The 248,143-nt window shown below is 37.3% G+C and overlaps 1 protein-coding gene across 3 annotated transcripts; it reads left to right on the forward strand.

The window, feature by feature from the left end:
* The first annotated feature begins 19,187 nt into the window (after positions 1–19,187).
* On the forward strand, positions 19,188–219,951 carry RUNX1 (RUNX family transcription factor 1). Of its 3 annotated transcripts, none has more exons than XM_039318504.1 (8): positions 19,188–19,322; positions 19,522–19,640; positions 121,876–122,132; positions 129,788–129,944; positions 154,542–154,646; positions 171,335–171,526; positions 210,585–210,746; positions 213,824–219,951. In XM_039318504.1, the coding sequence occupies exons 2-8, from the start codon at positions 19,583–19,585 to the stop codon at positions 214,315–214,317; spliced, it is 1,425 nt and encodes a 474-aa protein (XP_039174438.1). In that variant the 5' UTR covers positions 19,188–19,322; positions 19,522–19,582; the 3' UTR covers positions 214,318–219,951. The 3 variants fall into 3 exon arrangements, with proteins under 3 accessions (XP_039174438.1, XP_039174430.1, XP_039174447.1); XM_039318496.1 differs by lacking the exon at positions 19,188–19,322 and adding an exon at positions 78,183–78,295 and having other exon boundaries at positions 19,546–19,640; XM_039318513.1 differs by lacking the exons at positions 19,188–19,322; positions 19,522–19,640 and adding an exon at positions 106,840–113,786.
* The last annotated feature ends 28,192 nt before the right edge of the window (positions 219,952–248,143 follow it).

Genomic DNA, 248,143 nt, shown 5'->3' on the forward strand with positions numbered 1-248,143 from the left:
GTCCACGGCCCAGTGCCGGGCTGTGGCCTCTTGGCCACTGGGGTGCAGAAATGGCTGGCAACTGCACGCATATGTGTGTACAACCCAACTCGCACTAGCAGCCACGTTTGTGTATGTGCGTGGGCATTAGTAGCCCATTTGTGAATGCGTACGGGTGTTAGCCCACTTGTGCATGCGCCAGCACCACTGCCAGTGCCTCTGCAGGTACGCACAGCCCACTTGCGCATGTGCACAGGTGCTAGTGCTACTGTCATAAACATGCACATTTGTGCATGCACGCATGCATGCATGCATATCCCTGCTCCTCCTTTTCCCTCCGGGCTGCCAACCTGGAAAGGCTGGGGAGCTCTGGCCTAAAAAAAACAACACAGTGCTAGGCTGCATTAACAGAGGAATAGAATCAAAATCCCGTGAAGTGTTAATACCACTTTATAATGCCTTGGTAAGGCCACACTTGAAATACTGCATCACGTTTTGATCGCCACAATGTAAAAAAGATGTTGGAACTCTAGAAAGAGTACAGAGAAAAGCAACAGAGATATTTAAGAGACTGGAGGCTAAAACATATAAAGAATGGTTGCTATAATTGGGTATGTCCAGTTTAATGAAAAGAAGGACTAGGGATAACATGATAGCAGTGTTCCAATATTTGAGGGGCTACCACAAAGAAGAGGGAGTCAACCTTTTCTCCAAAGCACTTGAAGGTAGGTCAAGAAGCAATGGACAGAAACTAATCAAGGAGAGAAACAACTTAGAACTAAGGAGAAATTTCTTGACTATTAGAACAATGAATCAATGGAACGGCTTGCCTCTAGAAGTTGTGGGTGCTCCAACATTGGAGTTTTTAAAGAAGAGATTGGACAACAATTTGTCTGAAATGTTATAGGGTTTTCTGCCTAAGCGGGGGGGAGGGAGGTGGACTACCTCCAAGGTCGCTTCCAATTCTGTTATTCTGTTATACTGATTCATTCAACTATATCATCTTGTCGAAGGAAGAAAAACAGAAGATCAGCGAGTAGCATTCAGGAACATCAAAACTCTGGATGCATTTATTCATTCATGAACTATTTTAATTCACTTGTTATTTTCATGTTCTAGAATTTTCTCTCATTTGAGAATATTTCTGGATTTCTAAAAGAAATATTCACTCTGTCTAGCTTAATACGCAAGCACTTCTAGATAGATTGAGACAAATTGCTCCATTCAGCCCATTGGTGGAATTTTATTCTCTGAAGTGTTGTCTTTTCTGGAAACATTAATTTTACTACTAATACTGCACATGAATTATGGCATTAATCGCTGCAGTAACATATCCCTAATTTCAACTAAAAATACAAGAAGAACTGTCATTTCTCAGAAATTGTTCTGCAATTGTATATTTATTTATCAAATCAAGTTCCAATTTTGATGACATATGTGCAAAATTATAAAATAATTCAACAGCACTATAACCTGTCTCTTTGCAGAAAGATGGTTTCTTCTTTTTTGTAATGCCTTTATCCGATCTTTACAACAAAGTAGCAACTCTAGTTCTAGCAAGTATTACCTTCTCTAAATATGTAAATATAAATTTGAAAAATAATTTATCTTTAGTTTTAATCATATGAATAGTCATAATAAAAGAATATAACTTTTATTGAATAAATTTAAATTGTTTAGAAAAAATATTATGATTTATTAATGGTACATATGATATATTTTATGGCAAACATATTTTAGCATAAACTTAAACAGTTCTGTCATTAAAACAATTTACAAGATGCACAAAAAAATTGTTATGCAAACTTTTTTCAATTAAATATATTATCAAGAAAAATTATTGGTTATTGATCTGATTATTGAATAATAAACAAAGGTAAATTATTAGTAATTATTGAGTGGCATGGTGGCCTAGAGGTGGAGCTCTTGCCTCACAATCAGGAAACTGTGAGTTCGATCCCAGGTAGCAGCAGATATTTTTCTCTCTAGGTGCAATGAGTAACTGCTATGAACTCCATGTAGGTGCCAGGAAGGCAGGTAGCCAGTAAACACTCAGCTCCCTAAGCCTATGCTGAAGCAAGGGATTGCAGGGTCATTAAAAGAAAAAATAATTATTAATAATTATTGTAGAGCAATGAACAATAAACAAAAATTTTCTATTAATTTATATAAGGTCAAGATCCAGAAGGAGATGGAGAGTCAACATCAAAGAACCAGAACTTTATATCCCTCTCAATGCTCAAAGTGGTAAAAGAGGAAAAGATCTTAGTTAAATAGTTTGTTGATAACTGTTACTCAAGATTTGCATCAGAATGTTGTCCTTACATTTTTGAGGGGATAGATGGGGAACTCATCAAATTTGCAGATGATACCAAGCTGGCAGGAATAGCCAACACTCCAGAAGGATCTTGACAGATTTAAACATTGGGCCCTATCTAAGAAAATGAAATTCAGTAGTGAAAAATGTAAGGTTCTACATTTAGGCAAGAAAAACCAAATGCACAAGTATAGTATAGGTGGTACCTTGCTCAATAGTAGCAATTGTGAGAGGGATCTTGGAGTCCTAGTGGACATCACTTAAATATGAGCCAGCAGTGTGCTGCAGCTGCCAAAAAAGCCAACACAGTACTAGGTAGCATTAACAGGGATTAAATCTAGATCATGTGAAGTGTTAATACTAGTTTATAATGCCTTGGTAAGGCCACACTTGGAATACTGCATCCAGTTTTGGTCACCACAGTGTAAAAAAGATGTTGAGATTCTAGAAAGAGTACAGAGAAGAGCAACAAAGATGATTAAGGGACTGGAGGCTAAAACATTAAAGAATGGTTGCTGGAATAGGGTGTGTCTAGTTTAATGAAGAGAAGGACTGGGAATGACATGATAGCAGTGTTCCAATATCTCAGTGGTTGCCACAAAGAAGAGGGAGTCAACTATTCTCCAAAGCACCTGAAGGCAGCTCAAGAAGCAATGGATGGAAACTAACCAAAGAGAGAAGCAACTTAGAATTAAGGAAAAAATTTCTGAGAGTAAAAAAATTAATCAGTGAAACAACCTGCCTCCAGAGGTTGTGAATGCTTCAACACTGAAAATTTTTAAGACGAGACTGGACAGCCATTTGTCTGAAATGGTATAGACTAGAGTTTCCTGCCTGGGCAGGGGGTTGGACTAGAAGACCTCAAAGGTCTCTTCCAACTCTATTATTGTTATTATTGTTTCCATTACTTACAAACATAGATGCAGGATCAAACATAGATGCGAGTATAGATGATCTTCCACACATTTCCGCATGTCAAATGGTTCACAGAATGATTTTAGCTACTTCTGCTGCTTCCATTGTGAACAAATGAACAAATTCTAAGTAACATTAATGATCCTGACCCCCACAAATCTCAGGCAAGAGAGGACACTAGTGGAGTTGTATCTTCCTATCGTGTTCAAATTTACAGATTTATGTTTACGAATAGAAAAGCATTTCTGCTATAAGCATTGTCAGCACTATTTGTTAATGGAGCAATAGGGTTAATCTGTGCACTTCACACATTCCTTTAACAAAGGTAGGAAAGGGACATTTGGAGATAACCAGGCTGAGCCTGAGAGAAGGGTCAAACATGTTATCATCATGAGTCCCTTTGTGCCCACAAGAGACCTAAATCCAGCCTATCTTGAATTCCTTCTACCCTTATCTTCCACCTATTTCCTTTGGCCATTAGTAATTCAGATTCTTATAAAGCAGTAATCCCCAACCTTTGCGGCTTGGTGGTCCAGCTGAGGGGGAGAGGGGAACTGGGCTATGCTTGTAGTGGGCCAGTGTTCAAGTAGCTTGGTTGCAAACAGACAACGACCCAGAAATGGGACATGGCCTGGGGTTGGGAACCCCTGTTGTAGAGAGCTTAAGCTTCCAATAAATTGTTTTACCCATTTGAACTGCCTGGATCTCCTGATTTTCCTGATGCTTGACAGGAGATTTATTTTCAAGGAAAAAAAATCCCTTCCTTGTGCTACAATATTTTTCAATCAAATGAATGAAAATGAAACTATATTTTTCTAAAAGAAAGCATCAGGTTAAAGTATCAGGCTAGAAACCAGGAGACCATGAGTCCAGCACAAAACTAGCTGAGTGCCCTTGGGCCAGTAACTTTCTTTCTCAGCCCTAGAAATGAGGTAATGGCAAACCACTTCTGAAAAACTTATCAAGAAAACTACAGAGACTTCTCCAGACGGTGTATGAGAATTGAATACAATTGAACAAAAGAAAAAAAATCTTTAGCATTATAAGATAAATATAGAGTTGGAAGCTTATTTTAAAAATTTAACTTTTAAAAATCAAACGAACAATTTCTCAAGCCAAAATTGATTAGTTTTATTACACGAATTCTTCTGAATATGTTTAATGACCTATCCTTTCTTGTTGAAATCATAACATAATTAAATTAATTTAATCATTACATTTCTGTAAGAAGAAGTGAGGATGTCAAATAGTGCATGATTAAAAGCTACCCACACCTTCTCTAAACTATAATTATTTCAGAGAAACCCTGGAATTGGTAAAAAAAAGTTCCATAGCTTATCTGTAAAATCCTGATGTGGACAGAATAATCTTAACCATTTGCCCTTACCTGCTTAGCCCCATTTTTTTTCTTCTTAAAATTGGAGAGTGAAAAAATCCCTAGAGGTTTGGGCACTAGCCCTGTTATTTTTTCTTAGTCCATCTTTATGTGGAATAAACCCATCCAAGTCTTTTTGCAAGGGAATGGTAGTAACAAAGGAAATTAGCAGGTTCAGTGAGAGAAAAAAGTATGCTCTAGTTGAGCTCTTTTAATGAAGCACCATCTAAATCCCTTATTTGATAAGAAATATGTCTCTCTCAGTAATATCCCTCAGAGGAATCCGTCTTTTAACAAAGTTTGCATATATGGGTCTGGGATAACAAAAAAAAATACCTATATTCTCCACATTAATAACATGCTGCCTCTGACTACTTCATTTGTTCTGACAGATTAAACTCTTTGGCAGCAGGCTGGCATTCTGGTTTAATGAGGGACTTCATTAATAAGATTCAGTCATGTAATTGAGAAGGATAGTGAACAATTTTGAAATTTCTCCAAGCTGCCTTAATGTAGGCTTATTGTTTCTTCTGTGTTATTAGAAATTGAGAACAACTAGATTCCAAAGCCTATAATTTTTTGCATCCTGAAGTTTAGTATCCTTCTATTCATCATGATTTGGTTCTTGGAGAATTTTAAGGAAAAAAGTGAAAAGAGAAACATATAATATTTTATAAATCAGTGTGGGAAGCATAAATGGTTTGTCTCTCTAGTAAACAGGATTTAGATGTAATGATCAATTACAATTTAATTCCCAATTATGTAAATAGATGACTCAATCTGGAAACAAAACACTTCAAGACTAATAGAATTTAAAGTTTTAAAATGTTTTGCTCCTGCTGATCCTGGAATGCTGAGAAAATCTAAGCACAGTGGGCAAATCTCCGCTGTCTCTCTGGGTTGATCTTAGATACCTGCAAGAAATTCCTCCAATCAGAGTTCTCAAACTCCTGCAATCCTGGACAAACATAATATCCCTCACAATGGCATCAGGGAAGGTGTGTTGGTGTAAAAAAGTGACAATGGCAATTGCAGTGCTATAGTCAGACTCTTACCCCTTCTGTATGTACTTTGCATGTATCTTGATTTACCATGTTATTATTTTTAATTTATTTTTATTTTCTTGTCCATTATGTTGATATGTTTATAGTGGGATGTTGCAACTGCTATTGTACTGCATATCTTGGAAGTCATCAAAACTCATTTGATTCATATAGGTTCAATAAGTAAATAAATGGCTGGGTCTTAGATTGCACTGCCATGACCACCATGTGGACTTTTCACATGGACATTAGTGTTCCTTCATTCCCTCTCCACATAGGAAACAACTGCTGCTGCCTTTCCCGCCCACCATCCATTCCCTCTCTATTTTTAGCACTATTTTTAATATATATTTATTAATGCAAAACAGAGAAAACAGAAAATTATAGCAATATTTTCTGTTCACTTTATTTATATTTGTCAGTCGTTTGGGATTTAAAAAATGACTATTTATATCTGTGTGAAGCTGCCAATCTATCAAACCATCATTCCACTTGAAAGCTAAGGAAGTGGAATAATTACATGCCAATAGGAGACCTTTGCAATATTTTAAACCAGTGTTACCTGATACTGGGGGTGGGGGTGGGAGGGTAAAGAGCTTGGAACAAAATGTAAACAAGTTGCAGAACCTAAAAATTATTGTAAGGATATTTCCACAACACCATGTTTGTTCATTACACCAAATTCAGCTCCCCAAAAAGCAGCCTGTTGCTTTGCAATCCAGTAGAAGAGACAGAAGGAAGAGAACTCTTGTCTATTTCACAACTGTTTTTTTAAAAAATAAACAGTTGTCATATTAAGTTGAACAACATAAGAAACATAATTAAAACTACTGGAATATCTTAAAATAGCATTTTATTTGAATTTATTTTAGTAACTATGCCCTTAATTGTTTTTAGACTCTATTATTATTTTTCTCTTATACACATATAGTGTACATATAGACCAGACACGTCAAACACAAGGCCCGGGGGCTGGATGCAGCCCGTGAAGTGGTTTCATGTGGCTCGCGAAGCCATCCTGGAAACAGTGAGGGAATGGCCCCACTGCCTTGGCCCTAGCCCAGGCCTGCCAGGAGCCAATCTACAATTTTGTGGTGGCCATCTATGCTGAAACGCATTCAGCTCCACAAGACTGTCTGGAAACATCAAGGAACCAGCCCCTGCCATGTTGGCCCTGCTCCCTGGGTGCATGCTGGGGAGGTGTCACCCTTTGTGAGGGTGAAGAAATGCACCATTGCCTGGAAGTGGCCAGCAAATGGCCCTCACCTACTTCACATATCCGGCTTGATGGGCTCTGGTGGAGGGGTTTCAGCAGGCTGTGAGGCTCCTCCAGTGGACCATGCCTTTGCACCTGCCCCAATTCCACCTCCTTCTGCCAGAGACCCTCAGATCTGTCCCACTCCTGCCCAGGCCCCCACAGGCACCCTTGATGCAAACAATGTAGAGCTGGCCATGCCCACCCAATAGGCTACACCCACTGTGTCCACACCCAGCTAGGCCACACCCACCCTGGCCACACCCATCCAGCTCCTCAAGGGCAACCACAGTGCTGATTCGGCCCTCAGTGAAATTGAGTTTGACACCCCTGATATAGACAGATGTAGTGCTGCTTTTATTCAATATCTTGTTTGTATCTGGCCTTACGGCTATAATAAAGAAATCTGAATTTGAAATTTTGAATTAATTAAAATGAGTTCTTTTTAGCACTCCATATAAAAGCTATAATTGATTTTTAAATTCCTTAGTGTTTCCAAATAATACTATTTTCCAGACTGCTCATATGTCCTAATATATGAAACAGGACAGTGTTCTACTTATTCAGTTTTCTCATTTCAGTTCAGAAATCAATGATCACTTTTAAAATGAATTGTTATAGCCATTTTATTTAAAAGCCAAAAGCCCATAGTAAGTAAGAGTTTAATTTGATATTGTTTCTTTTTTGGGGGGGGTCAAGCCTCTAAAAATGTATACAAAGAAGTAGCTGTACTGCAGAAAATAGACAGAAAAAAATAATTACATGGAAATGCACTTAATAATGATAGTGGTAAATTTACAGCACTGAACTGATGTAAATAGAAAGAAAGAGAATGGATTTTCTATCTCAAACTTTACTGTTTAAAGTCAAAGTCAAATGAAAGAGAAAATGAACCACTCCATTGATGCCCTGGGATCTAAATGGACAGATTAAAGAAGCGGCTTGTTGCCTTTCATGAGTCAATGTTTATGAAGTTTAATATATGTTACAGTTTTAAAAGAATTACAGGATCCCTATTATTCCCAGAGGCAAGTCCCTATTTCACATGTGGCTGAGGAAATGGAGGAAGCCAAAGCATAAATCACTTAACAGTCAAGAGCTCTAAGGAAAGGACACATTTTGCATTTCCAGCAGAGTTATCAGTCTGTATCCATGTATACAGTAAAGAAAAACGAATAGCTAGAAGATATTTTCCCTTGTAGCAGCAGTGGAAGACATGACTACATATTACCAAATGGAGTAATTTAAGCCACCAGCTGTTGCTGTTAATAAGTGCCATCAGATTGGTATTGACACCTAGTAATCACTAAGATACATTTTGTTACAGGAGAAATTATCCACAACCTAGACCTTCAGATCTTCTTATCAAATACCTATTGCCACTGTAATTAAGTCTACCTACCTCACTGTGGCTCATCCTTCTTTTTTCTTCCAGCTTAATAGACTTCAGCAGAGAGCTACTTCCTCACATAATGTGTCCTATGTGTAATAATTTGACTGTGCCTCAAGTAAGAACTTCAATAGAACATCACAGGATAAACTATTGTCCACATGATTCTGACTTTGTAGGTACAGACATATTTTCACATCTGAATATTTTTACTAAGGTTTTCATTGCTACTCAACTCAGTGCTACTTTGTGGTAAACTTTTTGATTGCTAGTTTCTTTACTGATATGATCAAATAAGTAAAGCAATGTTCTGTTCTGTTCCATTCCAGCTCAGTTCTAAGGCTCCCTCTCCAATGAATGTAAGTACAAACATTAATTATTCCTGTGTTAATTTTCCCAGTGCTGCTCAGATTCCAAAGGGGGAAAATGCTATAAGATTTTCCTTTTTATCTTGCTTCCTTTTGAGTCAACTTATGGAAACTGTTTAGGCTCACCTGGCTGTTTGGGGGTCATATCATCCTGACACTGTAAAGCAAAGGCAAGCTGAAATGGAATCATAAGCACAGGTACAGTCATGTGATTTTTTTCAATTTTTCACTTAACAACTGATTTCCTGGTTCCAGTTTTGGTTCCCAAAGGAGGATTATCTCTATGAAGTAATCAACACAATAGATTTTAACACATTTCAGTTGTTATTTGGAAAGCTATTTTAATCTGTCTCACTCTAGCCTCCATCTGCATAAGAACTTTGTTCTTTCCTTCTTTTCTCTAACTTCACCACTCTATTCCTTATCCCAGTTTAAATCCTATCTAAGTTTAGCCATTCTGTTTTATCTCACAGTGTGAGTTGTAGCTTATGAATGTTTATGCCTTTTAATAAAACTTATTAGCCTGGAAACATACTACCAAGCAGACCTTCTGATTTTTGACTACCATAGACTAACACAACTCTCACAAATGAAGAGAATATCCCAGAATACTGTTGCATGATCCAATCTGGGTTGATCACCAGACTAGAGGTTTAGTCGTCCAAGCTTTTGGATTCATGCTAGAGCTCATCTTCAGAGAACTTTTCTCTAGCAGATTGTGTGCTTTGGGCTATTCTGTATGTGGTGTTTATATGATGCCTGTTGTGTGTAGCTTTCTAGGTATTGACTGGGGTGTTTATGGCTGGCTATTAAGTCAACTTAAAACAACTTAATAGTCAGCCATCAACAGCCCAATCAACATCTAAAAAGCCAAACACAACAGGCACCATGTAAATAGCAGAATAGCCCCAAGCACCCACACTGCTAGAGAGAAGTTCCCTGAAGATGGGCTCCAGCACAAATCCAAAAGCTCAGAATACAAAGCCTCTGGTCCCAGTGACCAACCCAGATTGGATCATGTAACACAACTCTCCTCTTGCAGTATTTGCTAAAAGAAGGGAAATCTTTTAAAATATGGGTTATTTATTATTGGAATATTATAAATTAGTTTAGTGAAGTAATTGAATGTTCCTCCAGGTTTCTCTGAATTACAATTTTCTATTTCTCACTATATGCCATACTGCCCTGGAATTATGTGGGAAATGTACTAGACAGAGGCAATTCTGTCTCATCACCAACATCCAAACATGTTTCAGTTGAGTGTAGTCACTTTTTGAATGGCAGAAAAGCACAATTCTTTCCTTTACCTCTAGGCAGTAAACCATTGCAGGCTGCCCAGTTACATTGTGAGAAATAACTATTCAAATTATAATAAAATTACTTATTTTCATTCTTATAGAAAAACCTACCTTCCCTAACATTCAAAGTTTGTTCTGTTTGTTTATACAAATCAGTAATTTCTTGTAATGGAAATATTTCCACATAGATGTAGCAAAACAAAACAAACAAACAAAAAAAGACCAACCACATCACCAATTAGTTCTAAGACAAACTGTCTATAATGGGGAAGGTTGACCCAGAATGCCCAGGCAAGACATAAAAGCATTATATTTTCATTGGCAAATGTTCTTTGTGGCTGAATTCCCATTTAGCCTAAACAAAGTCATGCACAAGATGCTATAGAACATTCAGACTAAAGACAATTTCTTTAAAAAAATTATAGTGATCTTCATCTTCAATGGAAAAAAGCCATTAGCAAGCCTGGGAATAATTACTAGTAGAGTCAGACATTCGTTTTCAAAGGCTGCCCTTCTGCTATTGGATAGTTCAGTGACAGAGATAGAGAAATTAGGGTACACCTACCACCAGTTGGTTGTCTGTGTTTTTATTTTCACTGATTCAAACCCTGTTTATTTTTATTGTTAGTGAGACAAATAGTTCATTCAATTCACACTGTCCCAGGTCAGACAGGATTGAATACGAAGACTATGCTGACACATTCCCCCTTTCCTTTATCTTAATGCAGTGGTTCCCTTTTTTTGAAACCTGTAAGCAGTGGTTTAAACTCTGAATGCAATCCTGGTTTATGCATCAGGATCAAATGATAATTTATCATTTAAGTGTATGAGAATGAGAAGATGCAGAAGAAATAAATTTTAGACCACAAATAAATCCTTAAATTTCTGGGACCTCAGAAAAGTTAGACATGAATTCCTATACTTGGAGTTGCATGTAGCCACGTCCAAATTACACAACTGGATTTGATAATAAAGTCTGTCCTTTGATTCTTCTATGCTATCACCACTTCTTGCGGATGAGTACAAAATAACCTTAGGTATTTCAGGAGTGAGACAGAGATAACTCCTAATAACAGTGTCAAGGGAAAATGAAGGGTGGGAGTGATAAAATTTTATGATTATTAAATATTTAATATAGGAAGTAATAACTCTGAGGATTTTTTCAAAATAAAAAATAGATGAAAAATAATCATGCATTGATACGAAGTTCTAATACAAGGTATTAGAACTTTTATTTTGTAAAAGATTATGGGTGATGAGTATTTATTGAAAAGGGTTTTTTTTTGAAAAATGCAAATACAAAATGGACGTTTTAAATTATCATGCTGTTTTTTAATCATTGCAATTATTACATTAAATAGTATTACAAATTGTTCTGTGACATTAGAATATTTCAGATTCAGATAACCTTTATTGTCATTTTTTTTCCTGTGGGCACAAGGGCACACATTAAAAATGAAATTTAGCTGCTTGCTCTCAAGTGTACACATACATAATACACATTTAAAACATACTGTATGTAGCATATGTATAGACCTACACCCTTACATATAAGTAACATATATTTAAAACATAAGCCACTTTTTCCTGGTATAAAAGAAGATAAGGACCAGGAAAATATGAATGGCATGGAAATGAATTATGATAGGCAACTAGTAATTTAGGGGCTCTCATTATTTACCTATCAAATTTAAGATCTGCTGATGTGATAGCATTTGCATTAGAGTAAGATATACAAATATTAGCAAACTGAATATTCTTTATCTTCCGTACCTAGAAATAATTAACATGGAATTTATTTATTTAAATCTTTAAAAACCTTCTGCAACCTGATGCTATTCTATTTAGATGGCAATCACAAAACATATAGCTCAATAGGTACAGTGGATACCTAGCTGGAAAAAAGCATTTCAAGATGATCTAAACCACGGGTGTCAAACTCACCGCAACAGGTGACATGTCACAATGTATTGCAACTTTTTTCGCATTGCCAGAGCTGGGGTTGGCGCGGCCTCCGCATGATGCAATTTGACATCCCTGATCTAAACCAATAAACCTGTCATTGAAAGGAGGGACTATACTAGTTTTTGTATTCTGTACAATTTTTTGTATTTTGTATTCAGTACCAGAATACCTGAGAACCTTCCTTTCCTTTCCTTTCCTTTCCTTCTTTCCTTTCTTTTCCTTCTCCTTCCCTTCCCTTCCCTACCCTTTCCCTATTCTGTTTTTTTCTTTTCACTTTTTTCACTTACTTAGGCTAACATAACTTTTGAAAATATACTTCTTAGGATACTAAGAATTATTATATGAAAGTAAACAATTACATTTTTAATCCAAGTAGTCTTACATTTCTTATTATCAAGACATAATTAATGAAGTTCATTTCCAGCTAATGAACCCAATTTAAAAAAAATCATTATTTCTAGAATAATAGTGGAGAAATGCTTCTTCAGCATCAATAGATTTCTGAACAAATACATTAACAACCAGAAGAAAAAAGAAAATATAACCACAATTCGTATTACTCAATTTGGCATCAGGCTTCAATTATATATACTCTTATTTGGAATTAAGTCTACTGAAGTCAGCAGCATATTTCTCTCTCTCTCTCTCTCTCTCTCTCTCTCTCTCTCTCTCTCTCTCTCCCCCATCCCACAACAGTGATTGTGGAGGCCATAAAAGTTATAAACAATTTAAAAATGAATGTACTGCGCTTTATGTTTTTTTTAAAAAAAAACTATTATAATGTTGCTCCTTGAAAATTAACCTTGTGCAAAGCTGTCAGTGATGCTTCATTCTGATAAACATTTTGAGTAAATCATGATCTCTTTTTTTGGTTTGCCTGTTCAGATTGCCTTCTCCAGCAGCTCCAATAGTCAAGTGTGTGTGCCCCTGCTGCATATTTTTAAAGAAGCTTATTCTACAGCTTCCAATAAATGACTAAATATGATCAAGGGATACTTCTGTACCTCTGTAATGCATACTCTTATCTGGTTAACGGAGGTGTGGAAGAGTCTTTGAGGCAATACAGAACAATTCAAATGAGGAAAACCACATCTCATAGCATTGATTAAAGGTATCTTGATGCTGCAAAACACTTTGCTGGGGTAAAGCTCAGATGCCCTGAAGACCTTTACTAAAGATAACAATATAGCAAGAAGGATTTTCATTTTATTGTGGTACATTCTAAATTGTTTTCACAATTATCTTAACATTCTAAGCTATAGCCATGTTAATATGGAATGTGGGGCCAAAGACATTTTGAAACAAAGGAATAGATTTAGTGCCATGTGCAGGAGGACAAAAAGCTAGTTTGAAGGAAAGGGAGGTACATATGTATGCTATTCCCTCTCTTACGACAGGACAAGGACCAACAGATTGCCTCCTTGAAGCAATCTGTTGATCAGCCTAATGGTAAGGTGGTCTAAATGAATTCATATCAGATAAGACTATCAACATGTATTCATTTTGATTACTTTTGATTTTGGAGGTTATATTCTTCTGAAACTTAATTGCTCTGGAACACCGGGGCAGGGGGGTTGCTGCTGTGATTGTGTCCTACTTACAGTTTTCCTATGGGTGGAAATTTAATAATAGACTACCCCAAAATGCTTTCTTTCAAAAGGAAACTGACTTTTTTTGTCTTTCATTGAGGACGTTTTGCTTCTCATCCAAGAAGCTTCTTCAGTTCTGACTGAACTCAGAACTGGAGAACTGAGAACTGCCAGAACTGAAGAAGCTTCTTGGATGAGAAGCAAAAGGTCTTCAAGGAAAGACAAAAAAAGTCCAGTTGCCTTTTGAAAAAAGCACCTTTGGGACAACCATGACCTGGATGACTGAGAATCTCCATAGAAATTAATGCTAGACTAGATAAATCTGGATCTTTTCCAGAAAACTTTTTATACGTATGGTGAAAGTGTTATATTATAATCCTGAGACTTTGTTTTAAAAAGTTCTTTGCTAAGATTTTCTTTCATTATTTATGCACAATAGCAGCCAAGGACTTGACAGTTCATGGGAAAAATTGCATGAGGCATGTCAAAAAAATTCAAGAATGGTTTGCATCATCTCCAGAAGTATGGAGACGATAAAAGCAGCCCAAGTGTTGCTTTGCACGTAGTATGTAGTTACACTTTGGCAGATGACTAAGTTGAGAAGCATTACAGTAGAAATGTCTCCAATTCAACATATATTCAGTTATTTTTATGTAGGTCCAAGGCTGGTAGGATTGGAAGGGCTCCTGCTGCATGTTATTTCATTTATTTGATCATTGATTCTCCTCAGTCTTTTGCTAATTCTAACCTTCATATTACTAATTATATATTTCTTTATAAAGTTGGTAGGCTATTGATGCATTTTAAGATAACCAAAATGGTATAAAATATTTACTGAGCAAATACTCTGGAGGGGAAAAAAAGAGCACAGTCAATCTTTCTAATTGCACAGAGTTGTTTCCATAGATCTCTCCTCCTAAATTCTAAGACCATATTCAGAAAAGTCTTTGGCAATTTGGATAGTTTTGTTTTGAGATTAACAACTATGGAGTGAGAAGAAGGCCATTTTTGTTCAAGCTGGAATCTGAAGGGCTGCAGGATGTTTGTTTGTTTGTTTTAACCTACAGTGATATTTATTTGACAAATGAAGGCTACAGGTGATATTTATTTGACCAATTTATATAGCCAACCTTTTCACAAAACATATGGCTCTGGCTGGCATGCAACAAAATTAAAACAATTAACAAATACCTAAGAATTATCTTCATCATCATTCTTATTTAAAAAATAAAAGCTATAAAAACAAAGCTAAAACAAGAAATAATAGATGAAGGAATGTTACTAATAGTAATGGAGCCACCACACTAGTTTGTCATTCCCTTGTGGTCTTCAGACCTGCTGGCATAATGAAGTCCTGAAGGGCCATCAGGTATAATAGATAGGAAGGGTCCCTCAGATGTAATAGACAGAAAGAAAACATGTGACCCTTTTGGAGTACTTCTTTCTGATAACAGGGTGGACTTCTCTTCATGATGCTGCAATATACATTTAATTATTTGTCCTCCTGAAGATGCCCTTATCTAGGGTGTTCTGGATATTCTCAAACTGATTGAAGTATTTAGGTCTTTTGGTTTTTAAAACAATATACCTAGAATCAATTACAGTGACTCAGTTCTGAAGATGTATGCCCTGCACTGCCACTTTAATGTTCTTTCAAATATGTGGCATCAGTGTGAATATCACATCTCCACATTCATGTCACACTGCACCAAGTAAAATCGGGCTTTTGTTGTTTTAGGTTTAACATTTTAGGTAAATTCATCCATGTCAAGGGTAACGTTACTTATCCCTAATTGTTTTTGCCTGTCCCACCAGATCTGGGCAAGTGGTTTTGCTCCATTTCCTTTCTGTGAGGAAATGTCACCTGATAAGGCCTAGTAAGCAGACATTTTAGGTCATGGTGTATCTACCATAAAGATCTACTTCTTCCCCCAGATATTGATAAGGACTTACTTCTTCCTCATATTTTGAGGAGAGGCTATTAATTTGGGAAATGTTGTAAGTGTTTTATGTTTAAATGACGTCAACCTGGATTTTATAAAAATTTTATAAAAATAAAAATATTTTTATTTTATGTTAATTGCTTCATTGGATAAATGAGCAGCCTTATAAATTTGAAGGATCATCATTGTCATCATCTCTTCTGGATATTTCCAAGCCATGAAGAAGAATGGAGTTGGATTCTGTCATTCAATATTATTATTATTATTATTTTAAAAAAACCAGTCCTTTGGGTGTGCCAAAGCTTGGGTATATGTAAAGCAGCTTTTGGAATTCTGTCTAATGTATGAGAAATGATAGGAACTTTTAGAATGATGAATATTCAGACTTATAGTTTGGGAGTGATAAATCAATCCCTCATTCCATTTGTTATGCTCACCAGGATTCTGAAACAGTATATTGGTAGCAGCTGCTCCTCCTACCACTGTTGACTCATAATGGGGAAAAAACCAATGAACAAACCTGTTTCTTCAAAGCTAAAGTTGTCAAACTTACTAAGTACAATAATTGGGAACTTTTTAATTAAAATAAGTTCTGTGATGGTATAAACACTTTTTAAGACATATGAACACCTGCAAAATTTTGAAATTATTTAGTCTGAGGTTTCAGTTATTTGTACAACCTAAATATTAAATAATTGAAAACAAAGATGGCTCCATCAGTTAGGGACATATGAAAGATTGTCATATTAGCCACTTTTGAACTATGGCTTAGGTATTATAATGGGAGAAAAAAGAAACAAAATGGGATGTTGAACTGGAAATGTACATCTGTGAAAATGCTGGAAAAAGATATATTTCATAGCCTCAAACTAGAAATGTTTCCAATAATATTCTCATTTAGAATTGTCCCTTCCAACATAAACATAGTATAGTATTTACATTAGAACAAGGGCAGGCAATTCAGATTTTGTCAGGAGCTGTAACTCCTTCCTTTATTTTCTCCCTGGACTGTAGAATGTTATTGAGGAAATAGGGCTGGCATTTGCAGTAATGTTTGCTAAAAATAATTCTGGAAAGCTATTTTAAGTATTCGTTTGTGAATAAGTCATAGCACCAAAATTCTATATGCTTCCATGGAAGTTCAGTTTTAGCCCCAGAGGCCACAAAATGTGGAAAGTGGGAAACAATATGCAGAACATGGGACAGGAGGTGACCTCTCCTGCCAACATTAGAAATTAGCAAAATTTCTGTGCCATTAACAGTGAAACAGATTTGCAAATTAATTCTTCCAAATTTTATATATGAAGTCTGATACTGTTAAAATAATAGGCAGAATCCCAGATAGTTTTTTTTTTGTTGTTGTTGTTAAAAGTTGTGCTGAGCTTCATCTATTGTTTCTGCTTCAGCACTACTTATTAAAAAATATACTATCCAAGTCTGCCTCATCATTAATGAGCATTCTGTGATTCTAGCATGACTGAGATAGACATTTAAAAAATTCTATCACTGATATTTACTATTCATGAGCTGGGCATGGTAAATTTAAAGTTGCCAAGCCAGAAAAATTCACTTCTAAAAAAAGAAATGAGCTGCAACTCTGTGAAATAGAATGAATCCTAACTGCAATACTTTGTAGACATAATATCAGGAAAATCTCCAAGAGATTATCAAGCAAATGCTGAGATCTACAGTTTATAGGAGCTATATTCTGAACTAGATCCAAAATACCCATAATTATACTGATATGTTCATGGAGAAATTACACACACACACACACACACACACACACACACACACTTATATACAAATACCACATGCCCATTTTCTTTCCTTAAAGAGAAAAGAAAAATAATAGTTATAATCTGAATCATATGCTGAGCCACCTAAAATAATACAGGTATCTGATTGTCATAGAAGCTATGAAATCCTCTGCCACATCAGGTGAGGAACTTTTAGTACTGATATTGAAATTCCTTGAAACAACAACCAGTTCCATGGTTTGCAAGCAGTGACAGCAGCAGCTCAAGCATTCACTGCTTTTAGAGGCAGGTTGTTCCACTGGTTAATTGTTCTAACTGTCAGGGAGTTTCTCCTTAGTTCTAGGTTGCTTCTCTCCTTGCTCAGTTTCCATCCGTTGCTCTTGTCCTGCCTTCAGGTGTTTTGGAAAATAGCTTGACACCCTCTTAATTGGAACACTACTATCATGTCCCCCCTCGTCCTTCTCTTCATTAAACTAGACATACCCAATTCCAGCAGCCGTTCCTTATATGCTTTAGCCTCCAGTCCCCTAATCATCAAAGAGAATATTAAGCAGAACAAAAGATAGGGTGGAAATATAATTATTTATTGTGAGCCCAGCCCTAGGTAAAGGCATTCATTGTTGGAAGACCAATACATAAAAGTGGAATAGCCTTGAGAAAAATGTCAATGACTGCATCTTCTTGATCAGCAGATGTCTTTTCTGGATGTATAACCAGAATGTCCCATGAGAAAGTTTATAGGGCTACTATACCTGGTTGGGAAAAAATTGGGTGATGGCAGCAAAGAAAGATGGGCTTATTTTTATTTATTTATTTAATCAACTCATACAGATGTCAAACATGCAAAGTGTGACTCCAAGGGGTAACTGGATTTTTGCAGCCCAGATATGGTAGCCCTTGATTAACAATCCCCTTTCTTTTAACCAAGTGTAGAAAATATAAACCAGAAACAGCCTGCTCATCCGGAACTAAATCCCAAATGAGCAATATTGTGACTGTATTTGGCAAATGTTTAATGAGCTAAAATATTCCTATGTGTCAGATTCACAAGAGTAAGAGAAATATTTTAGATTTCATACTGAATTAGTGAAAGGGTATATAGAATAATGACTAAATAAGCTAAAAGATGGCATAACAATCACTTCTTTGTTTTTTAATGGTGCCTTTTCTTCTTTGCTGTTTGTAATTGGTGCTCAAACCACATAGAGTGACATAAACTACCACAAGAAAGATTTGTATTAGAAAACCGAATTCTTTGATTGGTATCTTCTACTGAATAAGATTAAAATAAATTCTGCCAGGTTATAGAAGGTTCACGTCACATTTGATCTGGCCCAATAAAAAGCGCATTGAGGTTAGATTGATTACAATAAATCATGTATTTATTTGGCACTTAAGTGTCTGAAGAAATCATATACGTGTGCATATATGACTACACTAATGCTTACAAATTAACATTTCAGGGCTATGCCAGTCTTGATTTATCAAGATGCATTTGTTTTTAAACTCTTTTATAAGGGTGCACTTGAACAATCTACTTTATCTTCTTTTGGTTTTATACCGCGGGGAAAAAAAACCTGCTCCTCACCTGCTTAGTTTTTTCGAAAAGTGATCCTCAAGTTAGAGGATGCCCTAAACACTGTTTTTCAGCAAAAGACTAATAGCAAGGCTTAAATTACTATTGAATAAGCAGCAATAAAATATCTATGAAAATAACTAGCACTTCCAGAAACCACAGGCAACAACAAGGGAGAGTTGTCCTTAATCAGCAAAGAACATTTGTGGAGCTAGGGCTGTGAGTCAGGCACAGTCTCTTTCTGTCTCCTCTGAATCTAAGGGAGGGCAGGTGGTGTGGGAAGTGTGTGGCTCAGAATATTGTGTGTGTCTGTGTTAGGTTGACATCATTGAAACCATGTGATTTTCAAGGACCAATTGCAGTAAGTTCTGGAAAGGGGAACAGTTAAATTTGTAATATTGGTTGTGTGAAACACTTCTTTGGGCCTCATAAACAACCACAGAACCACAAGTTGGGTACAGAGGCAGTCACACAACAGTGAGTCCGGGATATTGGTCAGCAGGCAGGGCGAATCAAATTGACTGCAAACCACAAGAGTTTCATAGAGTGGTAAGCATCATGAAACCACAAGTGATCTGCTATTTCTTTCTCCCTTTCTTTCTCTGACTCTTTTTTTCCCTTACAAAATAGTTTCAGCGTTTGTGTGAGAGAAACTGAATTTATGTGCTTTGCAGATAAAACAATGCAAAGTGCATTGATAGACAAGAAGTTGATTATAATGGCCATTCTTGATTTTTTACTTCCTAAGGTGAAGGAAATCATATACCAGTCTCTTATAAAAGAGAGAATAAGTTTTTAAAGAGGAAACTATGGCTTCAAACAGCATATTTGAGTCATTTCCTTCTTACCAGCAGTGCTTCGTTCGAGGTAAGTGTCACTCAAACTTTTAAATATACTTTTGACTCATACATCTTTAAGAAAATGCATGTTTGCACTTTTCAGAAGCTCTTAGCACATTTTTCCATGATTATCTTTTTGGATTTTAACACAATCTGAAACGTAAATGGTTTAACATCTTGCTGCTACTATTGAGCAAATTTATTGGAGAATTTGTTTCAGTTGTTCAAGTTACCAGCATAAAATCATCACTGTCCTGTTTTGTAAATGTGGCTTTTATAAATCATAGAAACTACATGGAATAGCAAAAGCACAAAAGCAGGAGACGAGTGTTTAGCAGTTCTGGCAGAGACTGGGTTTGGAACAGCTACTGTTAAAATTGCCAAAATGGACTTATTTTAAGCATTATGATAAACACAAATATAACCATGAGCAAAGAGTAGGACTGAGTGTCAAGCTGGTTGTATATGCTGTTTTTTCCACTTAATGCATCGGTCCAAACTGGAAGAAGCTTACAAATACCCCTTACTGTATGGGTGACTAGAATTAAATTCCCAGACTTACTTTTGAATTAATATAATATATCATCAGACTAATCAGCTGTTCTCTTTTAGAAAGAAGTTTCCAGGAATGCATAGCCCTAAGAAATACTTTATGGTAGTTCAGATACATAAACAGGAGATATAGACAAGTATAGAGGAAGATGCAGGACTTACTGAGATATTTAAAAGATCTTCCCTAGATATGTTGGACTGCAATGCCCAAACTCTCAGACAACACTACTACTACTGTCTCTGATAAAAGAGATTGCCCAACACATCTGGATGATTACAGATTGGAGAAAACTGGCCTAAATTCTGAAGCAGAAATGCTCTGGAAGTAAGTGGCATAAGTAATATGTCACTCTTTTAGGAAACTTATATCTTCCTCAGGAGTTATATGATCAGGATTGAACTTGTCCTCAAAGCCATGCAATGTATAAGGAATGAAACTTTTTTTTTTTATTAATACATGGTTGCTATGTCTATGAGGGGTTGGATGGAGGGAAAAATATTCCACAGTTCTCTATTTGAATGAGTGACTATATGAGTAAATGATATTAATAAGCATTTTAAAGAAGAAGAAAAATCACACTTTTCTCACAATAACCCACCTTATTGCTGTTTCAAGAAAAGATTGAAAACCAGAATGAACATTTAAGAAAAGCATGCCTTTGCTTTGTGCTCAATTATAAAGTTTCAAACAAAGTTTTACTGGCATTTGCAGGCAGTTTAGTTGACTTGAATCACTATGAATCGTATGAGTCACATATTTTGAGGGAGCAGGGAATGACTTTTAGTAAGAACAAGACAAAAATGGAGTGAGAAATCCCTAAATCTTCCCCGACTCATATCCCCTGAATTGCTAACAAGGAAAGGAAGCAATATTAGTAGAATAACAAGCATCTTCCTGTATACAGTTGGCTTTAGTTTTTGGTTTTTTCTTTTGCTCATCTAAATGTTTGTTTTTACTTTTTATCTATAGAAAAGGAATGACTTATTAAGAAAATTTTATCTTTTTAGCATGTAATAAAGATGAAAATTGTACTTTCTTACTTGACATGGCAATACAGAATCTCCAGATTTCTAATAGTGAGGCCCATTAATGAGGAAATAAATGAAAAGGGATTTTGGAAGAATATGGACTAGAACTGTAATTCTATATTGGGATAAATATATTTTTTTCTCAAAAAAGTAGTGTGAGCCTTCTCTGCATTTTTATTGTAATAAACCTAAGTATATCTCTAGTTCCTTAGTGACAGCTTTATTAGTTGCAGTTTTCACTTGCCAAGCAATTTGGGAGGATAAATTGGGGACATATGCACAATGTGAAACATGAAGGACATTAGATTTGGGTTAAAAATTAATTTCATTTTAATTAAAAAGATTAACTCATCCTGCCCTCTAATAAAGAAGCCACTTCAATGAACTGCATATTGGGACTGACTAAATCTTAATTCCAGAACCAGAGCTATAAATTTTATCCTATTTAGCACATGTATTTCAAGGGGAAAGTTTAATTGAAGTGACATTTTTCAGTAGATAATGTTTTGTAAATACAGTTTTTGCCTATTAATATAGACCTTAATTATGTGAGACCTGAAGACCTTTAAAAGGTTTCTCTTTCTGTGAGTCTGCTTCCTTCTTTCACTGAGCTTAGGATGATTCTAAATGAGTTGACCTAACAAATATCTAGGTTACAATGCAAGAAAAATAATCATTCCCTTGGTCAAATTGTTCTGACCCCCATTTCTCAATGGTGTTTATACAGACTAGTCATTAGAAATGTCCAAAATAGTTTGGTTATTTTTCCCGCCAAAATTTATTACACTTTCTTTCATATGTGAAATTATGGCCTAATGGGTGGGAAAAAAACAAGTTGTTTTCTGTTGTAGATTTTACTTTATCAGACCATGCAGTCCTCTTGGACGGAAATCCATTATTCTTTTGTAGTGCGATACCCTCTGAAAATTTGGGAAAAAAAGAAGAGTGGGAAAACAAACATTGGTTCCACCCTCAGTGAGAACTGACAGGATCACAAAGCTTGCCATATTAATTGAATGTGGTACACCACAAAGGATATGACCTGTTTTCTATCACACCACACCAGGTTCTCCCTTATACTACTAGGTAATGAACAGATTCTGTTGAACCTTTTTTGCTCTTTTTTGGAAGCCTAGACTACTCTGAACTTTGTATGTGTACAGTATATGTGTGCATGTACTGTATATAATTACGTATTTAGCAATTCTGTTTCAGATACTAATTCAAAGCTATAAATTTCTAGAAATCTAAGGCATAATCCCTGACTTACTCACATTTAAAGTAAACTTCCACTGAGACCAAAGAAGTTTACATGCAGCCCATTCAGTATAGATTGCAGTCGTAAAGCTTGATTGCTTCTTCCTATTCTGATTAATGCCATTATCAGGAACTTTTTAGTTCTTTTTAGAACTAAATATTTAGAACTTTTTAGAAAAATATATCATCATCAACCAGGGGGTCCTAGTATGTAGTTCTTTCTCATTAATAGAATTTACAACTGCTAAAGTTTACTAAATTGTAATCAGATTATTTATGGTCAGATGGGCCATAAATGTTGATTCTGTCTATGAACTATTCAGTAGATGACCTGGAAATAGATGAAGCAACAGTTGTTAAGGTCAAGATATTGTTTATCTTCACAAATGCAAAAATGTATGAGGAATTCCATATTTGGAACCTTGAGTTCAATGGAAGAGAAATTACAAAACTTTTTACAGCTACAAAATGACAAAGTTAGGTGGAAAAGCAAAAAAAAGAAAACAGACAAAAGTTAACTGCTGTAATTTCCTGCAAAAAAAGAAGAAGCTTTTCTCCCCAGCAGAAAAAGTACTGAAATACTATAAATACAGCACTGAAACTAAAAGTAACAGAACAAATAATACCTTAGCAACATACCATAGTAATAACAATTAATAAACCATCATCCTATCATTAAAGCTTTACTATGTCCATAAAATGGCATGTATCCAGAAATTAGTTAAAGCTGCATTTTTGGACACTTACCTGGAAAACAGGCTTCAGTAATTGCTGCAGGGCTTTTAAAGAAGTATTTATAGATGATGAAGGTGTATAAGTCTATTAGTTACTGTCAAACAGTGGTTTTTTTTTAAAGTATCAGTAACATTTTGAATGTTACATATTATAAATATCGATTGAAGAGCACTTGTAGGTCAGAATACTACTTTCCTCTAATGGAAATATTTTGCCTATGTTATGTCCAATGGTGAGTTTCAGCCAGTTTGCACCACTTTGGCAGAACCAGTAGCTAATTTTTTGTTGCCTAGGCCCAGAATGGACTTCCGGAAGCAGCATCCACACAGAGAACCGGTTGTTCACATATTTGAATCCCACCAGTGGTTATATTATAGGATTCCTGTAATAATTGGAACAGCCACAATATCTGACAATTCTGATTAGATTTATAAAAAAAAATCAAGCAATATTTTTGGGAGAAGGGGGTTGAAGGGGTGGTACAGTTGCACCACATTATATTCTTATGGTCAACTCTATCAAAAAAAGATCAGTTAGTTTTTGATAAACTCAGATGTACTCCTGCCATGTAATATATTCTTTCTAAATATTCACAAATTGACTTCTTAATAATCTATTCCAGAACTTTGCCCAGTATCAATGCCCAGTTGACTGGTCTATAGTTACATGGATGGGAATAACTCTTGCCCTTTTGTTTGTTGGCAGGTGGAGGGAGAAAAATGTATATAGCTACAGATATAAGCTCTTTATCCATTTAAATTCCCCCCCAAAGCATAAAATTGATATACAATAAAGTGCCATTCTCTAGTATCTTTATTTCCAAGAATTCATACAGGATATATACAGCCATCATGGGCACTCTTGGAAAATAAAATTATAGGTAGTTGCAATCTACTGCTATATCTGGAAGACAAAAATAACACTGAATTTAGTGATCACTTTGAAGACTTAAAAAAGATGGCAGGAAATCCTCTCGGCTGTTACTTTCTAGTACATGAGTCTTCCATAAGATACATTCAATGAATATAACAAGTCCTCATCACAGCCATTTAGTGAGAACACCTACAACATACTCTTAACATTTCAAAGATGGCCACTGCTGCTAGATTTAAGAATTCTTGTGGAGAACAAATGACCTTCTACGACGTTAAAGATATTGGTTTTTTCTTATACTTCCATCTTGAAAGTCTGTTCAGAAGGGACAGGATTCATAGAACATACCTCGACAAAGCAATAACATTATCATGTTCTAAAAGTTAAGATAATTTAAAATATAACAGTACTTTTTCTTGTTACACAAACTGAAATCCATCCTAGAAATTCATTCCTATAAATGTGAGTCACACAGTGAATTTTCTAAGTATGCAGTGTCCAGCCCACTCATAGCAACATTTGTCTACAGAATATTTAGTCAGTAGTGGTGTTCAATGTCTTCCAAAATCCCCACAGCACACATTACAAAGACCTTCCCAATTCTGTTGTTAACAGAGGTGACTCATGTGTAATTAACCACATAGAATTTCTCCTAAGTATCTTAATATAACTTTCTCAACTGTCTTGAAAATCCTAGAAATATAGAGCTGAAGATGTATCCATATCCTTTTTCCTTTGAAAAGTCTGTTGTGTTCCCCTTCTACTCTTCCTATAATTAGAATACTTCTTCAGCTGAAAACTTTCTCTAAGTGCTATGACAGAAAGATAGAGTCATAAATAAGAAAAGTACCGTATCTAATCTTTTGCTGAAAATTACAATGTTTACAGATAGATGACCTGCATTATCAAATTAAATATATTGTAGAACTATTATGTTTTTCAGATTGATCAATTTGGTTCAATTTTGTTTTGTGGTAACAAAAAATATAGAATAAATGAAGAGAAAATGCAAATAGGAAGATAACTCCTCAAACTCAATGGTGGGATTCAGCGGTTTGCACCACTTTGGCAGAACCGGTAACTAATTTTTTGTTGCCCAGACCCAGAATGGACTTCCAGAAGAAGCATCCACACAGAGAACCGGTTGTTCACATATTTGAATCCCACCACTGCTCGAACCTATACAAAATCCTGTGAATGTAGTCCAGATGACCCTTAAACTAATGCTTTCTTACATATTCTCTAATTTATTCATTATAATACTTTATTCTGTTTATATACTTTAAGTTTTTTAATATAAACACTTAAGAGAACTTTGAAAAATGAATTATATTTTCCACAATATTTGCCATATTAATCCTTCCTGTATTATATTTGTGAATATTTTGATATGCTACAATTTAGTTTGTCAACATTGGGGCCTATATCATTCCTGATGTTTTGATAATTTGATCAATGCTCTAGATTGTTTCTGAATATTGCTAAATTATTATTGACCTACTTTATAAACAATACTTCTTCAAGGAGTGCTTCTTTACTCTTTACATTAATGTAATCATCAGTAACAGGCATAAGTCAATGGAAGAGGCAGCTAAATTCTCACAAAGCCTGGCTCTAAGGATAAAGAGCTACCTTAAGTCAATAAATTAGATGGGGATTGATGTATTTTTCACCTATATTGGGAAGAGTAAAACAGTGATCAAAGGCCAAATGTCCCTCCCTCCAGCTTGTTCCTCTGCCAAGATTACATCTTGTATCATATATAAACTGTGTTTTTCCCTTAGAAATTCCTAGCTACACTTGCTAACTTCACTCAACAAGCTTGTGGGATGGAAGTAAGCTGGATCTTTCCTGCATCTTCTTTGATGTATTGGAATAGTGATAGATCTCTATTCCAGTTTATCAGACTTTGTAAGGTAGAGACTGTGTTAGTGAACAAGGGTGCCCAGACTGGGACCCACAATTCCATGTTTGTCTTAAGCATTTCTGCTAATATCAAATTGCCTCCAACTGCATTGCTCTTCTTGAGATGTGGAATATTTGAAATACAGATTAAAATTGCTACTTTTGATAACCCTTTAGCCTCCATGATCCTGCAAGACATTTTTTTTTAATCTCATAGCTGCCTGGCATCCACACAGATTTCCAGTAATATTAGCAAACTGCCAGAATGTTGAATCCTAAGAGAACCTTGTTCAAATGGAAGCCAGGACCTTTCACACTGATCTATAAAGAAAAGTAAAACCCCACCAGTATTCAGAGAAAATCTGATTGGAAGGCCATTCTCCTATTTGAAATGGTTGGCAAATATTCCCTGCCCACCCCACAGGTTTACTCTTAACCATTAGAAAACATTTTGCCATTTTCATTGCTGGAAAGTAGATTTAACATTCCTAAGGAATAAAAAAAACAGTATCTTGTCTGCCTTTATGTTACCCTTCTATGCAATGTGGTGAGTTGACTTAGTAACTCTTTTCCTGTTTTCATGCCAGTTACAAGGAAAAATCTATTCTCCTATTCTTAACTGACAGACCTCAAGATAGTTTTAGAAGAGTTACTAGATTTATTGCTATGACTAGCATTGTTGAATACTTTAACTTATAGCAGGAGCTTTATGTATGCAGCTTTGCAAATGTCTTGATATATATAATGTTATTGTTGTCTGAAATGTTTGTTTGATTTGGTCTTTGTAAATTTCTGTTCCTAATTACTATAAAATCTGAAAATTCAGAAATGCTGTTGAACTCACTTTAGAAACACTAGAATGAATCATAAGAACTAAATGCCCATCTCAGACTATTCTGGAAGCTTGTAAGAAAGCAAGCACTTTATCAAAGCTCTCAGACATAAAAGCCATTATTTCTTTGGGGAGAGGGTTAGAAGTACTAGATTGTTGATTATTTTACAGAAAATTTGCTACAAGCCATATTATTCCTCTTTTATGTTTATTTATTTATGAGACTTATATACCGCTTTAAGTGCAAGCACTCTCTAAGCGGTGTACACCAGTAAGCAATGTATATATATATTTACATTGCCCCCAACAATCTGGGTCCTCATTTTACCTACCCGGAAGGATGGAAGGCTGAGTCAACCTTGAGCCGGTGAGATTTGAACCGCTGACCTGCTGAACACAGTCAGCTAAAGTGGCCTGCAGTACTGCACTCTAACTGCTGCGCCACCTCGGCTCAATCAATGTTGTTAAACATCTGAAATGCAATGACAGACCTTCTTAGGAAAACAGTAGATGAATATTACAGAAAGGAAATACACAAGAGAACCTCACGAAAGGCCTAGCATATGGGAAAAAGAGTGGTTGGTTAAAGCAGACAAATCCAGGAGAAGAGTTACTGAAACTGGATGAAAAACCATTTGGTCACTCAAGCACAAAATCTTCTTTCTTAACCCTTAATGCCTCTGAGGGCATCAATGTCGAAATAAAATTGCATAATTTTAGTTGCTAAAAATCACATAATGGTAAAATGAATTTTCTTGAGATTTTGCATAGAAATGTTATGAGATATGAAAATCTCACAAGATGCCGACAGTCTTACCTACAATTTAATAAGATTATCACAAGATCTATACAAGGTTGATTAGATCTGCTGAAATGCTGGTCTTCTTATATTCCAGAAAGGGAAATGAAATCTTCACCTAGGCCAGGGGTAGGCAACCTTGGCTTTTTTATGACTCGTGGACTTCATGCTGGCTCAGGAATTCTGGGAGTTGAAGTCCACGAGTCATAAAAGAGCCAAGGTTGCCTACCCCTGACCTAGGCTAATCCTCAGAGTCCAGAAAATGTTGCTAGTCCCTGATCCACCACTATTAATATTCTAAAAAATAAAATGAAGGGGTTTTTTTTCCCCTTAAGAGATAAAATCACATTCAGGAAAGCCTGCATTTGCTGAGTTGAGATGTAGCTCCCTCATTTTATTGCTTTTAAGTACAGGTAATTTGCTATTACTTAAGATAGATATAAGCAATCTGATGTCCTCTAATTCATTTAGATCTAAACTGTACAATTCTGATTATGGTGCCAGGGGTTCAGGGGTGCTGAATGTTGGCTGCACCTGGCTTTCGATTTTTATATTGCGTATGATAATAGGACCCATTAACAAAACTGCATTGCAAAATTGATTTAGATAAGAATTTATATATAGTAGGCAATTTATATCATTTCCAATCTTAGGTCCAAATCCAGGTACCTTGGACACTCTGACCCTGTGCTTTTCTTCAATTTTACCTGACTTTTGCTTTCCTCAGGACCTGTGATCCTCCAAAACCATTATTTTCCTTTACTGTTTATCTGCATCTATGCTTCTATAGCAAATGTACACAAATTGAATGTTGCATTAGATACCGAACAGCATATTGAAACTGTACTCTGAAGCAGGCTGGATCACTCTTAACTGGGACATTTTTTGTAGTTTTGTATTTTCCTCCATTACAAAAACAATATAAATATTTTGCATTTTGCCCAGTACAGTATAGACTGATATCTTCAGAAAATTGGCTGACTAATTTGTCATCATTACATAGAATCCATACATGGGAAGCAGGACATGTGTTGCAGGCCATGGAACACACCCATCTGGATCATACGAAGACCCTAAGCTGCACTCCTGTGGTTTGATGTCATTAGGTTGTCTTTGAATGACCATTTACTACAAATGTCTACCTTTTTTCATTGTGCTTTGCTGAAATCACTAGCAAGACACTTACTTCTGTCCTGCTCTGTTAAGGGATTTATAGTTGGACTTGAAAATGACATTAAAATATGATGTGCAAATACAAATTTGTCCAATTGAATTCTCCCTCCATCCTATCCCCAGGTAGGTTTTAGAGAAGCAACTAGATCTTTTTATCATGGAAACTGATCAATATTCCACAAAGAAAATTAAATTTAAAACAATGTCTGCATAGTGCAGAATGTCTGCTAAGGCAGAAAAACACCTGCAAGTACTGAATATACTGAGAATTTTTCCTTTGTTCTCTTTATAGTGACCGTTATATGTCATGAAAGGGAATTTATCTAAAACATAACTATTTGTTTCATAGAAACTGGAGAGACAGATTTTTTAAAATCCCACTAGTCTCATAGCAAAGAATAATACTGATTTATCTTTGAATTTTCAAATTCTAACACTTCAAATCTTCAAATTCTAACACTTTTCTTGATAGCTTTAAGTATAGGTATATTGGTCCTAAAATGCTTATATGACAAAGATCAAAAGCTTTAGCTAATAATTTCATAATTGACTTTACTTATAAAACATTTTGATCTTTTGATGGTAGAAGAAAGTAAAAACACATAGCCACATGAACCTTTCAATATTCTTCTTTACATTTTTTTAAAAAGAGAGACTTGCCCACTTGCTGCAGCATATTTTAAAGCTGAAAGTATAAATGTTACAAGGTGCAAAAATACAACTTTTATCCATAATGATAAATACATTGCATGTTCTAAAACATGGTCACCATATGTCTTGATCACACTTTAGATCAATATATAATTTTTATCTATTTATGCAAACAGTGCTGGCATTGTGACATGTTCCATTAACATACAGTACTTTCCTTTCAATAAAATATGGTGATGAATCTAACTGTTCAAAACTTTATTTACAGTGTAAAATGGCTCCCCAGCTACAAACTTGGATAGTGAGTGTTGCTGGGAATGGATTTTTAAGAAACATATGAAGGTTACCACTCTGTCTGAAAGAACCCTTGGGTTTGTAACAATACACAATGCACACTCATAAAAAATAAAAAGCAATGCAGAAGGTGTCAACTTTCTATCCTCAGAGAGGCAAATGAGGGTCACTCACTGGCTACTAATGCTAAATGATGATTAGGAAAAGAAAAGGGTGGTGCGTAAATACTTTGCTTAAGTTCTTTACAACAAAAGTAGGTAGGCTGATGCAGTCCAGGTTTTTTGTACTAAGCTCTAGCCATCCCTTAGCTGGGGATGACAGAATTGGATGTTTGAAAGGAGCTGAGTTGCTTCCTTCCCTGAGATACAGCTTTCTTGTAAAGGACATAAATGACTGTGATGATGGAACTCTATTTATTTAACAAATTCCAAGAGCCCCCCATCTACCCAGGAAATTCTGGATGGGATCCAAAATAAAACACAACCTAACTTTACTTTGTTGGAAACTAAAATTTACTACAATGTGCAATGACAGATATTCTACCTAAGGAATACCTGTTCTCAATTGAAAAAAATTAGGATGATGACTAGAGGGAAGCACAGTAATACTGAAAATTCTGATATTGCATTTCTCCAGTGTTTCCCATTTATTTCATACGTTTATTTTATTCAGGTTATCCAAGTAATGTTGGTAATCAACTAAGAATTATCTCTGCAAAACTCTATTAACTGTATTACTATGCTTTATTAGGTCCAAGCCAAATTTTCTCTGATTTCACATTCCTCCATTTTCCCAATGATTTTGATAATTCATTTGTAGTTTTATATCCTTTCTAGATGTCACATTTAGCACCTGTTGCAATTTGCTATAGCATTTGTGAGAGTCTTATAATATTGCATTGTAATTGATGCATTCATTTGCACAGCACTGAGGCTCATTGGATGTGATGATCTTTCACATTTATTGAGGTACAGCTTATTTTGAACTTATTTAGAAATACCTGTTTTACTGTCATTACACTCTATTCCTTTATATGGCCTGAATAGGTTATCATATCTGTACAATAATAGCCCATTGTGATGCACATTAAGTTCATTCATTCTTAATACTTACAGTATATTTCTGCTTTCACGGTTTCAAGTTTTCTTTTACTCATTCGTTATCACACATCTAAATGTCCTTGTAAAACGGAATATTCTTTCAACGTAATACTGTCAGTGAACAGACTTGCAACTTCATCTCCTCATGTCTTCTTTTTCAGGTTCATTCTTGAACATTCAGTGCTGTTTTTTCAATAGCTACTGTAGAAGAATGTCTATAACCTGGTGATCTCATAAACTAAAACACTTTGATTTGTCATGGTGAAAGGGTTAAGGTGCTGACCTAGAAATTAAGAAATGTGAGTTCTTGTCCCATTTTAGGCATGAAATCCAGCTTGGTGACTTTGGGCCAATCACTCTCTTTCAGCCCAACCCAACTCACAGAGTCATGGCTGTGAGGAAAATAGGAGGAAGAAAGAGTATTAGGTATGTTCGCTGCCTCGAGTTATTTATAAAGTAATAAAGGCAGGATAAAAATCAAATAAATAAATCATAATGGTTCAAACAACACAGAAAACCAAATCAAACAACACAGAAAACCAAACCATAATATGTCTAGGATTAACGTATAGACACAGTGATTGAGAAGTCAAACAGAAATTTGTATGGCGGCAAACCAGAGGAACATTTTGGATAAAGTATGCAGTGGTCCATCCACTGCATGAAATATCATGCCTGTCCAAAACATAAACTTATGCATACCTCTCCATTAATCTTGGGGACAATTACTGTATTAGAGTCAGGTGCCACTCAATGTTCTGCAGTTCAAAGTAGTGCAGTTACACAGTTATTAAATGGTGGGTCATATTTCCAGTTTCTTCTTTCAGTGAAGAAATCATATATATGTTAGAGCATATATTCTACATGCAGAGAAGCTGCATTTCAAGCTCTGGTTGGTTGAGCTATGGAAATGTTTTTGGAAATTCGGAACAGTTTCTGCCAGCCATAGTTGATAAACGCAGAACAATCCAATGTCTTCTGTTGCACTGCAACTTCCACCAGAGGCTGGTAGCAAGGTAGCAAGACCAATGACAATGGCCATGGAAGCTAAAATCCAAAAGCTGGTCAGAGCTTGTGTAGATATGATAGGTGATCATACAAGTCACATAAATAGAATACAAAAATCAATCTAAAAGACAGCATTCCCTACCCCTCACACACATACAGTAAACAGAAACTGGTAGCTTCCTATGTTGTGTGGTCATACCTCGGCTGCAGTTAAAGGCTTGCTTGCTTATTTCTAAATCCTGAAAAGTTGGAGAATTGCCCAACTGTTTTTGTTTTATTGTTTTACTTTAAAAAGAGAAAAACCACCTTAAAGGTTTTGCTAAAAAATTGTCTATCTCTGTCTAATTTGGCATTTTGTGACTACTTATGATTGAGCAACCACTTAACAGGCCACTTTATCTGGTACCCTCTTATGTATATCAATAATTCTATACCTATTTTGTGGTCTCTGAATAGTCCCTAAAGGAGGTCATGATACTGAGCAGGCTAAAAAAAAATGTTGATTTCAAAGGTTTTTCTGTTTGTTCTTGTAAAAGGCACAAAGCTTATATGTTTTACTTCACACACCTGTATGAGGTTGAAAAGAGGAACATAAACACTCTACATTACCTAATTGCCTTTGTTAATAAAATTTACCACCCTTTCCCCCTTAATCTGTGTAGGTTTCCTCCCGCCTCTTTTTGGCACAAGCTATTAAATTCAAATTCCCTTGTATAAACTGCTGATCATGTTCCTAGCAGCCTGCTGGCTTGAAGTCTTTTTATAATACCCTTATTATATTTGTCTTCATTGTTTCTTTCACTGAATCCCTCTGTTTCCTCTTGCCAACAAAACCATAGGGCTTTTCTCATCTGTGTGCAACAGCTTCTGAATCCATACTTCCAGGATCCCCCCTAGTCTGAGATCAGTTTAAAAAGAAAGTACCATATTCTGGGCTTTTCTTGTCTACAGACACTTTCACCTTGCTGTTTCAACTTGAGAGAACAAACAAACAAATCCATCGACCACTTATACTGGTGGAATTAAGAAATGCAACAGATTCATGCTTCAAATGGTTTCTGTGCAAAGTATGAAGTTTTAAAACCAGAGAACAGCTGACACTGGGGTTTTCCTCTTTCTGATATGAAAAAAGGTATTAATCTCATACTCTGGTGCCTATTCTGGCTTTGCATGTGGTTTCTTACTGATATGACAGTGATTATTACAGGCATTATTACCACTTTACAATGCCTTGGTAAGACCACGCTTGGAATATGCATCTAGTTTTGGTCACCACGATGTAAAAAAAGATGTTAAGACTCTAGGAAGAGTGCAGAGAAGAGCAACAAAGATGATCAGGGGACTGGAGGCTAAAACATATAAGGAACAGTTGCTGGAATTGATATGTCTAGTTTAATGAAGAAAAGGACGAGGGGGTGACATGATAGCAGTGTTCCAATATCTAAAGGGTTGCCACAAAAGAAGAGGGAGTCAAGCTATTCTCCAAAGTACCTGAAGCAGGACAAGAAGCAACGAATGGAAACTAATCAAGGAGAGAAGCAACCTAGAACTAAGGAGAAATTTCTTGACAGTTAGAACAATTAATCAGTGGAACAACTTGCCTCCAGAAGTTGTGAATGCTCCAACTCTGAAGGTTTTTAAGAAGAGTTTTGTCTGAAATGGTATAGCGTTGGACTAGAAGAACTCCAAGGTCCCTTCCAACTCTGTTATTCTGATTAGAATTCAAATCATGACATATTCAAATATAGCTTTTCTTTAGGGCTACCTAGTTTAGAAAATCTCTACATTTCCAGATAGCATGTAACACATATAACAAGATGTAAAAATAACAAATAAGATTGATTTGAAATTAAAAAGATTCTTGACTACTGGATAGAATTGGGCTCTGAGGGGATTTTTGTCATATCCTTGTTTGTGATAGTATTTTTTCTGACTCATTATCTCATATTTTTCTTATCAATACTGCACTGTATATTTGATAATATATTAATCTAAAACCACACTTCTTCAAATGAAAGACACCATCGGCTTTTGGAGCGATTCATCTGAAAATGAGTATGTTCATAAACATGCAGCAAAAGCATATCTTCCTCCTATTCCAGTGACAATCTTCTAGATTGTTCGCATACTTGTTTGCTACTCTGACTTAATTTTTTCATTTAAAAATGCGGCAACTTAATTTCTGGCAATTGTGTGCATGGTAAGAGATGTGTATTGTTTTATATATACCAGCTATGGTCACTTTCTACATGTTGAGTTAAAACTGAATCAGCTTGGCTTTAGTCACAACTATTTGAAAGATGTGGCAGTAATTGTATAATTGATTTACTTAGAGTAAGATTACCATAGATTAAGCGCAAAACTGCAGCTTTCATAGGCTTTAGTTTGACTGGATCTTTCATCTATATATTTTTTTAAATTAGTAGCTTGCTTTGCAGTTTATTGGACATGCAAAAGCTAGTCTCTGCTGTTTTGTCAAGAAAATTACCAGAAGCAGATTAATAAGACCAAGAAACAGAATGCTGTTCAAGCTTGATTCTTGATATCAGGGTTCACACTTCTTTTTCTCAGTACTCAGTTGTTTAAAGAGGAGCCCATTTACTTGTACATAAATGTTTATTTGTACATTGGAAAATAGATTGCTGCATTTGAGAGTATCAGTACTCTGAATATCTAAATTGGATCCCATTGTGACAGTGCAAACCCAGATTCTTCCTAATAAAATCCTGCATGGGATCAGTTCAGGATGGCTGCATGGTTGGGGTGTCTGTTTCTGTGCAGAAAATCAGTTATGTTTCTCTAATTTAGGCTAATGGTATTTTTTTGTCCATTCTTTATTAAAAGAGCACTGCAAACATTCTTTTTCTCCTCTACTCTTAATAAATAAATGAATGAGCCATTTCATTGCATTTTAAATTTGTTTGCTGCTTAAGATGAAAAAGTTTTTTGCAATCAAGAGTCAACTGAGACTTGTGTGTGAGGTGGAGCTGCACTGCCTTTTTTGGGGGGTGGTGGTGAAGTTTTAGAGAACCAGACACCTTAGAGTCGAGCATCCTGTTCACTGAAAAACAAGTGTCAGTTAGAGCAAACTTGTAAGACTGAGAAAACCGCAGCCTTCTGAGCTGAGCTGATAACAGGCCTCAGCAGCTTTTGCAGAAGTTCCGTCCCTACAAATACTGATGAAAATGTGCTTCATTGTCACTGGTTCTTTCCTGTTTCATGTTTTTAGCCTGCTATTTCATGCTGCTAAGTTCTGCAACACTTTTTTCAGTTACGCTCTCATCCATCATGTTAATAACCTGCATTTTGACTCATCTATCAGTTGCTCCTCACATGCCATTTCAAAAAGACCAGCATTTTGCAAATCCACTCCTTCAGACCTAGTTTTACTTTCCAGTCTTCTAAAATAAAATGTATATTGATCAAAAATGCTGCAATTTTTTTTTTAGATTCCCATCTTCTTGTTGCCTTCAGAAACCTGCCAGTGTTGTCGTTGTTATAGAAACAGAGAATTGTCCTTCCTTTTTTACAGGCTCTGTTCTCTGTTGCGATTGGGAGGGGATGCCATAAAGAACGATAGCAGTTGATATGATTACATAAGGAAATTAATGTGTACTTTGAATGGCTATTCTGCAAAACATAGAAAAGTTTTGCATCAATTTGGTTTCTTTCATCTCAGTATGAAGAATAATTTGATTCCTCTAGTAAACCTTTCAAATTTAAAAAATATATCTTTAAAAAGTTATATTTATCCAGATTTCCTTTTCATGCACAACTATCTTTCTTTATATGCATAAGCATCTTTCCTTTAGTTTCACTGCATGGAAAGCTCAAATCACATGGACAGGAAAGATCCCAATATTACCTACACCTCTTTGGCCAGGATCAAATCAGCACAACAGAGGGGAAAAGGTACCTCAGTGTTGTAACTCTTCAAGAGAATCTATAATGACTATGGCAGGCACCACCATTCAAAAGATTCTCTCTTTGGAACACCTTTCCAGGTGTTGGGGCCAAACTTATCTTTTCAGCATAGACTTTTTTTTTTTTGCTCAAAGTTTTTAGTATATTTTTACTGCTGTTTTAATAAATGACTTTAAAATCTTGCCTGACTCTGCTTTTGATATTTGATTTTACTGTTCTTTTTAAGTATATTTAGAATATGTTCAGAAATATGGTGATTTTTGTTTTGTATGTCTTAACCTTCTGCTTAAAGAGAACTGGGTTTGAAAATTACTATATAAATCAATGGTAAAAAAGCAAAATAGAACTAATCCATGATTCCATAAAACTGTGTAGGTTTTAACCATGGGTTATTGAATAAATTATAGTTGCTATTTCTGTGCAATACAGGAAGCCATAAACCATGGTTATAAATTCCAATAGCCACAATCTGACACTAACTAACCCAAAACCATAGAAATAACAATATGGTTTTTTCCTATATGTGAGCCCGAAAACTTGTCAAATTTAGTACTCAGTGCATTTTAAGTGATAATGTTGTCCTGGCACTTGTTTGGGACACGACATGCTGCGATAGGAAAAGAGGGATGGTCACAGAGAACGGACAGAAAGTTAGCCATGCTGGGAAGGTCACTGATGTAGAAAAGGGACAGACAGGAAGTCTTTGCTGGCTGAAACAAAGGGTCATGTGGTAAGTCATGTGGTTTGTTTGGCACTCGTTGTTTTTAGTATTCATCGCAATTCCCAGAACCAGTTAACGATGAGTACTGAGCTATCACTGTATTAGAGAAGATATTGAACATATTTTTTTCTCTCCCACAAACAAATTTATTTATAGTTAACTTTGTTTGTTTCCTAAAATCTTTGCTTTGTAACCTTTCATGTAGTGGGATATTTTACGATCATTCTAGTGGTTTTAATGGTTGAGTTCTTTACAGTTTTGTCTTGCAATAGCAAAAGAACCACCTGTGATGGATGCAGGCAAATTAATTACAAAGTGAAGGAACACAAGTCTGTTTGTCTGTTTGTTTGTTTGTTTGCTTGCTTGCTTGCTTGCTTGCTTGCTTCCTTGCTTGAAAAGCAAAAACCATGTGCATGTGCTGCTTTTGATAGGCCTGGTTGGAGGTGAACAGGCTCCTGTGTGTTAGGACACAGATATTTTTGGTTGATAAAGTGGGTTGTCTCCCAGAATGCTTCTCTGTATCCCTCAGAGCATCAACAGAGCTGAAAGGATGTTAAGCAAAACCTCATCTGACTGTGACTTCTGATTTCCTGCTGGCTTTCCCATTGACTTTGCTTGTAAGAAGCTTCACGGGATCATTAAAAAACATGCTTATATGACTGCAACTTATTATAATGTCACGTTTGCAAGCTGAGCACTGAGTACTTGGATCACAATTGAATGATTGCGAAGATATTGCAATGGCCTGAAATATGAGGACCTGTCATAAGTACCATTCTTTCAGTGTCATCATAGCTTTGAATGCTCATTGAATGAAAGGTTGTAACCTTAGGACTGGCTGTAACTTAACCAGGAATATCAGAAATGAAAAGATTTTTAAAAAGCAGTTTGTTTTATGATCTTTTCTTGAAGTGATTTTTGACAATTATTCTACATGGGCCATTGAACTATAGTACAAAGAGGTAACGGAAAGGCTATCAGCTTCTTACCTCACATCCCCTAATTTTGACACATGTATGTACTAGTGTTACTTTTATGTCATATTCTCATGACTGTACCATTGCATTCTTCCCAGCTCAGGGCTGAGGTAGCTTAAAATCAGCGGTTCCAATTTTAAACATTTTGTTTTCCTTCTCCCAACACAACTGTTACTTTGGATGTAATCTATAGTGCTTCATCAATCATGTGCTGTTTCAATGGGACTGGAATATTCCCATCTCCTATTAGATATCTTAGGCTACTAAGAGATTTCCTTTCTCCTCCAGTTACTAGGCACTACTGTCTAATGCTCTCTCTGGAGACATGGCCTTTGCTGGTCCAGCACTTCCAAATAGCTTATTAGGTCTTCTGCAGGTTACTTATATATGCAGGTTTAGTGCTCTGTTGAAAGAGCCCAGACCTGTGTGGTTTAAAAAAAAAAAAAGTACTAGCTTTGTGAGAGATTGCTAGTCCTGTATTGCAAAAAAGAGAGGTTCTCCCAGCAAACAGTTTGAAACTAGCTGAATTAAAATAAAACCCTCAACAAAGAATTTTTTGAGATCTTGGTTTCTTCTAATTCTTCCTTCACCTGTGCTGAAAAGGAAGTGATACCTTCGGGTAGAGAGACAGAAACATAGCTGCTGCATAATTGCTCTAACAATGGCCATTGTATGAATGGATTCATTCGTTTATTTATCATTTCACTTTTTGCTGAGTGATCTGGTGGCAGAGAGTTTCTTCCTATTGGACATTTGATAAGATGCAGAAAACAGAAATATCCAAACTCCAAAGCAGGCAACTGAATGAAACTGAAGAAAAAAAAATGCCTTGAGTAAGGGAATGACTGGGCATCTCCATCTTTCTGTTCTCAGGAGTGTCTCTTCTCTCAGCGTCCTCATAAGTTGTCAACCTTGGAATGAAGGGTTGTATCTTCTTTTGCCTTTTCCCCAAACTGAGAGAGAGATTGCAGTGAAGTGAAGTGAAGGGAAGTGGTGACTAAGGATAAAGGAAAGAGCAATTGGCAAGCAGCCATGGAGAGGGGTTCAAAATTGACTTTTATCCAAGTTGTCCCTGCTGTCGCTAGAAAACATGCTGGTTGCCCCATAGCCGGAGGTCCCTTTCAAGCCAAGCGTTAACTAAGCCTTGTACATTTCTAACCATTGTTTATTTTTCATAATCTTCTAACTATCTTTCTTTTTTCACCTGCTTCATCATCTGAGCTATTCTGATGTTTCTGGCCATCTCCTCCTCAACAATGGAGAAAGCACCAGGGAAAAACTGAGCAAGCAACTGGAGAGATTCCTCTTGCAGAACTCTGCACCCCTCCTTCATTCCTGTGATTAGGAAGCTGGTCTGGTTTTGGACAAAGGCTTCAAAATAGGGTTAGATTAATATTCACAAACATTTAGGATGAGCAAGAGTCCATTTGGTTAAATAGTACCAGTTTTTAGAAATTTGTAGACACTTTTTGGCTATGAAATAAAAGTGCTGCTGATTTATAATATCATAAATAATATCATATTATTTATGATATATAAATAAAACGGGTCATAGTTCTATCAGACTGATCAAAATTATGTTTTTATTTTTATCCTCCAAAAATATTTATTTCATGACTCATTAGTTTATTGGCTGTTATCAGATTTGTGGCTTTTCTATTTGAGTTCTCCATCCAAGAATTCACATTCTTACATTTTATTTTAATAGGAGGGGAAAATTAGACTTTTCCCCCTGCACAGAAATTTACTTGAGCATTACTTAGCTTATTAATTAGGACACTACTCTAAAATGGAATAAATTACTGTCAGTTTTACAATGCTTTTCAGCAGGAAAAAAGACACTGTACATGCCTGGCAACTTCTAAAAATGAGAGGGGATGTTTAACAAAAGTTTCCAACAGTCACTTTCAAACTGAATAAGTTCCTTGATGTTTGACATTGGTTGGTATCACTGTTTTGGGGGGGTTTTTTGGCTGCTGGAAGCAATTTAGATAACACAGATTAAGTAATGTGCTTTTTGTGAGGTGGCATATGCTCTAGAACAGTTTTTCTTGAGTCCTCTGATTATTTTCAAATTGTAGATCCTATCATCCCAGCTAGGGTGACAAATGCCTACCTTTCCAAAATTTCTATCATTTTCACTAAATTTTGTCCTTGAAGAGCAAATGAGGTAAATATCTCAATAATTGAAGGAGACAAAAAGGGAAACATAATAAAATATATTTTCTGATAAACTTTGGATATATGGATGCATACTGGGTACCTAAAAGAGAGCAGGAGTATAAGAAGAATATGGGCACATTTCTTTCCTCATGGTAAATATTGATATGATTAACTGGATCCACAGTTATGACTAATACAATACGTCCTTATCAATAATCTGAACATTAAATGGGGATATTTTTCAAATGTATGTTACTGAGACAGCAGCATTTGTCAGTTCAAATAGAGTCTGAAAGAGAACATTCTCAGCAGTAACCAGAATGTCATTGCTGGAAAATTGTTTCCTGAGCAGTTGTACCCAGATGTACTTGCAGGTAAAGTAAAAGCTTTCTTCTTCAAAAGATAGGAAGTAGGGAGGAATGCATGCACAGGTTTCTTTGAAGTATATCTTGAAAAAGATAAGCAGCAACTACAAAACTAGACTAAAAATGTTTGCATATCTCCCAGCTTGGTTAATTGAACTGCTACATGTGTCATGCTAACACCATGACAAGAATCAGAACATATATCACCATCATAGGTTTTGTCCTGGCTCTCCATCACCTAATTTAGCACAGTTTACTGGAGGGGCTTTGCTTATTTATACTAAGCCATGATGGATTTTATGTGGTTTTGGCATAGCATCTCAAAGATGTGTACTTTGTAAACCCTCATGTGAAAACTAGACTTGGCACTTTTGGTTATTTATATTGGAATTTATCAAACTTTTCGGGCCTGGGCATCATAATTTCATAATGCCATAGCATAGATATCCTTCCAAGGTGAGCTGAAATCTCTCTTACTTCAGTAGTTTTGCAATCCTGTTAAATTTCTGTTGGCAATGTAGTGGCTGCTGTGGTGCTGAATTTTGTAGGTATCTTCCATTTAAGAGAAGAACTGTTGCCTTACAGTAGAAGAAATGTCAAGATGATATGAGGGGCCAGTGAATAAAAACTGACCTAACTAGAATCCTGCATTCAATTTGATTCCATCTTTCAAACTAATGTGCAAACTTAATTAAATCTGATTCAGACACTGAAGCGGATTTGAGAGATAAGCTTATGCATAGACAACATCTTTTCAAACCCCTGAATTAGTTCAGAATTGCCCACTTTGATGATGGTTTACACTGTTTTAAAGACTTAATTTAGAAATTTGAATTGAATCAATACATCTGAATTGCCGCATTTCTTGGGGATAAATTCAGTTATTTAGACTGTGAGAAGATTTAGTTATCTAGTTACCTGTAAGTGTAGAATTTAGTAGTATTCATTTCTGAGTATGAATATATTTGTCTTTGGCACTTCTACTCTGATAACCAGTTTTCTGTCTAAAAGTTACTTCCTGTAAAATTCTAAGAAAAAAATTCCATTCTATGATAATTTTTTAAAATGTTAAAAACCCTGACTATATTTTAAAATGAAAACATTTAGATCCATTCCTGAAATATATTTATAGTATTTGAAGCAATATATATTAATCTGTTTTGTATACTATCTTATGGGTACTCAGGAAGCAAATGTATCTGAATTTTTATACACTGTATGTTGTTCATCTAAAATATTCCTAAGAGGCCACTGGCTTATAGCACAGTTTTGCAAATATGCATAAGTGGGAAATAAACCATTACCTTTAAACGTCGTATTAAGTCATAGGAATTAAGCCTACATATCATTTTCATTCTAGCTGTGCACACAAAAACCTCTAATTCAAATTTTGGGCTTTATCAGTGACCACCTTAATCCATCAGCACCTGCCAGAGGACATCCAATAACCTGCTCTTTAACTGGTAGAAGAACATATAAAAGCAAGGCTGTAATATTTCTCATATTACAAGCCAGCTGCTAGCAAACATCCATTCTGTTTCAGAAATAATTGGTTCTGACCTCTTTTGTGACTAGTTATATGTACTTCAAACTAATGTTACCTTTAAAGGACTTGCTAATTTGTTAAGATATATTTTTATAAATATATATTACTAGTTCCAAATATATATTTTTGTAAAAACAGTAAGTGAAAAACTTAGTTAAATTGTGCATAGGATTTCATCTGTGCTCATTTTTTTTCTTTTTTACTTAATAATAACAGTTATTATGTGAGATGGTATTTTGCAGAAGGTAGCAAGTTTTCACTATTTCTACAGATAGTCCTTGACGTACAACTACAATTGGGACCAAAATTTCCCTTGCTAAGCAAGACAGTTCTTATGTTTTACCTCATTTTACGAGCTTTCTTGCCCTAATTGTTAAGTGAATCAGTACAGTTGTTAAGTTAGTGATATCGTTGTTAAGTGAATTGTTGTCTTTGCTTGTCAGAAGGTCGCAAATGGCGATCACATGACCTTGGGACACTACAGCTGTTATAAATACATGCCAGTTGCCAAGTATCTGAATTTGATTGATCTATTGTGACCACGAGGATTCTGCAATGGTCGTAAGTGTGAAAAACGGTCATAAGTCATTTTTTTCCAATGGTCAGTGAAGGAATGGTTATAAAGTCGAGGACCAGTGCAATCATTCCCCCCTTCAAATAAATTCAAATTCAAATACTAGACTCCTATGTGCACAGAAGGCAAATGTCCCATGCTCAGTAAGACTGGGAATGTTGTTCCCTGTGAGACACAGTCGGATCTCCTGTTAGAGCCAGAGCAGGGAGAATCCAAGATTAAGTTCCACAGAGCTGATGTGGGGGGATAAAAGCAAAGCCTGCCTATGATGTTTTGCATCAGGAGCAAGATGGCATGGCTCCCATTCTGAATACCAAAGTTGATTTTTCTGGCAGTCAAATCTTTCTTCCGCGATTGCAAGGGGATATCATCCTCCACAAAATCTGAAGGCAGCAGTCTGGCTTAAATCATGCAGGAAAGGCCCCGTGACGCTTTTCATGCGTATTTGTTGCATGAAGCAACTATCTTCTTCCACCTAGTTGTAGAGTTAACTCTGGGACAGGAAACCCTTGAAATAGCTGTATATTCTTTTTCTCTGATCATACACATAATAATTGCAGTATTTGCATTTTTTTTAAAATGGGCCAGGGCCATAGAGAATAAGGGTCTAAGTAAATTTTTTTGATTTGTTTAATTGTTGTTATTAATACTTGTGTTAGCCAATATAAATTTGTTTCTTTGCTGGACTAGTGCAGAAACAAATTCCTGAAGAAATCTAGGATAAGTTTTTAATTCAAGAGATAACTTTTTTTAAAATTTAGTTTATTGAAGTCTGGAGGAACCTTTTTAAATTATATCTACAAAACGCACAAAGTGGGCATTGTTGTTGTAATAATCTTAAACACTTCTAAAAGCTCTTCTTCTCTGAAATACTGATTGTTAAATATATCCTTGTTCTAGAAAATTTCAATCTTCCTGAACTTTCTTATTTTAATATATATATATTTCAAATAAGAACCTTCATGAAAGCAAATTAGATTGCATTCATGCAATTTGGTATAATTTAAAAATATTCATATCACATTTCCATCTGATGCTCTTTAAATTCTTTAGGGAGAATATTAAAACCACAGAAAATTGCTTGTTACCAAAATCCACGTGGTTGCTTTCTTAGCGGGAAGCTATACATCTGCTCCTCAATTATAATCTCACTGACCGGTGGTCTTTTTTTATTATTCATGTTCATGTTTGATGTTCTTACATACTGAAATATTATCTTGCTGTCCAAGCCTACTCTGATCAACACCATCAATTATCAAGGAATAATCTCTGTGGTCAAGTCCACATGGGAGTGGGACTTAGCAAAATAAACTTCCTTGCCATGTGTAATGTAACTTAATGATATTATTAGCACTTGAAAACCAAATTAACCAAGGTGCGGTGTTTATTGCTTTCTATTCTTCATGTAGTAACAAGCAGTACTTTGGGTGCAAGTTCTGGAGAAGAAACCAATTTCTTCTTGGAGTTGGTAAATAAGTTATCTGGATCAAGCATGTAAAGACAGTAGTAGGTCATGAGGCTTTAGGAAAGAGGAAATCATCCAATAAGTCACGGGAACATATGAGGGATCTGACTGAATTCTGTTTCATGATGGAACTCCTGGATAGTCAGCTACATTTTTTGCTTCATTTGGTTTAACCTATGAATGGGTGAAAACTTCATGCAGTTCCACTAGGTCTTCTGCTGGAGCTCCCAAGATCCTGAGAAGTTTTGCCAAAGTACTCAACACACATTTAATATACTGTTATTACTACATTAAACTAAATATCTTATTTTAATATACAAAAATTAAAGTATAAAATAATATACTATCAATGATTTATTAAAGTAAGCATCTGATTGTTTTATTTTAGAGCTGATATTATGCTCTGCCAAACCAATTAACATTATACTTTGTGCAATGCATCCCTTGGCTGCCAAAATCTCCTGAAGTACAATTCCCAGGTACTTAAAGATTGCTACCGTGTTTCCCCGAAAATAAGACCTACCCTGAATATAAGCCCTAGCTTGATTTTTGGGGGTGGGCCTAATGTAAGCCCTGCCCCCCAAATAAGCCCTAGGTTTAGGGCAAGGCACATGCCTAAAAATCAAGCTAGGGTAGGGGTGTGGAACTTACCATTGCAACCAGGCTTCCCATGGATCGACACTTGCCTTGCCTCGCCGTCCCACTTCTTCTGTGACTGAAGGAGTAGCTTCATTCTACAACTGACAATGGAGCTCTGGCCTGTATTTCGCAATCAGAGGCCTTTCCAGAAGGCCTGACATGATGGGTCCCCTGCCATCAATACAGATGGCAGCTTTATAATGACCAGGAGAATCCTTATGGAGAGTCACTTAGACAGGCAGCCTGATTGGAGAAACCACTTCTCCTTCCTTACCCTAAAAATGGCAACAGGAATGGAAAATAAGATAGATATTCCTGAATGTCCCTGGAAAGTTTGCATTTTTCAAGAGTCTTGGAATGCTGTTTAGTCATCTGACATTTTCAGGCATTATAATTGACTGGCTTTGAAATTGGAAGTGTTTTGCTGTGGCATACAATAAGTACATTCTGAGGAACTCAAAGAAATGCGAATAAAATGGAAATAAAATATCATCATTCCCATTTTACATATGGGAAAGAAATACAATGGATTTGAACAGCTTGCATAAATTAAGTTTGTATCAGAGCAGAGACTGTAATTTGGAAAAGATTGATGCAACTGGTTTGATGACAAAGCAGTCCCAAAATGTATGTTTTTCTTAGTTTGCAGATAAAGCAAAGGAGGAAAGTCCTGGATGTTTTCTTTGGATGGCTTTTTGCCAGAATTTTTTTCCCCCCAAAATCTGGAAGACTAGTGTTTTCATCTCCTCATATTTTCATAGTCTTGTGGAAATTCAGTATAAAAATTACATGTAGTCATCCAAACTGTTTCTGCCAAGCAGGATAGTTTCCTACTGTGTGTTCTCAATTGTGTTATCCTGTCTAGTTCTAAATGAGTCAGGCACTGGGGCTTCCCACCATCTCCCCATGGAGATTGCTCTATAGCCTAAGTAGACTGCTGGGTTAGCAAATATTCTTAAAATTCAGCTAAATGTTCCTTTGCTTCTGTTTCATCCATATTTCTTGTTCTAAACAGACAACATTTGTGTGCTGGGGAAGAAGCAGCTGGAAAATCTGGTTAAAAACATAGAAACAATGAGGAAGAACTGTAGGGTTTCCGTACAGTTTCTTAATATGATCTATCTGGCAGTTGAAGAAGTCACAGTGAGAAGATCTCCATTTCCTTTTCACTCAAAACTTTGTGGCCTTCAGGGAAAGCATCAGTTCTATTAGTAATAGCTGGAAATGGTACTCACAGCCTTGCTACTTTGATCAAATAATTTAGGAGTTCTAACAGTTAAAAATACTGATTATTCACTTCCAACTCTCTGTAATTCTGTGGAACTAGTGATGTTGCAATGAACTATCTTGGATGCAAAGCACCACTTTGCAATGAAAACATGCACACCCTCTTTGCCCTCCCCCTCTTCCCATGTAGTGTCTAGGCCTGGGAACACTTCAACATTTAGAATGCCCTATCACTGATAGACTAGCAAGAAGGAAGTGAGAACAGAGAGATATTTGTATCTTCTCCATCTCCTTTCTGACTGAGTTGGCTGTTTTTTTTTCTATTGTTGGAAATGAGAAGGAATTTGTGTAAATTCTCAATTTATTCAAGTTGAAAATAAGAAGGCTACATTTAGAGTTGTCAGACTCTCCTAATTCACTCCATGCACACAATGCTTTTCCTTTTCTTTCCAGTGCTAGGGTTCCTTGGCTTTTATAAGATTCAGGCCTAGACATTGGTGGGGAATTTCTGTTGTTATTTCCTCCCCCCCCCACCTAGTCTGAATTCTTCCTTCATCTTCAAAGAGAGAAATCTAATGATATTTGCAGTGCATGAGATTATACCCTAATTGTTACAGCGTTTCTTTGGCCTGATTTTGCAAGGGAAATTATTTTGTGTATGCATCATATTTTCAAGTTACATAGGAGTATACAGGGGAGAAGGTTCACTTAAATAGTTAATAAACAAATTCTATGGGTTTCTTCCTTTTGCACTTGATGAGGTACATGGCAGAATCTTCCATTAGCTGACATTATTTCTCAAAAGATGATCTCAAGAAAACTTCAAATTAATTATCTTATATTTAGGTATTGAAGGACTGCTTATTTTTTAAGAATTGGATCAAGTATGAAAGGCACACTCAGGTTTCAGATACGAGGCAGATCTGCGCTTTCTTTTTGGCCCATCAATAGTGAAGGCCATTCACTATTTCCTGAGTACAGGAATGGATGGTGGATGTTCTCCATTCAGTCGCAGTTCATTGCAAATGCATCATACACCCTTGTTTTCCAATTTAGATTCAAAACTGCTATCTTCTGAGCTAAGCTTTCTGGTCTTGCAATTGGTACAGAAGTCACTGAACTACCCTCAACTATAGAAAGTTGTGTTTTTTTTCAAAGGATCTCCCAGGGGATACCCTTTCAGTGTCTGCCCAGTTTGGGTCAAGTATATTCCCCTTCATTTCTCACTCCCAGAAAGCTTCCTTCCCCTTTCTTTCTTTTTAAAAACATCTTTAAGTGGCAATATAAGAACATTGCTATTTTGTTTCTATGAAGCTGAATTATGTATTCTTGCTTGCTACAAAGTTTCCATTGTCCTACAGAAGAACCAAAGAACAACCCGTTCTCTATCGATTCGGCTATTTATAATCATCCTAGTACAAAATAATAATAATAAGAAGACCTGTTTAGAGTCAATATGGGAAGGAGGGGAGAAGGAAACCATGTATGCAAACATCTGGGCAAGAAAACGAAAGGCACAGAGACTAGTGAGAAGGCAACAACCCTTAAAAGGAAAAAGCAGATATTGATAGACCAGTCCGCACAGTGGCTAGCCTGCAAAGCGTACCTTCCTTGTATGGACAAGAAAGCAAAAGCAGAGAAATGACCAATCGAGTTTTGTAGAGTGGTTAAAGCACCAGCCCAAAATTCCATTGCCAACCCACTGCAATCTGGACTAGAATGTCTGAAGTTGGCTTAAGAAATAGAAGGGAAGAGCACAGGAGACAAACAGCTTAGCCAAGCAATGCAGAATTGCCCACAATCTTTTTCTCCAAACCATCACAGACATTCCATTCCAAAACCAAATGAAGAAAGGATTGGAACTAGCTTCTTTGTTTTTATTTGTTGCTTATTAGTAGGTAGCAGCAGCACTTGGCTGATTATCTGAGCTTCAGAGAAACCAACAGGATTAGGCTCAATTACTACTTGGATAAGAGTTGGGTGAAAGTTCATTAAGGGCTTTAGCTGGACTAAAACGGATAATGGCAAACTATTTCCATGCAGCTTATACTGTTGTCGGGACAGTTGCTCGAACAAGGTTGCTACAAACTGAGTTTGACTTTTTTTTATTTTTTATTTTTTTGTAGTCTTTACTTTTTATTTCATGATTTCAGTCTGTTTTTATTACTGTTCTCATAGACAGAATGATGGAATATAAAAGTTTAAATCTGTTTGAATAAACCTTAGTGGAGTTCATACCGTGAGACAGCAGTAGAGAAGGAACTTCATGTTCCTTCTTTTTTCTCCATTTATACCTTCTGAAGAAGAAGTCTCATGGATTCATTGAGCAACATGAAAGATAAGCAGAAGAGTGGAAGGGAAGGGAAATCTCTAAATATGTTGGCCTTCCTTCTCCTCCATTCAAAGAGAACTTCTCTTTGGTCCAAGGACCAAGCATGAAAGCAAATCTGGCTCCAGCATTGTAACTTAACTATTTGTAAATGCTTTTAAGACATGTTTTCCTACTCATCATAAAAATGAACATTAAAAAATCCCAACCACCTATATTTGGTAGGTTTGATTTTCATTTTTACTTTATGATCAGGTAATTAAAAATTGTAAAAAGTATATATAAATGGAGTATAGGCTTTGCACATGCAAAATTTCTTTCACCTGGTTTTTAAACATTTAATTCCTAAGTCTATTTAAGCACCAAATTTTTTTTTTCAAAGTCTTTGGTCATTTGTGGCTTTACAAGTGTTAGCTACTGTTGAGTCCTTGGCGGGAAGCAGACACGAGAAGCAGTTGAAGTTCTCAGTTTCCTTTATTCAGCGTTCAGCTTACAAGTAGATGGCTTCAGCAGCTCCCAAAACCTCCCAGCTTCTTATATAGACGCTTCCCGGGTAAATGTGTTACTTTTCCCGCGCCAGCACCCGCGCATGCGCACGGCGCTGGCGACAGCCTGTCTGGTCCCGGGCAGCTTTGCACCTGCCCGGGACTGCCTGCAAACGCCCGAGCCGTTTGCAAGGCTCGGGACATAACACCCCTTTCCCCCGGGCTAAAACTACTACCAACATATAAACATTTATTTTATGCAGTGTTCTGCTTCTCAGTGCTCCTATCGTTACCTGGCTTTTGTTTAGCCAGCAATGTTATGTAATCCTCTAAGTATTTAGGAGACTTCTTTGCTCTCTGTGACCTTCTCAGCTCTGGGTTACTAGCATGAGTTCCCTGACTGGAGGGAGATGTGAGCCTGTTCTCCTTATTTTGCCTTGGTGCCTTCCAAGGACTGTGCCCCAATGCCTGGCCTGCTTGCTTGCCCACCGGGCTCGTCAGGCCAGGGCTTCTGTCACTTTGTGACCTGGTTGACCTGCCTAGCTGTAGACCCTTGGGCCCCTTGAAGTGATAGCCACTGCTGGGCGTCTCTGTTGAACCTCCTAGGTCCGTCCAAGACCTGTCAGGAGGCTGACCATTCCCTGAACCCCGTTCTGTGTCCGGGCTTGTGTGGGTTCCTGTACTTTCCCAAAACTCAGTTACTCCCTGATTTGGGCTAGAGGTGTTGTAGTCGGGACTTGGTTCCTCGACCACCTCCCTGTATGTTTGACCCCCTGTAGAATTTGGGGTAAGGTCAGGCCAACCTTGGGGATTGTGTGCCAGCTCTCTTGCGGGGAATGATTTGTTGGGATGCCCCCGGGTATCCTCCGTGACTGGAGTGCTGTGTGATGTGTGTGGAAGGTGAGTATGCCCCCGGGGTGACTCCCTGGCTGGAGTAGGCGTGAGTGCCTGTTGTGTGGGTAAGCTCCATGAATTCCTTTTCGGAGCAATTGCGGAACCCTGGGATGGGCCGTTTGTGGCTCCATCAGTGGAGATGGGCAGCAGCTCGTGCCCTTCCCTTTGCTCCAAAGGGTCCCCCTCCCCCCCTGGAAAAGACCCAGGAGTCTCATCTGAAAAGTCCCGCCTAGGGCGGAGTTGGTCGATGTGCCGACGCAGGACACGACCGTTGTCCAGGGCAACCTCGTAGGAGAGAGGACCTGTGACCCTGGAAATAGAAGCGGGGACCCAGGTATGACCAGGCCCGTAATTGCGAGCCCAAACCGGGGCACCCACAAGTAGTTGTCTAGGTGCCCTAGGATGTGAGGTAGATGAAGGCAGTCTGTCCGGATGCAACCGGTCAAGTTTAGTAGTAAGTTGACGCCCCCAACGAAGTTCAGCTGGGCTTCTCCCTGTAGAAGTGGACGGTGTGGTGCGATAAGAAAGGAGAAAGTCAGCCAACCTGTGATGCCAGTCCCCGTAGGTGAGTCTTTTCAAGGCGTCCTTTGTGATGCGCACCATACGTTCAGCCATACCGTTGGTGGACGGGTGGAAGGGTGCAGACGTGGCATGACGAATCATGTTAGCCTGTAAGAAAGCTTGGAATTCGGAGGAAGTGAATTGAGGGCCGTTGTCAGACACGATGACATCTGGAAGCCCGTGTGCAGCAAAAATCCCCCTCAGTACCTGAATAGTCTTTGCTGTGGTGGTGGAAGAGACAGGTACAACCTCAAGCCATTTTGAATGGCTGTCAACAAGGACCAAGAAGAACTGGCCCTGAAAGGGCCCAGCGTAGTCAATGTGCACCCTAGACCATGGGGACTGTGTTTCCTCCCATTTATGCACGGGTGCTTGGGGCATCTCTGGGCGAGATCGTTGGCACAGGTGGCATGCATGCACCTTAGCCTCAATATCCTTATCTAAAACAGGCCACCACAAGTGGCTGCGTGCAAGAGCTTTCATACGAACAATGCCAGGATGACCCTCGTGGAGGGATTCTAAGACCCTAGTCCTCATTGAGGAGGGAATGACAACTCTGTTTCCCCAAAGCAGACAACCCTGAGAAAGGGACAACTCGTTTCTTTTGGACCAGAAACTCTGAAACTCAGGACTAGGGCAGTGCTCAGGCCAACCTGACAAAACCCAGGAACGGACACGTGAAAGTGTGTGATCTGTACCTGTTTCAGCGGCAACATCCCTGGCACAAAGAGGGAGCTCGGGCAAGGCTTGGATTGATAGAATGTTGACAGCTGGCGCAGGTTCAGCTTCTACTACTGGCAGAGGCAATCTACTGAGGCCATCAGCATGGCCCATTTCTTTCCCAGGCTTGTGGAGTAAAGAAAAATCATATGCAGACAGAAAAATAGACCACCTAAGCATTCTAGGGGAAATTATTTGGGGAGTCTGCTTACATGTGGTAAACAGTCCCAGCAGAGGCTTATGGTCAGTAAATGCCTGCCATAGAGAAAATCGTGGAATTTTTTAATTCCAGCGACAACAGCCAGAGCCTCCCTGTCTATCTGAGCGTAGTTGCGCTCAGCAGAAGACAATGGTCTGGAGTAATATGCAACAGGAACCTGAGTTCCATCAGACCTGAGGTGGCTCAGGACAGCTCCTACCCCGTAAGGGGACGCATCACATGCGATGCACCCAGGAAGAGATTCGTTGAAATGTGCAAGTACACTGTTAGAAGTGAGCAAGGCCTTGACTTTGTTAAAGCAAGCCTCATGTGTATGTGACCACTGCCACACTGCTTGTTTGTCTAGTAGCCTGTGAAGAGGCTCAGCTACACTAGCTTTATGTGGAATAAAAGAATTGTAGAAATTCAGGAGGCCCAGGAAGGCCTGAAGTTCGGCCTTGGACTTTGGCCTAGGTGCTTCTAAAATGGCAGTCAGTTTGGATTCAGCAGGGTGAATCCCAGCAGCATCAATTTTGAACCCCAGAAATTCAGTAGAAGGCACCCCAATCTTGCATTTGTCTCTTTTGAGCTTGAGGCCTGACTTCCTGAATCTTAACAGAACAGCCCTTAGCCTTTCAGCTAGAATGTGTGTGGAGTCTCCTGCAATTAAGACATCATCAAAGTAGGGGCAAACCCCTGGTATACCCCGTAGTGTATTTCATTACGCTTTGGAAAATCCCAGGAGCGACATTCACTCCAAACTGCAGCCTTTTTACCTTAAAGGCTCCCCTGTGGGTCACAATAGTCTGAGCTATAGCAGCATCATCATCAACAGGCAGCTGTTGATACGCTTGAGCTAGGTCAAGCTTTGCAAAAACGCGCCCCCCCTTGAGGGAGGCCCGAATATGACTGACCACAGGAACAGGATAGGCATGTTGCTGCAATGCCTTATTCAGAGTGCATTTGTAGTCAGCACAAATGCGAATGTCCCCATTTGCCTTTAGAGGCGTGACAATGGGGGTCTCCCAAGGACTGGAATCAACAGGTTCTAGGATTCCCTGTTGAATCAGTTTGTCTAACTCAGTGTCAATTTTACTCTTTAAAGCAAAAGGGACCCTTCTTGCTTTAATCTAATGGGAGTGACAGTGGGGTCTAGCTTTAAGGACACAGGGGTCCTTTGAATGTGCCCAGCTGGGGGCTGAAAACATCTGCAAATTCTTTGCAGACTTCCTGTAGGTCGAGTGTTTGTAAACTGTTGAGTCCTGTGACGTGTATCCCCAGGGCCTCAAACCAATCGAGTCCTATGAGACTCGTTCGTTCACCCCCTACTACTAATAAGTCTAGTGGACCTTCAAAACTCTTGTATTGCACGTTAAGGGTGGCCTCCCCCTTAACACACACTCTTGAATTTTGAAAATCTGTTAACACAATGTCAGAAGGCCTTAACTTGGCCTGAGTTCCACTACCGGAACAAATCTTCCTAAATGTATGCAAGGAGATGATTGAAAAGGCAGACCCTGTGTCTAGTTCCATAGATAATGGAACCCCTTGTAGCTTCACCTTGAGTGACAGCTTTTTCTTAATTGGCTTGTGTGTGCCTGTCCTAAGGATGCTTCTTCGCGAAGCGCAAAACCCTACCCTATTCTGGCTGGGGAATCTGGTACCTTTCAGGCGCGGTTCTTCCTGAGGTTGTACCTTTCGTCGGCCCAGACACACAGCTGCAATGTGTCCTTGTTTGCCGCATGCCCGGCAGGTAGCGGAGCGGAACTTGCAGTCGGTTCTCCTGTGGCGACCTCCACAGCCGATGCACTTGAGCGGAGCTGAAGAGCTTCCCTTCTGTTTTTCTTCTGTCGTGGGGTGGAGACGGTCGACTTCCTCGTCCGGATCCTCCTCGGAGTTCCTTTGGGCGTCTTCCTGGTGCACGGATGCAACCTCTGGACTGTTTCTGATCGGCCGCATGTTCTTGATAGCGCCGCCTGCTGCTTCTTCTGCGGTGACTTCCCTTAAGGCATCTTGGTAGGACAGTTCTTCTTTAGCGAAAAGTCTCTGTTGTAGATCTCGATGCCTTAACCCGCACACGAATCGGTCCCTCAGTCGTTCTTCGAGGTCTTTGAACTCGCAGTGCTTGGCGGCCTTCCGTAATGCGGCGATGAATTCTTTGGCCGACTCGCCGGGCCGTTGATCCCTCTGCTCGAAGGTGTGGCGCCATGCGATGACGGACATCTTGGGGTGGAAGTGCTCTTTCAGTAGCTTCTTCAGATCTGCGTAGCTGACAGACTCTACTGGAACAGGTGCTGCAAGGTTTTCTGCGATGTCGAAGGCGTCTTGACTGCAAACACAAAGCAGGGTGGCAGCCTTCAAGCTCTCTTCCCTCACTTGGTTTGCCTTGAAGTAGTTCTCCACCCTGGCTACGTATGACTCCCACCGCTCTGGATGTGAGACGTCGAATTCCGAAAGCCTTCTTATTTTTGCCATCTTTAGATCTTCAGGAGACGGGTCTATCAGCCAGCCTACCCCCGAATGCGCACTGGATTGGCGGGCAGCTGCCGAGTCGACGCCGTTCCTTTCCGCCGCTCAGGACTCCTTGGGTAAGCTTACACTTCTTCCTTTCCAGGTAGTGCAAGGCATCCCACCTTCGTCCCCAGTGTTGAGTCCTTGGCGGGAAGCAGACATGAGAAGCAGTTGAAGTTCTCAGTTTCCTTTATTCAGCGTTCAGCTTACAAGTAGATGGCTTCAGCAGCTCCCAAAACCTCCCAGCTTCTTATATAGACACTTCCTGGGTAAATGTGTTACTTTTCCCGCGCCAGCACCCGCGCATGCGCACGGCGCTGGCGACAGCCTGTCTGGTCCCGGGCAGCTTTGCACCTGCCCGGGACTGCCTGCAAACGCTCGAGCCGTTTGCAAGGCTCGGGACATAACAGCTACCTTAGCATTTGGATAGAAAAGTAGGATATAAATTGAATAAATAAATAAATAGCAAATAGACATTATTTAAATAGGCCTTACGTGTATAAATATGTCATCCCTATATGTAAATATCCTATCTTTAAATTTTTCCATGCTAAGATCCAGCAGATGCATGTAAGCATATTCAGCATGCTCCCCCTATCTTTGCTGTTTGCAATATGGTAGCAATTATGCAAAATATCCTCCCCTGTCAAATAAACCCTCCTGGGAAGTGGTTGTCAGTAACAAAAAAGCATGTTACATTATTCTGGTGTGACATGTGAAAGCAAATACATATTGGGTGTTTAAATGTAGTAGAGATGGCCTAATAATTCCTCTGAGGGACAGAAGCTAGTTTGCTTGGATGTTTCTTTGACTGAGGGATAGAACTAAAAATGTGCTTTGAAGGATAAAATGGTCAGTTGTTTTGAATCATACATTGAGTCACACAGACCCCCTAATGGCATTTCCAGGACTACAGACAAGCTGCTGCTCTTAAAAGACAAACTGTTAAAACCTTTATGAATAAATTTCTGAAAAATTTCCAAAGAGTTGAATAATGTTTGGAGAAAAATGCTGCCAAAGTAAGCATATCATCTCCTGAGGGAGAATTTTTGCAAGCCTTTGTGTTTATCTGCCACATGATGGTGGTAACAGCGAGCTGTCATCACAATGAGAATCCCAAGTTATCAAAGGCAGGAGAAAGAGAAAAGGTATCAGCAAGAGTTCTTCAGAATACACCACAAAAAATATACCAAGTACCAGGAGCTAAGTTCCTATAGTATTTAAGTATCCCCAGGAATGCAAGCAAGAAACCATGAATCACTTAAAATTCTCTGAGGCCTACCTTTCACACATTACAAGGTTTTTTTTAACAAGAACAATAAGGGGAATGCGTGTATAGTATTATATATGTTCATGGATAAAGAATAAATATTCATACACTGCTACATAGATGCTTAAGGGAATTTGCTTCTAGTTATTTGTTCCCAATATTGCAGACTAGTGTTGGAGGATTCACAACTTCTGGAGGCAGGTCATTCCACTGGTTAATTGTTCTGACTGTCAGAATAATAATAAAATAGATGCATATAATCTATTTTTACATGGTGTGTACTAAAGGTCCCTCAATATGGTACCCTCCAGATATGCCACACTTGAAATTCCATATTGATGTGAGGGAAAGTTCACTGCTAAATTTTCTGTTGCTGTGTAATGGGAATGTCATGCATTGAATTATTATAATTATGGTTGGTTGCACAGTCAACCAGATGTTTAGACTAATTTTGGCATTTTTATCCACCTATTTTACCCAAGAACCAGGGAAAGATGGATGTTGTTGTTTGATGGTGTTAGAGATATCATGGCAGGGTGTAAGCCATTCCAAGTAAAGCTGCCTTCTGCAAATGGAATGATGGTGATTTTGTATTTAATTTTCATTTTACTATGTAGTCTCAAATTGAACAGAAACTTTACATATACATTTTTAAAAATATATCAGTGCCGTACAGTATACTCTCCACTCCTCCCCCCCCCCTTCTGGTAAATTGTGTCTGATTTTTGGAGATTGCCTGGACAAGTCCCTAATTTTTTCTTGGGAAACTTTTTCAGAAATAATTTTTCAGTTCCTCTTTCCTAGGGATGAGAGAAAGTAACTAATCCAAGGTCACCCAGATAGTTTTGTTCCTAAGGTGGCACAGAATTCACTGTCTCCCGGTTTCTAGTCTGGTGCCTTAACCGCTACACCAAACTTGCTCTCATATGCTCCTTACTAAACCTGTACAATTCGCCAACATCTTCAAATTCAGTGTTCAAAGATGGCACAATTTAATTGGAATCTGAGATTCAAGAATTAAAGGCAATAAGATTTGAAACAAACTAATTCAAATTTTAGTTCAGTAAAAGATTCAACTACAAGCATCAAGACACTTGGAGCTAGAATGCACAGAGATCATTACCCACCATGGGGGAATGGTGGTGAAATTGACAGATTTTGCTGAGATGGCAATGCTAATTTCTTTGATTAGAAAAAAGAGATTATCTACTGGAAACCTCTTGTTGACTAGTTAGTAAAAAAGAAAAAAATGAATTTGTAATTTATGGGTTTGATGATTACACAAAATAGATTATAGAAAGAAAATATATGTAATTAAAGTCTTATGATGCAATTTTAGAGAGACAGATGACAATATAATTGTACTTATGACACATGAAGAATATCAGAAGCCACTTTTTAAATTTTTCTTTATTTTCTGTTTTTCTATTTTTTTGTTGCACTTTTTACTTTTTTGCTTCCTTCTTTTTCCTTTTACTTGCTTACTTCATACTAGACTATTATTTTTAAAAGTTTCAATAAAAATCACACACAGAGGGAGACATCTTTCCTTCCTTCTTTATAGATGAAAATCACATAAATCATAGATATAAATAGCTTAGTATTGTTTTATACACAATATAATGCACTCTATAGCAAAATATAGCCTATCTGGTATTCAATAATCTAACAGCAAAATAATTAACTAAGGCTCACTCAGAAAATAAACTTAATTTCTTTCACTTGTGTTCCAAAACAAGATATTTATCAAATTCTAAAAGAAGAGTTAGAGACAAATTATTCTCAAAAACTCCTGAGGAAAAATACTTGAAGAGATGATAAAATTCATTGAGCAATACTCAAGTTGGCATCAACAAAATGAGTGCACCTTCCAATAGCACCTCTATATAAATAAGGGAAACTAGCACTTCTGGAAACATCCTTGGGGGAAGGGCCAGAGTGGTCAAGGAGGAGCACATTATGAAACCAGTGTTGCGCCACACATTTACAAAAAGAGGGAACTTATGTCACTATGCCATGGTTATCATTTTAATGAAGGCATTAGACCAGACATGTCAAACTTGCGAGGTCATGTGACGTCGTGCAACGTATTGGGACGGTTTTGCCATTGCCGGCAATGGGGTGGGCGCAGCTTCTGGATAATGTGTTTGACACCCCTGCATTAGACTGTGCAGATGCCTCTGCCCACTAGTCAGTCAGTCAGCCTGCCTGCCTGCCTGCCTGCCTGCCTGCCTGCCTGCCTGCCTGCCTGCCTGCCTACCTACCTACCTAGCTAAGAGAGAATGACTGGCCCAAAGTCTCCATCTGTTTTCATGCCTAGAACTCACAGTCTCCCAGTGTCTGGTCTGATGCCTTAACCACTTGATCAAACTGGCTCTCAGATTTGGTTATTATACAAATACTAAATGGGCTAGCCCCTGAGTAGCTTCCAGACTCAAATAAGGTTAGCCAAGTGTTGCAACTGCTAAGTATATGTGTATAAATCTTTTTTTAAATGTACTTTCATAGGTTTAAAGAATTATAAATTCAAAAATAAATCATGAATTGCTTATTTTTAATTATAATAATTTGTTTTTTGTTACCTACTTTTTTTAAAAAAATCTAAAGTGGAATCTGTTCTTATATTTTGGATGAAAATGCAGCATATAAATTTATTGATACAACTAAAAGTATTGTGTACAGGTTTGTAGCCTAATTATACATTGTGAAGATATTAAAAAAAATCTATGAGTATAAAACTGAAATAATGATTCAAAAGACATGAACCAGAAGTAGAAGAATCAATCCACATGTATCCTTTGCATCATCCTTGTTAGGGAGGGAGTGAGTTAGAGAGCAGTTGTAGACTATTGTAAACATACTAAAACCAGTATTGGATTTCTTCAGGACCCAACACAAGGGACATCTGAGGAAGACAAGAATTCGCTGTATTATTCTTAGCAATAGCTGTCTACTTATTTTGGCACAGGATTGTATCAAAGAAGAATAAACCCCACACATTGAGACAGACTGTTATAAAATTCATTAGGTTCCCTGAGAGATGACATTTTCAGAAGTGATCATATTACAAGTCTGCCTGACAAGCATGAACCCATGTAGAAATAAAAGAAGCACAACTTTTAGGCTGCAAATATGCATAATAACTGCCTAAGAATAATCAAGACTTTGCTTGTTCTTTTCGGAAGGTGTGTTAGAAGCTCAGCAAAGAAATGACCTTAACAGATACAGAGACAATCTCATGGGCTGTTACATGCAGCTTATCCTTGAGAGAGCCTCCTTTTTGTCCCCCAAAATACGGGAGAACTAGACTCCTCTGTCCATTATTTGAGAATCAGACCCACTGACAACAATGAGCTCTGCCAGTGAAGCCACAGATAATTTCACTATATACACTCCAAACTAAATAGGCAAGAAGTTAATCTCTAAACTACTGGGACCTTTCTTAAAACTAAAATGGTAACTCAAGCATGTGAGGTATGGGTGTGTGTGTGTGTGGTGTGTGTGTGTGTGTGTGTGTGTGATACCCCAATACTGCAAATGGCTAAATCCTGCCTCCTGCTGCACAAGAGAAGACAGGCACAGAAGAGACACAGCTCTGCTACCAGGTTATCTTTGCCAGACAAATATGCTTCAGCTCAGGCTGGAAGATTCTCCCAATTTCTGAAAGAATTAAAAAAAAAAAAAACCACTGCTGATCTGTTGAAAAAAGACACCAAATTCACTATTTGTCAAGCAAAAAGACAGAAATGGTGAAGAATCGGAGAATGACAAATGGAAGACAATCTTGACTAGTTCCTTATAAAATTCTGTGCAAGAGATGGAAATGGTGCAATCACTACCTGATCTAGAATCACCATATTAAGATAAGATAACCTTTATTGATTTTTTACTGTGGGCACAACGGCACACATCAAAAATGAAATTTAGTTGCCCGCTCTCAAAGTGAAACACATTGTCATCCGTCTTTCAGTAGGTGAAAATTAGGCCCACCATAAATGTTGCAAAGATCAGGATGTTCACTGTATCAGCAGGAAAGTGAGTTTTAGCAGGAAAGAGAGTTTTCTGTAACATCTTGATAGCTTTATGAAAGAGGCACAGTTTCTTGACCCTTCAGTAATGGCTTTAGATTGGTGCTGAGGAAATCTTTTGAATTAGGCCTGGTCTTTTTGGTACAGCAAAATCATTGCTTCTTAATCAAAGTATTTGTACTTTTTCATAAATCAGTGGCACCATACATTGTCACTGCTTCACAACTTAAAAAGAGAGAGATGAATAATTTGTTCAGAGGATGAGTAGTTCTTCCCCCTTCATATTTTCACATGGTGAAAATGCAAATCACAATTCAGCTATGTGAAAGTATAAAGTCATGTTGGCAGAGCAGTGCAAAAATGAACTAAGATTCTCAGTAATGGTGGTTTCTTATTATCTCACTCTCTGCCTCATTCTGACTCATTATCTCCTGATGATTTCACTAACAACTGTCTGACATTTGCTCTATATCTACATATGCACATTTAAATTTTGGAGATTTGTGTTAATATATATTAATTTAGACCTCAATTAGACAACCCATGGCTACATTAGTCAATATATTTTTATTGTAGACTCTGGGACTCTCTCAGACCTCATCACTTTGCTATGTTAAAGTGCAGTCTGGATCTTTAAAATGGCCTTTAGGCTTAATATTCTAAAAATAAACAAAAAATAAAGGACACCCTCCCCCAAGGACCATCAAAAATCTAGATGAAATCAGAAAACAGTGTCTGCATGACTTTTGTATGGAAGGAAATAGCTCCTACTCATTTTGTATAATTACTCCACACATTGAATCTTTCTTCTCATCCCAATATGCATAAATCTAGATCTTTCTCAGGTACAGAAGTGATCTCTTATTTCAAGTTAAGTAAATTTTAGCATGAAAAACAATAATTTATTTTATGATAGTTTAATATCAAACATCCTCTAAATCTTTAAAGGAAATGAAAAATAATTGTCTTGTCTGCGGTTCCATATTAGCTAGTTTTTGTTATCTTTGCTTTAGAATTCCTATTTGATAAAATGGAAGGTAATTTTCTTGAGGGAATGTATATATGAATATGTTTTTCTAAAAATATGAGCATTTTGCATTTTGCCATATAATTAATGATACTTGATGAAATTCACCATATTAGATGGCTTTAAAAGAAACATAAGCTATTTTTATTTATTATTTTATCCATAAATGGTCATCTTCTTGGCTATATAAGGGATCTAATCAGAGGCAATACATTTTTACACAGCAGACTTTATATTCCAATATATGGTAATGCAATGTTGAAGACAAATTTTCCAACTGAATTTATCAGAAATAGTTGTTTTAAGACTATCAAGGTAAATATTTTGAGAATGAGCCATAAGAATGTCAAAGAACCTTTTTCAAGTTTCATTTCTTTAAAACCTTATCTTTTAAAAGCCTGTTTCCTTAACAATTGGTTTGGATATAATGAAATTTATAATACTGGTAGCCTTTACATGGAGAAATTTATATCAAATTTCCAACATCTAGGGTGAAGACAGTATAAAGAAAGTGATGCAATAAGAAATGATTGTATAATTTTCTAAATATTGTGAATATTTAGATAAATTGAGATGATTGAGATAAAGAGTATAAACTCACTAGCCACTATACTGTATATATTATTCATCACTCAAATACACTAATATGTTTCCAATAGAAGAGAATATTGGACTGTGGTTGGACTGTGGAGTCTTGGCTGCTCTCTAAACTTGATTGCTTGTAGATGTTTCATTACCCAACTACATAATATCATCAGTATGGGATTTGTTCCCTATTTGTATGCAGAAGCTTGCCCTGCCAGTTTTGGTGGAGATGTGGTTTTGTTCTTGGTAGTTCCTTGGTAGGAACCACCAATACCCTTGGTAGGATAGTGTTTTCTGCTTGATTGTTTGCTTGGTGTTCATTCCTGTTTATCTGAGTGTTGGCTGCTGGAGAGGATGTGTTCTGGTCATCTTGTTTCCTTCTTAGCTTTTTTATTGTCTCTTTTGAATGGTGTGTAAATATGGTTTATTTCTATGTGTTTATTGATGGCTGATTGGTCTGAATATCAGGTTTTCAGGAATCTCTTAGCATTTTTGGATTTAGCTTGGTCTACGGTGCTCAGTTTCCTAGTTGAAAGCAGGCTTGAGTCTGTCCAGGTGTTATAAGAGTAAGGAGTTTTCATTGTGTCTTCTGAATGCTAGTTGGTTCATGGATGTGCTCTGCTAGTTTTCTGATGGTCTAACCCACAGGTGTCAAACTAAGTTGTGATGTATCGTGACATTTTTTGTCTTTACGCAGCTGGGGTAGGCGTGGCCTGCACATGATGCATCCGGCCCACAGGCCACCAGCTTGACACCCCTAGTCTAAATTATATAGTGGCTGTTAAGACCTTTAAAAGTAGTAGATAACTCCTGTTTTAGGCTACTGGGTGGGTCTCAAAGTTTACTTAGGAGGGTTTTAATTGGTTTGTGTGTTATGATAATAAGTGTGATTGTAATCGTCTGTTGATTGTTTCTGAGATAATTCTGATGTACAGTAATGTTATCCTTTTCATTGCTTATGTTGGTTGTGCTATAATGGTTAAGTGCTCAAGCACTTTTTGATAAAGTTACGTGGGTATCCATTTTGTTGGAAGATGTTGTATAGATGTTCTGTTTCCTTTTTATGGTGTTCTGGGTTGCTGCAGTGTATTTGTACTTATCTAACACAACTACTCCTGTGGGAGGTTAGGTTGTTACTTCAGTAATAAAGCTCTTGGTTAGTATATAGGTTGTTTTTCTATAGATTTGCATTTCTAATTTGCTGTTGTTTCTCTGTTGATGGGGATATCCAGGAAAGATAGTATGTATGTTTCCTTCTTCCCTTTTGAATTTTATTTCTTCATAGATGTTATTGTTTCATGTGTCTCATCTTGTTGTGCCTTTTTTAAAATTATGGTGAAGTTGTCAATTGCGTACCAGAGCCATACTTTTGGTTGTATTTGTTGGAGTGCAATGTTTCCAGATGAAGCATTATGATCTCTGCTTTAAATCCTAAGAGTGGTGATCCCATGGGTGTTTCTCTGATTTGTTAGTATATTTTTCCATCAAACTGAAAGTAGATAGTGAGGCAGACAATAATGAGGTCTATGATCTTGGGTATTTCAATCTTAATGTATTTGGCTAAGCCAGGTGTGTTTTATAGTACTGCTGCCATGAATTCTTTCATTAGTTTTGGATCTATGGATGTAAAGAGTACTGTGACATAGAAGGAAATCATAAATTCATTCAGTAGTGTCCTTCTATGCCGCATACTGGAATTTCAAAGAAGCATCAGGGCTTATGGCAGCCTATAATCTGGAACAAATTCAGATCCTTTCATCTACCTTGAATAAATAAAAATCGGTTCTGAATTGTCCTGTTTTGTTGCACAATCTGGTTTCAGCCCAAATGATGCACATTTCTAAAATAAATGTACTAAAGAATGAATAATTGATGAAACTCATTTTTAGATAACTTTTGAAGAAACTTAAGTTAACTCTGTATGTATTTATCTGCTCATAAATGGTCATCTTATTGACTACATAGAATGCCCCAATCAGAAGCAGTATGTTTTTTCATAATACAGAATAACAGAGTTGGAAGGGACCTTGGAGGTCTCCTAGTCCAATCCCTTGCAGAAGAACGAGATCCTATACCATTACGGACAAATGGCTGTCCAATCTCTTCTTAAAAACCTGTAGCAATGGGGCACCCACAACTTCTGGAGGTAAGCCATTCCACTGATTAATTGTTCTCATTGTCAGGAAAATTTCTCTTTAACTCTAGGTTGGTTTCACACAGCAGTTGCTGCGTGGTAACAGTGGGTGAAGAACAGTAACTTCAGCTCTTTCCCTTCCTGAAACATTTAAGCAGAGATTGTTGTAAAATTGTACTGAAGTAGATCTTTGGTGTGATGGTGTCACATTCTTCTTATTTTGTTTTGACGTGCTACTTTCTGTTGGAGATGCTAGTTACTGAGTTTATGGAACAGCAACTGGTCATATGTGTGACTAAAATAATGGATGGCACTTGGAACTTTAGTACATTGGCTTCTCACCCATGACGGAATGTGCCAAGCAACGCAGTGACTCTAAAAAGCAATCCCATTATTATCTTTATGGTGAGACAAATGAACTCAGTCTCAGTAGCAAAGTTTTAGTGCCTGAAGCAAAGGACAGGAACAAAAGCTATTCTTTATATGTAATACTGAATAGGCCGACATTTGTTATTTTGCTTCAATGTCCACAATGAGATGGAATCATCTATTGTTCCAGGAATAGTCAGATAACTATAAAGAGCTCAAATCAGACTGAGTGCAACTCTGTCTCCCAGCCAAAGGTTTTAGGAGCAAGAACTAAAAGCACTCCCAGAATCTGCTACCTGAGATACTGTAGTTGTCTCATTCTACCTGATATCAGCCCCGATGGCTAGTTATTGGCATTCCATCTTATCCCTGAAATGTGATTTAGTGGTTAGGGTAGGGGTCCCAAACCCCCAGTCCGTAGACCAGTACAGAGTCTCATACAGAGAATATTTATGAGCTTCAGACTGAACAATCTGAATTGATAGCAATTCTGTATAGACCAGAGGCCCCCAACCTTTTGGGGACCAGAGACCAGTTTTGTGGAGAGAGGTTGTTCCACGGATCAGAGGGGGTGTGGTTTCCTGTACTACCTGCATCCCATGGATGGGCCTTTGCTTGTTTGCACAGACTGGTTTCTGGCATGCCACGGACCAGTGCTGGTCCATGGACCAGAAGTTGGGGACCTCTGGTATAGAATAAGTTCCAGGTGGTAGTGTGTTGGCTACTTCAGCTATATATATCTTCGAACAGGGGTCCCCAAACCCCAGTCCATGGACTAGTACCAGGCCACGGCATGCCAGCAACCGGTCCACACAAAGAAGCAAAGCCCCATCCACATGATGCAAGCAGCACACAAAACCATGCACAATCCAGTCCATGGAAAAACCTCTTTCCACAGAACCAGTCCCTGGTGCCCAAAAGGTTGGGGGCCTCTGGGCAAGGAGCAGGGATACGCAAATTTAAATCCACATTCTGCCATGGAAACTTGCTGAGTGATTCTTTTCTGATCTTTCTTTCATAGAGTTACTACTTGTATTGTGAGGATAAATTTAGAATAGGAATGTTATGAAAGAGCCCATGAGCTCCTGGTAGAAAAATAGAAACGCAACAGTGCCTATTTGCTTATAGTTATTACACACCTTTGATAATGTACCAAATTCATTTGTATTTTGTATGGTTCAAAGAAATCTATAGTACACATCCTCAGTTGCTTCTATTGGGGAATACAGTACCAGTTGTTAAACTGTGATACCCAATTTGGATGCTAAAATTGTGTAGACATGGACTGTATTACTCCTGTTTCTAAGATTAATAGAAAAATATCCTTTTTTCATAGACAGTTGTAAATCTTCCCACACCCAACATTTTAAAACAGCTGTCTTTAAATAGAAGCATCTCTGAAAGTGATATATTAATTTAAGAGCACATTTGAAATTTGGTGTTGATATATTGCATATCTAGACTCCGTTGAGCCAACAGGATATGAAGACTGAATTGTGTGTTTTTATAAGACAATTTTCCATGATCCTTTGCCCTCCTTCCAACTTTCTGCTGAATCAGATGTGGGAAATCCCTTCATTTCAGAACAGCCATTTTTAATTCGGATTAAATTTTCAAGGCCTGTATATACAAGAGAAAGAAAATGAATATATTAAATAACTATTTTATACAATAACCCTAGTAAATGGTACAGTCTGCCAGATACCCTGATCCTATACCAGATACAGCAGGAATGTCAAACTCGCGATGTCATGTGATGTCTCGCGACGTACCGTGACTTTTTCCCCATTGCCAGCAAAGGGGTAGGTGCAGTTTCAGTATGATGCATCCTGCCCTCGGGCTGGCAGTTTGATATGCCTGAGCTACAGTGTAGCATCTTCTATAATGCTACCTTATCTATAAAAGAAAAGCTGGAGACAGAGTGAAAATCATCAGAGGTGACCATATGAAAACAGCTTCTTCAAGAGAGTGCACAATGCATCCTTCAAGGCAGGGAATATCACATCCTTCCTCAAAAAAGCAACCAGCTGCAAATGTTTCTCCCCCCACCCCCATCACACTGGCACCCAAAGCCAGGAGGGGTATGGTTCTGTTCTGCAGGTGGCAGAATTGTATTCACCAGCTTCTTTCACATATTCAAAAGAAGTTCACATTGAAATACAAGATAATACCTCAGTCACGTTTCTGTTCTTTGCCCAATTGGCAGCCAACCAGTTTTATTTTATCCACCAAAAGCTCTGCAAACTCTTCCGATATCTTAGCTGACCTTTATTTCCCTAAACGATTCCAGACCAATGATTCCAGAGAGCTGATGGGCAGAAAATCGCAAACACAATAAGCAAAAAGAATTGATGCTTTGCCACTCTTAGCACTACTGAGTGCAATCCTTCATCACTTTATTGCATGAGTAAATGAAATGTCAGCTGTAAATACCGCTAAAGTTTCATGAATTTGTTCCAAGCATCTATAGAAAAAGAACATACGTAACAAATGTTTGCTTACTTATTAAGGGCACATTCTAGTCCCTCTGGACTTTCATTACCTCTGTTTTCTCTGTTTCTTCCTATGAGAAAATTCTAACATTATAGCCATTACAGGAAATGGGAGGTCTGCTTAGATTTTAAAGATTCTGATCCACTCATGTTTCTCAGTCTGCATAAAGCAAGTTATTCTTGAATGAACAGGGATATGGGGCTTCATACACTTCATAGACCATTCATTATCTGGCTATAAATAGGGGTAGAAAACTCTGCATATTACTAGTTTTCCTAAAGAACAATTCATTATGGTCTGTTTAGCATTTGTTTCTAAATTTAAGGGGAAAAGAACATAGTCCACATGAATACCAATGTGCATTTTAGTGCTCATTTCTTCTAATATCGTCAATTTTGTGTGCACTTACTTAATTTACTTACATAAATTTTTTAAAATTGGATTTTCCAGAATGTAATACATTTTTGTGCGTGCTTCTCTATAAAAATGTATTTTCTCCTTTTTGACTCTGACAAGTTTTCCCATTTCCATTCTGCTTCTCTTATTCCTGAATCAACCATAATTCCCAGTACTTTAATATATTGTATAGTGAAAGTCACAGGTTCTTCATTTTTACCTCAGAGAATATAAACTCTACCCCAAGGGGAGAAAATTTGCTGCATGGCTGGGAAATATTATAACAGGAATAGACTTTTTTTTATTCCAGATTGATACTATATTCACACTTTCCAAATTAGGCATAAATATATTCATATTCACAAATATTTCTACAATGTCAGCTATACGTCTTCTGAATTATTGATATGTTGGGGCAACATGAACAATGAGTGGAATAGATGTCTACAAGATAAATGCCAGACACCAGCAAAGTTCTCCAGTGGTCCTATCATTAAAAGCAGTTTTGATTCTAAAGTGTTTCCTGAGGTCCCATTGGTAAACAAATTTCCGTTTTAGATAAGATAACCTTTATTGTCATTTTTATTTATTCACAGAAGTTAACTCACTGCTTCCATGAAAGTAGTTTTTGGCCCTAAACCAAAGGTTCTGCCAGTGGTGGGATTCAAATATGTGAACAACCAGTTCTCTGTTTGGATGCCGCTTCCGGAAGTCCATTCTGGGTCTGGGCAACAAAAAATTAGCTACCGGTTCTGCCAAAATGGTGTGAACTGGCTGAATCCCACCACTGGGTTCTGCTCTCTGAACTTTCCTCAGCTGATTTACCAAGGACTGGATTTTTCCTCCCTCTTTTCTTCTACATGCCTCTTTGGGGCAGGATGTCAGGAAAACAGCAGCTGTCTTTGGAACTAATAAGCAGAATGCATGCTGACTTCATTAGCTACACACTTCACAGAGGCCAAATCTCTTCATTTCCCCCCTCTCCCCCCCATTGATCAGCACGATATACTTTCCATGTTATTGTCTAGCTCTTCCTTGGTAACTTGTTAAACATTCATGTTCCCACAAGGCACACATTTATACTCTGAAGTAGACTAAACTGAAATCTAATTTTTAAAAAATGGACAGTGATTCACTGAAAAAAGATCTGGCTGAGTCTGACCCGTACTTTTCACAGCCAGACATTGGAGAGACGTTGGAGAGGGAGGACACTGGAGACATTCGAGGAGCAGAGACCTGGTGAAATGTGCTAGTTCCTCACAGCTGTAGTTCAAAGGCAAAACTAGATGCAAAATCCTTGTGGTGTTTTTGGTGTTGTTGCCTTCATGAGAGTGTTTGGCTGTTTTGCCTTTTTTTTTTTCAGATTTGGAGATGACTTTTGTAAGAAAGTAAATGAGTTTATTCATAGCTTAGGCTGTAAAATCAAGGTATTATTTGCTGTATTATTAAACATATACTCCAAAAGACTTAAATCTGCTTTGACAAACCATTAAGTCAAGTTCCTGTTAATATTATCATATTAATGTAATAGAATGAAAATTTTGATTATTTTTAAATTCTCATTAAAATAATTTACTTTGAAAAGTACAGTTGTAAACACTCAAAAATGATTTGGAAAAGTGTTTAAGGAATCCACAAATTAAAATTAATACAACTTTTCCAGCATCTATTTCTAAAAATTATTTTGAGAGCATGTGCTGCCTTCCAGAACAGTGCAGTGTAGCAGCAATTCTTTAACAGATTTATCCTACTCTGATACAGATGCTATGCCCCGTGCCTAAGACAGCAGAGATATTATTGTCTCTTCTGTTTTGAAGAGTACAGTTTGTAAGACACTATTATACAATTAAACAATTGACAAGAGAGGAACATCATCTAATAGCGGCTTTGATATATGTAGATCGTAACTATTTTGGCAACTCAAACATTGGTTTCCTTTACAAAAAATGTAAAGAAATGAATGAGAGAAGGAAATAGAATAGAAAAAGAAGCAGAAAAAGAAAAAGAAAAGAAAAAATAGATAAGATGAAAGAAATTAAAAGAGAGAGGATGTACATTGTGAAATAAGGAGGTCCATTGTGCTTATAATTCCAAATTCCATATTTTTTTCATTTGACTTTCAGTTTAAACTTTTATTAGAAAGTAGAACAAAGAGAGTTCTATTCATTTGTCTGTTCTCTGGCATGAAATAATCTGATCCTATATCTTTACTTGCTTTTTGTTGTTTGTTTGCTAGAAGGAAAATCCTTGCTATGGGGAGCCTAGATTTCTGCCAGTCAAGGGGAAAATATTCCTGTTGGAACACTGACTTAGAGGAGAACATCTGACTGAAACAAAATGCTATTTTGAATAGCATCCTCTTTCTTGATCATCTAATAGTTATGTTTTCCAGAACAGATATACAAATGTTTTTTATATTTTATTGGTGATTCCCACTTAGGAACTTGACAACTGTAACATCCATGACACCCATGCATCTAAGTCAGTAGGGATATCATGTTTATCATCTTATGGCTCAAAAGCATTGGTCAATTTGATAATTGTATTTCAAGATCTATTTTTAAAAGAGTTTTCTTAGCCTGAGGCTATTCACCAAAACAAATGATAACTAGTGAAAAGATTATTGCCTCTACACTTTACTTCAGTAAAAAAAAAATAGCTGCTGAGAAGCTGAAAACCTTCTACCAAAACCAAGTCATTGCAAAAGCTGTTGAGAATGATGCAGACAGACAAATGAACTGTGCTGTGTCATGGACTGAAGACCAACACTGGAGCCTATTCTGAATTCCACCCACGATATGAGTCTTTTTCTTACCTAACTTTAAGGGATAGATTGTTTTTTGTTTTAATCCAGTCTATGGTTATTATAGTAACACCTTTTCCTTGGATTCAGAAGTATAAGTAAAAGAACTGAGGTAGCTGCCCCTGAAATGTAGAACAATGTGTATTGCATTAATACATTTAGGAATATTAAACCAAAGCAGAATGATAATGGGACAACCCCATATAATATGGGATTGTCCCATTATTATTCTGTTTTGGTATAATATTCCTAAATGTATTAATATGATGCCTTCCATCCTTTTACATTTTTGAGATAATGAAGTTTTGGGATAATGAATTTTTTTAATAATTGTCTGAAATGTTCAATAAGCATACAAAAATCCTGATGAATTAATCTTAAAATCATCAGAAACAGGCTTAGTAATGCTTAACCTTTGATTTGTTGATAAAATATATTCCAACTTTTCATTCTAAAGTCACTACCAATTACTAATGCTAGCATTAACAGTACTTTTTAATTATCTATTTCAAACAAAATATTGTAAATTTGGAATTGCCCAGAAAACATTTCAGTATGACAATAATTCAGAAGTTTTGAATGCTGGTGTGTCGGGAGCAAATTTAAAATCAAGTTTTAATATAATGCCATTCCACTGTTTGAGACAATGTAAATTTATTTTGCAAGTTATTGATATCCATATTAACCCATGAATTAAAATATTCCCTTAGAAAAGTATGTGAATTTTTCAAACTGGGATTATTCCAAAGTGAAAATTTATCATGTGAATTTATTTATCATATGTATAAAGATTAAAAATTGTACTTTTGGTCCAAACATCCAAATATGCATTGCATTCTTTACCCCTGGAAATACAATCAAATCTTGACTGAAAAAAAAAAGCTTCTGCTATAGTTTCTAATTATGCCTGTAACAATTTTTGGACTTGTTCACTTGAATTATATAAAAAAAATGGAAGTCAGAATGTATGCCCAACAATAAAGCTAAAAATTAGAAAAGCTAAATCCTAATATTATATAGTAATTATCATGAGGCAAAATCAAATCTAGAAGGTTCTACGACTCTTTAAAAACCTATCAATCTGTTTGTAACACATTAAAAGTTTAAACATGGGAATCCTTTTAAGTACATATATGAATGTACTTTAATATGTGTGCTTGCAGATGTGCTTCCAGAGAGGCTCCAGTCTCTGATAATCTAGAGCAGGGGTAGGCAACCTTGGCTCTTTTATGACTCGTGGACTTCAACTCCCAGAATTCCTGAGCCAGCACAGTTGAAGTTCATGAGTCATAAAAGAGCCAAGGTTGCCTACACCTGATCTAGAGAGAGGGGGCTGAGAGGCAAGCATTTTTTCCCTGTACGCTTCACACTTTTCAGATATGCACCATAATTCTTGGCATGCAGAAAACCTGACCTTTGAAAATTCTGGTTTTCAAGTAGTCATTTAGGAACAGAAATGTGAGCAGCTAGAGGTATTTGGGATGTGTGATTATAAATTGCAGTGTTATATGATGCTACATTTTATGCCTATAAAGTGGTACAATTGAAATTATTACACAGTATATATATTTATGGCTTTGGTTGATTTTGTAGCTATGGTACTTTTGATAAAATGTTTTGTATTTTTATGCTTGTAACCTGCTTAGGAGTTGAAATAATTATGATGCTATCAAAATATTTGCATTTCGTTATTCCATCTTTCTATTGCCATACTTTTACAATTCATACAGTAATAAAAACATTGCATCAGTATAATGCAAAAATAACTAATTATAAAACCAAGGTTCATACTGAAATGAAAATGGTCCTCCATAATTCATCTCAAATTACAATTTATTTGCCAATTTTTTACTAAATATTATGTAGCAGAATCAACAAAATACAAGCTGTACAGTATGATATTGTTAGCTGTCATTCAGTTCTTCATGTTTTTTTATTTATGATTTCTGTTTAACTGAGAACACTGAGAAAAAAGACATAATAGGCCAAACATATTAGATTAATGCTAACCTTTTGAATTGCCTTTATATTTTATCTGGAAAGTTATGACAAATATTTCCTAATTTTTTTTTTCCTTTCAGTTTGTCTTAATTGATAATTGCACCATAAATCCTGGCTCTCTTCCATGAAAATTGCCAGTGATGAGTTTTTCCCTCTCTTTTCCTTCTTCCTTTTCCTCCCCTCCCCCTTCTCTTCAGTTAACAAATTACACCATATGTAATGTAAAACATACTAAGTTAGAAGCATGGCTCCTTATTCTGAATCCTGGCATTCAGGAGAGTCATTGAAAGATATCATATGGTCTCCTGGCAAAAGTACAAAGTGTTTCTTGCTGTTTGATCTTCTGTCTTAAGTTTAAATGCAAAATCTGATAATTGAGTCAGGCAGGAGAAGAAACTGACTAATAAAGCTCTTTTCATTTCCTTTTCCTATATGTCCTTGTTTCATGTTTTTCTTTTTTATCTTTTCCTGCTTGGATGATCTTGATGAGCAGTAGTAAGTTCATAGTTAAAAGTTGAAAGTTTAACTTTGCCTTAAAAGCACTGTCTCTTTCTAAAATTCCTACTTTGCTCCTTTCATATGAATCTTTTGGATGGCTTCTATTACATTATAATCATATTCTATTTTGTTTTTCTGAATGGAAATAGGGGTTGGAAAACCTTGTATTTAAATATTGGTTGGATCCTAATAATTCCCACAGACATAAAACAATCATCCTTGAAACAGTGGAAAAGCAAAGCATTTTCTACACCAAGGAAATAACACTGCAGTTAGTGTGAATTGTGTAAATTGCTATTATTTATTTTAATTTATTTTTTTTATTTAGATGAAAATGGGAATGTGCTATCCCTAACCATAACATTTGACTTCATTCTTGGCTAATATAATTTAGTAGTGAAAGTATTAGACTAAAACCAAGAGCCAGGACTTAAATTTTCAGTTACCCATAAAGCTTAGTAAATATTTTTGGGCCAGAGCAAACTATTACAGAGCAATAATTTGAAGTCATGAACATATAAAAAACCAACTGGGTAAACAAGTTATAATTAAACAAATTATAAATACTTAATTTTTCAATATTATCCAAAAGTTTTTTTAGCAAAATCCTACATTGATCACCATGCTTGTCATATGTTTTTGACCTAATTTCCCCACCATAAAATAAATGTGGCCTACCCTGCGTGTATGTGGATGAAAATGAATGAAGTTATCATATAATACATTTAATTCACATATCATAGTGATAAAGTATGGAGTCTGATGTAACAAGTCAAATTTACAAATGTAATACTGTACGGACACTTTAGCAAAAAATGCTTGTTTAGACTTTCTTTTGATAACTTCAAAATATGCTGAATGAAGTCATAATATAATACATTTAATTCACATGTCATAGTGATAAAGTATGGAGTCTGATGTAACAAAGTCAACTTTATAAATGTAATATGGACACTTTAGCAAGAATGCTTGTTTAGACTTTCTTTTGATAACTTCAAAAATATGCTGTATTTTCATCAATCTCAACTGTAAACCATTAAATAAATACAGAAGATTGAACTTCAAAAGGCATGTGAGATATATGAAAAACTGAATTTCCTTTTCAGACAAGGCATATTCTTAACAGAACACAATTTTATACATATCGACTCAGAAGAATGTACTGTTAAGCTCACTGTGATTGCTCCCATGGAAGCATATACTGTATAGGCAGTCAGACAAAGGTTCACTGATAGTGAGCAATGACTTTTGACAATAATCCAGGTATTTTACCTGTGCCAGACAAAAAAGAAAAAAGAAAAAAATGACTACAGGAGCTTTTTCATCATTAACTTCATGATTAAATGAGGTAATTCATGAATGTCCTAAAATATTGACTGATTTTTTTCCCTTGAGCTGTTATATCCAAATGTTTAAGCGGAATATAATTTTCTAATATTCAGAGAAAGTGTGAGTTAGCTTAGAAAATGGAAATGTGTGCCCTGGCTGATTGACAATACCATACACTCCATCTCTCATTTATTTAGTCTAAAAAGGCTCTTTAAAATCTTGGCTGTCGTACTGATGTATATCATGCTGGGTGGCCACTGAAGGAGACACATCAGTTCTGGTGTGATTGCATTCTAAATAACATAGAAAAGATCATCAAAGCAGCTTATTGTTGGGAAGAAGTAACTGAATGGTAGAAATCTAATTAATCATTAAAGTCCTTGATGTGGTAAACTAACATGCAAGGAAATTTATTGGGATTCCTGATTCCTGACCTGTAAGAACAATCTGTTTTATTCCATTTTAAGTGCTTTATTATTGCTTAGTTAACAGCACTCTTGAATATTTGTTGTACTTTTAGAAACTCTAAAACCAACAACAATTAACTACTAATATTGTAAAAAATATACAATATGAAGTGATTAGGGAAGATGTTCTCTATTTTTTACCTCTGAGGGATATTTTCCAGACAATTTTAAACAATGTATGGTTAACCCCATATAGTAAAGGATGAACTATCAATAAATGTTTAATATCCTTTCATATAAATCAGAGCTGAGGCCAAATTTAGCCTTAGTCAGTCCCACATCAGTTTAATTATAGCTGCAATTGATGTTGGAACTTCTACATATGTAATGTGTTATGCATTAAAATTAGAAAATAGCTAATGGCTTACAGTCTATTGGAATTGGGCAGCCAATAAATATTAAATATATATATAAATAAATAATAAATTACATTCCTCTCAAAGATAAATCATAAGTTTATTATGCATTGAGTTAAGCAAAATTAGTTTAATTTCATGTGAATTCCAAATTACTATATTTCATTTTCAATGAATATAGAAACTGAAATACAATTATTATTTGAAAATGATAGGCTGTCACTTTTGCAGTGCAGATGAGAAATTTATTAAATGTATTCTACCAAAAAACTGTACAGATTATTACATTTATTTTTTCTGCACTAAAATTGATTTCAGTAAAAAATCTTTGCAAAAAACTATGAACATTAGGCATAAAAAAGATGCAAATTTATTTTTTAGAAAAAATTGTTTAATAAAACATTTGGAAAAAAAAGTACAAAAATTGCCAGATTTGCCTTTCCTGTATATATAGTGTACACTGATATAAAAACATATTAAACATTAGGATAGTGCATACTTCAAAAATGTGTTGGAAGAAACCCTATAAAGCTCATACAAATGGAGCCTTTTCCTCTGACTCTTTAAGGACATTTTACTTTTTGAATAAGTCTGAATAAAACATGTTATTACTTTAAGAACTGCATTAGCTTTAATTAGTGAGTTTTTTAAACTCCAAAAATACTTCTTTCTGAGTAGTCAAGTATAGGATCATGCTATCACTTATTATTACCATAGAACTGTAGAGTTTATTCATTTAATTGTGATATTACTTGTCTCCAGCCAGCTCTAATTCTTCTGATATTTAGGTTTTGGACTACCATGTTACCCAGTCTTATAGCCCAATTAAACATACAGAAATGAAATTAAAGAAAGATATTTAACATTCTATACATGCTTTATCAGAAAATGTGGGGGTGGACTAGCATTGCAGCGCCTGGAAGTAAAAAAACAAACAAACCAACAGGACAACACTATGCAACAGCAAAGTGTTAGCATTTTCTTTATTTTAGATACAGTTTTCTTAATGCCAAGATTATATACCCAGATACTGTCATCCTAAAAAAGACTAAAACCTGAAATCCAATGTAGCTGCCATTCATTGTCGAACAGAATTCTACAATCTAGTGACTTTTCAGATGAGTTGGATCACAAATGCTACAACTTCCAGAAAGAACGGCCCCAGTGAGCATACTATCGGGGAATTAAGGTACTTGCAGTTAACATAAGTAAAAGTGCTGGCACAGACAATGCAAAGCTAGATTCCGAATAGACACATTAAAAATGCAGAAGTTATTTGGTCCATTTGAGCAGCAATGTTACCTTATTCTGGTTCAATCTATTCTAAATCCTATAACAAATAACTCAAGTTCTTTGACAACTGTATTTACTTTGGCTGAATATGGCAAAATTCACGCATAGCATCTTGGATTCAACCTGGTGCTCATCAAATGTCCAGGCATAATTCCAGTTGACTGTGGTGATCAGCAGCAGGTTTTTTTCAGTCATCAACCAATTGAGAAAGTGACCAACAAACTGTATTATATGAGCAAAATGCTCTAATCAGGCACTAAAAATTCACCATTTGGATACCAAGGAACTCAAAATAGGAAAGTAACTTCTCTAAAGTTACATTATTTTTAGTTTTCTCCTTATGCAGTGACTTTGAGTCAGTCACTCTCTCTCAGCCCAACCCACCTTAGAGGGTTGTTGTTGTGGAGAAAACAAGATTATATATGTTTGCTGCCAAATTACTTATGTAATAAGTAACATAAGCATACATACATCTAATAAATAGGAGAGGGAAGCAAATTGATGGCAAGGACTGGATAGAACATAACCATCCTGACTACACAAAAAGTGGAAGAATCTGCCTATAACTGTAGTTTTAATCTCAGAGCCCATTATTTTAGTTTGGTTTAGTTAGATACCATTCTGCTGACATTTCAAAAAATGAAAGAAAGAAAATGCCCTGTAACTTTTCACTGAAATGTGTTTTTATGTTGTGTATGTTTTCATTAGCAGCGGGGAAAAGCAGCAGAAGAAAAATATGTTTCTTCAGTGCCAACTATATGTGAACAAAAATGATTCTGACAGTTTGCAAAATTGAAATACTCTTGACTTCTCAGATATTAAAGAAAAACAACCAAATGTTCCCAGTAGTTCCTTAACGCAATTACTTGATTAGAAAAAAGCATTTCATTTCCTAACCGCTACAGCAATAAGCAATATAACTGTCAATAATTCTGCAGCTGAGCTTTGGATCTGGTGGCCAGCATCTGACCACATCTTTACATAGTCATTAATGCACTTCTATCTGCACTTAAAAATGCATCTAGAAAAGCCTTCAGAACCTTAAGGGATTTTGCTGGTATACCACTGACCCTTTCCTTCATTGGTTTCCAGAATGTTTTTCTCTCTTCCTGAATATGCAGTATATCATAACATTTTCCTTCAAGCCTATATCAAAGGCTGCTTTTTCCTCCAGATTTTATTTAATATCCAATGGCTGATAATGCCCCATGAAATAAATTCTCATAATAAGACCCAACCCAAAATTTGGTGATGTTTTGTTTCAAAGGACTAATCGGTGTCTTACTGAAAATCTATTCTCCATAGCCTCAGATGCAGGAGGTGAAACATAGATTCCTGCTGAATGTTAAGATGTATTTCCTAACATTCAGACAATTCAACAGTGGAACCAACTGTTTAGTAAAACCATTAGTTTCACTTCACTAGATGTATTTGTTTAAGCTGAACAAATCTATATTAGGGAAACTTTGATTTGGACTCTAAAATTGAGCATGGATTGGATTCAGTCTCCTAAATGGCTCCCTTCACGAATAACACACAAAGATCTATGATCACTAACTTTTTTTATTTTGGTATTGCTCCATATGCTCTGAGGCCATTTCTAAAATTAGAAAAGTATAGTGCAGTCAAAATTCAGAAAGCCATTTTATGTGAAATTCATTCACACTAACAGTGGATGTGCTAAATTAATAAAAATAGAATTTTCTGCTACAGAATATATTACTGTGATTTTTAATTTATTAAAGTTGATAATATAATGCAGGCTGGGATAGTAATGTACTTTTATTCCCCATAAGTCCAATCTTTGCATAGAAGACCTTATAGAAAGAGGATTGGGATTTTATTTGCCAATTCTATTCAAAATTCTGAATGTACAAAAACCTAAAGACAATCCCATGAATAGCAAAGATACACAATTATTCCTGAGATTCCTTTCTTTATTGAGTGGCATATTTAGGTCCACATATTTAGGACCCTATTGAGGGAGGAAGGAAGGAAGGAAGGAAGGAAGGAAGGAAGGAAGGAAGGAAGGAAGGAAGGAAGGAAGGAAGGAAGGAAGGAAGGAAGGAAGGAAGTCCAGTGCACTAAATTAGGATGTCAGGAGGTTAACCAAGCACTGTGAACCAAAGTTGCATAACCTTGTAAAAATATTACTGGATCGCACCAAAGTTAACCCAGATGTCTCCTCATAGATAGCTAATTTGCAGGCTGCATGCACCCTCCTGAATTCCACATTTGCCAATACCAAATGCCTTAAATATGAGTAAGACCAGGAAGCTTTGGAGAGGTAAATTGATCCTATTTCTACCCTTTACCAGGCTCCAATAACCAACCCAGCTTGAAATCACATGATTCCAGTTTAGCTATTTAGCTACCAAATCTTGTTTATATAATTTTGGCTTCCTTCAAGGCAGATTTTTTACAATGAAAAAAGTTATTTTTGCCTAGATCTCTCCTGCTTCTATTTCCACCCTTAAAAAAAAATAAAAGCAAAATAAATTTGTCACCTTTCTTTCTTTCAAAGGCACCATGTCAGCAGAAGTCCTTCTATGCCCTCTGAAAGGCTACAGATAAATACTATTCACCTTGTGTTCTCTTGATGTGTTGTAACTACAATTCCCATGATTTCCAGCTAACACGATCAATGGATAACCCAACTCAACTGCATGTCGTCAATGGTGGCTTAGCAAATTTCATCTTTCAAACTCATTTCCTTATATTAACAATGTACAGTATATCTGCCTTCCTAATCTGGTGCCCTTCATATGTGTCAGCCATATTGTCTAGAGTTTATGGGAACTGTAATCCAAACCATCAGAAGAGAATTAGGTTACTAAAGGCTGATTTACACAATTCCATTGTACACATCATCCAGTTTTTCATATATTATATTCTGATACAGTACACACAGGCCAAACAATGAGAATATTTTTTTCTAATGATCCATAAAATAATGGATTTGAATGTGTTTTTCTTTTTCCATTTTGTTATTTATTTGACAATTTTGTCAACTACTTATTTGAACAAAGGTGTCAGTCATAAAATTAGATTGTAATCTTTATCTCAGCAGGCAGTGCTCTCCTATTGTGAGCTTCCTGGAAGTCTGGAGCACTAAATAAAAATTCAGATATAAAAATGCAAATTTATTGTAATAAAAGTTTAACATTTACAATTACTCTTAAGAATATATTGATTGATTGATTGATTGAATGAATGAATAAATGATACAAATTTAATAAGCCATTCTGTGACTACTATAATCCACCAGTTGAAAACCATTGAAAACAAATAGGCTTTCAAAGACTTTCAAACTATTACAAAGAAAAAATTCCCTAAAATTCCAGAGGGGATACTTCTGGGAAGGATCTGACTACCAATTAAATTGATTTAATGCATGCCAGTGATTATGGCCTCCACAAGCATTATAAAGCATAGGCAGATGAACATGAGTAAAATTAGGTAAAAATAAATATATCTTAAAACTTAGTAGGACAAACTGATTTTTTAAAAAAATGAGGAACAGAATAAGCAGTATAGTTCTCTATTTCTTTTTTTTTTTCTAGTCACACATCTCTGTTTAGGGAATGAGGAACAAAGGCTTCTTGCCTTGGGAAATGTAGTGTGCTTCACAAAATAATAGAGAAAAACTGAATTTCCCTCGTGAACCATCCCGGCCTTCCCTTTGGCTATCTCATTGCCTCAGCTCAGCCATTACAGTGCAGTTCTCTGTTGCATTCAAGTTTGAGATGGTACATGAATTCAAGTGGCAATGGGTTAGGGTGAATATTCACCCTTGCAATGTACTCAAGCTCAAATATTTTAACGAAACATATTTGCCTGTGTATTTATTCCCTTAAAGAAAGTATACATGGTACATATCTCATTTAGCTTTTAAAGCCCTGCCTTTAAAGTACTGCTTTTAGCTTACTACTTTTTTACTTTGGGGGAAGGGAAAATTACTGCTGTCAGATGCAGCAAGGAGAGGGGCTAACCATGGCATTGTTTCCTCTTAGACATTAACAGCATCTGGCTTTGTGGGGTCTATGGACTTGCTTGAATGATATGCAGAGAGCTTTGAAGTGCCTTACATGTGATGCCACAGCTTCAATTTTGGATGAGAGATACAGTAAGTGTATGCATGAGGCATCTGTCTACCTTTTTATCATGTACCCAGACACAAGCAGAGAGGGAGATATCATCTTAACACATGGCAACAACCTACCACAGATTTAATGAGCCATTCCAGAAAGTGAAATGAAACTTGTTTGTTTACTGCCACAAAGCATCTATTAGAAGGATTAATGAAACCAGTATTGCTTCTGGAAGTCCAGCTGGCAACCTTCAACATAATTCCTGAATGGAAGGGAAGGGTCGATGCTTTTTTTCTTTGCTTCTCAAGTGGGAAGCAAAGCATTTCTTTTGGGGGAAGAGACTGAACCTACAGTATTTGCTCTTCCGCTTCTCCAGATGGCATTGCTAATGATCAGTGCAAGGGAAATGAATGAGGAAATAAACAAGAAGAATGTTATTGATCAAAATTAGTTTTTACTAGATTGGTAATCAAGCATGAACTAATAACTTCAGCAGCCATTGGATCAAAATGATGATCTACTTCATCTATTTTTATAGACAATCACATTTAAGTTATTGTTGTTTTAATAAATCACTAAGACAAATGGAAATCTGAATTATCAAGTCTGTACATTACATTTTCTTACCATATCAATGCATTAATGTCATCCATTAGTGACTATGCACTTCTTATATTAACATGTTACAAGCACATTTCAGAAATAAACCTCCATTTGTTTATCAAAGACAGACACTTGCAGATATACAACTTTTATTATACACATTAGAAAACTACAACATTACTTTTCAACATAATCGCCATTCAAATTGAGGCACTTGTCATAATGTCTTACAAGGTTTGAAATTCCTTAGTAGTAGTCACTCAGTGCCAAATCTGGGCTATGGGGGGGGGTAATCAAAAACATCCCAACAGAACTGCTTCAAAGTTCTTGGGTGTTTCTAGCAATGTGCGGGCAAGCATTATTGTGAACAGGCACCACACCGGAAATCAGCATGCCCCAACGCTTGTTATGAATGGCTTGTCTCCCTTTTCATAATGTTTCACAGTTGACTTCTGAATTGATGGTCAAACCACACTCCATGAACTTCACTAGCAGTGCTCCTTTGGCATCTTCACATTTGGCAGGATTTTCTATGGCATCACTTCTGGTGTAGTTTTGGTTCACGATAATGCTTGCCTGCACACCACTAGACACACCCAAGAACTTTTGAAGCAGTTCCATTGGGATGTTTTTGATTACCCACCCCCAATAGCCCAGATTTGGTGCCAAGCAACTACTATTGAGGAATTTCAAACCTGGTAAGACATTATGACAAATGCCTCAATTTGAATGGTGATTATGTCGAAAAGTAATATAATGTTGTAGTTTTCTAATCTGTATAATAAAAGTTCTGTATCTGTGAGTGTCTGTCACTGATAACCAAACAGGTTTATTTCTGAATTGCCCTCATATTTTTATTTGGAGCTACCTGTAAGGAATGTGTGCAAATATTTTCTGCATTTTTCTCTTCATTTACACTTAATAAAAGTTCTCTCAAAACTACTTAGAGGGGCAATCAATGTACAGTAAATATTAGTAAATGAACCCTTAAGATAATATGGGGAAATCACCTCCATACTAATCTCTATGTACAAGTGAAAGCCCAATGAAAGCTAGGTAGCTTGGAGTTTCAACAGCCTATAATTCTCTTTCTGGCAGAAAGGTAATTGATTTAAATTTTTACTTCAAAAAATATATTGCTGTGAATTATTCTACTTTTTCTTATGTGGAGCAGAGCTACAAAAGAGCAAAACCCATCTGTCTAAAGCAGTGGTTCTCAACGTTTGTGTGACGGCAGCCCCCGTCACACAAACGTGCCGCGCACATGTGCGGCGGCGCCCCCATGCGTGGCGCGGCGCCGCCCCCTGAGGGGGAAAAATGGCAGATCGCCTTGTTTGGCGATCCCCGAGAAATGGTCGATCGACCCCAAATGGGGTCGCGACCCATAGGTTGAGAACCGCTGGTCTAAAGCTAGTCCATCTATGTAATTGGAAGGGTACTTCATAAAGAAGGAAACATATTCCCTTTAATAACCCAGTATTTAATTAGAGTAAATAAAAGGCACAAAGGAAGAAAAAAACCAACTTGGAAATTTTACATAAAAAAATCTAACAGATTATCTGAACAGTCTTTGAAGTTGGTGAAAGTGGATTAAATGTCCACATAAAGAATTGGACTTGGTCGTCTGTACTTTTTCTTCTCACTTTCATTACACAGTGCCAATTGCTTTTCAAACATTCAAAACATCCATATTCTAAACAGAAGATTTTAAAGAAATACTTCAAAGAGGACAATATTTCAGGGAAAAATCTAAAGCTATGAACAAGGTTCAAGTTCCTCGGTATTTTACAATGACAAAATATTAATTTGTGTAATCCTGAATGGCTGCTATATTTTTTCCTCTCTATAAAAGTGTCCATTGACAGCAAGTTTCCTCATACCGCTGTCCTAAAACAGCAGGTCACAAACAGTTCACTTCCTTAGAACATTTTTTAAGTTCATGGAAGAAGTTAACTAATAGACAGTCCTGAAAGGGAATAGAAATTTCATGTAAAATAGTTTGCTTTCATTTAAATTTATCTAACTATTTGTCACATCCTCCATAAGGAACCTCCTTGGAGAAAGGAAACCACAATGATTACTAATTTGTATAGTACTTCTGTTGCTGTTGTTGTTGAGATGAAGTCCAAAAATAAAAGTGTATGTAAGAGCATAAGTCCAATTAGTTGAATAGTTCTAGTAAAAAAGAATGTAACTGTAAAGTCAAGACTGGTATTTAAAGCATCATCTCAACAGTTCAGATAGTATTTGGGGTGAAAAAGGAAAGAATGGCAGCTCAATGGTTAAAAGAAAAAAAGCCTGGCATCCCAAACCCTATGTCCATGGTGCTTTTCAACTCAGAAAGAACTTGAGAATCAGGACTAGAAAGAGAATCCATTTGAGGACCAAAAGAGCAGTAACTGAGGAAGACAGAAGACAATTAGATTTGCCAATGACCCGACCCAACTCATGATAATAATTATACCTATAATAGTGGGAAGATAGTTTTCTAAAAATTATCTGCTTATATATCCTGGTTAGAAAAATGAAATATACTTTGTGTTTTGGAACAATTGCAGTATTTCTAGAGTAACCCCCAACCCTTTTGTTTATTTATTTGTTTTAGACCATGCCTATATTGCCTAATAGGCTGGGGCACATCTATCAAAAGCTAAAAAGATAAAACTGTACTTGGAAAATTGATTTTTGTAATGCAGTGTGTTGTGACATATATAATGGAATGTTGACTGAGCAGACTTTGGGGAAGAGAGCTTACTTGGCTGGGTCTTCCCCAGCCTGCAAATTGTGGTTGTTTGATGGCACGTTGTTACCCATCTGTTGATTTCTTGTTGAGAAAGGTATCAAAAAACAGAGCATGTGTTGCATATGTTGCTGTGAACTCCTGAATGAAATGAGATACAAATCTAACAAATATATTAGGTAAGTAGCCTTCCCATTGGCTTTTCAGGTCACATTTGATTATTTGTTTGTTTGTTTATTGATTGATTTATTAAATTTATATGCCACTCATCTCACCTAAAGGCAATTTAGTCAGTTTACGGCAAAGTGAAAATCAAGATAAAACATTAAAATATTAAGGTAATAAATTTTAACATTAAAATTAACAGAGATGGCAAGGAAGGAAGGAAGGAAGGAAGGAAGGAAGGAAGGAAGGAAGGAAGGAAGGAAGGAAGGAAGGAAGGAAGGAAGGAAGGAAGGAAGGAAGAAAGATACACTTGGGATAGATGTAGAAACTTTTCTCATTTCATTAATCACCATCACTATGACACGCCCCCCTGGGGGCCCAGGCCAATTGGCAGAGTCAGGTTTTAAGGCCCTACAAAAGACCCAGAGGATGGGTACAGCACTCAGTTCAAGGAGCTTGATGTTACAGAGAGCCGGAACCATGGCAGAAAAGCTTTTTCTCCTGGACCCCACTCGGTAGAAATCTTTAACCAATGGGATCCTTCTGCTGGTGTGGGTTATTAGGCTCATTTTTAAGATTAGTTAAATTTTTAAGATTTATGAAGGCAGTGAATTTGATGGTGTTCCTACGTTATCTGAAAGGGTCTAATGAATTTTAACATGTTTGACTGATTCTTAAGCTGTTCACAATCCCCCAAGAAAGAGAATTACATCCCACATTTTGAGAATCCCCATCTTAGAATATTCCTCAAAGCACTTTATAGTATCTTGCTTAAACTAAAATTGACAGATAAATTTAAATCTAAAAACCACTTACATTTAAAACATATCAATAAAATGTATTTGTTACTTCAGTGGATTAAGGCTTTTTCCATGCTTTTTACTATTTCAGTTGTCAAGATGCATTGCAAGATACAGACAATAATTTCAAACAAGAGCATCTATTTACATTTCAGATATAAAGATAAAATTCTAGTCATTGGTAATTGAATCAAAGTAAAAACTTGTGTCAATCTATTAAATTTAAATGAGGCCCGGTGTTTCTGTTTCAAGTATTGCAAAATGATGGTGTGATGTAGGCTGAGTGTGACATCTGTTTGGCTTTTGACTGGGTGCATGTGTTGGATTTCTTTCTCTACAACAGGGGTGTCAAACTGCTGGCCCACGGGCTGGTTTCATCATACTGGAGCCGCACCCACCCCATTGCCGGCAATGGCGAAAAAGCTTTGATACATTGCACGACGTCATGTGATATCGCGAGTTTGACATGTCTGCTCTACAAGAAACTGTAGAACATCATGTGACTGGCAATATGATTCATGAACACCATATAGAACTCTTAGATGGCCTGCTGTTATATCTTAAAGCTTTCCATTTTGTTGGTACTGGAAGAAATAACCTTGTGAAATATGATAAGGCTTTGTGTAGCAAACAGTGTTTAGGTATTAAAACAGCATTATAGTTTACATATCAGTGAGAACATGTGATTTACATCTGATAACAGTACTCACACTGAAACCTAATTTTTAGCCAGAAGTTCAATAAATTAGATGCTTTACATTTAGGTCATAGTGAAAATGTATTGTTTCATCTGAATTGTGGGAGATGATTACAAACCCATTTAAGGGTTTTCTGCATCTTCTTTCCATGAGAGAAAATTGCCACTGCTATTCAGTTAAACATGGAATGTGGTTCACTTGCCTCAACAATGTATTCTATGCCTCTAAATTCAGAATGAAATCACTGTCTCATCATAAATGATGTAAAAAATCTTTAACCTGATATAGGCCACATGTGAAACCCATCATTTTTTGAACATCCTTTGTTCAAAAAAGGCTAGTCTCAGATCACTTTCAAAGTTTCCCATAATAATCAAACACTTAGGAGGATTGCCTATTGGACATTCAGGAAATTCAAAACCCTCTGGGAATCAAGTGCATCCATCAGGCACATGGGACAGGCCAATCATAAAGGTCCTTCCTCCCTGTGGAGGTAGATTCCAACATCAACATGGCTGTGTCCAGCACTGGGGAAGGGAGGAAGTGGTGCAGCAAGGAGGATATATAACACCAACAAACAGAGCTCAACCTCCTTAATAAGGACTCACATCTGGTTTTCTGTGGGAAAGTGTTTCTGGTCATCTACAGATAATGGTCTTCCATACCATAGTTTCAGCTGATGCAACTCCCCAAATCATGATCATCCAGGCATGTCAAACTGCCAGCCCATGGGCCGGATGTGTCACGCCGAAACCGTGCCCACCCCATTGCTGGCAATGGGGAAAAGGTCACAATATGCCTGCATTAGGTCATGGTGAGACAGGTTTAATCTGTCTTCTCATCAGAATCAAATTTTGAATGAGGACAGATTTATTACAGGATGACTGGCATCAACAGTTTCATCTGGAGACTATATTGTAGATGGTTTTATTAGGAAGTATTAATAATGATATTAATGCTTCCTGCAAACATTGGGTGCAGAATCTGGCATTGATTTCATTCAATATTTCTATTGACATGTTATTAAGAGCTGTTGTGAAGAGCTGTTTTTAAATTGGATGATGTAAGAAAATAGTTTCTAGTCTATGGCTGGGAAATGTTATTATCCAAGAGACTGATATATTTGGGTGATCTTACGTCAGTATTATTTTCTAGACTGGCATCAGTCTGTCTTATTTGAGTGCTACTGTGAGGGTTCTTTTCTTCCAAGGACTGAATGCCCACAGCATTGCAAATCTGTATACAATTATTTATAGCAGCACACATTTTCCCAACAACAGACAACTCCACTTTTGTAGGACTTTGCAAGGTGCAAAGCTCATGTCTTTAATATTCAGTCCTTTATACTTGGTCTGTTAACACATAGTTCAGACCAAAGTTTTAAAGTCTATAAAGCAGCATACAACCTTTGTCTTTTTCCAAAAGTTCCTACATTAGCTGGGGTGAGGTGCTGTTTCAATGTGATATGGCTCCTTTTCAGGTTATTACCCAGCTGCCAGCAAAATACCAAACTTCAGGCAGGACTCCCATCAATATATGCTGCTCACCATTAAAAAAAAGCTACTTATGACCTGTTCTCAAAGTTAATACTGCTCATACAGACATACACAATCTTGTAATTGCATTCAGGCATTTGACAATCAGCTCACATTTATGACTGGTTGCAGGGTTCTGCAGTCATGTGACCACAATTTGTGGTCTTTCAAAAAATTTCTATTCATGGGAATAGATTTGCTTAAGGACCATGTGACTCACTTAATCATGAGATTTGTCTAACAGCTATGGTGACTTGCTTTACAACCATCATAAAAAAGGTCTTAAAATCAAGTCTAGTCACATGAGGCCTTGACTTACAACTGAAATCCCAAGTCAACCTGTAATAGCTGCCAGTCTCCAGACACTGCCTATGCTTCCCCATCCATATGTTGTTGCTATCACCTTTCTTCCTATACTAGCCCCACTCTGTCTTACCATTTGTAATCTAAGAGCCCAAGTGGGATGAGACTGTCTTTTGATATCAGCATGTCCTTGAAAACACAAGGGTGTGGCTCAATTGTCACAGACAGCTGCAACACTGGCTTGGATGCAGCTGGCTGCAGCCACTATTCCCAACTTTACTCCCTCACAGGTACTGCCGTCTGAAAATCATTTATTGTAGATCTTTGTTGTACAAGTCAATCTGACACGTCTAAATAGATGCTACCTTAACCCTAATAAGGTTTAGCTATAATAGGCTGTATTGTAGTTCAGTTTCTTTCTTGGTGGTGAATGGAATGGCTGCGCATCCCTTGCTCCATTTATTCTCTTAGCAAATTATCTTGGCAGTACTAGATTACTAGACACTATATTCTGCAAACAAAGTTAGCGTGCACTCAAGATTGTTGTGCCAAACGTAGACGAGGTTAAACGTTTCTTGCAAAATCACCATGGGTCTTTTAAGAAAATACAAGACAATTTCCACTTTCTTATTTCTTTCCTCTCACCTCAAGCCTTATCACATTTTAGTATGACCTGCTCTTTCCTGGGAAGTAAAGGAGGAACTCATGCCACTTCACAAACAGCCCTGACAATCAAATTTTAGTTGCACAAAAAACTATGACATATAAAGGACGTATTTCCCCAGTGTGTTCCTCTGAATCTCATTAATTGTTCATCTGTGCTTCATATTTTGAAGCCCACCTCCCAGTTTAAACATACTCGGCTTGATTGTCTTAACAAGGACAATTAATCCACTCTCCCCATATCCCAACAATCTCCCTTTGCAAATTGATTTGCATTTTGTCACATGGCGTCAAAATGAGGAAAATTGTTTCTAGGGAGCACAAGGTACCCAATGCAGAGGTTTGGGGATATATACAGCTTTTTATACAGAAAGTGCTGGATCTTTTCTACAACAGAATAATCTATAAATAATTATTTTCTGTTTTAAAATGATTTTCCTAAAGTTTGTTGTACTTAGAATTGTTTGAGAAAAGCAAGCAGGGTTTGGGGCCAGGACCTCATTCTGATATTAAATCTGTGTCTATGCACTGCTGCATTAGTCCAGATTCTATTTCCATTTACAATTATGAACATCTGTGCCACAGGAGACAAGTTTGCTACCATGCACTACTGTTAGATTTTGTGCCAGCAATTTCCATTGCTTCATGTGGTTTGTATTTTGTTCTTTAAACAGTTAACCATGTTTTTGGTTTCTCTTCCAGAAAAGTTTAAATTTAGCAAAGATAAGCGTTAATAGAGAACATATTAAGGAAATGACAGAACTCCCTCTTAGAAAGCATTCTAGGTAAATTTCATATATTTATAAATAAACAAGCAGAACTTCTCCCTCTGTGTGTGTCTCTCTCTCTGTGTATGTGTGTGTATACACATACACACATGTACACATTTATTCTGAGTGAAGATGAACCAGGACTGAAAATTATATAAATCAAAGAGGCAAACCCTTTTAAGCATATCCGCATTTCAATAGCACTGCCTGGCTTCCATTAAAGTAATTCAAAATCTTTCCACAGATAGGATATACAGATAAAATAACAAATGTAGAATTAATATAAGCTTTCATAACTTAAGCCATACTGTAACCAGCCAGTCATAATTCTGTTTCCCATTCTAAAGAACAAGAACTTCATATTTTTGGGAACAATCCAATTTCTTTCAAAATTCTAGTAATTCTGCCATTGATTTCAGTTAAAGATGACCTGCATACTTCTTTTCTTCATTGCTCTGAATAGCAACCACTATATTGTTATTATTATGTAATAGTAATGCGGATATGATGGATAAATTGTCATGGTACAGACCAGTGGTGGCGAACTTATGTCACATGTGCCTCTCTGTGGGCATGCATGCCGTTGCTCTAGCCCCACCTCCCCCCGTGGCCCCCTCCTCACCAGCAGCCCCCCCGGAGGAGAGTTGCCCCCGGACATGGCCTGCACAGAGCAGCACAGCTAAGGACATGGCAGCTGGGCAGTAGGGACAGCCGGGCAGCAGATGATGCTGTGGGGCATGGGCGGAGGCCATGGCCACCATGGAGCTGCAGAGTTACCTGGGCAATCTGCTGCAGTGGGCTGTAGAAGTGGTAGGTGGCCCTGTGGGTGGGCAGGGGGCGGAGCAGGGACCCAAGTGGAGAACTGAGCGGGGGTGGACAGGGGTGGAGTGGGGGTGCAGCAGGGGCAAGTGGGGTGGGGGGTAGAGCATGGGCAAGGTGGGGGCTGGGCAGTTTTGGGGCACTCGGTGTCTAAAAGGTTCGCTGTCACTGGTATAGAAGAATGTGTAAAAATTAAACATTTATTTGTCTCAAAATAGCAAGCCAGAATCTTTAGCTTTGTCCTCCAATGCTCAATTATGTTAAGTATTCAACAAAATAAACTGAAAAATATTAGAACATAGAAACACAGAATGTAAGGTTTGGAAGATATTTTGGACACCATCTATTCTAGTCTCTGCCCAGAGCAGGAAGTCACCACTGCCAACATCATGCAATAGACATTAGCTCTAATCCTTTGTTTCAAAAAAAAGGGGGGGGGGCTTCTCTTTGCCTTTTGTTGCTATTAATGCTTGATCTTAAAATACCTAATTCAAAACAAATCATCTTCAGAAACAGCGCTTTTTTTCACCTTTGAATCTTGAATATGATCTTATGAAAACTTGCCTTTACACTAAAATTTGAACCTTATGAGCATTAGATGTTGATAAGGAAGCCAACAGAAATTCCAGAAATATATTCTAATATTAACTTGTAACCCATTAGATCAAAAGTTAAGTGTAATGCCTGCCTCTAATAATCCATTTGCCTATTTTAGACTAAGAAAACGTTTTAGAAGAAATACTACTTTACCTTTAATTGTGCAGATCTCAGTTAAAGTCAGAGAATCAAAGAATTAAATGACAAGAAACTAATTCTGCACTTCAAAATATAGCTTGAGAACAGAGGCCTGAAGCAATATCATAATGAAGAAAAGCTGAATTTAGAGGGAAAGAGGAACATCCAAAACTGGGAAACAACTGTAGTGTAAAAGCAGACTGAAAATAGCAAGTTGAAGGGATGGTATCTAAACAGAGGCTAAAATATTTGGTGTGTCAAAATGTATAAAAAGATACTTTGTGCTTTAACCAAAACCAAGATGGAAGCAGTCCTCTTCATTCTTTGCCCAATGTCCTCCCCAAAACCTATACTATACCTAATAAAACTTCTAACAGTTATTAATAATGTTGGTGAAAAATGGCAAATACAAATCTTAAAATAACACAAAGTACATATTATATATTCTGTTATCTTTGCTCCTGTTGTTGTTTATCCCTTTGAAAATGCAGTAATAACAATTTACAGAACATATTCCAGCAGTGCCTTGATTGCAACAAAATCAGTTTGTATTCCATACAAGGAATGGAAGAACTAAAGAAGAATGTGAGAACTAAACAAGACTTCAATGATAATCATTTCAATTATTGTAGTATAACTCAGAAATGCTGAATTATATTTACCTGACTTTCGTGACACTATCAACACCTATTATAAAAATTTTGAGATTTGCATAGGTGTACGGACTGCATACAGAGAGCATACTGTATGTTTCTTTGCAAATAACAAGGTCCACAGTGTGTATGGAATTGTAATAGCCATTTAATATATTATATGAATCTACAAATACAGGAGTCTTTTGTTTTATTGAAAAGCAGAAGTTGAGAGGTTAGCTGTAACTGATAGTAATTCTTCTAACAAAATTTCATAGAATAGCTTCGTTGGATGTGTTATTTGAAAATCAATTCTCTATGTTTGGAAACATTTGTTCCTGTGTTTATTAGATGCAAATTGAACATAAGAAAGAAAGAACGGGGTAGATACAAATCAGACAAGGGATGCAGCATATCTTATTTCATTCAAATCAGTGTACCCTTTTCACTTCAATAGGAGGTGGGAGCAGATTTTTCCACTTGGCAGAAATAGTAATTATTGAATTATAGTGAATAGGGTCGCAAAAAACATTTTTCTTCCTTTCTTTCTCATACATGCATGCATCAACTGAACATCAGAAACAACTCTGCCACATAGTCTTGTCAATGTGCCATTTCCTAGTAGTACTGAACTTCTTTTGTTTGATAATAAATAATAAAATTTTGATAATAATAAAATTTTGTTTGATAATAATAAAATATTAATAAATAATAAAATTCTCAAACATACTCAAGATTACTAAGAACAACTCAAGATTGGACCAGAGACAGGACCAAGCATGCAGGTCACATGCAGATTCTAAGCATATCTCTGGGACCCCAAAAGATTTGGTTTTTTTTTTTTTTTTTTTTTTTTTTTTATTGAGAATTTTTAACATTTTACAAAATAAATCCCCTCCCCAAACCCGCCCACCTACCCATACCCTCCCCCAACTCCCCAAACCTCCCTAACCCTCCCCTGAACCTCCCAGAGTTGATTACAGGCTTATCCAAAATGTTTCAAAAGAAAAAAAAGAAAAAGAACTTAAAACACATATAAAACTTAAGACACCTATAAATCCTAAACAATCCTAAGAACCTTAAATTAAATGAATTATTTCTAGAAAATAATAATAAACACATTATAATATACTCTAAAAATCTTCTAATCTTACTTATAATATTATCCATCCTTCTACATAAGTTTCTTCCAAGACACAATTTTAAGCACTGCTTTCTTTAAACATCTATAACTACAATATAAAGTCAGCATAAATCATAAGCAAATCTAAATAGATTTAGTTAAACGAGTTATAGTCCCTCCAAAACACAAATTTAAACAATCAAAACTTGAAACATTAGAACAAACAAATTATAATCAATCAAAAACACAAATCTAAACATTACTTAAAACTTTAAACATTAAAAATCCCGCCCAAAACACTAAACACATTGTAATATACTCCAATCCTTCTAATATCAAAAATATTATTATCATTTTCATAAACTCCCCCAAAACACAAATTTATACATTACTTAAACTTAAAAAAGGAAAAAAAAACAAGACACCTTTATACTCATTTAAATCTTATCAGATTCCATCCAAAGTAGACAGTTTATAGCAAATTCCACCCTCAAAAAACACTATAGGAAATTCCATCCACCATAAACACAATAGATATTCAAATCTTCATCAGTAACAAGTTGCAACCACAAAAACCCCAGTCCTTATCAATCTCAATTGTCCATTTTCATTCTCCATTCATTATCATACTGATATTATTATTGTCAGCCTCGATTGTCCATTTTTGTCATAAAGCTTAAAACAAATGCTTTAGGATCTGTCCTCAAAAGCTGCTCCAAATTTTCTGAGTCTCCCAACGACTCAGAAGCCAGTACATGTGGGGATTCCTTAATCTCCTTATTCTGTTGGTCTTTTTCTTTACAATTATACGTTGCACAGATTTTCCTCTGCCCCTTCCTCTCAACTTGTTGACGCCCCTCAGGCTGGAATTTCCCCTTTTTCATCTCAGATGACCCTTCCATCCTTGAAGATTGCTCCAAAGGATTTATGGGTCTTGCTTCTCCCACAGATTCAGCAATCACTAGGTGTGAAATTTCATTACTCTTCTTCAGTTGCTGCTTTTCTTTACAGTTTTGTGCTACACAAGTTGTCTCCTGCTCCTCAATCTGAACATGTTGAGATCTCTTAAACAGGGGTTGCCCAATTTTAGAGTCTTCAAACTGTAATTCTACATCCATTTCTTCCAAAGTCTTGAACTTAATAGATGGAGATGAACATACCCCCAATACTGAAGTATAAAAATCTTTTGCTTGAGAAACAGTATTAAGTCTGTAACATATTCCCAGGTAATTCACCACCATTCCAATCGGAACATCCCATCTAAACGAAATTCGTCTCATTTTAAGTTCATTTGCTAAAAAGGCAAACTCCTTTCTTCTTCTTAAAATTTTAGATGGGATCTCCTTTAAAATTATAACATCTTGTGAAGCAATTTGAAATCTCTTCTTATAAAAAGCTTGTATAATTTCATTGCGTAAAGATTTCTTCCCAAAGTAAATTACCACATCTCTTGGCAAATTCTTTTGTACTGCCACCGCAGAGTTAACTCTAAATAGTTTTTCAATTTCACTAAGTATTCCTTCTTTTTCTTTATTCAAAATTACAGCAAAGTCCTTTGCAACCATCTCTTTCAGATCTTCTTGCAAGGACTCTTCCAAGCCCCTAATTCTTAAGGCGTATTCCATTTGACCATATTGAAGCATAAGAATCTCGTTTTCCATTTCTTTTTCCATACTTTCAATTTTCCCCTCCATTAATTCCACTTTTTCAGCTACTTCTTCCACCTGGGAATTCAACTTTTCAAGAACAGAAGCAACTCCTTTTAGAGCCAAAACTATGTCTTGCCTCAAAATCTTATTATTTTCTTCCAAAATCTTTTTCATTTCTGCCCTAATTTGAATTGTAAAATTTTCCATCATTTGTTGCATATCCTTCACAGTTGTTGGCTGGGCCACAGAAGATTTAGGAACTGTGAAATTCAGTGGACGCTTTGGAGCCATCTTAAAAAAAAAACTTTACTCCTTCTTAAAAATTACAAAAATTCCTTCAAAAGAAAATCATAACTCCCTCAAAGGAAAATCTTTAAAATAATGAGAAAAATAAAAAAATAAAAAAGGGAGTTAGAAAAGAAGAAAAAAAAAAAAATAAAAAAAATTAAAATATACACTCCAATCATTAAAATGAAAAAAAAGAAGGAAAAGAGGAGGGAAAAAACCAGAATGCCTGCCCTTTAAAAATACAAGAGACAAAACCACAAATCAAACCAAAACAAAAAGTTAAAATATACACTCCAATCGTTAAAATGAGAAAAAAAAAGGGAAGAAAAACCAAAATGCCTGCCTTTTAAAAATACAAAAAGCAAAACAAAAAATCAGACCAAAACCAGAATGCCTGCCCTTTAAAAATACAAGAGACAAAGCAACAAATCAAACCAAAACAATAATAATACTTCTAAAATCCATCCAATTCATTAAAAAGAAAAAAAAAAAGGAGAAAGTAAAAAAAACCGATCGCCACTCTAGCTTCCCCAAAAAAAAAAAGAGAAAAACGCTAGAAGGTCTCCCGATCGCCATTTACTTTCTCTTTCAACAAAAAAGCAAATAGTAGAAAAAAAGACTGTAAACAAAACAATAAACCTTTGGATTTAAAATAAAATCGAAAAAGGCGAAAAATAAATCAATAAAAGAAATTAGAATATACACTCCAATCGTTAAAGTGAAAAAAAGAAGGGGGGGGGAAACAAAATGCCTGCCTTTTAAAAATACAAAAAGCAAAACAAAAAATCAAACCAAAACAATAATGTTTAGAAAATTAAACAACAAAAATTAATAATACTCTAAAATCCATCCAGTCCTTAAAAAGAAGAAAGAAAAAAAAGAGAAGGTAAAAAAGCCGATCGCCATTCTAGCTTCCCGAAAAAAAAAAAACACTAGAAAGTCTGCCGATCGCCATTTTACTTTCCCTTTCAGCAAAAAGCAAAAAATAAAAAGAAAGACTATAACAAAAGAATAAACCTTTAAATTTAAAATACATGTAAAGTCAAGGAAAGCAAAAAAATAAATCCTCTAAACAACTCTGTCCGCTTCTTAAAAAAAAACCACTAAATCACTTTAAACGCGGAGGTGGTTGCGAGGGCTTGTTTTGTCCCAAGGACAAAAGCAGCTGGGAAGCGGAGACAGTCTGAACTCCGTGGGAGCACTCTGTCACCCCCAAAAAAGAAAAATTGGGGGTACATAAGAGGCTCTACCACTATTCAGACTACCCTCTGCCCCCCCCCTTTGCCCGGGAGGGGGATTTTGAACCGCTGAACAGCTGATGTCTGCTGTTCATAGCGGTTCATACACTTACCCAGGAGGACGGCTACAAAGTAGCCGCCATCGCCCAACGCAGATCCACCGGAAGTGGTTTGGTTTTTAAAAAGAAACATTAAAATGGGGATGCCTATATCCTGAAAATAATACTTTAAAAAAAAAAACACCAGACTATAGCAGATCTTCCACATATGGAATGGCTATTTGCTCATTACAGAATTTTCTACGTTTCTGTCCCGTTAAGGCCTATCTATAGCAAGCACTCAGGCAAGAAAGTAGAGCTCCCCACCCACTTTAGTTCCCTAGCAAGTATACGAGTAACAAACTGGTTCTGATACATTTTTGAAAGCCTGATGCTATTTTATACCTATGTGTGGGGGCGGAGGGACAGGTAATAAAATAGCATCAGGCTTTCTATGTACATACGTATGTATGTACGTATGTATGTATGTATGTATGTATGTATGTATACACAAATATATTCGTGTATTCGTTCAACATCAGTAACAGCAAATGTATTGAAACATTTTTTAAAAAAAAAATCCATGGTAACAAAATAATAAAACATCATTTTAAAATACTTTTTACAAGGAAATAATTTGGTAATAATTCAGTTTTTTCCTAAGCTAAACATCCTTAATATGGCAAACTTTTCTTATAAAAACATATTATTCCAGTGGCACTTTATAAGACTTGTCCTCCTCCTCTTCTTCATCATCTTCATCAAAGTGAGGGTTTAGTCTAATAAGATGATCTGTTTGTTTGATAACATGGATGTGATTAGTTATGAAAATTAACTGGATGAAATTTGAATTCTGTCAAATGGATTGAAATGATTTAAGGTTGGACTTTATTTTGTTATTTTAAAGAGATTGATTGATGGATGGATTAGATACGTATAGGATAGATTAATATTTTATTTTAAATAAGGGATATTAGTGGAAGAAGAAATAAATAAGATCTATGATAAAATTAAGGAATTAGAATATAATTCAAAGGGATACCCAAACTGATAATGTTTGTACTTAAAGTTATTTTGATTATGGTAGTGTAAATTTATAAAGCTTTAAAAACAGGTTTAGGTTGAATAAATTTAAGCTAGAATTGGATTATTTTAAATAAAATGTTACTTAAGGGAAAAAGAGAGGGAATATTTGATGTATTGATTGAATTATGTACATATGTTTTGTTTGCGGGTGTTTGACTACCCTAACACCATGGTGTGTCTTGAGTACTTTGTTTTAAAAATCAAAAAACCAATAAAACTTGTCTTAAAAAAAAAAGTGAGGATTTAGTAATAATATATAAGAATTAGTATGCTGTTCCAAGTGACATTATGATAGAAAAAGCAGGAGGCCTACTCTTGGAGTGTGGTGTCAGATATATGATCCATTGTTAAATGGGAATTTTCAGTTTAGTTACTAACACAGTTTCTGTTACATTGATTATAACAGAGAATGAAAATTTGATGGAGTAATAATTCTCAGTATATATGTTTTGATCTAGATGAAGAAGAATTGTTCTATTCAGTTCCATTCTGTTCCATATGGTCTTAAATGGAGTCGAATAGTTCTTTAAAAGAGGAAAGAATGTATTTTTTTGACATGACTATTGCGGAGCGTACCTGTAAACACACAAGCAAACACACAGAGAGTAATAAGATGGCTTTTGATCCTGACAGCTGCCTGTCAAATTGGTTTAGCTTTGCTTCTGCAGTGCTTCCAGTTGTAATCAATGTAACAGAAACTGTGTTAGTAACTAAACTGAAAAATCCCATTTAACAATGGATCATATATCTGACACCGCACTCCAAGAGTAGGCCTCCTGCTTCTTTTCAATAGTTGTGTCAGAAAATCAATCAGTGACTTCAGCAAAATCTCGAGATTTTTCTCTCATCTGCAAAGGGCATGAATTATTCATTGCTGCTCTTCTTTTTTCAGGACACTTCCTATTTTTAACCTAAATACTTCACAAAATATATAGTTACTGAAGTTGCCAGGAGTCTCCCGTTACACTTCTGCTAACGCTTAAATATGGGAAGATAACATATCTTGGAATGTAACGCTTTGTAGCAGCCCAAGCTTAAAAGGAGGACAAGTGAATAATCTTGATTTATTATGTATTTTATATTCATCCTGCTTCTTTCTTGCTCTGTTTGTCTCTAATACGGTTCAAGAAAGCTAGAGATAAATTATTACAATTGTTATTAAGACCAGAATTCCTGTTAGGAAAATGTAATCTTAAATATTTCAAAGGACCAGAAAAAAACCCAAATAAGTAGCTATGCCAGAAATGCCTCTGAATTTAATAAGGTTTTATTTCCTGACAAATATGTTAGGCTTGTAGACTTTTGCAATGGTTTATTAGATTGGTTTATCAGCAACTGCATGCAAACTACTAGGTGCTTTCTCTCTCTCACATCCCCCACTTCCCTTTCTCTGGAAAAAGTCTGGTTAGGATCCAGTTGTCATATTTAGAATACATCTGATACTTGAATTCTGGATTAGATTTATGTCTTCAATGGGGTAAATTGTAAAATTTTAAATTATCACCAGGTTTAAGAATGAGAACAGCATTTTAGTGATAGTACATCTCTTAGATAGCTAAGAACATATAATGATAGCTATCAAGCATTGTTATGAATGACATGTCATCATTTCCGATAAGCAAATACAGCCACCTAGACAGAGTCAACTCTGTTCCATGCATGTTAGTTTTATTTATTAATCAATTAAAGATGCTTTTATGCTGCTTTAATCAATAAAGGAAGTTTACAAATGCCAGGATATAAAACAAAATAATAATAGCAATAACAACAATATAATTGACCATGATTATGCTATTTATTTAATAAAATGCAGTCATATATTATACGAAACCCTAACAAGTACTTTAAAAATCTATAATTAATAGATGAACTAGATAACTGAATATCTTAAGTCCAAAACAAACAAAACATAATTTAGTGCAACTAATGAACTCAGTTTATGATTTACTACTCTTATGTTAGCCAATTGTTCTCCAGTATTACCAGGAAAAATTAAAAATTCAACATGAAATTCCCCTTTTTCCAAATTTTATAAGCTATAACCGAAAGCCTATCATCATTGCTTCATTTTGAAGAGAAAGAGCAAGAATCTCCAGACAGAAGTGCGATGGTAAGAGCAAGCATTGTGCTAGCAAATTGGCCAGCCATTCACTACTTAAATAGAAGTTTCCCCAACTGTCAGTGACAATCGAATGAACCAATCAGATGCTACCTTTGATGATATATGGCCAATGAACAAAGCACAATATAATTCAAGGAATAAAATATTCTGCAAATATTGGCCTATCTTCTAAAGATTCTGGAAGGTAGCCTTAGATATGCACCTCCATTCCAGGCAGATGCAATATAATACTTAAATTCCATGATACCTCTGGGGAACCCTTGTAGTCTGCTAGTCTAGGCTTCATGGAATTAGAGACTTTGAACAGGATCTTGGTTCTCAATGTTCTCTCTTTTTTTAAAATTCATAGCTTTCCATACTATCATTAAGTGTTCCACTTCAACAAGGCCCAATGACAGTCCACCAGAGAGAGAAGAGAGAGAGAGAAATTAAATTGCCAATAGTAGCTTGTGTCTTGTGTTTGCTGAAAAAAATTATATTGTCCTGAATATTGGATATGCTAAATTTAAATATTTATGACATGCAATAGCAATGCAGCCTAATAAAAACGGATGCTGTCAATGAGGTTAGACAGTTTTGGGTAACAACATGTGGAGCAGCCTACCTTCACAGGTGAGAGACATGAATTGCAGGTTTGAATAGTGAGGTGCTCCACAGTCAGTGAGAGAAGACTGACTGAGCAGTGAATAAATGTAATTAGAAAATGAAGAGGATTCTTGATTGTTCACTGATGCTGAGTGCTAGACAGAAGTGCCATGGGCGGCAAGGCCTCCTCATTTGGACTATATGAGTAAGGTGGGAGCCACAGGCAGGGACATGGATTGCTATTGACAGGGAAGTGGGGAGGGCTCTGAAGGGATAGAAGCAGGCAGAAAAAACTGTGGTAATGACAAGGTAAAGAAAAATATGATGAGAGATGGGAGAAGGGCTGCTCATGGAGATTGAACCATAGTAATAAAGTTTATTTATTTATTTATTTATGAGACTTATATACCACTTTAAGTGCGAGCACTCTCTAAGCGGTGTACACCAGTAAGCAATGTATATATATATTTACATTGCCCCCAACAATCTGGGTCCTCATTTTACCTACCCCGGAAGGATGGAAGGCTGAGTCAACCTTGAGCTGGTGAGATTTGAACCGCTGACCTGCTGAACACAGTCAGCTAAAGTGGCCTGCAGTACTGCACCCTAACTGCTGCGCCACCTCGGCTCTTATTCAGAGGTGTCAAAGAAAAAGGTTGTTCTGGTTTCTAGGTCAGGCACCAGCCAAAACCCAGGGAAGGAGAGGTGGGGTAGCAGTGATAATCCAAGATATTTAGGAGACATTCAGAGGCCTTGCTCCACAGATTACTGGTTGCAAAATGTTGCTTCTTGTTGGACACCAGGAAGAGGCAGCTCTTCCTGTCTTTATAAAGCTGTGTGGGAGTGGATGTGGGATTGGGTCTGGGTGGTAGTTAACTTTTCCTTAAAAGACAGAGGGGGCCCACCAGCTCTTAAAGAGGTAGTAGTATACCTCCTTCTCAAGGAACCCTCACTCGACCCAACCAAATTGGTCAGCCAACCAAGAGAATAGCTGTAGGTATTTGGATCTTCTAGAGACAAGGTTTTTCATTTGTAGTTCAGATCTGGTGTGTAATGTGGGGGTCCTCCTACATTCACAGCTCACAGCTCCTGCCTGAACACCAGATGGCAGCTGTGGCTAGGAAAGCCTTTACACTCCTCTGAATAGTGTGCCAGTTTGCTCTCATTCCTGGATTGGGAAGTCCATGCCCTTGTAACCTCCCACCTAGATTATTGCAATGTGTTCTACATGAGGCTACCCCTGAAGACTATTTGGAAACTTCAACTGGTGTCAAATGCAGCTGCATAGGTAATAAATTGTGCCAGTTACAAATCACATGTAATAGCACTATTGTATGAGCTGCACTAGCTGCTGGTATGTTTCCAGATGCAATTGAAGGTGCTGGTTGTTACTTTTAAAGCCTTACATAGCTTGGGACCAGGTTACCTGAGGAAACATTATTTTTCAAGAGTTTCTACCTGTCCAATCCTAGCCAACAGATAGAGCATGTTGCAGATCCCATCAGCCAAAAAGTGTTGACTGGTGGGAATTAGAAGATAGGCTTTTTCTGCTGTAGCCCCTGCCTTATAATATTCATTCCTCAGAGAGTAGAATGGTCTTAACCCTGTTGACTTCTTGCAAAGCTTTAAAAACCTATGTATCTGGGCCTGCGGCTCAGAACGTGTTAAGGGCTCTGTTACTTGGCTTTACTATTAGTTGATTAATCATAATGGCTTTTTGTATTTATTTTGTGGATATTTTTGTTATTTTAATGCTTTTATATTGTTTTAATTGTTTTATGATTTTAGAATTGTAAGCTGCCTTGAATCACTTGGTTGAATTGGGCAGCTATAGAAATTGAACACATAAACAAACAAATAAACAAACAAACATCTTTAACTTTTCCTTCTTTTGAGAGGTGAATATTTTTAGAGTTGATAATATTCAACTCCTGAACTGAGTGTGAAACATTCAGTCGGTGGCCAAATCACAACTTCATGTCAGTGCAATACATTTTTAACTGATATGTCAGAAAATCAATTAATTACTTTTAAGTAGCAGTTAAGGGTATCTACACAATACAACCACTTGAATTATTAAAGAAGGTAAGGTTGAGTTTTCTCCCTAACTGAAACCTTGCCCTGGAAGAGAGTGCAAAATATTGGTTCTGCCCTGGAGCCTATTCAACATTACTGGACAGGCTACAGGGGCAGGAAAAGAAGCAAAGAGGTCTGCATCGAACTGAAGGCATGTGGCATGTGAGAGACAAAGACATGACATGCATTCAAATCTCTTACAAGATTTAGAGGGAAAATTATCTCTGCCAAAAATCAAGTACATAAATAGTCAGCAAACCTGTCATTCAGGAGGGCTACTAATTCTTTTCACTCAGAACTTTCTGATTAAATCATGGCATCTTAATCTATAAACAGCTGAATGCATTATATCAAGAATTAAGTATTCTTTTCCCAAGCCTTGGTCTGCAAACTGTCCCAAATAGAATGAGAGAGTAAAACTGTGATGCGAGAAAGAAGAAAATGTTCCATGCAGGGATTCTGCGTTCAGGTCTTTTCAGTCATGCCTCCGTCCTCTGGCATACCTTTCCCCCTATTGCCAGAGGATCCTCAATCCTAATGAAATGATCAGTGAAATTTCTATGCATTTAATCTAACATCCTTAAATGTATGGACCATCTAAATCATCCTAACCTCAGGAGGTGAGAAAAAAGTTAAGAATTTCAATCCAAGTTTAATCCCGTTATTTTAAAATTACGTGAGATTGCTCCTAAAGGTTTGTCAATATTTGGCGTAAAAGATTTTTCTGCCCCAGATTACTCACATTTTGCATGAAAACTATGAATGGCAGGCAGTACTGACACCAGGGACTTTGGGTGCAGAGATTAGTGATTTATAACATTACCAGTGTTAATATACCAGTAATGCAGACAGACTTTATATTGTCAGACCAATGGTAAGTGTAGTTGCTGTCTTAACTCTCTGGTATTTAAACACAAGAGACACAATACAAGTAGTCTTCATTTAGCAACTGCCTCATATAGGAACTGTTTGCAGTTATAACAGAGATGAAAAAGTGACTTTGGCAAAGACAGCAAAATACTATCTTCACTGTAAATAGTCTATAACAGAGTTCCCCAATGTTTCTGGCTTTGCGGACTGGGGGGGGGGAGGGAATGTTCCTGCATGAACGGCCCACAAGCATGCACACAGCTCCATTTGCATGAGTGGCATGCATGCACACTTGCCACCCACACAAATTTACTTATTTAGAAAATGTATATTGCTACCTATTTGCACATGGCAACTCAAAACAGCTTACAGGACATAAAAAAACAATATAAAAGAAATAAAAATAATTTAAAAAAAATAAAAAAGTAACCCCCAACACCCACATGTAAGGGTGTGCGTGTATGCTCACCGGTTGTTTCTGTGGCCTGGTTGAAATACCCTCATGGCCGACTAGTGGACTGTGGCCCACAGGATGGGGATCCCTGGTCTACAAAGCAAAGGAAAACTGAAGTAAGATTATAAGCAGTTTCACTTTGCAAATGTTTTGCTGAATGACTGAGCTGCTATCCCAATTGTGGTCACTAAATAGGGTTTATCTGTAGCTTCACAGTGGCATTTGATTGATGAATCATCCATCCCACATATCTCCAGACAATCACTTTTGTGATCGATCATAGAGTCCCCCAAGACCAATAGACATTTAGTGAAAAAAATGCTGATAATAATTAGAAAAAAGTATTTTCTTTAAAGAAAATGGAGAAGTCCCTAAACTAGTCTTAGCTGTCATTGAGATAGGCCTAAACCCTGGTAATTTGCGCCCATTTAAGCACAATGTATTTATCATGCATCAATTTTGAATAAAGTTTCCACTTTTTGTGCAGTTAGTTGTTTTGTTTCTAAATGTTTTTAAATATTTTACTTCAGGTTTTTTTTTTTGTATTTTCCCTAAAACTGGTAGAAATAAATAAATAAATAAATAAATAATGAATGAATGAGCAATTAAAACCAATTTTGAATAAAACCAAGTCCCAACAATCATGTTTTGAACACAACCATGTAAAGAAAATGCTTTAAAATGTATACATTGCTATTATTTCTGCCATCCCTGTAGTTATTGAAGGCCACCTACATACATAAAAGATACTTCTTTTGAATAAAAGAAAAAAAATTTGCCTTGTTATGAAATTACATATATTGAGAACGATAATTTTGTTTGGGCACAGAAAATTCAATTTTCAACAGAGATGGATTTGATTCAAGATATGAAAAACAAAAGTTGATTATTTAATTTACTTCTACCATTGGTAAGGTCTGTAGAAGGGGTTCATCAACAGAAGATGTACGTAACCAAAGAAATTAAAGTATTGGGGTTTGAAAAATATTAAAGTGTATAAACAAAAAGGTAGCTAGGAATTTTATGAGCTCATGTTATCCCCTTTAAATGTTGTGTTAAGTTTCCAAACAAGCATGTAAGGTGCCCCAATTTTTTATCATTGCAGTTAACTTCATCGGGCACCAACTGTTAATGGAAAGCATGTCCTTCTGTTTTCCAGCAATTCTGATAAAGCAAAGATTGTTCATTCATTTTCTAAATACTAGCTCATTCTCAATCAATATCAGTAGAAATATGCTAAATTTTGTAGCTATGGCTAATGAGAAAACATTGACAATTCTCTGACAAAGATCTTTCCATCAGTGGGATTACTGTATTATTAACCAGCATCTTCCTTTATAAAAAGAAAATTATAGATTGGATAATCGTGGCCAGCGCTGTCTGGTTAAATCACAAATATTCCCCCAACGTTAAAAAGCATGAAGTCTTATAAGAAAACTAAATTCCAAATTCAAGAACATGGTCTGCCAAGACATCAAAAAGATAAGATTGTTCTGAGGAAGACTTTATCTAGCCTTTACCAGATGGGTTATTACAGTACCTTCACTGAAACAGTGTCTGAAAACCCCAGGAAACATCTTGTTGTGTAGTTGCAAAAGCTTTTGCCTAAAGCCTCGATAACTCTTTTTTGTTACAGTTAATAACATTGCAACAGAACATTAGGCAATATTTCTCAAGATAGTGAAGAACGTGTGTGATACAATGCATGTCACCTTCTTCCCCTTTATCTTCTCTGGGAAACTGAATAATATTTCTTTACAATTACTCTAAAATAATAGGAAGAGATTTTTTTAAAAAAAAAAGCAAATATAAACTTCTTTATAAATTATAAACTTCTTTATAAATTAAGTATAAATTTCTTTATCAGATAAACAGACTGATAAACAGACTGATAAACAGACATTAGTTTCCATTTTTCTATAAAATTTAATAGGGTTTTTTTAAAAAAAAATTTCTTGAGGCAAAATGTAATCGCCCTTGCTCTGCCCCCCCCCAAAAGCAAAATAAAATATTCTTAGGTACATTATTACCTTTGAATCATAGCCACTATTAATTTTTTCAGAAAAAAAAACTAAGGTAGTGTAGAAATGTTAATAAAGTACAGCATTTATTACTGCAATAGGTGGTCATATAACTTTTAAAGGGCACAGCTAATGTTAATGTTCAAATGACTGAACAGTTATATTCCTTGAAACATATATATGGTCTATTTTCTGCATGCTATTAGAGTGCAGATGTACTTATAGTTGGACAAGTTATACATATGTGTGTATGTATATGTACATGAATGTAAAACCAGAACTTTCATAATACTCAAAATTGCTTTGTATAAGCTACACTTTATGATGCGGTATTGTACATGGTTCTCAATTAGATTTTATTCACCGAACTAATGAAGGATCAGAATCCACAAGTTTTTTCAAGACAAAACAAAGCCATTATGAAATATTTTCTATTTTAAAATATATTAGTTTTAAATGTTTGCTGTTAATTATCTTCTGTTTGACTGAAATGTACAATTGTGATGTGCATTCAGTCATGATAATCCATATAGTTTATATAATTGCAAATCTATTAACAAAAGAAACACGGTCCTCCTTTCTGTCGGTGTAAGATGTTACTTATTCAAAGAGAGTTCTCAGATAAACGTAGGTAAACCCTCCCACAGTATTTTTCCCTTTTTTTCCACCTGCTAAAGTGAACAGTCTCTCCATCAACTCTTTCACTTTAATTGGGTGGTAAGAAAAAAAAATCATTTGAGTAACTAAATAAAAATTGCTAGTCTAAATGCCTGAGGCAAAAAAAAAAAAGTGAAGTCTCTTGTGAATTTGGTCAATGAAAAGCAACACAGTAAGCATGAGTGCTTGTCATTTTTCAATTTGCTTGCGTTAAATAAGAATCTCTTGGGTAGAACGAAAGTGAAGAGGAAAAGAAGGAGACCTATGCTCTTTTACTTAGTTTTTCCTGGTCGTTTGCTGTTCCTGGATGCTCTCTTGGTTTTTCTCCCACTGAACCTGACCATGAACCAGGGGCAGATGGTCATGTCGTCACCCTTATCCTGGGCCATGTACCTGATGAGGAGAAACAGAGCTATGGCTGGCATATTGGGTAAAGGCTCATTTCTTTTCTTAGTCAAAAGGATGGGTTTGGCCGTGGAACTCTCTGTGCTACTGTATTTAGTGCAGGGAATGGGACTAGTCTGATCTAGCTCACCATTAAGAGAATTACTAAAGAAAATACAGTTCTGTATTTATTAGCAATTGGGATGTTTAGAAAGAATCATGCCTCATTCATTTCTAATTTGCTTTTAAATAAACTTCTAACAGTAATTCTAAAGTTTTTAAGTATATTGATCCCATTCCAATTACTGATTTGACTTGTTTTTCTATGACTGATTCTGGTACTGCCAAGTTAATATGTTTGCTATTTAAAATCATCCATCAATCACATATTTGTATGTATGTATGTATGTATGTATGTATGTGAATATGTATGCTAAAAATCAGATTGGGGGTTTTGAAACCAAAGAATGGTATTAGATGCCACTGAAGTAATGGGATAGATTTTTTTAAGAAAACCGTTTCCCTTATAGAGCAGTTTCTGCACATAATATAATGTTACTGCATGCACATTAGTAATTAGTTAAATATATATTGAATCGTTCAATATATGTGTGTGTGTGTGTGTGTGTCAATAATTTTGAAACTGAGGCTAGTTCATCTTGAATTTTGATATAGCCTTTTTTAATCACATAGATTTCTTGTGAATCAATAGGTAAGAATTCTAGATCTCAAATAGTGCCTTTGACATTTTCCAGACCAAGCTGAAATTGTGATTAATGATTTGCTTAATGAATAAAACCATTGAGGACTCAGGGTAATTTTTCTTGCTTTGTTGATGTTCTCTTTGTGATTCTGACTTTTGTTTTTCAGACTACCTTCTGAAACCCTTTTCATTCACATTTTAAACTATGTAAACAAAATGAATTTCAGTTAGGAAAAAAATCCTAACTCTTAAAATGTCAGTGACTTCATTGTACGCTGACAGACTATTGCAAAGAGTGGGGGAAAAAAATACTACATTTTCAAAACACAAGTATGGTCACTGTTTTGATACCAATATTTATTTACATTCTGTGAACTTCAGAATGTAAAAAACTATGCCAAGTATAATTAATTCACTTGTAGTAATATTCCTATCTATCTTTAACCATAAGGGCTGTTTGAAAGTTTATGGTTATACATAATTTGGTAACTATTATGTGTTGCACGTGTATACAATTCAAGTAAGTTTAAAATGCAGCTAAAATTATAAACAATATTCATGGCATGATACCTTCAATTTAATAAACTAAATGAATTTGGACTGTTTGTAATTTATCTCTCTTAGCTAAACATATAGCTCAGAAAAAAGACAATAGGGTCAAAAACCTATTTATAATGTTTTCATTTGCAGCTCCATTTTGCTAGTAATAAATGGTTTTTACTAATGACAGCAAGTAAAGCCCAATATAGTGAATCATTTGTAGATTTGAACTCTACATATGAATGACATTCAGAACACGTCCCAGATCAAATTCATACAACTATTTTTCTCCCGATGGTGTGGTGGTGTGTGTGTGTGTGTGTGTGTGTTAAAGTCTATGGGATGAATCTAAAATCAGATGCTCTAGTATTTCTTCTACTGCAAGATGGCTCTCATATAGCTATTTTAAGGAAGTATTCTATTTCTTCATAATTGTAGTGCAAATTCTGAAGCGGTTCACTAAACAGCAAAAAGAATGATAGATGGAATTCAGACATTCAGGAAAACTTTATGCTTGAGTTTCCTGAACTTTCCTGAAGTTCTTTTGTGAACTTGCATGGCACTTACTGCTCCAAAGGGTATATATATTTCATATTAAAACAAATGTTTTAATGTGATGTGATTTGAAGATGGTTTATTTAAAGCTAGCAAATACCTGGACCACTCAAGGCAATATTCCCACTTAAGGAGTATTTGTCCCACTTAAGGAGAAATCACTTTATTAAGTCAATTTTCCTATTTTGTAACATTTTAACTGAACCAATTAAACGATGGATATGCCACTTGTTTAAGAACAAAAGAATCACTTAGCTTTTATAATTAAAAACAGATAATATCACTATTCTTAGTAATTTTCCTTTTGTGAATAGGTTATTCAATCTTCAGAAACCACAGTTAAAGGTTGGGTAGGGATGGTCATTAGTCTTCAAATAATAAAGGTAATAATGCTGTGGTGCTTTTTTATTGGTGTTGATTTGCCTGCTGGGATATTTGGTATTGTTCCTTAGGTATGAGTTGTGTAGTGAATAATATTTGTACATGTATATGCAGTGAAGAAGTATTACATGAAATTATGTTAACTCTTAATCTGACAACAGAAAATTTCTATCAATTTTGGGAAGCAAATGTACCAAATGATAAGAAGATACAAAGGCTCATCTAAGCCTCCCTCAAAGTCTTTCACTTCCTTCTAAAAATGGTGCTGTGATATCTCACTCATAGGAGACTCTATCTCTTCCTTCACGCTCATGCAGACAGATGGGGGAAGAAGATTAGATATGAATATTGCAATTCCAGCTCCATCCAAGCCAGGAAAGAGTTGATATGGATTTAAATGAAACCAGGTTGAAAACAGAATTTGCATCATCGCTCACCGGTAGATTTGGATTCAAGCCACGCTAGTTCCATTCATTTCAAGTTAACATGAAAGTAAATCCTTCTGATTTAATTGATTTATAATTCAGATGGCCAGTACTCAATATTAAAAACTCTTGTGGGGAATCTAAGTAATTTAGAGATTCCAAAAAGCTGTTCTGGTAGATATCTGACTATAAAGAATTCAGTATTGTTCATATTTACAGTTTTTAAGGTTCTTATTCCAAAATCAAATATTTGGATAAATGAACACTAAGGTTACGAGACATTGAACTACAAAAGATTTTTCCTATCCTGAGGTTAAAACAACTTTTCAAAAGTTAATTGTATTGTTATACTATTCAAAATCTATTATATAGAGAATTCTTTTAACATATAACATATGGAAATTAAATTTTATACAATGCACATACTATCTGAAGATAGTTTTTCCTCCTCCATCATTAACACATTTGTGTTTGACATTGCTTGACTGACTGATTGAGTGATTATGTGCCATTAAGTTGAAGTTGACTCTTAGTGACCGCATAGATTTTCTCCAGGATGATCTGTCCCTGACTTTGTCTTTTGGGTCTTTCAACAGTGCACCGATCATCATTGTAATTTAGCTCATCCAATTGGATTTAACATACTGTGTATGTTTGCGCACGCATGCGTGCACATGCACACACCCATTTTTGAGTCAGTTTTTGATTTCTGGTGACTGCCTGGACTAGTCCCTGCAGTTTTTTTGGCAAGATTTTTCAGAAGTGGTCTGCCACTGCTTCCTTCCTAGGCTCAGAGAGAGGGGTGGGCCTAAGGTCACCCAGGTAACGTAGTGCCAAAGTCAGAACTAGAACCAACTCTCTTGGTTTCTAGCCTAATGCTTTAACACAAAACTGACTCTCCTAAACATACCTAGTGTACATTAATATTTCATGGATGATTTTAAATATGTAATAAGATTAGTCAAATCATTCCCTAAGGAATCTCATGTTACATAACCGTAATTCAATTTCATTAATTTATTACAATTTATTTATTTATAACTTTATCAAACAAAATCAGTTGTGGTTCAGTTCAGCAAAACAATTGTAGCACCTACTGAAAATTCAGGATGTTAAAACAAAATGAAGCTATTCTTTATCACTATTTTCTAATATCTTCAATCCTCAACATCAGCATCTTGATAATCTGCACCTTCTATTTCTCTCCTGCATCTTGTTATAGAAACTGTTCTGTTGCCAAAGAGGTTAAATTGACCAACAGAGGTGAATGGCTATTAAAACAAATTACATGAATTCCAAAGGGATTGCATTTTTAGCTGCAAGTAGATAGTAATGGAAAATAAAATAATAGTAAGATTCACTTGCAACTCTAACCTTCAACTCTTGCTGTGAACAATGATTATTGGTGTTGATTCATAGTTAATAGGTAACTGTATTGCAGAAATTCTTAACCAGTCTGCAACTTAGCTGATGTAATAGTAAACATCTTGCAGAAGGCTTCTAGGCCTCATGTAAACAAAACATTGCTCAGTCTGAACATTTTTTTAAGATTTTAGCTTTATGTCTCTTCATGGCATTGTTTGAGTTTTAAAAAAAATATAATGAAGCACATTACATATATAGAACTCCGAAATTCAAAAGATGCATTTGTTTCTTTTTAACCAGCTACACGCTAGTGTAAAGCCACACAGAACTGATGCAGTGTGGCGGTGGTTAACATTCCACAACAAAATTATTAATCTGCAGGTGAAGAAAACTCCTCTCTACCAGAAAACCACCTGTGGTTCACTTTCTGAACATGAGATAACACTATGACACTTTGTCAAAATCATATGACATTTTAGGCTATATAAATAGAATTCTGTTTCAACTACAGCAAATCACATCATTCACTACTCGTTCAATACCATTGGTCAGGAGTGTGTCACAAGTAAAGGAAAAATTATGTGCTACGAGTAAATATCTACAACATATCAATTTATTTAAAAGTAAACAAGGATGATTTGAAACAGAGGAATATGATGGAAGGAAGAAAACTATTAACAATTTTGGCTAATTTTTACTAAAACCATTCCTTCCTGTTTTTTTTTTCATTCAGGCATAAGAAAATGGCATCTATCTTTTCCTACCATGTTTTACACTTAATCGTGCACTTTTCTAAAACTGTGTTTGGTTTGCTTAGTTAAATAATGCATGTAATACGTAATCTGCATATATCACATCTAGTTTGTATTTACATGGGAGAATAGCCTCTTTTGAAAACATTGTGTTTTACAGCATGTGAACATACAACCTGTTCATATTCTATGTGAAACTTATCACAAATATAACAGTCTCACCGGATGTGCACTGATCATATTGGGCCAATTTTTTTGTTACCCAAGAAGGAGCTGTGGGCCATAGTACTGCAATGAATCAACTCAATGAATGTCTGAAGTTGAATTTGAAGTATGTTGTTAACTGAAGACATGCCAGCTCTTTCCTCTCTGCCTGCTTTGTTTCTTGCACTATGAGGACTTCCCTGTCATGTTCCAATCATAACATAATACAATAGTTATGTAGTATGTTATACAGTTCCTTGGACAATGTTGCACAATTACAGTGAACCTGCAGGATCAAAGACAAAAAAGACTTTGAATTGGCCATAAAGATGAACAACTGGTAATCTCTTAAGATTGTAGTTTTCAGTCGACACACTGACTTTATCTACCATGGAAGCTCTGTCTTTTGCAGACATCATTCTGAGTCATATTTTAGACTGAATATGACACAGTTGGAATGGGCAATCATGTGAGTTCATAATCAGTAGTTATGGAGGGGAAAAATATCTTCATCCTTATTGAATTTCTCACTGAAATCCTAGCACATTTCTGGGGAGCGATTGTCTTTGGTATTCAGAAAACAATGTCTTCTTCCTCCTTGTGAACATGATTGACAAACAAAGCTATGGATGAATATTATCCATTAGCATTTCCCAGGCTGACATCCACACTGGACTGAAGTTCCCATAATTCCCAGAAAATCCTGTCTATTAGTCCGCAATGGCTGGAAATGCGAGCTGCAATCTGATTTACCTGGATAGACCAGGTTGGGGCAGATAGATGCACAGATGTTAATGTTTCCATAGCCATGAAGAGGGATGTATTGGTTTATTGCTTCTACCAAAATAAGCAAAAAAAATTAGCTATTCGATACTACATGCCTTCTAATGGCATCCAATCACTCAGCTCTAATGTAGCACACACCGTACTGTACTGTACTGGAATGGCATAACAGAGGCTTCCGTTACATCTGTGTTTCAATTTTCCCCCTTTGCAATATGTCCTGCTTTAAAAATCATTTGTTGATTTCTCGGATTTCCAAAGGTTTTGCTTAACGACATTACCTAAAAGCTAGATGCTTTGCATCCCAGTAATCTTCTGTGACAGAAACATGCTGCAATAGCAAAAAAAGAAAGAAAGAAAGGAAGGAAAGAAGGAAAGAAAGAAAGAAAGAAAGAAAGAAAGAAAGAAAGAAAGAAAGATCATCCTAGTACACTTGTTTAAATTTAACTGTAATTTGATCTTGCCTTCAAAAAAAAAAAAAAACCAAAGAAAAAGGGAAAGCGCTAGAGAACTCACAAATGAAAGTGGTAATTCTTCAGAAAAATTTTGGTTGGTTTTGCTTCTAAAAATGTTTGCAAGGCTTTCCCTTATTTTTGCTTTGGAACATGTATCAATTCCATTGTGAGTCTGGAATAAGATTTTTAAAAAATCATTTTCTATGCATGTCTGTGTCCTCACCCCGCACTCTTTTGACCCGGGGGGGGGTCAGGTGGGGCCCGGAGGTGTCCTTCCCATTGCTCCTGCTTGAAATGCTAGCTGGGATTATTAAAAATAAATATCTAAAGTCCTCCATAAAAGGGTCACGGGTTTGTTTCATGCGTCGCTGCAGATGCCACCATCTCTCTGAATATAGAGAAGTGGTAAACGGGGATCACGTCCCCGGCGAATCCCGGACGGTCCAACGCCTTCGTCGCCGCTGAAGTCGCAAGGCGAGTCCGACCACAGGCCTCCTGTTGTAAGCTCCACAGTGCGCTTCTGGCCGCAACTGCAATCATAAAAAAAAAAAAACCCGGAACGTGGCTGATGTTTGATCTGACTGGTTTCAGTGGGGCTTTCCTCCCAATAAAATGTTCACTGGGGAATTCGAAGCCGTTGCCCTTGCCCCCAAAAGACATCTGTCAACATTGTGCAAACGCAAAATAAAGGGCAAAAGTAGAAATCAAGTTTCGCGACACCAGAGTTTTAAACCCCACCACCACCACCACCCCGCGCTTTTTTTTTCTTTTCTTTTTGGGCGCTTGTCCGTCGATCTTCTAATAGTGGGAAGGCGTTGGCCTGTTGAATCAGCCAAGGGTTTATGACGTCACTTTTCTTTCCATAAGGTAATATTGTCTTTTTTTAAGACTAAAAAAGGATTTTCTCCGTCTAGCTGATCAAACCGAATTTCAATTCTCCCAAACCCTATAATTAAGACATTGCCTCGATTGTTCCCATGCGAGACAGCCTGAGAGGCAAAGACAGAGAAGAGACGGGGGCGTTTAGGGCCGAATCGGAAGGGAGCATGTGGGTCATCTAGCTTAACCCCCCCTCTTCACGGCAGAGTTAGTCGGCACAAAAGATTTTGTGGTCCGTTTAATCAGTGGTGGGATTCAAATATGTGAACCACCGGTTCTCTGCCGCTTCCGGAAGTCCATTCTGGGCCTGGACAACAAAAAATTAGCTACCGGTTCTGCCGAAGTGGTGCGAATTGGCTGAATCCCAGTACTGCCTTTAGTGCTTCTGGGACATGGCACTATTTTACTGGATGAGATCACGGCCTGTGGATTTTATGTACAATGTGGCGTGCCTCGTGTGGCCTTTCTGGTGTCCCAAAATGCTTCTTTGCGAAGTGATTTCTGGCCGCGCCGCGCTGCGCTACTTGTCAGCTTTAAAGCGCTGGAGGTTTGTAATAGGCGCGTCCTGACCCCCCTCCGCCGGAGTTGCGCCTACAGCCTCCGGATCGCGCCCCTTCCGTTTCATCTCGGCACTTTCGACAGCGCCGGCCCTAAAGTGTTGGCTTCCCTTTCACGGGCATCCGTCGTAAAAACTCGGCTCGATGATTCGATGGGCCGCTGCCGGCGAGGGTGGGATTTGATTTGATTTTGGAACCCAAGGAAGGAAAAAATTAAAAAAAAAAAAAAAAAAAACAACCCGAGAAAGTTTGACTAGCCGTTGGCGGCCTTAGAATTAGAAGAGAGGAATGATTTGTTTGCCTTTCTTAAGTACCCACGGGTATTGAAGATCATTTTTGACGAATTTCAAGGAGCGAGGGTTGCTTTAAAATATATACGCCGTCGTTTAGGTTTGCAAGCCGGTTAAACGTCGCGGTTTAGGGAGAAGAGGTCCATCCCGAGCGGGGTTTCCTTTTAAGTAAACAGTTGGCCTCGCTTGCTCCCGAGCCTGGGGGAGAAAGCCGAATAACGTCGAGACGCGAAAGGCCGACGCGCCTGAAAACAGAACGAGAAAAACGTAGACGTGCTTTGCTTAAAAAAAAAGAAAAGAAAAAAAAGTGTCGTTCCCGCGCTAAGCACCCGGGGAATGGGGGACAATTCAATTGGAAGCGGGAATACAAGCACCCCTGGAACCTGAGATCGTAAAGGAACAGTTGTTTGAGCTCTGGCACTCCCAAACCTATCAGAATCTTTTCCTTCTCAAGCCGTCAGCCCACGGTTCAAGGTTAAAGTGAAAAGCTCCAAAGCTAGAGATAAGTTGCTCTCCAATTAACTTAGGGGATGGGGAGAAATTTGCCCCCTTCGCTATTCCCTTCCCGTCCCTCCCCCGCATCCCCCGTTTAAGTGGGATGCTTCCAGCCAGGACAGCTTCTCAGGAATGGGGAAAGTGATGCGTGGTAACTTGGATGCGGGATCAGTTGGAACTGAATTACACTGAAATGCATACACTGCAACAATTTACGGCTCACTTCCTAACAGTGAGAAAATAAACGTAATTTTGAAGGCTACCAAGTTCAGGGATTTCAGAATTTGCAGAGCCCTCGCGGGAAAACACCATTGCACTCCGAGGGCTTGGTTGAGCCGTCCGATTTCCTGCTGGATTCATTTGAGTCCCAACTGGCCTCTCTTTGAATTTAGGGAATTTAGGCCCTCAGAAATACCCATCCCTGGGCACTGAGGACCAAGCTGCTTCCACGGGCTCGTCAGCCTCCTGCTCCTTCAAACGTGGCCCGTTGTGTTAGTGACTGTCGGCTCTTCTCTCTATGCCAGAACAGGGAAGAACGATGCAGTTTAAAAGTCCTAACTGGCCAGAGAATATTCTCCAAATATTCATTTCCGAATTTAATATCGAATTTTACGAAGATGAGCCGATCTTAAGCAGGTTTTTTTTTTTCAAACAAAAATGTTACCCATATTCTGTTACCGTCCGATGTTGGCATTCATGAACTTCCTAGGGATCTTTCAGCAAGCCGCCCCCTCCCCCTAAATTTAAGGGGGATAATCTATTTCACTTTCTTACGTCTCAGGGACTATGCAGAAGGACTTGGGTTTAAGTAAAGAGTTGGGGTGAGACTAAAATGCAATTGATGTTTTTCAAGGCCTGTGCATTGAATAAACCAAGGTGCTTTTCAAATGCGTTGGACTACTACACAACCTCTATCAGGTGGGAGAAGGGTGGGAATCGTAGCCAAACGCATCCGGAGTGTAACAGCTGGAGAAAAGTGGATAATGTGAGAAACAGAAAACCACATTGGGGATTGACTGGTTCTGCTTTAACTTGCGGTGTGAACCACTGTGGTTTGTAAATTGTGATTCATGGTTTAGCACGATAGGGGATCTCAGCCACTGTGGTTTGGTAAACATGGTTTGTGGCTTTTGGCACGGTACAAGTTGGAACAATTGTGGTTTTTTCAGCACAGCAGAACTAGCGGGATGTGGTGGGCATCTGGGCTTTGAATCGCCTGATTCTTTGTGATTCCAGCCGATTCTCTTGAGAAGCCAGAACGAAGTGCTCTCCGGATCCGCCCAGTCTTGCCCTCTGGCCTTTACGCGTGCTTGGGGATGTGGGGACGTCTCTCGGCTTTTGAATGCCCCATAGGGCAGGGCGACGTCGGCCTTTGCACAGATCCCCCGCCATTCTCGGACGGAGAGTAACGATTTCTTTGAAGTGCTCAATGGCTTAATCAGTTGGCGGAGCAAGACGGAGCGATTCGGTCATGAGCTAAAAGTCACAGCGACGCGACTTCTATGCTCGCTCCAAGAAAAACCGTTACCCCCCACCGCCTGCATTCGAGCGCCACAGCCACCGCTCGGCTGCCTTGCGCGGTTTCAATCCCACGCTCGTTTTCAGGAAGGCTCCCGGCCTCGGGCGATGCTCTTCTTTTGCTGTTGTGTGCAGGGGGAAAGTCTGGTTCATCCCGCTTGAGACCTGGTCCCGCCCTACGGCTGACGGCCTGATTCCATCCGATGACAGCTTTTACAGGCGTCGCTCCTTTAAAGCTCCTCTTTGCCACGTTTGTCAATACAAAGAAGGAATGAAAAGTTGAGTCGCTCAAGATTAGATCCCACCGTTAATCGCTCGGATTAATTTGCCCTGCCAGGGTGTTCTGCCGGGTGAATCAGCCAGCATTTTTGTGCTCTGCCTGTTTTAACTGCTGCAGAGGTGGAGGTAAAGAGTTTATGCGGAGGCGGGAGAGTTGTTGCCTTTGCTACAGCGCCGTTTCTAGAGAGCGCGCCCTAGAATCCCAGAGTTATCTCTACTGATATTGCCGCCTCTTTGTACCCATTAAATCCACGCAGATGCAAGCAAGGATCTTGAAGGGACCCCAAACAGGTGGGACTGTCTTCTCCTCCCTTGCGTTCCCCCAGACCACCCAACAATTGTCTTTGAGGCCGGTCCCGCTTTGTCTCCGCGAGGGAAGGTCAAAGGCTTCGAGCCCCCTCTGGCGTCCACTCCGGCTGCCTGCAGAGTTAAGAGGCTCTCGAAGGCGTTCAAAGCCGCCTTGGCTTGAGGTTTCCGGACCCATTGCTCAATCCAACTGTGGGCAGCTAGAGAAACCAAGAAATAACAAGCTTTGAAAAAAAAAACAAAACCCGCTTCCTCTTTGAGATTGCACCAGACCATCTCCCTCCTCCCTGCCCCCACACCAGACTTCTGTGGTTTCTTCCATGTTGCAGATTTATGCAACGGATTTTGCTAAACTAACGTTCCTCCTTTATTCTCTTGGGAAACAGTTTCCTGTCTTCCATGCACGCCTTTTCTCCATGGCTCCCCAGGAATCTAAAGAAAGAAACGCTTGCAAGCTTTCCTTTCTCCGGTTATCTGCTGCGCATCTACCCACCCCAGAGGGTGTGTTTAGGTCTTCAGTCCTGCCTTCCCTAAAATGAACAAAAAAAGCCTTATTTCTTGTGGCAGTTTGTTATTATCTTGTGTGATATAGACAGAGTGTGAGATGGCAGTATAACAATCCTCTAAAAGTGTGATGGGGGGTAGTATTCTATGTAAATTGTATAACTTTAGCAATGGGCTGGAATTGCCTTCAACCAGTTTTTATTTAATTTTGAACAGTCACTCTTCCCTGGACCTGGCACATTAGGCACTGTCTTGCCTTGCTTCCGAAAGACAGTCTAATGAGAAAGGAGGGATGACAATGTGGGTGTCCAAATTAGTAGTGGTTTCCAAAAAAGTTAGTTCGTTGCAGCATAAACAACCACGGGATCAGACTAAACTGTACAGTATATTATAGTATAAGCTTTAGTAGGCGTCAGCCAATAGAGTTGGGCAGCCAATAAATTTAAATTAATAATTAATAATACATGTTGCAGTGCTTTGTAGACTGATGTAATATAAAGTGGCAAGAAATCGGTTTCAACAGAACATCCCCACCCCTACCCCACCCACCCCCCAGACTCCATCAAATTTTGCAGGACTGTGTTTCCCTTGTTCCCTTCCCTTGTTAATCGTCTGTAAAAATGATTATTATGCTATTATTCATTGGATGACTTCATTCATTTATGAAATAAAACAGTTTCTGTTTTATGTAAATGCTGCCCCCATTGTGGGTCACATTACTGGCTAGTGATTACTTACCGTGGATACATCATGAGTCATTTGGAGAGTATGCCAAATCTAACAGGATTTGCCATAAAAGAAATAAGATGAACAAAAGTAATTGTGCTGTCTTTACCAACTCAATGCCTTCCACATGTGGGCTACAATTCCCATCATCCACAATAAGTGTGCCCATTTATACAGCAGATTTTAAAGCACAATATTGATTAATGAGGGCTATGGTAGGCTGTAATCCTTGCTTTTTGCAAAAAAAAAAAGTAAGTGCTATGCTATCTACTTTTGTAATTTACCCTTAGTATCACTTGTTTTAATGAAAAAATGTCCTCAACCAAATTTCCAGTATTTACAAAAGAAATTAGTAGACATGTGCATATGTGTACCTTTAGTTGAAACATAGTGGTGGCGCAGTGGTTAGAATGCAGTACTGCAGGCTACTTCTGCTGACTGAAGTTCGGCAGTTCAATTCTCACCTGCTCAAGGTTGACTCAGTCTTCCATCCTTCCGAGGCCGGTAAAATGAGGACCCAGATTGTTGGGGGGGGGGTAATAGGCTGACTCTGTAAACCACTTAGAGAGGGCTGTAAAGCACTGTGAAGCAGTATATAAGTCTAAGTGCTACCGCTATTTGTTTGGAACAACTATATAGGTAGTCAGGGCTTTTTTTCTCATAGAACGCCCAGAACAGAGTTCCAGCACCTTTTTTGGATGGAACCTTGTAGGGTAGGCAAGGCGGGTTGTATGATGTGTGTGAGTTCTGGCACCTTTTTTTTTTTTAGAAAAAAAGCACTGCAGGTAGTACTCGACTTACAACAGTTTGCTCAGTGACCAAAGTTACAACGGCACTGAAAAAAAACTTATCACTATTTTTCACACATATGACTCTTTCAGCATCCCCATGGTCACGTGATTTATATTTGGATGCTTGACAACTTTTATGATGGTTGCAGTGTCCCGGGGTCATGCAATCACCTTTTGTGACCTTTTGACAAGCAAAGTTAATGAGGAAACCAGATTCACTTAACAGCCATGTTCCTAATTTAACAACTGCAGTGATCCACTTAAATGTGGCAAGAAAAGTCGTAAAATGGAGCAAGACTCATTTAACACATTTTTTACTTAGCAACATAAATTTTGGGTTCAATTGTGACCATAAGTTGAGGACTACCTGTATTAAGATGCATAGGCCTTATAGTGCTACTTCTTTTCATCAGTGCTGTAAACTATAAATAGAGTTAAGTGATATTGTTTATCTGTACCATAATAATAATTCTAATAATACTTTAGATAGTGAACATACTGCAATTCCAGGTCCTTCTAATTTAGGATTCCAGAATTGATTCGATAATATTTTGTGCATATAACAGCCACACATCATTTGTGCAATCATTTGTATGGAAAATCATTATTTTCTTACTCTTTGTTTAGAGAGTTTTGTGCTATATGTGTGTGAGTTTTGTATTGTCATCCTTTCAACAACCTGGCACATTTTCATATAGTACACTGAAACAAAATATTAAATAAATGATAGTGTATACATGCCATGTTCAGCTCCTACATACTATATTTTACTCAGGTTTTGAAGGATCATTTTGTATGAAGTCAAAATAGACAGCTTTTTTGAATCCCCCTACCCTACATTATGTAGCCAACATCAACTAAAGTCTATTCACCCTAGACAGCATCCATTTTGAATTTGCATGATGTTAAGAGTCTCATGGCATGGGGGCATAGCAGGAAAATGATACCATGTACACTTTTATTGTTGAAGAGTTTGCTCTTTAATATGTTGTGAGAACCATACTCTTGTGAAATGGAGGGTAGGCTGAAGGATGATAGTGAATTTGATCAGTGAGGAAATCAAAATATTAATAGAATATAGCTCTACCTGGATGTGCTTTTAAAAAGAATGGTAAAAAATAATATATTTTTTGATCCTTTCAATTGGCTATAAACTTTCCCTGATGTATGATATCAGTACATAGACAAATGGAAATCCAATGATTCTATAAAGTTTTAAAGTGTCCCCCAGCATATTACAGTATAGAAATAAAACAATATGCCTCTAAAAGACTAGAACACTCACTTGGATGAACCAAAAATATGGTTATTGCAATATATTTCTGCCATTATTTCCATCTGGAAGTCCCCACCCGAATTATTATCTGTGTCAAGAGAACTGTCAGAGAAACAAAAATCTTAAATAAATGTAAACTTGTAAAACTATAGAATCAAACAACGTGCAACTGCTAGGCTACAGGACAAATAAGACAAATTTTGAAGGGCTGCAGTTCTGCTTATTGGGAAACCTGGATCCTCATATTGAGCTTTTTTTTAAAAAAAAAAATGCATTTCTCACCTCCACAGGTTGCCATATACATTTGTTATCCTGCATCTTTCACTCATAGCTAGAAACTAGATAGTGTGGTGGGCATCTGTACATTAAGGCAGAGATCTCCAATCCCCAGTCTATGGACTGTCACTGGTCCATGGCATGTCAGCAACTGGGCAGCGCAAACAAGCAAAGCCCCATCTGTAGAATGCAGGCAGTATACAAAACCATACCCTCTCTGGTCTGTGGAAAAACCTTTCTCCATGGAACTGATGCCTGGTGCCCAAAAGGTTGGGGACCACTGCTTTAAGGTACAGAAAAGAGGGATACCCTAGGAGGAATCAGAATTTTTTCCCAAAAAAACTAAGCTCAACTCAGGATCACTTATTGTGTACATTGGTTCTCAATGCTCTGAAAAGGGAGAAGGACTGGAAAACATATGACTTTCTGTTCTGGGCCAAAAGCTTTTGGAATGAGGCCCGACTTTCTGAAGAACTAAGAAAATAACATTATCTTTATAACTGAGCCACAACATGTCTCAGTGCTTACAGGCTTTGATCAAATTTTGCAAGGTACTTTGTATGCCTCCAGAGGAACACCGAATGGAGTCAGTTACCTAGCATTTGAATATATGGGACAGCCAGGCTGTTGCATTAAAGTAGTGTCCATCATCCTTGAGCATGCAGAAAAATATATTGGCATGAAATTTGCTGCATGGATTGCCATACTCTACTGCCAGGCAAATCAAGGAAAGTGACTGGTAAATTTTCATGAGTTTATTTTCCCATCTACGATACATCATCTGAAGTAGGAAAACAATCACCAATCATTCTGCCTTACTCTGGGTTTGTGTAACTATAAGAGAAGGCCTAGCTACTGGTCACAGATGTGAAGAAGATGCACCATGGGGCTACTTCTGAACATGGCTTTATTGCTCTTCTAAAAAACTGAAGGCATGCTCCAAAATAGCCAGAATGACAGAATTTGAAGAGCATAGGATGAAATGTGAAGGATCAATCCATAGTGACCTAAGGAATGGCAGTGCTGGCAGCAAATCCAGATCTGCCCCAAAGACAGCAAAGGATCTAAAATAGAATAGTCACAATAAACCTTCTCCTTTCCAAGCAGACTAATAAAAATAGTTTAAAAAAAGCAGAACCATATGAAATCCTTTGTTGCAGGACCAGCAGGAAACTTGTACCAATGGTGACAGAATCAACACCACAGCTGGTAAAACTGAGCTCTTTTTTAATCAGAATCAACCAATGCAGCACACAGGACAAGCATGTTTCAAGAAACCATTATTTTGTTTGCTTTTTTTAAAAAAGGCCTGGCACTTTTTCAAAAGAGGTGTAAACTTTTGTTTATAAAAAGCCCATGTAAGATCTGAAAAGGGCACTGGAAAGTACCAATCAAGCATTAGATGGACAGATGTCTCTGAGAAAACCAGCTCCCTAGTCTCTCCTGTCCATGGGGTCACCATAGGTTGGACACAACTTCACAATTAACAACAAAAGTCTCTCCTACATCCCAACTAAAATCATCACTGAGAGCAGATTTCAGTGCCCACTGAAGTCTAAACTGGCCAACAGGAACTCTGTAGATTTCAGTATGATTTCATCAGCAGTAAAATTGTTGATGAAATATGCTATATTTGTGGCAAAAACATATGCCAGAAGAGGAAAAGCATTAACTTTAAAACTGGATCAGTTTTGGGCAACTTTAAGATGCTTCAGCTGTGGGCTTGGGATGAGATACATGTCACCAAGACATATTTTTTTAAAAAAAGTAGCAAGACACATTCATATTATAGTCAGGGAAATTTGAGGATAAGCCTGTAATCTTCAGAGATGTGAGGCTTTGGTTAAAAAAAGATGCAAGATGGGAATTTGTATTTTCAAAAGGATCCTGAAATGAGTAGAAATGCATGATAGATGGAAAAAGTGTGAAGTTTCCTCTCTTAAAGGCTTGCTAATAGTTGTAGGAGCTGTATAGCAGGAAGAAATATCTCAGGTGAATCTCTCACGGGCATCCTGAACTGTACCTTTATGTTGCCCAGTGTCACACATCAATTTCCTTGGTTTTTATATAGGCAGATGAAGCCAAAATAAAATGGCTTGGGAAGATGGGAAGAGAAAAGTTATCCTCTTCCCGGAGTGGCCTTTCTCCTTTCTTTTCACTTTTTACCACCTGATGCTCCCATGTGTGGAGGAGAGAAGGGCTGCAAGCTTTCTTAACACGTTATCTATGGCATAAATACAACAGCTGTTCATTTGCTCGCAGCCAGGCACACTTCCTTCTTCTCTCTTAGCTCTGGCAGTTATGGGGGACTGAAGCAGCTCAGTCGCGAGTGGAACCGGCCATTTAAGAGAGCCTCTGAAGAGATTCTGCACGGCCGTCGACTCTGAGGGGATCTGCTTTGGGCGGTGCGCGCTTGTTCGTCAAACCGTTCAAATGACAGAGCTCCTTAAGAGCTACTTTCGCCACCTTTTATTGATCCCTCGAGGAGCCGTGCGCAGGGGGAGGAGGACTGCGCGCGCCCTTCTCCACCCCACCTCTGCCCCTCGCCCGCCTTTCCTCACAGCCCCGACACAAGCACAGCCGCCACCACACACGTTTTTGGTCTAAGCCTCCCGTTGACCGCGGCGTCCCATTGAGACGCGGGGCCTGTTTGGGGCTTTTACAGTAGCTTTTGCGGCGGCGCACAAGCCAATTCCAGGAGCCCCGCGGCTTTGAGCCGCGCCCTGATTAATACCGGAAAGCGTTCTGATTGGGTGGCGTCCTCCCCTATGCAAAAGAGCTGAGGGAATGACATTCCTCTGGACTCTCTTACTGTAACAGCAAATTCATTTCCAGTCATCTCCATTCATAGGGCCAGAAGGCGCGAGGGAGGGGGGAGGAGGAGGGGGAGCGAGGCTTTCTTTCAGATCAGCATGAGCAAACAAACAGCGCCTCGCAGAAGGTCACACACAGCTGGAGAGACTGGCCTGTACGGGGAGCAGACCTCGGGAAAGCTTGCCGTTGGAGTCTGGTGAACACACGAACACTTTTTCTGCTTTGGGATCGCGAATTCTGCCGGGAGGAAGCTCCGGTGTTTGGCCGATTCGTACTTCGCGGGGGACTGTTTTGCTCTTTACTGTAGAACTGTGTTTTGTTTTGTCTGGCCACCGCGTGTGCTGCTAGCCCTGTCTGAGAGAAGACCTGTACCACTTAGCCTCGAGTTAAGGTTCCATTTGTGAAGTTGAAGGAGAGCGCGCGAAGGGAGGACTGAGAAATGAGGGGAAAACCAACGGCGGTCCCGAAAGCAGAGCTCCACCTGATTGTGGTTAAACCCTAGCTGAGAAGCCGGCCCCTGTGGGTGAATTGGAGGAATATTACTTCAGATATTTTCCTCCACAGTTGGCAGTGACTCACGCAGCGGCCGCAGAGTGTTGGGTGACTTCAGACTCGTGTCTTCTAAAATTGCTGCGAATATTAACCACAGAAAAGAACCCACAACCCAACCAGCAACTCCAACCAAAAGGGTTTTTTTTTTTTTCTCCCTCCCCTCCGGGCGCGTTTCAGATTGTTGGCACACTGACATCTCAGGACTTGTACAAGAGTCTTTTGAATTCAAGCAGCCTCTCTAAGTAGTTTAGTCAAAGCATTGCGAAACCGGGACAGCAAGACTTAAGAGCAACGCGAGGCAAACTACTCACACTGGGGTTCAAGGCTGCTCTGGCTGGGAGTGGGGGGGGGGGAAGGACGCTGCTGGAGAACATTAATGGAGTTCTGTTGTGTTTAAATTCTCTATAGAGTCAGCTGTAAATATTTGATGAAGTACACTATATAATGCTGTGATAGCCGCTTGACCTTTGAAAACCTCAGCTCACGTCCTTTGCAGCCTGTTTCCCCAGTTTCTTTTAAACCGCTTCTCCCCCCCCCCCATCCATGTTTGCGACAAGAGACTGATGCGTTGATCTGAATTCTAGACGGCCTTTTAGGAGCAGCGGGAGGGGAAGAATATAAACTTCGAAAAATAGGAAATTAACTACTGAAAAGTCTAGGTCCTTCCCTCCTTTTGTCTGTGTGTATGCGTGGTGGGGGTTGTTTTGTTTCAAACATTTCCTCTGCTCAGAACGTTTCTCAGTGTGTGGGATTTCGGAAGGACCTTTGATTTTAATCACACTGGTAATTCCCCGAGGGGGTGGAGAGCAACTTGTCCGAATCTATAAGGCCGTTTTTAGTTTGTAAAGAGCACACATAGATTTCCAGAGAAGAGCAGCCTAAAACTGGATGCTTGCGTTAATTCTGGCAGGACCAGGAGCCACGGCGTTCCCCTGCTCTGTCCTACTAGTCCAAATTCGCTCCTGGACTGGCTGCGCTTCGTTTGCCCCTTCTGCACCGGGACCCTAAGCCTCTTTCTTTTTATGTTGGTCTCCCGAGAACCTCCGGCTGAAGAGTTGTGCTCGTACCGCTTTATCCGAAGCCCTCTGAGGACCTTTTTCACTCAAAAGGCTTGTTGTGATGCGTATCCCCGTAGATACCAGCACCAGCCGCCGCTTCACGCCGCCCTCCACCACTCTGAGCCCGGGCAAGATGAGCGACGCGCTGCCGCTGGTCGGCCAAGAGAACGGCAGCAGCGCCCTGGTGGGGAAGCTGAGAAACGCAGATCGCAGCATGGTGGATGTCTTAGCCGATCATCCGGGAGAACTGGTCCGCACCGACAGTCCCAACTTCCTCTGCTCTGTCCTGCCGACCCATTGGAGGTGCAACAAGACTCTGCCGATCGCCTTCAAGGTAGGAAGGTGGGAAACAAGGACTCGGGGAGAGACCATTACACAACTATAATTGCGGTCTCATATTGCCGGGGAGGGGGGGGGATTTTTCTGTCACCTTTTGCAGCGGACAGCCAATCTTCCAATTCATTCGGGAAGATATAATCTCGAGGGAGGATTCCAAATAAATCCTCTGTAACTTTAGGGTTGCAGCCATGTCATTTATGAGTGCTTAATCACAAGTAAGATCTACTGATAACAGTGAGACTTAACTCCTACAGCTGTCATTAGTTTTGCAAGCTAAAAGTGCAAGTTGCTGTTCTGAGTTTTACCATTGACTTCTAGTCATTTGTGCTGTATGTCAAGCATTTGTGATTTGGGCTAGGTTTTGAGAGGGTAAGAAACGGCTGCAAAAAGAATGAGTCAAATCTTCTGATTTCTTTCAGTACATCTTATTTCCAAGGAATCAGTTCCCGTTCATGTATGTAGGAAAGCGCTATGGGAATTGATGAGATTTACCAACAAATGTGTATTGTCACCCAGGAAAACAATTCCATAAATGTTTTGTGAAATAAATTCTACTCAGTTCACTGAGATTGCTTCCTCCTATGGGAAACAAACTTTGCAATTTTACAGCACAACCTTATGCATGCTATTTTGTCAGAATAATTTTTTCAATGTTACCTTAAGATATATGAGGTCCAAACTATATTGAGAGTATCCTGCCAACACAACAGGGTCACTTCCATGCACAGGCTTGTATTGCAATTTCATATAGTGCCAATATAATCTGCACCAAGTCTAGATTTTATTTTACTGTTTTGAAATTTATACTAAACTGATCCAGTGTACTGTAAAACATTTTTTTCTTTTTAACTATATAAGGCAGCAACCTATACTTCGAACTTTAGCTCTTCATAGTCAACACCATCTGTGAAGCCTTATGAAGATGCACTTTTGCCTAAGTACATAGTGCCAGGAAGGATGCTAGGAAAGCCCACTTAGTTTTCTATTAAGGGCAAGCATCCCAACAATCAGCAAGACCTTGAAGAGACCATGGCAATTGGCCAGTGGAGGATTACAGTCTCCTTTTTACTTAACCTTGATGCATTCAACCCAAACAACCTGATTTTGAGATCATAACACCTCTATCCAAAACAGACAATATTTAGAGCAGTCACTGGATGCAGTGGGGTTTCTTGCTATATCAGTACCTTCAGGGATAACAATCAGCCACCAGCCCAACAGGAGAGATCAAAGATTTCATGCCAAGAGGTTCTTGGAGAACAAGTTATGGCATACATAACTAATTACCTTGGAAAATATTTCAAGGGAAAATGGATCAGATCAAAAGATTTCATGCCAAGTCAAAAGGTTTCCCTACCCTTCCTCCAGCTGACAGTGACATCAAAATGAATTATTATCTCTAAGACTGTTAAACAGAAGAACTAGGATCTCTATAACTGATTGTCATATTTAAACTCTTTCATCTTAATATCTAGGACAGACATGCAAATAGAATAGTAACTGCAACACAGTTGCCACATGCCCTTTGTGTATCTCAATTCCAGACAGACCTGTGGGATCTAAAAGCAGATCAGATTTCCTGTAATCAATTTAAAGACTATTGAATTAAAATTTGAGTCTTAATTGGAAATTTAGAAGTTCCTTACAAAGTAATTTTCAAAAGCTAAATGAAATATATTTCCTAAATATGTTAACAATTTTTTGGAACTATGTTAAGCAGTGAACATTAACTCCTTTTATTTCATATACCAAAACGTTGCTCTCTTCCCTCTATGTTCAAAAAAATCAAACAAAGAAAAGTTCACTTTTAAAAGTACTCTGCCTCCACAGGCACTTCATTGACAACTGAGAGACTTTAGCCTACATCAACTTGGAGAAAGCAAAATGTACATAATGACACTAATAAAAAATTAGTGATTGAACTGCCAAAAATATAGGTTTTTGAATGATGTTAAAATCCAATTCCACAGGTCTAGAGCATGTTTTCTGCCTCTTGAATTTGTAACAAAACAATTAACGCCCACCCCTTCCAATTGCCCATCTATAAAAATATCTGAGAATTGTATCCCAAAGCTGGTGAGTGTCTAGTATTTGCAATTTGGTTAAGACTAAACCAAGACTTCTTGTAACGGAAGCCGCACTTCCCTAACAAGCAATGAATCATTCCGCTGCGGACCCTTGCTTTGTTCCTTTTAATTTGACGAGCGGGGCGTGATGTAAACTTTAAATTGAGGCGAGCTAGAAGGGATATTATTCTAGGTTTCAGAAATAAATGCCCATCTATATTGATAATCGAGCTTCCAGATGCAAGAACTGAGAAGGGAATACTATACTGAATAACAATTCAAAAAAGAGTTGCCCATAGCGTTTTAATTCTGATACCTGCTAGTCTGCGTGGACCTCGCATAAACTCACACTGATCTCCTAACGACTACAAATACACGTGTCTAATCAGTGACCCGCCAAGGCGTTAAACAGAACCTTGTCAGATGAGTTAAGGCTGCTAATAAATCCAACGTGCCTGGACAAATCCGGCGGAGGGGCTTCTCCAAAGGGGGGGGGGGATGTATCTGAAAAGCGTCGTAGCTTTCTCCAAAACTAGCCTTGTGCCGTCGTTCGGCATTCTTCATTTTTGGAGGGTTGCTGGGCCTCCTCCTGAAATGCGGAAGTGCGAGTCTAACTAAGAAGAAACGTGCCCGGATCCAGAACAGTCTGACTTAAAAACCTCCCGCCAATCACTTCATGGGCTCGCACCTGTTGATAGGTATTTTATTAGTGGGACAACCTTCACTTGCCTGAGTCTTTCCCCACCCCTTTCTTTTAGTAAAGGAGGACTCCGGTTTCTTGCCTTTTGGTTTAATTTCTTTTTTTTTTCTTCGATCACTCGGAACCGGGTGCATCGTGCAATCGAGGCCCCGCGCCTTGTTTCCCTTTTCCCCGATTCCCACTTGTGCCCGCCCATTTTTCTGGAGCGTGAACTTTTCCTGCCGCCGTGCCTGTACTACTGAATGCACTTGGAAAGGCGCTACTCGAGCCCGTTAACTGGCCGGGAAGCACCTTCTCCCAACTCCCCCGCTGCTAGTTTTCTTTTGAAATATCTTGGCTGGGTTAATTATTTCTGTTGTCTAAAAAAAAAAAAAAAGCCTTCCCCACTTCTCCGCGCCCGGGCTTCGTGCAGCTTATCCCTTCGTCTTGAAGGGGCAACCGTAGGAGGATCGCGGGCTAGAGCCCGGGATACAACGAGGTCCGAATAATTGGAACGCGTGTAAACTGTACCCCCTAATCTTGCTGGGACGGATTTCGCCAGGCGATCGAGGGCAGAATGCTGTAAGGCCTTTTTTCCTGGCAAACCCGTATGTGACCTCTGCAGATTCTTGCTCTGCAAGAGCGTAGAGCGTAGTAAGCCCTGCTTATCTTAGACCGAAGCGGCTTGCTTTTTCTTCATTAAGAAATGCAAGTCACTGTGCCCGAAAACTGCTTATTTTCCCCTTTTTATCACCACAGTGCAATCTTAGTGGCGATTAGAGTCGAGTCGCGAAGGAGCTACTTAGTTAGAAGGCCGCGGTGTGGTTGTCAGATGTTTCACATAATATTTCCATTCCAAGAGGCTCTTAAAAGGCCAGGATCAGTCTTACACCCCCCCCCCCCGCCTGTCTCTCTCCCCCCCACCACCACCTTTGGCTATGCTTCAATTTCCTCACTTCCTTACCGGCTGACAGCCGCCAGAATATGCTTCCTCTTTTATCTTCAGATTTGAGCACAGCTCTTAAATAATCACTATTTTTTGGCTGGAATGCCTGCCTGGATTTTTTTTTTTTTTTTTTTAAAGTGGTAGCTAAGGTGAGAAACAAGGAAATGTTCCATTCCATTTCTTCAGGATTTTTGTACTACAGCCATCCTATAAGATTCAGCATCAATTCATTTTGATTATTGTTTCTTGCTGCACCTGTTATTATTTCTAACAGTAAGTTCTTCATAGACTCATAACCAAATCCTTGAGATGATGGGGAATTATCAGAAATATTTGAATAATATAGGGAAGAAGTTAGTGGTGTGAAACTATTTCAAAAGCTTGGGTCCATAGGAGTTTGCTTTTTGCCAGTGTTTTGCAAAACATTTCACAATCTAAAATAAATTCACAACCTATTTGTAGAAATTTTCTTTCAAAATCAAAAATTCAGTTAGTTCTGCTTTTAATTGGAATTACTGATAAACATTTTTTGGCAAGATTATTATTTACTTGATTTGATAACAGTAAAGCTGTATCTCACAAACTTGCTTCAAATGTCTTAATATTCCAATTAGTAGGTTATAATAGTATGGTTGCTTTAAACAGCTGATATTCCCTCTAGTTTGCATAAAAACCATTTTTATAAACTCAACAGTTCAAATGCTGTCTCCAGTCAGTAAGTTCTAGCTTATCTGTTTAGTCTGTTTTATAATGTAAATATTTGTATTCTTTGACTCTTTTACAGGCTTTAATTACCAGTCATATTATCCTGGGCCTACAGATCTTTTCTTATTGTTTTTGCTAAGGCCTTACTATAATTTTTTTTACCATGTAATAAACATGGTGAGTTTAACAAATATGCTCAGTGCTTTTAAGGCAGAAAAATGTGTTTGAGATTTTTTAGACCTACAACACACATATTAAGAGATATGCACAGAATTAATATTTTCTAGAATATTTTCCAATTACTGTAAATATTGTGTTGAATTTTCTTAGTTTAACTGTTTTTCACCACTGAAAATATAAAACATTGCAACTTGAGGAGTGCTGAAAAACCCAATGTTATGTTGTCTGATGTACCTTGAATTCTTTATGCTAGAAATAGCCAAAAGCTTCAGCAAGAAAAGCTCCAAATCCAATAATAGTAATAATAAAATTAATTAAATATCTATGCTGCCTGACTGCCAGAAACGCTGTGCAGCTTATAGATTTTCTTGCATACTTGCATCACTTGGAAGATTTTGAATATTTAACATTTATTGTATGAGGTTGATGAGGCAAAGAAAACTTTAGATAATTAAGTTGTAGGTAGTATGCTTTTTTCCCCCTTTCTGTACATTTAACCTTAAAATGACTAAGCTTACACAGTACATTCAGGCAGAGTTAACAGAAGGATTACAATATCTTTGGATAGCCTTCAATCCTGAATAGTACTTCTCATTTCTCCCAACCAGAATGGTCATTCTGATTGCAAATGATGGAAGTAGTGAACAATTTTGAGTTTGTCTTGCAATTTGTCTGCCATTATTTTCCTGTGGAACATTTGTCTGCTTTTTAAATTTTACATGAATATTTTATTACCCCCAATAGGTTAAAAAGGAAGACAAAAGAGTGGTACCAGGTGAATGTGAAAAAATATGTTGTGGCTTTCAATTGATGCAGGAAGAGAAGTATTTCTAAAACTGCCCTGAATCAGTAGGGGTGATCTACATTTAATAAATTATGGCAGGTCCCACAGTCAACCAGATGTTTAGATTGCATTTGGCATTTTTGTCCACCTATTCAGTCCTTCCCAAGAACCTGGGATAGGCAGATATTGTTATTCAATAATATTAAAGCTATGTCACAGGACGTAAGGTATTCCATTGACTGATGGTGATTTTGTCAGTACCAATGGTGTTCAAGTAGTGCTATAGATATTTTCAGATTGCACCCAAGGTGCCTATTACTACTGGGGCTAACTTTGGTTTCTTTTGCCACTTCTGTTTGCAGTCTTTGTGTTCTGTGATTTCCAATGTCTTGGTTCTAATCATTCATGTTGCACTAAATTACATTGATTTTTAATGAACTTCAGTTCAGCGCAATTGGTCATAATTCAGGAAAAATATAAATGGGAAAAAGTGAATAGGCTGAACTAGTAGCACTTAATGCTCTTGTACAACTGTAATAAAGTTAAACTCTCAGAAGTAACAATGAGATAATAGAAAACACTCTGAAGAAAAACTAACGGTCAGCATAATGGGAGGGCAGATGGCTGGACACCATATAGGATAAATTACAAAGAAAGTGGTTATGTAAATTAAATTCATAGTAAGATGGTTATTGTTATAGCAAGTTATACATAAGATTATAATCAAACATAAATGAAAATGCAAACTTTCTCTATCACATCTAAAGGAAATACAGAATGAAGCCACCAGCGCTACAATTCGATAAAACTTTTTTCAGTAACACGTTATGTAAGCAAACATCTTATGTAAGCAGGTTTGACAATTTCCTTATGACAACTCACTGCAGTTTTGATGTGATACATGTATTACATTGTTAATAGTAAAAATCTTTAAAGTTGTTATTCTTCTTGCCTTGTAGAACAGGGTAATGTGCTTTCAACAGTCTAAACATTCTCAAAGTCAAATTAGGATTTTTAAACCATGGTTTAGTGGATATCTTAGAGTATTCACAACACTAAACCATGATGATTGGAACTGTATATCGGTATAACTGTATATCATGCTTAAGCAAAAGCAAACAAAACATTAAATGATAGTATTGTGTGAGCACCTAGCCTTTATTTAGTTTGGAAATGGGTCATAATTTGCAGAGCTGTTTCAGAAGATCCAAATATAGTGACAAAAAGTGTATGGGAAATAAAGTGAGTGTCTGATTGTGGTGAAGTGGCAGTTCTGATTTTAATTTATGATCTTGCCTGGAAACATTTGGAAGTTCCTTTGATTATCAATCAGGAAACAAAAGGAAAAATACAGTAGTGTTATCTTCTTTGCATTTGGCAATGTTTAAATTTCATTTATATGGGTGTGGGTTTCATCTTGCTTAGAAAAAACTAATTGAAAATAAGGGATTTTACTCTATATGTATTTCAGATGTGGCTCCAACTCAGTAATTACATAGTAAGGATATTTATTTATTTATTTGAAACAATTGGTTAAATTAATTTATATAAATGGAGACTACACAATGAGGATGCTTCTTTCTTGAGCTATATCATAAAACCATAATCATAAAACAATATGTTAATACATTGGTTGTAGCTCCAAGTCCTTTCAGGAAGCAGCGTTGAGTAATTTGAATAGTTCCTGTCTTGCTGGTTTTGTACATTCTCCAGCCATTTATATGCAGCATTTGCACACAACTGTTGGCGTAGAATTTTTTTTGTTGGTCTCATTGAAGTTAGTGTATGTGTGAGATCCTTTTTATCACTGCAGAATCTTAACAGTTTGGGATTACTGTACTGTTTTCCATTCTGCTAAATTAGCATATGCATTTGCTGTTTATTTTTAATAAATAATATTTATTTATAAATATTAATTAAGTTTTTAGTCACTCTAGAGTGTCAATGAAATTGTGGCTGAGCTCCCACGCTATACTAAGCATTTATGTGATTTGTTTGTTTTTGGCTTTGTGTGATGTGCAGACCCACCAATTATACCTTAATACGTATGAAATGAGCTATTTGAAATTAGCTTAATGTATTTGTGAATATAATTGTGAAGTGTTAGCCATAATTTAAATCACATTTCACTTGGTCCTAAATGAATTTTGCTTAATTGAATGCTCCTGCATCTATAGTTATTTATTTTGTACAAAGTGGTTCCAATCCCAATTCATTTTTCATTTTTTTAACAGTTTATATGCCCAAATGATTCAAAAGAAACTCAGTATTTTTTCATTTACTTTTTTAGGTGGTCGCATTAGGAGATGTCCCTGATGGGACTTTGGTCACAGTTATGGCTGGAAATGATGAAAACTACTCTGCAGAACTCAGAAATGCTACTGCTGCCATGAAGAATCAAGTAGCAAGATTCAACGATCTAAGATTTGTCGGTAGAAGTGGAAGAGGTATGAATTTTTTATAGTTTTAAAATCAAATATTAGCTTTAAAAAAATATTCAGACCCTCTATTCGTAGAGCCCTTTGTTTGTCAAGTCACTTGATTTTTTTTGTCACTTCTCTTCAGTACAATTTTATTTGAGGAGTTCAGCATGTACATGAGGCTGATAAAATTATTGCAGATTAATGTAGCATATTCACCATTTCCACATTTCAAAATGTGTATCTATGCGGCAAAGGTTACTAGCCAGATTACATAATAAAAGGTTGGTAGTTAAAATATGTTGATACCTAAAAATAGCAAATCTGGATAGTTGAATTGAGTTGTTCAGTGCTTCTCACCTCCAAAAGTGTTTTAGATTCAGACCATGAACATAGCATCTTTCTAACAGAGACCATAGCAACCGCCTGATCTTGGGAAAACATAAAAGCTGCTTTAAGATGTTGCAGATGAGGGCTGTATACCTATTGCTGCATACTCTGGAACAACTTCTGGAGATCAAATTTATTCAAAATTCTGACTTAACACATTTGTTAACATTAAATTTCCTATATTAATATTGTTTGTCTTCAAATAGAGAACATTCTGCAATCAGTTTGTTTACATTAATTATTCTGAAGGTCTCAACAAGAATTTAGTATGCATTTGAGGGATCATCTCATCCCACTGGGATTGTCCCGCCCCACCCATACTGGCAGAGGAGGCATGCTGCAGGCCCCATTGGCCAGTATATTTCAGCTGGCGGGATCCAGGAGAAGAGCTTTCTCTTCCATCGCTCCTGCCCTTTGGAACATCTTGTCCCCCCTGAGAGAAGTTAGCCCCAATCCTCCCGCAAGAGCTTAAAGACCTGGCTCTTCCAGTTGGCTTGGGCCTCTAATGGAGGGGTTCCACATGGGTGGTTGATACATTAATAACAGATCCCACCTCCCCCGTTCTCAATTTATTCCCTTCCTCCCCTTCTTTTAATTGGGGCTTGGTAATTGTATCTTTACGGTATTTTATTTATGTCTTTTAGGTTTTGTATATTTTTATCTTTTTAAGATTTTAAGTTGCCCAGAGTTACCCTGTTGTAAGATGGGCAGCCAATAGATTTTACAAATAAATGAATAAATTTTGTTTTATTATTATAGATGCATCTGAGTCATTCCAAAGATATATGAGGGTGAAAATATATATAATGGCAGAGTGGCAGCTTATCTTAAATATGTTGATTTAGATATGTTATCTTTGATTTCTATGGATCCTGTTTCCAAATACATATACACAATCTTGGGCCTGGATTCAGATTTAGAAAAAAAATAATTGGATAAATGGGGCTTATTTTAGTAATCAACTTGTTTCAGTCAGTCTCATCTAACTAGGACAATGCCTAGTTATTACCCTTGTATTTTATATTATTTATATTATTTTGTGTCTGTGTATGTATGTATGTGAAAGAAATGCAATTAAAAATATAGGTTTCCTCTTTGGTAAATCATTGGGCTGCTGTGTATGTTTTGACAAAGGTGACATTTGAATAGTTTACAAAGTAGTTTTTAAGTTATTCTTATTTATTTTATATTTGGAATTAATGGTTTGGTTGGAATTGAATCAATTCATTTAAAATATAATCTGGCTTTTCTGGTGGCTATTTTATTTTTAATGCTTTTTTACCTTATGTGTAATATTTTTATTACTGTAAATTATGTCCATGGTTGATTTGGAGCAGTATGAATGTGTTTAATAAATGAATCATTTAGGCTGCCAAGACAAACCATCTTCTCAGTGTACAAATCCAAATAAAGTATGCATGATAGATGTCTATCTAAGTTCTGCTTGATCACATTCAATGTACCATATTTTGAGGTATTAGTTCCAATGTTGAAGCTTTTCTATTGTTACAAAGCTTTTTTTCTAACATTCAGTAGAATTTCTTCTTATAACCATTACATATTCTCTTGAACAAGTTTACACATACAACTAAACTATAATAACAATTCTTATATTGGATCTGGAGGATATGCAAACCCACACATTACTACATAATGTTATTATACCAGGGGGTCTTCAAACTTGGCCCTTTTGTGATTTGTGGTCTTCAACTCCCAGAATTCCTCAGCCAGGCATGCTGGCTGAGGAATTCTGAGAGTTGAAGTCCACGAGTCATAAAAGGGCCAAGTTTGAAGACCTCTGTTATATACAAACTAGGCCACTGTGGTTCCATGTGGTAGAGAAGCAGGTATACAACCCACCCAATGTATAGTAGATAATATAAAATCAACTTTGACAGCCTACCTCATATTAAGAAGAAATTTTCTCCTAAAATCAGTGACAAAATCAAGATATTCAAGTAACAAATATTTTATGTTCAGTATGTGCAGTGATAGTAGAAACCCAATTTGATATAGTAATCAATGTATGGGATTTGGGCCAGCCATATTCTCACAGCCTAGGAAGAAGGAAGTGGCAAACCAATTCTGAAAATGTTGCCAAGAAACTATATGGAATTTGTTTGTATAGTCACCAGGTTACATGGTTGACTTGAAGGTAAAGGCAGTCCTCGACTTAGCAGTCACAACTGAGCCCAAAATTTATGTTGTTAAATGAGACATTTGTTAAGTGAGTTTTGCCCTATTTTATGACCTTTCTTGCCACATGTATTAAACAAATCACTGCAGTTGTTAAATTAGTAACACGGTTATTAAGTGAATCTGGCTTCTCCATTGACTTTGCTTGTCAGAAGGTTGCAAAAGGTGATCACATGACCCTGGGGCACTGCAGCCATCATAAATATGAACCAGTTACCAAGCATCTGAATTTTGATTATATCACCGTGGGGATGTTCCAATGGTTATAATTGTAAAAAATGGTGAGAAGTCACTAAATGAATAGTTGAGGGCTACCTGTACTGCTTCTGTCTCAATTGAAAAACATTTTGTTGTTGAATTTATCACTTTAATCTCAGGCTAGAGAAACTGGAACTGCATATATGACACAAAGGGAAAAAAAGGGAAAAAATATAGCTACTAATGTAAGTTATGAGACTAGATAGCTAGGCTACAGTATTCATGCTTCCTGTTAATGAAACTCATTTTATCACAGTGGGATTAGCCCTTTGAGTTTTCTATGGCTGGCTTTTTCAAGTAGCTTCATTTTTTATATTTTCTCCAACATTTCTTTTCTGGAATGCACTGGTTGTTTTTTAGCTTGATACGCTGAAGCAGAGGGCTTTTAAACCTAGCTGCTTTTGTGAGATAATTGCTAGGAAGAAATCTCTGCAATTGGTACTGTAGCTTGGTGAGGCTAACAAATAATAATAATAGGGTAAAGCAGACAAAATTGTATCCATTTACTGAAAACACGAGTGATGCTGTAATGTATAAAAGGATCAGTCATTAAACATATTCAGTTGTTATATGAAAGCTGCACCTTCTTAGTAAATGGAATTCTCATTATGATTCGGAGTCTTTAGAAAACATTTTGAAGATTTAAATGTAGAGCTGGCAAAATGTTTGAGAAGCCAATAAAAGTAGGCCTGTACTTTGATAGCTGATTCTGCATGTTAAACTAGAAATCATAGTCTGTACAGTTGCTAACTTCAGAATGCCAACCAATAGGGCCTGCTCAGACAAAAAAAAAAATAATAATTCCTAATTCATTTCAGTAACTCTTTATACTGATTGCTTAAATACAAAAGCATGCATTCAAATAAAGATTGACTGTACTTGTCAACATAACTTTAAAGGAAAGATAATCTTGGGGAACAGTTTATGATTACTATTCAGTTTGAAAGTTTAATTTCCATGGACGTTACCAATTTTGACTGAGTGAGTAATATATGCTTTTGTTTATTCATTCAGTTCTGAACTGTTTCCCAAAGGTGTGGTTGTTTGCATTAGACTGCATGGTTTCTGGCATTCTTTTATTGCATTGGCTTAAAGTGTCAAGATCAGGTAGCTGCAACAAAGGTCACAAAACTTGAAAATTAACTCCTGGTAGAAATGTATGATGCTTCTTTAAACATAAATCTAGTAAAAAAGTGATAATACGAATAAACCATATTGAATGCATGATCCATAATTTGACCAAAAACAATTATGCTTGATTTGTAATAGAAAATAACTAGTTTATTGCTGTGGTGCTATTTTCATATTAGATATTCTGCGGTGTTTTTTTAACGTCTCCTTCAAAGGTGATAATTTTCATGCAGTAGATCTTTCACCTGAATTTTTCTTAGACTTTGAATATTCCTTTTTTTATGTATCAATATAGAATGGAGTTATTCAATTTGCTTTTAGCTGCTTTCTATACAACATGCAAGGGAGCGAAAGCAAGCAGTTCCATACATAGGGGTGCTGCTGGCGTGCAAGCTGCCTTTGTGCATAATTTTTTTTTAAATATTCTAGCTGTGCCGAAGTGCACAGAACCACCATCATAAACATTTCCATTTTTATTTGCTGCTGGCATCCTCCTTCATATGGTGCCCCCGGCAGTGCACAATTTACACAAAGGGTTGCAACAGCCCTGCACTTACACTCTTCATTAATATGTGTCCCATTAGCAATTTCACAAAGACTTAAATCTATGTTCTTTCCTTCTCAGAGGTATATACATACGAAATAATGTAGCTATACATATGGAATAACGTTGCATCCAATTGGATCACTAAGGTATGCTTGTTTCAAATTAGGGTTTGCAGCAAATCGTTATAATGTTACATCATCAGTCTCTCTTGTTTCCAAAGGAAGAATTGTCTATAACCTGTTACAGCAGAGAACAAAAGAAATCCCTATACCATTTTAAAGACTAATGCATTTATTATTACATATTCTTGTGCATCCCACTGCACAAGAATATCTTTTGCCCTAACTTTACTTACCAGATACAAGGCTTCATTTAATATTATTTATTCCACTAAAGCAAAAATGGACATAAAGCAAAGGGCATCTGCAGTTCTATGGTCCATTGCAGCTACTGGCCTAATTTCAAAAGCCTGTGCAAAATATCAATCCATAAACGATCCCTCTCTCATCAGTGAAAAAGACAAAAGAGAGGCCCTTATTTGGGGTTCTGCTCCTGCCTACCAATAGCATGTAGCCCCCATCAGGATTACCTCAGGGGATGCAAGAAAAAAAGGTCCCTGTGTTTAAAGCTCTTTGATGTAAATATAATTGGTTGTAGGATTACAGATGTAATGTTATCTGGAAATCTGGATTTTTGCTTCATTCTATTTATTCTTTCATATTTTAGAAGTATCTTTATTCTTTATTACATTTAAGAGATGAAAATAGATCCTTGGAAACCAAGATGCTATAAATGACATTCTTGGCATGGCTTGGCTTTTAGAACAACATAGTTCTTCATAGAAATTGACAGGAGCAGTTCACACCTTATTCAACCTACCTTAGTTATTGTCCCTAAGATCCTAAATATCAACTGCAAAGTCAGTATTGTTGATTTCAACTGAAGTTACCTTTAGGTAGAGGTGCTTACAATTTTAGTTGTTGTGTTTGTTCTTTGAAAAGCTTGAAAGTTTAAATACCTCTGTTGGATTAGCTTTGAAGACTAAAAATATATTTTATAGCGCAACCTAGAAATACCAAGAAATAAATTTAGGCGAATGGAGTAGAGTGCTAAATACCTGTGAATAATACTGCAGTTTTAACTGATTGTTTTCACTGGTATTTACTATTTTTAAGAATTTGTGTGCACATTATTGCAGCCTTAGCATTTCTTTTTTTTTTCATACTGTACAAAATGAAATATGCATATATACCTATCATGCTATGTCTTTTTAAGATAAACAGCATTATGTAACTGCAGAAAAAGAAATGGTAAACAAAAAAAAATTAAGATTCAGAGTAAGAAAAAAAAGAAAGAAATATAGATACATCTCATTTATACCAAAACCATTCAATGTCTCTTTTCATGCTTTTCTATTATTACAAGCAGGCTTGTTTTAATCATATCCATATATGGCATTACATATAATAATAATAATAGTAAAGTTGGAAGGGACCTTGGAGGTCATCAAGTCCAACCTCCTGCTCAGGCAGGTAACCCTATACCATTTCGGACAAATGGCTGTCCAGTTTCTTCTTAAAAACTTTCAGTGTTGGAGCATTCACTGCTTCTCGAGGCAGGTTGTTCCACTGGTTAATTGTTCTAACTGTCAGGAAGTTTCTCCTTAGTTCTAGGTTGCTTCTCTCTTTGGTTAGTTTCCACCCGTTGCTTCTTGTCCTGCCTTCAGGCGCTTTGGAAAATAGTTTAACGCCCTCTTCTTTGTGGCAGCCCATGAGATATTGGAACACTGCTACGATCATTTTTATCATATCCATATATGGCTTTTTTTTACATTTCTCACCTCAGTCTTTTTTATCAACTTCATCCAAAACACCTCTGTGTTCTCCTTCTTCACAATCACACTCTTCCTTGAAGAATTTGTTTTGTGATTCAATCTTCAGTCAACATTTTATATCACTAAATCATTTCGACACATAGTATGTCTTTAGTGCTGGTCACTCAGTTTTGCATTCAATTTGCTTTAATTCAATATCCATTCTTTACCCTGTCTCATTTTATCTCATATATTACTTAAATACCACAGTCAACCCACATCTAGCTTGCTTTTGTTTTTCTAGACATACAACAAAGTGGGCTGAAGCACAGTTAAAGTACAGTTATTTTCACTTTTCCCCCCCACAAGCATTCAGGATTCTTGCAGAGACATACCAACATCACTTTTGTTCCAGCATTTTTAAAATTTCTCCATATGTTTTCCCATCTTTAGTAACTTTTCAGTAATTACCTCCTTGCTCTAGTTTTTGCTATTTTATTGTAGGAATATGTTGCAATTCAGATCCAAAGGGAAAAACATTTTGTGGAGGGGGCACAGGCAGACCTGTTTCACCTCTTAGTACGTATTTAAAGAAATTAGACCCTTTCATGACTCACATGAAAGGGAGCCATTGTATACTGTTGCTAATTCCTATATTTTTCTGGGAGCAGCCAACTATCCTGTGAAGCTAGAAAAAGGCATGGTTTCTTTAAGGAGATACCAACAATTATAGGAAGTATATCCTCTCTAAAGCATGACCCTCAGAAGCATCCTCTATTTACTAATCTGAATTGCTGTGCTCTTTACATTTACTGTATGAATAACTTCCAGTTATTTACTTGATTTTCATTGTCAAAAGAGTCACCTTGACCATCAATATTTTCCATTTCTTTTTTTGTTTTATTTTATTTATTTAATTTATAGGCTACCCATCTTACCTGAAGATAGCTCTGGACAGAGTTTATTCTTGTTGCATCATACAGTCTGTTTCACATTTACTGTTAACAACTTAGCATATCTGTACACACACATATTTATAGATTCACGTCCCCATAATAATGCCTTTAAAATTACTGTAAGCACCTATAAGTGAAATTAAAATGAGGCATAATCTCTGTGTTATCTAATTATCCATGTATTATACCCTGATTATTATGATTATTAACTCCAGTATAAAGGCAAGTTGTAGAATGTGAACTAAATGCCCATTTGGGATAGAAGACATTTTATTTTGTTTCCTTGTAGCATAATTCAGAGATGTGATATGCTTGGCTTTAGTTAATTAATATTGTGTATTTTAGCTTTTGAAACCTGTGAGTTCATATTAAAGAAAGGAGAATGAAATATTCATATTCCCAGTATAATTTTGGAAGAAAGGGTCAATCACTAGAGATTGATATGGAACACTTACACTTCATAGATATTCTTTGATTGTAACATCTCACAGTATACATTTATGATTTCTCTCCTAAAGAAGGAATTTGTGTAAGTGTATATGTTTTTACTATAATATCTTTAGTATAGTTTCGGTCATCACCTTATGGAAAATATACTGAACCCAATGTTTCTCTTTAGTTACATAGGAGAAGATCAGGTACTCATTCTGTCCTCTGATAGTATGTTAGAAAAGAGTAGTGAGTAAAATGAAGGTAATGAGAAATATGACTGCAGGAATACATTTTCTTTGCTATATTAAAATGGATGATTATATTCAAAAGCTTCTATGAAGTAAAAAAAAATCCACATCCTGTACATATATATTACATGAATATGCTTGAATAAAACATGCCAAATTTTATTCTAGAATGGTGTGTCACCAGAGGCACAACTGTGCTCAGTATTTGGCTGAATTTGACAATTTAAATTTCTATTATGTGTTTATAGCCAAAAGGTATTGGACCGTGTCCAGAACTGAGTACTTTTCTTGGTACACAGTTTTACATACAGTATACATCATCATTGTTTGATAGCACAGTAATGTATATTTGAGTCTTATTGAAAAAAATTAAATCCATTCTATGATCTGATGTATGATGTGATCTCACAGTTTGATTATTCCAGTACAATCATATTATGCCAGTTTTTTGTCATCTGCTTCAATCTATTTCCAGAACCAATTAAAATAAGTATATTAATCTTTCAAGCCCTAAACATTTTGAAAGTTTGAAGGCAAGTCTACCTGAAAGCACCCTCTGTTAGGAGGTTATCTTCTGAGACTTATTTCATTTCCCTCCCGTATTTCATAGTTTTAATCTTTAGTTTGTCAAACAGTCTGCATCTATAGTATAGAATGCTTCTCACAGTAAAATAGGTCAAACATTAGATATCTGCTTTATGCATTTATTGTTCCATATTTGAAGATGTGCTACTGTGTTGACCTATACAATTAAAATTATGCCATTGCAACACAGTCCGCCTGTTCACTTAGAGATTCTGCCCATTGATTGCCTCTATACTTTGAGTTTGCACAACAATTCAGAATTTTTCAAAACTTAATCTTGCTTGAAAGAGTAGTGGGTTGCTATATATTCCTTAATAAACCCTACTGCGCTTCTCCTGCTAGGGAAAGTAGGAAAATAGAAGCTGCAGAAGTACCATTGATTGTTCATTGCCACATATGAATCAGTTTGTTATCCCTCTCTAAGGCAAAATTAGATTACTTAGATTATACTTGCCATCCAAAATTCTTGATTTGTTTTGGAGAGATAAGGCAAAAATTCCAATTCAAAGAAAAAAATCTTAGAAAATACTTCCATTGTTGTTGTTAATTATTCCCATTGGCAGCAAAACCCTAATGAGATTGTTTAAGTGGATGCAGTGATATATTGGCTGTTTGTGCTGAGTCAAAATCCTGATTTAACATAATAAAGAAATGCAACCTGTATTCAGGTCCTGCCCGTGTTACATGTGTTTGCTAATCAGTGGAAGTCCATAATGGTAACGGTACATAATTCATAATAAAACTATACAGTATTTCTCATGTACACGTTCATTCTTCTTGGGTAATCAGAGTTTTGTTAAGTTGACTTTCTATAAAAATCATGATATCAGTGACTGTCTTCATAGATAGAAAACAAGAGTTTGTATGGTATAAAATAATCAACTGGGAATGTTGAGCAGCTAATTTACCACCCAATGGATTTTTTTAAGGGGTTGATGAGCAATTATCTTTTGTCTTTTTAATAAATGCATAATAATTCAGTGAAAAATAAACACAGCTGCAGCCATCTATTTTTTGTTGTTTCATGTTGATTAACTTTTTGAATGGCAGGAAAAAAACATCTCTGAATCAAACTCTACTCCTACTCAATTTATCAGTAAATCTTAATCGTTTCTTCTGTTCCAGAGTAGGAGAACTATTAAAACTATAGGTGTGTTCAAGTTATAAGCTTTGAAGTGTAGTGTTGTATTCAGATAGGAAGGAAACTTAATGTTTGTAATTACAAAGGTGTGCATATGTTGTATTTTCTTATAAGGCTGCTGTGCCTTTGCCAGTTGTATGATGTCATAAATACTTTATATATTATTCATTGCATTTGTATACTGCTAGCTACCATTTATGGTCAAAAATAAAAAAAAAACATACATTATAAATCAATATCAGTGGTGGGTTTCAGCCAGTTTGCACCACTTCGGCAGAACCGATAGCTAATTTTTTTTTGCCCAGGCCCAGAAGGGACTTCTGCAAGTGGCATTCACACAGAGAACTGGTTGTTCACATATTTGAATCCCACCACTGATCAATATTACTTATTAAATCCAATTATATAACCATCTAATCATACAATTCAGGCCAGTGTACATAAATAAAAAATACATAGCCACAAAGAAACCATTAAAAGTCAAGAAAATATCAAAAATAAAATCTTGCATAAAATCAATAAAACCTAAAAGCAATAAATATAGAAAGAGAACCTCCCAAAACGGCACCTTGGGGAAAAGCAACATCTTAAGAGCCTTCTGAAAGGCAGGCAGGGTTGAAGCCATCTGGATTTCAGGAATGGTTTTCCATAGAGCAGGTGTAATGATAGAGAAGGTGCATCTCCTCCCAGAAGACATTGCTTGAATGACAAGACTGGAGCACGCCACTCTGTCAGAGCTTATTGGATAGGTGAAGTAATCAGAGAGAGGCACTGCTACAAATAACCCAGCTTCTGTAACCTGAAGTGATTTAATATAGGCAACACCCAGCACTCTAAATTGCATCCAGAAGCATGTTGGTAACCAATGCAGTTCATGGTGTAGCAGTATTATATGAGTGCACTGAGGCATGCCATAATTACTCCACAATACCAACAACAACAACTGGCTACACAAGACCAAGTCTTAAGAACAACTGTATACAAAGCCAGAATTTAGAAGACATCAACAGACAGCAAATGCTGCCTTTGCAAAGAAACTGAAGAAACAGTAGACCATCTAGTTAGCTACTGCAAAAAGATCACATAGACCAGGGGTGTTAAACTATTGGCCCACGGGCCAGATGCGTCATGGCAAAACCGTGTCCACCCCATTGCCAGCAATGGAAAAAAATTTGCGATACATTGCAACACATATTTTATTTTATTATAATAACCTTTGTCTTCTTTTCAAGTAAATATAGTACGTGTCGTAGCGTGGGGACACTTATATGAGGAATATTTTGCCTCTTTAATGCCTCCCTGTCATCCCTTTTTTTTCCGTACATCATTATCAGAAAAAAAGTATCCACACTAGAAAGCATTTATAAAATTGAAATAGTTCATTTGAATAAGCTTTGAGCAAATTTTTTTTCTTCTGCTTTCATTTTTTATTTTTTCAATTTAAAAACATTTATCATTTATTTACGTATCATTTGTTTATAACCATTTTTTCCATAAAATCATCTATCCCTGTTCCCCCCCCCCAACAACAAAATCCAGAAACGTGACTTACGGTTACAAGTAACAGATAGTTACTGACTCCAAGCCACTCTGTGAGCTTCCCTAGCCAAAAATGGATACAAACCTGGGTCTTTCCAATTCTAGGCAGTGTTTTTAGTACTGTAAGGCAGCCTCCTGAATAGTATAGAACTGGAGTTAAAGAATATTATTAGCTCATCTGTATTAAATGTTTTTGTTTTGTTTTGTTTTTTAGTTCTAATGAACGGTATCTGTTTAAAATGGTGCCAACATAACTTCCCGGAAAGATGAGCATTTTAACAGAAATTATTGATTGGGGTCTAAATTTTAGGATATTTGAACTGAAAATATAATGAAATCTCTGCCGCCATGGAAATATTTTATTATTTAAATTTGATCCAGAAAGATAGCCCCATTTCCAAGAAACATCAAGAGAAAAACAATAATATATTGGTTTTAAGACATTTTTGTAATAACAATTTATATAGAGATCAGATTATATCAAACAAATGTGTTTGATGGGCTATGACACTAATTCCTCTTTTAGAAGACTATAAGTTGGTGTTTATTTTCTATGTTTCTACAACAGTAATATTTAACTCAGCTTGTCCTAGATGCATTTGAGGAAAACTATTTGTCATTGGTTTATTGAATAGGGATGGGGACAGGATGCTTGAGCCAATACTTGTCCCAAAAAATAAAATTAATTAATATTAATTTAATATTAATGTGTTTTAATTGCTTTTAATATACATGAGCTTGTTGTCTATTCCCTAGAGTGCTTTTGGGAGCTGTAGAACCTTAACACATCTGATAAATAAACAAACATTGGTAGTTAACTTTTTTGTTCTTATAAAGTTTCTTGGTTGTCCTCTTTTCCCTATTTACAAATATCATACCAAATGCCCAGTTATAGTAAATCTACCTGGGGTTGTATTGACCTGTGCAAGCAGATTTATGTTACTTATGATTTACAAGAGTGAACTGGCATACTGCTTTTTCAACACTTTTCTTATTTTATGTTATCATGAAAATTCCACGACTTAGCAGTTTTGAACAGCTGAAGTTACCTTGCTGAATCAAAATACAGTTTGCTTAAGCAGTCGGCTTCTTTTGGTCCTACTTTTGAATTATGCTTTGTGTGCTTTCTGATCTATGTTTGTGTGTCTTCTCGATGAAGTCATTTTTGTAAAGCTGATCTGCTGGGAAAAATAATATTCTGCTGTCTTTGTGAAATTTAAAATAGAACTGTTCTGATAAAATAATTAGTATTTTGGCTGCAGAAGTCTCTGAACCATTCCTGCAATATGATGGGTACATCACTTAGATTAAGTTCTTTGTGCTTCTTAGTCAATTATAGACACACACACACACACACACACACACACACACACACACACACACTTTATATACCGTATGTACACATACATATATAAACATACAGATAAGAACACAATGTAACAAACTAATTCCGGTAAACTAACAACCAGTGAAGCTATTTCGTCTAATTCCTGATAATGCCATGAATGTTTATTCAAGAAATAAAAAAATATTTTACTCACTGTGTCATTCATAGGAGAGGAAAAATGCTTTCAAGAGTTTAATATGAAAGAGGCTAAGTATATATGATTTCAACATAAAATAATGCATGTTAAATAATTAAAATAATTTGTGGATTTTTGTATAATTCCACCACCATGCCAAAATGCACCCAGATGGAGTGGAGACAATTGCATGGTTCAAATAGATTATTGCATTACTAAAAAGGACACATACACTTGCATAGTTTTTTTATGGAATCACATAACATTCCTTAAGTTGAAATACATACCTCTCCAAATTTGAGAAAACGTAAACTGCTAGCTTACTTAACTGCTACTCCATCTCTTCCAGAAGCTCATTTCCAGTATAGAATCAACAAGGATCAAAAAGTTGAGAAAGAGAGGCTAAAGATGGGAATAGACAGATGTAACTTCAGGGGCCAGGTATGAAAGCTGTCTGAAGAACATGCAGTTTATTCAGAATCTTCTTTGAAAGATAAATTCCTTGGACTTTTCAGACTAAAACATCCTGCAGCCATTACACTCAGCCAGGATCTTTTGGCTTTCTTGTGTGACCTTACAGGGATGCACAGTTTTAAAAGAATCCCTCTGGTGAAGAATATAGCTTCTGTATACTGCTTTATCATTCTGACAAAAAGCAACAAGAACTTGTGAATGCCTTTGAAAATACATTTTGACTACTCAGAGATTAAGATCCAGCAACTACTTTTTGTTGGTCAGGATTATGTAAATAAGGAAGAAAATAAACATCCTCAAACCAAACTAGTCCATCAATCCAATTTATACAGTGTTTCTCAACCTTGGCAACTTTAAAATGGATGGACTTCAATGCCCAGAGTTTCCCACCAGCTTGCTGATTAGAGAGAAAGACTGTTTGCTGCATCAAACAAAACAAAAATCCCCGTGAAAATGGCTTATAACCATTCTCGGAAAAAGCTTGTTCCAACATCTCTAGAGCGGAATGGGACAACTCATGGCGGACTGGCCACGACCATCTTGCCACAGCTGACACTCCATGGCCAACTCACAGTGGGACAACTCACCATTTCAACTCAAGATAACTCAAGACTGGGACACGCTGCTCGACCCAGCCTTTAGGACTTCTAACTTGAGAAGGTTCAAACCTAAAGCAAAACAAGGCTTGCTGCAATTCACTTATCCCTCTCTTAAATTATCCTGCATTGAATTGTCCCATGGCAAATTGGCTGTGGCAAGGCAGCTGCGGCAAGTTGGCCTTGGCAAGTTGTCTTAGATCCCTTTAGAGGGTGCCAGATTGGGCACTACAGGCAAATAAAAGAAGCAATCAGGATTTACAGAAAACTGTTTTAAAATTAAAACAGTTAAATAACTATATAGTTCTAAGTGAAAACCAGAGTTCAGTATAATTGACCAGAAGTTTGAAGATCACTAAAATGCTTATATCGGGGATGGTCTCTTAATTTAAAATCTGATTGAAAATAGAAAATATTTGGCATTAAATAGCCAGCTGTTCACAAAAAGGCAATTCCTCAATAAATTAATCATGCCACCTTTTTGCTCAGACTTTACTATCATGTAAATATATTTGAATCATATCTGTACCTTCCACTTTTCAATAACATTTTCACAATAGGCATTATATAGTAATAATGGTGCATAATCCTTTTGCATTGCTTTATTGCTCTTTACATACACGTTACCCAAGAGAATTGCATTATTTCTCTAGTGTGATTAGTGTGTCCATTCAACCTTAATTTTTAAAAATTATTATTATATTACAGAAGTAGCTTCACTTAGTTGAAGACTGTTTCCTTCATACCATTAAGAGCCAATCTTATTTAAAAGAATCAGCTAAGTTCTAAAAGCATGAGGCTTTTCGCCAAAGAAGCTATTACAGTATTTAAAATTGGTTTCGTATAGCTTGCTGGGTGATATACTACAGTTAACAGTCTTTCTCTAGTCCACTGTTTTTTGTTTTTGTTTTGGACATAGTTCACATTGTCTTTCATGTTCACCATGCTCATGTTTCAACATGGTGAAGTTTTAAACACACACAAGCACATACACATACACACAGAGTGAGTTATTATATAAAGACACACATTTATTTTCAGCCTAATGATCATGAAGGACATAGAACCATAAAAATCTATGCCAAATGAAAGAGAACTTGAATGCCTTTTCAGGTTTCCTAGACCTTGTCAGATTCAAAGGATTCTGGTGGGTTTTGTCAGTGAATCCTAATCAGCTTAGTAACCAGTGTCTGGTTTTAATCATTTATATTTTCTTTAATGATGTAAATTGAAAAAGATTAATAGGCATTAAGTAACTGATAGTACATGTGGGCTAAGGACTTTAATTTCTGTAAAAAGAACTGAGTATCAAAAGTACTGTGCATATGTATTTCTATATTAACATGCAATTTATATTATTTTTTCAGCATATCATGTCTGTTATTTCCTATTGTGCTAGTCTGCTTATTGTTTATTATTTAGTGTATGATGAGAACATGACAGAAGAGAAATAAATCCATGTAATTATGTATAAAACTTCTATAGGGGTATGGCAGTGGCTTCATAACTAGATCTCCAATTCAGCTATCCAGGCAATCACCTCTGGCATAGTTTCATGCAGTTCTTATAGGGAACCAGATAATGTATGCCATGTCCAATTTTGCACACTATGTTTAATAGTTTACATATCAGTACCACAATCACAACAAGGGGAATCTTTCCATCCCCACTGAGAGAGGGAAAAGGAACTTCCAATATCACACCTAATTCTGTTCAATTTCAATCAGAAAAAATGAGGCAGGTCAAAAACCAGGTGGTTTGGTAGAGGGATCCCTAATGGTCAGGCCACAAGAAAGCACCTTGGACCATTCCTCTGTCCAGGCATTCTTGAGGTTAAACTGGATAGATGTTAAGTGAATCATTGTTTTCCATTCTGGCCTAGGGGATTTCAATCTTGTGATAGACTGTGTATTGTCCTGGTGAATAATGGAGGGCCTTATTGTTCAACATCATTGACCCTAGCCGAATTAGAGCTTGTTGTCTTCTAATGTGGGCTGGTATGATATTGTTAAATACTGGTAGCCAGTACACAGGAGTGTGATGCAATGTGCCAGAGATGAAATGCATTGTCTGGTGGAGTTGGACATCAACCATTAGGGCATGGACACTATTAAACCACACATTAGCGCAATATTCAGCTGTAGAATCAACCAAACCCAATGCTGTTGTTCCTAGGGTGTTAACATCAGCACCCCAGGATGCTTCAGCCAGTCTGTTCAGTAAATTGTTGCAGCTTTTCAATTTGCAAGTATTGTTTCCAGATAACAGGTTTTGTCAGAAAGTTAGTGAGCTGTCCAATGCTACCCCCAGGTACTTTGGTGAATTATTAATCAGGCATTACATGCATATACTGTATGAAATTATTGCCCTTTGGTGGACATATCCATTATAATTGTGCCCTATTATCATTTTTACCCAAGCTTGATATAAAATAGGGGTTTGCTAACTGGTTGCCATCACAACAGACTGGATTCAGTCTGCATGTCCCCAAGGTACACCTCAAAGTTTGGGAAACCCGGATATATTGAGGGTATAATAAAGAACTGGGCAATTCTAGAAATAGGAGAACAGAACTTCAAATTGAAGAATTTGCTTAAATGAGCTGAGTAGCGCTTCTATAGGTGCTACTGTTATCCTCATTTTTCTAATGGAGATGACAGCAGCAGCATTGATAGAGCAGCTAGCCAGATAATATAAACAATTGTGGTTGGAGAAAAACAGGATCTTTCATGAGATCAATCAAGTAGGATAGATTCATCCTGCTAACATGGTGGTATTGAGAAGTGAAATGGCCTCAGTGTGGAAATGAAACTATACATGAAAATTACTTTCAGCAAAGAAAGTAATTAGTTTCATGCCTGAGGTATATCATCCAGTCTCCACCAAGAGTACAACATCTATACGGATCACAGAATAACAGCAAAATAAGCCAAGCAGATGTGGGGCAAATATACGTTTGTAGCAGATTGCTACCTAACAAGTCTGGCTATGATAAATTAGAGTGAACTCTGGTCTTATAATTTAAAAATAAAAATTGAAATATATGGAGCTTATAGCACATACATATATGTTTTTAGTGACAAGGAAGAATTATTCTTTCTTTCACTCTACAAAAAAACTTTAAATAAAATTAAGATAGACTAAACCTTATGGTTGCTTTTTAAAAATATTTTTAATAACACTGTTCTGTAGATCAGTGGTCCCCAACCTTTGCGGCTTGATGGCCTGGCTGGGTCCTCTCCCAGCCAGGCCACCAAGCTGCAAAGGTTGGGGACCACTGATCTACAGAACGGTGTTATTAAAAATATTTTTAAAAAGCAACCATAAGGGGAACTGGGCTGTGTGAGCAGGAGGCCGGTGCTCATGCATGTGCAGCTCCACTCACGCAAGAAAGAGAATCCTTTGGGGGCACCACTAGCATGAGTGGAGCTGCATGCGCGAACTGGCCTGCATCTCACAGTTCCAAATGGGCTCCAGTTCCAAATAGACCACGGCCCAGAGGACCCCTGCTGTAGATAAATGGAGCAATTTGTAATAGAACAGTGGCAGCTATTCTGCTAGAATACTTTATCTGCTTTTTAAAAATAACTCTCAGTTTAGAATAAATGTGTCAAGTCCTTTTTAAAATAACTACTTCTAATGTTAGTAATGTGTGTTAGTGAATATAAAGGAAGCTAAAACTGAACATGCAAAACAAAGGAATTTCATAATACATTATGCCTTTCGTAGTTTAATAAAAACAAATAGTGGGTATATCACTGGGAAGATATGAAAGTAGAGATATGGTACTTGACAATGTAATCCTTCAGGGAATAAAAATTAAATGGAAGGACAGAGAATAAAAATTACTTGGAAGGGTGGTACCCCGGAGCTAAGTTGCAAAATGTCTGAGTTAGTTAAGCCAACAATCACTCATAATTTTATTGAACAATAGAGCACTTATAAAGACTGAACTCACAGGTAGTCAAGTAATGTAGCAGTTACAAGATTTCAGGAGTGCACTTAAATATTTAGCTGAGTTTGAAATGATTGAAAAGAAGGCTAAGGAACAATAAGGAAATGGTTATTTCTTATAGATCATCCTTATATGTTTGTTCACAGTGCAGAATATGTATGCTTGTATCATAAAACAATTCCTTATCCTTTGTTCAAAAATAGTTGTTCTTTTTATCTTTAGAAAATTGAAAGAACATAAGATCTTACTGGATCATGCCAAAGGCCCATGCAATCCACATAACTAGGTCACATAATAGCTAGCTAATACATTTAGGAAGTTCACCATCCAAATGGCATGCCATTCCCACAACTGCTGACAACCAACTCCATAGTTTAACAGTGTGAAATGTATTTATTTCTCTTAGTCCTTAATCTCCACGCCTTTAGCTTTAAATGTCATGAAAACTAGAAAAAGCTCTTTCTCCATGTTATTCTCCATACACTTTATAAGTTAAATTACAGTGGGAGCCAGAACTCAAGATGTTTTTTCTGCTGATTTAAAGCTTTTTAAAAATTCTTTTATTCTTAGATGCTTCCTTAGTTTTTCTAATACAGATAGTCCTCAATTTACAACAGTTCATTTAGTGACAGCTCAAAGTTACAACAGCATTGAAAAAGGTGACATGATCTTTTTTTTCACACTTTTGACTGCTGCAGCATCCCCATGGTCACCTGATCAAAATTCAGATACTGGCAACTGACTCATATTTATGACGGTTGCAATGTCCTGGGGTCATATGATCACCTTTTGTGACTTTCTGACAAGCAGTCAATGGAAAGCCAGATTCACTTAACAACCCTGTTGCTGTCTTAACAACTGCAGTAATCCACTTAACAACTGTGGCAAGAAAGATCATACAATGGGGCAAAATTCACAACACATCACACTTAGCAACAGAACTTTTGTGCTCAATTGTGGTCATAAGCAAGGACTACCTGCTTTGGAGTTAGAAATATTTATCTAGACAACATAAAAACTAAATTTCCAATTTTTTTCCTCCATTCTGCCCAGTATTTTAATGTTTTATTTAAAAAAAGATACTGTCACAAATGGTTGTCAGTGAAAATGATACAGAGATGCAAAAAACAACCTGTTTCATTAGTGCTGTTAGAAAAGAGAATAGAAAAAGGGCTCGACTTATGATTTTTGGTGGCAACAAAAGGAAATGGAGTTTAAGTCAAAAATACAGTACAAATTTATCTATAAGACGCCCTAATTTCAATCTCAGATTTGCCAAGTATGGATGGATAAATTTTGACAACTACACTTTTTTTGGGTAATTTATTCATTCAGAATATAAATAACAGAGTAGGAAGGGATCTTGGAGGTCTTCCAGTCCAACCCCCTACTCAGGCAGGGAACCCTATACCATTTCAGACAAATGGTTGTCCAATCTCTTCTTAAAAACTTCCAGTGTTGGAGCATTCACAACTTCTGGAGACAAGTTGTTCCACTGGTTACTTGTTCTAACTGTCAGGAAATTTCTTCTTAGTTCTAGATTGTTTCTCTCCTTCTATTAGTTCCCATCCGTTGCTTCTTGTCCTGCCCTCAGGTGCTTTGGAGAATAGCTTGACTCCCTCTGAGATATTGGAACACTGCTATCATGTCCCCCTTCATCCTTCTCTTCATTAAACTAGACATACCCAATTCCAGCAACCGTTCTTCATGTGTTTTAGCCTCCAGTCCCCTAATCATCTTTGTTGCTCATCTCTGCACTCTTTCTAGAGTCTCAACATCTTTTTTACATCATGTTGACCAAAACTGGATGCAGTATTCCAAGTATGGCCTTACCGAGGCATTATAAAGTGGTATTAACACTTCATGTGATCTTGATTCTATCCCTCTGTTAATGCAGCCTAGCACTGTGTTGCTTTTTTTTGGCAGCTGCAACACACTGCTGGCTTATACTTTAAATGATTGTCCACTAGGACTGCAAGATCCCTCTCACAGTTACTACTATTGAGGTACCATTTATACTGTACTTGTGAATTTTGTTTTTCTTGCCTAAAATGTAGAACCTTACTTTTTTCACCATTAAATTTCATCTTGTTAAATAGTGCCTGATATTCAACTCTGTCAAGATCCTTCTGTATCTTATGCCTATCTTCTGGGGTGTTGGCTATTCCTGTCAGTTTGGTGTCATCTGCAAATCTGATGAGTTCCCCATATATTCCCTCATCCAAATCATTGATGAAGATGTTGAAGAGTACTGGGCCTAAAACAGAACCTTGCGGTACCCCACTGCATATTTCCCTCCATGTAGATGCATTTCCATTGAGGACTACACGTTGAGTGCAGTTGGTCAGCCAGTTACAAATCCATTTGGTGCTGATGCTGTCTAACCCACTTTTTTCTATCTTATCAAGTAATAGGTTGTGGTCTACTTTTTCAAATGCCTTACTGGAATCCAAGTAAATTATATCCACAGCAATCCTCTAGTCCAGTGATTTTGTCACCTTTGTCAAAGAATGCAATAAGATTTTCTGGCATGATCTGTTTTTGACAAACCCATGTTAGCTTTTGGTTTAACTTAAAGCAAATTTAATATTTTATTGATTTAATATTTTTTATTTTAGTATTGTAAGCCATCCAGGGGCTCTTGGCTGAGTTGGGCAGCTATAAATATTGATTGATTGATTGATTGAATGAATGAATAAATGAATAAATAATAATAAATAAAGTTGGCCTACACAGACTAATGATGTAATGCAGATTCTTATATTCTGATACTGTATTCTATAAGAGCTAGTTAAAATCTTGGGCTTTTGCCTTTTTGTTCCTGGGTTAATTAACTTTTGAAAAAAAGAAGAACCCTTGACAGCTACAACAAAGCCCAGGTGTGTTTATCTTTCCATCAAAGAAGCATACTTGAATCTTTCTTTCTAAACATGCTTTCAAAAAGTAACTCTTAGCTTAGCTTAAACACCTTATCTTGGAACTCTTTATAAACTTTTAATTTTGTGAATAAATATGTTCCTTGATTTCATAGTTCTGTGAAAGATGCATTAATTGGCATTTTTGCAAATGCAACATTTTATTTTAAAAAAAGTTTGTTAGCCTGAAACAAAATTAAATCTACATGTATTGGGATAAAATATATCAATAAATAAATACATACCTTTAGATTAAAATATATTCAGAAATAAAGATGTGTAATAAATGTGTTAACATATATTTATTTTCATTTTTAATTTATATCCTGCCTTTATTGTTTTCTATAAATAACATATCTAATACTCCTTCCTCCTCCTATTTTCACCACCACCACAGCCCTGTGAAATGAGTAGCACTTACAGATAATGACAGCCCCAAGGTCACCCAGCTGGCTTTCATGCCTAAGGCAGATCTAGAACTCACCATCTCCCATTTCTTTGTTAATTGCGAAGTCGTGTCCAACCCATCGCGACTCCATGGACAATGTTCCTCCAGGTCTTCCTGTCCTCTACCATCTTCTGGAGTCCATTTAAGTTCACACCTACTGCTTCAGTGACTCCATCCAGCCATCTCATTCTCTGTCGTCCCGTTCTTCTATTGCCCTCAATCTTTCCCAGCATTAGGCCCTTCTCCAGTGAGTCCTTCCTTCTCATTTCAACTTCAGGATCTGGCCATCTAAAGAGCAGTCGGGGTTGATCTCTTCTAGGACTGACCGGTTTGAACGCCTTGCAGTCCAAGGGACTCGCAGGAGTCTTCTCCAGCACCATAGTTCAAAGGCCTCAATTCTTTGGTGCTCAGCCTTTCTTATGGTCCATCTTTCACAGCCATACATTGCAACTGGGAAAATCATGGCCTGGACTATACGCACTTTTGTTGGCAGGGTGATGTCTCTGCTTTTTAGTATGCTATCTCCCATTTCTAGGCTAGACCAAACTGTCTCTCTCTTAAATAATGATGTAAGAATTTTCAGAAATAAATTGGAATACACTTATAAATGAATACATGAAATATAAGAGATTATTTCCTGGTCCATCCATTTTCACTTTGAAGCAAGTTACTGAACAACTGGGTTTTTTTCTCCCAAGTGTACTTCTATACAATTATCTAGCTGTATTGTGAAGCCAGTGGCTACATTCTCATATTGCATATGAAGTAATTGGGGTCAACACATTCTCCTAAAATACACCCATACATTCCTACATGTGACTAGTGTAGGAGATGACCTGACAACTAGAATGGCACTGCCTGCAAGCCACCCATTCTCACTCCTAGAATTCCTTAGTAGATGGGATCCATATCAGGTTTCTTCCACTAGCATGAGTGGGGTGGATTAGTCCCCTTGGGGAGAGACAACTCCTCAAATACCCTGGATCCATGCCGTGCAGAGTTTTAAAGGTAGCAATCAAACTTTGAATTGGATGCAGAAGCAAACTGGAAGCCAATGCAGCTCATACAGTTGCTGCATTATATGTGCAGCCCTAGGGGCTCCCAGGATTGTGTGCGCCACTGCATTTTGCACTAGCTGCAGCTTCCAAATACCTTCAAGGGTAGCCCCATGTAGAGCACATTGTTGTAATCCATACGAGAGATGAAGGGCACAGGGTCTTGAGATCCAAGTAAGGGCTCAACAGGTGCACACCATTGATATGGGTTACAGAATCTTGAAAGACTGACAGCATTGCCTTTTTTCCTCCTCTTAGATTAAAGAGCATCAAAGCACAAGCATTTTCAGCTTCTTTCTAATATCTTCCTCCTTTCCTGGGCTTAATTCATGTTTTGCTAACTGCCTCTATTGCATTCTTTCTCCAAGGTAGTTTCTGTGGTTCTCTACAAATGAATCAAAAGTCAATGCCTTTAGATTTCTTACAGACTCCCAAAACACTGCATAAGCTTGTCTGAATTTTTAAAAGAGTTCATAAAAGTTCTTCTGTTGGCATCACCAGCCCTGCCTTTAGGAGGAATGAGATAGTTCTCTCAGGTAATAGACACTGGAAATCAGGAAATGTAATTAAGTGATAGAAGGCATAGTTGTGCATGCCACACAATTAATTCTGTAGCCAGAAGCTACTCTGGCCTGTTCATATACATATATAGCAGTCTGTTAAACTTAAGCGTTCTGGTAATTTTATATGGATTTTGAAAGAAATTCTGTTTTTATGTTTCATGTTTTTCTATTAACAAATTGTAGAATGGTGCAAAATATGTCTAATTTATAGTATTTGCCACAATTAAAATATTAAAATAAATCTTTCAATCTAACCTTTTTAAGTTGAAGCAGAATTCCCAAAGAAGAGTAGGGATCTTCAGCAGCTATTAAATAGGTCACTCTAGTAAATGTGAACAAAAATTTCATAATATGTAATCTTATGTGATCAGATTTAGACATAGTTAAAATTGAAATGGTCTTAGACTCTGACATAAAAAAACTAAAAAAAATCAAACTGACATGTACATTTAAAGTTTTGTGGTCTTGTGATTTATCCAGCATGTGGTTAATGAGTAGTCCTTGGTAATCATGCATAAAGAAAAATATGCACCTCTGGTTTTGCTATCTTAAGTTATTACCACTAATAGGCACCATCCACATGTCTTGAAATCTATTTTCTGTGGTATTTATATTCGCAGTATTATTGTTTAACTTACATTCTCTCCTTTATTTTTGCAAGCAACGACCTGTTTCACTGAAAGAAATTATAGAGAAAGCAGAATAACAGGAAATGAGAATCTGCTTTTCAGTTGCCAGGGGTATGGGGAGAAATTTTGTATTTGCATAAATGTTTTAGGGCATGGTTTATGGGGTATTGCATACTTTTTGAAGTTTCAGTTACTGATAAATAATACTGATGCTAATGAGGATTGAATTTTGGACCCGAAGTGATAAATTGCATTAGTGTATTTCATTATATAAAATAAGAAAATATGTGAGACTTCTGCAGAAGCCAAGGGTGCTAGATATAATTTTTCCAGCAAATTATAATCATTAATCAATGTTGAGGATATTGGGAGTTGGAATTTACTTTCACTTAAAAAAAGCAGCCTTTCCTCAGTCTCTAGCTTTGGAAGGGATATGACCAGTTTACTTAGGAACCATTTTCAGTGAATGACAAATAAGAGCAAATGCAAAAATGGACATCTTTAATTGCTAGGGTGTGATTCAGAAAAAGATACTCTTGTTTAAGATAAAGCATAGACCTGAAAGATAATGGTGATGTTAATTTTCAAATAAAATATCAGGCATAATAGTATTATCATCGATACTACAGAACTGCAGGGTAAGAATTCAGCCTTAACACTTTAAGCTTTACCTTGCTGGCCAAGTCTGCATACATAGCAATGTAATAAATTAACATTGGGGAAAAATCATTGTGAACATTCATTTTAAGTCTTACAATGTATCGATCATCCTGAACCTGCAATAAGTGCTAAAGTAATAGTCTACCTTATCTAACTTTTCATAATAACTAAATTAAATAATGAATAAATAAATTGCTCCCAGCCTGTTATCTTTCATATTTCCTGTTGGGATTTCAAACCCCAACAAGACCCCCAAAAATGGCTAAGAGGTATGGTATATTTGTGTGAGTTATAAGAACAGAAGGCCAAATGTATGTGGGAACACAGGAAAGTCCCTTATTTAAAGTCATTAACATTAGAGATGGGCAAAATTTGCTGCTGCAATGCTGTTCCAATCTCAAAGAGTTATTTTGAAAAAGACCATTTAGAATAGTCAACTGCAGTTGAAAGAGCCCATTTCGATTTCAAGCCAGTTACTCTGAATTAAGAACATTTCGTGCACTGCTTATTAAGAGCGCTAAATGCTTTATTATAATCAGACATGATAGAAACTTTTCTTTCCTGTTTCAGGGAAGAGCTTCACACTGACTATCACAGTCTTCACAAATCCTCCACAAGTAGCCACGTACCATAGAGCTATCAAGATAACAGTGGATGGACCTCGAGAACCAAGAAGTAAGTAATCAAAAAACACTGTTGCTCTCTTCAATTATTCAAGCTTTATGCAGTGAAGGGAAGATAGAGATGAGCCTGTTGATCCTGTCTCTCTATTTTTTGCCCATTAGCAGCCTTTTTGCCTCTCAATATTTGAAAGGGAATATCTACATCAAGGGGGTTCTGTAGTTATTTCGGCTATCCATGTAATCTGTTTATATACAATTAAAACTCTCGTCGTGACCTTTAACTGGGCAAAACAGTACATCATAGGGCAGGGGTGTCAAACTCGCAATGTCACGTGATGTGTTGTGACGTATTGCGATTTTTTTTGCCATTGCCGGCAATGGGGTGGGTGCAGTTTTGCTATGATGCATCTGGCCTATGGGCCGGCAGTTTGACATCCCTGTCATAGGGCAACAATTTTTGAACCAAAGTATCTCAAAAGGAATAACTTATAGAATGTCTCCAAAATCCAGGACCCATGACTCCCAAGGGAATTAATTTGGGGAAATGGTGGCTGCTTCAGTGCTACTAGCTGCTGTTGCATTGCTGGACTGCTGCTACATTTGCCCAATCTTCATTTTCAATGTTCTGTGACCATTTTCCAGCTAGTCTTGCAATCCCTTACTCCTTCTTCCATCCAGCAGCAGCCATTTACCTGCTGGAAGGGAAGGGAAGGGAAGGGAAAATTCCAATGTTCCAAACTCATTGGGCAAGTCAGCAGGAAATCAGAAGACACTCTTGCTCCCACTGTTTTTTTTTTTTTGCCCACCTCAATCGTAAGTAAATTACTCTGAAACGATGAGCCAATAGGGCATCAAATGTCTAGTTCAGAAATAAAGATTAGAGCTCTAAAAATAGTAAGAGCTTACATGATTTGAGAAAGCTCCATACTAAATACACACATGCTGCATACATACTAGGGACAAAGCGTACTGATGAGTGAGGGAAGTGAAGTCAGGGCACGCACTTAGTTCTCAGTCTCATGATGAGTTGTGTGAAGAGGGAACATAGAATGAGGATTTTAGTCACAGAATTTTGTACAGTAGAATATTTTGTTCTGTTCAGTAAAGGGTTTAAATTAGGCTTAGTAAATGCTATACATATTGCTATACACAATTACCTGGTAGAAAGACTCTGTGAATTTAATGGATCATATTTCTGAATAGAAATATGTGCGTTGCTAATTGCACTATTAATCTTCATGTACTTGATCATCTTCTTTGACATATAATATTGCAATTTTTAGCAAGTCGGTGTGGATCTCCAAGGGCAGTCACCAATGACTGAGAGGCCAAGGTGTTCATTCTTGTTACAAGGTTCTAAATGTGTCACTACTATGGAGAAGAATATAGTGGGAGCTTGTTGAATGAGGGAAAAAAATCTGATAAACCTTTTACTCTAAACTCTGTACTGCATGCAAAAAATTGAAGTTGTGGGATAAAAGAAGCCATGCACATTATTCAGCATTTCCTGCTCATTTTGCTTTCGCTTTGCATAGGAAATTTAATTTTAGAAACAAAATAGCTCTGTTTGTCCTCCCGTTAAAGCTGGCAAATAGAACAGAATTGAAGGAGGAGATGAGGGAGCCAGAAAACATGCAGTTGCTTTTATATGCAGTTTATTGTCTCTCCTGCAAGTTAGGAAAACAGTAATTGTTGAGGGCAGGCAGCACTTCAAGGAGACAGATGGAATTTATTCCGCTGAGGCACAGATTTTCTCAGACGTGCCTGCCAAATTAAGAATGAGTAAATAATAAATAATATCTCGAGGGATGCATCCAGAAGATACATAAGCATAGTGTTAGAACACCTCTTTCCCCCCATCCAGCCAATACATTGCTGAGCCTGTGCAATGTTCCCTTGTTATTACCCAAGACAATAATTAACCTCAGTGTAGAATGTTCGTATTTGAATCAAAATATCTTCTTGTAAGTTGAGGTTTGTGGTTTTCTTTGCTTACTCCTCCCTCACATTTGGCAGAGGTTGCAACTATAGCTTAAGAAAAGTCAAAATGAGGGGAGTAGAGAAGTAGTTGCTCATGGAAATGACAACATTACAGTAAAGAACAGAAGAGCCAGCGGGTGTGGTAGTTAAAGTATTGTACTTAGACTGAGGAGACTGTGTGCGGGTCCTCATGTGGCCACTCTGCTCACTGGTGATTTTAAACCATTGATTCTTCCTTAACCCAACTTACCTGACAGTTTTGTTGGGGGGGGGAGCCTATTAAAGAGCTATCAATCAAATCTACACAGAAATTGAAATTGTTATTCACGAAAATGGATGCATGCAATTTCACCACATTAAATAGAGTTATGTTTCATACTGTATAATCTCTTATTGTTTATATAAATAGTTTTAAATTGACGTGATTTATTTTCATACACAGCATGAGTTTCTATGCATATTTGCATTTGGATTTGGAATGTACACTATTATTAGGTTATGTGACATCAAGGTCCTATTTTTAAAACTTTGAGCATCAATACATTTTCTCCAATCTTACCCATACTTTCTATACAAATATAGAAGTTCACATATGTAGGAATATCTTGAGAATCTGTAAGCTGATCTACACAAACTCTGTGTGTGCGTGTGTTTGCACATGCTTTCCTGCTTTCCTCTCTTTCATTATATATCCAGCTCGTTTTGGGAGCACCTTCTTCCTATCTATAGTATATTGTTCCTGCATTCAGTTGTTACTGGGACAGTAGGGGCACATTGATTGCCTCTTTGAACATTATTCTGAATGTTTGGGATAAAGGGCAAAAGTGTTAGCAGCAGAGCATTCTTTTTCTATTTCAGAAAATTATATATCTAGCTAGATAGCATTAACTAAATAACATGTACTTACTTGTCTGGTAATTCTCATGCCCACAGTCTTCTTTTGTTGTAAATCATCTAGTATCATTTGAAAGAATTATCTTAAAATATACAGTAATAGATCTCAGGAACAAAATTGGTGACCTGAAGTAAGTGCAGGATTTCAGATAGTAGCTTTTTCTTAAAAAGTATTTTAGAGATAATAAACATAATAATAAAATTATACTGATGATGTAAAATGGAAACTTTTCTACATCTGTAGTTGTTCTGGGGGAGAAGTAATTTCTGAATCACACTAGGGGCATATCTTTGCTGGGCCCAATTTGTACTGGCAAATTAACCCCAATATCTTCCTTTCAAGTGTGAAACACATCAGCCTTTATAAACAACCTTAAAATAGATGTATTTGTCTCCTTCCTCCCCAAATTGAAGCATGTTTCAAAATGTAATTTAGGTAGTAGAAAAAGTAGTTTTTATGTAAAATTAATAGAAGCTCTCCCATGGCATTCTTTTTTCTCAATGCAAGTACATTTTGAAAACATTTGAAACTTGAATTCATTCTAACTGGATGCATGATCTGGAGAAATTGTCAGAATGACATTATTTTCCATAATAGTAAAGTTATGGAGCTACTTTTCTCTCAATAGAGAAAACTTTTCTATGATTAATATTTTGAAGAAAATGACCTCCTAAATCAAGAAATCTATCAAATGTATATGGTCCATTTAGCTATTTCTCCCACTGATTCCAATTATAGCATCCCTCAATTACTAAAATATATTTTGTATCATTGATTATTTTAATCAGCGCAATTCTAAAGCTCTTCATCATAACTTATTATACTGGAATAGTACAAAAACAGTTATGAGAAAGAAATCCGGCATGTAGCATATGAGTGTATATGCAGATTCTGAACTGAATATAATTTTATAGATGTCCTTTTAGAGATAAAAATAACTAGTATTTGGATCTCAAGCTGATCATACATTGGGGAAAATGTTGGTTGTTTTAATTTATAGACCACCCTATCCTTGGGACAGAATTTAGTAAAATCCAAAATATTTTCATGTATAAAGGGGATATATGGGGATAGATCAAATTTGCAGATGATATCAAGCTGGCAGGAATAGCCAACACTCCAGAAGACAGGCTTAAGATACAGGAGGATCTTGACAGACTTGAACAATGGGCACTAGCTAACAAAATGAAATTCAATGGTGAAAAAAGTAAGGTTCTACATTTAGGCAAGAAAAACCAAATACACAGGTACAGTATAGGTGGTACCTTGCTCAGTAGTAGCAACTGTGAGAGGGATCTTGGAGTCCTAGTGGACAATCACTTAAATATGAGCCAGCAGTTTGCTGGAGCTGCCAAAAAAGCCAACACAGTGCTAGGCTGCCTTAACAGAGGGATAGAATCAAGATCACGTGAAGTGTTAATACCATTTACAATGCCTTGGTAAGACCATACTTGGAATACTGCATCCAGTTTTGGTCACCTCCATGTAAAAAAGATGTTGAGACTCTAAAAAGAGTACAAAGAAGAACAACAAAGATGATTAGGGGACTGGAGGCTAAAACATATAGGGAGTGGTTGCTGGAATTGGGTATGTCTAATTTAATGAAGAGAAGAACGAGGGGTGACATGATAGCAGTGTTCTAATATCTCAGGGGTTGCCACAAGGAAGAGGGAGTCAAACTATTCTCCAAAGCACCTGAAGGCATGACAAGAAGCAACAGATGGAAACTAACCAAAGAGAGAAGCAACCTAGAACTAAGGAGAAATTTCCTGACAGTTAAAACAATTAATCAGTGGAACAACCTGCCTCCACAAGTTGTGAATGCTCCAACATTGGAAGTTTTTAAGAAGAGACTGGAGAGCCATTTGTCTGAAATGGTATAGGGTTTCCTGCCTGAGCAGGGGGTTGGACTAGATGACCTCCAAGGTCCCTTCCAAATTATTATTATTATTATTATTATTATTTAGATGTGAACCTCAGTCAACTGAACATTCAAATTGACTGGCGCTGATGGTTGACACTGGTTGCTGCCAGCATTATTATTATTATTATTATGGATCATCGCACAGTCAGCCAGATGTTCAGACTGGATTTGGCATTTTGTCTACCTATTGAGTCCTTACCCAGGACCTGGGATAGGCAGATGTGGATGTTTGATGGTATTACAGATATCGTCGCAGGATGGAAGCAGTTCCTAGTAAGGCCGTCTTTTGCAATTGACTAATAGCGAATTTGTCAATGCCAATGGTGTTCAAGTGGTGCTCCAGTTGTTTTGGGATTGCACCCAAGGAGCCTATTACTATTGGTACTACCCTTGCTTGCTTTTGCCACAGTCTTTCTATTTCTATTTGTAGGTCTTTGTATTTTGTTATCTTCTCCAGTTCTTTCTCTTCTATTCTGCTGTCTCCAGGCACTGCCACGTCCACTATCCAGACTTTTTTGTCTTTCTTATCGACAATTGTTAAGTCTGGGGTGTTATGTTGCAGGTGCTTGTCTGTTTGAATTCTGAAGTCCCAGAGCAGTTTAATTTTATCATTTTCTATGACTTTCTCTATTTTATGATCCCACCAGTTTTTGCTTACAGGCAAATGATATTTTTTGCAGATCTTCCAATGCACCATTGTTGCTACTTTGTCATGCCGCTGCTTGTAATCAGTCTGTGCAATCTTCTTGCAACAGCTTACCAAGTGGTCCACTGTTTCTTCAGCTTCTTTGCATAGGCGGCACTTACTGTCTGTTGCTGTCTTCTCAATTTTGACTTTGTATGCATTTGTCCTTAAGGCTTGGTCTTGTGCAGCCAGAATTAGTCCCTCGGTCTCTTTCTTCAATTTTCCTGCTCTTAGCCATTGCCAGGTTTTATTATTATCTGCTTTCCCAGCTATTTTTTTCATGTATTGGCCATGTAGTGCTTTGTCTTCCCATGCCTCTATTCTGTTCTTCATTTGGTCTTTCTTGTAGGCCAGTTTGGTCTCTCCAGTAGTTAGTAAGCCTTCCTGATATACTAATTTCAGTGCATCTTCATCATTGTTCTTCAGATATTCTTCCAAAGCCATTTTTTCTTCTTCAACCATCTGATGTACTTGTAGCATTCCATGCCCACCTATTTGCCTTGGTAGATAAAGTCTGTCAATGTCACTGCGTGGATGAAGGGCATGATTCATTGTCATTATTTTTCTGGTCTTCCTTTCCATTCCTTTTAGTTCTGCTTGAGTCCAGTCCACTATTCCAGCTGTGTACCTAATGACTGGAATTGCCCAGGTGTTGATTGCCTTTATGGTATTTCCTCCATTGAGTTTGGACTTTAAGATCTTCTTCACTCTCTTGATGTATTCACCTCTAATCTTTTTCTTGACTTCAGTGTGCTTGATGTTGTCAGCTTGAAGGATACCCAAGTATTTGTAGTAATCTTCCTCATCCAGACTCTTAATGTTAGTTTCGTGGGGCATCTTGATTCCTTCAGTTTTCACTACTTTTCCTTGTTTGATAGTAAGTGTGGCACATTTGTCCAAGCCAAACTCCATAACAATATCTTGGCTATATATACAGACAGTGTTGAGCAGCGATTCTATTTCAGATGATGTTTTTCCATACAGCTTCAGATCATCCATGTAAAGGAGGTGGGATAGTCTGGCAGATGTTTTTGATGTTTGATAGCCATGTCCTGAGTTATTCAGTATTGTTGACAGAGGAAACAGTGCAATAACAAATAGTAATGGTGACAATGAATCTCCTTGAAATATTCCTCTCTTGATATTAACCTCTCCCAGTCTCTCACCATTGATCTGCAACTGTGTCTTCCATTGTGCCATCGATCTTTGCACAAATTTTCTGATGTTTCTACTGACTCCTGTTATTTCTAGGCACTTGATTATCCAGTCATGTGGCAGAGAGTCAAATGCCTTTTTGTAGTCAATCCATGCCACATTCAGGTTGGTCTTCCTTTTCTTGCAGTTTTCCAAGATCATTTTGTCTATTAGGAGTTGATCTTTTGTTCCTCTGCTATTGGGGCAGTTTCCTTTCTGCTCAGGTGGAAAGAGATTGTTTTCAGCTAGATGCTGTTGTACTGCATCAGCTACCACACCAGTTAGTAATTTGAAAGTTGTTGGTAAGCAGGTAATTGGCCTGTAGTTGCCTGGTGTTGCCCCTTTTGCTGGATTTTTCATTATTAGGTAGGTTTTCCCAGTTGTTAGCCACTTTTCAATTTCTTCTCCTTGTAGTATATTGTTGAACTGCTTGGCAATGAGTGGGTGTATAACAGTTAGATGTTTCAACCAAAACCCATGCAGTTCATCTTCACCTGGTGCTGACCAATTTTTGATTTTCCTTGCTCTTTTTTCTACCATTTTTGTTGTTATTACTAGTTCTTTCATTTCAACTTCTGTTTTATTTGCATCCACCTCTTTTAACCAAGCCGCATCCTTGTTGTATTTCTTTGGGTTATCCCATATCTGCTTCCAGAACTGCACTGTTTCTTCCTTGTCAGGTACTGACTGATTCCTTGCAGTTTCTCCATTAATGGATTGGTAGAAACGTTTCTGATTGGATTGAAATTGGAGGTTCTGCCTATAGTTTGCAATTCGAGCTTCATATCTACTGATTTTCCTGGCTATAGCTGTTATTTGTTGCTTTATTATTTCCAGTGCTTCCTTGATCTTCCTTGTTTCTAAGTGGTATTTCTTGATTAGGTATTCTTTGGTCTTCTTGTTCTTCAGCTTCTTTTCTTTCATCTGTTCTAGCTTGCTTGCAGCTTGCTTGCATGTGATCTTAACTTGCTGATCTTATTTTCTAGTCCAGGGGTAGGCAACCCAAAACACTTAAAGAGCCACTTGGACCCGTGTCCCACCAAAAACAAAACACTGGGAGCCGCAAAACCCTTTTGATATCTAAAATGAAGATAACACTGCATGTATCCTTTTTTTACCTTTATTATCACGAAGCAGTATGTGTGAACTTAAATTGACTCCAGAAATGGTAGAGGACAGGAGACCTGGAGGAAAATTGTCCATGGGGTCGCGATGATCGACACGACTTCGCATTCCAACAACCACACTTTATTATAGTGTGTGTGTGGGTGGTATGTGTTATGTGTGTGTGTGTGTGTGTGTGTGTATATATATATATTACTACACTACATCATACATACACATACACATAACCACACACACACACACAGGTAAAAAAGGATATATTCAGTGTTATCTTCATTTTAGATATCAAAAGGGTCCTATCTCTCTCTGTCTCTCTCTCTCCCCTCTCCCTCCTCCCTTCTCTATCTGCCTTGGTCTGCCACTCCTCTTCCCCCACTCTCTTTCTTTCTCTCTCTCTCTTTCCTCTCTCTCTCTCTCTCCCTCTCTCTCTCTCTTTCTCTCTCTCTCTTTCTCCCCCCCCTCCCATCTGCTCACCTGGCAAGCTTCAAGCTGTTGTCCAACAAGCTCAGGGGTAGGCAACCTCGTCTCTTTTATGACGCATGGACTTCAACTCCCAGAATTCCTGAGTCAGCCTAGCTGGACTAGTTAGCTCTCTCCTGCCCTTCCTGCTTCCTGCTTCCTGCAGAGATGCAGCAAAGGGAGGAGCTCCGCCCCAAAAGCTTTTCAGCTCCTCGGAGAACACTGTGAGTGCACTCTCTTTTACACATACACACAGACACACACACAAAAAAAACCACAAACACACACACACACAGAGAGAGAGAGAGAGAGAGAGAGAGAGAGAGAGAAGCAGGGAAGCGCAATTGCCTCTCTCTGTCTCTGTCTCTCTCAGTAAAGCTGGGAGCCACAGGGGAAGGCTCAAAGAGCCGCATGCGGCTCCGGAGCCGCGGGTTGCCGACCTGTGTTCTAGTCTAAACTTCCATTCTTGTGGTGCACTGTTTGTTTGTTTTTCTTCTTTGTTGATTTTGCATCCCAGGTATTCAATTATAACTGCAGCTGTGCTGTACATTAGTTGGTTTGTTTCTTGCAGTGAATTGGTGCTTATACTTGCTATTGCAGTATTTGCATCTTTTAATGCTTGTGCTAGCTGTTTCTTTGGAACAAGCTTCAATGCAGGTAGCCTTATTCTGTTGTTTTTGTGCTGTTCTAGATGCTCAATTATTCTTTGTTTCAATTCTTTTATTTCTTTAGTTAGAGGGTTTTGTTCTTCCTGAGGAAGAGGTGCCTGGTTTCCAAATGAGAACAGTTGTATATCTCTGCTGGATTCCTTCACTGCCAACTCCCCCTGGTTTGCCTCTACATTCTGAATTACTTCTGGTAAGGCTTTGATTTCTTTGCCCTGGGTAAACCTTTGCAGTTCGTCCAATTCTGTTTCTGTGAATACTTTATTTTGTATTATAAATCGGCATTGATCTGCTAGTCTCTGTTCTGTTATTTCTGATTCTGGATGTTGCTCTTTCCAGAATTGGTGCATTCATTTTAGATATCCTCTTCTTGTTGGACTCTATCTGTAGGAACAGATCATTATTTCTTTGTTTTCAATCACTGTTTATCTACGACGGGTAAACACCTTTTCTTCCAGTAGTTCTGCAGTTGCTGGCCCTGGTTACTCAGCCAACAGTCCTGAGTCCTGTAACCCATTTTTCACCAAATATCCAGGAACTCCAATATCTAGCACGGACCTTGTTAACCCGGGCGACATGCGAGCCAGTATGGCATTCTGAAATTTACGTCTCACCATATTTTTTATGGGAGAGACACTCTTTGTCTGACTCCTCTGATGAGACCTGTCATCATCATCATCATTATTATTATCATTATCATTATCAACTGCTATTACTACTACTATTATTATTATTACTATTATTATTATTATAGATTAATGTTGCCATTTTCCTGAGGACATCCTACCTTGTTCTTTATCTAAAAGCTGAAGCCCTCATTTCAGTTTGTTCTGATCACTTAGACCAGGGGTCTTCAAACTTGGCCCTTTTATGACTTGTGGACTTCAATTCCCAGAATTCCTCAGCCATGCATGCTAGCTGAGGAATTCTGGGAGTTGAAGTCCACAAATCATAAAAAGGCCAGGTTTGAAGATCCCTGACTTAGACTCTACTTTTCCAAACTATATTTGATAATGAAAATAACAGAACAAGCATAATAGAAAGGAGGAGAGTGAAATATTTTTTCTTATATAAAGGAAAGTAGAGTTTAAAAATGGGAGGCAACAATTGACCCATGCTTTTCTTTTCTTCATGCAAGCTAAAACAGGGTTTAGTTATGTTTCCTCATTTGAGTACCCTCTTCCTCATCACACGTATCTGGTAAGTTTTTCAAGGTGACACTAACTGAAAATACTAAATAAAGTGCCTAGAAACGTCAACTGACAAATACACAGTTGCACAGATATTTTCCTTTCCCTGGGCTATCTGCAGTGTGGAAGTGTGAATGAACTAAAATGTTGCAGAAATGAAAGAAAAATGAAAAATTACGACTGGCTTGGATGTAAGTATAAATGAATGTATGAATTAAATTCAGAAAGCTTGTTTTCCTGCTTTATACCAGTTCTGCAGTTTAGCAATACAATATTTCTGCCTTTATTGTTTCTACCTATTGCAGTTAACATAGGGAGCAATCTTGCAGTTAACATAGGGAGCAATGCATGTCATAGTGTGCATTAGCCTAATACTCTTAAGTCCTTTCCTGAGACTGCACCTCCCATTTTTGAGTAAGTTACTGTAGCAGAACAATAGCAACAAAAAGTCTTTTTTGTTTCTAGAGTTATTTGGCTGGCAGCCAGTGAATCAAAAGCCAATCTTTATAGGTGAAGATCTAAGAACTGGAGACAAAGAAACGTTGTGGTAGTAAATGGGTAAGGGTTTCAGTGGATAGGGAGGATTAGAAAGATGTAAGATTATAAAGCCTGTACAGCTAGCAAGGGAGATGTATTTTCATAATCTCATTGTAAGTTTTTTTTTAGGCCCTATGAGAGGCATAAGAAAGATTACATGCCTATAGAAATTGAGCGCTGGGCGGGGAAATGTTTGCATTTTCCAATAAGCCCTGTTTAGTATGATCAGAAGATGTAATCTAGATGAAAAGGGGAATCTTTCTAGGCCCAAATTGCTCACCTATTTTGTTGATCTGATGTGCTTTTCAGAAAGAAATTGCAGCAAACTTAATTAAATTGTCCCTCCATGCTGTGCTTAAGATGTTTTCAAACTTTGTATATTTAAGTTGGATCTGTGCAGCATAGCAGTGCTTCCAAATCATGGCAAAAATCCAGTTCAACCTCACCTTTAGCCAGTGGAATTTAGTAAATTATAATCAGGAATACAGAATGTCAAGGACAATAGTTGGCTTTCCTTCCTTCCTTCCTTCCTTCCATCCATCCATCCATCCATCCTTCCATCCACCCCACTTTTTTGGTTTTATTTAATATAGCCACATTTGAAGACATAACTAAAACATATATAAAAGGCATACTTTGCAGGATTTAAGACTTTTATTCCCTTTTTTGCCATCTCCTGTCTAATGAGCTTTTATCAATTAGCCTATTCTTTTTTTGCAATGTACAGCATACTTCTTTCAATGAACAATGAGAAAATGGTCAGTAAATTTTAAACATTGTAGAATTACACATTGAAATTTAGATAAAGCTCTAATAAAACAGATACTGTATGTGATATATATACAGGTTCATTCATTCGAACAAGATATATTTTGCCTTGCTATCACCACATGTTCATAAACACATATTCTATTCCAGCTGTAAAGTACACCATAACCCTAAGGATGACTGAGCATTCAGAAGCTGCTTTGCTTATAAGAATTGATTGTCTTGATTTTAGATAAGAATCTATTGTATCTCAGAGTTCCTGAATAAATTAGTTATGCAGGCACATCTGCATCTCTTTATTATCTAGATCAAAGATATGCAGTTTACAAATTGATTCTTCTGACAGATTTTCAAATTAAATAATTATAAAATCCTCTTTTATTGAATCAGTAATTATACTGTGGCAAGAATTCTTCAGGATGATAACTCTAGACAAGAGTATTGTATTACAAAGGCTTAAGCTTTGCAGAGTCTAGTAAAATGTAAATTACCAAAACTGCCATCTTCAAGAACTGACATAGCACATAAATAGTGAGATTAGGAACTCAATGGAAATTGTGGTAATGAAACTGGAAATGAAAGTAATTTTCTTCTAGTTAGGTTGGCTGGCTGCAGAAGGTTTTATGGATCATCATCCACAATTTCAATTTTGAACGTAAGAGAAATGGTTTCACCAGATTTTCTAAGATAAGTTAGTAAAGAATAATATTTTTGTATCGACAAAATAGAAAACATATGGTTCATCCCATGCATGGCATTCTGGACTGGTTTTTGTTACTCGTTGACCCTGTCTTTTCAATCTTGCTACTGAGAGTTTGGGTTGACCACACCACCTCACCGTTGAAAATTAATACTAGTTGACTCCTTCTGTGCTGTTCATATGAAGCCAAAAAAAATAATAACGGGAAGAATAACTTGCCTGTATGCTGTTTGGAAACTCCTCTGACGCTCTGCTTTAAAAACACTCCATAGTAGCATACTATATCTCCTTGCAGCTGGAAAAAAAAGGGCAAGGAAAAGTATAATATTGCTTAAGATTAAACAGAACCATTAAAGACAGGGAGAAATTGAATAAAATTAAAGTCTTGCTTGTCTCTAATGAAGTGTTTGAACAGTGAAAAGATTGAAAATTCTTTTTCTTAAACAACCCACTCTAGACTTTAAATGTAAATACATTTATTCCAAAGAAATGAAAGGTCACTAGTTTTATCACAAGGTTATTTTGGTTCATGTTGTAAGGGTAAACATTCAAACAAAAGAAAAATCTACTTTTCTTCCCACCATCCCATTTGTTAAGCAAAGTTTTGATGACTCAGGGCATGCATGAGCAAAGGAATAGAGAATCTTTTCATTGCTAGAGTGCCTGTTGATTTAACACAGTTTGGTTAGTAACTTTTTTTAACTCCTCAAAGGCAGTAAATAAAGTACTTCTGTTACGTTACTAGGGGTAGCTGCATAAATCCTGCATGTTGGAATTTATTTCATGTGTTTACGTGTGCCTGCAGATTACAGAAGGTTTTGTTTTCTTCTGTATTACCTCAATCTTTCTTGATGCTAGCACTACTGTTGTGACTTCTGTTATGGGCATTTCTACATGGGGATTCTTTACTAGTTTGAGAGCACCTTCTGCTCCGAGACCTCCAGAGATGGACAAGTGAGCTGCTTTGTATTGACACTGATATAAAGGAAATCTTTGCCTCCTGTTTTGTATTATTTTGTTTTGTTTTACAGTGCTGTGGCTCTGTGGAGAGAAATCTTGCTGCACCTCTCCTCGTAATTCCTGAGCTTGAGTTCCTGTAAAGTCTGATAGCTCTGATAGCCGCTCAGTGCACCTAAATCAGTGGATGCTGGGGTGTTGTTGTTTTGAGTAGGAAAAAAAAAATGTAAGGGGATTTTTGATGCTATAGAACCTGCAGCTGCGTTAGTGGAACTGTGAATTTGGCTCCTCGCGCTCTGCAGTTCAGGTTAGGGTTGATGACAAACAGCTTTCCAAAGTTTGGGGAAAGAAAATGATGGTGTGGAAATTCTTACTGGCAATAAACCGGTAATGTTATGGATGATATAGTACTTTGCTGATATAAAATATGTAGCATTTTGGCTAATAGCCTGCAGGGAGAACTCCAGAATGGATTATCAGAGTTTGTATGCAGAGCAAAGCTTATAGGTCTGCCTAGAAATTTATTTCTCCAGATGGTTTCTAAGAGAAGGAGGAAAATGCAATTAGACAGGTCTTTTTTTTTTTTTTTATGTGTGTAGTACTTAGTTTGGGAGGTCTCCAAGAAGAGAGGATGACCAAACTCTGAACACTGGAAATGGGATAGATAGAAGCTGAAAAGGAAATAGTTTCCTTCAGACGGAATTTTAGTGTTGTCTTAACAGATTGTTTTTTATAGTCTTATTTTATTTTTGTAGCTGTACAATTAGTGAGTAGAATAAGGGGATACAACATATACATAAATTTGATTGGCTTTATTATATCCTTTAGGTAAAAACTTTTACGTATATGAAGAGAGATCATTTTGGAAATTAATTTAACTGTCAGGTAAATACTTGTTTTTAGACATTTCCAGGGCCTACTAACACAGCTTTGACAAGTGAATGCACAACTTTTATTTTAGTGAATCAGTTCTTATTCATGGCTATTTGTTTTTTAATGTTACAGCCCATCTTTTACAGTCCATCTACCTCAAGGCAGCTTACATGGGGTTTAATCCCTACAACAGCAACCCTTGAAGTAGTCCAAGCTGAGAGAAAGTGACCCCTCAAATACCTTAATCACTACATTACATGAGGCATTCTTCTTGGAATTTATAAACTGAATAAGCTTTTTTTTTAATTTTTCAGAATATCTAATTTGGAGGGGAACAGATTAGGATAGAGGTGTTTTATAGGTGCTGTAACAAAGGATTTTTTTTTATTTCAGATGGTTATTTTAGAAAACAGAGTTCTGTATATATCTATATTGCAGAATATTTCATTATCACAATTGACTTAAATTGCATTCATGTTATTTTTACCACAGATGATACTAGACAACTTCTTGGAACCAGGCTATAGCAAACTAGCTGCAAAAAAAAAAAAAAAAAAGTGGAGATGTCTATGTAGCCACTAGGAACTGAGTTCAAAGGATATTTTACTGCTTTATATGGTCTTTTTTAAAAAAATAGTATTGTTTCTACATCTAGACTAATATTTAAAAGAGAATATTTTACCCCTTGCAAACTGAAGAAAAATTAGTAAGCACTAAAGGGATAGTCTCGTCAACAAGGTGCTACAACACCTTTGTGTGAGGTCCATCAACTCCCAAATTAATATATTATTATTAAATGGCTGAAATATCACAAAGTGTTTGTATTATATGGAAGTGTTCAAATTTTTGCATTAAATTATCAATACATATATATTGCATCTATACACTTTACATGTAGTAACATAGGACCTTTGTGAAAAATGTTGCCAAGTAGTTCATTACTTAGAAGTGCTTCGTATATTTTTAAAAATACCTTAACCACAGTGTATTCTATGCTGGGTAGGCTCCATGTGTTGTATGGATGATTGCAGACAGAAAGAAAGTAGACAGGCTACGACAGTGATGGCGAACCTTTTAGAGACCAAGTGCCCAAACTGCAACCCAAAACCCACTGATGTATCATCAGATGCCGGGTGGGTGTGGCCCATTGGATGGGTGTGGCCCATTGGATGGGCATGGTTGCGGTGGTAACGGCAGGGTGGGTGGGACTAAAAAGTTCAATCAATCAATTCCAACTTTGCGAGATCTTTTTTTTCCCTCAAGAAGTTGAAATTGATTGATTGAAACTTTTTTATTTTTTTGCACACGGCGGAGGTCTAAAGCGAAAAGGTTTTATAAAACCCAGCTGAAGGCCTAGGACTGGGGCAACAGGGCACATGCCCACAGAAAGGGCTCTGCGTGCCACCTGTGGCACGAGTGCCATAGGTTCGCCACCATGGGGCTAGGAAATAAAAACCCAACAATATCAAGTTATGCATCCCTTTCACAAACATCTAGCACTGGTAATAATCTCTAGTTATTTTTTTATTGTTAACTATATGTACATAGATTGTACATTAATAAAGATATTTGCATACAAATAATTATATGAAGAGCCCAAATCTTCATATTCACATTTGTTTTTCTGGTTATGCTGTACATAAAGAAGATGATTTGCATTTGAACTACAAAATTATCAGAAGAAAAGTTTGACTCTGGGCTGTTGTTGTTTTTTAGAAGAGCAGTAGGGAAGTTGTATAAACTAAAGGGTGCAATATTGAATTCATTTCTGGTTCTAGATATGTCCTGCTTTCCTTTCATTCCAGAGATAATTGATAGCTTATTAAGACTGTGCCAAAGAGTCTGGCAGAACAAAGAAGAGATAAGTTGTTCAAACTTCAGCACAAACTGTAAAATTTAATTTCAGTTACTAGCCATTGCTTTTAAGTGTACATTTTTTCTCAATTTTGCTAACTTCTTATCTTCATAAAAACCTGTAGGAGGGGGTAAAAGAATAGCTCTATTGGGTTAAAAAAATATGTAACTCTAATGAAGGTTTAGATTTTTGCAACCTAGATCTGCAGAATATACTTAACTTTTACAGGCAATTGTTTGCAGCCTATTGTATACAGTCTTAAATCTGAATTAAAACTCTAATGGGCAAAAGAATAAGATACAGTGAATTTATTGCACATAAGGATCAGCAAGCTCTATTATGTTTTTGTGAGCTTCACAAAAAACCTGTCTGGGACTTATCTCTTGGAAGTATAGTAGTCTTCCCCAGCTACCCTGATGAAGATTAATAAGCTATGGTAAATAAATTTAAAACAAAATGGCATGGAGTAAAAAATAATTACAGACAAGGATCCCATAAAGTATATTACTTTATTTCTTTAGTCTTTAGCAAAGACTAAATAAATTAATAGAGAAGATAAGAGATAAAAGTCTCATATTTCAGGTGATGATTTATTACCTTTTTAATCACAAAATGCCTGTTATCACCTGCTAAGTATGATAGACATGTGTAATCCTTGTCAGATCCTATTATAATGTACCATGTGAACTAGTACAGTTGTGTATGCATTTCTCTAGGGGATCAAGGTTTCTGCTCCAATCCAGCTGAAATTAGTCTTACTTCCATTGAAATGTAGGATTTTAGTTAGACTGTTAGATAACATGCCTATGTAATATGGAACAGACTATTGGTTTTCTAGGTCCTGTAATGGATAATTACATACAGCCTCAGGTTGTGTATGTCAATAAAACAATTTTTCCTTTTCTCTCTCCACCCACAATGTTTCCACAATAGGACATCGTCAGAAACTGGATGAGCAGACAAAGACTGGAAGTTTGTCCTTTTCAGAGCGCCTGAGTGAACTGGAACAGTTGCGCCGCACAGCTATAAGGGTTAGCCCACATCATCCAACCCCAGCACCTAACCCAAGAGCTTCCTTGAACCACACAACTGCTTTTAATCCTCAACCCCAGAGTCAGATTCAGGGTAAGCATTTGAATTTTCTCCCCACTCCATTCCCATCATGTAAAAGGTTGCTTATTGCCTGTTGGAGTCATTTTTTTTTACACAATTGATTATATAAGATGGCTTTTCAGGATGATTGCCCTTTCTCTTGGTTTTATATGGTACATATATATGTAATCATAGGGCACAGCTTCAACATATTAATAGGCTAGACTAGAGGTCTCCAACCTTTTGAGCACCAGGGACTGGTTCTGTGGAGAGAGGTTTTTCTGCGTACCGGAGGAGGCGTGGCTTCATGTACTGCCTGCATCCCGCGGATGGGGCTTTGCTTGTTTGCATGGACCAGTTTCTGGCATGCGGCAGCCCAGTACCGGTCCGCGGACCGGGGGTTGGGGACCCCTGGGGTAGATGGGGATGCAGGGAAACACAGGGGAATGTCCAGGGAAAGCAAGTGGGCTGCTGTTACTGCTGCTTCCGCCTACAACATCTGCACGAAATGATTATTTCTTTATGTTTGTCATCCCTGGGACCAAAATGTTACTAGAACTACTTTCCTCCCCAATTCTAAATTTCTGTATTATTGTGGAGTTCTTCTTTCTCCATTTTGTTGGAGTCTTACAGTATTGTAAAACATATACAAAGTAATGTGTAAGGAAAGAAAGAACAGACTACTGCTTTTTACTAGAAAAAGGCTCTTTCAGTCCTAAGGAGCATTAAGTAGGGAAAACACTGACTTTCTGCACATCTGTCGCTTTGCAGTTCCAAATTCTCTGTAGAAGGCTGTTTCGCTTCAGAAAGACCAGGAGTAATTAAATATTTGTTTTAAGCATTTGTATCTAAAAGGAAGTAAATGTTTTTACTTTTAATATAGTAGCTCAATAGTGTTGTTTTTAATTAATTCAATATTTTGGGCATTATTTTTATAAAAACAAGATCATCAGATTTCTAAATAAATAGGTGAGTGTTCATATCATAGATTGCATTGTGTTAAGAATGGTCAGTAACAGACAAAGAAGATATTCACATATTGTTTTACAGATATTTTACTGAATTCATATGTAATCCACTCTCTCGTGGTCACCCTCATGATTCGATGGCATATTGTTTTAGATCAGGAGTGTAGATTTTTAACTTCCCATGCACACATAATGGAGACAACAGTCTCCATAGCTTTGCATTATAGGGGGAGTTTGAGGTGGCTCTGACATACTGGGCATTTCGCTAAGCTTCAGAAGTTGTCTTTAGAGCATAATTTGTTTGTAAGCAGGGATTAATCTGAAGATTCACATCTAGACTTCCTCAGTGCTACACTTTTTGGTTTACAATCTGCTTAATTTCAGAATGCTTCAGAAGAATTATGAATTCTTTCAAAGCATATTTTTTTTGGTCTTGAAAGTGGAGTTCATCTTTAATGGATACATGCTAATGAATATTTTATTTTTGTTCACTTAGAATGTATATTTAAGAGTATTCCATTGTATTGGAAGAAATAAATTTGAATTTATAAAGAACAGATACATTTGCACTTACTGCACACAAAAATTCAAAACATTTGAGTTTGCTTCAAAAGGATATACAAATTTTTGCTACTAAGTATGTTTCTCGATTGCAACCTGATTTGTTTGCAGTAATATGCAAGCATAATATGCAAAGGTAATATATATAGTAAAAGCAAAAATGTTTGGTCAAAGAACCTGTGGTGCTCCAGTTGTTGATAACTACTATTCGTCTCAGTCTTATTCACCATGGCTAATGATGAGGGATTCTTGGAATTATAGTTCAAAATATAAGAAGGGCCAGATATTTTTTTACCTTTGATCTAAATAATCACTTTGTTGCTGTAGTATGGCATCAGCTTAACTTTATTTATATTTATCTGACACTTAAGATCCACCAATGTTATTGAAATTTACTTCTCTATAAAGTAATATGATGAAAATCTGGTATGCTTTAATAACAAAGCTCATTTTCTAGCTTATATTTTATGTTCTATAATAAAAATATATTCATGTATTATCTAACCATTAGCTTTGCAGTGAGATTATCTCTTGTTTCAACTTTCATTCCAAGCCATAGTAATGTATGTAAATTAAACCATTCATGCCCTGAGTAGCAATTTTAAAATTTAATCAAACTTTAAATAGATGAATGAATATGTTAAATAGCCTGATATCTAATAGGTAGTTTACCAAGTTATTAAACACATACATGACTAACACGTTTGCAATAAGGATAGCAAGTTTTTTTTTTACAAAAATGAAAGAAACAAGATTCATCCCTTGATACAGAAAAAAAATTATATTGGTTTAATTTTGTATCAGGTCACAGATAGGAGGAGAATATTGAACTGAAGTATGTCGGGAAACACATTGAAAGACAGAAAAGCCTGCTTTCTGGGGTCTAGGAATCTACTACCTCTGCTCATTACAGCAAAATCAGCATTGGAACATTTGCTGTATTGGATAGTATAGAATGCTGATAGGATTCTTTGATTTATCTGTCCTAATCTCTTCTAACTATCACAAGTCTGCAAAAATCCATCCACCAAACATAGGCTGCTGTGATTTGCTGTCATTATGGTAAATGGCTACTATACTGATAGATACAGCCGTTTGTCAGAATTTGCATCCTCCCTTCTTGTCTGTTCAAAAAGTGATGAGTTTACAGAACTAAAACCAAGTTAAATCACTAGCTGAGTAATCACAGGTTTAACCGTAGCAGAATTCACTTCCTCTTTGCCTATGTAGACTGAGGGGAAGGATACAGTAGCTTCTTCAATGGACTTTTGATCTTGCACATCAAAGACCTAGCAAGCAAAAGCTTGATGTCCTGTTCATCTGCAACTCTGCCACCTGACTGGCCTGGAAGAGGAGACAAATGAAAGCAGTATGTTTTTTTATCCAAGAGATCCCTGGTCTCATGGATCAGCTGATCCTTGGCATCAGAGATAGCATTTTGAAAGAGCTGTTCTCTTCTGTCACTTGCCTTCTGCGCACGTGTATGGAAAAAAAGTTTTCATACCAACAAGATTGATATTCACTTTAATGACACAATGAGAATAATATCTGGAACCCTTAAATCCATACTGCTCTCATGACTCCATGTTCTTTCTAACATTGCCCCTCCTGATCTCAGGTGACAACAGACAGGCCGAGAGTGGTATAAGATAATTATGCCATTAACTGCTAGATATCTTCCAATATAAAAAATATGTATAAAAATATGTATTCTCTACCTCTCACTAGACTTAAGTCTAGGAAACCAGTTTGCGATAACATACTACACTTTTATGATTTAGATGAAGAATAGTGATTAAGATGAACCACTTTTAATAATCATAACCACACACGGATCCAACAAAACCACTTCCAGGAAGATAGTTTCCCCGAAAAATATGGAGCCACCTGAATAGAATTAGAATAGGCCATGTCAGAACTAAGGCAAAGCTCTTTAAGTGGGAAATGGCCGAGAGCCTACAATGTGACTTTGGTATTCTGGAACAAACTATAATATATATATTTTAAGAATGTCTTGTCAGGAAATTTCAAGGCACCTGGGATAATCTTATCATAGCCACACTAGAAACAGTTAGATGATGAGCTTCTTTAGATATTGAATTATACCATCCATCCCATTGCAGTGCTATAGTGATGGATGGTATATGGTGATTTTATTATAGTTTCATCTTAGTTTAATATTTTATCTTCTATATTGTATCATCACATCTATCTATCTATCTATCTATCTATCTATCTATCTATCTATCTATCTATGCTTTATTTAAACTAAATTTGTATATCAATGATTACATGACCTCTGTAGATGCCATACACTAAATACTGTAAATAAATAATTTTCCTTCCCAGGATCAGCTATTAAGCCTCCCAGCTAAGGAGGGCAGGTGAGGTTGCATAGAATAGAGGGAGGGAGAGGCTGTTGATTTCCCCACAATCCCACGATAAGTTCAGCCTCCTCCTCCTCCTCCTCTCCTCCTCCTCCTCCTTCTCCTCCTCCTCCTCCTCTGACTAGTCCATACCCCCATTACTGGTTAGCTGGCTGGACTGATCCCTTCAAAACCATACTAGTTATTCTCCCACTTCCCAGCCTGACTGGTTCTAGAGCACAGGTCTAGGGACTATAGGAAGACATGCTCAATCTAGCTTAAACTGCTCGATGGACCAAGAGTCTCCTGATTGCAAGCTGGTTAAATGAAGGAACATTGTAATATATAGCAGAAGAAAGAGGCATATTGTGCCATGGTTAGCTGTAAGTGCAGAAAGGTCTTATGAGAGCATATTACTTGCTTTTTAATCTACTTTCCCATCTGGTTTTTCACAAACTGGGAAACCAACACCACAAAATGTATAGAAGCTGAAAGGTTAAAATAAACTTTGGATTTCTAACAGGTTAGTAATTCTCCAGCATGATGAGTGTAGAATCCACCAGTGGGTAATTTCTGCTCAGAAGAGTCAGAACTTTAGCCACGCCTCCCTCTGGGTGTGTCTTCCCAGTTTTTGACTTAGTCTCGGCTCAGTAGGGCGCAAATCTTTTGGCTCCTTAGCTAGGCTAGGTTAATTGATCATCTAACTGACTTTAATTCATTCTGCAGTATCTAAATTGTAGTTTTTTTTCCTTTTTTCAATTGGGACTCAAATTGGCTAAATTTAGCATTGGAATTTGACTCAGGCCTTCTGGCTTCGAGCCTAACAGGCTCCTGTGAAGAAGGCTGCAGGCTGTTTTCATGTAGAGCTTTCAGCTCCGATTAAGCGGATCAGTGGGAGCGCGGACCAGCCGACCAGCTGGCTTGCGGCAAACGGAGTCTTTTCGGGACTCAGGCAGTTCGGAGGCTTTGCTTTCAAGTTTCGCCCACACGAGGCTTCTCTCAGCAGCAGAGTTTGGATCGCAGTGGAGGCTGCGCAACTAACAGCAAGTGCCTTTTACGAATGGGGGAAAGTGCTTTCTTAGCTTGGTTGATTCTTAAGGTTCTGTCTAGCAGGGGGTTTGATTACCTTCTATTCCCCTTTTTTTCGGCGTGTTCGCCATTCTTTTGGAGGCACTGAACGGGCACTGCCGCCATTTTGACCGCGTGCTCAAGACATGGCCACCATTTTGGGAGTGTTATTAGGCGCGGAAGCCATTTTGTAGGGACCTCATGTTCCTCTCAAAGATATTGAGGCCTGCCTTTATTTGCCATTGGCCTGCATTGTCAGGCCTTTAACCAGGGGGAAGTTTTTCAGTGCGTTATCAGGAGAATCACATGGTTGATTCCTGTACTGTATTGGTGTTATTGTTCTAACTACTCTTTGAGGTTCAGTCACATATCCTTGATTTCTGGTGTGAGTTGAGCGAAGGGGAATTTATTTTAGATCTACCTGTTCCAATTAGTGTGTGGCACTGTGTCACAGGCCTAGACAGGCAGTTCTACAGAGCTGTCTGGCTGTCTTTTGCCATTGCTGTTGTGCAGAGCGAGGATCGTTTTCCATCTCTGTCAACTAAATCTGCATGTTTGGGTTCCCCCCACTTCTGGATATCTCCTACCCAGATTATCCAGACTACAATGGCAGACAATTCCTCGCCCCAGGCATCACAGAGCTCTGTTATTCCCCCCGCACAAACAAAGCGCAGATCTACTGATTTGGACGCGGGGGGGGGGGAGAAAAAAGCCAAGACAAAACACATCTCCACCAAAGAGCCCTTCAAGTCAGCTGAGTGAGAGGCCTCAAGGAGACATCTGGCGCTAGAAAGGGAATTCTCCAAAGCCCAAAGGCTCATGTCCAGTGAAGCTGAAGTGGTTCCCCCCATTCCATTGGACACTTCTCCATTTGAGCCTCCATTTACACCTTCTCATGATGTCCCTAGGGCTTGGTCTCCTCAGGGAGAAGCTGAACAGGTTGGTCCCCCTTGCTCCCCATCTTCATCTACTCATCAGGGTCCTGAAGCCACATTTATCCCAGCTGAGGCTGGGGTTAGTTCTATGGAACAAAGGGATATGTGGTCAGAACAGCTTCAGGCTTTCATGCATCATGCGTTTATGCAATTAATGTCTTCCTCTAGGAGTCAACGACCCTTGCAACCACCACTGCCTTCGTCTATACCTCCTTCTCAAGTGGGACGTGCCACAGTCCCTGGTTCAGGCATCTCTGAGACCTCTTCCCAGCTAGGAGAGGAGGGGTCAGTGGACCTGGAGATAGGCGACATGCCCATGTCAGAGGATGAGGAGGCAGCGCCTGAACAGGCACCAACTTTGGGGCTTTTTGACCCTTCTCTTTTCAGGTCTCTACTGATGAAGGCCTGTGCCACCGCCAACCTCACTTTGGTACAGGAGGAGAAACCCTCCACCTCCTCCAGCCAGGAGTCTAACCCCTTGTTCACAGAACAGGTTGTGGAGGACAAGCAGATTCCTTATCTACAGGTTTTCCATACTACGGTGGAGAAACAGTGGTCATCCCTGGCTACTTTACCTTCTCCTAATAGTACAGAGAAGAAACTGTTCAATGTTTCTTCTTCGTTTGCTTCCCTCTTGGAGGTGCCTTCTGTAGACGCTCCTCTGACTTCTTTGTTTTCCACATCTGCTATTCCAGGGGATATGGCTGAGGCCCTGAAGGCGGAGGACAAGAAGTTTGAGCTTTCTCTCTGCCGAGCTCACCTGGCTTCAGCACGGGTGATCAAGGCTGAGACTTCATCCTCTTTCTTCGCAAGGGCATCAATCATGTGGCTCCGCGAACTGCAGGCAATCGTTCCCCTGGATCAGGTTCGGACACATCAGACACTAGGGAAGCTAGTGGCTGCTTCAGAATACATGGCAGACACTTCTCTTCATTCGACCAGGTACTCCGCTAGATCCATTGCAGCCACGGTTGCCTCTCATAGGCTATTGTGGCTGAAGCAGTGGAAAACTGACTTGAAGTCCAAGTGGCATCTGTCGATGGCCAAGTATAGCAGTACACATTTATTCGGGTCAGTCCTCGAATCACACATTATTGGGGGCAAGGATAAATGTAAGATTCTGGCACACCCCTCCAAACGGTCGGATGGGCGGCCCCAGCAGGAGTTTCATAGGCAGGCTTTCCATCCCAATGGTTCCTGGGAGTGGAGGCAGCCCTTTCAGGCAGGGCAGTCCTGGAATTGGTCAAGAGGCTCGCGATCCTTTCCTCCCAGGCAGGATCGTCCACAGGATCGCCAGAGCATGGGAGCCAAGGGCCAATTCCAGTCCAAACATCCCTTCCGGGGCTCGGGGGGCTGTCCCTACAGGCGGTCCAAGTGACACAAAGGAGGACTCTCCCATTGGGGGTTGCTTGGCGCTGTTCAGCGACATTTGGGAGGCTACCACCAACAACTCTTGGGTCAGAGAGACCATCAAATACGGTCTCACTCTAGAGTTTTACTCTCTTCCCCCAGACTGTTTCATATAGTGCCCAGTGTCACGAAACGCAACCAAGGCACAATTGGTAGCCACAGCCATCTCCCATTTGACAGAAATCAAGGCCATAGAACCTGTACCATAGGAACAGGAAGGAGAGGGGTTTTACTCCATTCTGTTCGTGGTCCCCAAAGCCTCAGGGGGATGGAGGGCGATACTGGACTTAAAGGGTCTCAACTACTTCTTGACCTACAGAAGGTTCAAGATGCAGACCCTAAAGTCCATTCTCGCCAGCATCAGGAAAGGGGACTTCCTCTCCTCCATAGATCTGACAGAGGCATAACTACACATCCCAATACTTCCAGAACACCGCAGGTTCCTTCAGTTTTGTTACGTTCACCGGCATTACCAATACAGAGCCCTTCCTTTTGGTCTTTCTTCAGCTCCAAGGGTTTTCACAAAGATTTTGGCAGTCTTGGCGGCTCACCTCAGGATGATGTCGGTGCGCGTGCAATGCTATCTAGATGACATCCTAGTTCAGTCCAGTTCTTTCCGGTCGGCTCAGTCAGACCTGGAAATCACCATACATACCCTTCAGGTCCATGGGTTCTCAGTGAACTTCAAAAAGAGCCACACGATCCCCATAAAGCGCCTCCTTCATCTAGGGGCGATCATAGATTCAGACTTTTGCAAGGTCTATCTTTCATAAGAGCATCGGATCAGCATCCGAAAGCTGGTACATCAGGTTCGGAGAGAGAAAACATTTCCTCTGGTACAGCTGTCTCAACTCTTGGGAAAGATGGTTTCTTGCATGGGGATCGTTCTATGGGCCAGACTTCACTCAAGAAGCCTTCAGTGGTTCCTCCTTCCCTTTCAGAAACAGAACCTCAGTTCATCCAACAGAAAGGTCAGGTACCTCACCACACTCTGTTATCCCTCCTATGGTGGGCTTCATCCGCAATGACCAAGGGGACCATTTTCAAGGAGCCTCTCAGGCTTCCCTTAACTACAGACGCCAGTCTGTTTGGTTGGGGGGCCCATCTTCAAACCCATCTGGCTCAGGGACAGTGGTCCCAGTTGGACCTAGTTCACAACATAAATTGGCTCGAACTCAGAGCCATACACTTAGCACTCCGGCGGTTTTCCTCCCTAGTGACGGGACAGCACGTCCTAATGCTGACAGGCAATGTGGCAGCCAAGGCTCACCTCAACAACAGGGAGGGACCCAATCCTGGTCACTCATGCAGGAGGCCTTGGATCTAGGTCTGTGGGCAGAGTCCACTCTGGGTTCCATCAGGGCGGAACACATATCGGGGGAGGCAAATTGACAAGCGGATTCCCTGAGCAGGGTCACAGTGGACCACTCGGAATGGCTCCTGGACCCGGCACTGTTCAGGGACATCTCAATGATGTTTGGTCGTCCACATCTGGATCTCTTTGCCTCCCTGTCGAACACCCAACTTCCCAGATTCTTCTCCAGGTTCCTGACACGGGGAGCGGAAGGAACGGATGCCCTCCGGTGCCAGTGGCCGGGGGGCCTGCTTTATGCCTTTCCTCCCCTTCCTTTATTACAGGCAACCATCCGCAAACTGATTCGGGAAAGGGAGGAGATAATCTTGATTGCTCCACATTGGCCAAGGCGTCCGTGGTTTGCCGACCTTGTGGATCTATCGCTCTCGCCACCGTGGAGGATTTCTCTGGACCGAGTGGCTCTCAGCCAAGGGAATCTTCAGCATCCAGATCCACAGTGGCTCCAGTTAGCTGCCTGGCACTTGAGCAGGAAAGTTTATCTAAGCAATCCTGTTCATCCGGGGTGATCTCGATGATCCAGGCCTCAAGGTATCCCTTGACTAATAGGATTTATGACACCACGTGGAGGAACTTCTGCATGTGGTGGCCTAGACAACAGCTCAGGCTGCTATCGGTCACCATTCCTAACATATTGGATTATCTGCTGGAAGGTTTGAACAAGGGTTTATTACCTAGTACCATCCGCAGGCAGGTCGCGGCCTTGTCAACGGTCCTTACCTGTGACAACTTGGTTCCTTTGTCGCAACATCCAACGGTTAGTGCCTTTCTAAAGGGGGCGGTTAACGCTAGACCGCCCGCGGTTCATTGCTATCCATCTTGGGACCTGCCTAGGGTGTTACAGACTCTGACCTCTCCTCCATTCGAGCCTCTCAGCTCTTGCTCTCTTCATTTTCTGTCTTTGAAAGTGGCATTCTTAGTAGCCATAACATCAGCTAGAGGAATTTCAGAATTGGCCGCACTCTCAGTCAGGAGTGATTTGTGCACCTTTTTTGAGGATAGGGTGGTCCTCAGATTGGACCCTTCCTTCATTCGAAAGGTCAATACCTTGTTTCATAGGTCCCAAGATCTGGTTCTTCCAAATTTTTGTCCTAATCCATCACATTGTCTAGAAAGACAGTGGCATAAATTGGATGTGCGCAGGGCTCTGCGCCATTATGTCAGGCGAACCTCGGCTTTTCGTAAGTTGGAGGCCTTGTTTGTGTCTTTTCAACCCTCTGCCATGGGTCAGAAGGTTTCTTCTTCGACCATTGGTAGGTGGATCAGGGCATGCATTGCTCGGGCCTATCTTTCTCAGTCACTTCCAGTTCCTGCACACATCACGGCTCACTCGACGTGCAGTGCAGCTGCGTCAGCGGCCTGTTCCAACCAGACTTCGGTCAAGGAGATATGTAGGGCAGCGACATGGTCTTCCCCTTCCTCATTTGTCAGGCATTATAAGATAGATAGGTTTGCAGTGGCGGACGCTGCGTTTGGCAGACGGGTTCTACAACAAATAGTTTCTTCTCAGGGGACACAAGCCTAGACTTTTCCCTCCCTGTAGGGACATGAGCGGCTTTGGTATGTCCCACCGGTGGATTCTACACTCATCATGCTGGAGAAGTGGCATTGTCTTACCTGAACGCATTTTCTCAGCATGATGATGTAGAATCCACACCCTCCCATTAGGGTAGTCTAGGCAAGTGTTGCAATGATTGGAGCCATTGCACCAGACTTCGTCATGGATGCTTCACCTCGTCAAAAACTGGGAAGACACACCCAGAGGGAGGCGTGGCTAAAGTTCTGACTTAGTCTCTTCTGAGCAGGAAGGCTGAAATTACCCACCAGTGGATTCTACATCATCATGCTGAGAAAAGGCATTCAGGTAAGACAACGCCCCTTTTGTTATAAAAATAGGCTCATGCAGCTTAATAAACAGTTATTGCTGATTTCTGCAATACGGTTGATTTTGTACATAAAAGAGAACATGTTTCTCTGTGTTTAGAAATTTAAAGCCTATACCTTCACAGAAGAGAAAGGAAATTAATTTCTTGCTTATGATATATATTTTAAACATTTATTATTTTACAAACAACTAATCAGATTAGAAAAATAATAATTTGCCTTATAAAGAAACCACCATGAAGGTATTGATGTAAAACTAGATTACTTATTCTAGGATAATAACAATAATCTTTCATGGATGCTCTAACTATTTTTTATTTGTTTTGTTTATGGATGTTATATTTGAGTATGGAATAGGTCAGCAAGTTTAACTGAATGACAGTGATGCAGAATCCAGCCTACAGTTTACTCTATTTTAAACTGAATTAGTTATATGCTTTGCTTTTATTTCAGACATAAATATTGCTCTGATATTAGAAAGATAGTGAGGGCATTTTCCAAATCATTTTTAAAATAATTTGATTATTCCAGTGCTCCCTTTTTAAATAAATGTTTGTCATTACTTTTTTACATGGAAAAAATGAACCGAAGAGATATCCAACCTATTGACTGTCTTTAAGAAAAAGTACATTAAACAACTCCTCCCTACCTTCTCATGTTAAATGAATTTTAATCCCTAGTTCTTTTTATTGTAAAGGAATGTAAAGGGATAAACCTAACCTTTTGTAAGGTGTGTTGACTCAAAAAATGCTTGCCAGAACTTCCACAAGAAGAACGAAATGGCATTTTACTAAAAGAATAAGGTGGATTATTTGCTGACCAGTTTATTAAAAAGGGGGGAAATTTATGCTTATATTTTTCTTGTTTCCTTCCAGGTGCAAAATGCTTTGTGTAAGAGATGTTTTCAAGGTCTGTGCTATCATAATTTTTTGTTGAAAACATCCATCATTATCATAGTTCCCATATAATGAAGGAATATGCTAGCATAGTATACAAAAAATTTTTTTAAAGTATTGTTACCATAGTTTGATAGACTTTGATATTTTAACTTTGAAATCTGTCTGGATCTGTTAGAAATGGTTAATGCCAGTGTTCTAAGGACACATGTGACATTTAGTCTAGACTTCTCATAACTAATCTTTTCTAATGTAAAATATTGTGGTGACAGAATTTAATCAACATTGGCTGACCTCTGAAAGCTAAGGAGAGTTGGACTTAGTAAGTACTTACTATTTAGTCCAAGATGAGAGACCAACAGGAAATCCCACAGCTAGACTAGAGTGTTGATAAGCAACCCAAAAGAAGGTAATGGCAAATCACATTCATATTGTTGCCAAAAAAATTACATTGGCATGTTCATAAAGTCACTTTAATTCAAAAAATATTAACTTTTTCCAAAAATAAATTTGTAAGCTAATTCTTCTTATCAGCAACCACTCCCCCCACCCTTTTAAACTGTGTTTGCTAGGGTTTCATCTTTCTCTTATGTCTTATGGGTGGTTATGAGCAACTGCTATTAGTGGATTTACTTACTTAAGAAGTATTTATAGCTTTCCTTTTATCCAAGGGATCTTACTGAAGATTACGATTCATGTTAAAATTGTGTATTAAAATAGTACTTCCTTAGATGTCTTATGAATCTGGATGCCTTCCAGATGGTGTTTGAGAATTTTCCTGGCAATCTGGTAGACTTTACTCACTAAGTGCCTCTTGACCTCTAGAATTACAAAGCCACCCAGATATTTGGCATGTTGTTCCAAAGTAGCTTTTGTCAGATGATCTTGGGAAATTCCTTGATTTACTAAGGACCCCCCAGAGTTGAAGCAATAGAAGTGATATGTGGACTGCCAATGGAGATAGACAAGAGAATCTGACTCAGCTCAATGCAATAATGGCACTGAAATTTTAGTATTTCTCCACCCTTATTACATCATCAGATTATTGTCCAGCAACATTCTTTAGTGTGGTCTGCTTCCTGTTGGGAGTATTTGGGAAGACTGACCATCGGGCCAGGGGAACTTTTCCCAGAAAATTTTGCAAATGAAGTCGTTCACATTTCCTGAATCTTTGACTCTTTACATATTGTAATGTAATATTACTGCCATCTCTTTTAGCAATCTTTGATGTCTTCAACTATGTTAATTTCTAGGTCAACCTTGGCAACTTTAAAATGTGTGGACATTGAAGTAAGTAACACAGCTGGTTGGGGAATTCTTAGAAGTTGAAGTCCACAGGTCTTAAAATTGCTAAGGCTGAGAAACACTGTTCTGTGCTATCTGCAAGAGTTGGGAATTGGAGATACTGTTTTGCTCCCTCCTGAGCGGGACGTCCAGTCAATGGAAGGAGGAGACATTTGTTTAGTCTCTCTTGTGGAGTGTCCTGAGATGAAATCCTTTCTTTCCTACTTTTTAACATTTGTATGAAACTACTGTATAAGGTCACCCCCTCCCTACATGTGTCCCTGTATCTTCCCTACACTGAAGATTATTTCTGGTTGAGCCAGAGATAATGTGGAGATCTTAATGCCTGGAGGCTGTTTTGTGTACTGTATGGGACAAAATAAGCCAACAAGACAAAGCTACTGGTTGTCCAGAACAACAATTAGTCAACAATAGTTTTAAATTTGTACAGCATGGGATTCCTCCTGAAGGAACATGTTCACTATTTGTGGATCTCCCTAGCCCATGGGTCCCCAACCCCCGGTCCGTGGACCAGTACCCTTCCACAACCCATTGGGAACTGGGCTGCATGAACAGTGGACGTGTACATGAAGCTCCATCTGGATCAGCTGCTGGTCCCATAGAGCCAGGATGGTTGGGGACTGCTATCCTAGCCTTAAAACTACTGCTGGATAGGCAAGAAAAAGCCCTGGCACCCTGCTTAGCTGGTGCACCAATTTCCCTAGCTGGAGCAGGAGGTTTTTGGCAATATTTATTCATACCCAAATCATCCCATATTTAAACAATTAACACACTACACTTGAGGCTGTCTGTAAGGATCCCTCAAAACTGCTGTTGCAGTTGCAAATGCAGCAGTATATATATTGATGATTAAAAGTGTCCAGTGTGTTGTTTTTCATCTATAAAACTTTCTATAGTTTGGCTTATAGATGTCTTCAGGACTATCACTTCCAAACAGAATTGATATATCCAATAAGTTGTTTGTGGGAGAAGATGGTAGCAGTTATCCATTTGTAAAAGGCAAGAGGAATTTGGAGCCAGAATCGGTGCTTTTCTGTGAGAGTCCAAACTAACAGCTTACTAAAACTGAACTCTTCAGAGAAAATGTATAGAATAGTGTATTGGTGCTATCTGTGTTTTGGTGGTGGTTGGTTGATATATTGTAACATTTTATGAGTTTTATATTCACGTTATAACATGTTTTATGTCTTTAACTACCAAGAGGAATAGCTAATTGTGGCACTATACAAAACTAATAAATATGAAAATAAAGCAAATGAAATAAAATCATAAAACCAAATGAAAATAAATTTAAATACACATTATTCTGTTAGATGAGTATGACACATTAAAATTAGAGTGCATCCTTGCAATTCTTCCCTCAACTTCCATTTGTTGCTTTTAGAAATTAGGACATAGCAAGGATTAAAGTGGCATTGTCGTAGCTATGCTTCATGACCTGATACTTGTGGAAAATCATACTTCTTGGAAACCACCAAAGTCTTTCCATTGACACAATCATTTCCCTTATTGGAATAAGAAGGAAAAATCTTTTCCAATCCTCTAGATGTCTTCAAAACTTGCTCTGGGAGATTAAAACTGCTAACTCTTAGGAAGAGAAATTGTAGATGGGAAAGAGAAAGGGAGAAAATCCAGTGATCTGAACAGATTGCCATTCGTGCAACATTGGATTTTGACTAGTGACTTCTATTCAGAATGTTGCAGAGGTTGTTTATTATTTGTTAATAAACAATAAAATCCTCAAAAAGGATTCCTTCCAGCTGTTTTCTGTCCCTACAAACATTGTGCAGACATTTTCACTAGCAAATAGTAACGAATTGCTTTCAATGTATTTGTGGTAAGATAAAGAACAATTTTTGTACATGTTTACAAGCTATTAAACCTGAACTAATGGTTGGGGTGGGGGAGAGGGATAAGACAATGTGTCTCTTGTTGCAGTTAGAAGAACACTTTATCTGAAGAAACATATTCAGGAAAATTGCATTAGAAAAAAGCTCCTTGCTCATGCACTTTTGCTCTTAGATGTTCTGATATAGTATGAGGAACGCATTTCACAGGGAATTCCGTTTTCCTCTTAAGTAATTACCCAGTATCAGCTAGAGAGAATTATACTTTATTGGCATTAGGGCAAAAAGAGATTTTTTTTTTCATCCCAGAGCTATCATTTTGCAGGTCAAATATGAGCGTCCCCAAGGAGTACAGTATCTTAAAAAAAAAAAAAATCTTAGCAATACTAATTAAAATAAAATCAGTTGGCTATATCAACTTCTTTACCTAGCACACCAATATAACCTGAACTTTATGACATTATTTTGAATTTCTCTCTCTCTCTCTCTCTCTCTCTCTCTCTCTCTCTCTCTCACACACACACACACACACAAACATTAATAATTATGTAAAGTAAAAACTATTAAACAACCATCCCTAACTCTTTATGTGACCAATAGAGTATTCCTTCACAATAAAATTATCTTTAGAAATAAGAGGAAAAGCATGTATTTCTCAGTTTCATTAGATGTCAGTCTACTCATATCGGTTTATAATTTACCTTCTGTAGGCTGTTCCTGTTGTCTGACATTTGCTGGTCATTTGGACTGTCTAAAATTTCAGTGGGAAACAATTGGGCTTCAGGGCTCAACCTTGGATGTCAGATCTAATGGTATCACTGCTCAATCAGTTTCTCTCTTATTTTACAATCTATGTGTTTTGCCTAAACCCACATTCATTCATTCATTCATTCATTCATTCATTCATTCATTCAATTTAATGGCTGCCAAACTCCAAACAACTCTAAGCAGCTTACAGCATAAACAAGGAAAACAATAAAAACAATTTAGTTAATTGTTTTCTGTCATAGTGTGATGAAGGAAACCATCCAAGAAAGAACCACAATGGATGAGTTTGTATATAGCAATAAAGCAAGCAACATAAATAAACCACATGATGCCTTATTAAAGTGGGAGACAGCTCTAAAGAACAGATTTGCTAGCTTTCTATGGATGTGGAATAATTTACTACATAGAAGAGAAAACTTGTACATACTTCTGTGTGCATGGAAATAATCATAAAAGACTCATGTCTTGTATTCAGACCACATCAAATCTTGTAATCAGAGTGCCTGAAAATAATGCTTATTTGCCACCTAGCAGGACATTTCAAGGTTAATAAAACTGGACAAATAAAAAGGTGGATTAAAAACAGCCCCACCACTGAGAGAATTAGATGTTTACCATACATTAAGCAAAATAAGATTATTTTTAATGCTTTATATCCCCAAATCATCCTGAAGGCTTGGGAAAGGAAACAATCAGCTCTGCAAAGCTAGCCAAATATGACACGATCAGCATAATGGTGAATTAAGTACTCAACGCATTTGATATATGTGTTATCTTAGTAATCCTTACAACAGCATTATGGAAAAAAATTAGTGATTGTAAAATACAATATTAGAATGGGAGTTTAATTAAGAGAGGTAGACTTGTCTAAGACCTCCTAGTCAGATTGTTTTTTTAAAAAAAAGAACTTAAAACACGTAATCTATTTTCTTAACATTGTGTTATCTATAATAACCATTGCAGATTAAAATATACACATACAGTATACTAGATGTAACAAAGAAAGTTAATTTTAATCAACATTCCCTTTACTTGCTTGCTTGCTGACATAGCTTTTTCTTGAAGAAATTGCTAGAATACAGCCTTGAAAAAGTGAAAGTAAGATACATAACAGGTATTCCTCTGCTCCTTTCAAACTCAAAGTTTGCCATAGTTTACCCCAAAGGGAAAAGTATCTGTCTAGTTTTGTTCTGTCTTTTCAACTCCCACCACAATCAAGACAAAGGTAGCTATAGTTTCTTTCTACTTATCACAACACTTCAAGCTTGATTAGAAATGTGGTCTAATGAACCTCCTTGGAATACATTGCAAAAATCTACATTCTTGCAGGAAGCTCACAGGGTTACCTTGGCCCACTTGTTAGCCCACAGCACACGATTGATGATGTAAGGTAAAAAATAATAATAGTGATTGTATTATGGTAGATATGGTGGTAGAAAACACCTTGGAGGAGGGGAGCAGGGAGGAATAAATAGAATATATTATTCGGTGCAGAGATACTTCAGGGCAAGCTAGAAAAAGCATGTGAAGTTTACTTGCGGTATAAAGATAATCTGAAATGTTGTATTTCTTATACAGGACTGCAGACACACTCAGAGGGGTTTGGATACATCAGAACTGAGATCTTGTGCCAGCATTATTAATCTTTTTCATTGGCTTTTGAAGCATCACTGGCTATGAATAAGTCAGTTGTTATGAAGATTAAAGGTGCAGGTTGCAAAACTCTGGTAAATAAAATCTCTCATCATTTTTACTGACAAATCCAGTTTCTCCCTATAGTTTTTTTTTTAAAATCACTATAATCCCCTCCTTGGCAGAACAATTCATTGTTTGATAACAGAGCTCATATTACCTCCCATGGTAAATACAACAAAAATAACTAAATAAAAATGCCTTACCTTAAAAGCAAACACTCGCTGACTCTAGCTTGATACACATTCAATGGCATGCATAGTTATATGGGATATAGTCCAAAAAACACCTTAGGAGCTGTGTGGCCTCTGCAGTGCCTTTCACTTGTTTAGTTTCTAAAAGCAATCACTAGCTGCACTTCATGGTGATTGCCAGGACGCTTTGTAAACCATTGGAAGTGCTGTTCAAGGAAAACATGAAAAAATCAAAGTTTCTCACTGTTTCACTTAAGAGATATTTCCAAAGGATCTGTCTGGACTGAAGCCAATAGATTGAATAAACACAGTCTTTACAGTTTTCCATTCCATTCCATTATAGCTTCTATTATCCCCAACTAATACTGTGGGTATTACAGGCCAATGTATTTGGAGAGTATGCGTGTAAAGAGAGGGAAGAAGAATTCAGGTGGGAGGCATTTCATTCTTTTCCAGAAATATGGGCAAATCTTATATTATTTATCCCAAAATAACCCTCATTTGACTCAATACTGCTTATAACTTGAGTATATGTACGGATTGAGTGTTAAATACAGATTTTCTACAGCAAAAAAATATTTGTAGCCCCAATTTGCAATGCTTTTTTTCTAGCATATTTCCCACAGTTGTCTGGATATTTGGGGGGGAGGGGTGGAGATTGAGGTTGATCCATTGATTGCAACAGGAATAGACTGACTAACTTGCCATCCGAGTCTGATATTGTGGACTAAGAGTGACTTGGCCAGCAGGCTTTCATGGCTAAAGAGGGATTAGATCTCTGTTTCCTGGTTTCTAGCCTGGTTGATAAGTAGTATAGCTATGAATGCTGGTTCACCAACTGAAGACTGATGACTGAAAAATATTTATAGATATGCAGTCAATTATGATTTGTACATTAAATAATATATGATATCCTTTTATTTGAGTAAGTATTTTGTGTAACATCCTTTTATCTGAGTCGGTATTTTGGTTTAGTAAAAGCATTTTTCAGTTTCTAATTTCATCTTATTTGAGATTTATATAACTATTTCAGAGCAGTTGAAGATATAAATCAGTCTACACAAGAGAACAAGCGTATATCTAGAAAACAGCTTAGCAACCACCAGCATGTTCCCCGAATTAAGTCTGCAGTTTTTCATGCCAAACAAAGCTGAAATGGTTAGATGACATGAGCTTGAAAAGATGAAGGATTTATATATTTTGGGGTTTTATAACATCACATCACATTTCAACCCATGTCATGTATGTTAGATAGGAGACTATATATTGAACAAATAAACAAAAATAAAAATATTTAAAATAGAGATGATATTTAGCTATTTTGAATATTGTTGGAAAGAATTCAGTGCATCCCAAAGAGTTTTATTGTGAACAGTCTTAAACATCATATTGTATACAAAATATGCTTGTTTTTACTTCTCCCTCCGCCACAGAGGGTTGTATAAATCTTGACTTCATATAGAAATATTTCTGGTGATTTGCGGGTTAATTAAAACTGTACAGGAGGTTCTGCTGGAAATTCTAGCTGTGAGGAGGGATGAGAAGGCATAAGGGAGAGGGAATCTTATCTGTTGTGGTCCTGATCTAATATTAGAGACACCACTGTTTCTTTGGGAGGGTGGGAGGGAGGGAGGGAGGGAGAGAGGAAGAAAAGGAAGGAAGGAAGGAAGGAAGGAAGGAAATAATTAGTTGTAGATATGGTTGATCTAACATGTACATGTAGTTTTATATTTATATGAACTCTTACCCTCTAATCTCTGTTGCTTAAAAAAAGCAGGCTATCCAGGGTTTGTAGCAGTCATATGGCTTTGCAGATATTTGCATAGGTGCTTAAGGGGAAGAGGCAAGTGACAAAATGTATGAGACAAATCCTTCCCCTTCCTGGTACATAGTTGCAAAATACAAACAATGGCGTTTGCACCTTGATGTCGGGATGAGCATTTTGGCATTTTGGCATCATCACATGATGCATATCGATATGTATTTATGATAGAGTGTCTTTTGTGTAAGTTCTGAATGGAAGATAAAAGACAAACTGGAGCAGTGCCACACATAAAAAAAAATCAGGTATAAAGAAAATACAGATCAATCTGATAAGATATTTTATACATGAAGGGGGTGGGAAATGTTTTTCTATATAAAATATTCTTAATAATGATATACAGTGTGCTACAAGCATTGTGAAGCCCTTCCAGCTGTCATTGAGAATGGTGATTATTCCCAGAGGGAACATTTTGACATGAAAGTTAAATAGGTGGATGGAAAACCCTAATGCCAGAGTGATTTTGGTGGCACATATTTTTGTTCAAGTGGATCTCTGTCTGCATTAGGAAGAAGCAATGCAACAAGTCAACTGGTAGCTTACCATCTGCTGATACAGTATATAATTGTTGCCTGTCTCCAAAACTCTTAGAGCCAGACTGGGGCTGGCATTACCCTTCAGGCGTCAAAAACAAAGCTGATTCTGTAACCTAAATTGCAAATTAGTCCTAAGATCTGTTGTAAAATACCTGATGTTTTTTAAAAAAAATACTTGAAAATACTTTTAAAGCAGCTGACTACAGTAAAAGAAAGTCTTAATGGAATTATAGTGAAACCATGTAGTTGTGTTCCTATAATGGAAGAAAGGAGAATGTGTCTATGTGTATAACAGAGCTATAGAAAGCATTCAAAGGGCTACTCCACTTCACAAAGCATGTTGGTGTAAGCATAGTGTTCTCCTTGAAGGGGTAAGGCAGCTGCAGCTCATTCAGAGCTCAGTGCGGCTGCTTCAAAGCCTTTTTCCCAGTTATGTTGCACTAGCAAGTGCTTGCAGAGTAATACTTCTAGAGCTGCCAACAAAGCAGCTGAATGGATGAAGACATGTAGAGGTGACCTTCTAGAGAACATGGGTGCTTCATAGTGCCTCAGTGTCTTCAAGAGGGATGCTTTATTCATGCTAACCTTTTGGAATGGTTCGCATTGTTCTGATATCTCATCTAAATATATTTGTTTGATTTTTATCATTAGGTCTAATATATTTAGATATACTGTATAGTCCAAATATATTTGCTTTAGCTTGTAAACTGTAGAAGAGTTTAGAGATGACAGACAGGCAGATGATAGACAGACGGACCAACCACACATATTCACACATATACCCCACACATGTTTTTTTATATATCTCCTTTCACCTTTCATAGATTATAAATTCCTTACATGCCTCCATATGCATATGACACTTTGTCAGAGCATGCACAGTCCTATTGCGCTGAGGTAACCTAGGAGTAAATACAGTAAACAGTGGTTTGTATTAAATTGTGGTTTATATTACACTATATCTACAAATATATTGTAGAAATAAAATACATACAGGTGGTAGAACAGCAAACTCCAATACACAGCAATTACAGCAGGGAACCGATGAGAGAGAGAACACAACAGCAAAAGCCTTCCCTTTTATACTGAGGCTCTTAAAGGGATACAGACACTGCTGAGTCATTCCTATTACTGCATCATCCACCTTACATTACATTGCATCATTACATAAGCTATCTGGCTGTTAAATCATAACCTTGACACACTTTCTTGCTACTTCCATTCTTGAATCTCATGTCATCAACCCACCCTTCCAGCTGGGCTTAAGACTATCCAATTAGAAATCATAAAACACTTCAGGTAGATGTGTGTGACAGAAAAACAACCACTAACAGGCCACAGCAGTGGGCATGTTGTTTTGCTATTGGGAAAGACATAAATCACCTCTTTCATAGAGAAAGTGACAACAAACAACCTGTTAAGTTGGAGAACTAATAACAGCAACAAATGAAATAGTAACAAAATATCAGGATTTGAAAACTGAAACTGAAAGACTTAGGAAGATAAGTTAGGGTGTACGGTATGAATATTAATTGGAGCTCGTGAAGCCACAATTTACCAGACTTGACACTACTACCTTTTCAGAAAACCATCTTGCCTAGAACATCCTACAACCTATAACAACATGCTTACTTCCATGATTCCTAGGCTGTTGATAAGAACCCGAATTATCAGAAAATGCTCATTCTAAGAACTGAATTCATTGAACTAATTGATGATGAACAATATTAATTTCTCGGAATTTATGGAGACCATGTTCGCAAATTTGGGTTCAAAGAAAAAACAATTTTGGGAGGTGTATGTGCATGTTTAATTCTTTCCATGTTTGTACAAAGTTCAGATCCCATTGCTTTTTTTCTCTGTTCTGAAGAAACAAAGTTAGACTTACTAAATAAAAAGGCAACTTGGAAAACTGATATCTTGAGAAGAAAGAAAGAAATGTGAATCCCTGTGCTTAGATCACTAGTCCCTATGGATGATATTTTGCTTGGCTTAATTTTATTTCCCTTTTCAAGAGATTATCTTCTGATAAGACGTTAGGGAGGAAAATAAAGAACCCCCACTTCCCACAATATTTCCTGAGCAATTTAATGAAAAGAACTTTTATTTTTGTGGTATTATCTTCAAGAAAGAACTTAATTGCAATTACTGCTTCACAATACAGATATACAGATACAGATATATAACAATAAAAAACAGTCTGACTATCCTCCAATTGATATCTTGCTGTTGAATAGAATACTCTATTCCAGAATAGAATACTTTATTTGGCCAAGTGTGGTTAGACAAACAAGGAATTTGTCTCTAACGCAAAATAACAGAGAAAATAACAATAGTAATAATGACTGTAACCTTTAGTACTACAATAATAATAAAAATGTGCAATCAGTAGAATGGGGAAATAAGAGGTAATAGAAGGACAAATAATGCTGCAGCCATGCTGTATGGGTTAATATACATACACATTAGACAGAACTTAGTAGTCACTGTGTTTTGTCAACTGCAAGAATTAGGTATTCAGCAAAGTGATGGCACAAGGGGAAAAAACTATGCCTGTGCCCAATTGTCTTACATACAATACCCTATAACACCACCCTGAAGGAAAAAAATATCCAGGATGTGAGGGGTCTGCAGATATCTTCTCAGCCTTCCTTCTGATCTGCACAATACACAGGTAGTCTATGGAAGGTTGCAATTATTCTATCTGCAGTTTTGACTATCCACTGGAGTCTGTACCTGTTATGTTTGGTTGTTGTATCAAACCAGACAGTTTCAGCTTTTTTGTTTTCAATTTTTTGGGGCCACTTACTTTACTCCTTTGATAGTCTGGGCTGGGTCTTGTGTTCCTTCACATGATCCAGAATAATATGTTTTTCCTGTCTCTACTAGCCAGCTACCAGGCAGAATCCACCCCCACCTCCTTCTCCCTGTCTACATATTTAATTCAAATTGGATCACACAGTTAATGTCTGATGTAGTGGATGGATCTGATGTAGTAGTAATAACATTCCTGGATGGTTTGACAAGGAAACACATTTGGGTCTTTCATTCATACAAAGGGTTCTTGGTGCTCCCTGAGCTTGGCTGTTTTCTTGCAGATGTTTCATTGCAGATGTTTAATTAGCCAAACTAGGTAACATCATCAGTGTGATGAGTAATGAATGGGTAATGAAACATTTGCAAGAAAACAACCAAGCTCAGAGAGCACCAAGGACCCTTCATTTCAACCCTAAGCTACAAATATTCTCCTTAATTGGTTTCATTCATACTTCAGCAAAGGGAAGGGCAACATATGAAAGGCCAGTCATTTATTTTCCCAGGAGTTGTTTTACAAGATGGTATAGTTCGTTATCTTTGTCTATTTCGTTGAACTAGAGCGTGACCAACCATCTAGCAGATTACTTAGACTGGAGGTAGACAATGTTTAGAATGTAGAATTGCTCCTTCGTAGTAATCTAAGTTTTGCTACTATTATATGTGCCATTACTGTATAGCTTTTTATGTATATGACCGTTTGCGTTTACCGTTGACTACTGGCAACTGCCCTACAGTTTTCTTGGCAATATTGTTGAAGGAGCTTTGCCATTCCCTCACTAGCTCACTTCATGCCTAAGGGTCTTACAACTCAAAGTCTCCCAGTTTCTAGTCTGCATCAAACTGACTCTTTAGCTTAATAAAGTGAAAATTTTTCATTCATGTGTTTGTTTAATTAGTTCTTGTTGGGCCTAAGCCCAAAACTTGAATATAGGCCTGAATGATCGTTATTTTAACAAATTTTAAACTCTTCCTGCCATACTTGTATATTAAAAGAGAGTCATAAAAGATTGAATGAAACAAGATAGGACTAACAGAAATGTGTCTGGACTAGTTGTTTCACCTAATCTCTCATTTTCAGAATGGGGAAAAATGCTACCATCAACCCAAACAGGCAGGGTCTAATCTTTACAATCTGCACGTATCTCCTGAAGATGTCAATGGGTGGCTGGCACCTCATCATCTGACTGGTGGTGGTGGTGTGTATATTTGTGTGTTAAGCCTTAAATTGTTGGATCTGTGACTGGCTGCGTTGGTATTTCTAGATAGCTGGTGCATGTTTTTAAATTAAAAGCTGGCTCTGATACCAGCTTGTTGGCTGTGAATCAGTTTCAGTTTCACACCTGTCTGAAACAATGAAGGCCTTGTTAGTTGCATTACCAAAACAGAAAAAGAAGACAAACCTGTCACATATTAAGGGGGGGGGGAGAAAACTTATAAAAAAAAATGGAGGAAATGCTTTCTCTGCAGCATTCTATTACTTGAAGAATAGACAGCGTTGAGAGGTGATTGTTGGATTAGTTAAAATATACATGTTTAGAACATGTATATCTAAGAATGAGGTTTACCTTTAACAAAGACTGTGGCCAATAACAATTTGGTAACTGTCTGCAAATGACTTGAAACCAGCCTACTGTTGGAAAATGAAAACCCACCCAAATCCTTAAGCTAACATGGTGAAGGGTTCACATATCACTAATCTTTAATATGATACAATAAAGGTTTGAGGTTTACATGAACCCAACCATTGTTTTATAAGAATGATTTAAAAATTAGGTTTATGAATAAACCCATCCATTTGTGACTTATTCATTGAATTATGAGAAAGGCTAGCAAGATATACCTATGGATTTATTTATTTGCTTTTTGCTGCTTCCATTCCTTGATCCATGGAGAATGCAGTTGCCTAGCATCTGGCCAGGTAGGCCTCTCCATTGAACATTTTAAGTCTTTCTATTTACTTTTTTATCATCAGTGGCATTGTCTGGGGGTGGGAATCCTTCAGAAATAATGAATAATGAATCCATTAGTAATTTCATGAGTTTGACTATTCCAGTGATAACTCTATTAGAGTTGTATTTCACCAATGAAACCAAAAATAGCAATCTAGATCAGTGGTTCTCAACCTGTGGGTCGGGACCCCATTTGGGGTCGAAGGACCATTTCACGGGGGTCGCCAAACAACGCAGTCTGCCATTTTTCCCCCTTTTCCTTAGCTGTGCTACTCCCTTTTATTCTATTGGCTTTTGAAAGCCAATAGAATAGACTCTCTTGAATAGAGTCTAATTCTATTGGCTTTCAAAAGCCAATAGGAATTGTCCAGGCTGTCTCTGCCCTGCTGAGCCCGCCAAAAGTCCCATTCTGCAAACGGTGCTGCACCAGTTGAGTAGTCCTTGACTTACGACCGGTTGAGTAGTCCTTGACCTACGACCAGTTGGGGGTCACGGCATTAAAAAGGTGAAGAACCACTGATTCTTAGCAACTACAAAATGGCACAACTCTATTGAACTCATTTCACTGACATTAAGTTAACATCTAGTAGTATCTCTTGTTAGGTTGGCCAGGAACACACAGCCAATGATGATAGCAACAAAAGAGGGATTAAATACTGCAATAGGTAAATATTTTAAAATTTTTAATATTTCTCTGTTGAAACTTGCATTTTCTTGTTTTAAAGCACAGCAAAGAGCCTGGAGTAATGAAATAAAGATAGGAGTTCGATGTTATCTCATACCTATAAACCCTTCCCAGAGTCCACTGGTGGCCAGTATCCAGAATACTTGTGTTCAGACATAGTAGGTTGTATTAAGTATAAGGGGCATATTCATTCTTCAGTAAACAGTATTTTGCTTCAAGGCCCAAATCTTTTAAATGCTTGCAAAGTATGGTAATTGTCTAAGTCTGCCTTCAAGTATCTCAGCAAGTATTACCTAAGATTCACAGATTCAGGTACGTCAGCAGTTTGAAAGGAAGGAGTGGGAAGCATATCTGTTTGGATTTAATCTGATGGGAAGCTAAACCGATTTTTAGTTAGCTTGTAGTTTTAACACGGAAATAGGAAAAAAAACAGTTACTATATTGTTAAAAGTTTAAAATTATTTAAATACAAGAACTGTAGTATTCTATATAAAGTGATAACTATTTCTGGATTTGCTGTTATTCAAAGAAACATAAAAGTCTCTGCAATAATAAAACTTAAGTATCTGTCAGTGATGGAGTATCTGCAATTCACAGGCCAGTAAATCCCCTACCCAATGAAGTCTGCATGAGCTCTTGGAGGGCTCTCTTAATTTATATTGTAAATAGTAACTAAGCAAGCTGTCCAAAAAGTTATGTATGCTACTTTATTTGCTGTTTATATTTCCAGTATTCTGCTCATTTGCTGTATTCTCAAGCTACTGATAATGAAAGACAGAAGCAAAAAAATCTGCAGAAAATCCAGGAGCTGGTTAGATTAGACTAAGCAGGAGACAAAACTTGAGTGACTTTGTGTAACTGCATTGGGACCTAGTTAATACTTGAGTAGGAGATTGGCAGGAATATCTAAAGCAGAAGACTAAATTGGGAATTTGAAATTAGAAAAAAAGCAGGAGTAAACTACTTCCATACTGTTGCCAAGAAAATTATATAGAAGGGTCATGCACAAAATGAAAAATGTGCTTTGCTTTCAGCCCAAAACAAACAGTGGATTTGGAAGTTATATTGTACTATCTTAGGTCCAAACCTTTCTATCTTTTGATCCACTGCAAGGAGACCATAGAAATCAAGCAAAAAAATAATTCTTGTTTTATCTTTTACTTTTTTAGGATTCTATAGAAGATCCTCTTTTCACATTTTCCTTCATGCATCTGGAGTATATGCTATAATTTCTATCTTTAATCTACTTTTGATGCAGTATATACTGAGATATCCAGTTACCATTTTTTCTTCCTAGCATTTTCCTGCAAATTCAGGGTCCACTTTTTTTTTCTTCAGATCAACCATGTATTGATCCATTGATTGCCACAGGGATTAATTGACCAATTTATTGCCTGAGCCTGACATTGTGAGCTGAGACAAAGTGACTGACTCAATCCTTCTCTTTCTTTTGTAAATACATCTTATGATACATTACATTTAAATCGTGGCTTTTCCCCTTACCATACAAACTTAGATGTCTTTTTGCCATTGCTTAAAAGTTGTATCAGTTATCAAAATAGTATTGTCTGACATCATTCTATGCAGAACATTTATTTTTTATCACAGAACTTCTCCCCAACAATGACAGTTGTTGTTTCTCACATCTTAGCATGTCTTTTTAAATTTCATTCCATGTCTTAACATAATAATTTTGAAATAACATACAATTCCTATTTGTCATAATGATAACCAAGTATTTTAGTTTTTTTCTCAAACATAAAACAAATTTCCTCCCCAAGTTCTATTTGATCTTATTTTCATATTTGTGTTAACATCTTTGTCTTCTAATTATTAATCTGAAAACCTGATAGCATACCAAATTCTTTTAATTTTCCCATTAATATTTTTATTTCCTTTAACAGATCTGCCAAAACCAGCACCAAATCAACAGCAAATATCCTTAATTTATAAGTTTCTCTTTCAATCTTTACTCCAGCAATTCTCTCATCTTCGCTTATATCTCTGTTCAACACTTCAATAACTAAAATAAACTGGAGCAGAGACAATAGGCATCCTTGTATTGTCCATTGTTGAATCTCACAGGGTTTTGTTAGGTCTTTCTCCGTTAACAATTATTTGTAGTTTCTGTGAGGTGAAAATCGATCTTACCCATGTAAGATCATATCTTCCAAAACTTAAAGAAGGAAAGCCCAGTTCAAATTGTCAAAGCCTTCTCTGCATCTAAGAAAATCAATGCAGTTTATTTTTCATCATGTTGTTGCAAACATTCCAAAATGTCCAACACTTTTCTATTATTCCTTTATTGTCTTTTAGAGAAAAATCCATATTAATTTTCATGAATAAATTCTTATCAAATTATTTTCAACCTCTTAACCAAAATCATTGTAAATTACTTATAATCAGTATTCAATAATAATATTGGGCAAGTGGAAAAGAGATACAGTATGTTGTTTGTATGCATCTGAGTTTCCACTATTTCTTCCATTTATTCTGATCATAGATAATCCATTAAGAAGGAGAAGAAGAAATAGAACTGTTTGTTAAAACCACTAGACAACAAAGATTTTGCTTCCTGAATACTTACAGATGTTTAGCTGCTAACCATGAAATAACCTGTAATTTAATGTAACAGGTACTGTTTTATAAAAAAAAAAATTGTTTGGGCAACGTACACCCTTTAGTACCTGTTGGCTGTGCTGCACATATGAAAAAAACATGGAATTATTATTGGAGCACATCCAGTTTACCAAAACCAGCTGGAATACCTGTGGAGATCTTAAAGTAGTGGCTCTACTGCTTGGAATGCAGCTCACATATATACAAAGTACCTTTGTTACATACTGTATGTGAAGTATGCTGTGCAAGAGAGTTGCATTATATTAAAAAGAAATGTTACTCTAAAAGAATTTGGTTCCAAAACAGAAAAACATGGAACATGAACCACTTGTTGACCTGACAAAGGTATTTTTGCTTCCGCTTTACATACAGTAAAACTGGAACTGATGAAAAATAAAGGTTTTTGTTATTTGAGACAGATGTTTCTAAGAATAACTGGTGCCAAGATTAAGGAAGCCACTTTTGTTCATCGATCAGATATATCATCTATGACAAGTGATTCAAAAATCTTTCAGTGGGGTCAGAGAAAATTGCTTGGAAAGCATTCAATGTATTGTTTTGGCAAGGAATTTTTTTGGCAACTACACAGCACCAAAGTACATTCAGCTGATTGACAGATTTCTTACAGCATGCAAGAGCATGAAGTGTATCATGTCACAGAAGGTTCATTTTCTGCATTTACACTCCTTTCCTGAAAATCTAGGTGCAATCAGTGACAAACACGGTGAAAGATTTCACCAGGACATTACCACAATGAAAAAAATAGTATCTGGGCAACTGGAATCCATCAATGCTGACTGGCTATTGTGGGACATTGTAGCAAGATGCATTGGACACTGAGTAGAAATGAAAATCAGCGGCAAAATAATTTGGTCTTGTTGAACTCACGCAGAGTTCATTATGCAATTAAATAGATTAGAGTCATTAAATATTAATTTCGTATTTCTCAAGATTCCTATGTGATACAATCATTGGGAAATTATATTTATGTTCAGTTTGAAGGAGTATATCATCATCACCAAAAGTTTTTCAGGAATTCCTTATTGGCCTATTAGAAAGATTGGTACTTTATTGAAAATTAAAGGAAAATGGGCCTTGTTGAACTACTTTTTACCCCACTGTCTATTTTTGAAGACTTTTTGATTTTCTATGTTAAGTTGCATTAATAGGGAATCACTAAGAATTAATAGTAGTTTTAACTGTTCAGTTGTGTCCAACTCTTGGTGACTTCATAGGCAAGAGCTCTCCATGCTACCCTATCAAGCTTCTTTTAGTTGTTGGATATAAGGAAGAACATTTTGTTTTCTCTCTGTCCTTTCCACCTTCCAAGCCTACCAATCAAAAAAGCAAAAGCTGACAATGGATCCAAAGCTGACAATTTGGATCCATAGATAAGGATTCCTCTTTGTCAGGAACTATCAAACTAGCTTTTTTTCATAGTTTATGATTTTAACATTGTGATATTTTGGTCTAAATCTGGCTTTGAACTTTTAGGATGCAATTAGATCAGGTTTTCAAGTTTTCTCTTCATGAAGAGGAAATAGTTGAATAAAACCATATAAGATCTACAATTAAAATGCTTACATTGAGTATTTTCAAATACTGCAGAGCTCTAAGTACTATGACAAAAATAGCAACCTACTACTTAAAGTTTGCTTGCTGTTTAGATCCTGAGGCCTGCAGCCTTAGATATAATTTAAAATGGACTAATCTCAGCTTCCTGTGAAAGTCATTTCAAAGGCCCAAGCTTCTCCAGGACTTCTTAAATGGTTTTAATGCCTCAGTAAAACCACAAAAGCTCTAAATTAAAAGCAAACATTAGGGCATTAGGTTATTGCTTAAAGGTACTTGTGTCTTTTTAAAGAACCTAAGTAACTTTGACAATGATATTGAAACCCTAGGTGCATTATAACTGTGTACTTTTTAGTTATATAAGAAAATACAGTTAAAAGGCCTGTTTGTCCAAAATTGATCTGGCTCTCACTCAGCTCCCTAGAAGGGACAGAGGTCCCGCCAATGAGAGGATCTACGACTTGAGATGTTCTTCAGCTCACAGCAGCTGAAAGCCAGAACCAGAGCAACCTTTGTCCCGTTTTATTTGGTTGTATCAGATGCATTTTATTTGAAGCGATGATCCTTCATGCTCTCATTACTTTAGACCAGTGTTTTACAACCTTGGCAACTTTAAGATTAAGATTATTTAAGATTTAACACTGTTCTAGACTATTCTCTAATGACTTTACATAGAATGGCTTTTCAATAAGATTTGGAAACTGCAATTGATATAGAATGCAACAGGCTACCTGTTGCTAAGTGACAACTTTTAACACCAGTTTTGCAGCTGCTGTATTAGTTAACTTAATTTTTGAGTTTAGGAACACAGAGCAATAGCAGGGTTTTTTGCAGTTCACATATTGGGTGCCATTATTTTACATCTTTTGATTCTCCCTATTTTGTATAAAAGTTAGGTTTTCCTCCTATCTGCACATCATGGATTATTTTCTCTATTGTATGTTTTGTATAACATGCTATGATTGTATGTTACATATTGTATGTTTGCTTTTACATAAACAAGGTGCAATAAGATGTTGTTTAAGTATCAGCAATTACTTGCCAACACTTAGAAATTTGGGCAGGTGGGGGGGAAGAAGCACTAGTAGCATGAATTCTGTTCACAACTAGCAGGAGTTGGATGCAACAAAGAAGATAGAATGAAAACAATTATTCTTGCAGAGGTCCTTACAATACTCTATAAGGACTTGATATTACATCACATAAATTTTAAGAAGTAAAAGTTATAGTCAATATTTTTGTGAATGTTTTGAGAGAGAGAGAGAGAGAGAGAGAGAGAGAGAGAGAGAGAGAGAGAGAAGAATTTTTTAGTATTTATTTTTGCAAGGGGAAATATCAGGAAATGGCAGGGAACCAGAGGAATTGTGAAATAAAGTGAAAGAATTTGTAAAGGATGAATATGAAAAGAGATTGCAAAAGAGAAGACTCAAATTGTCAAGAAGATAACCCAAAGTGAAAAGAGAGAGAAAGATCTTAAGGAGGAAATGAATAAGGAATTTTAAAAGAACTGTTAGAAGAGTCAAGGTACAGTATTTACAACAACATATGTAAAGACATTAAAGATGGTAACAGTTTTGGAGCAACAAAGGACATTTTTGAAAAGATCTCCAGATTCAGGAGATTCTGACCACAAATTGGTATATTAAAGATTAATAGATAGAGCTTATTTAAAGAAGATCAAACAAATTTAGTAGGAGAATATAGAACGTCCGTACAGTATGGATGTTAACATCCAAGATATCTTGGAAGATATTCCCTATTGGCAAGAAGTACTAGAAGATGAAGTTAGACCTTTACCAAGCCAGAAGGCTAGAGAAATTGATTGATTATCTAAAGAAATATTGGAAACAACAGGTCTTCCAAGGAAGAAATGGTGAACTGAAGATGGCTATGCAAAAGCCATCTTATTCAAACTACAGCCAGTGCTTTCAAAAGGACGCTGAGTTCACGTAATTCCTTTTCTATTCACTTTTGGAAATTGCTTGTTAACTGCTTTTCAGCTACTAGGAATCTTTGAATTGACAAGCCTAAAAACACTGGGTGACTTTCATTCAATTTTTCAATTATCTCATGGAAAGGTTTCTTATAAATATTTGCAAAATCTTACTTCAAATCCATCTGAAACTATTGCTAAGATTAAGTATTATACTTTTTCTTTCTTTCTCCATTGCTGCATTTTTCATTTTTAAAAAATAAGTGATTTAAAAAAAATAAAGAAAAAATAAAATACAAACATTTCTTGCATTAATCTTCAAAGCAGAGCTTTCCCTTATTGGCTGTTTTCAGTAGAAGTAATTTCATAATGAAATAGCTGTTGATAGAACTATACAATTTCCTCTGTAATTTTCCAGCTTCTTACGTTGGCATTCTCAAAGATTAGTCAATATTTATGTTATATGCCTGCTACTCACAGTGATGAAGTTGTCTTTTGATAAACTCCTCCTTTTTCAATGTCCTTGAGTAATCCAGCTACCAGGAAATGATACTGTCATTAAATGGCAACATTAGGCAAGGATTCAGTCACACTTTGCTATTTGTATGGAAGGAAAATATAAAGAAAAGAAAGAAAAATCAGCCAGCTGGAGTTGATGGAAGACATTTTAAAACAGGGGTCTTCAAACCTGGCTCTTTTATGACTTGTGGAGTTCAACTCCCAGAATTCTGAGAGTTGAAGTCCATAAGTCATAAAAGGGCCAAGTTTGAAGACCCCTGTTTTAAAAGCATACCTTCAAAGGCTAAGTTCTGGATGGGTAGGCCAATTAAAATCTATTATTTGAAGCATTCAGTTGACCCACCCTTTATTTAGGACACAGAGTTAGAATTAAGATAACTGATATGTTATGAGTGCATATTGTGCACAAAAATACTTGTAAGAACATGTACAAACCTGTCTACCAATGGATTTTAGATATTGAGGAAACAATGGGAAGCCTAAGTAGACTGAATGTTAAAGAGAGAATTAAAAAATTAAACCAATCAAACTGACAAGGGTGCAAGATAATAAAGAGATTTAAGAATTGAACAAGTTTTGTTGGAGTGATAATATGTAAACATTTGGCAAAATAAGGTACCCACAAAGCTAACTGTACCTGCAAGATCAAACTGACAAACGCACAATGTAAGCTTCACTGCTTTTATGATACGCATGCAAAATGGGTGGAGATAAGGATGTGTCTTTTGCCATTTGCTCCTCCAGCCCTGGATGCCTCATATCCATTATTTTCCCTTTTTAAAAATAATTTAAAGCTATTGACACAAATAATATTGTTAATATTTTATAAATCTCTGATATTATTTTTACTAAATTCTTGGAAATGGATTCTTCAAGCTTGGAATTCCTTGTGGTATAGATTTTTTTTATACCTATTTCAACAATTTGTTAAGAATGAAAATGAAGTTGTAACATCACTTAAAATCATTCCAGATTATTTTGTTGGATTATAATCAGATTTATATATATTACCTCTCCAATAGTAATGTATACAAATCATTTAGTTATTCATTTTGGATGAAGGTGATTAAGAAATTGGAAATTTTAGTGAATAGCCTTTCGTATAACACACTGTATACTTTTTTCTTTCCTTTTATTTACTAATGGTAGTTAAGAGTATTAGTCTTGGCTCAAAAATAAGCAGCAAAAGTTCCAGAAAATACATTAATGTAGACACTTTTATTCAGAATTGGTCTCCACCAGCTTAATTCCTAAAAGAGCATTGCCATGTAACTCAATTTGTGCTTATTTATCTTTCAGATAGTTTTCTAATTCATATTTTATTTGCAATGTTTACTTTAAAATCATAATAAAGAAATTGTGTTCCTTGGTGGATTGTATTTGTCAGATAATATTTGTTGGTTTAAAATGACAAAAGCAGATTTGCAATGAGTGGTTCATACTAGTAAGAAGACTAATATCTGACAAATTAATTTGTTGTTATTTGTATTGTCTCTTCCCATAATGCCTTTAGTTGTAAATTCATATTTTTTTCTTAAAAAAGGCATTCAAGCAAATAAGAAAGAAAAAGAAAGCTAGTTACTACTCTTTTCAGGGATATGGGTTTCTGTATTATAACAAAAAGGTATTTGTTATCTTGGCAGTTACTGACATATACTCTTTACTACTGATTCACATCCTGCTCAAAAATGATTCCAGCAACATGTTGTTTCATTGTAATATCCAGCCTCTTTAAATGCCGCCAAGAATGGCAATATCTGGCCTCTGATGAACTCTAAGCTGGCTTGTGCAATCGTGACCATCTTCCAAAGGCAGCCTTGTGCTTCCAAAGGATGGCAAGCTGCCATTCTGAGGGTTGACTGACTGTTTCTTATTGCAGGGGCAGTAGTTTCAGGTTGTAAAGGCTGTAGGTTGGAATGTAGAAATAACATCTCCAAATTTCACCTATTTTTCAAGCTAGCTTTGCTTCCTCCCCCCATTAAAGGCAAAAACATCACCATCAGATCTTCCAGGTATGATCAGAACCAGCCGCAGTTTCTAATAAGAACAGTGATGTAAACTCATGCATGTTTCTTAGTTTCCTTCTAATACCTTTTCCTTCCAAAGTGTGTTATCATTTATGAATAAATGTTCAAACACAGTGACATGATGAAGTTGGATGAAAATTTAGATTTTGTAGTTACAAATATTCTTTACCACAATTGCTGAATAATTGAAAATACTTTCCTTGCTCTATGTGCTATGGCAGGGGTCTTCAAACTTGGCCCTTTTATGACTCTTGAACTTCAACTCCTGGCTGAGGAATTCTGGAAGTTGAAGTTCATGAGTCATAAAATGGCCGAGTTTGAGGACCCCTGTGCTATGGATTGAATTACAGCTGTTCTGGACAACATCATATATTCATTTTCTATAAATTTCAAAGCAGGCATATTTTAACTTATTATATTAACTGAGAGTTAGATAATCTTTGTTGTGATTTACTACAATGCATTACTACAAAATCTAGATCTAGCATTCTGGTCCCTTAGAATGGTGGACTCTTGTGTTACAGAGATATCTACACATGAGTCTGGTTTGGCAGATTATGGATTCTTGAAACTAAGATATTAAATTGTAGGATAATTCAACATAAACTATGGCAGAATGGAGTTGCCCCAATACATAATTATACTAATTATCCAATGAATTGAATTGAGCATTATACAGTGCTTAAAAGACTGTACAAGAAGCTCTCTGTTGCCACCCAATGGTCAGTAGACATATATAAAAAAATCTTTCTTGGAAGATACACTTCCACCAATTATAAGGTCCATATTGCTGCATATACGGAATATTTTTTTTTAATCCCCACATTTCTAAAAAGCAACAAATACTTGAGTAACTTTTTTCATATACATTTAGCTCACCCATTTTAATGCATACATTTCTCTTATAGATTTGAATATATTATCAAAGCTTATTGTATGAATACTGAATATTATGCAACATATGCTCTGTTTAATTATGGTTGTCAGGTTGTTGTTGTTTAAGAAACCAAACACAAAATTTCTGTGGCTGTAAATCATGATGGGGCATGAATGATGGTACAGTGCTTTGTATCTAATAGCTAGCTTAACAGGAAGCTGGACACATGCGACATGAGTACACGAGTCTAACTGTACTCAGGGGGTTTAATTCCCACCCTGAAGTGTTTTGTTGCAATAATAGTTTACATATACTTTCTCACATTGCAAAATGCAGAAATGAATAGTACTTTTTATAGTAAAAAAAGCACTATATGTAGGCTGCAAATGATCTAAACTGATAATAGAATAATCAAGATGATTCTTTTTATTTTGCTCTTTTTAGTTCTGTCTAAAAATATTGAAATCCCATTTTGCTGTATGTAAATCCTTATTTCAGATTCTAACTGCATTTCGCTAAAGCAGCTTCCTTAACCTAGTAGCTTTCACATGTATTATGACTAAAACTCCTAAATTCCCTATCATTATAGCTGTGCTAGATGAATTTTTAGGAAGAACACCAAAGTTGTGGGGAAAACATTCCTACATTTATTGAAGCCAGCAGAATAGAACAACCTCTGATTTTGGAATTTGATTCAATAACTTTGTCTCTGAAGCTCTATACCTATGAGTAGTTCTCTCTCCCTCCCTCCCTCCCTCCCTCCCTCCCTCCCTCCCTCCTATCTCTCTCTCTCTCTCTCTCTCTCTCTCTCTCTCTCTCTCTCTCTCTCACACACACACACACACACACACACACACAGAGAGAGAGAGAGAGAGAGAGAGAGAGAGAGAGAGAGATGCACATACACAAACACTGATGCATGGACACAAACACATAAACACAGGGGCACACCAGTCCCAACACCTCTGGAGATTGCTAGGTTGAAGAAAATTGATATCTCTTCATCAGTTCCTATGAAGCTGCTCAGCAGTTGTTGGCATAATTGCTTGTCCATTACACAGAAGTTGGATAATCAGAAAAAAATGTGGCCAGATTGGCTGAATTGCTGTGTGTCTGGATAGATAAAGGGCATGGTTTGAAAAAATATCAAGGGAAAGAAAATAAGTAGCGGCAAACAAAAACCTTGGTTAAGAAGAAGAGGAAAATAAAGCAGCAGGCAATCTAAGAGGAAAAAGAAAATTGAAAAATATCAGACTTTCATGGTGGGAAGGTGAATTTTAAGAGTGCTTAAAGAATTCAATTTTTGTCAATTCTGTTACAGAAAGATCTGATCAGTACTTCCTGATGTAATGTGCACTTTAACACTTATCTACTGAGTTTGCACCCTTTGAATAGCCTAACAGAATTCTCTACTCGAAACCTTCAAAATATGCTGTATAGTATATAAAATGAATGTTTTTAAACCAATTATATAGATTTATAAAGATGTGTATATGTATCATTGCAGATTAATGGTAAAGTGCAATGGAAGAAACTTATAGGTGAACACATGTGAAAGCAATTCAGAATAGTATCTTCTCTGAAATTTCACATATTGATTTGGGATTGTCAACCAAGTCTTTAGCAGCAGGTGATTTTTAGTAAGGTTCATACAGACAAAACTGATCTAGCAGGGGTCTTCAAACTTGGCCCTTTTATGACTTATGGATGCCTGGCTGAGGAATTCTGGGAGTTGAAGTCCACAAGTCATAAAAGGGCCAAGTTTGAAGACCTCTGTGATATAGCATCTCATTTTCATATGGTGCCATTCACAGTTGTTGTAACATCTCATATTCTGATCTTGGCTTGATATTTTTAGTAGTTATTAACTCCACCTTCTAACAAAGGACTTTAGATAAAAAGAACTTGTTTAGTTAAATCTGTATGTCTTTGCATACCCATATTTTTTGTGGAGTTACAATTGCATGCAACAGGGTAAGTACAAAGCCAAGCCAAGGCCCTTTGATTTGGTTTTCTCAAAAGGCAGTCATTGTCTCATCACTTCAAGTGGTACAGAAGTGCTAACAAATGGAAACACAAAGTAGTGTCTCAGCTGTCACTGCAACTTTATGTTCTGCAGTCTAGAGACAGTCCAATGTTTGATATCTGTCCAAATAGGTTCTGTTTCCACTTATGTGATTTGCAAAGATAGTTCCCAGCTTTCTGGATTTATAGGACCAAATACTTTTCTAAATAACAAAGGTAAAGTGCAGGTCAGTAGTGACTGCATGTCACACAATCTTGGGAAAAGACCGATTTGATTTAAAGACTTGGTGATAGGTGTTACATTCATGTCCTGTATCCCTGAGGCACATTTATGCCTTTAAATCTGAAGCATTCCACAACCTTAATAGCACTAAAAATTGTGATGATTTGAATAGGGCTTCACTCTGTTTTGGTCTCAGAAATTGAAAATGGTTGGATTCTTATAATACCTTTGCTCATTTATTGCTATAAAGTCCGTACTGTAAATATTTAAGTAAATTAATAATGCTCCATTTGGGTAACTCGTTTTTTAAAAAAAATTTACTGAACACTGATGTGCTTGGCTAGGTTTTTGTTTCAGCATATGGTGTGAACCTAGCCAAAGACTGCAGAATTTTCTACATACTGATGTATTTTGATAGAAAACGTTTAATGCTTAGTTTTAGCAGTTGAGTAAATGGAGATTCACCAATCTGCCCTAAACTAGAAAAAGGTGAACGTGCATACGCCAAAATAGGAAAGAATTGTAGAATCAGAAGTTATAGGGCATTTAATCTCATTTGATAGGGGACAGGAAATTTTGCCCATCTTGTACAGCTTTTCTCTGAAGAATTCTTTTAGTTAATTAGTTAAATTATCAAACTATTCTTTGGTCAGCCACAGTATTTATATTTAGATCATAGCCCCAGAAGATGCATGAAAATAACTCAGAGTTTTTTCCATTAAAAAAAATGTTTAATAGAGGGCAGTTGTTGGCTTTTGTTAGTACCTAATTATAAAGCTGCTATATGCAGTTTTTAACAATGATGTTTTTTAAAAAAAAACCAACTCATAATAGCAAAACATGTTAGGAATCCAGATGTTAAAACTAAAGATTAACTTGTCCATTTCTAGAAATTCACATGAGAAACCCAGAGTAATAAATATGTACATAAATGAAGCATATGGTACAAAATTGAATAAGGGCTATAACCTGCCCTCCTCCAGTGACCTTTACATAAGTTGTTGGTTTGTGGGATTTATTGGGTATGGTCAAGATTTGTTGATCTAGATCAGGGGTGTCAAACTGCCAGCCCATGGGCTGGTTTCATCATACCAAAGCCACACACACACACCATTGCCGGCAATGCAAAAAGAGTCATGATACATCACAACACGGCGAGTTTGACACCCGTGATCTAGATAATTCAGTAATATTGAATAAATTAAGCATAAATAGTTACTTGGGGGTCTGACCAGGAAGATTATTTGTAATTTGATATGATGCCCTACATTAGCAAAGAATAATTTTATATACTGATATTTACAGCTTGTAATGTTTCCTTCCTTCCTCAAAACCATCAGTATGTCTGCAAATAGAGTTTTAAAATAAAATAAGCATGTTGATCTTTATTTGTCTGTTTATTACAAAACACCCATTTTGCTATATAAGCACTCAAGGCAGCTTACAAAAATAAAACAAAATGCAAAAGGTAAAGGACAGAAAAGCCAAGGAAATTCAAATTAAACTCAAGACCATTATAATTAATTCAAAACTAAGCAAAAGGGTTAGATTTTGTCATTTGCCTAAATGTTGGGCAAGCTGGAGCCTGGGTAAAGCATTCTAGAGTCTGTTGAGGAGCAGAAACTTTCCTGTGGGTCACATAGCTGAGCTTCTGGCCACAGAAGCTTCTGGTACTTGGAAAACATAGGTGTCCTTGGCCACCTTTGAAGATTCCAAAATAAAATGTGCATTGTGATGCCATCAAGCAAGCTGCACCTTTTTGTAATTGTATCATGGTGTATGTCTCATGTAGGTGCCTAAGGGGCCCAGTTTGCATCCCAATATTGCAGTCTATGTATTTTTATTGCCCAAATCTTTCCCCACGCCTTATCCCCCATGGACATCTCTCCTTAAAGGGGCTTTTACTGCTGATATAAGCCATTCTCACAAAGAAAACAAATGTTATTGTGTTCCATTCAGCCAATACGATTTTAGTGTTTTGTGATCTATTACTCATTGAATTTAAAGTATTTATACTATACTAAGTGACATTTATAAAAGAAGTTCCTTGCTGTATCCTATAGTAACACAACAACCAGCAGGCATACATTTTGTAACCATCCTTGCAAGAAACTGCAATAAATCACATCTAGCCGATTCACCACAAATTGATGCTCTATGGTTAATGTTAGATTAAGATATGTATTTCACCATTCTTCACATCTATTTTTCCCCATTTCAGATACGAGGCAACTTCAGCCATCTCCTCCCTGGCCTTATGATCCATCCTACCAATACCTGGGATCAATTGCAACTTCTTCTGTTCATCCAGCCACACCCATTTCACCCGGAAGGGCTAGTGGGATGACCTCCCTTTCTGCAGAGCTTTCAAGCCGGTTAACAAGTAAGTGGCTTGGAGAATTCTGTCCCTTGAACAAGTAAAATGCTGCAGCTTTTTACATAAATTATAATGTCAAGCTGTAATATAATTCAAGAAGAGATTTGGTTCTACCCTGCTTGATTTACTCTTCCCTCCATAACAATTCTTCTGACAGTTTCCAGACCAAAAAGTATTTTGTGTTTTGTTTGGGATAAATATATAATAAAAACAATTAAAGTGAAGAAAGGAATTCAGACCCAAGACATTTGTGTAGCCAGTCAGAGAAGTGATATTAGTAGAATAATACTTTACTCCCATTTTTAAAACACCAAGTTAGGGAGCCAGTATGTTGTAGTGTTTAAGATATCGGACTGGCACGGGTGTGGGGAGAGGGTGTTATAGTCAATTCTCAAGAACAGAAGTTGATTGGGTAACTTTGGGCCAATCACTTTCTCTTAGCCCAACTTCCCTCACAAAGGGTTGTTGTGGGAAAAGAATGGTATGCGTGCTGCCTTGAATTCCTGAAAAAAATGGGATATACATTGGCACTTAAATGTTTGTGAATCTTTTCCAATTTTCAATATTTCAAAAATATGACCTAAAACTTGATCTGTTTTCCCAAAAATCCTAAAATTAGATGCTAGCTTGGAACACTTTTACTGGCTTCAGCTTGAATAAATCACACCTGGATAGGGGTTGCTAATTATTGTTGTTGCATGATATAAGAATAGATAAGCTTGCCAGTGATTTTTCATCCTTTTTTTTCATCAGCATGATGGAAAAATTCCCCTGCTGATTTATCCCAGTCACAGGCACCGTGTCACTATTTTCCCACAACCCGGTACCCACAGCCAATTCTCTTTTGGCTTAGGTACAGCACAGCTCAAATTGCAAAAGTTCCATTGTGTGATTTCCAATGCAGCAGTTCTATACTGCTTGTAGACTAGCTGTTTTCACATTCCATACCCTGCCCTCTGCTACCTAAATTTGAAGGCTTGGCTTATTTTATAGATTTCATCCATATCAGTGCGCTCCATTGTAATCTTTCAACTCACTTATCAGTCCCTAAAAATACATTCCATTTTCCCCTGATGTCGTGAATAAAAGGCCTGAAATTCTGCCTTCCCCATCTTCTATCCTCTGGGCTCAAGCAAACTCAAGCAAAAGATCTTCATCATCTCCCTTTCCCTTCCACAAGGCAACCTGTAGCCACAGTTGCAATTGTTGAGACGTGCATCTTGATGCAAAACAATGACATTCCTGACACCACTGCTCCATTTATAGATATGTGTGGCAATCAAGATGTTCAGCACATGACATTTCTATTACTATACTCCCCTGCTGGATTACAACCTCACCCGTTGAATTTCTGCCTGTCATAGCTGCTACAACAAGCACAGGAAACCTTCCCAGGGAAAAAATAGCAGTCCTCTTTACAACTGGCGTTTAGACTTGAAATCTGATCTGCCAGGGAGGCATTTCCAGGTGTTCAGTAGTATTATTAAGAAGAAAGGCAGAGGGTGATTATATATGGCACATCCAAAATTACGACTATAGGCTGTCACAGAAACCTTCTGAGAAACTTGTTGAAGGATATCAAAGAAGTCTGGTTAGCGGACTGACAAGCTTTCAGAATCTGACACGATGGTATATTTGCAGCACCCTTTGAATCCAGTCGCAAGGCAGACTGTTTTTGTTTTCTTTCTCCCACCTTTCTGACTCTTTCCCTTCTGTACGCCCTGGCACATTCCTTTTAGGCAGACTCCACACTGTGTCTGAGGAGGGCTTGCCATGAGGAAAGGTTGCTTTATTGTTATTTTAATGCTTTGTAATAGCTGGCAAGGAAGGGAAGCCAAAGTCTCTGTTAACTGGAGCCTGTCTCCTAGCTCTCTTTTAAGAGGCCATTATCTTTCATCTGTGAGAGGGGGGGAGGCCTTGGGGGGGAAGTGAGAGTTTCTCAATCAGCAGAGGAGCGGGAGCTGAAGTTCATTATTTCAAATGGGGAACAAGCTATTCAAAATGCTTTTAGTTCCTAAATTTATAAACATTCTGAATTTCCATTGACCAAGCAGCCAGTATTCTATCTAGTCCAGATGAAAGGAGTAAAGGAACAGAGGAAGTTCACAAATTCTTTCATACTGTATGTCTGTGTCGGTGTATGTGTATGTGTGTGTGCAGGGGGGGGTGTTTGACTCCTGGCAGCTGCCTGGACTGGGAGGGAGGGAGGGAGGGGAGAGAGAGAGAGAGAGGGAGAGAGAGAGAGAGAGAGATATCAAAATATATTTGATTTTATATCAAGCAAAATGTTGATTATTGAACCCAACTGATGATTGAAACAGGACTTGTGAATAGCGGGACAAAGCTAAAGCAGTGGTCACTTTCTAGGAACAAAGTCACAGTTTTCTCATTAATTAGATCTTAAGCAAGATTACTGAATAGAAAACTAAGGTTACTCTTATGAATTTGGTGGTTAGATGTAGGACTTTAACACTGGCTTTAGAAACAGAACACCTCCATAGTACAACTATTATAAGATTGGTAAAATGTTATTCATATTCATGTCTCCAATAATAACTAGACATGTATACTTAATTTTCTATATTGTGTATACTAAAACATACTGTGGAGAAAAACCCTGTCCCTAGAGATCATGGCTAATTTATTTTTTACTTAAGGCATACATTTCAAAATCATTCAAGAGCATTACAAATGTTTCATTGTTAACAGGCAACTTCATATTTGTCAAATCTAATTTTCTGCTTTCCAGCACAATAACTGTGAATGTGATACTTTAAATAAATTACTTTAGGCAAGTGGAAAAGTGTATCTGCCATTTTGTGCGTGCCTAAAATTTCCACTCCAAACTGCATCCCCTTCACAGAGCCACAGGCCAAAGACTGCAGATATGCAAAACATTTTGCTGCTGATAATGAGGTTTTGTCTACATTTATCAGTTGCACATATGCAAAACTGCAGGTAATCAGGCTACAAGTCTCGAGGGCCACCTGTGTATCTGAGTAATTTCTCTTCAATGAACTAAAGTCATGTCTTTTACTTACAGTTTATATCTGTTTATGTTTATGTCCATTCTCCCAAACCAGGTGCTTCTGACCTAACAGCGTTCAGTGATCCAAGAGTAGGAATTGATCGTCCATTTTCTGCCATTCCTTCCATTTCTGATCCTCGTATGCACTATCCAGGAGCATTCACCTATACTCCAACCCCAGTCAGCTCAGGAATAGGAATTGGCATGTCTGCCATGACCACCGCCACCAGATATCACACATACCTACCACCTCCCTATCCAGGTTCTTCTCAGGCTCAAGGTAACCCATTTCAGACCAGCTCTCCTTCGTATCATCTCTACTATGGAACATCAGCAGGATCTTACCAATTCTCCATGATGTCTGGTGGTGATCGGTCTCCCCCACGTATTCTGCCTCCTTGCACTAATGCTTCCACCGGATCTACTTTACTCAATCCCAACCTTCCAAACCAAAATGATGTTGTGGACACTGAAGGCAGTCATAGCAACTCCCCCACCAATATGGGAACAACAGCAAGATTAGAAGAAGCAGTGTGGCGACCATATTGAATTATTATTACAGGTGTCTATTCTGACAATGTCCATGATTTTATATGACAAATGAGAGCACTGCCATGTTTATCTTTCACACAGAATAGCAATCAGTTCTGAAGTCAGTATTTCTGGAAATATTGCTATGATGTTCTCTGATTGATTTTGCTCAGTGAAGTGATTACATTCTCATAGACTTTTTCCAAGTCTGAACTTCAGAAAATAATAAAGGTTTAAGATAGTAGTTCTGTTCATTCATGTTGGCTATAAATATGGAGAAGGATAGATACCCAATATGTGTCCAGAGTTTCAGACTTTGAAATTTAAAGTATTTTGTTTGATGTCTGGTGCTGAGGCATTCAGTCTTACACAATCTTAAATAATTTAATCAATCATTTCAACCTGTAAGTTAAAAGGAAGTATACAATGATTCTCAAAGAGAAACTGTGAATGCTTCTAATTTAGCAATGCTGTGAATAAGAGTTTTTATATCCTGGAAATAATTTTTTAATCAAGTTGTATATTCCAAAGAATACAGGAATTGTTTTTATTTTTATTATGTTTTTGAGCTGCAATTCATCCTTCTTTGTGTATCATCTTCCTTTATTGGCACCTTAAAATTTGCAGAAAGTTTTAATCCTTTTTTTTTTTATAACGTGCTCACTTTTCTTGTACTTTTGTCAGCTAAATGCATCTACAAAAGCCTCTTTTCTAGAAAAATAATTTAATTTTTTTAATATAAAGGAGTGACAACCTACAGTCCTTCTCAACTACTGAAAAAGTACATGATAAGTTGATCAATATTTATGCTCTGCATTGAACTTTTGTATGTGATGCTTTTATTTAAATAATGCTTTGAAAATAAGCACATACATTTTGTAGCAACCAAAGTTTAAAATTATTACATATAAAATGGCTGGAATACTTATGGATAATGTGACTTAATTATTTAGAAATATTGTTTACATTTAGCTCCATTTCATTCTTATCAATAATTTAAATGAAGTCACTTTTGTCCAATTGAGAAACCAGGTTTCTTTTAAAATCTTATGATGATATAATGTCTTTGAATAAGAAGTTTAGGTTGTATTTGCTGCATTTGGATGCTGACTTGGGCACTGGAAGCAAAGATTTGTCTCAGAGTATATATTTCAGAATTTCTCATACAGTGTGATATTTATATTCCATCAACTTTCTTAAAGACAACAGAAGTGAAAAAAAAAATCAAACAACACAACCAAATATTATCATTCTAAATGATTATCAAGTTGCACATTGTGGTCAAAATACGATACACCCCAATTTTCTCCCTTGCCCTAATAGGAGATACAGCCTTCATTTAAGGCTGTATCCTAGTCACGTTCATTGAAAGCGCTCCCCCCATATGACACACAATCCAAAGCAATCTTACACAATTGAAGTTTAAACAAAATAGTAGCTTAAGTGTGTGATTCTTCATTCTAGGCATATGTTCACTCATCCTCAGTTACTTTGCACCCTTATAAGAGGGGTGGGCAACATTGAGACTACTGAACCTGTTTTTGGTCACCTGGGTAACTCCCAAACTTCCCACCGAAATTCAGATATTCAGAATATTCACATATTGTGATTTTCAGAGGTAAATTAATAAAAATATGCTACATTTAAAATGCATTGGGGAAGTGGGGGGCAATCCAAATGTGTAAAATAAGATCAAGAAATGTCATCTACCACTTCAGAAAGATGATTTCATCATAACCTGGATACCAAAGTGTAATTTATGGACACACAAATGTCTGTTCATAATGTATAAAGAAAAATGCAGATACTTTCTCTCCCTGTAGGAAAAGCATCTCACTCTTTCACTTTCTATAAGTAGATAGAGGCATAGCATATATACCATAAAGTTCTAAGCAGCCCCACCCTGACATCTTTCCAATATTCAAACTTGCAGTTTTCTGTGGATGCTTGTGGTCCAGAAATAAACTCTTGAAGAACAACTGGTTCATATGGAATGTGGGCCTCACATCTTTAGGTGGTTTTATGTTTGCATATCCCACCCTGTAACTTGGTGTGTTTTTTTATTTGGTTCTGTTTGGATTTTATAAAATAACTTAACAATGGTAGTTGTTTAAAAAATGGCACTGTTTTCTAGTATATCTCAAACATACAAAACCTTACTTTAAATTAAGCAGCACTAGTTTATGTGGGATCTGAATGCAGTCATACTCCTTAAGACCACCCCATGCTCTCAATTTCTATCAGAAGAATTCATATCTGGGCACATTCATTAATAATGAATAGCACGCTTCTCTTCCAATTTATGCAGAAGTAAGTACCCTCTATACTTACTTGAGAATAAGCCTCAATGCACACAATTCACTAGCTTCTTCCAGAAACAGACTGGATTAAATCCATTTTAGCACTCTATGTTCTGAGAATATAACAATAAAAAGCACTGAGCTTGAGCTGGGTAAGATTCTGGACAAGCCAATAAGCTTTAAGTGCTTGGTTGGCATATGCAGTGTTATAGATGTCAGCCAGGTTCAGATGAAAAGTTGCAAAAGGCCACGGGTAAGCACTTTGCATGTATTCAGAATGCACTAAACTTACAAGAATTGGGAAAGCCACCTTACACCAGATGAGGCCAGTTGTTTACATAGTCCAATATTATCTACTTCAGAATCAGCTGATATTTCTGGCATTGAGCACCATTGGCCACATCTTTAGCAATCTCATAAGATTTTGCTATAATTTCACAGGATTCTCTTTTCGCAATTTTAAATATTGCTATAATTTGAACAAAAGTTACCTTGTGCGGTTCTAGGACCTGGTGCCCACAGACACCTTGTTACTGATACCTGATGTGCTGTCAATAATAATTTTCCATGATCAGACGTTTTTCACAATAGTTGCTAACCGTCCTTTCAGTTGGCAATGTCAGCGATTTAAGGTCAAGATCCTTCTGTATGCAAAGTATGTGCTTCACCAGTGAGTTATGACTCAGTTTTTGCAGGTGTGCTGGTTTCCTCTTACATGCGTTCTGTTCTATCCTTTTTTGTACAGTATACCGTAAACATTCAGAAAACAGTGCAGTAATATAGGAAGGTCTTCAGCTGAAAGCACTACATCTACTGTTTCAACTATTACTTTTTCATACCTTTCAGCTATCTTCCTGGAAGTAAATTCATATAGCACTCCCTAGATTAAAATGTGACAGTACTAACAATTACTTATTTCTTATTTTATTGTATTAATCCTTATCCCTGGTGGGCTCTTTACCTAATATTTAAGATGCCCTAATTCATTGCCTTCTTCTCCCCCTCCCCTGAAAACTAACCAGATTTGATTTTCCAAACCAGATTTGATTTTCATGACATTGTCAGTATTAGAATTTGAAAGGCAATTAATCACAAATGAATGCCAATGAACTTTAAAAGTGTATATTCAAGATTTCAAGTATGAATTTGACCATAAGATACAGAGAATCTACATTTTTTTAACTTGATATCTTCCAGATGTGTTGGATTTCATCTGTCATCATCCCCATCCACTTTTGATAATTGTAATGGTTTCATAAACATTTTCAGTAGTTGGGGGGAGGAAAGCATTTCACTGGACTTTAATTTTATAAGACATTGATCACATTTGATTTTATCCTGCAAAATATTGATTTGTAATTAGAAATACTAAAACAAAGTTACTCCTAAAGATATGGCTTTTGAAATATACAGACATCCCATGATAATAAATGTGTTGAATTTCTGTTGGATCTCATTCAGAAGGAACAGTTGTAAGATGATATACTTATAATCCAGTGTTTTTGCCTGCCTTTAAATAGTAAGCAACCTCTGTGATGCTTTTACTTTTGGAGCAATGGTTTTTATGACTGCATTCTGTGAAGCAAAATGGGAGCACTCTCTGTCGAACAATCTTCTCTAATGTTATATGACAGCCATATAACACCAGATTACACTAAATCTCTCAAAGAGGCCACCTCAGAGGAAAATTTCTGTTTTAATGAAACGTAGTTGGGTAAACTTAATTTAGGACTTACTGGTTCCATGTTTGGAGTGCTTTGTTTTCCTAAAACATAGAATCAAACTTGATAAAGCTGATTACATATTAAAGTAAAACTCATCTGGAGCCCGGTAAAAGACATATTCTAATACTGCCTTTCTCAAGCCAGTGTTTTGAAGATGTGCTTGATTTCAATACTGATCAGAAATTCTGGGCATCAAAATCAACAAATATTTGGAGAGCATCAGCTGTTCTATATTCTGTATTAATCAATTATACATTGGAGTTCCTTTTGATCCTGAAAAAAAAACTATTCCTTTTATAGCAATTTGTTTTATTCTTCTGTCTGACAATTTTTTCCTCCAATTCAACAATATTACCATCTTGTAAAACAGATCAGGGAGTACCTGGCTTAATAACAAATAGTGATTTCTTTATTGAAATGAATTTGATTTTAGTTGAGCTAAACTGATTTAAAAAAAATAACATGGGGGGCTATCAAGATTCATAACTGAGTTTATAAACATACTTATTATCTGTAAAAAGAAAAAGTAAAACTTATTTCAAGTGGCTATATATTTGAGGTAAAAAAAACCTCTGATACTGCTGTTGAAATAACATTTTTTTCTACATCATAATTCAGTGGAATAAATGGTTCTTATTTATTTCTGCTTATTAAGATTTCTATTAAAGGGCCAAGCTGATTTCCTACACATAATTATAAAGTATTCATTATGGTCCCCAGAAGATTTTTTTACAATTGCTTTTTTAAAAAATCCAACCTTTGTTTTTAACATTTTGCCATTCTATCAACCTTTTCTTGATTTCCATTGGATAATACTATCCACTAATTATTTTGTTCTACTTGTGATAAAAAGGTTGTCATGAGACTTAATTGTATTTATGTATGTAAATAAGTTTTAAAGGCTTCATAGAACATATTGGTATTGCTTGTAAGTATTTGACATTTTCCTCCTTTACACCTTTTCTGAATTCACTTTTCTTAAATAGTGTAGAGAACTTTCTTCCAACTTAAATCATTTTAGGTTTTGAGATGAACTGTTTTAGTTACTTTGTAAACAGTTAAAGCATGGTTTTATGTGGCACATTGAAATATCTTTGTTGGTTTTTTTTTGTTGTAGAAGAATGTGCAAGCAACTGTGGGTTATTTGTGGTATTTGAAAAGTAGCAGACCCAAGTTATAAAAGTGAAATGTTTCAGGAAATGTGAAGTGGTAAATCTTATGAGTGAACAACATAAATAGCAAACTATTTATGAGAACTATGTTAGGACCTGCGAATTCAACTTTTCCTAGGTGTATTTATGATCAGCTTATACTGTGTACAAGAATTGCCACATCTTTTCCTGATACAGCTATATGAATCACTTTTAGAAGGGGTTCTCCCCAAACAATAGTGTTTCTTCCATAGGGGAAGAACTGTCCATTTTTACCCACTCAACTATGTCTCTAGTTGCATAGGCCCTTCTGCATAACAAGGTCAATGTGTCCAGAAGAATTTATTGTGAGTAGCATGCAGAGCAGCTGGACTGTTGCATTACTTCTACTGGAAACTTGCTTTCTTTGTACCGTAACTCTTCTGTACATTCAATATTACAATTAGTATCAATGACAAATAAACTGTTTGAGAAGTATATAAGCATCAGATTGTTTCGTTATTTCACTGAACTTTGTGAACCCTAGCGTGGTGTTTTAATTGCAGGGCACCCAAGGGTGTCATATATGCCATATGGTGTCTAGCCAATGAAAGAAGTTCAATATCTCTCTGGGGAATTTATTTCACTGGTAAATCAATTTCTGCTAATTGTTCTGGCACTTACAAGAGCCCCAGAAGAACAGAGAAGATCAATCTCTTATTCATCGTAAGTTTGGAAACTCCCAGAAAAATGGAAATCTTGCTGTCTGGAGAACGTTTAAATTTCAGTTTGATGAGGAAAAAAAAGCTCAAATTTTATTTTATTTTTTTCAGAATGTGCTTTTAGTTACCAGATTCATATCAGTCCAGGATTTGCCCATAGTTCCCAAGATTATGACACCTGAGCCAGAAAAATCCACGGGTATCATTCTATGTATCCATGAATACATTTTCTTGACATCACAGTACCTCAACTCAGCTTTAGACATCTACATTCTACCAAATAGCAGAGCTGCCCTTGACCCTCAAGTGATGGGTTATGCTCTGCCTTTTCCAGCCCCGTGAGACATGGTTGCCAGTTTGCTTCCAGGTGAAATTCAAGGTGCTGATCATTATCTATAAAGCCTTGCATGGCATTAAGCTTGGTTACTTGAGGAATTGCTTATCTCCCCTAGCATCTGCTGTCAGGATTGGCACACTCTAGGATGCTATGATTAACCAATGCCATATATGCCATATATGCCATATATACCAATGCCACATCTTCTCTGTGACAGCGCTTGCTCTTTGGTATGAGGTCCCCCCCCCAAGATCCAGGTGGCCCCTATTCAGTTTATGTTTTGAAGGGCCTTGGAGGCCTGATTCTTACCCCAGGCCTTTGGTGAAAGGAACTGAAGCCCCCTTTAGATCGTGTGAATTGCTTTTATTTGTTCCATTCAGGTTTTGTTATTTTTGCCATCTTTACTCTTCATTTTTGTTGTTTGCTATTTTTTTTATTTTTAATGTTTTAACTTGTAATTTATAACTTATAATTTGTAAACTATCCACAGTTCTTGGGAATCAGGCAGCATATTAGTATTATTTTGGTTGCTCACACAGTCAACCAGATGTTTTAACTGTATTGTTTATTATTATTATTGTTATTGTTATTGTTGTTATTATTGCTTGTACAGAAAACCCCGGAAAAGAAAGTGATATCACTTTATGATGAGCAATTTCCGCAACAATTTTACATCCCGGTTTATCTTCAGAACAAGCTAGTGAGGTAGTTTAGGCAAAAAAAAAAAAAAAATGACTGTCTATGTTACCTAGTCAGTTTTGTGACTAGCTGATGATTATATATTGGAATCTTTTAAGCATTCCTCCATCTAATGGCTTTATTGCATTTCTTACTTTGGTGTCTGTCTTTAGCTCTCACTGAAATCAGTGAACAGAAAAATGCTTACTTGCATTTGAAGCATTTGCCATATTTAAAGAAGCAGCTTACCTTCAGAAATGTTTTATTCATGACCTCACAAGTTTGCTCTCTTCTTTAAAACTGCAGAGACCAAGAGTTTCCCAGACTACTATTAATCAGTTCGAGTCAATGTCTGGGAATAGCAAAAATTGTAAGAAAAAAAGGTAAAACAAAGCGATAAAACAGGCTTTAAAATAAAGGATTTTTTTTTAATCTGACAAAAAAAAATTGGTCTCCAACTTTTGGAATCATGGTATCATTGATTTAATAGGCAGTAAAACTCATCCCTTTCTCAACACGTCAGCATTTTCCCTTCTACCTGCCAGCTTTTGAGGATAAATTTAATTTCAGTCTCGCAGGAAAGCTTTTCCTTAATTTTTATATTGACAAAATGCCATATTAATAAAAAATGATGGTTTCATGTTGGTGAATAAGGCACTTAGGAATTAAGCAAAGTTCTTTCTCTGTTGAGAACCTTGGCCCAGTTCAGGTAAATAGATTAAAACAGGTAGTAGAGGAGACATTTAATGCACGGAGTGGTAATGTCCAATTTTTCCTCTCTTTTAACATTTGAACTTCCACTATAAAAGATGTTTATTTCTTGGAAAACCTGAGTCATTGGTATGTACAGTTGTGAGAAGTGTTATTCTATAGCAATAGCAATAGCACTTAGACTTATATACCGCTTCACAGTGCTTTACAGCCCTCTCTCAACGGTCAGCATATTCCCCCCCCCAACAATCTGGGTCCTCATTTTACCAACCTTGGAAGGATAGAAGGCTAAGTCAACTTTGAACCACTCAAAATCGAACGCCTGGAGTGAACAGTGAGTACTGCATTCTAACCAGTGTGCTACCATGACTCTTATCCACTGCACCATCATGGCTCTTATAGCACTAATCTGGGTGTGAGAACAAACTGGGGATGTGGCTATTGTATCCATCCTTCCAGCTGCATACTAGCATCCCCTCTTGAGCCAATCAGTCTTGTTATAAGAAAGATATAGATACAAGTTGGTAGTCCTGGGGAATTTTAACATCTGCTATCTGAGTTGAGGGTAGCTTAAAAAATCATGATCCTCATGACAACTCTGTTCTTACTCTAGGTCATTCTGGATCTGGCTCACAAAACTGGCCAAATATTGGATTTGGCCTTTACCTTGAGAATTTTCCTAGAGATCTGGAAAGGAATGAACACTGGTCAAATATCACATATTCCCTAGCGATAAGGATGAAGAAATGGGATTATTTTGCCATTACTGCCATTACTATGAGATTATCAAGATAATGATTAGCAGACAAGCAATTAATGGGTAAAATTGATCATATTTGCTATAAGTGGAAGCTGGATGGACAGAACATGAGGAGATGACAGAAGTAATCTTGAAATGCTACCTGAGAGATTTTTGAGCATGTCATAAGGAAGTGAGGTAAGATTTGCCTAACATGAACATAGATTCCTGACCCTGAATAAGGACAGTCAGAGAGGGGATAGGAAATCAGATTCAGGCATGGTCAGTGCCTCTCTGAGGGAGTGGGAAGCTCCAATCCATCAGCTTTGAAAGACTCGGGGCCCTACCATCTGCTCAATTGGTGTATTAGTTAGATCAGAGGCCTTGTCTGGAACAAGATGCAGTGAGGATGATGGTCCATGTCTTTATCCCTCAAGTTCTATATTGGACTTCCCTTAAACACCATACATAAACTTCCATGATCTTCCATGCAGTGGCTCACAGGCCTATTGGAAACTCCTACAACTCACAACAATTGTTGTGAGGACTGCTTTGGTTATTGGTATGTTTCTGAATTCAGTTCAAGGTGCTAAATCGCTTTCTATAAAGCTCAATATAGCTTAGGGTCTCAGTAAACCACCTTTCCAAAATACATTCTGTTATGTCCTGAGCCTTGCAAGCGGGCTCGGAGCATTGCAGGTGGTCCCGGGCAGGTGCAAGCTGCCCGGGACCAGACAGCTGTCGCCAGTGCTTGTGAGCATGCGCAAGTGCTGGCGCGCGAAAAGTAACACATTGACCCGGGAAAGTCCTATAAAAGGAGGCTGCGAGGTGTGGGCTTTTGCCGCCATATTCCAATGTAAGCTGAACTGAAGAATAAAGGTTTCCTGAGAACTACAACTGCTTCTCGTGTCTTACCATTTCGCGACGGACACAACACTGGCGACAAAGGTGGGATCGCCTTACATCGGAAAAGAGAAGGTATAAGCTTACCCGAGTGAGTCCGGAGCGGCAGGAACGGCGTTGACTCGGCAGCTACCCGCCAATCCAGCGTGTATTCGGGGGTAGGCTGGCTGATAGACCCTTCCTGATACGAAATGGCGAAGATTGGAAGGCTTTCGGAATTCGACGTCTCACACCCAGAGAGGTGGGAGTCCTACGCAGCCAGGGTGGAAAACTACCTCAAAGTGAACCAGGTGAGGGAAGAGAGCTTGAAGGCTGCCACCCTGCTGTGCGTTTGCGGTCAAGACGCATTCGAAATTGCTGAGAACCTCACAGCACCTGTTCCTTTAGAGTCTGTCAGCTACGCAGATCTAAAAAAGTTACTGAAGGAGCACTTCCAACCTAAGATGTCCGTCATCGCGTGGCGCCACACCTTCGAGCAGAGGGATCAACGACCTGGAGAATCGGCCAAGGAGTACATCGCCGCACTGAGGAAAGCCGCCAAACATTGCGAGTTCAAGGACCTTGAAGAACGACTGAGGGACCGATTTGTGTGCGGGCTAAGGCATCGAGAGTTGCAACAGAGACTTTTCGCCAAGGAGGACTTGTCTTTCCAAGATGCCTTGAGAGAGGTCACCGCAGAAGAAGCAGCGGGCGGCGCCATCAAGAACATGCGGCCGATCAGAAACAGTCCAGATGCTGCATCCGTGCACCAGGAAGAAGTCCAAAGAAACTCCGAGGAGGATCCGGACGAGGAAGTGGACCGTCTCCACCCCACAAAGGAAGGAAAACCAAGAGGAAGCTCTTCAGCTCTCCCCAAGTGCATCGGTTGTGGAGGTCGCCACAAGAGAGCCGACTGCAAGTTCCGCTCCGCTATCTGCCGGGCGTGCGGAAAACAAGGACACATTGCAGCTGTGTGCCTGGGCCGTCAGAAGGTACAACCTCAGGAAGAATTGCGCCTGAAAGGTACCAGGGTCCCCAGCCAGAATAGGGTGGGGTTTTGTGCTTCGCGAAGAAGCATCTACAGGACAGGCACACACAAGCCCATTAAGAAAAAGCTGTCACTTAAGGTGAAGCTACAAGGGGTTCCATTAACTATGGAACTGGACACGGGGTCTGCACTTTCGATCATTTCTATGCACACATTTAGGAAGATTTGTTCCGGCAGCGGAACCCAGGCCAAGTTGAGGCCTTCTGACATTGTGCTAACGGATTTTCAAAACTCCAGAGTGTGTGTTAAGGGGGAGGCCACCCTTAACGTACAGTATAAGGATTTTGAGGGTCCACTAGACCTACTAGTAGTAGAGGGTGAACGAACGAGTCTCATAGGACTCAAGTGGTTTGAGGCCTTGGGGATACACGTCACAGGGCTCAACAGCCTACAAACACTCAACCTACAGGAAGTCTGCAAAGAATTTGCAGACGTTTTCAGCCCCCAGCTGGGCACATACAAAGGACCCCCTGTGTCATTAAAGTTAGACCCCACGGTCACTCCCATTAGAATTAAAGCAAGAAGGGTCCCTTTTGCTTTAAAGAGTAAAATTGACACTGAGTTGGACAAACTGATCCAACAAGGAATTCTAGAACCTGTTGACTCCAGTCCATGGGAGACCCCCATTGTCACGCCTCTTAAGGCAAATGGGGACATTCGCATCTGTGCTGATTACAAATGCACTCTAAATAAGGCATTGCAGCAACATGCCTATCCTGTTCCTGTGGTCAGTCATATCCTGGCCTCCCTCAAGGGGGGGCGCGTTTTTGCAAAGCTTGACCTAGCTCAAGCATATCAACAGCTGCCTGTTGATGATGACGCTGCTATAGCTCAGACTATTGTGACCCACAGAGGGGCTTTCAAGGTAAAGAGACTTCAATTTGGAGTAAATGTCGCTCCTGGGATTTTCCAAAGCGTAATGGAAAACACACTACGGGGTATACCAGGGGTTTGCCCCTATTTTGATGATGTCTTAATTGCAGGAGACTCCACACACATTCTAGCTGAAAGGCTAAGGGCTGTCCTGTTAAGGTTCAGGAAAACGGGACTCAAACTCAAGAAGGACAAATGTAAAATTGGGGTACCTTCTACTGAGTTTCTGGGGTTCAAAATTGATGCTGCTGGGATTCATCCTGTTGAATCCAAACTAAAAGCCATTATGCAAGCCCCTAGGCCAAAGTCTAAGGCCGAACTGCAGGCTTTTCTGGGCCTTCTGAATTTCTACAATTCCTTTCTTCCACATAAGGCTAGTGTAGCTGAGCCTCTTCACAGGCTATTAGATAAACAGGCAGTGTGGCAGTGGTCACAAACACATGAGGCTAGTTTCAATGAGGTCAAGGCCTTACTCACTTCTAACAGTGTACTTGCACACTTCAATGAGTGCCTTCCTGTGTGCATCGCTTGTGATGCTTCCCCTTATGGGGTGGGTGCTGTACTGAGCCACCTCAGGGCTGATGGAACTCAGGTTCCTGTTGCATATTACTCCAGGACATTGTCTGCAGCTGAGCGCAACTATGCTCAAATAGACAGGGAGGCCTTAGCTGTTGTTGCTGGAATTAAAAAAATTCCATGATTTTTTATATGGTAGGCAATTCACGGTCTTCACTGACCATAAGCCTTTGCTGGGACTATTTACCACACGTAAACAAACTCCCCAAATCATCTCTCCCAGGATTCTCAGGTGGTCTATCTTCTTGTCCGCATATGATTTTTCCCTACTTCACAAGCCTGGGAAGGAAATGGGCCATGCTGATGGCCTCAGTAGATTACCCCTGCCGGTAATAGAGGCTGACCCCACGCCAGCCATCAATATTCTCTCCATTCAAGCTTTGCCCGAGTCCCCCCTGAATGCCAGGGATGTAGCTGCTGAATCAGGCACAGATCACACACTTTCACGTGTCCTTTCTTGGGTTTTGTCTGGATGGCCTGAGCACTGTCCTAGTCCTGAGTTTCAGAGTTTCTGGTCTAAAAGGAACGAGTTGTCCACCTCTCAGGGTTGTCTGCTTTGGGGAAGCAGGGTTGTCATTCCCACCTCAATGAGGACTAGGGTCTTAGATTCCCTCCACGAGGGTCATCCTGGCATTGTTCGTATGAAGGCTCTTGCACGCAGCCACTTGTGGTGGCCAGGGGTAGACAAAGACATAGAAGCTAAGGTGCATGCTTGCCACCTTTGTCAACGTTCACGCCCTGAAATGCCCCAAGCTCCTGTGCATAGATGGGAGGAAACACAGTCTCCATGGTCTAGGGTGCACATTGACTACGCTGGGCCCTTTCAGGGTCAATTCTTCTTGGTCCTCGTTGACAGCCATTCAAAATGGCTTGAGGTTGTACCTGTCTCTTCCACCACCACTGCAAAGACTATTCAGGTACTGAGGGGGATTTTTGCTGCACACGGGCTCCCAGACGTCATTGTGTCTGACAACGGCCCTCAATTCACTTCCTCCGAATTCCAAGCTTTCTTGCAGGCTAACATGATTCATCATGCCACTTCTGCACCTTTCCACCCATCCACCAACGGTATGGCTGAACGCATGGTTCGCATCACCAAGGACGCCTTGAAGAGGCTCACCTACGGGGACTGGCATCACAGGTTGGCTGACTTCCTCCTTTCTTATCGCACCACACCGTCCACTTCTACAGGGAGAAGACCAGCTGAACTTCATTGGGGGCGCAAACTGACTACCAAGCTTGACCGGTTGCATCCGGACAGATTGCCTCCTTCTGTCTCACACCCCAGGGCACCTAGGCAACTACTTGTGGGTGCCCCGGTTTGGACTCATAATTATGGGCCTGGTCATACATGGGTCCCCGCATCTATATCCAGGGTCACAGGTCCTCTATCCTACGAGGTATCCCTGGACAACGGTCGTGTCCTGCGTCGGCACATTGACCAACTTCGCCCTAGACGGGACCTTCCCGCTGAGACTCCTGGGTCTTTTCCAGGGGGGGAGGGGGAGCCCTTTGGGCAAAGGGAGGGGCATGGAATGCTGCCCTGTACCAATGAGGGAGCCACAAACGGCCCATCCCAAAATTCCGCAATTGCTCCCAACAGGAAGTCATGGAGCCCAACTAGAACTCAGGCATCAATGCCTACTCCGGCCAGGGAGTCACCCCAGGGGCACGATCACTTTTCACCCGCATCACTCAGTACTCCAGTCAGAGAGAATACCCGGGAGCATCCCAACAATCCATTCCCTGCAAGAGAGCTGGCACACACTCCTCCTAGTTGGCCTGACTTCAACCCTGTCCCTAGAAGGGGGCAAACACACAGGGAGGTGGTCGAGGAACCAAATCCCGACTACAACACCTCTGACTACACTCAGGGGACAACTGAGTTTTGGAACAGTACTGAAACCCACACAAGCTCGGACACAGAACGGGATTCAGGGGATAGACAGCCTCCTGACAGTTCTTGGATGGACCTAGGAGGTTCTACAGAAACGCCCAATAGTGACAGTCACTTAGAAGGGCCAGAGAGCCTACAGCTAGGCAGGACAACCAGGTCATACACTGGAAGAAGCCCTGGCCTGACGAGCCCGGTGGGCAAGCAAGCAGGCCAGGCATTGGAGCACAGTCCTTGGGAATCACCAAGGCATAATGGAGGGAACAGGCACACATCACCCCTCAGTCAGGGAGTACCTAGCAAGCACCCAGAGCTTAGGAGGTCACAGAGAGCAAGGAAATCTCCTAAGTACTTAGAGGATTACATAACACTATTGGCTAAACAGAGCCAGTAGAAGGGTAGAAACACTGAGGCAATGAAAATGGGTGAACTCCAAACATGGAGGGGAGCAGAGCATTGTACTAAGAGTGGGTTGTGTATTATTTGGCATTGGTCGTAGTTTTAGCCCGGGGGAAAGGGGTGTTATGTCCTGAGCCTTGCAAGCGGGCTCGGGGCGTTGCAGGCGGTCCCGGGCAGGTGCAAGCTGCCCAGAACCAGACAGGCTGTCGCCAGTGCTTGTGCGCATGCACAAGTGCTGGCGCGCGAAAAATAACACATTGACCCAGGAAACTCCTATAAAAGGAGGCTGCGAGGTGTGGGCTTTTGCCGCCATATTCCAATGTAAGCTGAACTGAAGAATAAAGGTTTCCTGAGAACTACAACTGCTTCTCATGTCTTACCATTTCGCGACGGACTCAACACATTCCACCATCTCAAGCTGAACCATTAGGCAGCAACCGCAATATGACAAGGTATGAAAAGAGAGAGAGAGACAGTGGGCATTTTCTTTGATGGCTTCAGTATCTAGAACAACTTGACCTATAAAGCAAAGTTGGCTCGTACTCTCATGCTCGTTCAAAATTTAATGAAAACTTTGTTGTTTCAGAAGGTCTTGGGAGGTTAATTGTACAGAATATCAGACTAGAACAGTTAGTTCTACTCAGGGCTTTTTTTCTCATAGAATGCCCAGAATGGAGTCCCAGCATCTTTTTTAGATGGAACCTTGTAGGGTAGGCAAGGCGGATTGTATGAAGTGTATGAGTTCTGGCACCTTTTTTTTTTTTTTACAAAAAAAGCACTGGTTCTACTGTTGTATTATCATTATCTCTATCTGTATCTCTATCTCTTTCTCTCCCTCTGTTTGTCTGTCTGTCTGTCTATCTGTCTGTCTATCTGTCTCTATCTATCTGTCTGTCTGTCTGTCTGTCTATCTATCTTTATCTATCTGTCTATCTATCTCTATATATATTGTTATTACATTTTACATATCAAGTGCTGTCTCTTTCAACTGAACTGGTCAATAAATCTTATAAATAAATAAAATATAAACAAAATAAACTGCCATTCTACATTTGCAACACCCATTGAAGTTGATAAATATGCAGGATTGCATTTAGATTTGGCACAACTATGAAAAGTCTAGGTGGCTGTATGCCAAACTGTCTTCTTTCACTGACTATCAGAAAACTAAATTAAAAGATTCTTGTTTTTATATGAAATCAATGCAAATAATGGATTCAGCTAATTGCAAATAAGTTAAATATTTAAGGTATAACCTTCATATTACTGCTTCAGATTAACATTTAAAGGAGTCTCACTTCTGCAGTGCTATTGTTCTATAATAATATATATTATTTGTATTCAGATTCACATATATTATCTGCCATTGTTATATCTATCCTAAAGACGTCATTATTCATAAATTAATATTACACTGGGGTTGGTAAGGTACTGAGGTTGAGAGAGAGCTATTTAAAATTATCTACTGAACCTGGGGTTTGAGATTAGAACCTAGAACCCACTCATTACATTATCTGTCACCTCTTATATATTAATTAGGTCTTCCTCTAAAACCATGATTGATAGTGAAAACTGAAGTCTAGCATCTTTCACATTTCTCAAAATACGTGTTATGATGCCACCTTGTACTCACAAGACAGACAGCTGTACCCTTGAAAGGGAATATATGGACTTCCTTTTTTTTTCAGTCTCAAGGAGAATCTTCTTGAATTATGGATTGAAGCGCACAACTCAAGGATGTTTCTTTAGCACCTCCCCTTCCATAGAGAAAAACATTTTATTTTTTACAAACCATGCCAAAACCTGGGTCCCAGGAGAAGAAAAGGAGTTGACCTAGCACTGCTTCTATACCCTTGAATTTATAGATTGACTGCTGAGAGAATTCTGTATGCACAGAAATGGAAAGATATGTCAATCACCACAACAGAAGAATGGATGGAAAAAGTGATGGTACTAATAGAGTTGGCAACCATTGTAATTTGAGAAAAATATATACTCAGTTGTGTTTCTACTTGGAAACCACTTATGGGCTTTGTGCTCGACACAGAAAAAAAATAAACTTTTGACTCTGGGTTTTACTGATTAATCTAGCTTGTTGTTACAGGCTAGTATTTGTTCAACTGGTAAAGTAAAAGTTAAGGCTGTAATTGTATTTTGTACTTTACTGTGCTGAAAAGAGTTGGAAGTCATTGCTTTTTTTTCTTTCCCCTTTGCCCTACACCTCTTTTCCCTCCTCCCCTTTTCCCTTCTCCATTTTCCTATTAGTTCAGAACTTCCACTTTCTCCACCATTACATGCTTGAAGATTTTCACATTTTCTTTACTCCCCTTTTTGTAATGAAGTGGATTTATTTATTGTTTGGGGGGCAACTGATGTCACTAGTCAGATGCCTCATGCTACAAGGGCAGGTGATGGCATTGTAGAATTTATTTCATTTTATCAACTTTTTTTACTTTGACTTGCCTAGAAGGTGGATAGGGATCTCATATGTTACTGGGCACCAAGTCAAGGCATCCTTAGAGAACAGTGTTTTTCAAACTCAGCACATTTAAGATGTGTGGACTTCTGGCTGTAGAATTCTGGGGGTTGAAGTCCACACATCTCAAAGTTGCTGGATTTGAAAACCACAGCTCTAGAAGGAAACACCAAACAGCCATATCAAATCTGCAAAGCAGGACTGGCTGAGAGTGTACATCCAGGATGCTTCTGGAAGAGGAGATATGAGACTTCAAATCTTTCATTCTTGGGATTCAGCCCTGTCATAATTCCTCAGATAATCCTTGCTAAAATGATAGTAATTGAGACTGGCAATTCCATTGCTAAGCAACATGATTGTAAAATGTGATGTCATGTGACCCCAGTTGCCATAATTAAGTGAATCCTGCATGGTTGCAGTTTCCTGTGGACACATGACTACAACTTGCAACTTATTACCAGCTTCCCCATTGACTTTGCTTGTTGGAAGCTGGTAGTAAAGGTTACAAATGGCACTCATATGACTTCAAGATGCTGCAATGTTGAGCCAGTTGCCAAGTACCCATATCATGATCATTTGATAATAAGGATTGCAGTGATGGATGCAACTATGAAGGCTGGTGGTAAGTATCACATGTTGAGTACTGTCATAACTTTGAACAGTTGCTGAACAAGCAGTCATTCAACAAAGATTACCTATACTAGGGACTCCATATATCTTTTTATATGATTATAGCCAGTCCTTTCCTTGGCTTCTGATTGTTGCCAACTTATTAAAAGAAGGTAGTAACAACAATTATGAATAGACAAGACTAAATGGAAGCATACAAAATAAAATGTAGAAAGTAGCTACAATGTTTCATGCAAATTTTAAAAAAGGACTAATGATATCTCCTTATTCTGTTTCTTTGTATGATTTTAATTTTTCAACTTAATTCCAGTTCACTTTTTGATAATAGTTTCTATTCTCCCCCATTCGATCCAATCTTGGAAATATAGAGGATGTAAGAATCCATCTTGGAAAGCTGCTGTTTTCCTTTGCAGTCCTTTTGATTTATGATAAATGCATACAATTAAAGATAAAGGACTGGGCATAACACTTGCCAATCATTAGCATTTTGAAAGCAACCATCTTTGCTTGCCCAGGGAAAGGCTTTGGAAGTAATCTAGCATACTTGCAGATCATGATTTCTTTATGTCTGAAACACATATGATTTTGCTGCTTCTAAAAAAACTATAGGTGGAATGTAGATTGATTTTGAAGTCCTGTTTTACTCATCAAATAATTTTTCCAAGTTCCTGTTTTTTTAAATCATTCATTATTATGAGTACTATTAGTAGATTGCTGCTTTACCTCTAGAGGGAAGTCTTGAACAAGATTGTAACACAAATCAAGCTAAATATAATGCCTGTAGAAAGCTGAGGAAAACAATGCTATAAAGCAATTTTAATGTAGATGGAGCATTTTTGGAAAGTTAAGGGATGTACTGATAAGTTGGCCCTTTGTACTGAAGAGGATATTATTAAATAACTAAATACAAAATTATAGGAATTGCCACAGTGCTTTGCTGCCTTCAGCAAAGGTAAATCTACATTAAACTAAGCATACTAATAAAAATTAAAATACAAAAATTATATTATTAGGAATCAAAATACACTATCCCAGAGTCACGTCTGCCATTAAAAGTCATATTAGAAAAAAATAATTAAAATCAGGTACACAGGCTAAATGCCCTTCTTGTTAAAAATAAATCTTTATTTGTTGGTAGAACATAGTATTGGAAGGTTATGCACTAGCCTAAGTGTAGATACTGAGAAACATAAGGAGTGAGCTTTTTCTATTGATCTCCTTAATTTTGTACATTGTGCAAAATATGTGTAACAGATCTTTTCTGCTGTTTTCACTTCAGTTTCATACACTTACATCCCTTAACTTATAGCCCGACTAAGACTATACTTTCTAACTTAAAAATTAGAGCCCTGTTGAATCCCACAGGGTTTCAGTCCTAACCCTTGGTCTTCAGGAAGTGTATCCTTGCAGAGGACCTTCATCTACCTCTTCCTAATAATCATTATGACTGAAGAGGCCTAAAGCTGTTCCTACCTTGATGTTTGCCCATTTCGACAAAGCACAGTTGTAAGCCCAGAAAATATGAGAGATTGATGTAGTGTTAAAGCAGTGGTTCTCAACCTTTTTAATGCCACGACCCCCAACCGGTCGTAAGTCGAGGACTACTCAACCGGTCGTAAGTCGAGGACTACTCAACCGGTGCAGCACCGTTTGCAGAATGGGACTTTTGGCGGGCTCAGCAGGGCAGAGACAGCCTGGACAATTCCTATTGGCTTTTGAAAGCCAATAGAATTAGACTCTATTCAAGAGAGTCTATTCTATTGGCTTTCAAAAGCCAATAGAATAAAAGGGAGTAGCACAGCTAAGGAAAAGGGGAAAAAATGGCGGACTGCGTTGTTTGGCGACCCCTGTGAAATGGTCGTTCGACCCCAAATAGGGTCCTGACCCACAGGTTGAGAACCACTGTGTTAAAGCATCAGGCTAGAAACTGGGAGACATGAGTTCTAGCCCCACTCTGGGCATGGAGACGGTTGAGTGAACTTGGACCAATTGTTTTCTCTTAGCCCCAGGAAAAAGGAATTTGGTAAACCAATTAATGGTAAACCATTTCTGAAAAAGAAAACTGCAGGGACTTGTCCAGGCATTCTCCATGCTTTCATTTTTTCCTGTTTTTGATTCTTTGATGTTGTTATAGCCAAAAATATGGCTTGTCGTGGGTTAGGATTTTGTCTGAATCTTGTTCAGCTATAGCCAACTTCAGACACTCCATGTCAACTCTATAAAATACATCAGGTTAAGAAATAGATGCTATGTAGATCTAAAGCTGCTTTTATAAGAACAACTATAACAATATTACAAGTGTGAATGTGCTTCTTTTCCTCTTTCTTTTATCTTCATGTGATGTGTGAGGCATTGTCAGACATATTTTTGTAAACCACTTCCTTGATTTGGACTTGAGACTCATTTTTTTTATAATATTTTAATGATTTTCTAATTTTACATTTAAGTATTTAAGAAGCAACGGCTGGGTTAATCAATAATTCAATAACATACAAAAATCTTTAGTACAAATCCCAAACTACCACATCAAATATTTCCTCTCGTTTTCCCTTAATATCTGCTGTCTCATATTTAAACTAATACAATTCTTATTATATAAATTAAGTAAAGATAGCATTGTTACATTTATCAATACATTTTAGCTTATACATATCCTAGTTACTTTAACATTCAATCTTTATAAACAATCAATGTCCTGTAGTTAATTTTTCCCAATTTTTAATTTCCCATCAATATTTAAATTTAACATTTGATATTTATAATTTCCAAATTTTAGGTAACCAAAGTTTCCTTTGTCACAGTTCATAACAATGTCTAATATTTAAGATGCGCATCTTATCTATTTAAGTATATTCTATTTCCCACCATCTTACATCATCTAATTAATAATACAGTATAACATTTCTTATTTTCAATTAGTTTCCAAATGTCTTAAATTTAATGACCAAAAATCTCTCCTATTTCAACATCAAATATTTCCTCTTTTTTCTCTTGATATCTACTATCTCATATTTAAGCTAATACAGTTGTTAGTATCTCAAATAAAAACGTATTTATTACATTTATCAATAAACTTTTAGCTTATTACATATTTTAATTACTTTTACATTCAATCTTTATAAACAATCAATGTCCTATTTATTTGTTTTCCCCAATTTTTAATTTCCCATCAATATTCAGATTTAACTTTTAGTATTTATATTTCCAAATTTTAAATGACCAAAGTTTTCTTTATCTCAATTCATAACAAAATCTGGTATTCAAAGTACACATCTTGTCTATTTAAGTATATTCTATTTTAATTGGTAATATAAAATCCTCACTAATAAATCAAAACCCCAATTTTCTTCAGCCTTATTCTAGCTTTCTTCCTTTGCCAGCTTGCCCTCCATGTCAGTGCTTTTAAGTCATCAAATAGATCTCCCTCTGTTATTATATATATCATTTGAAATAAAAGAGACCATCCAGTGCCATTTTTTTGGGAATGGCTAGTGAATCGTCTATTATTCCAAATCCCCATAATTGTCCTGATATGTTTATCTTCCCTTTGGTCTGTTCTTCTTCTTGCTCCTCAAGTTTCTTTTGGTTCATATAGAAAGTCTTTTCCATTTTCAGTGTTGTCAATCCCTTTTCTGGATTTTCCATTGACTGTATTTGTTGGTCAATTGAATCCTCTGTCATAGTATTTAATTGTTCTACTTCTTCTGTTATGTTCTGTGTAGTTGATTCTTTAATTGTAGTCAAAATTTGGGTTCATATATCTAGGCTGACATCTTGTTCTTTTCTGTAGCATCTTATTTCATCACAAGCTGAAAGAATAGTTTCATGTATTGCTTTTAACATAAGAAGAATCTGTTCCTGGTCTTCATCCATATTCTCTTAGTGGCGTGTTAAATTAAAAGCTTTAAAGTCAGAGAATGAAAATAATTTTATAGCTGAGTATAGAACACAGCTGAGCTTCTCACAGCTAATAATTGTCAAGGTTGAAAAAGTCTTATCTGTAGTCTGGGCTTCCAGCCAAGCCTCCTTTAGGCAACAACAAGTTGTAATATCAAACTTGGCCAAAAGATGTCACCGATGCCGTATTGTTCCTATTTTTTCCTTATGTATACAAACTCAATAAAATATTGTTAAAAAAAAAGAAGTTCCCTTCCCTCTCTCCTCACAGGGGGGGAAATACTTTGGGCAGCTTTTGCAGGAGAAAAAAAATACTTGGGATTAAAGAGAGGTTCAGATCTCACCCAGTCTCATCCGCGCTGCTTTGGAATGCCTGGTGGTAAGTTTGATTTTGGTTGTCTGCAGCCTAGTGACGAGCCATATTTCTATGGCTGGTCTTTTGTCCGCCAGTTTGGAGAGCTGCCCCGGATCGAGCGGAAGGGCTACTGCCCTCCTGCGATCAAGCGGGGATCCCCTCCTTGCTGGTTGCCCCAACAGGGTGACTTTTGACCCTTTCCAGGGTCCCCCAGCAGTGCGAAACCGAATGTGGAAGACGGAGCTAGCCTTCCAGCGTCCACGGCAGCCGCAATGGCAAACCGGAAGTGGACTCGAGACTCATTTATCTGAACATTGCCTTGGCAATAGATTTTTCCCTTCATCTGTCCTTCACTATATTTCAGACGTTGCTGAACTAGATCTTGAAACAACCCCTAGCCACTATGGCCAATGGGAAGTAAAGGTGGACATAATGGTTCAGCAATATTGAGTCTTACTCAGTATTGCCTGTCTGATTTGTAAATCATGATTCATGGAATTAATGTATTGTATGAATCCACCCAATTTATAGCTTAATAAAAAAATAGTATACTGAATCAGGATGGATAAGAAACTAACATGATTAAATAAGCTAGGGTTCAGCATAACTTATGAATATAATTTTATTAAAAAATTACAATATATCTGGAAATTTAACACAGCTGGAGGGAGTCAGATTGGAGAAAGGTTACTGCACATTACTTTGTCACGTGTCAACCCCCCTATATCAAGCTTAATCTCAAAGCAGCAGTCTGTTGAATTTTTGGATGAGATAGTAAAAAATATACCTTACCCCTTGAATAATTCTGCTACATTGCTCAGTGCTTTAGAATTCATCCCAATGGGCAGAAGTATTCAGGGAATCTGACAAAAAAAACCCACTGTTTCAGTGACTGAACCAGCATAAATCACTGTTACTTGTTGAAGCACTAAATATCCAAACTGTAAGAAACTCTATAGCCCAAACATAGCTGAACTATTTGCTGTAGATCCGGAGGTTATTTGGACTGCTGATGAATCAATATGGTTTGGACAAGACCTTGAAAAGTGTGTTCTTCCCTTATGAACGGAGCAGATATTTCCTCTGTTCACATGGAGACGTTTTGCTGAGTTGAAGCTAAGGAGGCCATTACACCTGAGGAGAATATGCACATTCTCTTTATATTTTTCTTGTGAAATTTTCAGCCTGACTGAAAGAGAAGAATCATTGTGTTTTCTTTTGTACTGAACTTTGGTTAGGACAAGAGAAAAATGTTGGCTCTAAACTTTCATAGGATATTAAGTGAAATAAAAATTGAAGCATGGCCAATTTGTTGAATTCTGACATTTGTCCAGTCACCTGAAATCTGACACAACATCCTGGATGGAACTTTTTTCAGGATGCAAGGAACAGGATACGAAAGGCCTGCATCATTGTAAGTTTTTCTTTTTAACTTAAGATTGCGTGACTAGAGCAGTGCCATCAAAGACAAATTTGCAATTCCCCAGAAAATGTAGACTATTATTTTGATTTTGAATTTTCCCAAGAAAACAGCATTTCTGAAGTCAACCTTTCCCCCTGCAGATCAGAAGCCTGATTTTCTAATATACTAAAACATGTAGCCAACACTCTTCAGAATATATCTGAGGGAGAAATTGCTCAAATCAAACTATATCAGAGAGGATTCTTTCATTGCTCACAACTTTTCACATATAAACATTTTAATTAGAAAACATTTTCAAGCAAATAAGATCTCTTTGCACTTTATTCAAATGATCTTAAGCAGATTTGAATAGAGAGAGTGGCTCCTGCAGGTAGTAGCATCCCAAACTGTTTAGATTTTTAAAAATCAGTCACTTATAGCGACTTGAGAATGAAAGGGAATCAGCAACCAACTCGATGTAATGGAAATCCTAATCATTTGCCCAAGAATCTTAAATAAATAATTTTATTTATTTAAAACAGATATATATATTTGGGAAAAAATGTCTATACCTATATCTATAGGTATAGGATTACATGAAGTATTAATACCACTTTATAATGCCTTGGTAAAGCCACACTTGGAATACTGCATCCAGTTTTGGTTACCACGATGTAAAAAAGATGTTGAGACTCTAGAAAGAGTACAGAGAAGAGCAACAAAGATGATTAGGGGACTGGAGGCTAAAGCATATAAGGAAAGTTGCTGGAACTGGGTATGTCTAGTTTAACAAAGAGAAGGAAGAGAGGGGACATGATAGCAGTGTTCCAATATCTCAGGGGCTGACACAAAGAAGAGGGAGTCAAGCTATTTTCTCAAGTGCCTGAAGGCAGGACAAGAAGCAATGGGTGGAAACTAACCAAAGAGAGAAGCAACCTAGAACTAAAGAGAAACTTCCTGACAGTTAAAACAATTAACCAGTTGAACAACCTGCCTACAGAAGCGGTGAATGCTCCAACACTGGAAGTTTTTAAGAAGAGACTGGACAGCCATTTGTCCGAAATGGTATAGGGATACCTGCCTGAGCAGGGGGTTGGACTAGATGACCTCCAAGATCCCTTCCAACTTTATTATTATTATTATTATTATTATTATGCACACAAACACACACACATACACATGTATTGAGGTCCTATAATTAATGTTCAATGTAACATTAATAAGAGATACAAAACACAGTTAATTGAGTTGTTTTATAATATAAACAAAAAGAAATATGGACTTTTGAGCGTAAAATTTCCCCTAATTATTTGTAATTGATAAAAATAGAAGAAAAAAAGAGGAAAAAGAGAAAAAGACACCTCTATTAAATTAATTGTAACTTTTTTCCCCAGGCTCTGCCACATCTTTGGGAATGCTATCTCTCAGTCAAAAACATGTTACATGCAACACACATACAAACGCACACACAAACATCATACTCTTGGTATAGAACCATATAGAGAGTCAAAATGACAGTTGTTTTATCCTTGTAAATTAACAGCCCTGGCACACATATTGTATTTTCAAAATAGAAATTAGGGCATTTTTGCTCAATAACGCATGTGTAAAAAGTTGCAAGCAGTTGCATTAACTGCTTGACAAGATCAGTTGTTCTGAACTGTTTTGCTAATATTGCACACTCAGCTATTTTAGATTAGGTAACCTTCCAGCCAATGAAAGTTTCTGAACTCTGAAAAAGGAAATCTCTCTACTATTCAAAACAATTGATTTGTCTTTGTAAGCTATTTATTAGATTGACCATCCTTTTCACAAGTCTTTCTCAGATGATTTGTTCATCCTAATTTCATCTAGTCACTTGCTTTAGCATCGGTCTCCCCATGGCTCACTTCTGTTACTTGTTTGCTTCTGACATGTTTGCTAAGTTACCCAATGGCGTCATCAGTCTGTTTGAAAATGTTGCTCTTTATGAGCATCCTCATTACTCTGTACAATCTAAGGTTTTTTCCTACGTATGTGTTACCTGACCTTTCCTCTTACTTCTTTAGCCTGAAGTTTGTATATGCATTTTAGAGGTTCTCCTATTCAAGCAATGAATGATAACATAAAGTTAATGTGTTTGCTTAACCAGAGAAAAGAGCTCTGACGTTAGAGAATATCAATAGAAAGGCACAAAGCATATCTCCGAAACAGAAAGACACATGTTGGCAAATGTCAAAATGCAGGTGGGGAAAATAGCATTTGATTAGAGATTTATTTCCTGAATCACAAAAGAAACAAGGGCTTATAAGTCCATGCCAAGTGCAGAATACTTGAACAGAGAGATAACTTGAATGAAGAGAGTCTTCAGAAACCTTTGAAAAGACAATCACAGTACAGCTCTGGGAACCCCAATATTCCTGTTTTCTTACCATGGAATTTCATCTCTTGCTAGTTTGTCTCTTAGTCATCCTACCAATTTCTTCAACCGTTCAAACAATTATTCCACTAACGATATCTGACAATCATGAAGGTAAGCTAAAGCTCTCTTCCCAAAATATCAATTTAGCATCTTGTCTATCTTTGTTACCTGCTTTGAAAAAATGAATGTTTTGGTATCATTAAAAGTTTGGATGCTGCATTGTAGCAAAGAGCAACATCAGACTGAACCTATAGAACCACATTGATTTAATACTGACGATCATTGTACATAAAAGGTATATTTCCATACAAGTATTGAGGGGATTGCAATATCTTTTCATTGATTAATGAAAAGGTGGCCATTCCTTACATATCAGAAGAATATGGGGTGTTTTCCTTTATTTTAGGGTTGCTTTTTTCAGATTAGAACCAAAAAGCTGAGAAAAAGCTTCACTGATCAACAAAAATCCATTTTGATTTTTTATCAGTTTTTGATGAAGTACAGAAAACCTCCAGCCATAAGTTAATTAACAAAACTTCAATGTTTCAAGGCAGCCAAACAAGTAAATAGAAGACCATTATACATGAAATCATATTATTGATTACAACAAATTCCATTACACGTACTTAATTTATGCTATTATGATTACAAATTGTTTAGATTCTTTTTTAGTCATTTGATAAATTGGTAATCAATTCTTTGAACAAAAATGTATTTACATATTAACACTTTGATAATTCCATTATGTTTTTCCATTCTAAGATTATGTGTTTACAAATATAACATCAGTATTATTTGATCAGATACTAAGACTTTGGAGAAAATATTTCTGATTTCATCTGCATTTCACAATTTCCCTAATATTAAGATTTTGAATTTATGTAGTAAGTCACTGAACTGTGTCCATCAGAATTTATTTCAATATGAGTATTTCTGTAATGAATTAAAATGTCAGTCCAATATGAGTTAGAGAAATAATGTTTGCTTTCTATGTAAAAATGAGATTAGAAACAGATAATAATATAATTTGATCTATTGTCTTACATGGTGTTTAAGTAGTATTTGACTGCAGAAAGGTAAGAAATAAATCCAGTACATAAACAACTTGTCCTTGGGTACAAATTAGTTTGATATTTAATTAATTCATGTATATCAAGTAGTAGAGTGCACCATGCTTTGAAAAATTAGGAAACAAACAATACTGAAATTGAAATTAATTTAAAAATCTATTGTAATTTTAAAATGAAAGGCTAAATTGTCAGTTTAAACATATTTTAGAAGACAAAGGAGAAAAAGCTTTCCAGCATTCTATATTAGTGTTTTGTTAAGAGCTATATCTATGCATTTGAAATTTAAATATACAAAGCTGCACTAAGACCATGAAGGAGATCTGAGTTCAGCATTTATGTATGTTTTAACTACCCACATACTAACATAAAAACATAAGCAAAATCCATATTTATTTAACAATGGAGCAGAAACTACATAACCACAGTATGCTGACTTCTCTGAAGAACTAAAGATAACTCTATTGTTGAAAAACTGGAGGCCTTTAAAAGAAGAATATAACTCGTTCTTATTGTTCTACATCCCACCAAAGGTTAGGCTTTGGGAGGAAGTCAAGGCAAGTGGGTTAGGCAGGTAGACATTTTTAGCTTAGTTAAACTAGCTAAAAAACATGTTCTGAGCACTAATACATTTCAAAGGACCAACACCTGCGATTGGAATGATATAATGAATTATTTTCATATTTTCTTCTATAGTGAAATTCAAAATGAGTCAGATCTTCCCCAGGAAAAACCTACAAGACATTCAGACTAAGGATTTATGCTATGCCACATCTCTTCAGTGAAATACCTTGAGAAATGTTTCAAAAACGGAAGAGTTGCTGTGAAATTAAAATTTTCTAAGATTTCATGCAACTCAGATAGATGGTAGGTAGGTAGGTAGGTAGAGGGGAATGAATGTATGGATAGATAGATAGATAGATAGATAGATAGATAGATAGATAGATAGATAGATAGATAGATAGATAGATACAGGCAGACAGACAGACAGAGAGACAGAGAGATAGAGATAGATGATAGTTATTTGTAAAAATAATAAAGGTGGAATATAAATAAATAAATGTAAATGAATACAATGAGAGACTTAACTATAATTTCAGCTGGGAAGCAGTCAGCATCCTACACCAAGTATGGAAATTGAGTCATGGCAACTAGACATCTTTTCTTTTTTGATTTAAAATGTTTCATTGTTTAAGTAACTTTTTCACATTCAAGAGACAATAAAAAGCTAAAAAGGAAATTAAAAAAACCAGCGTACCTCCTTGCCACCAATCGAGCAGTAAATAATACCCTAGTCAAGGAATTACCAACTCAGATAAACAATCAAGCATAAACAACCTAATCAAGGAATTTCCAAGGAGAAAAAAAAACAACACCCACCAACACTGACAGGGTAAGCCATTAGTATGTAAAAAAGGGCAAATTTCACTCCCTATTAGCACTGAAGTTGTTACCTAGTAGGGTAAGGAAACATCTGCAAGCAAAGAACCAAGCTCTGAGAGCACCAAGTATTTTAAGCAAAATAATGCTCTAATGGAGAACAAGAAACAGAATTGTGATACAGAATAAAAATTATTCTATTCTAAACTTTTTTACAGTGCTTATGAAGTAAAGCTGCGCTATGCCATAGGTGCTGATCCATAATGTAAATGATAATTTTCTACTTTTAACTCATTTTCTCTTTTGCCTTTCAGTTCATGCAAAAGTATTTGGAAAGACAATTAAAAGGGTAAGAAATTGCCACCATTCTAAAAACAAAAAAGCAACTTCTCCTTTTCATTCTAACATTGCAAAAAAGGCAATTTTTCCCAGGGATATAATTACAAATTAGTTTATCAAAGTAGTACTATGAAGACCTTTACACAATAAGTGTGCATTTTAACTTGAAACAAACAACCAAATAACAAAGAATGTGTATATATGGGACTAATCTTTCTCTCAATGCTGCTTAAACTATCTCCAGCTCCAGACAACAAAATCTGTTGAATATACAGATCTAAAATCTAAGCCAAATGTTGTCACCTCCATAAATGAGGGAATATCAATACACATTCTCAAAATTGTTGTTTCAAGAATAGTTTTATAAATTCTTTTGGGATTAACCCATCTGATTCTTTCTTCTTTTACATTCTGGGTAGGATCTATTGACTAAAGGGCAGACTAGTCCCCACTTTTCTCAACATGACAGTATTGTGGAATCAAGCAAGGATTTCCTGAAAACTTATCCTTTAACTGGGAAGAATTCCCAGAAAGCAGCACTCCAGCCTTCCAAGAAATCAAAGAAAAGAGGTACATCTTTTGACAGGGAACAATGCCAGTTTGATACTGTAAGCATCAAAAGACTTGAATTAAAATGTAGAAATCCAGACAGAGATCTGGATTCTGAAGTTTCTGATAAATTATAATTGATCTTGGGAATCATCATTCTGACCCAGCCATTACTGCATTCAGCCATTGATTGCAGAAAAACCATTCTTATTCTGAAAGTTTATATCCCTGCTTGCATCACTGCAATATCAGTTAGACTGGGTAGAATCTTGCTAGTTTTCCCTAGATCAAAATAAGTCCGAGCTGCAGAATACATGTTGTAAATCATAGATCAATACAACTTTTCCCAAACTGCTAGTAACTAGATACATTGGAACTAAATTTCCCAGAATTTTTGTCAACATCGCTGAATGGTGGGAATGCTAGTAAGTATAATTTTAGTGTATCTGAAAAGTTCCAGATTGGAGAATGTCAGATTGAAAATAATGAGGAACTATCCAGTGGTGGGATTCAAATATGTGAACAACTGGTTCTCTGTGTGGATGCTGCTTCCGGAAGTCCACTCTGGGCCTGGGCAACAAAAAATTAGCTACCGGTTCTGCCAAAGTGGTGCAAACCAGCTGAATCCCACCACTGAAACCATCCTGTGTAATATTTCAGAAAGCAGATCCAGTAGATGTGAATGGCTGACTGAAAGTATTCCTTGAGCTAAGGTAAACAAAAGCTATATTAGAGTGTGTAAATCATACTTTAATTGGGCTTTTAAAGTGATCTTTTTTTCTATTCCAGCCTGTTTTTGGAAATACTGTGTGCAAAGCAAGTAATTGCTTGAAAGTGTCGACTCAGTAAACCATTCTGGTGATTACAAAATTGAAGCCTGACAATGAAATCTTCGGAATCTGAAGACTTCTTCCAAGCAGTGATTAGTGCAAATAACAATTTGACCTTTGTGTTCATACATATTTAAAACACATCTCAGTATTTAAGGCTTGTACTATTTTTTAAAAATATAATAATATAATAAAATAATTTTATATGAACCGTGGCATATTGATGGAATCTTGACAGGAATAAAGTGTTACATCTTTCTGGATGACAACATAGGTGTTTCTTCAAATAGGGGAAAAAAACATAGGCTCTCTAGGACTGAGGATATTCATAGAAGGTACTGGGAAATTCCTAGGACAGTGGTTCTCAACCTGTGGGTCGGGACCCCATTTGGGATCGAATGACCATTTCACGGGGGTCGCCAAACAACGCAGTCTGCCATTTTTTTCCCCTTTTCCTTAGCTGTGCTACTCCCTTTTATTCTATTGGCTTTTGAAAGCCAATAGAATAGACTCTCTTGAATAGAGTCTAATTCTATTGGCTTTCAAAAGCCAATAGGAATTGTCCAGGCTGTCTCTGCCTGCTGAGCCCGCCAAAAGTCCCATTCTGCAAACGGTGCTGCACCAGTTGAGTAGTCCTCGACTTACGACCGGTTGGGGGTCGTGGCATTAAAAAGGTTGAGAACCACTGGCCTAGGATATGCCACATGCTGCTTTTAGATGCAACAAATCTATGTCCAAAATAGATCTGAATTATAGATTTGGCCTATACACATATACTTTTCTAGTCTTCTATTCACCCCAAATTTACAACTGTTAAATTTCTTGCTGCATAATTTGGACTTAGTCTCAGAAAATTACTAGCCTCCCTTTTTTTTCTTTATTCAGTTGCAACACCGTAATTTTAATGTTCTTGATGCTTTAATATTTGTGCAATGTGATCTAAACACCACTCCAAGTCCATGCACAAATCTCTGAATCTTGAACCATTATCTTGATCCTTTCTGCCTCTTTGCCAGGAGCAGCCTCAATGTTCGAGAAGGGTTGCAGTCTGCCAGTCAAACATCTCTTTTCTCCTGTCTAAAAAGCTAATATTGCAAAATTCACAGATATCAAGAACTTTGAGAAATATAGCTTTCGGTGTTGGTATAACATTGTAATTGTGTGCGTGGAATTTTGTGTGTCTGGAAAATAGATTTTTCAGGCTCTTGTGCCTTAAATGGTATCATGACAGATGTATATACGGTATTATGGTCCATGAAATTTTGGTTGGAAAACTATATTTCTTTGCTATGTGACATGCTGTCATTCACTATATCAGTAGTAAGAACAGTAGCACTGCTAATATATTTATTTTGCTAATAGAGTTTGGAAAAATGCAATAATTAGTAAATATAGCAGAATGCTTTGACCAGGACATGGTCAAGTCAGATGACATTAGGAAACCCATTGACCCTTGAGCATTGTTAAAACATCTCTGTTCAGGAATAAAAAGTATTGCAAGGTGACTATATAATAAGGAATATAAAACACAAAACGTGAGAATCCACAAGCACCTTTCAAAATCTTCTTTTAAAAAATCAGTATTTACTTATAAATGGCTATGTACACTGCTTGCAAAGTGACAAGGTGCTGCTTTGGTACTTGATTAGCAGGAAATGGATAGCTACTTGTGGCAGTAGTTTTCTTTGAGCTGAACTTTATATGAACGTTTTATATTTTTACTAAAATTACTCCAAAAATATTCTGATTTAAATGTTTTATCATTCTTATTTCTGATTATGAAACAAACTAATAAAAGATTATTTTCAAGAAGTGTAACTTGTACAATGAACTGCTCAGTTTTTTTCTATAAGTCTAGTAAGAGCACAATGTCCTTCTTCTTATTCACAATAAATCATGGTTACACTTTTTGAAATGATATTGAACCTAGAAATAATATTAAGCAAATGGCTAATGCTTCTATTTAAATCAATCACATATATTTAATTGTAATAGTTTTGATACAAATGGTTTCCTAATTCTTCCCTTTCCCTAGACTTAGTAAGTACAAACTTAAAATACCGATCAACATATTTAAATCTTAATTTATATATTTTACATTCAAATATATAAGGTATATTAACTACAATACTTAATTGTATTGTTTACATATGCTTCAAGATTGAATTATTTTTATTTATTAAATTTGTTTGCCACCCATCTCACCATAAGCATAATATTTGTTTCCTGTGTAATATATCAAACATAGCATTAGTCTTGGTTTGATTGCAGATAGGGGAAGGAAAAAATAATTTAATTATGTGTTAAATTAATCATGAGTGTAAAATAAGAGTAAAAAATGCAAACATTAAAAATGTTATCCCAGTAATAAAAAATGGAAACGAAATAGAGATCTCAACTTTGAGGTAAAATTTCTTGGTAGCCATAGAGGTAATTCCTAGCTACTACAATGTACTCAGCGAATTCAGTTTTAATAACCTCTATGGATTTTTAAAAACAGTTTTCCTATTGAATGTGAACCACCAAACCAGCTATATGTCTTGTGTAATGAAGCTGGTTTATTTAAGTAAAATATTTGGAGGGTGGGTGCTGTATTCACAGAATTAAATCAAAGTTAATGGAAAGTGAATATATCTCTGACAAGTCCTCGATGCAAATATTGTAGAGAATTCATAGTAGCTTGTTTTTGCTATTACATCGAAGTATTAAACCTTGCATAAGATGTTCTGTGTTCCAAATATGAAATTAAAGAGTTTCTTTTTCCATAAATTCCTGATCATATTTGGTGAATTTTACATAAGCAACATTTGTTTTATTGTTCCAAGTATCTTGAGAGAAAATGAAGTAATTTCTTCTTTATAAGACTTACTCAAAGACTCAATTTGGCAATAGCTCTGAAACAAAAGAAAGACTGTAACACATTTGAATGAGAACAGGAATCTATGTCCATTTAAAATGTGCCCTCATAGTCAAAGGGATTATGAGTTCAACAATAAGGCCGTCTCAGTAGCTGTCTGACTTTCTCTCACTAAAGAATAACTTCCATTGCAGGCAACAGTAGGATTAGGAGTTTTGACATCTGCCATGTAAGTAAATGAACTGTTAAATGCTTGGAAGTTGATGGAGTAGTGCTTGGGATTATATGCCACATAATACGAAAATGGGCATTTACATCTGCAACCAGAATGGTCTAAAGCAGTGGTTCTCAACCTTTCTAATGCCGCGACCCCATAATACAGTTCCCCATGTTGTGGTGACCCCCAACACTTATACATCACCGGGTGCCAGGGGCGTGGCCAAAGAAAAGGGGGAAAAAATGGCGGACAGCCTTGTTTGGCGACCCCTGTGAAATGGTCGTTCGACCCCAAATGGGGTCCCGACCCACAGGTTGAGAACCACTGGTCTAAAGAGATATAGAACTCAGTAAAACAACTGCACGGGTGCAACTATCTGTGGTTGGAACTCAATGAATGAAAGACAACAGATCACAAATTGCCAATGCAATTTCTACATTGCAGGCACCAAAGATTTTGTGGCGTTCCCATCATCTAGGCAAATAAACAAATAATTTAAAATAAAATAAGGCCAAAATGAACTTGCCCAATCATTTGCAAGATGATTTATTTACTTACTTATTTACTATATTCCACCTTTATTTTTCAGTTATTTTTACACTAACTCAAGGCAGCAAACATATCCAACACCTTCCTCCTCCTATCCTAAAGGTGCTTTTCAAAAAGCAACTGGACTTTGGTTTTTTCCTTGAATTGAAGAAGCTTCTTGGATGAGAAGCGAAATGTCTTCTGGGGAAAAAACCAACAAAGTCCAGTTGCCTTTTGAAAAGCATCTTTGGGACAACCATGATCTGGATGATTGAGAATTTCCATAGACATCCCTCCTCTTATTTTCCCTACATCAACCCTGTGAGGCAAGTTGGGCTGATAGGAAGTGACTGGCCCAAGGTCACTCAGCTGTCTCATTGAATTTATGGTCTTTTGCTTTCTAGCCCGGCACCTTAGCCACTAGACCAGGGGTAGGCAACCTTGGCTCTTTTATGACTCGTGGACTTCAACTCCCAGAATGCCTGAGCCAGCCATGCTGGCTCAGGCATTCTGGGAGTTGAAGTCCATGAGTCATAAAAGAACCAAGGTTGCCTACCCCTGCACTAGACCAAAGGAATAGTAAGAACTTGGCATTAATATATAAATTTCAGATGAAAAAGCTGAAATCCTCCAGGAATGGTAAAAGAAAATAATGGAATCTCATATGTCAAAGGTGAAAATATTAAAAATAAAGCATTTATGTATGTATTCATTAATTTAGATTTAATTTTATGGTGCCTGATGCTATGTAAACATATCTGAGATCTTTTAGTTGTTATTCCCAATGCCACAGAAGCTGGAGTGTATCAAATCCTCTGTGCCCTATTATCAATGTATAAAATTGGATGACTTTAAGCAATCATAATTTATATGCAGAACAGCATACATAACTATTCTTCAGTG

Source organism: Crotalus tigris, unplaced genomic scaffold, assembly GCF_016545835.1.
Source record: "Crotalus tigris isolate CLP2741 ecotype Arizona unplaced genomic scaffold, ASM1654583v1 scf7180000017601.7605149639:7615979, whole genome shotgun sequence".
Lineage (NCBI taxonomy): Eukaryota > Metazoa > Chordata > Lepidosauria > Squamata > Viperidae > Crotalus > Crotalus tigris.

Excerpts from the sequence above, each read along its gene's own strand:
- RUNX1 (XM_039318496.1), top strand. The coding sequence starts at position 78,232 with ATGCAGAGAGCTTTGAAGTGCCTTACATGTGATGCCACAGCTTCAATT. Across the intron at positions 122,133-129,787 it reads CTCTGCCGATCGCCTTCAAG|GTGGTCGCATTAGGAGATGT; the intron begins GTAGGAAGGTGG and ends TTACTTTTTTAG. Across the intron at positions 129,945-154,541 it reads TGTCGGTAGAAGTGGAAGAG|GGAAGAGCTTCACACTGACT; the intron begins GTATGAATTTTT and ends TTCCTGTTTCAG.